This window comes from Giraffa tippelskirchi, chromosome 5 (assembly GCF_054371585.1).
Source record: "Giraffa tippelskirchi isolate mGirTip1 chromosome 5, T2T-mGirTip1v1.2.pri, whole genome shotgun sequence".
Taxonomy (NCBI): domain Eukaryota; kingdom Metazoa; phylum Chordata; class Mammalia; order Artiodactyla; family Giraffidae; genus Giraffa; species Giraffa tippelskirchi.
Genome location: NC_137279.1, coordinates 29,893,438 through 30,141,171, shown reverse-complemented (window position 1 = coordinate 30,141,171; position 247,734 = coordinate 29,893,438). Strand labels below are relative to the sequence as shown.

Sequence of the window (247,734 nt, the reverse complement as noted above, 5' to 3'; positions counted from 1 at the left end):
ATGGACTGTATAGTCCAGGGAGTCAGAACTAACTGAGAGTCTCCTAATCTTGATGAGTTCCTCTGGTCCCTTTTATCTTGCCTCAGGTGGTTTCCTAGCTGCTGCTCTTCCATTGATTAGCAACAGTTTGAATCTGCCTTTTGAAAGTCAGGGAAGGTCATGGAGGCTGGAGTCTTGCCTACAAGAAATGGGGGATGGAAAGGCCCAGGAGCTTCACAGGGCCCTGCTTGGCATCAGGGGTGGAAGCCACAGTGGATTATTCAAGTGCAGCAGAGGCCAGATCCTTGGGGCCTGTGCTCTTCGTGATGGGGAATGACCATTAGGACAGTGTCAGAGATCTGGGCTGGAGCTGTTGCAGGAAGGGGGACCCCTTCAAAGGACTGAGAGTGGGCTCTTGCCTAACACTTGGAAATGAATTGTCTAGGAGACACACAAGCTGACAAAGCAAGAGACTTTATTGGGAAGGGGCAGGTGGAGTTCAGTAGGATAAGGGAACCCAGGAGAACTGCTCTGCCACGGGGCTCACAGTCTCCAGGTTTATGATGATGGGATTAGTTTCCAGGTTGTCTTTCTTTAGCCAGTCATTCTGATTCAGAGTCCTTCCTGGTGACGCACACATTGCTCAGCCAAGATGGGTGCCAGTGAGGAGGATTCTGGGAGGTGGTCGGACACATGGTGTCTCCTTTTAAACTTTCCTGAACTCTTCCGGTTAGCGGTGGCCTGTTAGTTCTGTGTTCCTTACCAGGACCTCCTGTCATAACATAACTCATGTAGATGGTTACTACTACATGGTGCCTGGCCAGCGTGGCCGGTTCCAGTCAGTGTTTCCCCTAACAGAGCCAGAACCCCCAGTGAGAGCTACTACTGCCCTGGTCTCCCAGGCGCTGGGCTCACATAGCAGAGTCACTTCCACAGTTCTGGAGGCCAGGAGTCCAAGACCAAGATGTCAGTAGGGCTGGTTCCTTCTCAGGCTGTGGAGGAGGTGCCTCCAGACCTCTCCCTGAGCCTCCGGTCCCCTGGGGCTCCTTGGCTTTGTCAACTTATAAAAAATTGCACAGCGTGAGAGCTGTGAGTTAAGTTATATTTGGATGAGATGAGGACTGCAGCCTAGGAGATAGCACCTCAGAGAACGCTGAGAAACTGCTCCAAAGAAGTTAAGGGAGGGGAAGGTCCATATACATGTGATTTTGGTGAAGGGGGAGTTCATGTAATGAAGCACTTGTCTTTGCAAAAAAGTTTTCTGCGAGTCACAAGGAGCTGATGTCACCACAAAGGGATATAGTGTTTCGCTAGTTATTAGGATAGGGCTCACAAAATGCGTAACTATCCGAAGACCTGTTTTGCCAGTTTTTCCCAGAGCCCAGAGTGCCTCATTCCTGCTCTCCGTCCCTTCAGGACGTGTTGAAGGTCAGCAGCTGCAGCGGCACATTGCTCAATCCTTGCAGAGGTGGATGGCAAGTGCCAATGTGTAGTTGACAGCTTGTTAGAAGCGTCACCCTGTCTTCTGTATCATCTTCACATGACAGCTCCCCATGTGGTGTGCCTGTGTCCACATGTCCCCTGCTTATAAGGACACTAGTCCTATTGGACTAAGAGCCTGACTCCAGTGTGACTTTACTTTAACCCAACCATTTACCCTCTGCAACGACCCTGTTTCCTAACAAGGTCACATTCACGGATCCTGGGGGTTAGGACCTCAACACATGAATTTTTTAGGAGACAAGATTCAACCCATAACAACTACCCCCATCAGTAATATTAAGTGTAGAGTGCTCTCCAGTCCAGAATCCCCAGCCTCAGGCCACCGGAAACGTGCCTGGCATGTAGCAGTATTTGGTTGAATGCATGAATGATCATTTTTGTCTTATGAGAATTTCTGATGAAAAATGCAGTAAAAAGCTAATGACATTCCAGCTTGTTTTCAAGCTTTAAGTCCATAAATACTTAAGGCCAACCAGTAAAAAACAGCAGGCTTGTTCTGGTGCCAGGGACAGTGAGGTGAAAATGAGACATCTATTCCCTTGGAGATTAGCCCCTGGCCTGACATATTTTTTCTTCACCTTTATTTTACTCAGCTGTGACCCATGAATGTATCCTTCATTCAGAATCTAGAAATAGGAGCTGATCACCAATGGGGCAGCTGCTTATCCAATATTCCTTTCTTTCTATAACCAGATCCCTGGTTTTAGGTTTGGCAGGGATTAATCCTGCTAAGACATTTCCCAGCCATGCAAAAGTAGTCATTCGCTTTCCAGAGAGCTCTTTAAATAGAGAGGGTCTGCTAATGTTCAAGTTGTAATCAGACTTCCCTTCCTTTTTAGGGCTGGATAATATTCCATTGTATAAATAGACCACATTTTGTTTATCCCAGTGGTCATCCATAGATGGGCACTTGGGTTGCTTCCATATTTTGGTTCTTGTGAATAAATCTTCCATGAACCCAGGAACATGAGTTTTCAGCTGTTGACTAAAAAGATGCACAATGTGAGAGCTGAGAGATAGTTTTATTTGGGGCAAATGAGGACTGCAGCCCAGGAGACCACACCTCAGGTAGCCCTGAGAGGCTGCTCCAAAAAAGTAGTGGGGGAAGGTAAATAAATAAGATTTTGGTGAAGAGAGAGTTCAGTGCGATCAGTGCTTATTTTACAAAAGGTTTTCTTCTAATCGAGGGGTAGATGTCACCATGAAGGGGGTTAGTTCTTTTTTTAGATATGAAGAGATGCAAAGATCGATCATGAAATCAGTTCCTGAAAATATCTAACCATCTAAAGACCTTTCTACCAGATACCCTGGAGCATAGAGTGCCCCACTCTCCACCCTGAACTGACTTCAGGACATGTCGAAGGTCAGCAGCTACAGCAGCGCAGGGTTCAATGTCTGCAGAGGCAGATGGCAAGTACCAATTTGTAGCTGACACAAGCATCACTTCCAGGCTCCCAATCATTCTTGGTCTTTTTAAAAAGTATTTGCTTATTTATTTATTTGGCTCCTCAGTTAAAAGACATTCCTTGAAAGAAAAGCTATGACAAACCCAGACAGTGTGTTAAAAAGCAGAGACATTACTTTGCCGACAAAGGTTCATATGGTCAAATGGTTTTTCCAGTAGTCATGATGGATGTGAGAATTGGACCATAAGGAAAGCTGAGCGCTGAAGAACAGATGTTTTCAAACTGTGGTGTTGAAGAAGACTCTTGAGAGTCCCTTGGACTGCAAGGAAATCAAACCAGTCTATCCTAAAGGAAATCAACCCTGAATATTCATTGGGAGGACTGATGCTGGAGCTGAAGCTCCAATCCTTTGGCCGCCTGATGCGAAAAGCCAACTCATTAGAAAAGACCCTGATGCTGGGAAAGATTGAAGGCAGGAGGAGAAGGGGACGACAGAGGATGAGATGGTTGGATGGCATCACCAACTCAATGAATGTGAGTTTGAGCAAGCTCTGGGAGTTGGTGATGGACAGAGAAGCCTGGGGTGCTGCAGTCAATGGAGTTGCAAAGAGTCGGACACGACTGAATGACTGAACAACAATTTATTTGGCTGCACTGAGCTGCAGTTATCTGCACGCAGGATCTTCAGTTGTGGCATTCAGTCTGCAGTTGTTTGCATCTTTACTGCACATGGTGGGGACTTTGTGCTGTCCTGGGCCAGGCGGTCCCCTCCCCAGGGCAGGATGGTGACTCAGTCCTCATGCAGCACTGTCTGCACTGAGCCTGGGGTGGCCACACGTCTGTGCTTACAAGACACTTTTAGATTGACTGGTTCACCAGCCATAACTTCCCTTTTCTCTCAGTTTTCTGTTTGCTGTAAAGCTGTACCCTGTGTAGAAAACTTACTTGCCCTTTGGATATCAGAAGCTCTACACTTTGCCCAGATTAAGTTCTATAATATCTAAAATGTCCTTTTATCTATTAATAGATATGACCTCCTTAAAAGATGTAGATGGGTCTTCCCTGGTGGTTCAGTGGTTAAGAATCCACCTTGCAATGCAGAGGATGTAGGTTCAATCCTACCCCTAGTCGGGGAACTCAGATCCCACGTGTAACCGGTCAGCTAAGCCCAGGCACCACAACTACTGAGCCCACAGCCCACGACTAGAGAGTCTGTGTGCTGCAATGAAAGGTCCCACATGATGTCACGAAGATCCCATGTGCCACAACTGAGACCCATCACAGGCAAATAAACAAATAAAAATTATATAAAAAAAACAAAAACAGCGCAGACACTGTGGTGATCACCATGAAATTCCCTGGTGGGTCTCTGGTCAACTTGGACATCAGCCACCTCCACACAGGAATCTGTGACCGGAGACTGGAGGTGACCCCCTGTCTCCTCTCAACTCCCAGCCGGTTGTAGCTGTGAAACATAAAGTATTTCATTCTGACGGGCCGGAGGGAAGAGCTCTTCTGATCCAGCCATGCTCTGTTCAGAGTGCATGCAGGAGGGGCAGTACTAGGGCAGCACCTTGTATGCAGTAGGTGCTCAATAAATACTTTACTTTTTTTAAAAAAAAGCTTTTGTTTATTTATTTGGCTGCACCAGCTCTTAGCTGTGTGCAGCATGCCATATCTTAGTTCCCTGACAGGACTCGAACCCATGCCCTCTGCATTGGGAGCATGGAATATTAACCACTGAACCACTAGGGAAGTCCCTATTGTACTTTTTTTAAAAAAAGTACTTTTAAACTCTTCTGGTAAGAGCCAAGTTTCTCACGCTTTGGTGATTGAGATTCACTCTTTGGTCCTAATGATGTTTAAAAAAAATTGTCTTCCTAAAGATGCTTTTCCTTTATTTACTTGAGTTGTTATATCAAAGATCCCTGTGGTCTTTTGGTCATTACACACAGAGCTTAATCTGCATCATGGCACATCGTAGTATAGAGTGGGAACAGGCCTAGAAGGTCAGTGTCATATGTACCCCCTCCTGCGCCCTGCCCTGCCCTGTACAAGCTGTCACCACCTGGACAGTGCATCTCTAACCAGTTACCCTTTCAAGTCTCCCTTGACCACTTTCCAAATGCACAGCTAGGGTCACCTTTACAGGTGTATAATCAGGTCCCCCTCTGCATCTCCAGCTGGCCTCTCCCCCTCCCAGGTTGAGGGCTACCTGGAGGCGTGCCTAGAGCTCTACAGACACTTTCTCAGGAACCTTCAAGGTCAGTGACATTCTCAGGAGGAGCCTGGGATGTGCTGACTTTTTTTTAATGTTAAATATTTATTTATTTGGCAGCTCGGTGTCTTAGTTATGGCATGTGGCATCTTAGAGCTTTGTGTGACATTCAGGATCTTTAGTTGTGGCATGAGGACTCTTAGCTGCAGCATGTGGGATCTTAGTTCCCTGCCCAAGCCCCCTGCATCGGGAGCACGAAATCTTAGCCACTGGACCACCACGGAAGTCCTGGGGCTGTGCTGACTTTCAACAAGAATATTAAGTTCTGGGCGGTGCAGTGGGCGTGTCATTTTCAAAGTGGAACTCGCATTTCTGATGCCAGAATCAGATTCAAAGTTTTTTGTTTTGAATAATCATTAGCCTCGCATGTATTTTAGCTACCTTGCTGTAGGTGTCCCTTTAGGGTTATGTGAATATACCCCGTCGGAGAAGGAAATGGCAACCCACTCCAGTACTCTTGCCGGGAAACTCCCATGGACGGAGGAGCCTGGTAGGCTGCAGTCCATGGGGTCGCTAAGGGTCGGACATGACTGAGCGATACCCCATTGCCTGAAGTGCCATAAAGAGTGTTTTAGCTTTGAAGCATGTAACAGGACAGTTACTTCCAAGGTCCTGGAATTGAGCAAATTTCACATGTCCTTGAAGAAAACATGTGCTTAGTCCTTCAGTTGTGTCCCACTCTTTGAGATCCCATGGACATGTAGATCGCCAGGCTTCTCTGTCCATGGGCTTTTCCAGGCAAGAATACTGGAGTGGATTGTCATTCCCTTCTCCAGTGGATCTTCCCAACCCAGGGATCGAACCCAGGTCTCCTACATTGAAGATGGATTCTTTATCGCCTGAGTCAATAAAACATAGCAGTTGCTGACTGGAGCTGAGAGTCTAAATTCCTGGAGAACTCCTGCCTGGGGCTGTCCTGCGCTCAGGAGCTGTTTCTGGGGCTGGTTGGGCTTCCCTGGTGGCTCAGGAAAGCATCTCTTATGTCTCCCGCATTGGCAGGTAGGTTCTTTGCCACTAGCACTACCTGGGAAGCACACGTACCATTACTGATATTAATGAATCATTTTAAAATTTTTGCCTGAAGATAGCCTTTTTCTTTGGGTTTATGTGGGAAGAGGAGCTGATGCTGTTCCTCCCAAGGGGCCGTGGCCTCCTGCGCTCTCCTGCAGCTACTGGCTAGGGGGTGGAGTGGGGAGGTTGTCCCCAGAGCACAGTGCCTTGCAAAGAGGCAGATCTGCTCTGAGCCCAGGCTCTCTTTCTAAAATTACATGCCAGCCTATTGGAGATGTTTTTGTATATTTGCAAACAATCGGGTGTGATTCCTTGTGCTCCACTTGTGAAGAGTTTTTAAACTGTGATGCTAAAATCGCCTTGTGCTAAACATGTGAGCATTACCGTGTTCATCCTTCCAAGTGCGTGTTTCAAATCCCTGTAGCGACCTTGTCTGTGGCACCCTCTTTCTAATTAAGTCCTTGTTCCCATCCTGTCCTGAGGTGTTGGCATCTGTGAAGCGGACCTGTCCTGAGGTGTTGGCATCTGTGACGCGGATTCCTGTCACAGCGATGGGATGGGGCCACTTCGCTGTGACATGGAGGGTGACAGTTCTGGAGGAGTGGGGGATGCCAAAAGCCCCGCCCAGGAAGGCGGGACGAGGGCGGGGCCGGTGGTGGGTGGGGCTCCACCTCACCTTGTTCTGCTTGGTTTTAGCCACGCGTTTAGAAAGCCCCGAGCCTATCTCCAGGTTGAAGGGGTTTTGAGAGCTCTCCTTTTGCCGTGACAAGACCTTCATTATGGCACCCTCATTCACAGGTCTGACATCCAGGAACCTGGGACCTGAGGGACAGAATGAAGCCCCGTGTCCTAGAGACTGAGCCTAGCTGACTGGACGAGCACCTGAGTTTTGCAGAGAAACATGACCCTCAACTCGAGACAGCGGGAGGGCTGTCTACACTGACGCGGGGGAGACCTTCCTAAGAGGGACTCTGGACCCTGCTCCCAGGAAGCCTGAGGTGGCGGGGCCGCAGCCAGTCCTGTGAGCTGAGCCAGCAGCACTGGGACAGAACCTGGTGTTACCCCTCAGGTCATCCCTGGACTCAAGTCCCTGCATGTCCCCACGGAGCACTCGACTCTGAGGTGCAGGGGAGGAGGGCTCCTGGGTGTGTCACACACTGAGAACACCGGACAAACTCAGATGGGGTGCCCGCTGGGTGGTTTGTGTCACTTGTGCTCTTGTCTTTGAATCCAATTCAGTCATAAGCATCAATCATTGGAACCCGGGCTTTATTATGTAACAAAACCAAAAAATCCCACCAAAACACAGCTAAAAAAACACGTTTTCCCAAGATTACATTCTCAAGAGAGGGTAATAATACGGTCAGAATAGATCCATCAATACTGCTGGAAGAAGCATTGCCTTACATTACCGGCAGGAGTGGTGTGTTTTTTTTAAACCTTAAAGTGCTTTAGCCAATAAAACAGAAGCAAGTGTTTGTGTCTACAAGGCTGGCATGTCCTAAGCGACAGTGAGACCATGTCCCCAGTCCCTGCATGTTCCCGGACAAAAGCCACTGAAGGTGCCACCCAGACCTGGGCGGGTGACCACCCCCCAGCAGCCAGGAAGGGCCGGTGGAGACTGAGCAGTTGCGCTGGGCCTGGCCAGCATCCAAGGCTTCCTGCCCTCCTCTTCCCAGCTGGGAAACATCACAGCTCACAGGTTTGTCTTCTTTTGAATTTTAAGGGCCTGTAAGGGCCGTTGCTCCTGAACGTGTGCTGTGACCATGACGGAGTCCCCACCGAATCGGTTCCCAGGTTGCTCCTCCATCAGTGCCAGAAACAAAGGTCCAGGACCGCTGGAGCTCACCACTTGGGGTGTGGGAGCAGGGAGCCTGTGCTTGGCCCTCTTCAGGAATGTGCCTCCTCTGCCTCCGTATTGGGGGTCTGCCTGCCCTCTGCCTGCATGTTGGAGCCGCCCAGCTTCAGGAGCACCCAAGGGCCTCCACACCGGCCAATGGAATGAGACTGAGGGACAGCCACGGGAGCCCCAGGAGCTCAGCTACTTCTTAGCTGCATTCATGGACCCCCAGGAGCTGGGGGAAAGGCCTGTGGCTCCTGAGGGGCCACGACTGGGGGGCCCAGCGTGTGTGCTGGAGCACGTGCCCTACCCTACAGCAGCCGGCTGTGACCCTGGGCTCAGACCCAAGGTCTGTGGCTCAGTTTCTTCATCTGAACCGCGTGAACAGTGTACTCACCCAGGCCCTGTGAGGGTGAGACGGGAAACTAATGCCCACACCCGTCCCCCCGCCCCCACCAGCCCAGCAGCCCTGATCCTATGGCCGCTGTGATGATGCTGCCAGGGTGTGTGCTCCAGGGGGGCTGCAGGCCCCCAGGGGCCGAGCTGGCTTCTGTCCCCAGGCTCTCAGGCCTGGCTGTGAGCGGGGCCTCCAGGTGTTGATGATGCCCCCTCCCACCTCAAGGAGCTTCACAGGGAGCTTATGGTGTGGGGGGAGGGGGGTGTCACCCTAGACTCTGGCACCTGCATTCACACGATGTTTTTTAAATAAGTAGAATCAGGCAGTGTGCACACTCCATGTCCAGGATAAAGCCCTGGTTTGGAGGGCCACTGCTGGCTAGTCAGGGGTGGAGCTGGCTCTGGGGCTCCATTCCAGACTGGGCTTGGAGTCACTGAGTACAGCAGACACCCCACCCCCTGGCGCCCCCTACCCCCACCCAGTGCCCTCCTCTGAAGCACCTGGGAACTGAAAACAGGAACTGGCACTTGAACCCCCAGGACTGAGAGCCTGGCTTCAGAGTGGACCTGAGTGATCACAGTCTGCCGCTTCCTAACTTCTCAGGGCTGGGGGCGGGGTGGGGATTGTGGCAAGGGGAAGAACCCAAAGAGCAATTAGGGCTCTGTCCGCATCAACCCCTGGTCTGGGAGCCTTGCACTTCCCCATGACTTAGAGACAGGAGGGCTCAGGTGATGAAGGACTAACCACAGGGAACCATGCAGAGCGAGGGACAGACAGGTGTTAGGAAAGTACCAGGTGATGTCTCAGCTTACACAGGAGTCAGGCTTCCCTGCATCCCTCCTGCCTTATCCCCTCGCCCATGACCCCTGTGGTCCTGCTTCTGACTCAGAAGGCTCCCTGCAGACAGAACCGGCCAACCGGCCCCATTGCCCTGGGGGGTGCAGACGCTGTCTCTCCCAGCCCGCTGACTCCTCGAGCTGCCCATAGAGGCCAGGACCCCCTCCACCAGCCTCACCACTGTGAGGACAGGAGGGCCCCTCCCACACAGAACACAGCCTCCCAGGGAGCAGGGTGGGGCCACAGCTGCAGCCAGCTCTGTTCTCCCATCCCTGCATGCGGTATCAAGTGACCAACCCCTGCCTACTGTGGATCCCACCCTGCTGGCCTCTTTCTTTGCCCATCTTGTTTACACAGACGTTCAGAACAAAAGTTTAAAAAAAGAAAAGGCTCACCCACATGTAGAAAAAGGGCATCATTTTATCAAATATTGACAATTCCCAGTGGTCTGAGGAACCTGTGTCTGTGTCTATGCTCAGGGGGCCACTGGAGGAAGGGCACTGTGGCCAGAGGTGTTGGCATGGGGGCTGGCCGCAGGCCATCCACCCGAAGTTTCCTGGCCTCCTGGGAGGGACCAGTCTTCCCAATTCCAGTGAAACTCGGAATTTTGTTTGGGGCAGGAAATGGGAGGTGGCTGCAGTGGGCTTTACCACTGCAAGGGGCAGACCGACCTCAAGACCAGCAGAGGGACCAGCCTCGCGCAGAGATGTAGTCTGGAGACTGGACTGGAGAACAGACCTGTTAGGGACAAGCACCGAGCCCCTCATCCCTACCCAGAGCCAGAGACATCGAAATACACTTTTTGGCAGTTGTCAGCAGAGTCCCCCAGGAAGGAGAGGCAGGGAAGGTGAGCCCCCCAGAGGACGGACCCTGGATGCGCATCCTCAGCACAGCTCCGGAGGGCTCCCCACTTCACCGGCGCAGCCCAGGGGTCCTGCCTCCCAGGCCAGTTGGTGGCTGGGAGGAAGCAGCCGTCCAGCGAGGCTTCCCGGGCCGCCTGGCCGGAAACTCCGCCCTCTCCGCTCTCAGCGTCTGTAGCACCGGGGCAAGGGGTCCGGCCGTGTCCTTCCCACTCAGTTGGCCTCGCTCTCCGTGAACTCCTCTTTGATGGACTGTTTGCGGGACTTGCAGTCCGGGAGGTCGAAGCCGAAGTCGGCCCACTCGTCGGGCCCCGCGCCCCCGGCGGAGCCCCCGCGGTTGGGGATGGTGATGGTGTGGCGCACGCGGAAGTGCACGGCTTCCATGACCCGCTGGCGCTGCAGCTCCCCCGAGCCCCCGATGGCGATGGTGGCCGCGTTGCTGCTGGAGCGGATCAGCTGCTGGGCACCGTAGTCGTGGCTCTGTTTCAGGTCCTGGAGGCCCCTCCAGATGGTCATGCGGTACTGGTCGGGGATCTTCAGGGCCCCCAGGTCCTGCAGGAGCAACCGTCAGGCTCTGCCCTCCCCCCACCAGGGATACCACCTGCCCTGCACAGCCACTGGGGGACCAGGAGGGAGGAGAGGAGCCCTCACTGGGGGGGAAAGGGTAGGGGCACAGAAGTAGACAGTGCTGGATGCCCCTGTGCCTGGTGGTGGGGCACTGAGGTCATGCGGGCCCCTTAGGGCCTGGAGCCCGGGGCCCTGACCACAGTCAGAGTAACAGATGGAGCCCCCCCACACCAGGTGCTGGAGGACCCCTGCCTCCCAGCCTCAGGGCTGGTCCCCACCCCACCCCCACTTCAGGACAAAGCAGAGCCTCAGGTTCCTGTCACCCCACCCCCACCCCACCAAGCAAAGCATCAACTGGTAAGGCAGGGTTAACAGGCCCTGAGCTATTCTAGTGGGGCCACCAGGGACAGGTCAGAGAGGGTAGTGGACAGAGGACAAGGCTGCCCTCTGAGCTACTGGCCCCACTCCCTCTGGCAAACCCACATCCCTTGGCTGGGGAGGAGGCCTCTGTCCCAGGGTCGACTGTGGAACAGGTCCAACAGAGGCTCCAGGCCACTGAGGTGGAGCCTGGGATCCGGCCCACCGACAGCTGTGTCTCCCGGCCTCCAGCTAACAGTCATTACACTCAAGACAACTCCAGGCTGTACACTTTGCTAAGTCACTTCAGTCATGTCTGACTCTTTGCGACCCCATGGACCGTAGCCCTCCAGGCTCCTCTGTCCATGGGATTCTCCAGGCAAGAATACTGGAGTGGGTTGTCATTCCCTCCTCCAGGGGATCTTCCTGACCCGGGGACTGAACCCGTGTCTCTTACATCTCCTGCATTGGCAGATGGATTCTTTACCACTAGAGCCGCCTGGGAAGCCCTATGAGTGCTTGTTGCTGGGACTCTGGTTTAACCCAAAGACCAGCCCTGGCTGTGGGTCAGGGGTCAGGATGCCAAGGGTGGGGTGCTTTTAGCCCCGGACACCCTGGACCAGACGTTCAGTTGCTGTGGGTGAAAGGCAAGCAGTTTGGGCCTCAGTTCCCCACCGTGTAAACGGTGCTGAGCTAAACCAGCACCAGGTCCCTTCTGGACTTCCCCTTCTGGAATTTATCATGCCTTGGAGACAGCCCACTCCCAGATCAAAGGCCACAGGACAGAGACTCATGTCCAGGGATGAGGGACTTGGGGCAAGTCCTGTCTAGCCACGTGATGCTGGGTGTAAGCAAGTAGACTTGGCTACTTGCAGGAAGAAGGGTTTTCCAAACTCCCTAGCCCCCCTTACACGGGAAGACAGGAAATGGAAGGACTGCATCACAAGAGGAGAAAGTTCCCTGGCCTGCAGACAGGGCCCACGCTGGTCTGGGGGTGGGTTCTCCATGCCTGCCCCGCCTAGCAGTTACCTCTATCGTCAGGTTCTGCAGGTGGTAAATGTTCTGTAAGCCCTGGGAGGTGAAATACTCGATGCAGTTTGGACACCCCAATCCTGTTAGAAAACTGCAGAGAATTGGGGAAACAGAGCAGCATTAACTTGTAAAAACCTGGCTGTGTGGCCTATCTGGGTGGGAACCAGCCACCCCCAGGTCTCCCCACCCAGCCCATTGTGGCCACAGCTTCCGGCCCACGCTCACCTGGGTGCAGCCTCCAGGGAGCCCCTGGCTTTCTGTGCCCGCCTCCCGAGCACCTGCTGGAGGCTCACTACCCCCCTCCCTCTATCTGCTTTCCAGACAGCAGAGCAGGTACAGCACCAGCTGCAAGGGGCAGCAGACAGAGACCCCCACCTCGGGCTTGGGGCCAGGGGGGCAGGAGCCACCAGGGCTGAGGTTACTGGGTTAGTGGCAGCACGCAGCAGCGGCCCACGTACCTGACCAGGCTGGGGTCAGCATGGTAGGGAGGTGGCGGGGTACAGTGGGAACCCGAGACCATGGACTGGGAGCTGGGGCCACCATTCATCTCCCCGTTGGCCGGCAGGGTGTGGCTATGGTTGTTGAGTATCCCAGGGCCTGAGCAGAAAGCAGGTGAGAGAGTCAGAGGGGGGCGGGCCAGGCCAGGTGTCCCAGGCTGTGTGGGGGGGACTCGTAAGGCTCAGCCCTCCCCAAGACCTGGAGTAGACAGAGGGGACCGTGCCTCCTGCTCTCAGGCCAGAACTGCTGGAGGGCCCAGCCATCAAGAGCCCCGAGCTGTCCTGAGCTGGGCAGGAGGGTCTGGAGCCAGACTCCCCCACCCCCCACCCCAGCCACCCTGTCTGAGCCACTCACCCATGGGTCCCAGGTTGGGCCCGGCTGCTGAGCCGTGCGGGGGAGGCTGGCCCACCAGCTGGTTGACTGAGGGCAGCTTGTTGACGGCCCCATGGGCTTTGCTCATGGGCGAGAGGACAGGCCCGTAGGATGGAGGCTGAAGGTGGCTCCTGCTCAGAAGGGACAGCAAATCCGAGTGAAGCCCCCTGCCGCAGGGGCCTGGAGACCCCGCCTACACTGGGGTCAGAGCGCCTGCCTCCAGCCCAGCCTCCCTGCCTGACAGCGGACACACTCGCCACAGGCATGCTCAAAAGCAGGACCTGGGCAATGGGTAGGAGCTGGAGGGGGGCCGTTCTTGACCCTGGAACCAGACCTGTTCTTGGTGGGTCAGTGTCACCCCAACCACCCCTTCCTGGCCTCCACTCAGCAGACTTCTAGGCTGAGATGCTGCAGTTCAGGGAGGTTTCCTGGAGGAGGGGCACTGCCTGGTGCTGCTGTGTTTTCCCTGCTGGGTCATCCAGCCCCATCTTTCCGCACATCAGACAGGTGGGTGAGACCGGGAGGACTGGGGTTGAGGGTGGAGGTGGAGGGGCTGCACTCACGGCCTCTGCAGGAGCTGCTGCTGCTGCTGCCGGTAGGAGTCCACCAGCTGCTGGGGCACCAGCTCCATCAGCTCCAGGCTCTCCTTGACCTTCATCAGGATCTCAAAGTTCTCCCGGCCCCGCACCTGAGCACAGACAAGCGGACCCTCTGCTTGCCCGGGACATGTAGACACCGGCTGGCCCCAGACCCCCCCACCTCCTGGCGCAGGGGAGTGCCTCTCCTTTCTCAGGGCTCCCCAGCCCCTGCAGCCAGGGGGTCCCCTGGTCCTGCTCCCCTCTCCAGAAGTAGGTCTGAGCGAAGCTGGTGGGCTGGCCCCTTTCCATGCAAACCACACCCACCCCTTACTACCCCTGCATCTTTGCCACACTGTCCCCTCCCTCTTTTCAGAGCTCAGAAGATGTGGGGTACTGGGGCAGGGGGGCCCTGGACAAACATGGAGCTTCTAGGACAAGGAACTCATTCTTGCAGGACTCAAGGCAAGTCCTTGAAGGACAAACAAGCTCACGTCATGGAGACCAGTCCTAGCAAAGCAGGTGGAGGTTTATCTGTGCCGGGGTGGCCGCATCACACGGCAGCCTATACTCCCGGCTCGGTGATGTGCTGGGGCCACCAGGCCGTGGGATTCCTCCCACATGCTCCCTTGGGTGGGGGACTGCATTGGCCTGCACACTGTATCACTGTATCCATAATGAGCCCTCCTGCTCTGGGAGCTACATCAGTGGACCTGCTCCCTTTGTGGCTAGTCCAGCTCTCTGGGCCCTGGTTCTCCTTTCTGGGATCCACAGAGCTTGGGGTTTCAGCTGTCAGGGCATGCTGGATGGCACCTGCCACCCCCGGGGCCCTGGGTCTCCCCCTAGCACCGCCGTGCCCTGGCCTGGGCTCTGCAGCCGTGGGACTCACCTGAATGTAGTATATGTCATCGTCACCATGCCGCCTCTTCTTCACATTGGTGCCCAGGGCAGGAACGGTAGGGGAGCTCTGCTTGAAGGCTGGCAGGGGTCGGGGGCTTTGTGAGCAGGCAGGGAGGAGGTGGGGCACACGCAGGTGAGCCAAGCCAACCCCCTCACCCCACCCCGCCACCCGACCTGAGCCAACCTCCCTGAGGTGTCCCTAGTGTACAAGGCTGGAGACCAGTCACCCACTTGGATGAGCAAACTCTAGCGGCCACCCAGGCTGGACAGAGTGGACTAGGGGGGCGGGCAGCCACATGGGCGGGGCTCACTCTGTCCCCTGGACACAGGCTTGCATGTTTCCTGAAACTCTCCAGACCGGTCCAGCTTGTCCTGAGGGTAGCCTGGCTCTGACAGTCCGGAGCTTCCCTCCGCCCTTGCCCCTGCCCCAAGCCCCACTCACTGCGCTTGCTGGCGGTCCCGCTCTTGACAGCACTCTCGTTGAGGGCCTGCTGCTCACGGTAGTGGTCTTCATCTGCTTTGCGGTCTCGGCCAGGACAGGCACAGATGCGGCCCTCGAAGGACCGGCGGCCCAGCACCTCTCCACTGTCCAGGGCACAGCCAGAACCGTGAGTTCTAGGGGCCCACCCTCCCGGGGCCCACCCTCCCCACCCACCTCGAACCCCACGGGACTGGTCTTGATGGGCTCAGGGCTGAGAGAACAGCTGCTCCAGGACACCAGGTCTCCTGCCTCCCTCCCAGGGTGTTGCCTGCCCCAGAAGCCCCTGCAGCCCCTCCCAGCACATGGCCTGCAGGGCCCCTCCCCAAACTTGCCTCCAGGGCCAGTACCCCTCCTTGGTCATGGCTGTCTCCCCGGCAAGACCCCCAGCAGCACTGGCCCAAATCCCTGCCCTCCCACCCCCCCCACTCCCACCTCCAGCAGACTCACTCTCGCGCCTCCAGGGTGATGATGATGAGGATGGGCCGCCGGTTCATGCCCCCAACACAGCTGCTGTTGCACATGAAGTTGTACAGGATGGTGGTGAACTCTGTCCCCACCTGCACACAGGGAGGCAGGGAGGCTGTGGTGTCAGCAGGTGCCTCAACTTACAGGCGTGGGGGCTCCTGGGCTTCCAGGCACCCATCCCTCACATCTCCGGTGGACAAGAGGCTGCTGGGCGCTCTTGTCCTCTGCCATCTACCCACCCATTCACCATCCATCTACCTCCATCCACCCATCCTTCCACCATCCACCATCCATCTATCCATCTACTTCCATCCATCCATCCTCCCATCCATCATTCATCACCCATCCATTTATCTATTCACCATCTGTCTGTCATCCATGCATGTATCCATGCACACATCTATCTATCCATCCCTCAGCCCCCATCCATCCACCATCCACCCATCCATCTATCCATCTACCTTCATCCACCCATCCTTCCATCCATCCACCACCCATCCGTTAATCCACCCACCATCTGTCTCTCATTCATGCACCCAGGCGTATATCCATCCACACATCCATCCATCTCCCATGCCCCATCCATGCATGCATCCACTTGTCTGTCTACAACCTATCCAGTCACGCACTACACTGAGTGCCAAGTGCTGTGCTGGCTGTGGGAACCAAGAGAGCCAGGGTGGTTGACCCCACCACCTCCCCACCCCGACACAGGCTGGAGGTCACTCTGGCAGCTGGGTATGAGCACAGGCCCCTGTGGGCATAGGTGTGTGTTTTGCAGTGTGGGCTCTTCTGGGCACTGCTCTGGCAGAGGGAGAGACCAGAGCTGTATGAGTGGGCTCCATATACACTGGTTCCTGGGAGTTTGTGGACCCAGGACTCGTGACCCTGGGGCATCCTAGGACCACAAAACTAGGCAGTTGTCGCGGTCTCCCTGGGTCTGGAGGATGGCTTAGGAAACCTGGCTTTTCACAGAACTCCTAGCACGTGGCCGCCACCAGGCGGCAGGAGAGACCTGCTTTTCTGGCCAGTCCTAATGGTGACAGCGGGGCTGGAGGCTGAGGGCAGGGGAGGGAAGCCAGGGTGGAAACCCCTCCCAGGGCCCTGGTCCCACTGACATAAGGGCTGTTCCTTAGGGAAGCACGGGGGCTTCTGGGGAACCAGGTACAGGAATGAGGCCTGGAGTGGGAATGCCTAGAGGACTGGCTACAGCCCTGGGGGAGGGGTCTCAGATCCAGGGTCGGGGGGAAGTAGTGCTATGCCCCCGACTGCAGGTCTGTCCTCTTCTCCTGGGGGCCCCCTCACAACCCATTCCACCTGGCTGACTCCCCCTGACCTGAGTGCCTCCCTCCCCAGAACCCAGAACCAGGACAGGGAAATGGATGGCAGGAAGGGGGATGAAGGGCTGTGTTGAGGCTCAGGGGTCGCCAGGCCCACCCTGTGCTGTAGAGCTAGGGGTGCAGATGCCCAGAGAAGGCCGGAGGGGCTGCCCCCAAGCCGGGGTCAGGGCGGGAGGGACTGATGGACAATGAAGACGAGGGAGAAGCCCCACAGCTGGACACTGGGGAAGTGACTTGCGGGGCCTCTGCCCCACCCCCACCTGGCTCCCTACCTGCGGGGGCTCATAGGGCACCATGACGCTCTGCCGGCCAGTGGCCGGGTCATCCACGTACTGCGAGAGGTTGTTGCCCTCCACACGGATGAGGTGGCTGGCGGGAGCGGACTGTCCTGCCGAGAGGGAGGAGTCGCTTTAGAGAAGTGCCAGCCAGGGGCTGCACCCCTGTGCTGAGGTCATCACAGCTGACTTGAGGCCTCCCAGAGGGATGCAGGTGGCAGGCACCTCTCATGCCCGGGGCATCTGACCCAGCAGCCCTACCCTGCCCCCCCCCGCCCCCGCCCGACACCCAAGGCCCGGGGCAGAGCTGGAAGGACACAGGACTGGTGAGGTGGAGGCTGAGCCCACCTGTCAGCGCCCTCCCATTGGACCTGCTGGCTCCAAGTAGGAGGCCGGGCCAGCCCTCCCCTTCCCTCCAGGGTGCTGAGGGGCAGAGGAGGGGGCGGGGACACTCACCTTCATTGAAGTCCCGCCCGAGCTCATGGTTGGGGCAGCGCTTCACGACCTCGGTCACGTGCTCCGCCTTCTTATAGACGGGCATGGCACGGATGGCGGCGCCTGGGGGCGGCGGGGCGGACACCTTGATCTGGATGGGGCATGTCTTGGCAATTTGGCAGTAGAGCTTCTTCAGCAGTGGGGAGTACTGCAGGGGGTGGGGGTCGGGGTGAGGCTGGTCAGCCCAGCACCACACCCCCGCCCGCGGCACCCCGCCAGGAGTCCCTGCCCCAAGCCCTGGGATGACGGCCCTCGCTGGACACCTCTGGGCATCCTTCCCTCCCAGCTTCTCCCCAGGCCTACTCAGCAGGTGCCCTGAGTGCCCTGTGCGGCCGGGAGGAGGCGCTTTCTGTCTGGATCTCACTGGTTGGAGAAGGAGGTGCCATTAGGTCTGTTTTATGGATGAGAATTGGACCATAAAGAAGGCTGAGTGCTGATGAATTGATGCTTTCGAATTGTGGTGCTGGAGAAGACTCTTGAGAGTCCCTTGGATGCAGGATCAAACCAGTCAGTTCTAAAGGAAATCCATCCTGAATGTTCACTGCAAGGACTGATGCTGAAGCTGAAGCTCCAATACTTTGGCCACCTGATGTGAAGAACTGACTCATTGGGAAAGACCCTGATGCTGGGAAAGATTGAAGGCAGGAGAAGGGGATAACAGAGGATGAGATGGTTGGATGGCATCACTGACTCAATGGATGTGAGTTTGAGCAAACTCCGGGAGATAGTGAAGGACAGGAAAGGCTGGCATGCTGCAGTCCATGGGGTCTCAAAGAGTCGGACATGACTGAGCGACTAAACAACAACAGTAGCAATGGATAAGGACAGGAAAGTGAGAAGGAGCTGGTGGAGAGCAGGGCTGGGAGTCAGGTCCAGTGCCTCGAGCCCGTGGACCTTAAGCCTCCAGACCGTAGTGGTTTGAGGGGTGAGGTGCAGTGTCCCATGTCGAGTGTAAAAGCCTAGAGTCAGGTCTTCTGGCATTCGTGTAGAAGAGACAGGCACAGGGACTCCCCAGACCATCCTCAGAGGGGCCCCACTGCAGGTGTGGGCTTTGACCACAGAGCCTCAGGACCCCTAACAGAAGCCCCTGACCCAGGGAGGATGGGATGATGCCCACGCTACCTGCAGGGACTGCCAGGGCCAGTGCCCAGGGGTCCAGGTGGCCCACCTAAGGACACAGCCTGGCTCTCATGAGTCCAAAGTGACCTTGATAGAAGGGCCCCTTAGAAACAGGGGTGTCCACTCCTTTCTAAGCTGGCTGTCCTCCAGTGACTGGCTCCTGGGGGCCCAGCGGGGGTTCCTAATGGCCCCACCCATTCCCAGGGACAATGGGGAATATCAAGCTCTCAGAGCCACAGGATGCTTCCTGTCCCCATGCCATACCCATGGGTCCCCCCACAAGCCCAGGGGACTTGGAGTTACCCCAGCCACAAGGCCCTGGGACACCCCCAGCACAGCTCACCACGGTCATCAGGGAAAGAGGCTGGAGATGGGGCTGCTGCAGACCAGAGGATGAGAAGGTCTGAGCCACCTTTGCCAAGGAACCTGGCACCTGACACCCTGACCCATAGATGAAGGCCACCCTAGCCACTTGCACTGCCTCCCTGGCCACCAAGGGACACAATGGACCCTCAGGGCCTCCTAACCTCAGCCACTCCAAGTCCAGGAAGAGCAAGGGAGATGGAGCTCACCCTGAGCCCAGGGGCAAGGGGTCCCTGTGCTTCAGCACCCTCGACCCTGAGCAGTGCAGCTGTCATTCCTCTAGTGAGCTGAAACCCAGCCAGAAATGCTGCCCTGTCCCTGCAGGGGGTTGGGGGGCTCCGGGAACAAGTGGGAGGGTCTCCCTAGTGGCGTCCTGGGGGATGGGGACCCTGCCCAACTCCCTCGGTTCTGACTGCAGGACGAGCGCCCTTTTACCCGTCATGGAAGGGATCGGATGCGCAAAGGGGCTTGTCCCTTCCCAGGTGCCCTGTCCACTTGTGCCTGCAACCCTGCTGCTGCAGGTAGGCACACCCCCTATGGATGCAGGTGGGCCCTCAGCTGCCAGACAACGGGCTCAGAGGCCACACAGGGCAGGGGGCAGCTTGCATCCCAGGGAGGTGACCGCTGACCTCCTATGTCTCCATCAGGATAAATGCTGCCCCTTCACCGGTTTGGGAGATCAGCTGAGTGCCCATCTTGAGATCTGTGCCCAGGCAGTGGTAGCCCAGCCCAAAGCAAACCCCAGGTGCCAGCTGAGGGCCCAGCTCGCTTGTCCACCCACGTGTGAGGCTTCAGGGCCTGTCCCTGATGTGAGACAAGCGTGCACTTAGTCTTGGGATGAAACTGCCTGGTCATCATCATGGAGGAGCTCCAGGGGGGCTACCCGGGGGTATTCCTGGTGGAGGAGGGCCCCACAGGGAATGGCAGGCCTCAGCTGGACTGCAGGGACCTGAACAAAAGCAGTGATGGAGGAAGAAGCTAGGATGCTGGGAGCCATCCACTCAGCGAGCGTTTGTTGAATGCCTAGTGTTTTCTTAGCTCTTGGCTCACTAAGGAAATGAGCCGAGAGCCCCTCCACCCCCAGAAAAATCCAGACTTAGCCAAGGCTCACAGCTCACGCCCAAAGGCCATACAGCCTCATGGCCTCCTGCTGCAGCTGTTAGATCCCAGAGGGGGCTTCCTTCCCTGCAGGCATCCCACCTGCCTTCGGAGGGTCCAGGGAATGAGGTGACCCGGGACTGGGAGGGGCATGCGGAGGACTGCAGAGAGTTGGCCTGGACTACTGGGGGAGTGGTCAGCAAGGGGAGATGGCCTGAGGTCTGGCCGCTGTGTCCCAGTTTCAGCTCTGGGCTGGACAGCTGGGACGCCTTAACCACTGGACAGACTTCTCTGTGGCGTGACCGTGGGCTGTGTAGGTCCCCCTCTGGGTGTCCCGTTCGCCCTCTTCTGACCTGTGCTCCCACCCAAGCCCTGAAATAGATCTTCAGGTCCACCAAGACCAGGCATTCCTGGCAGCCCCACTGAGGAGGGAATGGAGCCAACAGGGTGGAGCCAGGCTCCAGGCGCAGCCTGGGGAGGCGCAAAGCTGCTGTCCCCCACCCCATCTCCCCAGGCTCCTTGATCACCCTCTGGCTTCAGAGCCCCCGCCCCACTCACGCAGCCTTTCCCCCTGGGCTGCCTACCCCAGCCCCACCGGCCACCTCTGCCGGAGATGCGGACGCCCCACCCCCGGGGAGGAGCTGCTGGGAGCTGTCCCTGGTACCGCCAGGTAGCAGCAGCCCGACCGCCCCAGTGAAAGCCAAAAGCCGGCTCGGCTGGGAGCACACCGCCACCTGGGGCGCCTCACCCCGCCAGCGGTGAGGGTGGAGAGGACACTCCTCCCTCTGTGGTCCTAGCAAGGCCAGTCACTGGCTCTCCACCACTCCCCATAGGGGTGCCCCCCACCCAGTGCTGCCTTCCCTACCGGCTGCTCTTGTGGCCTTCGGGCACACACACAGGTCAGGCCCCCACTCCAGCAGGGGGTGGATCCACAGATGCCCAGCCTGGCCGGAGTACAGTAGCGTCAGGGAGTGAGACTTGAGGTCTCCACGCCCTGGTAGCATCAGTGGTGACACCTGTGGTTGCTGGCCTGCAGGGCAGGAGGGAAGCCTGGGAGGGGAGGAGGCAGGCCAGAGGGGTGGGGGGCAAGCCAGCGGTTGGGTGCATAGTGGGACCTGGAGGGAATGAAGGAGCCCCCCACCCCTCCTTCAGCTCCTCCCTCTCCTCCCAGAGCTCCGGGCCTCAGGCCATCCTGGGCACAGGGCAGGGAGAAGGAGGGCTCCTGGGTCCTCCTCGGTTCTGTAGAAAAGATCACGTGGAGACAGTTCCTCTCACCCTCCCGCCTGCCTCTCCTTCCCTAGGACCGCTAGATGGATGTGTTTCAACAGATTCCGAGCTGATAAAATCTTATTTATCTTCGGCTGTTGACACGGAGCCGTCAGGACTTGCCTGTTCGGGGATGCGTGTGTTCCTTCGTGTTTGCAGGAAATGGTTCGCCCAAACGCTGGTGTGTGCCCATCCTGCCCCCACAAGCTCCTCTCCTCAGATCCACGCCTCCCCGTCCCCCGCTCAGCTCATGATGGGCCCAGCCTGGCTGGAAGCCGTGGGCCTGGCAGGGCTGGTGCGGGGGTGATGGGGGAGAGGGCAGCGGGTGGCGGGTGCGGCGTGGTGGCTGTTAATTTCCTCGCGCCCGCTCCCCAGAAGCTGGGTGCCCGGCATGGGCAGGTTTGGGCAGGAGCAGAGTGGAGAGGTGATAATAACTTGTCTGTCATTTTCCAGGGACGTGTAGCGTCTTGCAAACCGCAAATACCGTTAACCAGCTTGGGTGAATCTGTTACAACAGATTCTGGGAGATGGGGCCCGCAGTGGGGGCTTTATTTTTTTTAATGATTTTTTTATAGACCACTTTTATCTGCTTTCTGTGTGTGTGTGCATGCATGCGCTGGTGCTCACACCCACGTTTCTCCCTGCTCTTGGGTTATGGACCCTTTGAGGACCTCCTCAAGACCACAGACCCTCAGTCACCCTAGAAAAACTCCTGACTAGATCAGCAGAGCGCTTGGTAAGAAGCTTCGTGGGGTCCCAGGCAGCTCCCAAAGCTCATAGGAACCCCCGGTTCAGCCTCCTTTCTCCCCCCAGAGAAGGAGGCCTCGTGGGGTGACACAAAGCACAGGGACACTGCCCCCTACTCCTGGCCACCCCCCACCCTCACTGCCCCAGATCCACTCCCACACTCCTGTCTTCACTCAGCCGAGAGGGACTGAGGACATGGGGGGCTCTGACAGACGTCAGTGAGGTGACCAGCCTGTGGGGTACGGGGATACCTATGACCATCACCCCCGCCTGCTTCAGGGCACCTGCTCTCAGAAGGCAGCAAAGGTCCACGCACAAGGAAACCCATGGCCAACACCCCACCTTGGATGCCGGCCTGGTGGCTGGAGGATCCAGGGAAACTGGGACGCCCAGGGTGGCAGCCTGTGCCTGGCCGGCAGAGAAGGAAGGCTGCTGTGATACCTCAACAACTCCCAACTTGGGATGGAGTGGTGTGGGAGATGCTTCTGCTGACACCCCCATGAAGCTGAATGGCCCGGGTTCCCCTCGCCAGGAATCCAGCGGACCTGAAGGTGGAAACAGGCTGTGCTGGTGCTGAGAGACCCTGACTACAGCCTGGGGAAGGCCCTGGAGGCTGTGGTCTAAAAGCTGTCCCCTGGAGAGAGAAAGGGGCCTGGGGCCTGCAGGGACACCCTCAGTGAGTGCGCCCCCTTCCGCTGCACCCCCAGACCAGCCCATTCCTTGTCCCACTCAAGGCTGTGGGCTGGCAGGGGAAGTGGCTGCTGTCCTAGGCTAAGATCAGGGGCAAGGTGGACAGCAGGCATGCACTGAGCTGACCCAGGAGAGAGGCTCCAGCGGGCACTGGGCCTGCTGTGCAGGGCAGCCAGAGGGTCAGGAGCCAAGGACCCACCCAAAGCCTGGCCAGAGGGGAGGGGCAGACCAGGTGGGTCTGCGGAGGCCATGTCCACTGGTGTTGAGGCCAGGAGGCCCGTGAGTGGGCACAGTTGCCTTGCACTCTCAACAGGGCTCCTGGGACCACCTTCATGGCCACTGTTTACTGATACCTTCTCTGTGCTGGGTCCACTCGCACACAACCTCCCCCTCGAGGTCACCCTCTCACCCTGTTTTAGCGATGCAGAGCTCTGCTTCCAAAAGCTAGAGTGGCACAGCCCTGGGCCCCTGAGCTCCATCTCCAGATCCCTTGTCACCACTGGGTTTGACTTGGGGCTGTAAAGGCCACGTAGCTCAAAGAGGCAGGTGGACAAGGACACGGGGCCACTGTGACACTGTGGATGAACTGTGACACTGTTCATCCCAGCTGGGCTGAGCTCCAGCCTCTTGGGACAAGGGGACCAACAGGTGGGAGCCTGACCTGCCCTGTCCTGCTGAGGTGGGGGGGGATCCTCCCTCAACCGCAGAAGGAGCATAAGATAGGCTCCTGGTGCAGTGAGGGGTGCCCAGGTGGGGACTGTTGGGGGACAGCTAGCTGGGGGGGGGGAGGCAGCTGGCCTGGATGCTCCAGCCCCCACTTTTCTGTAGAGATGCTATGTGATGAGTCTCAGTTCCGACCCCGAAGGGCCTTGTCGAGTCACTGGCTCCCCCGTGAACAGTGCTGGCAGGGGATCTGGCACACCAGGGGTCCTGTTGTCACCTCTCTCACTCTGGTCCCTCCAGGAGGAGGGAGCTGCCCAGAGGCCGGCCCTGCCCTTGGCCCCAGTGACACTCTCAGGGGTGGGTAGGGACCCTGGGCTCCATCTGGTCCTTGTTTAGTGACCCAGACACAACATGTGGCCACTCCGGACCCCGAGGAAGGGGTGAGCAGGACGTGCCACCACCCCCTACTCCCAGGGCACAAACAGCGTCACCATCCAAAGCACCAAACTTCGGTTCCGCTGAGTCCAAACTCGGTTCCTCTGCCCACAAACTTGGCTTCTGACTTTGCCAGCCTGTCTGTGCCGGCCTCCTTTGAAGTCCGGTGTCCCTGCCTGCTGTGGGCATCCCCCAGATGGCCTCATGGAGACAGCGCTCTGGCCAGAACCCAGCTAGCAAGGCCATGGCCAGGCCTCGGAACTGCCCGACATGAGGCAGTGTGGGGAGGCTGCCTACCAGCCCAGCTCTGATCCAGTGCTGGGAGGGCCCCCGGGATGGCCAGGGGAGGAGGCCCCCACTATGCTCACCCTACCCTTCTTGTGCCTTTTTGAGTTGTCATAGACTTGTTGGCATGGTGAAGGCAAGAGTCAGCGGCCAGCTTCCACTTGCAGGACAATCCCAGAGCCTCTGCCTGTGGGCACACCATTCTGGACACTGGGCTGTTCAGTGTGGGCAGTCCTTCCCCCAGCTCCCTGCAGCTTCTGGATGGCCTGGGGGCATCAGGGCCAGAGCTGAACCAGCTGCAGGAGGCTGAGGGGATGCAGGGAGGGGAGACTGGGCAGTGGCAGATACTCAAAGTGGCCTCCTGGAGGGCTGTCACATCAGTCCCAGCGGGAGCCCTAAGGAAGCATCCTCCTGCCTCTGGCCTTCCTGCCATGTCTGCCACAGGTAAGCCCCTAGTTGGGGACCATAGTTAAAGCCACACCCTCTAGCCAGGAAGCAGTGAGAGACCTTCTTCACTAAATAAACCCCACTCCTGGCCAGTAGGAGAGGAGCCCTGGGACCTGCATGCCCTGGACACGGTGGGGGGTGGGGGGTGGCCATTTCTCAGCTTTTAGTACAGATGGCTGCAATCGAAGTTTTCTCTGGAACTTGTAACTACCCAGTGAAGGGTCCAAGGCAGGGAGTACTGACTTCTGAACGTCTGATCCCGTGCAGCGCAGCATGAGGCCTCTCCCGTTACATCAGCACCACCTGGGCTCATCCTCCCTGGATGAGCACTGGAGGCACTGGCTGCTCCCCTCCCCAACACCAGGACCCCACAGAGGAAGGGGGCCTCGCCCTGGTAGGTCTGCGATCCTGAGGACCCTGCCTCCAGGTCACTGACTGGTTTTCCCAACAGCCTCTGATCATCTACTTCACCCAACCCTGTGTACCTTTCACAGGGGCTTTCCTGCCCTAGAAATTCTGAGGGATCCATGAACTTGAGCTTGGCTTCCAAGTTCGGGATCTGAGAAAACCCCAAAGCAGATTTCCCTGACAACCAACCACAGGGACCCACTTGGCTTGGACGCAAAGCCCCCACTCACTGCTCAGCTGTGACCTTCATCCTGCGTTCCCCATGGCCAAGGTCCAGGGCACTCAGCCCCCTGCTGCTGCAGCAGTGGTTCTAGGAGAAACCAAGGTGGGGTCTCCCCTTCAGTCCTCACTTTCCCACCCAGAAGAGGGGCTAAGGGAACCGGAAGGTGAGCTGAGGATGGCGGGCCTGGCTGAGGTGTAGCAAGAGAGGAAGAGGGGCGGGTCCCATGCCCAGCTCCCCTGACCCCCAGGCTCTCCTGGCCTGTGGCTACTTTTACTTTTGAGCCTGGTCAGACCCAATAGTTCCAATTATAAAATGCTCTTGAATTTTCATTGGTCAATAAGAAGCAGACAGAGAAGGTGGCCAGGCAGACTCCACCCGCCCAGGGGCAGCTGTCACTCACTCGCTGACAAACAATGATCACAGGCTTGCTGGGGGCCTGGGTGCTTCCTGCCATAGCCATCAGCAGGCCCTGGACCTGGGGTCAGTTCCCCTTACCACTGGTCCCCTGAGTCCGGGGGCTGTCTGCAGTCCCAGCCCTCGGAGCTGGGAGAAGGCTGCTCCTTAGATGTGCCCCACAGAGGTGCACAGGCTGTTCCCACAAGCTGAGTAATGAAAGCCAGGGGTCAGGCTGCTGGGGTTCCAACCCCTCTCTCCCTTTGCTGACGGGTGACCTTGAGCAGGGACCTGGCCACCTGAGCCTTATCAGTAAAGTGGGGACACCCTGAGAGCCTACAGCATGTACCGGGGTGCTCCTGGTGGGGCCTGCTCACAGGGGGACCCTGAAGGAGCACTGTCTATCCACAACTAGTCACCCCAAAATCCACAGAGCTATTTCCACCTCAGAAAAAAGTCCCAGGAGGTGAGAAATGACATGGATCGCATTGTGCCCCGTCCACAGCCCCACACTTCTGGGATGGACCCCCAAACCCGACGGCTCCTCTACAAGAACCTTGGGGTGGGCGGTGGCAGCTGCCCTGGGAGCACCCCTCAGAACAGGGACTCAGAGCTCCTCTCAGGGCCCCCCAAGCTGAGCTCTGTGACCTCCAGGCACAGGGCTCCCTGGCTGCTTGAGGGGATGAAAAGAGAAGAGGTAACCCCCACCTTGGGCCGCGAGCCAGGCACTGATGCCCCAAGTCCAGCCACAGGAAGCCCTGCCCCCAAGCTTGACACAGGGTGAGGTTTGTTGCAGACCCTCCCTGAGTGTAATGCACCCGATTCCCCTAAATAACCCGCGTTTCATCTCCACAATGTACATTGTTAGGACTCTTCCTTCAGTTTCAAATATGTATAATTGCTCCTGGTGCCAGTAAAAGGTATTAATTCCACTTATGCATTCCATAAACTTTTAGGATAATGCAATTGATACCGCGATCGTGTTGGGACACCTCCACTATTATTTTTCTGCTTGCAAACCTCCGAGGGGCTGGAAAGTTTTCTCCCAAATCCATTCGTGTTGACTCAGCCCCGTTCTACCCAGGAATCCCATGAAGTGCCTTTGTGTTTCCTGGCCCCCCAACATGTGCTTCTAGCGGATGGGACAGGAGGGGCATCACTTGGCCTTCGTGGGCCAGCTAGCCCCCAAGACAGACAGATGGACACATTCCCCACTGAGTCTGAGGGCAGCTGGAGGTCATTGAGGGGCTTTGTCCAGACTGGCGGGCTGTCCATAGGTCCCCCAGGGGCCAGCTGTGCCCTCACATCCCCATGTACCCACACCATCTCACCTCATGGCAGCCTGCCCTGTGGGCCATCAGCAGTGCCACCCAGTCTGCCCAAGGTGACCACAGATGCCCAGCTGGGCCAGGGCTCTGACCACAGCAAGTCGCCCTTCTGCCCTCAGAACCCCTCCCCAAACCTCCAGAACACCAAGGACAGCCCTTTCCTGGCTCCCAGGCTCAGCCTGGGAGCAGAGGGAGGCCAGGCTGGGCTGGACAGCATCCAGGTGCCCTCACAGGGGCTGCTGCTACTCTCTGCTCCCTGGGACTCCTGTCACCAGTTGTCCCCACACTGACAATGCAGGGGGGTCCCCGGGGTGGGAGTGGCCATCCGGAGGTCAACAGAGTGCGACCCGCCATGTCCTGGGGAGGGTGTGGAACAGGGACCCGGGAACCTGGCACCTCCATCCCCAGCCTGGCTCCACCCACCCACCAGCCCAAAGAGCATCAGTGCCCAAGGGCACCAGTCTCACTCACACCCGTGAGCTCTAATGGTGCCTGTCTCTCTCCAAAGCTCAGAAGGGCCCCCAAATGGACGAGACACAGCCGGGATGCTCACAGGCAGCGAACACTGGCGGGGGGTTACAGAACCTCCTGTGATAGTGCCCTGATTGGCAACACGCCCACCTGGCCTTGGCCCTGCCCCTTGTTCACAATCTCAGGAATAGCCTAGGCCCCTCCCCTGGCTGCTCAGTTACCTGCCACCCACCTGCTCCCGGTTCCTGTAGTAGGGGAGGGGCTGTCAGAACCCTGGGCAGCAACCAGGAGGCGCCAGCACACACGTGTGTGTGTAAGAACATGGGTGCATGCCTGCACATGTGCTCCCATGTGCGGACAGTATCTGCATGTGTGCATGTGCACACGTGTGCTGTGGTGTGCATGTGTGTTATGTGTGCATGTTTTCATGTGTTCACATATCTGTGCATGTCTGCATGTGTTCACATGTCTGTGCAAGTCTGCATATGTGTGCTATGTGTGCGTGTCTGCACACGTGCTTGTGTTTGTGCATGCATATCTGAGTGTTGCATGCACACATATGTGCACACATCCTATGAGCTGAGGGCTCCAGGCCCCTCTGAGCCCTCAGTGTGGGCATGAGACCTGATGTCTTAGGGACACAGGTCAGAGCAGATGAAGCACCCAGGGCTGTGGAACTCACAGGGGGCATCGGCCAAGCAGAAGCCGAAGACCCCATTAACAGCTGCAGCTGCATGGGGGCTGGTGAGGGTGTGTTCCTGAGCAGGGAGAGGAGTGAAGGCAGCAGTCAATCTGGAATTGCACTTGAGAAAAATATGAATTATCTATCAGTTACCAGCGGGCTGGTGTAGGGGGCAGCGGGTGGCACGGCGGAGGCCAGGACGGCAAGCCCGAGTGACAAGTCTGGGCAGTGCCTGCACATCCAGGGCCCCGGAGCTGTGAACAGGCAGGATGCCCGGTGGTCTCCGTCCTCACCAGGAGCCGGCCGCCCACCTGCCCCCTCCCTGGGCAAGGAGGAGAGCCTGTGGGGATGGGGTCCGCTCCCAGAACCAAGGTGCCAAAAATCTCATTATCAATGTTTGTCCCGTCTCCACCCTGGCATGGAGAAGGGCCGGAGAGGGGGATTTGTGAGCACCGTCATCCTCCACTCAGCTCCATGAGCCATGGCGGAGGGTGTGGGGGTGCGGGGAGGAAGGGAGGGAGGGAGGTATCCACTGCTTGGGCACTGTGGGGTGAGAGGGGCTGGGAGGTGGGAGGTTGCGGGCAGAGCTGCTGGGACAAGCGAGGCTTCCTCTGCCCCCTGGACAGACCACCCCATGTGACCACTTAGGGCCAGCACAACTGTGACCAAGTCATGAGCCCCTCCAACCCTGAGGTCACACACCTGGCAGGGGATGGTAGAGGCAACCAGGCACCAAAGGGCAGCTCCCATCCCTCCCCAAGGACCAGCTCAGACCATTCCAGATGCTCCAAGCCCCCAAGATGCAACAGAGATCCCACCAGCATCCTCAAACAGTGGAAAGGAAGGGAGCCAGGACCTCCACAAGCTGCCCACCAGGACTCCTAAGAATCAGCAACTTGGGCCCTGATGACAGAATGTCAGTGAAGAAGGGACTGGGATCCTTCTGCTTAGGAGAGAGAGAAAGGGCTTAAGAAGCAAGTGGGAACTTGGAATAAGAGCGGTAGTGAGCCTCCTGTCACTTGAGGTGTGCAAGTGCAGTGATGTCTAGAGGGCCAGACCTCACAGCAGGGGTGTGGGGAGCAGGACCCCACAGGCAATAAAGAATGCCTGGCAGGTGCAGCTTTGGGTAAACAACTTTGTCCAGGAGGACCACGCTCTGTGGCACCCCCATCATCCAAGGAAATAATAAAGACATGCTGGCACTAAGCCCCATGCAGCACAAGCACCTAAGCCTTATCGCCTCCACCAATAGAGCAAAGGAATGAAAATTTGCAGATGAGGCCATCCAGGCACCAATGGGACCAGGTGCTCCCTTGGCCACTGCAAGCCCTGGAGTCAGTCTGAGCCTTGACTCAGCAATGGGTCAGCATCTGGGGGAGCCCACTGCTCAAGCAAGAACTCAGAAATAGTTGTAGGGAGCCGCCCGAGCTGCCTTTTGCTCCACCCCATCTCTGCTCTCCCAGAGTGTGGGAAAACCACAGTCTGGGTGGTGGGCACTGGGGACAGTGGGAACCAGTTCTTAAAGTGGCAGAACCTTGGTGTCACCTTCTCAGCACACTCCCATGGGGGCTGGAACCAGCCCCCCTGCACAACCCAGTCTCCTCTGCTCCAGAGTCCTTTGCCAGGGGCTATGAGTGAGCACGGAGCTGCTGTTCCCGGAGGAGGTGATATGGCCCCATGGTCAGGACCTGCCAGGGGTCCACAGGGCATGAATCAGAGCCAGGCTCATTCTCCCTTCCTGGGGGCAGGCAGGCGACCTGGCAGGTCCTTGGGGTGCCCTTTCCTGCCCCATGCCCTGTGTACCCAATGCTCGGAGGTGAGCTGCTAGGGTATCCAGGGGTCTCAGAGTCTCTACAGCCTTTACTCTGCCCCAGCGGGGACATCAGGCAGCCTGTTTCTCTCCCAGCCACTAGGGGGGACAGTGCAGTTCCCATGCCAGTACCCCACCCCCCGCATCTGCATAACTCTGAGAAGGTGGTCTAGACTATCCTGCGTGCGTGCTAAGTCGCTTCAGTCAAGTTTGACTCTTTGCCACCCTGTGTACTGTTGCCCACCAGGCTTCTCTGTCCATGGGATTCTCCAGGCAAGAATACTGGAGTCGGTCGCCATGCCCTCCTCCAGGGGATCTTCTCAACCCAGGGACCGAACTTACATCTCGGGTTTCCTGCACTGACAGGTGGGTGTTTTACCACTAGCGCCACCTGGGAAGCCCATTCCTGGACTATAAATGGATCAGTAACAGATTCTACCTTCTGGATTGTAGGCAGTTTCAAGGGTTAACATAAACTCAAAGAGCTTAGGGCAATAGCAATTCATAGCTCTGGGGAGCAGCAACCGTGGGTGTGTGGGATGTTCTCAAAGTTGGCAAAATCTTGATGGTGGCGGCTGGGAGCACACAGATGTTCCCAAGGGCACGGCGGCAGGGCCTGGGGTCTGCAGGCTTGGGGATCCATCTCGACCTCCTGTCTCACATCTACGCTTGGAATGACAACCCAGAGACAGAGTGGGCAACGCCTAAACACGCCTACGACAGAGGCTTCTCGCCAGCCCTGCACTGCCTGGAGGAGGTGGCCTCTGTGGACCCGGAGACCAAGCTTAGATAGCTTCAGGTGTCCGAGGTGGGAGCCTCCTGTCCACCCAGGACAGAATTCAAACCAGAGCCCCGATCCGAGCTCAGGGATGCTGGCCAGACAGTCTTGATGAGAATGGTCTGCCTCTGTCCTCACCAGGGATGAGGGACATGTCCATCCCCTCTGGGGCGCTGTGGGCGGCTCTGTGGGAGGCTGGCCCACTCTGGCCACGCGTCCAAGGGGTGGGCACGCCCAGACTGCCCAGCCCAGAGACCCGCCTCCTGCCCAATGCTCCTCCTGGCTGGGTGGGAACCCAGAGTGGACACTGGTGTGTGTGGTCACCCCTTCCCCGCCCTGGGCGCCACTCACCGTCCAGGTGGCTGACTTGGCCGTGCTTGACTGCTGGAAGGTCACCTCGAAGTGGTGGGGGCCAGGGTAGTCAGTGTTGGAGGGGATGGCGGGCGAGGGTGACATGGTGTCGAAGGTGGAGCTGGGCTGCGCGTAGGGCGAGTGGGTGGGCACGCTGGCGGCGTGCTCCGGGGTGTAGGGGCTGGCTGAGGCCGCGCGGCTGCTCATCTGGTCCATGGTGCTGCTCAGCAAATTGAACTGGGACTGGCGGGAAGGGGAGGAGGGAAAGGGAGACACACAGTCAGGCTGGAGAGTGGAAGCCATCCCGTCTGGGGAGGTGTCCTGTTACAGGAGCCTTAAAGGGCCAGCAGCTCAGTCATCCCAAATATTTCCTCGGTGCCCCCCCACCCCTGACAGGTCATTACTTGTGTTGGGATAAACTGACATATTCACCTCGCCCTCCTCTCTCCATCAGCCTCCCGGGTGCCAGGGCTCCTGGGGCTCTGCTAAGCGCACCTGGAGGGAGCTGCCTGTGGGGGCGGCTCCCAGGGCTGATGCCCTGGCTGCACTCTCCGGGGGCAGCACCTGGCTCAGCATCCTCATTTCTTGCCACCCGAATCCCCCTCCCCCTTCAGTTCAAAGCGGGGAGACCTTGCCCCAGGGAACCAGGCAGAAAGAGGGTGCCCCAGGGTGCAGGGGGCACACCTCAGGCTTCGTCCAATGCAGGGGCTGCCCAAGAGGCTCTGGGGGTCCAGCCCTGTAGGGTTGGGGGCTGGACGGTGGCTGAGCCAAGAGTCACTTTTGAAGGGCCCCTACAGGCTGCCTCCTTCCATCAGCATCTGAATGCCCCCCCGCAGTTCCCCCTGCTAGCATCTTCCACACCCTCCGCACACAGAAGGAACAGGAACTCAGCTTCACTGTGTGGGCGTCTCCCCTGGGTCACCCTCTGCGGGGTCCTGACCATCAGTCCACGCCAGGAGCTTAAGGGAGACCCCAGCAAAGGGAGGGGGTGCCTGCCCATGCTTCAGTGCCTTGAGGGCAAGGCAGGGCAGAGCCCCCCAGGAGGGCTGGCATGGAAGACCCCTCCTCCCGATCAGGAGGCTTCAAGCAGGAGGTGGTTCAGAGGGTGACACAGTAGCTGACAGGGATCAGCCCGGCTTTAACCGCAAACGCTAAACTGCTCCTTCTCTGTGCCAGCCGCGCTCCTCGGAGCTGTTCCTCCTCACCGCCTGGGGTGGGTACTGCCGCCCTCACTTGCGGATGAGGAGACTGAGAAGGGAGAGCGGGTGTTAACCTGGGGACTATGAACTGGGGGACTTGCGTCTGGTGGGTAGAGATCCGGGAGTCCCCTTAGCGGGGTGAGGGCTAGGGGTGTGGGGGAGGACCAGAGGCTGGGGGGGGGGAGGATGGGACAGTGGGATGAGGGGGCAGGACCAGATGGGAGGGGAGGAGAGAGGATCAGAAAGCGGGAGAGGGGCCCTCCTGCTCTGTCCTCTTCTCCATAGTGAAAAATACAAGAGCAAGTTCCTCCCATGGATGGTCAGGAGAAATTCCACCCTGGGGCAACCCATGCTCAGCACCCCTCTGCACATCAGGAGGCTGGGGCTCCATAACCCAAAGTCCCCTCCCGCTCAGTACCCCACCCAGGGCTCGCATTCCCCTGGGCCCCTCCCAGCCTGGGGAGGTGACTCCTCCCCTGAGGTCTGCCCAGCTCCACTCAGGTGATGATGGAGCAGGGAGGTGACGGTGACGGACAGCAGGTGGCTGGTTCTTAGCAAAGCCACTGCTCCCTGCTCCTCCCGCCCTCTGTGCCTCCCCGAGGTGGGTGCCCCAGCCCCAAGGGCTGACTGCCACCCAGCGCAGATTGTCTGGCAGGGGGGCAGAGCCCCCAGGCCCACCCATGCCCTCCCCATCAGGGACAGCCAGACTGGGTGAGGCCATCAGGGCACAGCAGGACGCCCTAGCCAAAACTGCCATTGGACAGATCCCTTGAGCAGATCCCTTTTCTATTTGAACCTCTAGGGTCATTCCCTGCCCCCTGTAAACCTGGGGCCCCACCACCAGTGGGACAGGGAGCCCTGTAGGGCAGACCCCACTTCACTGTTCCATTGAGCCTCCCTGGTCAGTGCCACACCCCCCACCCCCCGCCACAGCCTTCCTAACCTCTGTGCCTTCACCTGTAAAACGAAGGGGGCCCGGTGCCCACTGCCCACCTTGCAGGTGGGTAAACAAACCGCAGAGTCCATGTGATGGAATGTTATTCCTCCACCATCAGAAAGAAATAAGCTACTGATGCCACAACCCAGAGGAGAAACACATCATGCGAAGGCGCAGACACAAAAGCTCAGACGTCTTATGTCTCCATTGACATGACGGTCCAGGGGCGGCAGACTCGGGGGAGAGACACAGGCAGGGGGCGGCCCAGGCTGGGGTGGGGCTGCAGGGTGCCGGCTCAGCTGCAGGTTCCCTTCTGAGATTATGAAAATGTTCTAAAATGGGCTGTGGTGATGGGTCCACGTATCTGTGCATTTTAAACTGAAGTATAGTTGATATCTGATGTGTTCATTTCTGTTGTACAGTAAAGTGACTCAGTTACACACATCTATACATTCTTTTTTTGTATTTGTTTCCATTCTGGTTTATCACAGGGTGTTGAATATGGTTCCCTGTGCCATATAGTAGGGCCTTGTTGTTTATCCTTTCTATATATAATAGCTTGCTTCTGCTAACCCCCAAATCTCAATCCTTCCATCCTTTACCCCCCTCCCCCTCGGCAACTCTAAGTCTGTTCTGTATGTCTGTGAGTCTGTTTTGTGAATGTATTTTAAAAACACTGAACTGCATACTTCAAACTGCATACTGCAAACACTGAACTGCACACAGCTGAGCTGTGTGGTAGGTAAATTGTAATTCAGTAAAGCTACTGAAAACAAAGCAACAAGGGACCCTGTGGATCCTCACCTCTCCTGAGCCCAGGTTGTTCTGGGGATGGGGGGATTGACAGCCACCCACTCCTGAGGGCCTGCCCGGGGGTCCCAAGTGCTCTCACACCCTCTTGCTCCAGGAGAGCATTGCTCTGTGCCCCCCTGTTTTATGCCTCCCCACTGGACTTCAGACCCCACAAGGACAGACCTTGTCTCACAGGCATCAGTGTATCCCCTCATGGACACAGGAAATGTAGCCGGTGTGAACTGAGCTGTGCTGTGAGCATAGAGAACCGACTCCAAGGACTTAATGTCAATGAAAATAAAATAAAATATTTCATTCACAGTTTTATATCGATAGCATGCTGAAACGAGCATAATTTGGGATAAGTAAAATAAATTCTTGAATTATTTCCATTGTTTCTTTTCACCATTTTTAATGTGGTTACCAGAAAATGCAACATTATATATGTGGTTTGCATTCCATTTCTACTGGACATTGGGCACGGGACAGGATCCTCAATCAGTAGCCGATGAGGGACTCACAGCTGGAATTATTGTTATTACTATTATTACTATTAATTATCAGCATGCCCTTTAGGGATATAGTGCATTTCTCATTATGGTGTGGTTACTCAAGAGGGTTCCTCCCCTCAAAAAAAAGGGTTGCTGGACAAGAGAGTGAGCAGGTACAGGGATGAAGGGATAGATGGATGGATGGATGGAAGAATGGAGGGAGAAATGGTGAAGGGAGGGATGGGTGGGTGGGTGGGTGGATGGATGGAGGGAGGGATAGATGGATGGAGGGAGGGATGGATGTGTGGATGGATGAATAGAGGGAGGGAGGGAGGGAGGGAGGGAGGGATAGATGGATGGAGGGAGGGATGGATGTGTGGATGGATGAATAGAGGGAGGGAGGGATGGAGGGAGGGATGGATGTGTGGATGGATGGATAGAGGGAGGGATGGAGGGAGGGATAGATGGATTGAGGGAGGGATGGATGTGTAGATGGATGAATAGAGGGAGGGAGGGATGGAGGGAGGGATGGATGTGTGGATGGATGGATAGAGGGAGGGATGGAGGGAGGGATAGATGGATTGAGGGAGGGATGGATGTGTAGATGGATGAATAGAGGGAGGGAGGGATAGATAGATGGAGGGAGGGTTGGATGTGTGGATGGATGAATAGAGGGAGGGAAGGAGGGAGGGAGGGATAGATGGATGGAGGGAGGGATGGATGTGTGGATGGATGGATAGAGGGAAGGAGGGACGGAGGGAGGGGTAGAGGGATGAATGGATGGATAGTTGAAGGAATGGAGGGATGGAGGGATGGATGCAGGGGTGAGGGGGCAGCAGGATGCTCCTCCCACCATACGGATGCCCAGGAATGAGCACAGGATGTGAGCCTGCTCCTCCATCACAGGAGGCTGAGAGCTCTGTGGGTCCTGGGGGAGGGGTCCCAGCCTGCCCACCCCTCATTGTTTCTCTTTTCCAGGCGATAAGCATGGCCCCTCTGGAGGGTCTTCCCTGTCCCTCCACTGAAGGCTGCAGGGAGCGTTCCTCATCTTGGCCGCAGAAACGTCCTGTGTCCTGAGCAAGGATGGCCCAAGCCAGGGATCTCAGGTCTGTCCTCCCTGCTCCATCCCCAACAGGAAGATGGCCCAGGTAGCGGGGCAAACAGCCCTTGCCTCCCAGTTCAGGAGAGGCTGGAGGCTGCCCCACGACAACGTGTTCAGATTTTAACTTGTCCACATTCTTTTCAGATCTGAGGCGGGTGCCAGGGAATTAGTCATTGAACCAAAAGGAGCCGGGCCGATAGGATCTACACGCCCAGCAGCCACAAAGCGGGGAGGGAGGCAACTTCCAGCGGGCTGGAAGACCGCAGGAGACCTTAATGAGATGTGGGACCACCGAGTCCAGAAAGAGTCCTGCCCCCTCTGCAGGCCCTCCTCTGGTTCCAGCCCAGGTTCAGGGGCTTCCTGTGGTCTGGGGTCCCGGGAAGCTCCCCCCCACCCCGCCTGCCCAGGAGCCCGAGGACAGTGGCCCTGTGCTGGGTCCGGCTCACTGGGGCAGATGCTGTCCCTGGGGACGTAGGGGCTGCCCCTTCCTCCCTCGTGCTTCCCCAGGGACACCCTGCCCACACCCTGGAGCCGGCTGTCCCTGCGGCTTGTCCCTGCAGCTTTCAGCACGGCTGGGAACCTGCAGATTAGAAGTGAGCCACCTCCGCCCTGAAGGGCCCTTTCTTCCCTGCCCACAGGAAACTTCACATTTCCTTCCTGCTGCAGGAACCTTGCTAGGGACCCCCGCCCCCCAGACCCAGTTGCTAAACAGGAGCCTGGACCAGCGGGGAGGCCAGGATGGTGCCTGAGGTCCAAGGTGGTTCACCCACCGGAGCCTGTGGGGGAGGGGGGTTCTCCAGAACCAGAGCCCCACCCCCACCCCGCCCCGAAGCTGAGATGAGACCCACTTGGCAGCAGCAAGGAACCTGGGCAAAATCAGGACTTTTTTGGTTTGTTTTGCTTTCAATAAGAACTCCCAAGAGAGTGGGCTGATCGGGACAGGCCCGGCCCGCGGCGGCCCACAAGTGCCTACATGCGCGTGCAAGGCTCTGGGCCCGACCCAAAGAGGGCCAAGAGTGGGAGTTGGGAGCCAGCGGGTGGCCTCTACTCCTGCACCTGAGGAAGTGCCCGGCCTGCCTCTGAGGCCTCAATGCCCAATGGGCGGGTGGGCGGGGTGGGAGCACTGGGTGGGGGTCAGCCGAGCCAGCCCATTCCAACCCTCGATGCCTCTGGCTGAGCAGGAGATGCCCCAGGGCATCTCCCGCCAGGACCACACAGCCCCTCCCAGAAGGTCCTGTCCATCTGCTCCACAAACACGTGTCCGGAGGCTCTCTGCCAGGGGAGATGCGCCAGAGCTGCCCTCTGGGTGCCTTCCGTCTGCAAACCCACACGGGCAGGGCTTCTGGGTTTAGAGAGCCTAGGTTTATTTCTCCGGAAGGAATCTAGAGTGGGCCCATTTTTGCTCTGTGTGAGACAAGGGCACACCTCGGGGCCCTGGGCCGGGGAAGTGGCCGGGGAAGGTGTGTGCATGCACGTGCTCAGCACACTCGGGGTTGGGGCAAGGGTCCCACCTCAGGCGAGTCAGCAGAGGGAGGAGGTTAGATGGGGAGGGAGGGGAGGGACTGAGGCGGCCCCGCCCCCTGGATGGACACCCCGCTTGGCCTCGGGAGTCCCAGGGAAAGGAGGGGGCTCCCCAAAAAGCAGTGAGGAGAGGTCCAAAGGGGGCTGCCCCCGGGGTGGGATCCCATCCCAGTTCCTGCCCTACTCCCACCCCCACCCCCCTATACCCAGCCCCCAGCCTCAGGGGACTCCTATTCAGTCCCTGCTGATTGGCTTCGGGTTTTCCCCGGCACAGATTAGCCCCAGAATGGACGCTCAGAAGCTCTGGGTTGAACAAACCAGATCCTGGAACTCACAAGTAGACCCCTCAAATCACACATGTCTGTTGTACCTGGGTGCTAGGTGCACTTTGAAGCCAAAGGCAGCTTCAGCCCATGGCAGCCCTTCTGGGAGACCCTGGTGGGAGGGGCCCCATGTGCCAAAAGTGTCTCTGCCTGCCCTGGGGCTGGGCTGACTTGCAGGGAGGGCAGGGAGGCATCCCCCCTGCGTCCTCCTCTGTCCCCCACCAATCGCCATCCTAACCAGCCTTCTCCAGAACCTAGGCTCCACTGGGTCCATCCTGCCACTATGAGCTGTGTTCTGTAGGTTTATAAGGATCCCATTTCACGTGTTTATCTATTTAGAATTTGTAAACCATCTCAAATGATTTTGGGGGGCGTACCTGGAAAATAAACTGTCTTTTACAGCCTGTGTCCCCACCCCTCCTAATCTCGCACCTCCCTGTATCCATGACAATCTTCAGCATGGCTCCAGGACGCTAAGATCAGACACCGACAACACAGACCACGCGGTCAGGGATACAGCATAGATTTACAATCAGGGACGACAAGCACTGATCTCCAGAGTAAAACATTTTTTTAGTGAATGTGGCAACAGAAAAACTTGTCAGTAAAATTTAAAACAACTCTGGAGGCTGAGCAGAGGGAACTGGGAAACGCGGAGCTCAAATACTGATTCAGGGAGCATCTATCTCAGCTGCAAGGACACATCTGCACCTCTGGGCGGTGACAACAGCTCCCAGGGAGCCCGCTTCCAGCCTCCTCGTGACCCTACAGGTGGGACTCCGGGGCCTTTGCTTGTGCTGTCTCCCACTCCCACTCACCCCCAATGCCATCTGTCTCCTCTACCTGTACCACCTCTCAAGCCTCACCTCCTCCCTGAAGCCTCCCAGGCTCTCTCCCAGTGTTTCTGTTTTCCAGGGCTTCCTCTGCTGCTTCTCTGGGTAAAATAACTGACACAGTGACAAACACCTATGTGGGTCTGCATCCATGCCCACCTTTCACCAATGACTTCTGAGGGTCAAGCAGTTAATACACTAAAAAGCTGAGAAGGGTGCCCAGCACCCAGCGTGCACGGAAACATCTGCTGTTGTTCCTACCAGCTCCATCTCCCCCACCTGCCCCAGGTGGGCATGAAGGCCACAGTCCTGGGAGCTACCGTGTGGACAGCATCGTTTCCAGTTCCTCCTTTTACCAAGCCACAGGAAGACCAGCTCACCCATCCTGCATTCTCCCGCATTTCTGGCAGAAACGGAAGTTTCATGCTTTTAAGGTTTCTCCTATTCATTTAAGGTCTGGAAGGGTGCCCTCCCAAGGCCCTGAGAGTCTATCCCAGAAACAATCAGAAGGGACTCAGCAAGGGACAAAAAAGACAGGATAACTCTGAAAGTGCCAAGGAGCCTGTCTGGTGGGGACCAGCGTGAACAGGGACCCAGGATGAGACACATCATTGTAGGATCCCACTGTCCAGGGAGCAGGGTGGGGAGAGAGAAACTTCCCCGTGGCATGGGAGCCCTGACCTCAGACACAGGGCTCCTCTGCCACAGTGGGCCACCCATCAGACGCCACACTCCTGCTCTACTTCCTATTTCTACATTAACAGCCTGCGGAGTTTCCTGCACACCTGCACCCACAGAAGCAGCTGGCCAGCATATAGTCCATGGCCCCCGAAGTGTGTGCCGTGGCCCGAGTGCAGACCTTATCAGAGCCTTGAGGACGGGCAGTATGTGGGGTATCTGGGAAGGAGAAGTGTCAAGGAGCACTTGCTGACCTGGAGCTCTGGTCCCCACAGGAGCCAAGCCTGCTCAAGGAGGGGGTGGGGGAAGGGGAGGACCTGCCACACCTTTGGCTCTTTAAAATGGCCCCCCTTCTGGCAGAGGGCAGAACAGTTTGACAAAGAGCCGTTCCCTCCCCTACAGGCAGGGTTGAAGTTCCACCACTGGGGAAGCGCCCAGTCCTGCCTCCAGGGAGCGCAGGGGGCCCCGCCCATCCCAGGGCCTCCAGACCCCACTGGCCCATCCCAGCCCTGCCTCTTCCAGGTGGCCTGGCTGCACAGTTCGGCCACTGTGTTCTCAAGAGGCCAAGCAGCGGAACACCCACTGGCTATGTCCCAGGGCATCCGTGTGGGCGCAGGTTTGCCCCCTGGGGAGTGGGTTGGGGCAGAAATGCAGGATTCTAGAGAAGCTAGCAGCCTCCTGGGAAGACTGGGCTGCCCTTCATCCCTGCTCCTTCCGGGAGAGGCAGCGGCATTTAAGTTCCCAGCAGACTGAAAGGAACTAAAGGATCAGTTTGTCTTTTTTTAATTGGGAGGTGGGGGTGTCCCTTTTCCTCTGGCTGTAAGCCTCCTCACCTTTGTAGAACCCACTGCAAAGGTGTCACAATTGCCCTGGCTAAGTGCATGCAGCGTCTCACACCCTTGACCCTCAGTTCGTTCTAGAAGCTGAAAGTGGGTCTCCCTGGACTCACGTTGGGCCAGGCGTAGGACTGCTCTATGTGGAGAGAGCAAGCAGGTGACAGCTGGCCTGGGCACCTTCCCCAACCCAACCCTACCCACCCCCCCAAGCTCTTCTTGCTTTTTGACCTGGGCTAGGTTCACAGGGATCATATGGGGGACCCTCGAGAACCAGAAGGGAGGTCTGGCTGCTGAGTTGGCCCTATCCATGTCCCCTATCCTTTCTCTGAGACTCCTGACAACAGGCAGATAAGATGTTTCCCAAAAACCCAAGAAGCCCAAACGCAGGTCCCAGCACAATCCACCTGCGTCCTTCCCAGACGTGCAAGGTGGCGACCCACCAGCCCGAGGCTTCACAACTTCCTCCATCTTCCTTCCCTCGCTCCCTCCTGACTTCCATCCTTCCCTCTTTCTCTCCTTCCTCTTCACTTCCCTGCATCCCTTCCCGGTCTCCTTCCTCCCTCCCCTCCTTACTTCCCTCCCTCCCTCCCTCTCTCCTTTCTTCTTTCCCTCCCTCCCTCCCTCGAAACCTTGCTGGGTCCCAGCAGACACACCCATGCTGCCTCCACCTGCCTGTCTGCTGCACCCGACTGCCCAAAGCCTGCAGCTCCCACCCTGCATCTAGCACTGCACCCGGGTCTGCAGACGGTCCTCACAACCCCAAGGGAACAGGCTCTAGGCTGCCCTCAACTGCGCACTGGCATTCCAGCTGTGCAAGGCTTCCCCACTGGCTGGCTGTTCTCCCCCAGAGAACACTTCAACTTTTCACCCCATGGAAGCCCTGAGCCCTCCAGCTCACACGGAGGGTACTCTCTCTCCCCCTTGCTCCTTCCTTACTCCCTCCAGGCCCTGCTCCAGGCTCACCTCTCCAGAAAGCCTCCTCCAGCAGCCTGGCCTGGCCGGTCCCTCCAGGCCAAGGGCTGCAGATGAGTCCAAATGGCATGGCCCACAGACCCAGCCTTTCCTTTCCACGTGGGGCAACCTCCTGCCATAGGAGCCACACCATCCTACCGCACCTGTATGTGTGGTCCGGTGGGGGACTTCTCTTCAGAAATCAGGTAAATACAGTAAGTCCCCTACATATGAACAAGTTCTGTTCTGAGAGCTCATTCGTTAAGTTCAATTTGTTCATAAGCCAGAAAAGTTAACCTAAGTACCGAGCTAACACAATCAGCTATATACTACTGTACTGTAATAGGTTTATAACGCTTTTCACACAAATAATGAATAAAAAAACAAACACAAAAATTAAAGAAAACATTTTTAATCTCACAGTACCTTGGAAAGTACAGCTCAACAGCTGGCACACAGGGGCTGGCATCGAGTAAACAGGCAAGAGTCACTGACTGGAGGAGGGAGAGGAGATGGGAGATGGTAGAGCTGAAGGGTCGTCAGCAATACAAGACGGAGGGCAAGCTGCAATGTCACTTAGGCCTGACATGGACGGCACAGGTTCTGGTTCCTTGCTGGATTCAATTCTATCTACCCTCCTGAAAAACCAATCCAGGGATGACTGGAGAGCAGCTCTTTTTCTCTCAGATGACACGGCAGCACTGGATTGCACTCTGAACGGCTGCTGCAACCTTTGCACACCATTCTGCATTCCAGTCTTGTGCCTCAGAAAGGAACAATGTCTCCTCAAACAAAGAAAACCCCCGGGACTTCCCTGGTGGTCCAGCGGTTAAGAATCCCCCTGCCAGTGCAGATCCGCCTGCCTGCTGATACAGAGGACACAGGCTCGATCCCTGGTCTGGGAAAGTAGATCCCGTGTGTCCCAGGGCAACTAAGCCTAAGGGCCACCAGCTGCTGAGCTGGTGCTCTGGGGCCTGCGAGCCGCAGCAAGAGAAGCCACCACAAGAAACCCTCACACCACAATTGAGAGTGGCCTCCACTCGCCACAACCAGAGAAAACCCACACACAGCAACGAAGACCCATGGCAGCCAAAAATAAAATAATTTAAAAATGCATTGAAAAAGAAAATCTGCTTGCCATTTCTTGCGTTATGAGTCTTCTTAGCAGTACCAGCTATATCACCACTGCTTTTGCACTTGCTTCTGGACCTCCTGGACTTGAAATGAAGCCACCGCACCACCATACTTGATACAGTAAAGACACGAAAGCTCAATCACTTGGAGAGGATGCACACACGTGAGAGTGGACGCCAGACATATGAATAACTTACATGACTACATCTTCGAAAGTTCACAACTCAAAGGTTCGCGTGTAGGGGACTTACAGTAGCATTATCTGTGTCTTCCTCACGGGACCAGAGCGTGCACAGATCAGAGGGGGGCTGGGTGCAAGGTGCCCTGTGGCCCCTCCCTATTTCCCTTGGGCTCAGATGTCACCTCTTAGGTTCGAACCCCAGCCTATCATTCCCATCCCAGGTACAGCACCTCCTAACCCAGGCCTCCACCCTGGTGACCCCCGTCATCTTGCTCCCCGCACTGGGGGAGGGTTAGGGTCACCCCAGGTTTGAGGCCCTGGGGTCAGAGCTCAGAGGCTCTGCCTGGGGAGGGTCAGCCAGGTGCCCCATCCTCTGGCATGCTCCGTCTGCTCTGACCCCTGCCCTCTGCTCCCCGGAGAAGGATACCAAGACCAGACTTTCAAAATCTAGAGCACGAAACTTCCAACTCTGCGATCTTCCCTGGCAGGCATGTCTGGGCTTGGGCACAACCTCGCCCAGAGGAAAGTGACTGACGGCCGTCTGGGCTTCGCTTGGAGATAACCCGTCCCACTCAGAGCGGGACCTCCAGCCCGCTGCTATTTCCCACAGCGTCTCCCGGAGTATGTGATTAAACGGATGGAAATGCCAACAAGATTCGACTTGTGCTTGGGGGGAAAGTCTCCCGCTCCTCCAGAAAATATGCACACACACACTCTCCTCTCTCGGGGCCTTGCCCAATCCTCACCAGGGCCATGTGGAACTTTCCACACCTCGCACCAGGGGAACGTGCCCCCAGAAGCCCCGGCTGCGCTGCCGCTGAGGGAGACGTGTGTCTGCAGGACCCGAGGCTGGAGTCTCCGCCTGCAGACAGCGCTGCTGAGACAGTGAGGGCCCCGCCTGGACCCAAGTGCATCCGCAGGGTTCCGCGCGGGTCCAGGGTCTCCGGCTGCGCCCCTGCTGGGCTCTGCGGAGCTGCCCCGTGAACAGGCATGTGACCCACCGATGCAGAGTCTTTTTTTAACCACTGGAAAAGGGTCCCAGTCCACATCCCACACCTCCCAGGGTGCCTGGAGGAAAGAGATCCTGGAGGAAAGTGGGGAGCTTGGTGATCCCTCCTAGGCACAGCCAGCGGGGGTACAGTGGGGTGTTGGCTCTCCTTCCCCCCTAGCACCACTGGGGGGTGGTCAGCCCTCTCACCCCCTGCCTGCAGCCCCAGAGCCCGACCCATGTATCGTCCATTCATCCTTTTGTCTGTCTGTCCATCCTGAAGATGCTAAGCAGGAAGACACGGAGGGGACATCAACAGGGTGGCCGCACTCCTCAGTGGGGAGACTGTGACAAGTGCAGTGAAGGGGCAGGGAGGCGGTGATGGGAGAGGAGCCACCTGGGGTGCTGGGGAGGGACTGGCTGCACTTACCCAGGAAGTCCTGCAGGCCGACCCCAGCCCCACCCTCCAGCTCTGAGGCCTGGTCTGGTCGGCTTCTCAGGGTATGGGAGGCAGCTCAGCCCTTCATCCCTCATCTCCCAGGCACCCTCCCAGGCACTGGGAGACAGCAGTTGGCGGGCACCAAGACAGGGCTGGCCCATACCCTGCACCCCCCAGAGCTAGCTCGAAGAGTGGAGAATAGTAGAGGAATGAGAGAACCGGCAAGTGAGGCTTCACTACAGGTTGAAGACAAAGGGAGACAAAAAAAAAAGCCCAGTGGTGGCCCAGGATGTGGGGCTGGGGAGACCCGGGCCAGTGGGGTTCTGTAGGCAGGAGGTGGAAGATGCCACCGGCTACCCGGGTACTGGGTACCAGGACCTCTAGACTCAGACATTGGGGAGGGGAAGGGCCTTCAGGCCAGGGAGCCGCAGGGCCAAGGGCAGGACACTGGTTAGAGGAGCAGAGCTCTCCTTATGGGAGCATGTGGGGGACTGAGAGGGGGAGGGACGCTGCTCCATGATGTGCTGCGTGAAGCTGGCACAGCCAAGGTCAGGCTAACTGGCTCCTGATGAGAGCGGGTGCAGCAGAAAGGGGCCCAGGAAGAGCTCCTAGGTGTTGCCGAGCGAAGGGAGGAATGGTGGCTTTTCCACCAACTGAGATGGGATAGTCACTGTGGGGACGGTGGGGATGCCAAAAGCATGAGTGCTTTGGGGACAGACGTGGAACCTGGCAAAGGAGCAGGAGCCCAGGCTGGTGAGCCCGGCTGATGGGATGACCCCTCAGCCCCCCAAATCAGGCTCTGCCATCTCCTTCCAGAATGGTCAGTCCTCCCCCTAGCCCCAAGGCCTTGCAGCCTCATAGCATGAGCTAGGGAGCCTAGCCCAGGGCCCATGTCCCACCCCAGTTCAGCTCTGACTGCTCCCATCCTCGGGGAACGCCTCCTGCCGGGTCCCCTGAGGCCCCTCCCTCTTCTGTCCTGGCCACTCCGCCCTCACAGCAGCCTTCCCCCTCCCCCACCCCTGCTCTCCCTTCCCAGGCTGCCCCTCTTGTCTCGTGGCAGAGTCTCTCCCTCTGCTCAGCTCCAGTTTAGGGAGATTCAGGGAAGCAGCCGGCTTCTCTCCAGCGCTCAGCCCCGCCCACCCTGATGCCCCGGGCTCCCGAGGGGCATCTCTGCCCACACCCTCCAGCACTCGGGACATCTGCCCCAGGTGTCCAAGCAGCTCTTTCAGTCCGTGGCTCAGACTCTGCACTGTCCTCCCATCCGCAAGGTTCAAGAAGCCTGGACATTTTTCTCAGTGCCTCTCCTGCCCTTATTCCGAAGGTCATCTTCAAACCCTCCCTCATCTGACCGCCTCCCACCACCCTCCCCTCCCCTCCTTGCTCCGTGTCTCAGGTCCCAGGCACCGGGGTGGCACTTCTTGAGCTCAACTGCTCAGCCCTCAGCCCCACTGGACATCCCCTCCTGCTCGCTTCCTCCCGAGGCTTCAGGAGCTCTGCTCCTGTTTCTCCTCTTGTTCACCTGTGCAGTGGCCGAGAGGCGTCTCACACAACGCAGCCAAAGCAGAACGCTTACTTTCACCCCAAATCTAACTTCTTCAGTTTCCCAGCTGCATAAATGCTGACTCCCTTCACCCAGTCGCTTAGGTCCAAACCTCCAGCCCATCAGCAGATCCTGTCCAGAACCCCAGGGCTCTCAGCCCCTCCTCTGCTCCCTCCGGGTCCAAGGTGCCTTCATCGCTCTCCACCCCAGTCTCCAGAGGCTTGCAGCCTCGCCCTGCCCTCCTGTGGTCTGTTCTCAGCACTGCAGGTCGGGCGGCTTCTAGAACTCAGGAGGGATCCCATCCTCCTCTGATGTGCCTGGTGCGCCGGGGGAGGCAGTAGGTTCTCAGCAAATATTTCCTAACGCCCTGACTGGCCTTTCCCTCCTGGGCCCTCCTGTCCACGGCTGCCCTTCCTGTAGGAGCTATCCTGTCTGTGGCGGTGACGAGGGATGACCCTGCTCCCGGATACACGGGAAATCCAGGCACTGTGCCCTCCCGTGCTGCCCAACATATAGCACACACCTACAACGCCCATCCTGGGCCTGGGCCCCAGGACAATGGCCCAGTCACCCATGAGCCGGCCTTCCATAACCTTGCAGACCGGGTGGATCTGGGTCCATCAACAGGGGCAGGCACGGGGGAGCCGGTGGCGTCCACCATGCCCATCTCATCCCGTGAGGGTCTAAATTGATACACAGTGAAACGGGGGCCTGGGAGGCAGCTGGGTGGGGCCCCTGGACACCCACCTGAAGGACTATGCGACCATCCGGGTGGTAACGGAGCTCATCCCATCTGAGGCGGGCCCCACAGGCCCTCAGCTCCTTCCTGCTCTGTGAGCTACTGGTCCCTGCAGGAGGGAGAGGCTGCTCTGACCAGCACCAACCCCACCCCGGCACCAGGTGAAGGACCCCAGTAAATGGGCCATGGCAGGGGGCTGTCCAGCCCTGACCCATGGGTGGTGGGAGGGAGCAGGGAGTCAGATCTGTGCCCTCCTGGGTCACCCACTGGCACAGGGCTACAGGCAGCTGCATCAGAACAGGGGCTCAGAAAGGCAGGTCCCCCAGGAGACCAAGTGGGGGCCCGACAGCTCCATGCTTCCTTCCTGGCCCAGAGGGCTCCTGATAACCACAGGGGCGACCACATGACCTCCAGTTCAACCCTGAGTGTTCATACCACTTCCCCTCTGCATACAGTGGGCAGATCAGAGGTAACCTCCCCCGGGACGGAAGCGGAGGCACTTTTACAAATCAGAACCACCCAGCCCAGCCCCCTGGCCCCAGAAGGGGCTCCGGAGGACCCCACCTGCCACCAGAGCTGCTCTGGGCACCTGCTGACCTAATGAACAAACAGATGGGCCACAGCTACCCTCAGTCTGCAAGGAGGCCAGGTGATAACAGGGTTGGCGTTGCTGGTCTCCAGGGCAGGGCGGCAGCAGCAGGGAGAATGCCAGGGGGTCCCTCCCCGCCACCTACAGCTCCTACAGGGAGGTGATGCTCCATGGCCCAGAACTGGGGTCTGTGCCCCCCATAACCATGCCTCCACCTCCCCAAAAGGCAATAAACTGCAGCCTCAGCTGACTTACACGGAAACACCCACTTCATGCAAGAGGACAGGTTGTACCAGAGTCCTCTGTGTCCGAGGGGCTCCCCAGCTGGCCGGGTGGGGACACTGGCCTCCAGGACCCGGGCCTCCAGGCTCTGCCTTAAGTTCTGTGTGTGACAACAGACCCTGGGCAGCAGGAGACAGCCCCTTCTGGCTCACTCACCATCTGCATGGACAGTCTAGGGTATGGGGCTGCTCCCCAGGAACCCACTGTCTGAGCCCAGTGACAGGGGCTGGTGGGTGAAGTGAGCAGAGATGGGACTCTAGCTGTGGCCACATAGGGTTGTGCCCTTTCCCAGGGCCAGGTTTCAGATAAAAAGTTCCCACCAAAGGTGTGGAGACACCAGGGAGCTTCCAGATGTGGGAGCATGGTGTCAGTGACCGGTCAGGCTGTATAGAGAGGCCACACACCCTTCACCCCTCCTGGGCCACACCCACGACATCACTCTTGCCATGGTCTCCTGGGGACACCTACCTGCAAGCACAAACACATATACCTGTCCCAATACACAATGTGAACAACACTGTCACCCACACGCCCAGACACACACACACAAATACTTGCGCACACACACACAACTGAGAACCTGCAGGTCTTTGTGGCTCTCTGTGCACATGGCGCTTGTCCTCCACCCGCAGAGCTTGGGGACACCTGGACTCTGTCCAGCTGTTCACCCTACCCCTCTGCCCGCTGCTGGGTCTCCCACAGGGCACACAGTAACCACGGACCCCACTGCATCTGCCTCCCCAGCAGAAGAAAGGCCTGAGGGAGCCGCTGAGCCCCACCTCCACCTGCTCAATTAGCAGCCTGGTGCCTGCTGGCCCTGGGGACTCGACATGTCTGGAAATGAGCCCCGGTCCCCAGAGCTCAGGATACGGGGGCCAGGCACAAGCTGCAGACCCGTCCTTCCCTCTGCTGGCCAACTGCCCTCGTGAAGGGCAAAAGGTTGCCTCGAGGCCAGCTTGTGGCCAGCCCTTGACCTGCAAACTCAGCTGGCAGGAAAGACTCCTGTTGCCGAGGCCAATAGGCAGTATCTCAGGTGAGGATGCTCTTGACCTGGGAGCAGGTGGTGGCAGCCTAACAGCCCAAGTCCCAGGAGCAAAGACGACTTCCAGGGTAGGCTGAGCTCCTGTAGCTGGAGGCAGGGCTGGGCAGACGGGGTGGCTGATCCTGAGCTCGAACAGTCCAAAGCTGGGGAGCGTGGCAAACCCCACATCTCGAGGCTGGGCCACTAGCTGACCAGACACTCACCCACCCTCTTCTTCCTGGCTACTGGTTCTGCCCCACTAGCAGGCACTGGTCCCCAGGGCATCTCCAGGATGGGCCGGCACCTACCTCCAGCCCCTCGGCGCCTCCACCTTCCTCTGCTCCCCCTGGATGGTGGCCCCCCATCTGGCAGCAAGTGCCTGACCAAGGGAGCCAGGGGGACAGATAAGAGAATGCCCAATGAACCTTCCACCAGGCAAAAGCCCCACCAAGGCCCTCCCCCAAGAAGGACAGACACAGGCACCCCAGTCGACCCAAAGGACCCAGGAGGTACACATACCGAGGCAAAGTGCTGCATGGGGTCACTGACGAACAGCATGGTGGGCGCACGGGGCTCTGCACACGCCAGGGAGCTGGTGTGCCGCGTGACGAGGCATGGGTGTGGGTGGCCGGGGGGCTGGGGGCAGGGCTGCAGCCGCCCGGCAGGGTGGACCGGGCGGAGAAGCTCGGCAGCTAGGGGACCAGAAACGAGGGATGCTCTGGAGCATGTGGGCTGGCTGGGGGCACTTTGGCCCTCTCCATCTCCCCAGTGCTGTCAACTAGCTGCATCTAACAACAAAACGGGTGGCCCACCCCTTTATTCCTCATGACTATTCATCAAAGTCCAGGGCAGGCCTCAGCTTGCCCACTGCTGGGTCGGACCGCACCAAGGAGGCTGTGCGGGGAGGGGGCGGCACGTGGGGCCGCAGGCCGGCTCCACAACGAGGCTGCACTCAGCTCCTTCTGAGATGCTGCCCGCGGGAGGCTGTGGGGGCCACAGGCCTCCACCGCAGAGCAATGGGGGGCCAGTCCGGGCCCCTGAGACCTCGAAAGGCAAAGCCAGGCCACCCCGAAGGGAAGAGATGGTGCCTCGGCCCCAGCGCCCAGGGCGCAGTGAGTCTTACTCTTGCTCAGGGAATGTGGTCCTCTGGGGCCGCCCCAAAGGGCTGAGTGGAGATGAAGGGTACACGGGGCGACTGTGCTCCCCTGGGACCCCACAGGGAGCCTGGCAACAGAAAGAGCAGTGGGGTGTGGCCCAACGCAGCTCAGCCTGCACCACAGACCCTGCCCAGGCTGCCGCTGGCCATGCCCCTGCTGCTGCCGTGGCCATGGAATCAGAGGAACGTGGTCCAGAAGGAGGACCGCTGGAGCCCTGCCCACCACAGGGCTGGACGGCACTGCCCTCGGCACTGCCAGGGGCGCAGAGATGGGGACCCACCTACCCGAGGGTTCTGCAGTGGTCACCACCTCTCCCTTCTGGAGGAACTGTCCATTCTAATTTAATCATCTTTGGCACAAAGCTGCCCCTGACATAGGGGCCAGGATCCTCCCTGGAAGGTCAATTGAGCCCAAACCACGTGAAAGGAGATGTGAAGCTTCCAAGTCCCCCAAACCCAGCTGCTTCCACCAGCAAGGAGAGCTTAAAACCCCTCTCCTGGCCTGTTCTAGCTACATGCTGGGGAACTGGGAGTGGCAGGGGCTACACAGAGGGAGGCTTGGCCCAAGGAGCCCCTCAGCATGTCCAGCCCCCCAGGTCCTCTGCAGGAGGGAAAGGGGGAACCCAGGCAGAGAACGTGTAGCCAGTGCAGCCCCCAAGGGGCTGGGCTGGGAGCCCCTGGCTCAGGCTCTGTGGGCCTTGGTGGCTGCAGCCAGAGACACGACTCAGCATGCTTGGCCTGAACCCCAGGACTCTGGGTGGCCTCGGCTGTTACTCCCAACACACAGGCATCCATCACTCATAATGAGACAATCGAGGAAAATCAAGGTTTTGAGGTGTAGACTGGTGTTCAGGAAGTGGGGCTGCAGCAGGGCCCAGGCTGCAAGTTCCAGCCAGGATGCCTGCAGGCAGGAAGGCGGGGGACTGGAGGCATCTATCAGTCAGTGAGGTTCCTGTGGGTGCACTCGGGCTTGCCCCCAAGAGGATCAGGGGCTTGACAGGCAGCTGGATGGAGGGACACAGAGACAGGTAGCAGGGGGAGGGGGCTGGGGTTGAGCCCCTACCCCCACAGGGCATTGTGAGACACTGGGAAAAATTTGATCAAAAGTGATGCTCTTCAGGTGGGCCTGACCTAATCAGGGAGCGGTCGTCTTGATGGCCTCAGGAGCCAAGGCTGGGAGGGACCGCAGCGGGGGGTAGGGGGGCGGCAGGTGGTCTCTGGGAGCTGAGAACAGTGGCCCTGGGTCAACAGCCAACAAGAACTTAAACCTGAATTCTGCCAACAACCAGAGCCTAGAGGAGGTCCCAGCCCCAGACACGATGGTGGTCCTGGCTGATGTTTGGAGTGCAGCTGGTGGGGCCCTGAGCAGGTGGCCCAGTGGGGGGACATGCAGGACTCCCAACCCACAGAACATGTGGGACAATAGACGTGTATCGCTTTAAGCCCCTCTGTAGGTAGGTACTGGCTACACAGCACAGCTGACTAATACACCAGGGGAATGAGCAGGTGGCCAAAGACCTCGGGGAGAGGAAGGCCAGGGCCCCGAAGGACCTTGGGCCACTAGGAAGGCTGAAGGGCAGCCTCGGTCTCACTCAGGCCTCAGGATACAAGGCGGGCCCTAGGAGGAGCTGGCCACCATGTGCTCTGGACTGGAGGCTGCCCAGAGCAAGGCAGGGTCGTGTCTGAAGGTCTCCTCTCTTGAGCCCTGGTGGCAGCCCTGAAGGCAGAGGGGACATGCCCCACCCACATTGCGAGGGCACCTGGGGCCTGAGAACCAGCACTGTCCCTGTGGCCTGAGCCCGGGCAGGACTGGGAGTCCCAGGGTGAACGAGAGTGTTTTCAGCTCTCAAAGTGCCAGGCTCCTCACCTGCCCCAAAGCATCACCTACTTCCTGTGTGTGTATCCAAAGTCCTGGCCATCCGGGGATATGACCAGGGGGCTGGGGCCTCTGCCCCCAGGAACTCCTTCTAGTTCTGTCCTCAGCTGCCAGTCCTGGCCTCCCAGGTCACCCCCGGGGCCCTTGGCACCTGCTCTTTTTAATTTAACTCACTGGGGACTCCACCCCACCAACCACTTCCGCACACTTATAGCAGCAGGACGGGGGGTATTTTCTTGCTTGGCGCACCTGTGCAGGAAGGGGTGAGTCACCAGAAGGGCACAGACGATGTGCCAGCTTAGGGTCCCACTCCTCTCAGTCCCTCTGGACCACCCACAGGCAGATGGCTCTGTCCCCCACCCTCTCCCACCCCAGGAGGTAGTGACCTGGCGGCTGGCTGTGCACTCAGAGGGTCTTCCTACCGAAGTCTAAGGAGGGGCTGGTGGGAGCTCCTAGCCCTTCCTCAGGACATCAGGCCCTCCCTCCGCCCAGTCGATCCCCAACCCCTACTGGGGGCCGGCTCAGTTCCCGCTCCTGACAGTTCCTGCTCCAGGGACTGTACACACCGGCCTGTCCCCTCCTCCTCCTGGGCCCTCTCCCCAGGCCAGGAAGGCCTGTCCCAGGTGAGTGCTAGGATCTCAAGCTCCCAAGAGTCTGCAGGTTTTAACCCTGGCGTCTGTCCCCTACGTAGCTCACTGGGCACCTGAGGAGAAGCGACGGGGCTCCAGGGTGGATCAGCCCCCAAATGTCACCCCCTCCATGGTCCACAACAGCTGTCACCAGTGAAAGGCACCAGGAGAGGGGGAAGGGATGCAGGCAGGGGGCAGACATGGGCAGCTGGCCCAGGAGGCACCCAGATTCTGCTGGGGCAGGGGAGACGGGGGAGGGCTGGTCAGGGCCAGCCTCAGCATCAGCTGAGCTCCCCTTCTGTGCATCTTCACAGCTGGTCAGAGCCCTGCCCCTGTTTTGTCCTGAGGGACACCAAGAATCAGAAGGCCAGGACCACCCAAAGCCCAGGCCCACACCCAGCACAGGATGCACACGGCCGCTGCCTGCTCTGGGCCCTATGAGCATGCACCGTAGGGGGCTTCACCCTGTCCGTGTTCCTCACAGACTGAGGGGGAGTCTCCAGGGCCAGGGGAGACTCTACAAGCTTCCCCTCATCACAGCACCTGCCCAGGGCCCAGAGGTCACCTTGCTCCTCATATCCTCTGTGCCGCCCTCCTCTCAAGCCCACAGGAGGCCAGGTGCTCCCCTCCCTCCTCTTGCAGGAGGTGGGGCGCTATGTTATAGGTGCTTGTCATGGGTGAGTCACCCAGGTTTTGCAAGGACTAGAATTGGAGGCCACTGCCCAGGGCAAGAGCTCCATCAAAGGGCCCCCAAGGTGGGCCTGGGGCACTGGTCCTTCCTGGGCATCGCAGGCTCTGGGGCTGGGGGCAGCTGCTCCCGGGCCCTCCCTGGCTCCACTGTTCCAGGTTCCAGACAGAATGGCTTTCTCAAACTCAGGCTTCATCCCTGGTGTTGCCATCACATCTAACGTTTGTCATACCCTCTTATATGCTGGGCACAAGCAGTCATCCCTGAAACCCTGATGGTTTAGATCCTCATTGACCCATTTTTCAGACAAGTAAACTGAGACCCAAAGGGTCAAATAACTCCAAGCAAAGAAGACATGGGGGTGGGATGTGACCTCCAAGACCCCACACTATCTGCACATCTTGGCCCCATGGTGCCTGGACCATTCCTGCAGCAACCTCAGAGTCTCCACCAGGAATCTGTGCTCTGGGGCTCCTCCAAGGCTAGGGGCGCACTGCTCCCACTGGGGCCCTCCCCCTTCAACTGCCTGACTCAGCTTCCTCAGCTGCCCAGCGTGGCAGGAGGGTGGTCGCAGGCCCCACAGGGCTGAGGGAGCCTCTGCTGGGGCCCCAGGCAGCCTGTCACCCCAGCTCCACAAGTGAGGGCACCTAAGCTCAGAGACGTGGGGGAGTTGATCCCAGGACAGACTGGATCCTCAGGTGAGGCCCGGCCCACCCTGCCTCTCAACACCGGCCACTAACGCAGTGGGTGGGGCACCCATGGGTCCCCGTGGTCCGTCTCCTGATGGAGCCGGGGTGCTGCTCAGGAACCTCTAGTCCAGCAGGAAGGAGTCAGCCTGATCACCAGGACAGCCAAGGGGGAGTGGAAAGCCAGGGCCCCTGACCACAGTAGGTACCACCCTGGGGACCCAGGGCCCCCAGTGCCAGGACTGCCTAAGCCTCAGCCTTTTGATGGACGAACCCCACGACCCGGTGAAGGGGGTGGTCCCAGAGCCTGGGGATGGGGTACTGGTGCCCACTGTCACAGAGGCCAGAGGCCAGAGGGAGCGCATGGGGGCCTGTGTGTGTATGTGTGCATGTGTGCATGTGCTCAAGTTCACAAGCCTTTACATGGAGCCTGAGTCACAACTGCAGGGTGGGCGGAGATGAGAGCTTTTGACTGTGCAGCCGCTGCTCTCTTGTGACCTGAGGCCTGGCCCGGGGAGCACCTGACCTGTCACCAACCTGGAGTTGGGGGCTAACCTCAGTGACCCAGCCCCAGGCTTTCCCTGATGAGGGTGTGGACCTGCTGGCAGATGGGGATGGAGCCATGGGGGTGAGGGTAAGGCCCTCAGGACACCGCCCACCCCGGCATCAGCAGGTCCCCACCCTCAGCAGCACTCTGTCCTAGGGGCTGCATTCTGGCCAGAGGGATCGGTTTCCAAGTTGGACTTTAAAATAACAGCACCCAGTTCAGCTATGCAGGGCTCCCTGCCGGCACCCTGGGCTCCGTGGACCCCTCCAGGCCCCCAGAAAACTCGGGCATTGGCCCTTTCACAATGCAGCCAGGCAGTGGGCTCTGCAGTCAGCTGTCCAGCTATATCTCTGAGCCCCATCTTTGCCTCTGAGCGACTTCAGGCTGCATGAGGGTGAGGGCTGGGCTGCGCGCCCGCCCCTAGACCAGTCTCTGCTCTCAGGATGGCCGGCAGGGGTCAGGATGAGGCACTCAGAGGGGGCCTGGCTTCCCTCACCCACCCCTACCCCCAGCCAGGGCCAGCATGGTTCCGGGTATCCCCAGATGCCCTCTGGGAACCCGCAGGACTTTTACTAAGAAGCCTGTTACTACCTGCCAGACTCAGTCCTCTTGCTGGCAGAGATGGGGGGTCCCATCCTCGTTACCCCATAGCTCTGAGGGAAGTCCTCCCCAGCCAGCCCAGACCTGCCAGCATCAGACATCCTCTCTGGAGAGAGGTGTCCCACCCCACAGGACCCTAGAACTGGCCTCTCCTGATGCTGGGTCATCAGGGTCTCCCAGGCCCTCTGACCCTTAAGGGCATGAGCTGGGCAGCTGGGAGGAGGGGCACATGGAATCTGGAGATAGACCCCTTAGGAGACTGTGTTCAGGGGTCCTCCCACCCTGGAGCCCGGTGGCAGCTCCTGTTGCTCCACAAGGTGTGTATAGGGCGGGTGTCTGTTTGCTTTTTGATTGTGATGGAAGCCCTAACACGGCTTTGGGCGGCTGAGGCACCCACTTCAAAGACATGAATCTCTAACAACAAACACCTCGCCAGCTACACAACTGGGTCAAGAGCCTGGCCGCCCCACCCCTGACGGCCCGTTCTCAGAAAGCCCTGGGTGACCAGACAATGGACCTTGCAGTGACCCCACATCTCCCTGCCTGCTTTAATTCCACTGTTGGGTTTTAAATGCACCAGGAAAGGGACTTCCCCGGTGGTCCAGTGGTTAAGAATCTGGAGTGCAACACAGGGAACATAGTTTCAATTCCTTGTCAGGGAACTAGAATTCCACATGCCATGGGGCAGCTAAGCCTGCGCTACAACTACTGAACCCATGCACAGCAACTACTGAGCCCACGGGCCACAACTACTGAGCCTGCGTGCCACAGCTACTGAGCCTGCGTGCCACAGCTACTGAGCCTTCAGGCCACAATTACTGAGCCCATGGGCCACAACTACTGAGACTGCGTGCCACAGCTACTGAGCCTGCATGCCACAGCTACTGAGCCTGCATGCCACAGCTACTGAGCCCACGGGCCACAACTACTGAGCCCACGTGCCACAGCTACTGACCCCACATGCCACAGCTACTGAGCCCGCATGCCACAGCTACTGAGCCCACGGGCCACAACTACTGAGCCTGCGCACCATAGTTACTGAGCCCGCATGCCACAACTACTGAGCCCATGGGCCACAGCTACTGAGCCTGCGCACCACAGCTACTGAGCCTGCGCACCACACCTACTGAGCCCGTGTGCCACAGCTACTGAGCCCATGTGCCACAACTACTGAGCCTTCAGGCCACAACTACTGAGCCCGTGTGCCACAGCTACTGAGCCCACGTGCCACAGCTACTGAGCCTGCGCACCACAGCTACTGAGCCCATGTGCCACAGCTACTGAGCCCATTTGCCACAACTACTGAGCCTTCAGGCCACAACTACTGAGCCAGCGTGCCACAGCTACTGAGCCCACGTGCCACAACTACTGAGCCTTCAGGCCACAACTACTGAGCCAGCGTGCCACAGCTACTGGGCCCGCGCGCCACAGCTACTGAGCCTTCAGGCCACAACTACTGAGCCCGTGTGCCACAGCTACTGAGCCCACGTGCCACAACTACTGAGCCTTCAGGCCACAACTACTGAGCCAGCGTGCCACAGCTACTGAGCCTGTGTGCCACAGCTACTGAGCCCGTGTGCCACAACTACTGAGCCCTCGGGCCACAACTACTGAGCCCCTGGGCCACAACTACTGAGCCCCTGGGCCACAACTACTGAGCCCTCGGGCCACAACGACTGAGCCTCTGGGCCACAACCACTGAGCCCTCGGGCTACAACTACTGAGCCCTCGGGCCACAACCACTGAGCCCACATGCCACTTCTGGGGAGTCCATGCACCTTCACAGAGATCCCGTGTGCCACAAGTAAGACCCGATGCAGCCAAATAAAATAAAAGATCATTACAATAAAATAATAATAAATTCACCAGCAAAGAGTGGAGGCCCAATCCCTAGGCACCCTATCCTGGGTCCCAGTACAGGCAGAGCCACCAGTCTTCTCTTTTTCCGCTCCCCACAACCCCCTGCAGGGCAGGTGGTAGGGTTCAGGTGAGCACCCCAGGCATTGTAACCCAGAGCATCACTACTGACAGGCTGAGACCCACCCATTTGTGGAGGATGCAAACATCCAGGATGGGGGGACCTGGAAGTGAGAGGTCAGGACCCTTGGCCCCTGGGGAGGTGTTGGTCAACTGGGAAGGGTCTAAAGGGACAAGATGGCACTACCTGGCCCAGCACAAGCCTACACTTTCCCAGCATCTGCCTTGGTTTCCTCACTTGTAAAATGGGAATACAACAGCTGTGTCCACCCCGACAGTCTCCTAGGCAGAGACAGGAGACTGGGCTGGGCAGGCAGATTCCTCCAGTCCAGCCCGAGGGGTTCCTCAGAGGCAAGGATGTCACAGGGGTCTCGCTACCCCCAGAACCCCCAACCCATCCTAGCCACCACTGTCCAAGCAGGTACCTTCCTCTGTCCCACTCGGGCCAGCGGGCCCTGGGCCAGCTCAGCATCCAAAACAGACAACAACAAAGAACACAGGGACCCTTCCTCCTCCCCTACCCTTTCACCCTGGCTCATTCCCATGACTAGAGCCCCACCCCTCCACTATTCTCAGAGGGGTGTGTGCTGGGATAAGAGCTCCAACTCCTGGAGGGGTCTCTGGGGAGGGGGCAGGCTCTGAGTTCTTCCTGCCTCCAGAGTTCCTGGCTCCACCTCCCTCATGCGCCCTGGCCCTCAGCCCGCTTCTGGTGCCCCAAGGCCCTCATGCTGGTCTGTGTGAGGCCAGCGGCTGTGCATGGAGCCCCCAGCCAGCAGAGCTGAGGACAGAGGCTAAGCAGCTGGGCTTTGTCCCCTGTGGACAGATAGCAGGAGAGAGCAGAGCTGAACTCTGCCCAGATAAGACATAGAAGACAACATAGTCCTCTTTCTTGAGGTCAAGGAGATGTTCCCAACTACATACGCTCAGAAAGGCTCCCTGGAGATCAAAAAGGGAAGGGGTGTCACCCCACAGTGAGTGATGTCAAGCCCCCCAACAGGCCTCTTCGCTAGAATCCATCTTGGCTAAGAGATGTGTACATACACACACACACACACACACACACACACACACACACACAGGAGGACGTGAAAGTGAAAGTCTCTCAGTCCCGTCCGACTCTTTGCGACCCCATGGACTGTAACCCGCCAGGCTCCTCTGTCCATGGGATTCTCCAGGCAAGAATACTGGAGTGGGTTGCCATTCCCTCCTCCAGGGGATCTTCCTGACCCAGGGATCGAACCTGGGTCTCCCACATTGCGGGAAGATTCCTGACCTTCTAAGCCCCCAGACACGTGGGGGACCCTGAGATAAACCAATCAAGGACTCAGGACCAGGTAAAGGATGATGACTGGCCACAGGAAACCAGCAAGAAACGTCCCATAAAAGTGGTTCAAACCCCCATGAGGGTGCAACCCTCTCCTTTGGAGTCCACCCATGTGTGTATTCACATGTACCCTTTCCCTCCTAGTAAGCACTTTTCTGCTTCCACTACTTTCCATCTTCGTGGAAATTCATTTTCACACAGCTGACAGGCCAGGGCCTCATCACTGGCCCCTGGTCCCTGGTGGTCTAGTGGTTAGGATTCAGCACTCTCACTGCCGCAGCCCGACCTCAGTGTCTGGCCAGCAACCAAAACCCTGCTTTAATCCGCTGCAGTCTGAGGCCACCTGAGATCAGAGACAGGTGCTTCCCTCACGCTCTTAGCAAAGGTCCTGAGACAGGGGCCCACCTGAGGGAACCCTGGGCAGTGAGCTCACAGACAGAACTCAGCAGCCCCAGGCCATCAGAGACTGTGCCAGGGAGGTGACTGTGGGGGGTTCTGGGGCATTGCTGTGCTTCCCCAGGGCTGGGCGTCCTTACACACCCTTCTTGTGTCCTGCCTGCCCCCTACCTCCTGGCACCCCAATGCCTGGCAGGAGTATGGTCAGCTACCACAGCCCTGCCTCCTGCCAAGAGGACCACCCAGTGTGGCAGGGCCTGAGATGTAGCAAGACAGGCAGGTGTCAGGGCCTTGGGTGCTCCTGCAGCCCCCCTCCCATCTCCCTCCTCTGGAAACAGCAGCTCCATCCCCTTCAGGGACCTCTTCCTCATAAGTTAGGGCCTATGGTGGGGGAGCCCCCAATACTCCACTCCATCCTGACCCTGCTTCAGGGCACCCAGGTCATCAATGACACAGGGACAGCTCAGGAATAGACACATGACATATTCAGAGATGGGCGTGCTGGACTCTGGGCAAAGAGGGGTCCTTCCCCCCAGGGAGGGGGCTACTCTTGGAGCCTCTACCACAAGAAGAGACGCTGCCTAAGAACAAATCCACCATGGGGGAGGCAGAGCAAGAGAATTAGAGGCAGCTGTTTGAGCACCTGGATCCAGCCATGCTTGAATTCATTTGTACACCTAGATCCAGCCATACCTGAAGGTCTCACTACAGCTGGATCCAGCCAGGCCTGAAAAGCCTCTTACCCCTGGACTGACAGTTACATAAGCTGATACAGTTTCTATTTTGTGATCTGAAATGTGCTAACAAGCACACAGAGGAAACCGTGCACCTGCAAGCCTGCCTCCTGGTTCTGCAGGCTCCCGAGACAGGACAGTTCACATTCACTGCCCCCACCCTGAGTGCCCCGCAGAGGGAAGCCCCACTCACCATGACAGACGTGGTCATGCCCTGCAGGTGGAAGACATCCATGCCGGCCTCCACACCGCCTGCCACTTCCTCATTCCCCTGGCCCGACTGGGGAAGGTCGAAGTAGGTGCTGTCCGGCTCCCTAGACAGAGGGAGACAGAGCGGGCAGCAGAGCGGTGAGCCCAGACCGCCCAGGCCCAGAGAGTGAGGCCAGCCCGCATCTCCCCTTGTCCCTCTGCTCCTTCCCCCACCCTCAGCTCTCAGAACCCCCAGCTTCCTTGCCCCACCAGCCTCTCCAGGACTGGTGTGAGTGCCAGGGAGGTGGCCACCCACAGGCTCTGTCCCCTGGACCTCTCCCTGCACCGAGCCCTCTGGAGGGCTGGTCAGAGGAAGAAGCCCAGACTGTGGAGCCTGCGACTCCAGGAGGAAGCCCGGGGAGCAGCTCCCGCCCAGCCATCTCCCCCCCTGCCCAGGGCCTGACACTCACAGAGAACTCCACAGGTGCTGGAACGTGGCCCCCTCATCGGCGGCAGTGGGCTGGGTGGATTGGGACATCTTCCAGCAGGGGCAGAGGGCAGCTCACTCTGCACGAGGAAGGAACAAGAGGGCGGGTTGGGAGGGTGCCTCTGGGCCCTTTGGCCAGTGTCCTCAAGCCCAAGTGGCAGGAGGGGCCAATGATGACTACTCGGGGACACCCTTGGGTCCTGGAAGGGCGCAGGCCCCCCCCTTTCATCCCGCCCTTTCTGGGGGTGGGAAATGAGACCCAGAGATGGGGACAGCCTGGCCTCAGGCCTTCTCAGAGCCATCAACTGTGAAGCGGGAGTGACAACAGCACCCCCTCACGGGGCTGCTGCAGGGCCCCTTAGGAGCACTAATTTCAACTCTCTGCTAGATGATCATACTAAGTGAGTCAGAAAGAGAAAGACAAATATCATAGAGTAATCAGTTACGTGTATAAGTCACAAACTCATTTACAAAACAGACTCACGGGGGACTTCCTTGGTGGTTAAGACTCCGAACTCCCCACATAGAGAGCTGACATGTGATTACCAAGGTGGGGAAGGATGGGGAGTTTAGGGTTAGTAGATGTAAACCATTGTATATAGAATAGATGGATAACAAGATCCTACTGTACAGCACAGGGAATTATACTAATATTCTGTGATAAACTGTAGCAGAAAAGAATGTAAAAAAGAACGTATATATGTGTATAACTGAGTCACTATGCTGTACAGCAGAAATTAACTCAATATTGTACCAAATCTGCCTTATACTTAACATTGTTGTTTAAGTTGCTAAGTCATGTCCAACTCTTTGCGACCCCATGCACTGTAGCCCATCAGGCTTCTCTGTCCATGGGGATTCTCCAGGCAAGAAAACCAGAGTGGGTTGCCATGCCCTCCTCAAGGGGATCTTCCCAGCCCAGGGATCAAACCCAGGTCGCCAGTGTTGCAGTTGGATTCTTTACCCTCTGAGCTACCAGGGAAGTATAGATCAACTATATTTCAATAAAAACTAAATTAAAAAATAAAAACAAAAAGATAAAGTCTCTGCTGTGTCTGGGTCATAATTACACTGGAACACGAGTGGGCATTATTATTATGAACTGTGTCTCTAGGTTTAGCCTAGGGGGGTGACTCAACCCAGGTTTTAGGGCTCCTGATGCCCCAGCAGCCAGTGACAGCTCAGATCCTGTGTCCCCCCAGGAAGGGCAGGTGCAGGGCCCAACCGAGGCTGGAGCTGAGGCCTGGGTAGGAGCCTGGCTGTGCCCAACTGCTGCGGTGCGGGGCGGTCTTTCACCTCTGCAGTGGGACCCTTGCTGGCAGCCTGGATGCAACAGCAATGCCAACCCGGCGAGGCAGCCACCAAGGCCGAGGCAGAGAATCTGCTCTGTCACTGGGGGTGGGGGAGGTGTCACTGCACGAATGGCCTCCCTTCACAGGAGATGCCGAGGGCTTAGGGCCCCGGCCCTGTGTATGCTGGCCTTTGTCGCCACCGCCACCCCTCCTGAGAGTCTTCATGCCCTAGTCACCCGAAGCAGACCCGACATGATGGCAGTGGGCACGCCAGGCACATCTGGAATCCCTGTCCTTCAGGGAGGGAAGGGTGGGGAAACCAGAGCCCACTCTGCTCACTGCCCCCACCCAGGCCCAGGTGACGTCTCCCCTGGGCTGGCCTCCAGGTCCTTGGCAAGGGGCCACAGGAGTCAGCTCGGCCATCTCCTGGCAGTGCCCAATCGGGCAGGCCCAGACCTGCCCACAGCCGTCGGGGGAGGAAGGGTGTGGCCAGCAATCTGTTGCTTTGTCTGTCCCCAGGCAGTGGGCCCTGATTGAGGCCTGTGGCATGTTCCTGGGGCTGCCACGTGCCAGGCCACCATCCCTGGAGCAGTGGCACGAGCTGGGAGGGCCTGGGAGGGGGAGGTTAAGGTGGGGCCAAGTGAAGGTGGACGGGACAAATGGCTTGGAAAGTGCCAGCCACAAATCAACTCCCCAGCAGGCTCGGAGAGCAGGCTCGGTTCCACCCCCTCTCAGAAGATGGGGTTCAGAGAGGTTATATGACCTGCCAGGGTCACACAGCACAGCTCCAAGTATAGGGGTGACCAAGTGGTCTTCTCAGAGTTGGAAATTAACTTAGTCATGCCTCCTCCCCACTCCACCTCAAACCTTTAGCACACGATCCACAGAGTTTATACAAGGGGCTGGCCAGCACTCATTGGCATGCTTCCTGTGCTGGGGAGGTCACTCTCATCCTGGGCTAAGCTGTCCAAAACCCAGCGGAGCTGAGTAAGGCCTGGAGTTGGCCATGAGGTAACACAGAACAGGCTAGACTTGGTAGGAAGCAGAATGCGCTGGCTGGAGCAGGCGTGGAACAGGCCACCAAGCTGAAACTGGGTGGAAACCCACCCTCACCCACTCACCATGGGTGGTCCTTTCTGGGTGAGCAGAGATCAGTCAGGGTGGCCTCTTGGTGTGGGCAGGCTGTGCCAACTCGAGATTCAACTGGCCCAGGACATTTGATCCCACCCCCTCTATTTTGCCAATGGCCCATCTAAGCCCAGAGACAACAACGCCTTGACTAATGTCACACAGCAAGTGGACAGCAAGATCCCGTCTCTGGTCACAGCACCCACGACAGTGGAAATGTGGAAATAGCCCCCAGGAGCATCAGCAGATGAATGAATAAACAAATCCTGGTGGTCCACCTGTGTGTGCTAAGTCGCTTCTGTCATGTCCAACTCTTTGCAACCCCATGGACCACAGCCCGTCAGGCTCCTCTGTCCGTGGGATTCATCAGGCAAGAAAACTGGAGTGGTTGCCATTTCCTTCTCCAGGGATCTTCCTGATCCAGGGACTGAACCTGAGTCTCTTACGTCTCCTGCATTGGCAGGTGGGTTCTTTACCACTAGCACGACCTGGGAAGCCCCGGTAGGTCCACATGCTGCAGTATCACTTTATGAAAAGGGTGATCTCTTACACCAGCTACATCACTAAGCACCTCAGAACCTCACACTGAGTGAAAGAGGCTTTTCACTCAGTGAAAGAGGCCACGTGTCTTATGAAACATCCAGGAAGGCAAATCCCCAGGGCGGGGTTGGAGTGGGGTGGGGTGGGGGGATGGGGTGACTGCTGGAAATAGACGGTTGCTCAGCCCTGTGAATGAGCCAAACGCCACTGGATGGCTCGCTGCAAAGGGGTTAGTTTTATGTTGTGTGAGTTTCACCTCAATAAAGAAATGTTGAACTTCAGAGAAGGAGCCTGGGGTAGTATGCTGTGGGGAAATTGGCAACCCTGAGAACATGAGAACACTGCCAGTTACGTGGAAGTTAAGACAGTTTTTCTCCGGAAGCCTAGTCCCGGTTCTCAGCAACTCCTGCTGCCCAGCATCTGGGGCAGCGCATCAGCGCTGGGAATCTCCCCGAGACCCCCTCCCCCCACTTACACACCCCCTCCCCCCAAGAACAGCCAGAAGGTGGGACAGAGAGTCCCCACCCTGGGCGACACAACCAGCATCTTCCCTAACCACACCCCCTGCTTCATCCCAAGCTGCTGGGGTCAGAGGCACCCAGACCACCATGCAGGCCAGCTCTGGCTCAGGGTAGACCTGCAGGTGCCCAGCCCTCTGGGGAAGCAGGAGGCAGCAGGGGTCCCACCCCAGCGCCACCACCACCCCCACCCCAGCCCTCACCACCAGGACTGCAGATTAGACAGTTCAGGCTTACTGAAGGAAGAGGAGGTTCAGGCTCACCAAACTCCACTGTCTTCAGCAGATCCTGCTGCATCTGCCCCCCACACACCCCAAACCCAGGGCTCCATGTCCACTTTTAGCCAGCACCCCAGGACTCCCAGAGATTCTGGGATAGACCCCTCTGCCGAAAGGGAAAGCATCACACAGGCCCACCTGGCCCACTGGCGGAACCCCTTTGGCTGTCAACCCGAGGATGGCGCCAGTCTCTGACAGTGACTGCCACGTCGATTCTCCATCTGCAAAATGGGTCCAGAAACCTGCCCTGCCTGACTCAGAGGATCCGGGGGGACTCAACCCAAGAAGTCACGCAGCACCCAGATCTCCAACATCCCTGGAAAACTCGGAAGAGCTGGCCGCACTGGGCTACGTGTGACGAAACTGCCAACCTAGTGCCTATAGGTGTTGGGGACCACCCACCACCCAGCAGGACCTGGGGTGTGAGGAAGAGGCAACACTGATGCCTGGCCTCAGGCCATCTGCCCACCTTGCCAGAACCCCCTGGGCTCGGTGGGCACAGCACCCTCTCCCCTGGGCAGGGATGATCTCTTCCCTTTACCCACTAGCAGCATTTCGGCCAAGGTGGCCAAGGTTCGCAGGGGTGAGAGAAAGAAAGCAATTCTAAAACCACTTCCTGCAAATTAAATCCAATTTCGCCGACATACTCTGCAAATCTGGAAATGTGCTCACAATGGAAACTGCTTTTGCAAATGATGCAAATTATGTTAAAAATCGCACATAGAGGGGAGAGACCGACTTCCGATGGCATCCCCCAGGTGGTAGTAATGATGCCACAGGGCGCAACACATGGTGGGCAGCTCTGCTTTGCCATCAAGATGAAGTTGCTCCGGAAAGGAAGTGCATCCTGTCACAACAAGAGGAGTCCAGTCTTGCTCAAGGCTGGAGACGTAGGTGCAAGAAGGTGGGGAGCGGCGTGGGTGGGGGCTGGACTCGAGGAATCCCTGAGCACCCGGCCTGGGGAAGCTGTAGTCACTGCAGCCTGAGAAGGGTAGCGTGCAGCTCGTTCTCACGGCAGCTGGCCCGATGCTCAGACACCCCCGACTGTGGGCTGTGGCCCCCAAAACCACTTCACTTCAAGGAACTTCCAGTGAATATTTGTGATTCTGAGGGGCGGGGGCTGGTGGCCCAGATACCTCAACCCAGGCTTGAGTGGAGACAGAGCCCCATGCCCTACTAACTTCTCCGCTCAGGGACTCCCCGAGGTCTCTGAAAGCCACCTGGGGGAAGGGATGCGGCCCCACATCCTGCAGTGCCCCCCCCAGCAGAGAAGGTTCCAGCCCAGAGGCCTGGTGCCGCAGGGGATAAGCCGGCCAGCTGCTGCCAGGGTCACCAGGCTCCCACACCGCTCTGTCAGGCAGTGACCGCCACCCCCGGGCAGGTCTCAGAGGCCCAAGAAACGTGCCCCAAGCTACCAAGCGTCCCGGCTGCAACCCAGGTGGGAAAGACCCAAAGAACCCCATCCTGTTCCCCACCCGAAAACAGCTGAGGGCTTTGTCCCAGGTGCACAGCCCCTCTGCCCCAGGCTGGTGGGAGATGGAGGCCCTGTGGGGCTGACTCTTCCTTCAGGAGCTCTACTCAACCCTCTGACCTCATCCTCCAAGATCCCAGTGAGAGCCACAGCCTGCCCTGGGCTCCCAGCCCTGTCCCCACGCACCCCAGCCAGGGCTGCCTCCACGTTCAGCCCTGGTCCACTGTCCCCTCCCTACCCTACCCTGGTCCTGCCAGGCCAGGCCCTGCCTCCTCTGGGAAGCCACTGACCTCCCTGACTCCGGATCAGAATGCGCCTTATCCTGCCCCCACCACCCGGCTGGTGGCAGAGCACAGATAGCCCTGTGTGGCCCCGACAGCAGCCTCGCTGGCCGGGCAGGACTTCAAGGCCTTGGGCTTCTCCTCTCCTCTCCCTCCACCCGCCCCTACCAAGGGTTCCAGAACCAAGGCCCATAAACTTGGACCCCTGTGACCCTTCAGAAGGGACACCCCATCCATAGAGGGGGCCCCCGCCTGCCTGTGGCGGGTGTGGACACTTGGCCTGGGCACAGGGAGGGACAACTGGAGCACATGCCCTCCCCCACAGCATCCAGGGAAAGGGTGCGGCCCAGTCACCTTAGTGGGGAAAGACTCGAAGAATCCTACCCTGTCCCCTCCCCAAAACAATCCACCCCGGTTGTCCTCAGTCACACGCCAGTTATTCTTGTGGCTCCATCCCCGGTTATTTCTGTAAACGTAGACTGACTGAAATCTAAGGGGCAGATAAACCTACACCATCACAGGAGGGACCTCAGGGGCCTTCTCCAGCCCCTTCCAATACCCTGTGGCTTGTCTTCAGGGGACCCCAGAACGCCCCAGCGCCCAGAAGTCCCCCTACCCGGGCAGAGGGGTCAGGTGGCCATCACGCAGGAGGCCCTGCGGTGACATGGCACTGTCCCTGGGTGGCGGCCCAACAGAATTCCTGCAGGACACCCAGAGCCCAGGCTCTTGGGCCCTCGGAGCTGAGGGGCCAGCCTCTGTAGCCCCAGCCACCCACCCGGAACGGGCTGCCCTTGGCAAGTGGGGCCAGTGCAGGGGTCCCACCTGGAATGGTGGCCGGGAGCGTGTCGCCCTCAGGGAGCATGGGCAGCAGCCATCTTCGCCTGCCCCTCCCACCTGCGCCGGGCCACGTGGCCACAGGAGGCTGGGCGGCCTCTGCCCCCGCTGGCCCAGCAGGGGGTGGGGTGCGGTCAGGACAGGCCAGAACCCTTGGCCTGGGCCGGCCAGGGTGGCACCTGGGCCTCCTATGGAGAGAGATGGGGCCTGCAAGGCCAGGGAGGAGGGCATGGTCACGGCTCCATCACCCTAGGGTGGCTCCCTGCTCCCCCTCGGCCCGCTCGGGGGGAGCCCAGCGTTGCTGATGAGACAAATTTAGCCTCCCCACCCTGGGGCAGGGTGCGCTTGTGAAATATGAAAACAGCTGGAGGTGCCTGATTAAGCTGCCCTCTCTCCCTCCTGGGCTGGGGCCCCGGGCAGGCGGGGGAGGCCGAGCCAGGAGCTGCCCGGGAATCCCCCAGCCCCACCGCCTCTCATCTCGCAGGCCTCTTACCCGCCGCCAGCCTCCGTCCCTTGGCCGGTGCCGGGGGCAGGATGGCCTCCCTCCGCACCTGGGCCAGCCTGGAGCACCCTGAGGTTGCCCGGCAGTTTCTGTTTGAATCAAACGGTTGGCTTAGTACCCACGTGAGGCCAGGAGCTGGGCGGCAGCCCTCTGACCACGTGAGCTTCACGCACTTCTGGAAGGAAATGGCTGACCAGATCCTCCAGGGCTGCCCAGCTCTGGGGTCACCCAGACCTCTGCTGGGAGAGGTGCTCGGCCAAGCTGAGTGTCGGGGACCCAGGGGCACCTGCCCCCCACCCCAGCTCCACCGGAGAGGCTGCCATGACCAGCTTCTTGGTGGAAAAACTCTTGCAGCCAAACAAAGAAATGCCAGAGCATGGCTGAGCCCCGCCATGTCCCAGCAGGCCCGTGCACTGATGTGGAAAGGGGCACAGAGAGGTTAGGTCACTCACCCAAGGAAACACAGCTGGTCACAGCTCCAACCCAGCCAGCTGGCTGATGACCTTGCCCTCAGCCTGGCCTCTCTAGGAGGGGAGCAAAGGAGGCCCAACTCCCTCCTCAGCCTGCATTCCCACCCACACAGCCCCACCCACATGCTGCTGGGAAGTCCCTTGCCCACCCCTCTTTCTTTACCCTCATGCCGAAGCCCTACCCACATCCGGGCCTCCCCTCACCCCCCGCCCCCCACTGACCTGCCCATGGTTTTCCTCCCATCCCAGCATGTGCAGGTCAGACCAGAACACACGGTCCCTGTCCCCTGGCTTTCTGCTCTGTAGCTCGACACTGCCTACCACACTCCTGGCATCCGGCCCCCTCCATCCACTTAGCCCCGCTCTGCCGCTCTGCTCAGCAGCTGTGTGACCCTGGACAGGTGTCTTGCCCATTCCGAGCCTGTTTCCTGTGCTGCGTAGGAAGAGCCTGAGCGCTCAGCAAGGCTCTGATACAGGCACAGATGAGGAGCTCGAGTTGCAATGGACCAGCGGGTCCTGAGGGTCAGGGTAGCAGCAGAGGGGGAGAAACAAACCTGCCCTGATCCTGGGCAGAGGCCAGGTCTGGCCACTGCCCTGTCCCTGGTTCACTTGCAGGGCCCTCCCTTCCCTGGTCTCTCTAAAAACAAGGCACTTGCAGAGGAATGGGTGGGATCCAGCACCCCAGGGCAGCAGAAAGCTGATGTGCCATCCCAGGGTGCCACCCCACCTGCTGGAGGCAAGCAATGGATTCCTGCTTGGGCTTCAAAGGCTGGACCCCAGGGGCAGAAGAACAATGGAGGAGTCTCGGTTCCTGCCCAGCCTGGAGAAGGGGGGCAGGCAAGTTTGTAGGTAGGGAGGGGTGGGGGCTGTCAGAGGCACAGGCGCTGATGGGGAGAAGTTTTCTCTAAGAAGGCACAATGGAGGGGGCAGAGGGAATGACATCACACTGGTGGGGGGGTCCTAGGTCTAAGAAGGGGCAGGTCAAGGGCAGCTGGAATGGTGCCCCAAGCTCAGCTGCACCACTGTCAAGGGGGCTTCCATGGCAGCATCCAGCCACCTGTCAGGGGGCCTGGCGGGAAGAGTGGGAGCAGAACTGAGGGTGTCAGTAAGGAAGGTTCAGATAGCAGAGAGGACAGGGAGGGGATCCAGGAGGCGGGGTGGCTGCAGGGCTGGGAGCCTCACTAGGCTGGAGAGAACCGATGAGATGCTTTAAGCAGAGCAGGTGTCTGAGCTCTCAGTTGTGGCATGGCCCACATGAGAGCCAAGGTGGCTGGGAGTGGACGGCAGCTGGGCACATCCTGGGCCCTCCGTCTCACTGCCCACCTCCAACTGTGCCTTCACATGGATCTGGAATCCAGCGCTCCCCCAACAGGGCCACCCCAGCCCAGATCCCCTCACCACTGCCCCATAAGTGCAGTTGCCTTTTACCCAGGCTCCCTGCTCTTGCCTCATCTGATGGCCCCCCAGTGGCCGGATGTAGGCTCATGCACCCCACCCCTGTACCCCCACCAGGTGGAAGAAGTCAATGACAAAAGACCAATCTGTAGCCATGACATAAGCTGCCACTTTTCTGAGAACCGGCCTCAGGGAATTCCCCAGCGGTCCAGTGGTTAGGACTCTGCACTTTTATTGCAGGGGGCGCGGACTGGATCCCTAGGGGGAACTAAGATGTATGCTAAAACAAAAAAACAGAACTGGCCTCAAGAAATGGAAACAAACTGACCCTGGAACTGACGACTAACTGTACTTAAAACAATCAAAATGACACTGATGAGACCACCGTGTGATCAATTTCAAGATGACTGTTACAGCTGACTGTGCTGTTTCCGCATGTAGTCCCCTCCCTCCACCTTTAATAGCTCTTGCCCCGATACTCAGGGGGAGGGAGTCGGCCTTTGGATGGGAGTCTGCCCACCACCCCTCCACTCTGCTGCCAGCCTCTGAAAAAAAACCAAACTTCCCTGTGCACCAGGCTTGCCTCCTTTTGGCTTTTGAGCGACGAGCAGCCAGACTCCACTTTTGGCAACACTCTAACCTTCCAGTCTGCCAGGCACTCCTGCCATTTCTGTCTTTCTCCTCCAAGCCACCCCTGCCAGGGTCCCACCTCTACACGCCAGCGTGCCAGGTTCTGTCCTCCAGAATCTTTTCTTCCGCGGGCGAGTATTCGTGCTCTTCAATTCTGCCCCACATGGTCATTCCCAAACCACCTGACCACCCTCCTCTGGACACCTCCACACTCCTTGAAGAAAACCCACTCGACTGCATTCCCACCCTGCACAGACTCCTTGACTCTCACCCTGGGCTCCTCGCTATGGGCTCAGGATGTACTAAATTCTACCATCCCCACTAATTTCTACCTCTACCCATCCCCACTCAGCTCTCCAACCCCAGCCCCCAAACATCGAGGCCCTGATCTAGTTCAAGAGTTCCAATTGACTTACGAATTTTGCTCCTGTCTCTGAAGTTAGCTGACCTCTGATGTGACCTCATCCACTCATCCAAGGTGCCACGACACTGGTCCCTCCCTGACTCACTCACTCCAGGAACACCCATCATCAGCCCCCCTGTCCCACCTGCCTCCCTGTCCCCACATCTCCAAGGTGCCCCCACCCCTTCCCCTGTCCCTGGGATAATGATGCCTAGCATCTCTATCTGAGAACAGTGTGCCCTCACTCAGTGCCAATCCCAGCCTGGAAGCCTCTGCATTTCTTGATCTCAGTCTTCACGAGATCAAGGCACTGCTGCACCCCACTTTCCAAATGTTCCTACAGAAGCACAGAGAGCAGACCACTTGCCCAGGGCCACTCTGGGTTTGAGCTCTGGTTAGGACCCACCCAATCCCTTCCGGTCAGGCAGCCCCACCTCCCAGGGGACCTCCTCTCCTGAGGGGCAGACAAGAGAACCAGCCTTCCCCCCCACAGTGTGAAGGGCGCTCTGACGGGGCGTGGACAGGCCTGGGGTCAGCCCAAGGGGAGATGAAGGTCCATGTGAGTTGTCATTTTTGGTCTCACCAGCTGACTGAGGGTGGAGGAGGGGCAGCAGTCGGGTGGAGCTCGGCCAAGGACAGGCCCCGATGGCCCATCAGGTCAGGGGAAGCAGGAGTTGCCAGGCGGGCTGGAGAGGGGACAGGGGGCCCAGAGGCCTTGGTTACGGGAAGGGTCGTCGACCTACACCTGTGGGACTTGGGGAACAAGGAGGGGGTTTGGCTCTGAGGGATGGAGGGGGATTCTGGTGGGGAAGGTCACCCGGGGGCACATCATGGGTTTGGTGAACCTAGAGTCTGGTGGTCAGAGAGGCACTGATTGGCTGGGTCCAGCGAGGTGGGGACATGGACCACGGGAATGCAGGAGGGTGCAGAAGGGGTGAGGACACATATCCTGTCCTGGGACCCCCTTCCGCATTGATCCACATGGGGCTAATGCACTTCTGAGTTCAGCCCCTCAACCAGCTGCACTTGGGCACCTTCAACCACCTACCAGTTGTGTGTATGTTTGGGGCGTCTGTCTTTTCATCTGTAGAATGGGGATATCACACCCACCATGCAGGGCTGACCTACACAGGGGCGTCTAGTAGAATTCCTGGAGCATCTCGGGGTGCACACTCGGCTCCTGTCTGACCACTGAGCCATTTGTAAATCTGCTATTGGCCATCTTGCAGTTAAGCCCTCATTCCTCGTTCCACTCAGGCTTCAGAGACTGCTTCCTGATGGCAGCATGTGGGGTGGAGAGCCAGCCACTGGGGCCTACACACCCCACCAGGACCATCAACACACACATCTGTGTTTGGTGTATTTAGTTGCTCAGTTGTGTCCTCTTCGCGACCCCATGGACTGTAGCCTGCCAGGCTCCTCTGTTCATGGAATTGTCCAGGCAAGAATACCAGAGTGTGTTGCCATTTCCTCCTCCTAGGGATCTTTCCGACCCAGAGATTGAACCTGCGTTTCCTGCATTGCAGGCAGATTCTTTACCACTGAGCCACCGCCATCAATGCACATGCACACATGTATACACACTTGCACACACACACGCTCTGCTTTCATCGTGGTGAATCCCCCATCCGAGCCCCTCCACGCAAGAGTGCAACCTCAGAGGCACCCCTGGAGCGCAGGTGGGTCCACGGTGCCCGGCAGGCAGCACAGGGAGGGGAGCTGAGTCCTGCTGCCCGGGTCTCGGTGATGCCTGGGAGGCAGCCGGGGTGGGTGAGGGAGACCGGGGAAAGCCGGCTCTGGGCTGGTCCCATGGGGCTGAGGAATGGTGGCCCCCAGCGGGACAAGCCTGGCCATGAGGCTGGGGCCAGGACTGGGCAGCCACTCCAGGCCTCCTCGGCAGAACGTGGAGAGAGTTCCTGGTGGACCCAAGGGGTGGAGGCGGTGGCACTAGAGTGACTTCTGTCTCTCCCCCAACTGCCTGGGCCATGCAAATTACCCCGCCACCCCCCTGGGGGCAGATAGCCATGCCACACAACAGTGGCTGAGGCCCATCAGGGAAACCACAGGCATGGCTTCCTCGCACTGGCCCGTCTGCCACCCCCGCCCCTAGGGTACCCAGTCCCCAAGCACCAGGTGGGGAGCTAGTGAGGAGGGGCTTCTGCACCCTGGGGTGGCCCCAAAGAGCCCCAACCGGCACCTGAACAAGGAGGACCAGCCTGAGCCAAGCCTACCTTGGCGGAGCCTGGGCCCTGGAGGGTCCGTGCAGAGGGGAGGCAGCCGGGAGGCCAACGGCTCGGCTCGTGGCTGGGCAGGCCGGCGGTGGCGGCAGCGTCCCGGTCGCCTAGGCGATGACATTGGAGCCGAGGAAGCAGCGTGGCCGCCTGGAGCCTCGGGGCAGACGGGGCGGAGCGTGGCCTGGAGCCCTGGGGCCCGTGGTCAGCCCATGCCCCCTGCTCTGGTGGACGCATTGCCCTCTGCACGGGACCCAGCAACAGCCCTACCCAGCGGGAAGCTGAGCTAGGGGCGGGGGAGCAGGATTGGCCCCCTGACTCTGCTTGTGTTTGTGCTTGTGGGTTTTTCTTCTACTCCTCTTGGGCGAAACTTCCAAACACAATCAGAAGTAGACAGAACGGCACAGTGAACCCACCGATTTGTCCCCCGGTCTCAACATTGGTCTGCCCTCAGCCAAAGCCTATTCTACAAATTATATTGTTTCACCTGTCAGTCACTCAGTCGTGTCCTACTCTTTGCGACCCCATGGACTGCAGCCCACCAGGCTCCTCGTTCTATTATGGGAAGCACACTGACTGAAACCGCCCACCCTGGCCAGGCTCTCTAGTAACCACTCACATGAGTTGTTTTATGACAGGAGGTCCTGGTAAGGAACACGGAACTAATAAGCCACCACCAACGGGAAGAGTTCGGGAAAGGTCAAAAGGAGACACCACGTGTCTGTCCACTTCCCAGAATCCCTCTCGCTAGCATCCATCTTGGCTGAGCGATGCATGTGCCACCAGGAATGACTCTGAATTAGAAAAATTGGCCAAAGACACCCGGAAACTAATCCCATCACTATAAAACCCGAGACTGTGAGCCATGAGCTGTTCTCCTGGGTTCCCTTACCCTACCGCTCTCCACCTGGGTGCCCTTACCCTACTGCTCTCCACCTGGGTGCCCTTTCCCAATAAAATCTCTTGCTTTGTCAGCACGTGTCTCCTCGGACAATTCTTTTCCGAGTGTTAGACAAGAGCCCGCTCCTGGGGCCCTGAAGGGGGGCCTCCCCACTTCCTACAACACTTCCATGGTATTTTCCAGAATACTGGAATGGGTTGCCATTTCCTTCTCCAGGGGATCTTCCTGACCCAGGGATTGAACCTGGGTCTCCTGCATTGCAGGCAGACTCTTTATCATCTGAGCTACCAGGGAAGCCCTTAATACATCAGTAGGTGCTTCTAACAGATAAGGATCCACCTATTTCAACACCTATTTCAAAACTGCTGATATTCAGCTCTTTCTGTCCTACCAACACACATGTGCACATGCAGGCACACGCGCACACACACACACACACACACACAGAATAAATTCAGATAATTTAATGTAATACGTGGCCACAGTACCACATTCTGAATTTCCAGGTCCAATTTTTAACTGCTGGTCAGAAGGACTTTGAGGAGGACACAGAAGTACTTTGAGGGGGACACAGATTTGGGACATTAATCTGTGTCCACATACTGTCCCTTCCCTCCCCCACTGCAGGCAGCAGCACAGAAAGCCCAGCCCAGCTCCTGGTGGACATGGCCAGAGGGACATTGCAAGTGGGATTAAGGACCTGGAGGTGGCAACCCTAGGTTATCTGGGTGGACCCAGTGTAACAACAAGGGTCCTCACGGGGAGGTTGGAGGTAGGGGTGGACAGAAGGTGCTGGGATGTGGCTTTGCAGAGGGAGAACGGGCCATGCTCCAAGGAGCGTAGGCACCTCTAGAAGCCTGAAAAGGCAAGAAACAGGTTCTCCCCTGGAGCAGCCAGAAGAAATCAGCCCTGCCAGCGCCTGGACTTTAGGCCAGTAAGACTGACCTCAGCCATCTAGCCTACAGAACTTGTAGGAAAACAGATGCATGTTGTTTTAAGCAACTGAATTTGTAGCAATTTGTTACAGCAGCCTAGGAGACTGATACAGTTTCACACAACACAAGCTTGGGAAACCTCATTGCAGAGATCTCCCCATTTGCCAGGGCCCCAGGGACAGACATTAGCATGGCAGTAAGTCTGAGGAGGAATCCCTGGGGTGAGAGACACTTTACAGAATAGCAGCCCCTGGCTGGACAGAAAGGTGACTGAAGACAACACCGTCCTGGGAGCCAAAGTCCTCGCCCTTCGGGGACATCATACACAGACACATGCACACATAAAGATACACATGCACGCATGGACACACACACACGTGCACATGTGCACACAGGGACACATATGCACACATAGACACATGTGTACACGTGGACACACATGCATACATGCGCGCGCGCACACACACATGTGCACAGGCACATGCACAGAGACACATGCACACAAACACAGACACACATGTTCATACACAGACACATACACACATACCACAAAACAACAGTGAGTGGAGGTGGGAGGCAGGTGTTTCCTAGTCCTGGTAAAAGAGGCAGAGAAGCCAGAGGGATACTGAAGGCTCCCCCTGCCCTGATCCTGGGCTCTGCCAGGCCACCCTCAGCCAGCTGATGGCTGTACTGGGCATGTCCTCAGGGAAGCCATGCAATTCTGGGAAGGACCCCTGCTGCCCATTCTTAAGAGAGATGGATGATCTCACCACCCTGGGCTCCCGTGGGGTGACCTCCTGACCTCCTCCTCTCCTCCCCTATGGAGACAGGAGAGTCCTGAACTCCAGGAGGCTGAGGCCCCACCCTCAGGACTGGGACAGTGGATCCACAGCCCCAGGCTCTTGGGTGACAAACCCTGCTCTTCCTCAGCAGGAACAAGGAAGTCAGAGACAAAGGATGGGTGGCTGACTCTTGAGTGGTGGTCACAGCTGGACCTCTGGCTAAAGAGCAGTTGATACAAAGGGACAACAACCACCAGCTCTGGGTGGGGCACTCAACGAGCATTCTGGGCCCCTTCTCCCCTCAGGAGACACGATCAGAAAAGCCCTCCGTGCTGAGGCCGGAGCCCAGGTCAGCCTGGGAGGCCCAGGTGTGAAGTCGGGGCAAGGCCTCTGGTTATCTCCATGGAGAGGGGAGCAGAGGGTGGGGCCCTTGCAGCGTGAGCTTGCCTCACTTCCCTATTGCAGCCAGAACTGATACTCACAGGCCCTCTGTTATTCCCTCACAGTCCTGGGCATCAGGAAGAGTCTTGTGAGTCTGAAATCAAGGTGTTTCTTCTGGAGGCTCCAGGACAATGTCTGTTCCTTTCTTTTTTCAGCTTCTAGAAGCTGCCTACATCCCTTGGCTCCTGGCCCCTCCCCTCCTCCATCCTGAAATGCCTCCCTCCACCCTCTGCCTCCATCTTGCTTTGACCTGCCTGCCTCCCCCTTAGAGGGACCTTTGTGATGACACTGATACCCTAGGGGTAGATACTGCCCACCTCTAGTCTTTGATTTAATCATGTCCCTTTTCCTGTGAAATAAGTCACAGGTTCTAGGGACCAGGATGTGGATGCTTTTGGGGGACATTCTTCTGCCTTCTGTAAATGCCCTTTATTCCAAGACACATCTTGGGGGCCCTGTATGGGAGGTCAGCTAAAACAGCCCTGTGTTTTTAGACAGAAACCTCTGGACTTCCCTGGTGGTCCAGCGGCAAAGATTCTGAGCTCCCAGTACAGGGGTTGTTGCTGTTCAGTCGCTCAGTAGCCTGCAGCACACCAGGCTTCCCTGTCCTTCACCATCTCCCCTCACCTTCAGCAACTCCTATGAGTTTGCTCAAACTCATATCCGCTGAGTCAGTGATGCTGTCCAACTATCTCATCCTCTGTCATCCCCATCTCCTCCTGCCTTCAATCTTTCCCAGCATCAGACTCATTTCCAATGTAGGGGTCCTGGGTTCAACCCCTGGTCAGGGAACTAGATCCCACATGCTGAAACTACGACCTAGTGCAGAGAGAGAGAAAGAAATAGAGAAAGAAAGAAAGAAAGAAAGAGAAACCCCTGCTTCCTGCTAGGGCAGTGACTGTGGTTGGGAAGGGGGCAGCAGAGGCGTGTTCAAGGCTGCCCTCCACCATCCCACCTCCCACTGTTAGAGGATCCTTCCTCCAGTTCTCAGCGTTTCCCAGGAGCCCCTCCTCATCCATGGTGCATTCCCAAAAGTGTGACAGAAAGTCGACAGACAGTAGCCAGATCCCCGTGAACCCTCAGTGCGACACCCAACATGTGACTCCCTGGGCACCGGGCACCAGAAAAAGCACTTTACAAACAGGGATCATTTAGTCATCATGTCAGCCCTGGAGAACAACTACCATCTCCATTCTGCAGCTGAGGATACAGAGGCACAGCGAGACTAAGGAATGTCACACAGCAGAGCTGGGCCTAAAAACCAACAGGAGATGAACCTCTAACTAAACCACCCATTTCAGACGCGTCCCGGGCAAAGCATTTGCCATGTTTCCTGGGATGTGCTTGTTCTTCGGGACTGAACCACCACCATCAGATTCAGGAGACTCCAGGAGTTGAACCAAACTCCTGACCCACCTGCTGTGTGTCCTGAAACCTTCTCCCAACTCCTCCCCACCTCCACCCCAGCACTGTGTTAGTTTCCAAATGCCAGTGAAACAGCTTGGAGGAGCAGGTGCCCCAAAGCTGCCCAGAGGGTCTGCTGTCTCAGTTCTGGGCACAGCTCATCCTGCCCCTGGTGGTCAAGATCTCTCCCTACCCATGTCTTTAAACAAAGGAAGCTCTGGGTCACCGCTTGCGCCCAGGACCCTCAACAGGGGGATGCCTGGGCTCTGGCAAGCCCCTGCGTATTTGCACAGTCAGCACTCTGCTTCCCCTCCTGGTGCCTGGTCTCTGAGGAATGGTCATCTTGGTTTTAGGTTGATATCACTGGAAGGCAAGCCTGTGGGCTCTTAGCCGTCGGAACGGAGCCTGGTAAACTGTGGTTGCTCAGGAATGAATGACAAGTGATGGGTGGATGGATGGATAAAGAGTTAGACACCCTGTGGAATACTGATTTAAGCCACTCCACGTCCCTTTTCTGAACTTTGAGATCCAAAAACTCAGAAAACTGAAAGTCTTTCCTTACATCTGGAGCTGACACCGCTGGGCAGACAGACAGGAGACTCTCCATGGTCTTTGTTGATGTTTAGGGTAAACATCCATGTGTGTCATTGCAGAAACATGGGTGCTCCTATCAGACCTCTTGGTGGTGTCATAAAACAGACAATTCAGACACTATGCTACTTTTCTAAAATGAAAAAGTGAAAGTGAAAGTTGTTCAGTTGTGTCCAACTCTTTTCGTTCCTGTGGCTCGGCAGTCCATGAATTCTCCAGGCCAAAATACTGGAGTGGGTAGCCTTTCCCTTCTCCAGGGGATCTTCCCAACCAGGGATTGAACCCAGGTCTCCTGCATTGCTGGTGGATTCTTTACCAATTGAGTTATCAGGGAAGGCAAAATGAAAAAAGGTAATCTGAATTCTGAAATATCAGGGCTCAGGGTTAGTTTGGACCATAAAGTTAGGGCAGTCACAACAACTCTTGATTAGCCCCAAGGCCCAGCTATACCCAGAGGTGCCCAGATAAGGGGTCAGGAAAGGGTCCCTCCCTGGGACCACAAGGGCTGAACTGGCCACATCCTCACGTTCTCTCCTTGCGTTAGTCACTCAATCATATCTGACTCTTTGTGACCCTGTGGACTGTAGCCCGCCAAGCTCCTCTGACCATGGGATTCTCCAGGCAAGAATACTGGAGTGGGTTGCCATTTCCTCCTCCAGGGGATCTTCTTGACCCAGAGATTGAACCTGCGTCTGTTACGTCTAAGCTACACCGGCAGGCAGGTTCTTTAACACTTGCGCCACCTGGGAAGCCCCATTTTCTCTCCTTATGGGGAAGGTATTTTTCCACTCATCAACCAAAGCCAACCTTCACACAGTAGATCTAGGCTAGCTGATTCCAAGTTCGGCCACCCTCACCATGACTTTCGTCACTCTTTACCTCCGTGGATTTTTTTTTTTTTTTTTTGTCAATGAAACACTGCTGAGTAGCACAAATTTCAAAAGGTTCAAAAAGGTTCAGGCAGGGCCAAGCCAGTCTCTCCCAACCCCGTTCGTCCCAGACCCAGCTCCTGTCTGGGAGCACAGCAGCTGACACATCTAGTAGATTTATCAGGAGGAGAGAAACGAACGGACCAAGGCTTAGTGACAGCAGAGGAAAGAAAAGAGAAAGTCGGCGACTTGAGGTTCTGTTGGCCACTTTACATGACCCTGTTTGGCCAGAGACTCCCCAAACTCCGAAAAGACAGCCTGGGATGGCTCGCAGCTTCCCCACGCCCTGCTCACACGGGGCTCTTTCTTCTATTTTCCTTCACCTGCACGCTCCACTGCGAGAGCAGACGCTTCCTAGTACCCTAACTCCTTCAAGCATCACACGGACCAGATGACGACCAGGCGGTGTTCTTGGCATCACAGTGACCTCAATCTTCCAACTGTCTATTTGGACTACTTTTTATCAGAATTCATTATTTTCACATTAATCCAATTAGCATCCTGTTTACCAATACCTCATTTTTAATTTGCAGCTTCCTTCTAAAAGCTGGGGGGACTTTGACAACCTGCGTCCTCCTCGCTCATTACTGCCAAGTAATTAGGCAAGGAGCACCCCGATCAGAAGCTAAGAAGCCGGGAGCAAGTTGCAGCTTGTCTGGTTCCGAGAGAAAAAAAAAAAAGAGCGTCTCCTAATTACCGGGGTTTTGTTGGTTGAGTGAGGGGAGGGGACAGGGGTGGGGGAAACGGAGGTGAGAAAAGCAGAGGGGCCTCTAATCACTAGGTTTTGCAGATCACAGAAAACACCGAGGGGATCCCCTTTCGATCTGCATACTAATGACGAGCTGTCCTCCCACTGTCTTTTGGGGAATTGTGCTAAATTTGCATTGCACATAATGCAAATGATTGAGGACCCTAAATGCAGGACCGCCCAGTGTGGAGAGGGTGATTTGATCTGTTTATTTGTGTCCTGCCTGGCAGAGAGGAGGGTTTGATCCCTGGGTTAGGAAGATCCCCTGGAGACAGAAATAGCAACCCACTCCAGTATTCTTGCGTGGAGAATTCCCTGGACAGAGGAGCCTAGTGGGCTACAGTCCACGTGGTCAAAATTTGTGGAATACGACTGAGAAACTCAGCGCGTGCACGCGTGCGCGCACACACACACACACACACACACACACACACACAAACACAGGGAAGCATAGCCTCCCCTCCTGTAGCCCCAACAGCTCTGCAGAGTCTCCTCAAGCCGCTCCCCTCCCAACATCACTGTGCAGGACAGCAGGACCCACACTGGGCCCCGGGCTGCCCTCCTGGTCCCTACCCTGGCCCGTCCCCCAGAGCCCGGCATTTATGCTGGATAGACACAGAAGCAGCCTCTGTCTGTCAGGTGGGCACCACGCAAGCAAGCTCGGAGGCCCAAGGCTGCCAAGAGAGTCCCTTGGGTCTTTCTCACGTCTCAGCTCCGACGGAGAAAAGAGCCCAGGAAGTCAGGGAGGAGAGGGAGAGGCATCTTCGCTGCCTGCTCTGGAGGACCCAGTCCATCCCTGCCCCAGGAGAAGCCAGCTGCCCAATTAGCCAGAGGCTTCCCCAGATGCCTGCCTCCCGGGCCTGGCACCTTGGAGCGGCAGGTGAGCAATTAGAGCCCCCGCCCCTCCTCATAGGCACCCTGGGCCTCAGGGAATGCTTTGCCGGCTGGTACTGGGCGGGGACACACCAGGGACTGGTCCCTTCTACGTGCAGCCACCCTGAGCAGGACCACAAAGGAGGGACCCCTGGGCAGCCAGCCCAGCCCTGATGCCCAGGCCCCCGAACCCTGGCTGGTGGGAGGCAGACTTGTCTGGTGGGGCAGGGAGGGGGCTGGACCAGTCTTCCCTGGGCACCTTGAGTCTGCCCTCTGGGGCTCTCAGGTGCTCCCGTGGGCCACCCAGGGGAGCCCCAGCTCTGGCTCCAACAACGAGGAGGCAGGTGGGTGTTCCCCGCCCATGGATGAAGAGCCTGGGGTCTAGTCCAAGGTCATGGAGGAGCCAGGCCTGCTCTGGAATACTGTCTGGACTACCGTCTGGACTACCCACCCAGGGCCCTGCCCGTTGCACCCTCTGCCCGCAGTATGTCAGGCATGGGTGGTCAGACAACACCTGTATCTGATTTAATCACTTGGTCTGAGGTTTCTGGCTTCGGTGCCCACCTACAAGTGTGGTGAACGCCCAGAGGCACGTACATGGGGGGGGCACTATGAATGTCTACTGTCATGGTTATAACTCACCCTTGTCCCAAAACACAGATGGGAGAACAGACACGCCGGGCGGGGCCAGAGCGTGGTCCTCACTCCGGTGCCCCGGCCCCTCTGGCTCCCTGGTCCCTCTGGGGCTCACTCTTTGCTGGACCAGATTCTAAATTCAAGGTCCGGAGTGTTGCTGCCACTGACCCTCTAGAGCTGCCCGAAATGCCCACTCCATGGCCCTAGACCTGCCCTCGGGGAGGCCCCCATCTCCTCTCTCCAAGCCCCGCAGAGCCCTCCCTGCTGCCTGGCCTCTCTCCTGGTCCAGTTCCCTTGGAGGTGCCTCCCCTGACTCCCCCAGGTTGATGCCCGCCCGCCTCTAAGCACCTCTTTGGCACCGGTGGCCCAAAGCCACTCTGTGTGTCTGTTCTTTCTCCCACCTCTGGGAGCTGTGATGGCCCACGCAGTCTCGGGTGGGGTGGGCAGGATGGTGGTGGGAAGAACTCCCCACCATAGGCTGGAGGAGTGGCTCCCTGCACCTTTGGCTGCCCTGGAACAGACTGGGGGGAGGGGTGTCTTGTTCCTCTTTCAGCACCGAGGGGTGTGGGTTAGAAGTTTCTTCACCTTTTCTGTCCTGGCCCCTGGGGGGCCCAAAGGCTGAGGAACACTTCTTAGAAACATATTGCAGGGAGTTCGCTGGTGGCCCAGTGGTTAGAACCCAGTCCTTCCACTGCCGTGGCCCAGGTTGGACCCCTGGGCCCTGGGGGTTCCAGAGGTCACGCACGCAGTATGGGCAAACAAAACAATTACAAACGAAACTAGCTACACTGAATTACGATTATTCTAGTGGGTTGAATGGCACCTCCTCCCCTTTGTAGACATGTAAGATAAAGATCTCAGGATGGGATCTCCCGGATTGCTGTGGTTCTAAATTCAATGACAAGGGTCCTTATAAGAGACAGAAAAGGGGAGACACAGAGGAGGGGCCGTGTGAACCCGGAGGCAGGGATTGGGGTGATGCGTGTAGAAGTCCAGGAAGATTCAGGGCGAGGGGTAAGACACAGACGATTCTCCCTCAGAGCCTCCAGAGGAAACCAGCTCTGCCCACACCTGCATTTTGGACTTCTGAACTCCAGCCCATGAAAGAATAAGTCCTTTTTGTTTGTTTATTTTCAGCTCCCTCGTTCTTGGTCGTCTGCTAGTGCCCCAGGACACTAACACAGTTAGGATGATATTTAAAAGCAAAATTACGAGCATTCCCCAGCTGTCCAGTGGTTAAGAACCTGCACTTTCACTGACAAGGGCATGGGTTCAATCCCTGGTCGGGGAAATCAAGATTCCACAAGCTGCATGGCTTGGCCAAAGTAAGATAAAAGCCAGTTTGTGATATGGTGATTATAGGGCTTCAGGTAGCAGTTCTGACAACTATTTCAACTCAGTGACAAGAATAAATGAAATTTTGAGATTTCCACAGCAGCTGCCACACACAATGAAAATATCAGTGATTCCTTTAGGAATTTTTGCTCTCTTTGGGTCTCTGATTTGAGGGAGGATCTCTAGGAAAAGAAAATACTTTTGAGGAGCGAATGTCTGGTCTGCAAAGAAATACCAGCCTGAGAGCAGACACCGAAGCAGGGGACGCAGATGAAAAGTCAGTGCCCGCCCACTCGTGCAGACTCTCAGAGCCGACTGCAGTGAAAGCGTCTTTAACTCAAATCCCGATGAGTAGAGGGAGCTTTTCTTGTATAGAAAAAAATCAATTTTCCTCTGCATAACACACACAGAAAGGGTTTTCCAGGAGTCCTATGTAACCTACTTAAGAAAGTAAACTTAAAAAAAAAAAAAAAAGACATTGTATATTTTCAGTTCAGTTCAGTCGCTTAGTCGTGTCTGCCTCTTTGTGACCCCATGGACTGTAGAACGCCAGGCCTCCCTGTCCATCATCAACTCCAGGAGTTTACTCAAACTCATGTCCATTGAGTCAGTGATGCTATCCATCCATCTCATCCTCTGTCGTAACCTTCTCCTCCTGTCTTCAATCTTTCCCAGCATCAGGGTCTTTTAAAATGAGTCAGTTCTTTCCATCAGGTGGCTTGTGTATTTTGGCTACACGCAAATGGATGCTGCTAGTTCCAGACAACTGGGTAGGGCACAGAAACACTTTACAGCAACTTGCAGGGGTAAACTGTCACAGTGTTCTGGGGGTACAGTCCTCATAATAGTAAATCTTTCATCACCCAGACAGAAGCCTGGTCAGGGGCCAAGGGAACTAGGACTTGCTCAAACGCTCCTCTTAGTTTCTTTCTTCCTTTTTGCTGTATGAAAATGAGTAGTTTTAAAACATTGACTCAGCACTCTCATGGAAATGCCCAAATTGGAAAATAAAGGTGTGCCCTTCCCTTTTATGGGGGCTGGGTAGAAGAAACGCACAGTTAAAGAAAGTTTCTGGGTTTTGGGGTTTTTTTTTCCAGCAAACCTGAAGTTCATTGTGTGTATCCTCGATGTCTTTTATACAAGCCTCTAGAGGACAAACTCCCCTTGAATCTGTTGTCCAGAAGCAGGTCTTCCGGCTGGATGAACATGCAGCTTCCTTTTACCCACCGATGATTTCCCTTTAAGGTGTCAGAATCTCGGGGTGAATGCCATCCTTGGCCACAGGCAGGACCTCCCCCAGGCCCGATTCCCAAGTTCTCTACAAATAACTACTCAGGGAGGCATCCTTGCTCCAGTACCCCCGACAGAGACTGGCAGCCTCCATCCAAACCACAGGCAGATTCCTGCCCCACTGCCAGCCATTCCGTTCCCCACTCCCAAGGGGAGACCTGTTGGCTACCAAAGAACTGTGTCCCCTACCCTACCAAGGGCCTCTGGAGCGGCATCAACAGCCAGCACTTTGGGGCCCATTTGTGGGTAGCAGGCGTCATTCTAAGCACTTAGATATGGCATCTTGGTTACTGTTCCTCCAACCCTCTGGGGCAGAGGCCATTATTGCCTTTCTTTACAGATGGGTAAACTGAGGCTCCAAGTGGTTAGGTAACTCACTGGAGGTCCATGACAAGTAAGTGGCGGAGAGGAGATTTGAACCCTAACGTTATAACCTCCACACTTACACGATTAACCGTTGCACCAGGATGGCCTTTCCATGGGGCTGTCCTTGGAGGCTGAATTTGCAGACAGCTACCCTGTTCTCCTGTTTTCCCAGCAAACTCTGGCAGATAGTAAAAAGCAGGAAAACCTAGAGTGCTGCAGTGCGTGGGGTCACAAAGAGTTGGACAGAACTTAGAGACTAAACAACAACACCCTCTTCCTCAGAACCTCAGTAAGACTTTGAAATGGGGCTAAGGTTTCTGTGGCCAGTCTCCTGGTGGCACCCCACTGACACCCTGGCAGCTTCTGGTACCAGCCCAACTTTTTATCTTATTTTTAAAAATCACATGCATGATCCATACATTCATACGTTGCAAAATGTTAAATACTTTGACTTTTTGTTCTCGATACAATTCTTTTTTAATTTATTGAGTAAGTCAAAAGATGAGTGCTAGACTTCCGGTAAACAGTGCATTTTCTCCCAAAAGCTAATTATTAAGGTGAAACAAACAGTAACAATGACAGCAAACAAAACAAACAGAAGAAAACAATTGTGCTAAGGCTCCCAAATGTACAGCATTCCATAAACAGGCCACAGTATACTTGAACCAAACGACCTCTGGTCGGAAGTGAACAGTGTACTGTTTCCCCAGCCCCTTGTTGGTTGATAGCAGTCTACCCATCACCATTTATTTATGCAGACACGTGCATACTTTGTGCAAAGCCTCTTAGGGACCAAAGGAAAATACAAGCTGTAGCCATGGGGTCTCAGAGTCGAACAGGACTGAGTGACTGAACAACAAACAACAGGAAGGTGATAATAGCCACCCAGCCCTCCACCCCAGTCTAAGGCCTAAAATGACCGTGACTGCAAAGCAAGGAGGGAGGACTAGGAGAGAAGGGATCCTGGAAAGAGGTGTGATCTCTGGCCAGGCCGGCCCAGGGCTTAATTCTGACCCCTCTTTTCCCCATTTGGAACAGATTCGGAAGACAGGTGGGTACCCCAGCCAACTCAGGGCCACCCAGAGATGCCACTCTGGAACCTGGCCCCTTGGTAAACCACCCCTGGGACCAGCTTAGGGGCTATGCCCAGTTCCCCTGGTCCAGGGAAGACCTGGGTCTCACTCGGCCTTGGGGGGTAGGGTGGCTAATGCCTCCAAATTGCCAACAGCCCTCTAGAGTGCAGAGGGAGTGGGGCCCGGCGGTCAGGGGCTTGTCAGCTACCAGCACCTGCACCCCGCCCCGCCAGCCAGCCTCTTGGGGGGGGTCGCACTCCCCACCTCCCCTTGAAGCTGGGGTGGAGAGAGGTTAACCCGAGGCAGGCCCTCTGGGAATCCCAGCCAGGCTGATCCTGGCCCCAAAGGCCGCCACGCTGGGGGCAGGACCCCACATCTCCTCCAGAGCTGGACTCTGGCTCCCTGCCGCCCCACCGTGTCCCGTGTCCCGTGTCAGTAGCTGGTCGTACTCGAGGGAGACCCCAGGTCAGCCTCTTTCGAGTTCGTGCACAAGGTCTCTTCTCACCGATTCCCAGCTTCGGAGCCACGAGCCCACGCGCCCACCGCTATGGGCTCAGGCCCGGCGGGCGGAGTCCAAACACACCCAGGCCCCTTGCGCCAGGTCCCCGTGCTGCCTACCTGGTGCCGTCGGAGCCCCGGGAATCGATGCCCGAGCCGCCCGGCGCTGGCCTGGGCTTCGCCGCGTAACCCCTTCGTGGGCGCAGGGCGGGCGCGGGACGAGAGGCGGGTGCGGCCTGGCGGGCGCGGGCGCGGAGGCAGGGCGGGCTCCGGCCGCCGAGGCGGGTTATATGGGCGCGGGGAGGGGAGGCGCCGCGGGGAGGGGTGGCCGCCAGCGTTAGCGCCTTCCGCACCCGGCCGGCGGGAAGGCAGCGCGGGCCTCTCAGCCGTTGGCAGGAGGAGCGCGGGGCGACCGGGCCAGGCTGGGGCCAAGGTTGCCATCCGGCGCTCCGCCCCTCCAGCTGGCCGCGTCCGAGTGGGGGTCCCGAGGCGCGTTCCGCCCCACCTCCTTCCCGCCGCCTTTTGGCGCGCGTCGCCCCTCCCGGCTCCGGCGGGGCCGCCTACCTCCGGCTGGACACGAGCCGGGCGCCGGACCCCTGATGCTGCGGAAACGGGACAGTGGCTCACGGCCGGCTTAGAGGCGCGGGCGCGCGGGCGCGCGGGAGCCAGGGTTGGGGGCAGAGGTGCGGACCCCGTGGCCCGACGCCTTCCTGTCCCCGGGACGCCGCATCTTCCGGGTCTCCGTCCTCCGCCCCCACCGGCGCGGGACCCCTCCGTGCCGGGAGCAGAGGATCCACGGGGCAGGGGAAGGGCTGGGCATCGTAGGAGCGCGGCCACCCAGGTCTGCGGAGTGCGCGCGCTGGCTGTGGCCTACGGCGGGAGCGGGGGGTGGGGGAGATGAAAGTCGCAACCCCGGGACCCGGGATTAAGTGAAGCCGCTCGCTTCCGGGTGGTACTAGCCGGGCTCCTCCGCCCTGGCGGTCTCGCCACCTACATCGCTCACCCAGCCGAGGTCACAGCCCCGCTCCCGCCCCGGTCCGCGTTGTGGATCTGCGGGAATACCCTCTGGACGCTACTCTTTCGGCCCAGCGGAAGATGTGCCCACAGCCCTCGGGGAGTAATACCGAACACAAACATTCCAGGTTCGAAGCCGGCACCTTGCTCCCTCCCCCGGCCACGGCCTCGCGCGCCAGGGGCTGGGTTTCGTTCCGCGTTGCGCACGTACGCGCGGGTGTCCACGGCGACGCGTGGGTAGTGCACTGGGAATTGATTTCTACGCGCAGAGACCCGCTTCAGGCCAAGACTTTCCTAGGGCGCCCACACCTGTGGCTCCATAGACCTGTCGCCCCCGCAGGACAGACGGGGTCTTCAGGGCTCCCACCTAGTCCTAGGGCCTTGGCCGAAGAAACCGACAGGCCGGCGAGTTTTGAACTACTCAAGGCAGCGGGTACCTGCTGTGTGCTGCCTTCTGGTGGTCAACGTTACCTGCCTCAAGGCCACAGGAACCCGCGCGGCAGAGTTGCCCTGTAACTGCTAGCCCCCAGGGCTGGTGCACGGGTCCGCACCTCACCTGGCCCGTCTGGCTGACTGCCACTCACCTTTACTGATCACCTACTGCTTGCCAGTGCGGGGTATGGGGGTTGGGGTACCCAAAGACACACACAGGGTTTGATCTGGCCGGAACAAAAACGGCTGGCACCGCCGAGTAGGACGCCTGCACGCATCCCCTACCCGTTTGTTCTGGGAAGCTGGAGGGGGCTTCCCCAGGGCACAGGCCCGGGCCAGATTCGCGCGAATTAGAGTAGGACCCGGGCCGGGTCTCGGTTCTCAGGACGTAAGAGCTGGGGCGGGTGTCCCGGTCTGCGTGATCTAGAGGCGCCGGCAGGGCCTGGCGGGATCGCGAGGGCGAAGAGAACCAGGAGCCCCTAGTGGGCAAGAGGACAGGCGCGCCCGGGGCGGCAAGCGAGGCCAGCAGAGCCAGCGCCAACGCAGGAGCTCGCTCCAGTCCGTGCCGTGCGGGCTGCGGCGGGCTCTGGTCCCGGCCGTGTTGTTTTCCTCCTCGCCGGTCCGAGCGCAGGTGCGCTAGTGTGATGGGCAAACGGGCGCGCAAGATCCAGGAGCTCTCCGCGCGGTGCAAGCGCCAAATTCGTTCTCTCTTGGATCAGAGAAGCTCCTAATCGCGAAGTAAGGGCCTCGCTGGAAGCATGTTGCCGGACTTAGCCACAAGACAAACGAAGGAAAACGAATATTTATTCATACTCTATGTATAGAATATAATATACGTACTATGCACCATAGTTCATATTTGTGTGTGTGTGTATACGCACACAAGGGCATGTTTGTGTTTGAATTTAACTACATGTAAATAAGCGTTTACAGTAGATATAAATACATGAATATAAATATACAGATACATAGGACGACACATTTTAACTTCAGAAAAGGGGATAGTTTTTAAGCATAGGTGCCATGTAGTATTGGGGAACATATTTATCCTTGAAAATGATTCGTTGTTTATCTAAATTCAGCTGTAGTGCACTTTCTGCATTTTATGTGGCAACCCTAGTTGGAGGGGACTTCCCACAAGCGAGCACAGGCGGAAATCCCGGGTGGGACGAAACACCTTGTCTCCTTTAAAGCGCGGCTGCGCGCGTTGGGCGGGGTAGCGAACTACAAGCCCCACAATGCCGCGCGTCACCCCGGGTTCTGATTGGCTGCGGCCCGCTTCCCGCCCTTCCGTCACTTCCGGTCTCAGAGGGGCGGTTGCGGCTGGGCGGGCCGGCGGGGCTTGGCGGGCCCCCGGGTGTAGCGGCCGCCATGAATTTCTCCGAGGTGTTCAAGCTCTCTAGCCTACTCTGCAAGTTCTCCCCGGACGGCAAGTACCTGGTGAGCGGCCGCCGGGCCTGGGCAGAGGGCGCGCCTTCCGCGAGGAGGCGCGTGTCCGCGAGGGGCGGCGAGGAACCAGGAGGGTGGGGGCGTTCCTGGGGCCCGGATGGAGGTAGCAGGTGTGGGCCCCGGGCAGGTGACCTGGGCAGTGGTTCCGAGCAGGGTACCTGGACACGTGCTGCGTTCTGGGAACCCGGGAAGCTGCCTGCACCTCGGTTTCCATCTGTTAAAAGCAGGTAAAAGCAACACTGTCTTCACAGACTTGAGGACACAAGTGAACGTGGACTCGTTATTGTTGTTCAGTCTCTCAGTCGTGTCCGACTCTTTGTGACCCCCTGGGCTGCAGCCCGCCAGGCTTCCCTATTCTTCAGTATATCAGGAGTTTGCTCAAACTCATGTCCCTCGAGTCAGTGATGCCATGGAACCATCTCATCCTCTGTCATCCGCTTCTCCTGCTCTCAGCTTCAGAATCTTTTCTAATGAGTGGGCTTTTCAAAGCAGGTGGCCAAAGTATTGGAGCTTCAGCTTCAACATCTGTCTTTCCAATGAGTTTTTAAGGTTGATTTCCTTTAGGATTGACTGCCCTCATTTCCTTGTAGTCCAAGGAACTCTAAATCAAGAGTCTTTTCCAACAACACAGCTCAAAAGCATCAATTCTTTGGTGCTCAGCCTTCTTTATGGTCCAGCTCACATCCATACACGACTACTGGAAAAACCATAGCTTTGACTATAAATTGTTGTTTGTAACAAAAGGCAGGTATATAGTCTTGTTGGCTGTAAAACGGTGCAGTGCTGCAGCTAGCTGTTGTCACCTTTTCCAGCCCCCTTCAAGGGTCTCTACCACAGGCCAGATGAATAACTTAGGTAACTAGCATTCTGTGCTCAGATAAAGAGAGTGGTCCACACTCCTGGAATCTGAGTTGCTCATTCTGTGGGTGGCAGAATGGTTCTCACATCACTGAGCTCTCATACATGAAATGTAAGCTTTGTAATATACCAGTATGATCAGTGTGCATTCTCAGAATCTTGGGGGGAAATATGGTGGGTGAGTGATAATTGGCACTGGAAAGACATTAAGGAAAAAAAATGCTTTTTAGAAACTACTTAGTTTCATTAACTGATGCGTCCTGTTTTGTCTTCAGTTTGAGCTTTGTTAACATTCCGTTTATCCTTGAGGATGGATGTGTTAATATCTCAAATTACATGTTTACCTTCTTTATGGAGGTTTTATTCTAAATCACATAGTATGGTATTCAGCTACAAAATGCAAATTTTCTTTAGCTTAAATGGCACCTCAAAAACCTTGGTATACTTTTCAGAATACTCCCCCATAAATTTATGTTTTGGTCATTTTTGAAACTTCCCTGGTGGCTCAGCTGGTAAGGAATCCACCTGCAATGCGGGAGACCTGGGTTCCATCCCTGGGTTGGGAAGATGCCCTGGATAAGGGAAAGGCTACTCACTCCAGTATTCTGGCCTGGAGAATTCCATGGACTATATAGTCCGTGGGATTGTGAAGAGTCTGTGCACAACTGAGTGACTTTCACTCACTGACATGAAACTTCCAGGGAATTATGGAGACAAAGTTTACATTTCCTCATTTAGTTTTGGTACATTTTAGTTTTTACATTCTGATTAAAATTGTGAGCCTAGGTAGTAATGTTACTGGAGCCATGTTCTTCAGAGCTCTATCCTAAATGCTGAGAAAAGTAGGGCCATGTTGCCATTTTTAATATCTTGCGACAGATTTGATAACAGTTTTTCCAAATGTTGCTACAGACATTTCATTTCACCAGCAATTTGTGGTAACTGATAACAGCTTTCAAAGCTACAAAGTGAAAAAATAAGCAGGGACACATATTTGTTCTAATCAGCAGTCCATCTCCCACTCTTCTTTTTCCAGGTGGAACTCATTGGCTTTTTAAAAATGAAGTTCATAAAACAAAAACCCAACAATCCAGTTTGACCTTGATAAGTACCAACATGAGGCAATTAACATTCAGAAGTCAGTTCTTGATTTTTGAATGGTGGTGCACTCTCTGGTTAATAGATAAGTATGATCAGTCATAGAAATCATTTGCTTGGATTTGGATATTATTAACAAATATGGATATAAAGTAACTGTATCTTTAAGAACACTGTATTAAGAGTTAGATGTTTCCAAACTCAGGGTTAGGAATAAGTTAATGGGTGTGTAAGAAACCTCTCAGCCCTCCCTCTATCAGTCCTTTTTCCTCTCACACGACTGCCATACTCAACACTTCTGAAACGTCTGGTCACCTACTCTGTGGGTTTTTCCCCACATCAAGCAGTTCTCCCCAACACCAGCTGGGTGTCCTACAGTTTGACTCAGTTTTGACACTGTCCACCTGGAGAGAGCACAGAGCTCACAGGTGAAGGGTTCAGCCCCACAAGACTGCCCCCCACCTTTCAGACTGCAGTTGAAAGTCCAGGCTGGCTGTAGGCTCCATGACCTCCTCTTTGGGTTCCATTAATTTGCTGGAGTGACTCATAGCGCTCAGAAAAACAGATTTACCATATTATTAAGGTGTGTAATAAAGGAATAGGTGAGCAGGCACATGAAGAGATAAAGAGGGTGAGGTCAGGGGGTCTCAAGTGCAGGAGTTCTGTTCCCGTGGAGCTGGTAAAGAATCCGCCTGCAATGTGGGAGACCTGAGTTCGATCCCTGGGTTGGAAAGATCCCCTGGATAAGGGAAAGGCTACCCACTCCAGTATTCTGGCCTGGAAAATTCCATGGGCTGTATAGTCCATGGGGTCGCAAAGAGTCATACACAACTGAGTGACTTTCACTTACTCACCCTCCCAGGATGTGAGTGTGTTTGCCCACCTGGAAGCTCTGGACCCTGCATCTTTGGGACTTTTTGGAGGCTTCACCACATAGACCTGGGTGATCATTCACTCCATTTTGAGCCGTTTTTGCTAAAGAGAAGAGGAGAGCGGGGCTGAGAATCCAAGCCTCTAATCTTGGCTTGGTCTCTCCCGTGACAGTCCCCCCACCAGGAGCCCACCCAGAGTTGCCTCAGTAGAATAAGAGATGCTCCCGCCCCCCAGGACTTTCCGAGGGTTTCATCAGGAGCCTGTGGCAGGACCTGTGGGCAGACACCAGTGTGTATTATCTGTTCTCTCATCACAGGTAGATGGACATTTATGATGTGTCCTTACACTTGCAGAATTTCAGACCTGTATATTGACTTTCTGTTGGTTTGGGTCCAGGTTAGACACTGAACCAAAGGGAACTGTGTTCCTGGGTCGTTCTCACCGGCAGCCTGGAGCCCCCTCCTCGCGCCTCACACACAGCTTGTTTGCAGGTGGTAGAACCAGAGGGGAGCTAGTTGTTCTCAGAGGGCCTTTTCCCAGTGCCATGTCCTGCTTTAGCATTTGTCACGCAGTGAAGAGAGGAGCAGAAATGACGCCGGTAGAGTTCTGCAGCAATACTTCCTCCTGGGGCTTAACAGCTGGGCACCTGCTTTTACGTTTCCGCTTCATTTTTCTGCTAACTCACCTTTGTTCAGAATAGGCCGTCCACATGGTAAACACAAGACCATCTAGATGGAAAGTGTGTGTGCAGGGAGAGGAGGCAACCATCCTGACTGGAGCGCACGCTGCCGTCCCAAGAGCGCCCTCCTCCAGAGCCCACCCTGCCATGACCTCTCCTCCCCCCCTCCAGGCTTCCTGTGTCCAGTACCGGTTGGTGGTCAGGGATGCGAACACCCTGCAGATCCTCCAGCTATACACGTGCTTGGACCAGATCCAGCACCTCGAGTGGTCGGCTGACTCGCTGTTCATCCTGTGTGCCCTGTACAAGCGGGGGCTCGTGCAGGTACCTCCGGATGGATTGCCCGCCCCCCACCCCCAAGCACAGCCCCCACCCAGGGCCTTGTTCTGTGCCCTTCTGGTATGGAGGAAGGGGCTGCACAGGTCAAAGCCCATTTTCTTTTAACATTATAATAGTGCTCTAATAGTTTAAGTACTTTTAAAAACAAAGAAAGCATGTAAATGTCCTTGATCTGTAACCTAGTTCATTGTGTAACAGAAAGTGTTCAGGAGGCAGCCCAGCTGGTTCCTGTGTTTAGGGAGTGCTGAGATGCGTCTTGTTATAGACCCCACACTTAACTAAGTGAGGTCTCAGACAGCAAAGGGAATAAACCCTTCAAACTACAACAGAGTGACATCACTGAGAAGTGTGATGCAACCCAGGACCCGTCCTTCATCCAGAAGGATTCTGAGAGTTTGCCCATCTTTGCCTCCATGCAGCTCATGGCCAGTTGTTCTTAAGCCTGCGTAGCAAACGGATTCATCTCTTTTGTGAGTCCAGGTGTGGTCCTTGGAGCAGCCAGAGTGGCACTGCAAGATAGACGAGGGGTCGGCGGGGCTGGTGGCCTCCTGCTGGAGCCCTGACGGGCGCCACATCCTCAACACGACAGAATTCCATGTGAGTGGGTGCCCCAAATACCTGCCTCAGCCACAGGACGGTCACCCCTCACCCCTTGTCCTCATCACTTGGGAGCATTGGAGTGAGTGGTCTAGCGGGGAGGATGTATGTCAGAAGTGGTTAGAGGATTATAAGCCCATGAGTGTTGTTATATAATCTTTTTGCCCAGTTTTAATGAAAAAGAGGTTTTTAAAAAGAACATCTCAAATTATATCTTTAAGGATTTAGACAGGTCCTTTAATTCAACGATAGAAAAGAACTTATGTGATGCAAAGAGCCAACTTGTTGGAAAAGACCCTGATGCTGGGAAAGATTGAGGGCAAGAGGAGAAGGGGGTGACAGAGGATGAGATGATTGAATGGCATCACTGAGTCAATGGACATGAGTTTGAGCGAACTCAGGGAGATAGTGAAGGACAGGGAAGTCTGGTGTGCTACAGACTGTGGTGTCTGCAGAGTTGGACACGACTTAGCAGCTGAGCAACAACAATGCACGAATTTACAACTGAACAACAACAATGCATGAATTTACATGTTTCCCTGGAGACATCTGATCTGTGTGTCTCTAACCTCCTCATTCGTTTGCTCTTCAAGCCTTGGGCTCCCTCGGGATGCAGGACCCTGGGCAGGAGCTCTGAGTGGGAAGAAGAACCTTTGAAATCCAACCGCAGATCAGAGACAGCTTGGGTGGTGTGCCTGTGCCTCCCAAACACATCGCATCAGGGGACTGTGGGGTGTTCAGGTGCACTGGTCCTTCATTGGCACAGCTTCTTCCAGCCCCTGCGTGTGACGTGCCTGCAGTGGGTCCCCCAAAAATCCTCTGCAGAGCCTCCACTTGGACAGTCGAGCCACTTCCTGTCCCTGCCGGCCCCAGGCCCAGCCACCTGGCGAGGCAGAGCCACTCACCCCCTTCACTGCTTCAGGAGACTGGCGGGCATCTTGTGTGGCTTTCTCTCCTAGATGTGTTTCTCTGAGAAACATTTTTAGGTTCGCTACTATATGAAAACTTTGACTGTAGCACCCCTGGCTCGTTATCCCAGGGCATGCCTTCCTGGTCCCCTGGATGCTGTAGCCTCCAGCAATACTGGACCCTCCATGGGCTGCTGTGCCTGCAATAAAGCTTAATGTATCAGGCAGAAAGGGGTGCTGATTGTACTTTGAACTAAAGTGCACTTATATTTAACTTTGTGTCACTCAGATAATATTGTCACAAAATGAAAATCAAACACCAAGCGCATTAAATTTAACAACTGTGGGAGTTCTCTGGTAGTCCAGTGGTGAGGACTCAGCACTTTGACCTCCGTGTCCTGGGTTTGATCCCTGGTTGGGGAGCAAAGATCCTGCAAGCCACGTAGCACCGCCAAAACAAAAAACTTAGCAATCGTAGATGTGAGTTTGACACACTTCTTCAGACAGAAAACACCCCGGGACTCCTGATACTTTTACTTCAGTAAATCTCTTGTTTGGGTGCAGGCAATCTGGCTTATGACTCGCAACAGTCTTTCTGAGAATGCTAAGTTATGCTGTTTCCTTTCTCTTCCTCCACCTTCCTCGGCAGCTGCGGATAACTGTCTGGTCCTTGTGCACAAAGTCCGTGTCCTACATCAAATACCCTAAAGCTTGTCAGCAGGGTGAGTTGTCAGAGCTACTCAGAGGCCATTTCTCTGTAGCTGTTTGGGGGTTTTGAGACCTTTTTATCCTGGAAAATTTCAAACACAGACAAAAGTAGCCTCAACTGTATTTCAGTTCATAGCCAATCTTTTTTCTCCGTACCCACCCCTCCCCCTGACCATTTTAAAGTACATCCCAGATCTCCTAGTACTTCTCTGTAAACCTTCCCCTACCTGTGTCTCCAGAAGACCAGGGCTTCCCTGTTCTGTGATCACAACGACTAGAGAGAATGTTGTTTAACAGATCTCAAAGAAGGGTTTACATGCAAATCCTGTACGTCTGTCACAGAGCTGGGTGTCAGATCTTTCTTGTTCACATCAGTCCCGGGACCCCACCCCACACAGCAGATTTTGAACTGAATCCTCCGTTGACTTAACTCTGAGCTCTGTAGAGGGGAACAGTGACCTATCCCATCCAGACATCTCAGAGGAGGGACGAAGGGCGTGTGTCCACTGTGCCCTCAGGGAACCCCCCACACACGTTTAACTGAACCCAAGAGCTCGTTGACGCCCCCCTCCCGAATCATGAAATTACGTGATTGTCTTCTAGTTAATAAACAGAAGGAAGCGTCACACGATTTGAGAGGTTTTTTGGTTCTTTCTCTTGCCATCAGTGGCTTGAAGCTCACATGTGATTGAAATGCAATTGTTCATTTATTTTTTGTTTTCATAGTTTGCATGTTAGTGTCTCTCCAGACGACACACATGCTTCGCGGTGAAACAGCAGCTCTGTCACTTAGGTGCTCTCTTGAGGTGTGAAGTGTGGCTGAGGACTCAGTTCACCGATGTGGACCTGGAAGGGACAGTCTGACATTTCAGCCAGATTCTCACCTTAAATTGACTCCTTCCAAATTTAAATTCAAAAGTAAAAATAGGCACTGTGGTGACGAGCCTGCGTTGACCCAGTTGAGCTTCTTGCAGTTGATTTCCTAATAATACAGCATCCCGTAGGGCTCCACACTTCCCAGTAACATTCAGGGGCTCATCGGGGCTCAGGGCGCCCTGTGTGTCTCACAGGTTCTCTGTACATCAGAAGCCTGATCGAGGGTGTGGGGACTCTTCTTCGTGTGCCCATACTCTGCCGCAGACTCGGGGTCTGTGTGCTGCATCCCCTCTTCAGACCTCTGCCTTCTCTCTCTCCTAATGTGAAAACCACTGCTTCTTGATCCCAGGACCTTTCCCTCTTCTCAGCAGGAATAACCTTCACCAGGGACGGCCGCTACCTGGCGCTGGCAGAGAGGCGGGACTGCAGGGACTACGTGAGCATCTTTGTCTGCAGTGACTGGCAGCTGCTACGGGTGAGGCGCACACCCAGGAGCACCGTGACCCTGGGGCGGGGGTGGGGGCAGAGGTACGTTCTCGAAGATCCCAGGGGCTCTTCCGGATGGTGTGAGAAAGACAACTCCATGTTTTCAAAGGTGGGTGCTGCCTCTTACCCCGTGGCACACACACAGGCAGGTGTTCACAGGATCCGGTGAGACTATGTGGGCTCACAGGGTGTTAGCAGTTAACAGTCCCCCAGATGGGAGCCGCCAGGCTTCTTCTTGGCTCAGTGGTATTAACATCTGTGTGCCCACATCAGGAGGAGGAATGAGGTGCAGGTTAATACTGACCACATGCCTGGACAGGCAGGAGGCTGCCAGGCACAGACACCCAGGGCTGGGCTGGATCCCGGATGCTGTCGGATGGCGGCCTCCTTGACCAGGGCAGCGATGTCCTGGGACAGTCTCCCCTGAGCTGATTTTAAAGGTGTGAGACTCAGCCGCACAGAGGCGTGAGCCACATCGCGGCTGCATGTTGCTCGGCCTGTCATGGCAGGAGGACACAGTTGTAGGTGTTTCTGCCCATGGCTAGATGAGGAGATTAAATACTGACTGTGTTAACGCATCAGGTGTGATAGACGTTCGTGTATTTGTTGAAGAAAATGTTCTCAATGTCGTCTGTTCCCCTCCGTCCACCTGGGAAGCACTTTGACACGGACACTCAGGACCTGGCAGGGATCGAGTGGGCCCCCAACGGCTGCGTGCTGGCCGTCTGGGACTCCTGCCTGGAGGTAGGGAACCCGCTCGGGACCCTCTTTCTTCTTGTAGCACTGTTGTCTGTGTTTCTCACGCTCTCCAAATGCCTCAAGCTTGAACTCTGCGTTTTTCAGAATTGGAGCTGAGGAGCTTTTATTACAAGTCTTTAGGTTTAAGACCCAGCTTCCCCTTTTCCACAACGTTCTCTCTGCTTCTCCGGTACCGTCCCCATCTCCACTTCCCACCACTGTGGAGGAGGGCAGGGTACCTGCCCAAGTCTCATTCCCCTGGGGTGGCTGCCTCGCATGCCACAGGTTCAGTAATGCCTTCACTGTCTCTGCAGTACAAGGTCCTGCTCTACTCTCTGGATGGCCGGCTGCTGTCCGCCTTCTGTGCTTACGAGTGGTCCCTGGGCATCAAGTCCGTGGCCTGGAGCCCCAGCAGTCAGTTCCTGGCGATCGGGAGCTACGATGGAAAGGTGGGAGGGGGCCTGTGGGGCAAAGCCCACACACAGCCACCGCCCCGGAGGCTCTGACCATGTGGTTCCCCCCAGGTGCGGATTCTTAACCACGTGACTTGGAAAATGATCACGGAGTTTGGGCATCCTGCAACTGTTAGTAAACCCAAAATAGTAAGTCTGGAAGTGTGTTTGAGGAAGGGATAGAAAGCTGCTCTTTCACTTTACACTATCAGTGTAAGTGATACAGGGGCTCACGTCCCCACGACCTTCTGATGCTGAAACGTTCCAAATGCAGACGTTCCCTTGGCCCTTGTTTCTCCTGCCATGTGTCCAAAGGGTCCCAAGTGGTGTCCTTCCCAGCCTCCTCCACCCCCAGCCCCACGACTCTGGGACCATCTCCTGCTCTAGGCCAGGCAGAGATGAGCAGGCGACTTCTTCCCTATGGAGCCTTCCCCGGGAGGATAGGAAGGCTGCCTGCCAAGGGGCCCCGGGGTGGACCTTGGGAGGAAGTAGTGCAGGGTCTGGGGAAGAGCGATTCAGGCATTGTGAACAGAACAGCAGTGCAGAGGCCCTGAGGAGGGCACAAGCTCTGTTTATTCAGCAGGTGCCTGACAGGGTGCAGGAGACCGTAGGGACCCAGACAGACAGCCTTTCTCGGGGTGGGAACAGTGGGAATGAGGGCAGACACCCCAGCTTTGGGGCAGGGATGGCAGGGACGGTGGCAGACACCCTGGTGAGTTGCCCACAGGTGAGGGACCCAAGTAAGATGTGGGGTGAGGAGGAAGCAGTGGATGGGCCGCTATACAGCCCTGGGGTCTGGGTGGGTTTCTGGGGAGCCTGTGAGTGGGCGGATGTCCCGACAAGGGCAGTGACTGGAGGACCCACTGGAGGTGCAGGAGTGGGACTGACCTGAGGCCTTGCAGGGTTCGCTTCAGGTCCTTCACCCCACGCCGTTCGCCCTTCCCATCTGGCCTCTGCTGACACGTGCCCCCACCCTGTCCCATCTGTCACCTGTCTCTACTGAAATGCTGGCTGCAGGCGGGACCTCGTGGAGAAGGTCCAGGAGGGCACAGTGAGGGACCACGGCCACACGTGCTTACCATCACACGTCTCTCTTCCAGGTGGTGTACAAGGAGGCCGAGAAGAGCCCGCCCCTGGGCCGCCTGGCCTTCCCTCCGCCCCGAGCAGCAGCTGGGCCCCTGACATCCTCAGAAAGCAAATGTGAGCGGCTCGGCCAGTGGTGCCGCCCTTGTCTTCCTCCCTTTCGTTTCTTTTCATTATGAGAAAAAGCCCTCTCAGTCCAGGGAGACTCCAGATACTCCCTTTTTTTCTTTCAATCCTTTTCCTCTCCGGCGATACCTGGTGGACAACGTCCTCAACCGAGAGCCAGGAGGCTGCCTGGGCTCTGGCTCCGTGGATTGAATACATGCCCTGGGACTCCTGATTGTCGGCTGGTCCTGAGAGCAACTTTTTTTTAATGAACGCTGACCTTTCCTTGGGTGAACGGGAGGCCATCAGAGGACTCAGGGAGGAGCTGCAGCTGCATCTGGGGCACAGAGGTCACTCGTGGTTCAGTTTTATCATCCATAAAATGGGAGTAATTGGCTGGCCACCAGGCCCTGCAGTGTCGCCTGGCCTGTCACAGCTCTGGAACCACAGTCTCGCAGGGGAGGGCAGGCCAGGTTCCCGCACAGCCCTGCCTTCTGTCAGATCCCGCCTGCCCCTGCTGTCACGTGTCCTCTTCGCCCCGCGGGTAGTTATGGTCAGCTCCTCTCCCGTTGCGGGCAGCACTGCAGACCCTGGCCGCTCACCCACGGGGAGACTCAGGGCACTCTCTTTTCCCGCCCAGACGAGATTGCCTCGATGCCGGTCTCCTTACAGACCCTAAAGCCAGCCGCTGACAGAGCCAACCCCAGGATCGGCGTCGGGGCACTGGCCTTCAGTCCTGACAACTACTTCCTGGCCACGAGGAACGGTCAGTGGCCCGTCCCGTGTGTTTGCTGTCCCCCCATCAGCCTCCTCTGGGGCTCGGGCCTCCTGCTCTCGCTTCTGCCTCTGCTGGCAGGGTGGACGTCCTGCAGCGGTAGTGCCTGGGGCCCATCGCTCCATCAGAGCAGCAGATGCTCAAGCCCAAGCCTCCACGCCCTCTGCTCCATGTTGGGGAAAGAGCAGGGCTCCAGGCCTACAGGATATGCCCCCCTCCCCCTCCCCCACCCCGCCCTGCGACCCTGGGGAAGGTGGGCATCCTCACTGGTGAAGGGTTGGGGGCTGGAGCAGAGCAGCAAGGGGTGAACGTGAGCCTGGGTGCCCCTTTCTCCTCAGACAGCGTCCCCAACGCCGTGTGGATCTGGGACATCCGGAAGCTGAGACCGCTGGCGGTGCTGGAGCAGCTGTGCCCCGTGCGCACCTTCCAGTGGGGCCCACAGCAGCCCCGGCTGGCCATCTGCACAGGGGGCAGCAAGGTGTACCTGTGGTCGCCGGCGGGCTGCGTGTCGGTGCAGGTACCCGGGGAAGGTGAGCGTGGGCAGGGACATAGGCAGATTCTCTGGGGAGGTACCTGCCTGTGAACCTCGGGGCCCGCTTGCTGAACTTTGGGACTCCAGCTGGGTCACCCTGGGACTCGGGTCTCCCCTAACCTCTGGCCACCTGTCTTCTCCAGGTGACTTTCAGGTGCTCTCCCTGTGCTGGCATCCAAGCGGGGACTCTCTGGCCCTTCTCAGCAAAGACCACTTCTGCCTCTGCTTCCTGGAGATGGAGGAAGGGGTGCATACGGCCTTTGGGCAGCGGGGTGACTGCACATAGGACCCAGGCATGGTCAGGCCCAGGTGGCACGCATTGGCCATGAGACAGGAGCAGAGCGTCTTGGGCGAGTTTTCCTTCCAGGGCTCAGAGGAAAGGTTTTGCTTTCATTTTGCTATAGCAACGTGTTTTTGTAAATATGTATGGAATAAACTGTAAACTTTTGTTATTTAAAATAAATATTTGTTCATTTATAAGATGGCTAATGCTTACTTTCTTAAAAGGTTTAAGTCACAGGAAAGTCTTCCAGGTCAGTTTTAAGTTTGGGGTTCACTTGTCTTAGGGGAAGTAACTAGCCCAAGTGGCCAGTCCCCCACCCCACCCTCGACACAGGACCGTTTCTGCATGGAACCTCTGTTCCATCCCTGAACACTCTGAAGCAGGGCCTGTGTGTCACGTGGGCCTGTGCTGGAGCAGAATTGGAGGCCGGGGCTGTGGGTCCCAGGGTAGCTCAGTTAAGGTCAGGTCTCTGCAGGGAGTGTCCACCTGGAATGATCCAGGTGCTTCAGGCAGTCGGCCAGGGCTGAGAAGGACACTGGAGGAATAAAGGTTCTTCACCCTGGGCAGAGGCTGGACGGTGGGCATCACCCCTGTGGCTGTGAAGGAAGTGGGCTGTGCAAATCCCCGCAGTGCACATGGCTGGGGTCAAATCCAGTGCGGAGAACACCTCGGCTCTAAGATGTGCTCACCAAACAAGACTGTTTCTTGGTTGTTGAGCCTATTCTAAAAAAGGAATGACACTCACTGGATTCTAAATGTCTTTACTAGAAGACCAAAAGCAAAAGCTCAAGACCCAGGCAGAGTTGTAAGGCAGCCTTTCAACGTGGACAGGCCTCTGCATTAGGATCGTCACATCCATGCCGACTAGAGCTCTGCCAGCCTGGGCAGTGAGAAGGAAGGAACGTGGGGGCAGCAGTCAGACCGCTGTGGATGGGCAGGGGCAGTGAGCAATGACTGCCCATGGGCTGGGGTCTGCATGGAGCAGAAGGAACTGAGGTGGGGCGGGCTGCTTCAGGAGACTCTAATATGGTTCCTTTCTGAAAGCGCTTCCTTAAAGGCAAATTAAGCAATTCCTTTTTAAAACATGACAGGACAAACCTAACAGAGATGTCAACATTGTGTGCAATGAACTTACCAATGTGACTTTCTCAAACAAATGACTTGTCTTAAAATGATTTTCTGGGAAGCTTTTTGGGTGGGCCTGAGAAAGACACCCATCAGTATTATTCACACAATATAGATAAATTTTAGAAGTGTGACTTTAGGTCAAGCACACGTTTCCACAAAAGCAACAGTCCATTCAGGAGCTTGTAAGGCAGGCCAACTTTCGCTGAGCTGGTGGTCTGCTGGCTTCTTCCATATTAGCTTTAAGAAGATGGATTAAATATCAAAATGCAAAATTGGACACCAACTGTACACATACTTGCAACCACAGGCACTGGGTCCCAGGCACGTCCCTGGATGGAGTGAACTACGCAGCTAATCACGCGACGTTTATTGTTAACATGCTCCAGGGCTTGGGGGGAGGGACCGTGGGGAGCCGAATGGAGACACTGGGGACTCAGAGATTGAGATCCTGGCCAGGATGCTGACAGGTTCCCTCTGCTGTGTCTGGAGCTCGCGTGACCATCTGTCCAGTATCCAGCTACAGTATTCGGTCCACCTGACTGCACTCGTGGTGCCCAGGTCCCTGAAAGTAGGGGGCCTGGACCCTGCCAGCAGAAGTGGAGCTGGGCCAAGGTCTGTAACTCCCAGAGTCCTGCTGGCTGCCTCTCCTGGCAAGAGCCCCATGTGCAGCATCTAGAAGCCGATCTTGCCTCTGGTCATGGAGTAGCCCAGCTTGGCCTCGTTGTTGATGAAGGACATGAGCCCCACATAGGTCTCAATGAGGAGTGGACACTCTAGGACCAGCACGCCGCCCTCCTGGCCTGGCAAAGGACTCTCCTTCTGGGCTTTCTTGACAGCTTGGATTAACAGAGCCTTGAAACCATCCAACTGCAAAGAGAGAAAACATGGAGTCTGAGCAGACAATCTGCACGAGGTCCCCCACCCCTGGACGAGAGGCCTTCCCAGCCACACCTAGCGGCCCATGGGCTCACCTCCTGCGTGTGGCTCTCACCTCTGCGCTCACCCATGATGGACAACAGCTAGTCCTCACAGACCTCCCTCTTCCACTTGAAGTTTTGCCATGGTGACCTACCTTGTCCTCCCCACCACCCACCAGGCAGGCAGCAAGCCAAGGTACGTGGCTGGAAGGGGGGGGCCTGTCCCCAGTCCCGGACCCCATGCTCATCACTCCCAGGCCTCCACTCCTGCTGAGTGCACAGCCTGCCCAGCTCTAGCAGGGGTGGGGGTCGGCTGCTACACCCTGAAGCTCTTCTGGGCCCTTCTCCAAAATGACCACAGCCACCAGGGCCACATCACACCACACTGACCAGTACCCACTTACCACACAGGGCTATCTAAACGTAAGTTAACTAAAGTTTTTAAAAATTTAAAAGTTTACTTTCTCAGTTTAGCTGCCGTTCAAGTGCTCAGCAGCCCCATGTGGCCACTGTACTGAGCAGTGTAGGCCTGGAAGATGACTGTCCTCACTGGGCAGCGCTGCCGCCGCCATCCGTGTCCTTACTTGGCACAGAGAGGCTGTCTTCTCGTCCACACCAGCCATCGGGTGTTCTATGAACGTGGTATATGGCACACTGGTGGACCACGGGTTCCATCTGCTGATGAAGGACGGGCGGCTCTGCTTGTCCCACTGGATGCGAATCCCAAAGCCTTCTCGCCTGCAGGGTCAGAAGACAGGGACCAGACTTCACAGGCAGGGCCGCGCCCCAGAGCACCTGTTTGGTGCTGGGTGTGGGAACAAAAAGCGGTCCCACCGGTGAAGACGAGACTGATGATGGCCGTTTCACAACAGCCAAGGACCTGCAGGTCTGGACAGAAATGGCACGTCTAATAACAACAGCTTTCAGCACTTTAAGACAGGATAAACTGAGTACACTTAGTTAAGCTCATCTTTACACTAATAAAGTTTAACATGTAGTGCTCTAACTAACCAAATAATGCTCTTCCAACTTCAAATCCTTTTTTCCAGAATATTTTATTGTTGTTTAGAATTCTGAACTTATCTTCCTGAATCTCCTACCCAAATCTCTACATCAAAACCCTAAAATTTACCATTTAATTCAACTGAGTATATTCATGTCTAGGTTTCCCATATTTCAGAAAGTTCCCTAACAGATGAAGATCAGCTCTTGAAAGTTGGCCATTAAACATTTCCAAATTTAATCTTTAATAATATCTGTAAATCAAAGTGATGTGCTACCTTTTTCTTTTAAAAATTAACCACAACAGGGCTCGACATGACAGCTGCCCTGAGTTCACTCTTATCTGAAGAATACCTGTGTCAGGCCTATGTTAATGTACCCTGAATTCATTTACTACAAGCCTAATAGCTGTCTCTTGTGCCAGAATCCCTTTTAATGCATCCTGCTGGGCACAAGTCACCCGTGTCTATTCTAAACTCTACTGATATTAAAGCAAGACGTCCACTGGGGCCTGGTTTTGGAAGGGCCGTTGAGGAGGCCCTGGAGAGGGGCTCTCTGCTGAACAGACTTACTTGTTGAGCGATTTCGGGGGAAACTGGAATTCTCCGTAGGAGATGGTGTCCACCGCGTTTAAGGCCACCCTGACCACCTGCTGGCACTGCAGGCTGATGAAGTCGTATTTGCAGATGAGGAGCGCCTGGTCGGTGACGAGCACCAGCCGCTCCTTTTCGTTGTTCCAGTGATCAACCCTAGGGGCGGCAGCGGTCACCTCGGCGCTGCGGAGCGCACAGGTGCCCGGGCCCCTCCCCATGGCGCGCCCCCTTACTCGGTCAGCAGCCACACCCCCTGGATGTCTCCGTCCTCCACGGGCCGGACCACTACGCGGATCTCCTCCACCGCCTGCTCGATGGTGCCGGGCTGCGCAGAGCGGGCGGAGCGGAGACGGAGGTCGTCAGACGTTCCTTCCACTCGCCCGCCCCGCCCCCACAGGCCCACGCCTTCTCCCGCCCCCGCCCCCACCCCCAGCCTCACCCGGAACACGAAATACTCCTTGACGCGGGCGCGGCGCGTGGGGTCGTGGACGCTGAGCGGCCACAGCGTCTGCCGCAGCGGCGTGCCCGCCCCCGGACGCCCCCCACCGCCGCCGCCGCCGCCGCCGCCACTGCCACTGCCCGGCCCGACCTCCTCGCCGGCCGCCAGCAGCGCCGTGGGGCTCGTGCCAGCCGAGTCCACCGAGTCCCGCAGCTGCAGCATCACGCCGCCAGTAGCCGAGCGACACCGGACCGTACCCGAGGCGGCCGCCGCCGCACCCTCCACCTCCGCTGGACCCTCAGCCCCGCGCCGGGGCCCGCCGCGATTGGCTCCGCCTCGCCAGTCCCGCCTCAGTCTCTGCCCCTCCCGTCCCCCCTCCGGTCCTGACGATTGGCTCTTCCCCCAGATGTCTTTCACGATTGGTCCTGCCCGCCGCCGTTCACAATCGCTCCCGCCCCTCACTGGGCCGGAAGCGCAGGCCGCGCGCACGCCCACTTCCTGTTTACGCGACCGAGGAGGGGTAGGGCCTAGGCCGGTTGCCAAGGCGACACGGAGGGCCGGCTGGAGAGGGTTCCTACCGCACATCGTTCACGCTTCTCTATTCATGTTCGGCTGAAGTGCAGCGGCCCTCCGGGGAGGGACTCCGGCCCTTGCCCAGCGTGACCGCCCCCTGGACGGTCACCCAGAGCTGACAACTTCTCTGGACGCGCCTCACGCCCTAGACGACCGCTCCCTGGATGCGGACCCCTGATGTGGGAGACCACTTCCCTGGTCACACCTCCTGCCCGGGGTGACTGCCGCCTGGACGCGCCCCCACTCGGGGTGACTATCCCCTGGATTAGCTCTGCCCCACCCAAGGGTCTGCATTGCACAGCAGGGGGAGCACGGGCTTCGGGGACAGGAGGAGAGGAGGCCGGCTGAGCAGAGCCCCTTCCGGAGCGCCTCCGCCTTTCTGACCGCGGGTTCAGGGATAGAGCAGCGCGGACATGGCCCCCAGCGCTGTGTTAAATGCAGACGTGCTCCCCGCGGCCTGGGAAGCAGAGCTCCGACCCTGCACCACTGAAGGGAACACGGTGGAGGCACCGGGCGTCGTTACTCCATTGAGGGCCGAACCAGTGTTCATTGCTGCCGCTCTGGCTTGTCCTCCGGAGAGTTAGATGTGTTCTTGCCCTGAGTGATCTTGCCTGCGGCTAGCGACACCCTGGGCATCTGCAGTCCCTGCCGGGGACCTCAGCTCCCTGGTCTTGGCGCCCACAGGCCCCAGGGCAACCTCATCTCCGTCCACCTTGCCCCATTGTCTTGGAAACCCAAGGGCTGCAGCCACGACAGTTTACTGCTGCTCCCAAATGTCAGCACCTGTGATCCTGACCTGGTTGGTCACTTTGTCCTTCCACTGCCTGTAGTCACGCCTCCAACTGCTCCCCTCACCCCCAAAGGCTTCTTGCCTCAATCCTGCTGTGTCCATCCTCTGATATTGAGGTTTAGCGCCCCCTCCCCAGGAGACACTGCCATTAACGATACTCACTGCTAGTTCTTTGCTGTGTCATACAGTCACCTACTGTGTGTGTGTCCTGTGTATAATTCACTTGTGTTTGTTAGGTCATCCTGTGTGTGTGTGTATATGTGTGTGTGTGTGCACCCATGCACACGCTCATATCCTATTAGGAAATTTCAAGAAACCAGCCCTTGGCATATGACCGCACTTTGGGGTTTATAACCCCCAAATTCACAATCCTTTGAATTTCACAAGAGCCCAGGGAGGTAACCCCTCTTTTGTACACGTGCTGCAGTTGGAGAAGCAAGTCTGGAGAATGCCGCTCAGGTGCCTGGGGCCGCATAGCTGGCATAGCCTGGCTGGTCAGCCATGGCCCTCTGGCTCTGCAGACTCAGATGAGCTCCTGGGCTGTGAAGGATTCCAGGGTGGCTGGCCTTCCTTCCCAGGACATCTCTCGAGGTTAAGGGGGGGTCACCAAGCTGTCCACACGGCAGGTTCTCGGCAGCCCCTCACCACTCCACCTGAACATTATCATCCACAGAAGCAGGAGGGATGAAAATACCACAGATGCTGAAATACTAACAGCTTTGGTCTTCACTTCCTGGGAAGACCGAGGGCTCAGAGAGGGCTGAGTGTACAGAGATAGAAAGGGCTTCTAGCCCCGCCAGCCTGCTGAGATGGTGTAGGGACAGCCACTGCTGCCCCTGGGGGACCAGGGGCCATGTCACACCCAGTGGGAGGTAGCTGCTTTCTCTAGCAGCCAGAGCCTCCAGCTGAGTCGGCTCTGCTGGTCCCTGCAGGGTGGGCCAGAATCCGGCCCCAGAGGGTCAGCCTGAGCGGTTGGACTTAGGAGACCTGCTGGCCCCTCTCCTGAGTCCCCTCAGTACAGGGGCTCAGCAATGGCAGCTGGGCAAGTGGCCTCATAGGGGCTTGAATCCCGGCTCCCCTGCTTCTGTAGGGGACTGAACTGGGACCCTCAAGCCCCATCTGCCTCAGTCTCCTTTTTTCACTGAGCGGAGATGATGACAGTTCCTGCTTCCTATGGCTGTTGGGAGAAGTCTGTGAGTGAGGACCTGGGACTCAACAGCGCCCCCCCAGACCCAAAGCCAGCTCAGTGTTAAGCATGTTCATGCTGTTCGCTGAGCCTCTGCTCAGGGCCTCGTGTGCTGCAGATATCGTCTTTGCTTCGCCCACACGTGCACGTCCCATTCAACCGAGGAGAAAATAGTCCCAAAGAGGCTGTCACTTTGCAAAGGTCACACAGAGCCCTGGAGTGCAGGGAGGGCCTGTGTCCCCGCCCCCACCCCTGCCCCTCGCTGGTCGCCCATGAGAACAGGCAGAGAAGACCCGTCCTCCACTGGATTCACCAGGAGTCCATGTGGTCACGCACTCTCAGACATGATGACCAGGGAGACACGATCGAGCGCTGATGGCATAACTTCACAACGACCTTGGTCAGGGTCGACTCAACCGAAGAAGCAGGGATGAGAAGGGGCCACGGTTTAAGGGATGAGGCTGAAGGTGGGGAGGAGGGAGGTAAAAGGGGACAGCAGTGATGCTGGCAGGCAGCAGCAGCATGGGGATGGAAGAAGCCTGGTCATTTTTGTGGGACAGCCAGCCCCGCAGGGCCCAGCCCACTCATCCACACATAGCTGTGCTGACCTTGAACTCGGTATTTAACCTTTCTGCCTCCCTTTCCTTGTCTGGAGAGCAGGAATGATGAAACCTGTCTCCCAGGTTGTCATGAGGCTCAAACAAGCTCACAGGTGCTGAGAAAGACACTTGAACATCCCTGACTCAGGTGCTTCATGGGCGTTGGTGGAGTCAAGGACAGGAGAGGGGCTAAAGAAACGGGACAAAGGCCGGTGAATGCACCCAGCTCTCGAGGAGGCTGATGGGTGGAACCTAGAGCCCAGGGGTTTGGGTCCACCTAGAGTAGAAGGGCTCCACCTGCTCAGGGATAGATGGAGAGAGCTGAGTGTGGACAGGTGGTGGGGTGCGGATGCAGTGGGGGAGGGACATGGAGCGGTTCTGGGACATCTACTTTCTTCAGTGGCGAGCAAGGAGCTGCTTTGGGTGGGCGTGGGGACCACCAGGCTGCCTGCCGGGAGTCCTCAGGCAGGTTCTCAGTGGAGCCTTCCACACGGCACCTGGCGGGAGTGGGAGAAGCCAGTAGCTGGACTGGAGTTTGCTGGGCAGCTGTGGCCGAAGACGAGGGGAAAAGGGAGGATGAGCTCCTATGAATGAGTATTCGCCAAGGCCCTTGAGGGGTCAGGGATGGCACCCCACTTGGGAGCTGACAGGCTAAGCCTCCAAGATTTCAGGGATGCTGTGGAAGACAGGTGACCCCTGGGTCAGAGACAACGGACTGTTATCCACAGGGAAGCCATGTCCGGAGCGTCAGCATGGTGCATGCGCCCCGAGTCCCAGCTCCCACAGGATGCTGCCGTGGGGCTGCATCACAGCAGAGAAACTGGGGCCTGTGAGCGAGCCTGGTCCTGCCCCTCAGGGCTGCTCTGTGACCTGCGGAACCAGGCAGGGCGGTCAGGGCCTGGCGCTTGCTCCTGGCGCCCCCTGCAGGATGTGTAGGAGAGTTTCCCAGAGAGGTCAATGGAGGGGACCTTGAGTCTAGGTTCTGGTCTGACGGAGGCATCAGCAGATCTAACAGGGACTGGTGACCGGGAGGAGGTCATTGAGAGAACTGGACCACTGTCGACCCTCAAGTTGGACCCAGGCAATCGGAGTATTGAAAAAAATAATCATTGAGCTATCTAATATAGGAACAGAAAAGAGCCAAACTGTAGACTGGAAGACTGCCTGTCAGATCACTCAGAGAAACTGCTCCGGAGAAGCAGGGTTTTCGGCACAGTTTTCTGTCTTGTCAGAACAGAGAACATCAAATGAGTCAGGGAGACATTCCTTCAAGGTTTCAAAAAACAGACCGGCATGTACACGGGGCTTCAATGTGGCCTTGGCACCTGGGAAGGGAGTCTTATTGTGGAGGGAGTAACCAGCATTGGTGTCCCACGAGGGGAGGTGTTTAATCTTCATTTTTAACATGGGTTGTCTTTACTTCTGGTCAACGTTCCCTTTAATAATTAAAGCAGACAGGAATTCCCTGGTGGCTCAGTGGTAAAGAACCCGCCTGCCGATGCAGGGGACTCAGGTTTGACCCCTGGTCCAGGAAGATCCCACGTGCCGCGGAGCAACTAAGCCCGTGCACCATGACTATTGAGCCTGTGCTCTGGAGCCCGGGAACCGCAACTACTGAAGTCCGCACTCTTTAGAGCCTGTGCTCTGCAACAGGAGAAGCCACTGCAATGAGAAGCCTGCGCACCGCAACTAGAGAGTAGCCCCCACTCACCGCAACTGGAGAAAAGCTGAGGTAGCAGTGAAGACCCAGCACAGTCAAAAATAAATAAAATTATAAAAAAATAATTAAAGCAGACATATGACCTGCCACAAAACAGGCTGTTCTTTAGTTGGCATCAGATTCAAGCTAGCTCCTGTATGAGCCAGAATGACTTCCCCAGACCTTGGCATGTGAGCATTTCCTTCATCAGGAAGCTCCTTGAACATCTGTCCTTAAGATATTCAGAAGCAGCCTTAAGAGAGCAAGCAGCTGGTGAGACCACAATCATGTGACTGAGCCCCGTGAAGGCCTCTGAGCGAACTTTTACAATCTAGCAGGTGGGTGTGGAGACCCACTGGACCTGCAGTGCCCAAGAGAAGCCTCAGGAGCAAGTTCCCTGTTTGTCAACCTGCCCCCGGCCCATCTGGAGTGTCTGCCTCTTCCTTTGGTCTCTCGCTGCCCTGGCGTGTGGCTGGTTTTGAAACCAGCAGTGTGGAGGGATGGAGAACAGGGCCTGACATCTGGACACCAGAGGCTGCAGTGGGTGCTAGAGTCGGAGGTATCACAGAGATAGCGCTCTGCAGGGGAACAAGGACTGAGTCTTGGTCTTGGGACTGGGTGCCCAGTGATGGGTGAGCAGGGGCTAGGACCAGACAGAGAGTGGGCCCTGAGGTCCCAGGATGCTGGCAGTAGTGGGCATGACAGTGAGGATGCTGACCAGGTGTCTGAGCCTTTAGTGGATGTGAAGTGGGTAGGGCAGGTAACGTGAACATCCACAAACTCGAGAGATGGCTGGGTTGGTCACTGAGCATCTGTCGGACGCCCGGCACCAGTTGTTGTGCTGGCCTCCTGGGGCCGCCATCCCAAACTACTTGCAGACTGGGAGGTTTCAACAACAGTCTAGTCTGAGGCCAGAAGTCCAAGGTCAGGTGTCTGCAGGGCCACACTCCCCACTGAAACCCATAGGGGAAACTCTCCGCTGCCCTTTCCAGCCCCTGACAGCTGCCAGAGGTCCTAAGCAGGTGGCCAGGTCATCCCGATGTCCCCTCCTTCTTCTCCTTGTAACTCTCTCCCCTCTTCCATGTTGGACTCAGGCCTGCCCAAGTGACTTCATCTTAACCTGATGACACCTGCAAAGACCCCCAAACACAGCCACGGATACCAAATGGCAGTGGTTAGGACTTAAGTGTGACTGGAGAGGGGACGCAATTCTCCCCGTGAGAGGGGTGGACGCGTGCAAACAGCGAGGAGGCTCAGATGGTGCTCAGCGCTGTCCACACGTGCACAGTGGTCATGGGTCGGGGGAGGGGACTCCTGCTGGGTCTGGCTGTGGCTGCTCCTCCAGAGCTGCATCCCCCTGGGTTTGCACTGTCTCTCTTGGGACCTTTGAAAGGCTGTTCCCACTCCCACCAGCAGGTGGCAGAATCGCCCACACGGGGCCTTCAGAGCAGCGTCCTGTGCCGGGGTGGCATTAGCAAATAGATGACGGTCATCTTCTCTTCCCCAGGCGAGCGGAAGGCCGCGAAGTCTCAGCTGAAAGTGTGGATTCTTATCTTAACTCCAGATGTTATGGCTTAGTGTTTGTTTTGTTTTGTTTTACCAAATTCAAGGATCTCATCTTTGAACTCTGCCTCTGATGGAAAGGGAGGTCAGGCACATGCCTGTGGGAACTGCAGGGGTGGGACCTCAGAGCTGCCAGGGTTCCAGGAGTTCTGGGGGCTCCAGGGGTTCTGGGGGCTCTGAGTCAGAGGTTAAGGCAGAGCCCAGGGACTCCTCTCTGGGCCACACTCACCTTCCAGAGACAGCTGTTTTCTGGGCAAGGCCTCTCCCTCCTGGGGAACCAGACTGTGGACTCAGGGCCGGGCAGAGGCCGGACAGTGCCTGCTGACTGCCCTGACCCTGGAGACCCACCTGAGAGCTGCCGTGTGGTTCCCTGGAGAGACTGCTCTTGATCTTCAGTAGATTTCTTTCAACAAAGAAACACCCCTCCCAGCAGACAGGGTTGGTGGAAACCCTGGCCTTGGGCAAGGAGGGGGCAGGCCAACCTCCTGACTTTAAGGCATATGAACAGGACGTGGGGTGACAGGAAGGACATGGACATGGTACTCCTGCAGTGTCTAAAGGCTGAGTCGTCTTCATGGTATCTTTCATCACATCCTGCACTCTGACGGGGAGAACGGGCTTCCTCTGCCCCCACCCTGCTGCCCACCTCACCACGCCCAGGAGCCCCCAGTGCCCTGTGCCCATCTGGCAGGAACTGAGATGTGAAGATGGAACCTGGGGAAGTTCTGGCCACATGGATGTGCTGCCCTTGGGCCAGTGGGTCCAGGAGGGTCACTGGGTGACACGAGGATAGGGTTGGGGGCCAGGAGGTCTTTCCTGGAAAGGTCATCGCCTGGGACTGAGGCATCTGCCCTGGTTCTGGTCAGCATGGCAGTCGAGGGGTGACAGGAAGAGAGGCACGTATTGACTGTTCCCAAGAAATGCAAGGGCTGCACCGTGGGGAGTGTGTCCAGCAACAGCAAATTCCCGCGTCTCCCAGACTCTGTGTCAGGAGGAGCCTCTGTCCGCCCCGAGGACAGGTGCTTCTGAGACGGCGGGCGGGAGGGGCCCCCGGCATGCCCCGTGTTCTGCCACCTCCTCTGTGGGCCCCCAGGGCAGGCGCTGGGCCGCCTCATCATGGCTGTACATGTGTCCTATAGCTGCTGTGAGAAACGACCACAGTCTGGATGTCAAAATGAGAGACAGCTGCTCTCTCACAGTCTGGAGGCTGGAGCCTGAGAAGGATGAGAGGCCAGGCTGGTTCCTCTGGAGGCTGCAGGGAGCGTCTTCTCTGTGCTTCTCTCCCAGCTTCTGGTGGTGGCCGCAGTCTCCTGTGTCCCTGGGCTTGTGGGTGCACCCCTCCCACCCTGCCTGCCTGTGGCCGTGTGGCCTCCCCTGTGTCTCCCTGTGTCTCAGATCTCCTCCTTCTCTCTCTAAGTATGTTCTTTCTGGAAGCTTCCTCAAGGAACCTCAGATTGGACTTTTACTTATTTGTTATTTATTTTTGGCTGTGCAGTGTGTGGAATCTTGGTTCCTCGACCCGGGGTCGAGCCTGTGCCCCCTGCCTTGGAAGTGCAGAGTCTTCCACTGGACCACCAGGGAATTTCCCTTTTTCTCTTACAAGGACACCTGTCGTTGGGCTGAGGGTAAGTCCAGGGCAATTTCTTTCTGACATCCTTAACTTACTTACATCTACAGAGACCCTTTTCCCGTATCTGGTCACATTTGCAGGTCCTGGGGGCCAGGGCTTAGGAAGATGACTTTTCAGGGGATACAGTTCAACCTGGCACTGGTGCATGAGTGGGTGGTTTTCTGCTCTTAAGGTTGGCAAGGGTCTGTAACCCCCTTCTTGATGCCCCTTCCCTCACCCCAGGTAAAGGGAGGGAAGGGTATAGGCAGCGGGCCAAGCCTGTCTGTCCACTGAGCAGCAGTAGACTTGCTGGCCATCAGATCAGCAACCAAGCAGAAACCAGATTGCGGGCCAGTACTCTGCTATTCCTGGCCCACCATGTGGATGGAGGCACAGAGAGGCACTGGGCCCACCCAGGGCTATGCAGTAGAGGGGCCCTGACCCTGGCATCTGCTCCAGAATCCTGATCCACCCACCCCTCTCCGGCCCCATTGCACAGCCTGACTGTGTTTGCGTGGGTGGCCTCTTTGGTGTCAGTCTCCCTTTGGGGTGAAAGAGGAGGTTTAGATCTGGACTGTGGAAGCAGAGCCTGAGAGCGTCGATCTGGCTGGAGAGGTGTTTGGTGTAGGGTTTTGGATGCCCTGCTTAGCTCATCATCCGGTCCAGCAAGGGGTGATGCTGGATTTGAGGTCCCCTCCCAGTGGGAAATGGTGGGCTTCCCCCTACACATACACATACACTATCACGGGCGCCCAACCCCCTGTGGACACTGCCTATACCAGGCTCTCTCTTCTGGAACCTGAAAACGCCTTTGTCACTAAGTAATTTGCTTGCTCTCTTGTCAAGGAGAGGCATCTGTAAAAATTCACACAGAACACTGGATTCTTCTCTTGGGTTGCAAACAAGCCCAGCTCAGGGAGGGGCAGAGGCTGTGCTAGGCCATCTCTGCAGGACCCTGTCTGCCAGTTCCCTGGGACTGGGCACAACCAAGGAGGGGAGGGGCTGCAGCTCTGGGTCTGGGGGAGGGGGCAGGTCACTGTGTGAGGGCCCAGCCAGGCTGGAAGCATGCCTCTTCCTCCTCCCCACCTTATTTTCCTTCAGCCAGTGGCAATTTTTATCGTTTCCAGCAGAGAATGAGACAAAAGCATCAACAAGCAGTGTCTTTTAAAAGTGCTCTTCATAAAAGGCTCACGTTCGGGGCCTTCTTCTGGGCCTGTGTCCCCACAAACACTCAGGATCCTGACTACCATCTTCCCGTCTGCACCTTGTGAACTGAGCCAGCGATCTCAGGCTGGAGTTGGGAGGTTTGGCTATAGTTGGTCTAATGGCCTCAGGGATGGGAAACTGGACTGAGCAAAATTCTATCTCCCCCACCCCAGCTCCAGCTCAAAGAGAGTATAAAGCCTTAGCCTATGGAGGCCATGTGCGTGAGGCCATGTGGGTGAGGCATGGGGACCGGAGGGCTTCAGTGGACTGGTGGGCCATGCATGTCGCCTCCATCATCAGAGTAAATCTCCCCCCACACTGCTTGACTTTCTTGGAGTTGGATCACTATGAAGATGCCAGATCTTCTGGAATTAATGAGTATGTTTAACAAAATTCTAATGAAAAGTCCAAAGCAACTTTGAAGGTGCTGGATAAGGGACTCCAAAGTTTATTTTGAAGAAAGATGGGTGAAAATTTCCAGCATAATTTGCAGTTAAATAAAGGTGAAGCAGGTCCCTTCATGGATTACACCCTTGTCATGGTGAAGCAGCTTGTGTACCTCAGTGAGTCTCTGAGCCATGCTGGCCGTGTTCACCGCAGGAGGATATGGCAAACCACTCCAGTATTCTTCCTGTGAGAACCCTATGGACAGGATGAAAAGGCAAAAAGATATGACACTGGAAGATGAACTTCCCACAGTGGAAGGTGTCCAGTATGCTGCTGGGGAAGATTGGAGGACAATTACTAATAGCTCCAGAAAGAATGAAGCACCTGGGCCAAAGCAGAAATGACGCTTAATTGTGGATATGTCTTGTGGTGAAAGTAAAGTCTGATGCTGTAAAGAACAATATTGCATAGGAACTTGGAACGTTAGGTCCATGAATCAAAGTAAATTAGAGCAGTCCAGCAGGAGATGGCAAGAGTGAACATCGACATCTTAGGAACCAGTGAACCAAAATGGATGGGAAGGAGTGAATTTAATTCAGTTCGGTTCAGTCGCTCAGTCATGTCCGACTCTCTGCGACCCCATGAACTGCAGCACACCAGGCCTCCCTGTCCATCACCAACTCCTGGAGTCTACCCAAACCCATGTCCATCGAGTCAGTGATGCCATCCAACCATCTCATCCTCTGTCGTCCCCTTCTCCTCCTGCCCCCAATCCTACCCAGTATCAGGGTCTTTTCCAATGAGTCAACTCTTCACATGAGGTGGCCAAAGTATTGGAGTCTCAGCCTCAACATCAGTCCTTCCAATGAACACCCAGGACTGATCTCCTTTAGGATGGACTGGGTGGATCTCCTTGCAGTCCAAGGGACTCTCAAGAGTCTTCTCCAACACCACAGTTCAAAAGCATCAATTCTTTGGTGCTCAGCTTTCTTCACCGTCCAACTCTCACATCCATACATGACCACTGGAAAAACCATAGCCTTGACTAGACGGACTTTTGTTGGCAAAGTAATGTCTCTGCTTTTAAATATGCTATCTAGGTTGGCCACAACCTTCCTTCCAAAGAGCAAGCGTCTTTTAACTTCATGGCTGCAATCACCATCTGCAGTGATTTTGGAGCCCAGAAAAATAAAGTCAGCCACTGTTTCCACTGTTTCCCCATCTATTTGCCATGAAGTGATGGGACCAGATGCCATGATCTTAGTTTTCTGAACGTTGAGCTTTAAGCCAACTTTTTCACTCTTCTCTTTCACTTTCATCAAGAGGCTCTTTAGTTCTTCTTCACTCTCTGCCATAAGGGTGGTGTCATCTGCATATCTGAGGTTATTGATATTTCTCCCGGCAATCTTGATTCCAGCTTGTGCTTCTTCCAGCCCAGCATTTCTCATGATGTACTCTGCATATAAGTTAAATAAGCAGGGTGACAATATACAGCCTTGACGTACTCCTTTTCCTATTTCAGATGACCATTATATCTACTACTGTGGGCAAGAATCCTTTAGAAGAAATGGAGTAGCCCTCATAATCAACAAGAGAGTCTGAAATGCAGTACTTGGGTGCAATCTCAAAAATGACAGAATGATCTTGGTTTGTTTTCAAGGCAAACCAAGATCGCCCCCAAGTCTATGCCCCAACCACTAATGCCAAAGAAGTTGATTGGTCCTATGAAGATCTACATGACCTTCTAGAACTAACACCAAAAAAAGATGTCCTTTTCATCATAGGGGACGGGAATGCAGAAGTAGGAAGTCAAGAGATACATGGAATAACAGACAAATTTGGGCTTGCAGTACAAAATGAAGCAGGGCAAAGGCTAACAGAGTTTTGTCAAGAGAACAGGCTGGTCAACAGAGGGTCAGCAACACCTTCTTTGGACAACACAAGAGACCACTCTACAGATGGTCATCACCAACTGACCACTAACAAAATCAAACTGATTATATTCCTTGTAGCTGAAGATGGAGAAGCTCTATACAGTCAGCAAAAACAAGACCAGGAGCTGATTGTGACTCAGATCATGAGCTCCTTATTGCAAAATTCAGGCTTAAATTGAAGAAAGTAGGGAAAACCACTAGACCATTCTGTTCAGTTCAGTTTAGTCGCTCAGTCGTGTCTGACTCTTTGTGACCCCATGAACCGCAGCATGCCAGGCCTCTCTGTCCATCACCAACTCCCAGAGTCCACCCAAACCCATGTCCAACGAGTCGATGATGCCATCCAACCATTTCATCCTCTGTCGTCCCCTTCTCCTCCTGCCCTCAATCTTTCCCAGCATCAGGGTCTTTTCAAATGAGTCAGCTCTTCGCATCAGGTGGCCAAAGTATCGGAGTTTCAGCTTCAACATCAGTCCTTCCAATGAACAACCAGGATTGATCTCCTTTAGGATGGACTGGTTGGATCTCCTTGCAGTCCAAGGGACTCTCAAGAGTCTTCTCCAACACCACAGTTCAAAAGCATCAATTCTTTGGTGCTCAGCTTTCTTTATAGTCCAAACCTAACATCCATACATGACCACTGGAAAAACCATAGCCTTGACCAGACAGACCTTTGTTGGCAAAGTAATGTCTCTGCTTTTTAATATGCTGTCTAGGTTGGTCATAACTTTCCTTCCAAGGAATAAGCGTCTTTTAATTTCATGGCTGCAATCACCATCTGCAGTGATTTTGGAGCCCAGAAAAATAAAGTCAGCCACTGTTTCCACTGTTTACCCATCTATTTGCCATGAAGTGATGGGACCGGATGCCATGATCTTAGTCTTCTGAATGTTGAGCTTTAAGCCAACTTTTCACTCTCTTTCACCTTCATCAAGAGGCTCTTTAGTTCTTCTTCACTTTCTGCCATAAGGGTGGTTTCATCTGCATATCTGAGGTTATTGATATTTCTACTGGCAATCTTGATTCCACCTTTGTTTCTTCCAGCCCAGCGTTTCTCATGATGTACTCTGCATGTAAGTTAAATAAGCAGGGTGACAGTATACAGCCTTGGCCTACTCCTTTTCCTATTTGGAATCAGTCTGTTGTTCCATGTCCAGTTCTAACTGTTGCTTCCTTACCTGCATACAGGTTTCTCAAGAGGCAGGTCAGGTGGTCTGATATGCCCATCTCTTTCAGAATTTTCCACAGTTTATTGTGATCCACACAGTCAAAGGCTTTGGCATAGTCAATCAAGCAGAGGTAGATGTTTTTCTGGAACTCTCTTGCTTTTTCGATGATCCAGCGGATATTGGCAATTTGATCTCTGGTTCCTCTGCCTTTTCTAAAACCAGCTTGAACATCTGAAGTTCACAGTTCACGTATTGCTGAAGCCTGGCTTGGAGAATCTTAAGCATTACTTTACTAGCATGTGAGATGAGTGCAATTGTGCGGTAGTCTGAGCATTCTTTGGCATTGCCTTTCTTTGGGATTGGAAAGAAAACTGACTTTTTCCAGTGCTGTGGCCACTGCTGAGTTTTCCATATTTTCTGGCATATTGAGTGCAGCACTTTCACAGTGTCATCTTTCAGGATTTGAAATAGCTCAAGTGGAATTCCATCACCTCCACTAGCTTTGTTCGTAGTGATGCTTCCTAAGGCCCACTTGACTTCACATTCCAGGATATCTGGCTCTAGGTGAGTGATCACACCATCGTGATTATCTGGGTTGCAAAGATCTTTTCTGTACAGTTCTGTATATTCTTGCCACCTCTTCTTAATATCTTCTGCTTCTGTTAGGTCCATACAATTTCTGTCCTTTATTGAGGACAGACCAATTCAGGTATGACCTAAATCAAATCCCTTATGCTTATACAGTGGAGGTGATAAATAGATTCAAGGGATTAGATCTGGTAGGCTGAGTGCCTGAAGAACTATGGTCGGAGGTTCATACCATTGTACAGGAGGTAGTGACTAAAACCATCCCTAAGAAAAAGAAATGCAAGAAGGCAACGTGGTTGTCTGAGGAGGCCTTACAAATAGCTGAGAAAATAAGGGATGTGAAAGACAAAGGAGAAAGGGAGATGTACTCAACTGAATGCAGAATTCCAGAGAATAGCAAGGAGAGATAAGAAATCCTTCTTGCATGCTAAGGTGACATAAAGAAAGAAAACTGTATTCCTGATCTTCCCCAACTCAGCGCCTATTTCTAGGCACCGGGGAAATAGCAGGGCAGGCTGTAGGCTTGAGGACACACATTCAGAAACTTACATTGTCTGGAGGCATCACAACCACTGCAATACTGAAACTACAGACGAGGAAAATGTTTGCAATGTCCCATAAACTGTCACTTTATCATGAAAATGGACAAAGATGGAAAATTCTTAGGGAATATGTATTGCATTCTGTTTAGATGGATTACTAAAAAAGTTGTTTGAGTTAAGTCCATTTATAAAAGTGTACTGAACACATATGTGGACTTCAGTGGTAAAGAATCTGCCTACCAATGCAGGAGACACAAGTTTGATCCTTGGGTCAGGAAGATTCCCCTGGAGAAGGAAATGGCACCCACTCCAGTATTCTTGCCTCGGGAATCCCATGGACAGTGGAGCCTGGCGGGCTGTAGTCCATGAGACACAAGAATCGAACATGACGTAGCAACTAAACAAGAACAACGAACACATACGTACTATTTGATTCAGTTCAGTTCTGTTGCTCAGTCATGTCCGACTCTTTGTGACCCCATGAACTGCAGCACGCCAGGCTTTCCTGTCCATCACCAACTCCCAGAGCTTGCTCAAACTCTTGTCCATCGAGTCGGTGATGCCATCCAACCATCTCATCCTCTGTTGTCCCCTTCCCCTCCTGCCTGGCAACTGAACTTGGTGCCAGGGACAGTGGGGTGAGTAGGTGTGAATTACAGTGATCCCCAAACATTTATGCTTCAGGGGCCCTTCCAAGTTAGGAGCAGGAAGGGGGCTGGGATGTAAACATAGGTCATGTATTTTCACCAAATTAGCAAAACAATTTATTTTCACATAACTTTTCTTCTTTTATCATTACTTTTTATTTTATTCATTTTACTCTTGGGCTGCACTGGGTCTTTGTTGCTGCGTGGACCTTTTTCTCTAGTTGCAGCAAGTGGAGTCTACTCTCTAGTTGCGGCGCGTGGGCTTCTTATTGCAGTGGCTTCTCTTGTTGCAGAGCTTGGGCTCTGGGCACACAGGCTTTAGTAGTTGCAATGCGTGGGCTCAAGAGCATAGGCTCAAAAGTTGTGGCACATGGGCTTAGTTGCTCCATGGTATGTGAGATCTTCTCAGACCAGGGATCGAACCTGTGTCCCCTGCATTGACAGGTGGATTCTTTACGACTGAGCCTCCAGGGAAGTCCCATAACTTTTTTTTTTCCTTCCCATAACTTTTCTTAAAGAAGGACCCATCTTATTTGTTTTAGGGCCCATCACACTTGGGGACCCCCCCCATCAGCAGCCTCCATTTTCACAGATTAACCCACCTAGATTCTTTCCTCCCTCCTCTGAGGAGCCGGAGAATGTTCTGAAAGGATGCAGCCCCCTCAGCCCGTGTTGAGGGGGCTGGGATGGGGTCCCTGGAGGAGCTGGTGAACATCTGAAGCTGCTCACTCACTCATTCAGTGCACACTTATCCAGCTGTCTCGTGTCAAGTGCAGCTCTGGAGGGGAGAGGGGTCAGGTCTTTGAAGGTAGATAGCAGGTGGGCCACCAGGAAACTCTCTGGTGGGGAGGGACTCACACCCCAAGCAGGGCCTCACATTTACTGGGGAACTTGAGGGCTATCTTAGGGCAGGCTCTCAAGATACCAGGTGTCAGGGAGCCCAGAAGGAGCATGGGCCCTAGGGTGGACCAGTCCTGTCACTGGGATGTCAGTGGGGGGCGAGGGGTGAGGTTGAACAGAGGGCACACAGGACCATGTCTGGGGTATCACTGAGTAGGGGCGCTAATCTGTGTTTGGGGTTTCAGAAGATGGTGAAATCACCCTGCTGTGGACTGAACTGTTTTTTTGTTCAGTCGCTCAGTTGTGTCCGACTCTTTCTGACCCCATGGACTGCAGCACACCAGGCTTCCCTGTCCTTCACCATCTCCTGGAGCTTGCTCAAACTAATGTCCATCGAGTCAGTGATGCCATCCAACCATCTCATCCTTTGTCATCCCCTGCTTCTCCTGTCTTCAATCTTTCCCTACATCAAGGTCTTTTCCAATGAGTCACTCTTCCCATCAGGTGGTCAAAGTATTGGAGCTTCAGCCTTAGCATCAGTCCTTCCAATGAATATTCAGGGTTGATTTCCTTTATAAGTGATTGGTTTGATATCCTTGCAGTCCAAGGGACTCTCAAGAGTCTTCTCCAACATCACAGTTCAGAAGCATCAGTTCTTCGGCGCTCATCCTTCCTTATGGTCCAGCCCTCACATCCATACATAACTACTGGAAAAACCATAACTTTGACTACATGGACCTCTTTAGGCAAAGCAATGTCTCTGCTTATCCATAGGTTGAAGCCCTACTCCTCAATGTGACTGTATATGGAGACAGGCCTTTAAGGAGGTGAAAGTGAAAGTGAAAGTCCCTCAGTCGTGTTGGACTCTTTGAGACCTCATTGATTATACAGTCCATGGAACTCTCCAGGCCAGAATACTAGAGTGGGTAGCTTTTCCCTTCTCCAGGGGATCTTCCCAACCCAGGGATGGAACACAGGTCTCCCGCGTTGCAGGAGGATTCTTGATCAGCTGAGCCACCATGGAAGCCCAAGGAGGGTGATTAAAGTTAAATGAGGTTATAGGGTGGGGCCCTGGTCCCAAGTGTCTGGCTTCTTCTAAGAAGCAGACACCAGAGCTGCTATCTCTCTCACTCCTTTGTCCCCCAGGTGAGCTCACACCAGGAGGCAGTCTCTGCAGGCCAGGAAGATGGCCTCCCCAGGAACCGAGAGAGTCAGCATCTTGACCTTGGGCATCCAGTGTCCAGAAAGAGATAAACCACCGTCTGGACGTGTTGACCCAGACACCCTGAGGGGCCACTGGACTGGCCGGACTTCTCTCTACTCTCCATCATCCGGTGGTTTTCTTAGATGCACAGGTTTAGTGAAGGTCCCAGGGACAGCTCGCCCTGTCCAGTTCCAGGATCTGCAGTTTATTAGGGGCGACTTGGGGGTGCTGCTTCCGCTCTGACCTTAGTTTCCCCATTTGTGAATCAGGGTGGCAGCGGGACTGGCCCGACAGAGACTCACCTCCCCCAGGATAACGGGAGGGGGGGGCGGGGCTGGGGTCCGGCGTCTTGGAGGACTGCCTTTCCAGGGGGTGAGGGGCGAGATCTCTGGTGCTCCGCCCCTTGGTCTCCCGAGTCGCACGGAACCTGGGACTTTCAGCCGGAGAGGAGTGGGAAGCGCGAGTGGGCAGCGGGGGCTGGGGGAGAGGATCTAGGCGGGTTGTGGGCGGGGCTGTGGGCCGAGGAGGGCGGGGATGGGGCGGAGCGTCTGGGCGGGGACGGGCTGTGGGCCGGGGTCCGGGCCCGGGGGTGAGCCGGGGGCGGGACGAGGCCACGGTAGGAGGGATCGGGTCTGTCCGGGCGGTGGGCGGAGTCGGGGCTGGGGTCGGAGCAGGGGGCGTGGCGGAGGTGGGCCGCCTCTCCCTCGCCGGGCTCGGCGTGCACTGGGCTCCCCGCGCCGGGGCGGGTGTCTGGCTGGACGCATTCAGGCGCACAGGACTCTGCGTTGCCCTCCAGCGCGGGCTCGAAAGTGGGGCCCTGCCCACCTGCGGCGACCTCGCTCTCTGCGAGACCGGGCGCGGCACCTGTGGCTGCGCCCGCCGCGTCCCCCGGGCCATGGCGCACGTGGAGGAGACGGCTCCGAGCTCCCGCCTGGGCCGCCTGTGAGCGCGGGACCGTAGGAGGGACCCGGCGCGGCGCCGCGGGCACTATGCCTTTCCTTCCGGAGGCGGGGGCGGCCGGGCGCGCGGTGGCCCTCGCCCTGGTGCTGCTGCTCCCCGCAGTGCCCACGGGCGCCGGCGCCCTGCTCCGCCTGCAGCCGGGGATGTGAGTAGCCGGAGCGGGCGCGGGAGGCTGGAGGGACGTTCGGAGACCCCGAGTCTTGGGCGGCTTTCCCCCCGGCCCCCTAAGAACCATAGGCTCTTTGCCTTAACTAGGCAAGGGGAGGTTAAGAGACAAGGGTCGGGGGTTGGGTCTGGGGGAGCCTCCGTGGTAGGGCCACCCGGCCTCTCCCCTTCCCCTTCCCCTTCCTCTCTGCCTGAACTCTGACCGCGGGTTTGCACGTTGGGAGGAATCGGCGCCCCGCGAGGTGAGGGAGTCTGGGCAGGTCTGGCCGAGCAGCTTGGAGAAGGCTTCCTGCAGCCTGTGCCCACTTCCTTCCAGAACCTGTCTCCTGGGGCCGGGATCCTGTGCCCAGGCAGGGAGCCACTTGGGCTTGGTTTCTGTATTAAATACGCGGGCTTTGGGGCTGGGAGACAGGAGAAGGAATTCAGTTACAGAATGGGCAGGAAGGAGGGTCAGGGAGCCAGCCTAGATGAATTTAATTTTGAAAGATGATTCTCCAGCGGGCCGTTTAGCGGTCTCTTTTAAACAGCAAATTGATCCTTGTGTTGGCCTCAGAGGAAAACTGGTGCGAAGTGAGCCGGTCTGGAGGAGGAGGGTGGGGGGAGGGCCTGATGGCGCCCCCGTGCTCTCCGCAGGGTATTGTGCCTGGGGCCCTCGGAGCTTGGAAAGGCTGCTGAGGGTCTGCAGGGGGACTGCCAGGGGCCTAGGCGGGGCCTTCCTGTGCGGGGCTCCGCCCGCCCTGAGGGCTGGGTGCACCTGGCTGTACTGACGGAAAGGACAGGCTTCCAGGCAGAGCTGGGGAGGGGGCAAATCCATGACCCCAGGACCCCGGGGTCTTGCTTTACTCCAAGAAAGGAGATTTCTCAGTGGCCTTTTAAAGGAGCATGGTCTGGGGTCTGAGCCTCGACTCGCCACATGACTTCTACCCTGACGTCGCTCTTTGCTGTGACCCCAGGGAGTTTAGTTTGTCCAGGGGAAGGGGTGGCCTCAGAAGGGATTAACACAGGGCCATTCGGCCGCTCAGCCTGCCTGCTCTTCACGTGGTCAGCCCAGGCTCCCCAGAATCCCAGGGTGGTGGTCAGGGTGGATGCTGAACATGGAGGACTCCGCTCTTAAGAGGGGCTTAGGCCCCAGTGGGCTGGTGGGGACCGCTGGTCACCCTTCCCCGGCCCCGGGGAGTGAGCCTGTCCTGTGAGGTGTGCCCATTCAGCCAGGGCTCACCCAGGCCTGGGAGGGCTCCCAGCGGGCGGAGGACTGCAGGAGAGTTCAGACTTCCTCCCCGCCCACTTTTCCCAAAGCCTCTTCCTGGCCCCTCACCTCTGCTCTTCAGACCCTTCAAGGCCCCGCCCACCATTCCTCCTCCTGGGGAGCCTCTCACTTGTGTGTGTGAGGGGTGGCTGCCCTCTGGGGCCTGTGCCCATGTTTCTTGTCCTGGCGCGCAGTCACTTCATTCTCAGATGCCCCCTGTCATGTTGAGTTCCTTGCTGCCTGGGAGCAGACCTTCCCAGTCGTGTCTGTAAGCACCTGCCACCTTCCCAGACCCTCGGTGGGGCCATGGTGGGCGTGCTGGCTGGCTGAATGATTGTAGGTGCTCTTTTGCTAGACTTCTGAGAAACCTTGTGAATGGGCCCATCCTGCAGCTCATTCTGCCCAGAAGGGAGGCAGGAGCCAGTGGGCTCTTGGAGGACCCAGAATTGACTCCTTGCTGCCTGCACCCTAAAAGGGGGGCCTGGAGAGCAGTGAGGGCCCCAGAAGGTCCTGACTCCTGTGTCACTTCCCTTCACTGGCAGCTCCATCCTCCCTGGCTGGCTCAACAGCCCCGTGGTGGGTCTGTGGGAAGGTGAGGCGGGAGGATGCTCTAAGTGGGGTTCCCACTGACTGGTGGCTCCAAGACTCTGGGGACCTGCAGGGGTGATGTGGCTGGTCCTTTGGTCCTTGCTGGCCGACGGGTCCAGATTCCAAACCAGCCAATGCTTATTTATTTTCTCACTTACATCTCTGAAGTGAACCTCTTCTGCTGCGGAAAGATGCTAGCCTTTCTCCCCAGGGCCTGGGCTGACTGCCAACAGTGTGCAGGGCTGGTCAAGACAGGGCTGTGGGAGCAGTGTCTGGGCACAGGGAGCTCCGACCTACCTCAGCCCGAGGCTGCAAAGCTCGGAGGAGGCATCTTCTCACAGCCTTGCTTCCCCAGGGCTGGAGTTCTCCGGGCAGCTGTGCTAGGAAAATGTCCAGTACTCCAGAATCAGCTCATTAGACTGACCCCTCCCACCTGGAGAGGGACAGGCCCTCTAAGCTCAAGTTCCCGCTTACAAGCGACTCCTGAACCCACTGGCCCTGAGCACTGCAACGGCCCCCATTCACTGAGGCTTCCTCCAGCCATTTGAAGGCCCCTGCTCACCAGCCAGGGAGCTTGAAAGCTGAACTGTATTTTCAGTGGCCTGTGAGCAACTCCCAGTCACTGGGCCCTGCCTCCCTGCCTCTCCTGGGGGCAGAGGCCGTGCTGGGTGGAGGGAAAGGGCAGGGAAGGGGCACACCCCTCACCAGCTGCCCCATGCGAGGCCAGGCTGTGTGTTTGGTGCTGGGCGTGAGCTTGACGTTGCAATCATTTGTCCATTTGTCTGGTGGGAGGACCTGGGTCTCTGAGGGTGGTCTGCCCGGGTCACAGCATCCTTGGGACCTCAAGGCTAGACCTGGGCTCGTCCAACCTCAGAGCCCCGAGAGTCCCCTCGTGCATACTGCACCCAAGCCAGGAGGCCACTAAAAAATGGAGCCTGTAAAAACAGACAGGACAGAGACACTTCTCAGCAACCCAGCCCCCTCCTAGACCCGAGGATGTGTGCAGTCAGGCTTCCCCAGTGGCGTGTGCATGGTTGGCTCCCTTGCCCCGTGTCCCGGTTTCGTCCTCACTTCTTCACCCTGGCGCCTTGTTCTTGGGGCCAGGAACTGCCCACCCCGGAGGGATGTATCTCACGCCTACCCTCATCTGCAGCTCCAGGAGCCCTGCTCTGCCCTGGGGAGCAGATGGCCCAAGCTGGGATGAGCACCGCCCCCTACAAAGCTCTGCTCACTTTGCAGTTGAGGAAGCACCTCCCTTCCCCGAGATGGGCAGTGGGTTCCTTTCAGGAGCAGAGGGGCCTGAGCGTGGACTCCTGCTCGCCCTGCTCCTCAACATCAGTCTTTTCTGTGCCTCCTCCCACCTGCCTCTTTGTTTCCCGCTCTTCCTTTCCTCCCCCACCCCACTTCCTCCCTCTTTCCAAATGGAAAAGCCAGCTCCGCTTGTGTTTCTGAGGTGCCGGAAACTTCCCGGAGGAGAAAGTCGTTCCAGGCTCACCCCTCCCTTGAACAGTTTTCAGTGAGCAGTAGCCAGGCGGCCTGCCTGCTGGCCTCGGGGACCAGAGTCACGCAGGGGCCTCGGGGGGCAGGGCAGGGGGCAGCGGACGGGAGAATGACCAGAGCAGATGTGCCTGAAGGGCTGCCGTGCCGCCTCGTTGTGGTCATCCTGCTGGTCAGCAGCAGCCTACGTGGCTGAGGTTTGAGGGGGAGGCTTAGAGGCGGCCCTGTGCATCCTTTTTCTCCTGAATATCCATGCCCTCGAGGCTGGGCCTGTGCAGGCCTGGGGTGGGCACCGGGCTGGGTGCCCTCATCTGGGGCCTGGCCTCAGGTCTGGACAGCTGGACCCCCGAGAATGAGTGTGCAGGGGGTTGGAGTTGGTGACACGGTTGCTGACCGTCTGTCTCTGTCCCAGGCCCCACGTGTGTGCGGAGCAGGAGCTGACCCTGGTGGGCCGCCGCCAGCCCTGTGTGCGGGCCTTCAGCCGCACAGTGCCCGTGTGGAGGCCAGGTTGCGGGCGGCAGGCCTGGTGTGTCAGCCATGAGCGCAGGTACGTACAGGGGTCCCGAGGCCCCATGTGGGGGTGGAGGCTCGGCTCACTCCCGCAGCAGCATGGAGTGCAGGGAGGGGGTGGTGTTGCCAGGGCGGGGTTGTCCTGGTCCCAGGACACAGCCCCCCCCCCCGCCAGTGTCCCACATCTGAGGTCAAGACCCCTGACGCTGCCCTTGGGGTGTGACCACCACAGAGGCTATTCCCAGACTGTACACCCCTGCTCAGTGGCCACCTGGGGCCTGGTGGGTGGGGGCAGACCCCGTGGTGAGGGGGCCTGTAAGGAGGAGGAGGGGACCCTGCAGGGAGAGGTGCTGGCCATCCATGCAGGAATGTGAAAGCGGGGCGCCCAGCCTGCCAAGGTCCCACCTGCAGGCGGCTGTTGCCTGCCCCCAAGCCCATGTGAAACCTCTATTGCTCAAGATTTTATTTCAAAATCAAGCACAGGGAGTGTCTTTGCCTACCTCTCCTCTTCTGGCAGGTTCTGGAATCTGCCTGATTGCAGAGCTGGGTGGGGCAGGGTGAGAAAGGCCTTCCGTCCCTCCTCTCCTCCGAGGGGGTGTGCGGTCCAGCCTCTTGGCCAGGTCTTCAGGACATGAACCTGCTGGGTCTGCCCAGGGGAGCAGGGGGCGCGACCTTTGTTGTAAATGTTTGCTGTCCCATCACACATGTGCAGTTCTCACTGTGGTTCTCAGCTGGGGGCGGTTCGTCTCCCTCCCAGGGCCCTCGCGGCGTCTGGAGAGTGTGAGTTGTGGAATCTGAGCTGGGAGGACGGGGCAGGTGGAGGCAAGGACAGACCCTCTACCACGGCGGTCCCGCCTTGGGCTCAGGAGGGCCAAGGCTGGACCCTGCCAGCCAAGGGGAAGTCAGCCTGTCATTTCCCCAGAGACGTGCATCTTGTAGTCTGTCCTGGCCCCATGTGTGTGTGGGTGCAGGTGTGTTTGTAAAACAGGAATGAGGTCACATCAGCTGCATCCCCACCCCCCACAGCTTTCCGGGAAAGGGCACTATTTTGGAAGCAGCCAGAAGCGCTCTGGTCCCTGGGCTGGAGGGTGGGTGGGTGGCCGTGCTGGGGAGGCTCCTGTGACTGGCCATTTCTCCGGGTTGTCCTGGGAAGGGTGGGTGCAGCGTTTTCAAGGTGACTGGTGCCTCAGCTTCCTGGCGGGGCACCTGGGCACTGCTGGGGAACATCCATCTGCTGGGGGGCCGTGCTTCCTGGTTCTGGGTCCCGGTTTCCTGGGAAGGCTCAGGAGGGGCTCTGGATCCTTTCCTTGCACTGCCCAGCCTGGTGTCTGGGACCCCACCCCCTGAAGCCCAGCAGGGCCACCCCCAGGTCCCGAGGGAGCAGTGTGGGCCCCTGGCTCTGGGCTGGAGCCGGGGCGCAGCTTCCTCTGTTGGGCTGTCTCACTCCAGGTTAGCACGGGCCCCTCCCTACCTCAGTGCCCATGGCGGTCAGTGTCCTGCAGGGTTTCCTGGGGTTATTGCTGAGGGTATGTGGGGGTCCCAGCCTCATTTCGACTCTGGAGGGCTCCCTGCCTTGTTAATGTGTCCTGTCCCCTCCCACGATGCCTGCGGCAGAGGCCTCCAGGTCAGCTGTGGAAGGTTTCCCAAATGCATCGTCCGGCTGGCCCTCCCATGGCTGTGGAGACAGTGGCCAGTCTTGAGGAGGCTTCCGCGGCTGGCCCCACTCCTGTAAGACCCCACAGAGGCTCTGGCTTTACTGTGTTGAGCTCCCAGCCCTCCCTCTCCCTCTACCAGACCAGCGTCCAGCCCTCCTTGGTCCACTGTTATGTGACCAGCCATGGGCCAGGCCACACATGTGACAGCTCCGTGGTGGCTGCCATTTCTCCTGCAGCCACAGTGATGGCTGTGTCTGATTCCTGGGCTGGTGGGCCTGCTGTGTGGCCCTGGCGGGACTGGGTGGCGTGGCATGGGTCTGCGTTCTGGCCCAGAGCAGGCGAGGCTGTGACGACACCTGAGGGGCTGGACGAGGGATCTTTGCCTGTGTCCCCTCAGTGAGCATTTCCCCAACAAACCCAACACAGGCTGCCCCAGGGTGGGGAAGCTTGTGCTGTGTGCTCCCCAGGGGCACGAAGGAACAGGTGGGGAGGGAGAGGATGCTCAAGCATGAAGCTTACACGTGGGCCCCCACCAGACCCCTCCCCCACCATGCTGCACTGGGGCCTGGGCTTCTTGGGGACCACACAAGGTGAGGAGTGGATATCAGCCTGGTAGCCATGTCCCCCGTCCACCCTGGTCTTGCGAAAACTGGCTCCTGGCCGTGGCTGGGGCCCATGTGACTGTCCCATGCGAGTGTCCCATGTGAGCTGCAGCAGGGGCTGCAGTCTGACCCGCTGTCTCCAAGGGTCACTAGCTTTAGGGGCCATTGGGGAGGGTGGCCGACCAGCCCGGTCACTGGGAGGAGCAGCACATAGCCCAGGGAGCGGGTAAATATTTACGGCAGAAGGGTCAGTCTGCTTTGCCAGACATTGTCCGTGCCGTGGTAGGCCTCTCTCCAGGCAAGTGGTTTCATGTCCTGCCAAAGTGGCGTTTTGCAGACTCCCCTGAGATGCGTGTACACAGTCATGTGCACGTGCTCACACTTCCGGGAAGCAGCCCTAATTGGTTTGAGGGTCCAGGTCCCCTTGGCGACCAGGGGCTTCCTGCTGCTCCCAAGGGCCGGAAAGAGCAAGCTGGGTGGGGCGGGGGGGTGTTGTTTCCTTGACCTGGAGCTGGCAGCCCAGGCCCCCACGCCTGATGCCCCAAGGGCCCTGGAACCAACTAGGCCAGGCCCCAGGCAGCAGTCCTGCAGATGGCAGCGGGTTGGGGTGCTGTGCCTGGAGGTCGCTCATGCAGGGTGGGCTTGGAGGCTGAAGGGGGGAGTTGGGGTGGCTCCCCCAGAAGGTGGGTGGGGTGCAGCAGATCCTTGGGTTGTTGGTCTCCAGACGGGACGCAGGAGTTGGGGTGTGGCTTGAAGGAGGAGCGCTGCAGGTGGGGGACAGTCTGATGGACTGAGTAGGGCCAGGGCACCCCCAACCCTGCCCTCCAGCTTCTACTCCAGGTTCATGGTTGCAGGGGAGTCCCAACATGGGGGAGGCGGGCCCTCTTGGGCTACTCCCCCCAAGCCTGCCTGCCGTGGGGGCTGACAATACAGAGCAGAGGTTGGGCTGGACTGGCAGAGGGTGGCCCTGAGTGGCTGGGCTTCCAGGGACCTGGAGGCGCAGGTGGCCGGGGGCAGCCTGTGGACTTGGGATAGGGACAGATGGGAGGCCCTTACGCCTTGGGTGAGGCTGGTCCCTCTCTGACTTGGGCACCACCTTCCTTTGGCCACTCCCTGTGCCAGGCCCCAGGCTGGCTGGATCGGCTGCCTGCTTCCAACTCCTGGAAGGACTCTGCCCCTCTCTGCTCAGCTTTTGTGAGGCCATAGTGGTCCCACTGGAGCAGGAACCAGCCTTGGACCCAGGGAACCCTGGTCTCTAGAGCACCCTCCTCCAGGAAGCCCTCCCACCTGTCCCTTCTGACCTCAGTGCCATGTGCTGAGCACACTTGGGTCCTGCTGCTGCCCACAGATGCTTGACCCTCATTGGCCTGTCTCCCCGGCTTAGCCCTTGGGCCCGTCCCCAGGGACATCCCAGGACCAGCCCGCCGCCTGGCTCCTTGGTACACCGGGGGGCTGGGAGCCTGGGGCATGGCTTGGCAGCACTGGGCACCTCAGCCCATTTGGTCATCCCAGGGGCACTCTTACTCCCAGGCTGGGCACTGAGTCTGACCCTCAGACCCTCGCAGACTGGCCTGGTGATGAGAGCTGCATGCGAGGCATGATGCCCGTCCCAAGGTCGCTCAGAGCCGGGACCACCATGGGGGTGAGAGGGAAGGGGTGACGTGTCGCCCTGCTGCTGGTTCCAGGATGGCTGTGCCCCCCCAGTGCCCCTCATTTATGTGGCATGGCCTCGGGAATACAGACTTTCCACTCACCTCCGTGCCCTGACCTGCTTGGCTGTGAACTGGAGACAGTGGGGGAGTCGGTCTGGGAGATGAGGTGTTGCGGGAGCCAGAAGCACTGGGTAGAAATGCCTGCAGCCTGGTCCCTCAGTGGTAAAGCTCCCCTCTCCCTTCTCTTCTAGAACTGTCTACTACATGGGCTACAGGCAGGTTTATTCCACGGAGGCCCAGACGGTGTTCCGGTGCTGCCCGGGGTGGAGCCAGCAGCCAGGGAGCCAGGGCTGCCTCTCCCGTGAGTGTCCCCCACCCCCGCTTCCCCCCTGGAGGCTACCTCCTCAGTCAGTCTCCCAGGGGTTGGTCCCGCTGCCACACGCAATGGAGCATCTCACGGTTGCAGGGGAGACTTCAGAGCCACTGGCTCAGCCACTCTGCTCCCCAGAGGCTGCTCACATGAACGAATGGAAGGGCAGGACCAGCGATGCTTGTCTGGCCTGATGCTGCAGGAGCTGTAGAGAGAGTTGGGGCTTGTGGAGGTGCAGAGCTGGAGGGCAGGGGGCCGTCTGCGCGGCACCAGGGAGGGGCCAAGGGTGGCTCCAGGGCCATGTCTGGGTGTCAGTGGGCTCAGATGCCCCTGAGCTTGGTTTGGGGTTGGTGTTATAGAGCGTGAACCCCTTGCCCACCTGCCCCGGGTGCCCACACCCATGCCCTGCTCTCTGGGTCCTTCTGCTGCTCTGCCCGGGGCCTGGGCAGTGGGCAAGGAGCTCCGTCCTGTCCCTCCATCCCCTCGTGGGCGCCCTGGGCCTCAGTCTCCTCTCTGCTGGATAGAATGTCAATCCTGCCTTCCTCAGAGAGAAGGGTCCTGATGGACACGGAGGGAGAGGTAGCCCCCAGGTGTCTGCACAGGACCACAGGCAGCCTGCATTGCAGACACGGGGACTGGGGGTCCCAGAGGTGGGGCGGGAATTGAGTTCTGATCCTTGCGGGTGGCTGTGAACCTCTGCTTTGTAAATGGGACGGGCGGGGCTGGAGTCCAGCTGCCGGGGGTGTTGGGGGAGGGTTCCTGGTCTGCAGGTGTGGGCACAGGCGGCCGGCCGGTGAAGCTGCCAGGGTGGGAGGAGGCAGCCGTCCTCCTGAGAGGTTGGCCCACAGATCGGGCAGCCCCTGAAACAGTGCTGGGGTGTCCAGACAGGGTGAGATCGGGCTGCACCGTGGAGGGTGGCAGGTTCGTGGCTCCTCACGGCACGGGGGTTAACGTCGGGTGGGCCGCCCTGTGACTGGGGTGGAAACCAGACTTCCGGGGTCGTGTCCCCGCCTGTCCTCCGGCCCCTGGGGGTCCATAAACAGGAGCCACAGATGTGCTCTGTCGACTCCAGCAGGAAAGGGGGAAAGTAGAGGATGTGGTGATGTTTGTCCAGGAGAGGAAATAAGTAATTCTCTCCAGGAAGGGACGGGGGGAGAGGACCAGACGCGCCTTGAGGGGATGGCGTGGGGGCAGGTGGTGCCGGCCAGCGGCCCTTGGAGTGTGGGGAGCTTCCAGCTCTGATGGCTCTCCTCTCTGTGGCTGTCTGATCACAACGGTGACCTGTGCGGAAGAGGAAGTGGGGTCTAGGTCTGCGTCCCCTGGGTTTAATGGAAGGGACTTGGGTGTACCAGTCGTGGCCAGCCTGGGGTGAAGACTTCTGGCCTTGGCTTCCTGGGTAGGGGCAGGGGAAGGGGCAGGTGAAGGTTTGCACAGCAGTGTCCCACAGTTGTCATCCATTGCACCCCTGATCTGGAGCCCAGTGACCCTTGGTGTTACCTATGTCTTGGAGTGACCATCCCAGAGTTGGGTGGAGGGAGTGGGAGGCCCCAAGGGCCGTCCAGACCCCTGGAGTCCCGCTGCAGAGACGGTCCAGTGCTGACCATTCAGAAATGGGGGGCCAGCATTGGGTTGGGTCCACAGCACCAGGAGCTGCTAGTCTCAGCTCCAGCCTGGCGGGCCCGGCCTGTGGTTCTGCCTGTGCCCGCGGCCAGGATACTCAAGGTGGCCCTACCCTGGCTGGCTGGCAAGAGGAGGATGCAGCTACACCACTTGGGGATCAAGGGTTGCTGAACCAGCCCAGGACTAAGGGGCCCCCTTTGTGGCTTCTCAGTGCGGGGAGGGGTCTCAGCGGGGATCCTCCCAAGGCAGGCTGGGCCGTGCCTCTGGCTAGGGGCAGGGCTGGGGTGGTGGAGAGGTGGGACGCATCTCGCTGGCTGGGTCAGGCCCTGAAGGTCCAGGTTGTCACGTCAGCCAGCAGACACAGGACAGGGTCCCCACGTGTACCTTGAACTTGAGGCTTTTGCTTTCTTGGTTAGTTTTTAAATATTCATTTTTAGGGCGGGGTTTATTTATTTATGTACCTGGCTTGTATCTGTTTGCTTTAATGATCCAGGAAGAGACCTGTAATCTGGCCTCTTGGGACACTCACTTGTCGCCCTGGCGTCTGGGTGGCCGGCGTGTGAAGGGGCAGGGAGAGAGCTGGGATCCTGCCCCTAGCACCAGCTCATTGGTACACTTATTCATTTTTTTCATCCATTCATTAATTCAATTTATGCTCAGCTGATCTGGAGCACTGAAAGTTCAGGGGGACTGGGTTAGGGTTACAGACAATACATGCCCATGGGGGTCTCAGGCCTGTAGGCGACTCAGGTCTGTGGTGAGGCCGGCTGCTGCTGGCAGATGCTGAAATGACCCTGATGTGTGAGGATGGGCAGACCAGGCCAGCCAGATGGGCACTGGTGTTGTGTGGAGTGACTGGAGCCAGAACAGGAGGAAGTTGGGGCAGGGAGGAGGAGGAAGGAGGAGAGGTGGGTGGCCAGGGCCTTTCTCAGTTGCCCCATGCTGTGGCTGAGCCCCTGGGGTCCCTCTTCCTGTAGTTGCTCAGGCCTGGTTTCCCAGCTTCATAGGGCCAGAGCCTTCCCCATGTCCTTTGTGCATTTCACACCCGGGGCTCTCATGGGGGGACCTGGGGCAGGTGCAGAATCGAATCAGGCACCCATCTTGGAGTGGCGGGACCCAGGGTCCCTACAGGTGCCGGAGCCCCCAGCCCCAGGGAAGCCCTGCCTTGGGGGTCAGGTGAGAGTGGGTGGCTGCCTTCGTTCCCCTCTTGGCCACACGTCAGCAGGCATCAGGCCAGCAGATGGGGTCAGGGTCGCCTCCGAGATCCTGCGAGTGGAGGGGCCGGTGATGAGGGGCCCCTGGGGTCCACTCCTCTGGCTTTGCCCCCACCCTCCCCCTTTCTCCTGTCTATCTGCCTCATTCTTTCTCGACCGTCTCCCCAGTCTAGCCTCCTCAGCACCTTCCCTCGTATCCAGTCCAGGCTCTATGCAGTTAGGGGACCCTGAGGAGTGGGCAGGTTGGGGCAAGGCCCTGTGACGCTGACCCCCATTGGTCCTGCCCCCTCCATCGGCCATGGATATGACCTGGAAACTTGGCTTGTGTGACAAGCTCAGGTCCTCATGGTGTTCATGCCGGAGGACAACAGGAAGCTTCTAATGTTCGGTAGAATTTCTCCAAGATCCACGTGGCAGCAGGTGTGACCTGGAGGTGACTGAAAAGGAAAAGTGCCAGCTGCGGGGTGCCTGATGGCCAGGGCCTTCCCCAGGATCTGTGGGCCCCAAGCATGTGTGCCCTGGGGGGCAGCTGGGCTCTGCTCTTGGGGTGCCTGTCCTCTTGTTCGATGGCCTCTGAACTGCACCTCCATCCCAATCAGATGACAGATTTTGCTGGACCCTCCCCATGTTTCTGCCATGGTCACCCTGGGTCCTGGCCATCCTTATTGAGTGCTCAGAGGAGGTGCCTGGCCTGGAGCAGCTCAACCTCTCAGACCCCTGAGTGCGGACCTTGAGATGGAATGGGTGCCGAGAAGACCATGCTAGGAAGACCACCTGTGGCTCCATCTCGAGCTCTGTCTGTGTGGGCTGGGCTCAGTTCATCAGAGGCTGCAGGACGGAGAAGCAGGGCCCGAGGAGGGGCTGGGGACCGCACCAGCTCTGTGGATGCCAGGAGCTCTGGGAAAGGGATGCTGTGGTCCAGGAAGCTCTGTGTCAAGTACACTTAAGTAGGTTCTGTTTTTGCAGGACTTGTCAGAGCCTTTAATACAGTAGTGTACACTGCAGTTTGCTGACACATGCTGTGTAGTGTTTTCCTAATGAATTCTTTCTTTAAAAAGGAAGAAAAAAAAAAGCCGAAAGTCAAAGTAATACAACAGTGTCCCTAAAGCACGTACTGGGAAGTATGCTGGTGATCCATTCCCAACAAGCATCTGTAGAGGCTGACAGAGTGCCTGGCGCTGCTCTCGGGTGTGGGAGGGGCTGCGAGCAGAGGTGGCTTCTGGCCCTCTTTTCCTGGAACTCGCATCCTGTGCAGAGGGAGAGGAAGGAAGAAAGGAACAGTTTCCATGCCAGCAAGTGGGGATGCTCCAGAGAAAAATGAAGTGGGAAAGGGCCCACGGATGGGAGGTGCTAACTTAGTGGGTGTCCAGGAGGCCTCTGTGTCCAGGGTGGGGGTGGCCTGTGTGATGTGAGTGCTGGGCCTTACTGGTGCCCAGGGAAGAGCCCCACCGCAGAGGGAAGGGCAAGTTCGAGGCCGTGGGAACTGGGCAGGGCTGAGCCGTTGTCCCCACCCCAGGAGCCCAGCCCTGGGTCTGGATCTGTGCCTGCGGCCTCAGCCCCTACAGCCAGGGCCACAGGGCAAGCCCTGGCTTGGCACCCCTGTGTCCAGCTCTCGAACTGCCAGGCAGGCCTCTCTTCCCTCCCGCCTCCTCTGTGGTCCGCGGCTGGTCGGGGCTGTAGGGAAGGAGCTGCAGGGAGGCGGCCCTGAGTGCCCCCCGACCCCTGAGGCGGGGGCTTCCTCAGCTTCCGGTCTCTGGCCTTTGCTTGTCCTTTCCCGCTCTGGCTGCAGCATGGCAGCCCTGTGCCCACCCCACGCCCAGTGGGGGAACTTACAGAGCTGGTGCCCTGGGTCTCCTGTCCCTGGTGTGGACCGAGGTACTGGGGGCGGGGCGTGTTGTCCTGCTGTGTCCCTGGCACCCCAGGTCTCTCCACACCATGCATCACACCTGGACTGGCCCGGCCCTGTGCCCAGCATACGTTTACACACACACTCACATTTGGGCCTGCAGCCCACCCAGAGGAGCTCACCACACAGCCTCACATACACACATGTGTACACACGTTGTGCCTGGGTTTATTCACACGCGTGCGACCTACTCACATGGGCAATTACATCTGTTGACTCAGGTGTGCACCCATGCTCATGATCACACATGTGTATGCACACTTGTGTGCATGAACTCACACTCCCATGAGTGCCCAGACACCCACACACGTGCTCTCACGGGGGCATGATGTGGTGGGAAGCACAGGCGATGAGACACGGAGGTGCCCCCATCACCAAGGGCCCAGAGCGCTCCGTGCGCCCAGGGGAGCTGGGACCAAGTTCAGCTTCTGGAAGGTTCTGGGTGCACAGCCCCTCCCCGCCGACTGCCTTCGGGAACGTGGGCGTGGTGGGGGCAAGGAAGGAGGCTGCCCTGCCCAGGTGTGCTCTCAGGGCTCCTGCAGCCCAGGATGGGCCTGGAGGGGGCAATGGGCTTCTGCTGTCATCAGGGCACCTCAGCTTCTCACTTCTGTTGACCACACACTAGGTCCCAAAGTCTGTGGCTAGCTTGTGCCAGGCCTGCTGTCATGTGGGGGCCCTGGGAGTGGGGCCTGACCTTGGTTAGAGGGAGTCTGCCCACCTGTCTTCTGGGATTCCCCTCTCCCCCATGTGGTGGGCGCTGGTCTAGGCACAGGGCACTGGGGAGCTGGCCTGGAGGGCGTGCCGCTTCCTTGGGCACTTGGAGCCTGAGTGCCCAGCACCGAGCTGAGGTGACTCCCTCTCTGCAGCAAGGGTCCTGGCGGGAGAGGTCGGGCGGGGCATGTGATCTGGGCCCCGAGCCCTTGCCAGCATCGGGTGGAAGGCTGGCAGGAGCAGGGTCAGAGGGACAAGGCAGGAGGGCTCAGGCCAGCTCTGTCCCCTGGACTCCCAGGGAAGTGACCTCCCTTCCCGAACCACTGCCAACTTGAGGTGGGCGCTGGTTCCCATGCCTGCCCGCCTGCGCATGGGCAGCTCTTAATCAGCAGCTGGGATGAAGCTGAGGAAACGCTGCCCTACAGCCTGGGCGATAAGATGGGAGCCACCCTGCCTGCCCGTGACCTTGAGCTGAGCCAGCCTTCCCTGCGGGGTCTCTGGGATGCAGGCGAGTGCTAGCTTGCAGGGCTGGCTTCCAGAACCGCCTTCAGTGACCTCGGCATGTGGGCGGGTGGCGTGGCAGGCCGGACAAAGGTGTCAGTCTGGGTCACCCTGTCCTGCCTCTGGTCACTCAGGTTTCCACTAGCCCCTCTGGGGGCAGAGGGAAGGAGGCTCAGGCTCAGCCAAGCCGAGGTCCAGAGTGGTGGTCCGGGGGCTGAACTTGCAGAAATCAAGCCCTCAGAGAACAGCCAAGTCCCATTTCCAGGGTCAGCCCGTCCCGGGACAGCAAGGCTGGGGCCGCCACAGCCAGTGGAGTTGAAGTCTGGCCGGGCCCGGTGTCCCCACCTGTCCCAACGAGAGGAAGGGGCTGGCGTCAGGATGCCACGGACGATGCCTGGACGTGGTGCCCTTCCCTGGGGACTGTGCTCCCCAAATCTGTCCTCCCATTCCCGGGCCTGGCCAGGATCCCCCTCAGAACTGGACACCCTAAGGATCCTCCCAGCCTTTGGTGTTAGGAATGCGGGCAGATCCACCCAGCTTCACCCCAAGGCAAAGGCCTGGTCAACGTCTCTGAGCCTCGGCTCCCTGTCTGTAACCTGGTGGGATGGTTCCCCCTCCCTGTTCAGATGGTGGCCCTGGACCTGAGCTGCTGCGGGGCCGTGTGCATCTTCAGCTCCAGGTGATTGTGTGGGGGCAGCACTCTGACAGTGTGAAGGGTCCGTGAAGATATTGCATTTGACACATGGCAGGGAGCTTAGCCCACATTTCCAACCGACAGATGAGTATCAGGGCTGAGACTTAAATGTAGGTCTTCAGAACCCGAGCTGCCTTGCCCTGCAAAGGCATCCGGGTGGGGTGTGGGGAGGCAGCGGGGGTCCCAGCAGGGAGGATAGCGTCCTCCAGCCTTGGAAGACGCTGCCGCCTGGCAGCAGCAGACCCTGTGGGCACAGTGCTCCCCCACCCACAGCTCACATCCACCTGCTCTTGAGTTTCTCACGCTTGTGGGTTCTGACAGTTCCTCCCAGGGTCCCTGAGGGTCCTGTGGGTTCAGCCATGCCGACAGTGGTGAGGGTGGTCCCCAAGCTGACCCCCTGCTGTCACCCTGGCACTCAGTAGGTGCTGCTAAAATTCATTAAAAAGTATGGGCTTTCCAGGTGGCAGGCGAATCCACCTGCCAAGCAGGGGATGTGGATTTGATCCCTGGGTTGGGAAGATCCCCTGGAGGAGGAAATGGCAACCCACTCCAGTATTCTTGCCTGGAGAATTCCATAGACAGAGGAGTCTGGCGGGCTACAGTCCATGGGGTCGCAAAGAGTTGAACACAACTTAGCAACTTAAACAACAATGTTAAGTATAAGGCAGATTTGGTACTTAGCAATCTGTAAACCATTTCCAAAGCATCCATCCTGCGTTTGTTTAACACCATGCATGGCTTCCCTGGTGGCTCAGCAGTAGAGAATCTGCTTGCAATACAGGAGACGTGGGTTCGATCCCTGGGTTGGGAGGATCCCCTGGAGGAGGGCATGGCAACCCACTCCAGTATTCTTGCCTGGAGAATCCCATGGACAGGGGAGCCCAATGGGCTATAGTCACAAAGAGTTGGACACAACTGAAGTGATTTAACACACACACACACACACCCTGCCTGCTAGCGTTTGAGCTCTGTGAGAGCAAGGGTCATCAAATTGTTCATTCATGTATCCCGTGTGTCTGTAATATTAATAGTTTCCTTTGTGTAGTAGGTACTCAGCAAACACTAGTCAAATAGATGAATCTATCCGAGCCACTGATGGGCTTCCCAGGTGGCTCAGTGGTAATGAATCTGTCTGCCGATGCAGGAGACCTGGGTTTGATCCTGGAGTTGGGAAGATCACCTGGAGAAGGAAGTGGCAACCCACTCCAGTATTCTTGCCTGGAGAATCCCCTGAACAGAGTAGCCTGGTGGGCTACAGTCCATGGGGTCACAAGGAGTCGGACACGACTGAGCACTTACAAGCCACCGCATGGAGCTTTTACGTTTTTCTTTTCCACGTGTCCCATGGGTCTGTTTTCCTACCTACCTGCTCTTCCTACACATGGCTCCTCTCTCTTGTAGAGGAAAGCAAATATCCTGATACGAAGCCATGGTCTATGGCACCTGAGCTCCATTTCCACAGCTGTGCTGTGAGTGTCGCCTGTGGTCTTCCTCACCTTTGGGGAGTTTTCTTGAGGGGGGGTTGAGTGACAGCAGGAGGAGTGGGGGGTGCTCCTGGGGGTATCCCTGACCATCACCCACCCAGGGGAGGGATAGGGACCCACGGGTGCTCCACCATGCTGCCCCGTCCCTTTGCTCTGGGTGCCCATCCTGCCATGAGGGGGATGTGCCCAATGCCACCCCATGCCACCCAGAACCCCCGGTCCCAGGCTTCTCTCTGTGGTAACCCTGTCTTTCCAGCATCCTATGAGCCTGAGGGCCACTAGGAGCACCCTTCTCAGTTTGGGTGCTTTGAGCACCTTTGTTTTTAGCTTTGAGCACCTTTGTTATGAAGCCTTTTCTTTTTCCTGTCTGAGGATGCACTGCCCTAGACATCCCTTGTGGATCCTGAGCACCTGCCTTCCCCTGAGGGCCTCCCTGCAAATGACTCTCACGTCTCACTTGGCCTGCCATTTGTCTCTTTCCTCTTCATTCAACAAAGTTTATGGAGCACCTTAAAAGTGTTGGCGTGTTGGTGGCACCAAGGGAGGTGATGGTGCTGGAGATAGGCTTGTGCCCTGCTCCCAGGGAGCCCAGGACTGGGTGGGAGCTCAGCTGTTGCCCCTCTTAAGGGCTGGTACACACAGAGGTACAGTGGCAGAAACCGCAGGGCGCTGTGGGCGCTGATTTGCCTGGCAGCTTGGGAAGAAGGCTTGGGGCTTCCCTGGTGGCTCAGACAGTAAAGCATCTGCCTGCAATGCAGGACGCCCGGGTTCGATCCCTGGGTCGGGAAGATCCCCTGGAGAAGGAAATGGCAACCCACTCCAGTATTCTTGCCTGGAAAATAACAGGGACAGAGCAGCCTGGCAGGTTACAGTCCATGGGGTTGCAAAGAGTTGGACACGACTGAGCGACTTCACTTTCTTTTCTTTCTTTCTTTGGGAAGGCTCCCTGCGGAAGGGACCTATTGTCCAGGCACACAGCTCTCAGGGTCTGACAGGTGTCTGTGGGGCTCTGTGCCAGGTCGATGGGAAAGCCACAGAAGGGTTTTCAGCCAGGGGCCCGTGATCTGATTCTTGCCATGAAGGAACACCATGGCTGCACCGTTGAGAAAGGACAGGGGTGAGTGGGACCGGCTGAGAGGACTCCAAGGGTATACTAGAGGCGGCTTTGTCCAGCCTGATGATGGAGAGAAGTGTGGACTCCAGGTGCATGGGAGGTGGAGCCGATGGGCTGTCTTTGGATTGGACCTGGGGCGAGAGTGAGGCTAGCTCCCCGTTTCTGGCCTGAGCCCTTGGTGGCTGTGATGCTGTGTCCAGGTCAGGGGAGGGGGCGTGGGAGCAGGGAGTGGGGTGAGCAGGGAGTGGGGTGCTGCCTCCCTCTGACCTCCGGAACTGACCATGGAGGTGGGCACAGGCAGGCAGGGTGCTGTCTGCGGGGGCCCCCAGGCTGGGCATGGACCTGGCAGAAACTGTAGCGGCTCCTGCAAGTGGGCAGAGCCCTGGGGTGAGCTCCAGCCTGGACACTTGGTTCTCCCACGACTGGAGGGGTGGCGCATCGTGGTGGTTTGAGGCTGAAGGTCTTCAGGACGGTGAAAACTTCTTTAAGATGTGAAAAGTAAACACAGCTGGCTTCCTTTCCTCCACAAAATCGCCCAGGTCCACAGGTTTGGGGCCCTCAGCAGTGGGAACTCTGGTGCCGCACGGCCCGAGTTGGCCCCGTGCCTGGACTTACCTGTGTGGGTTCCAGGGTCACCATATGCTTCCTCCTGCTCCCCCACAGCACTGCCTTGTCCCCCAGCCCCTACTCCCACTGCCTTTCAGAAATCTCGGAGTTTACCAGGTGTGAGGAGAGCCAGCTGGGACCCCGGCAGGGTGGCCCAAGAGGAAGGATCCCTCCAGGGCTGGGACAGCGGCCCGGTTATGGGACAGAGGAGGAAGAAGACGCTCCCTGAAAAAGACCTGTGTCTCCCTTGGCCAGTCCTCCTGACTCTAAGCCAGAAAGCCCTGGGCTCATCTGTCCTGGGCTGGTCTCTCGTGGACTGGTCCCTCGTGGACTGGTCCCTCCTCAGCGGCTGTGTGACATGGGGCCATGTGCTGCATGTCTCTGAGCCCCGGTTTCCTCATCAAGGGCAGCGCCTGGTCCAGGGGGATGCTCAGACCTGTGTGCCCGGCCGGCGTCCCTCCCCTCAGGGTCTCCTGCCCCCCAGCTTCTCTCCCTGGTGGACCTGTGGGTCACGCCGGGCTCTGGGGTGCCTGGGGAGTGTCCAGGCCACTGTTCAGAGTGTCCAGTCAGCCAGCAAGCACCCTGACATCTTTGGACTCAGGGCCTGGCTGTTGGGGTTATAGGGATGCGGGCAGAGCCCACCTGCCCTGGCCTTGCCCTCCCCTGTGTGGATGTGGGCGGGGGGTGGCTGTAGAGCCAAGAAAACTCATGCTGAAGCCCCTGGAGGCACACGGTCCAAACTGCGGTAGGGTCCTTTCTGTGACGGGGCTGGGACTGGACCTGCCCTTCTGTCCAGGGCCCCTGCCTCTTGAGCCGGCTGCTGCCTCCTCCATGCAGTGGCCTGGCGCTGGAGGGGGTGGCTCAGTAACCCCAGGCTACCCCCAGGCAGTGGGTTTAGGTGGAAACACAGCTGCCCCCAGGGTGACTGGTTGGGTCCAGCTGGGGGTGGGGTGTTGGGAGAGGGTCTGGGAGCAGGGAGTCTCCTCTAAAGAAGGCAGGGGAGGCTGGCTGCTCGCAGCCCTGAACTTCTGCCTGGACCCTCTGTTCTTGCTCTCTCAGGGCCTGGGCCAACATCGCCCCTCCTCGGGGGTGGGACCAGTCTGGGCATTTCCACCGATGGGATCTTGCAGGGAGGGGGCCTCAGCCAAGCTCTCAGCCTCTTTCATCTGTGGGCTGCACCCCTCACTACCCACCCTCCTTCCACAGCAGAGTGGGGCCAGTGAACCATCTGGCTGTGGGACCCTTCCCCAGAGCCCCCACGTGGTTCCAGGGCTGCAGTGGGGGTGTGGGGAGCTGTCCTGTCTGTCCAGAGTCTGGGTCCTGTCCAGGCCTGAGGCCTTACCTTGTGGGGAGACTTAGGGACCTTGTGTCCTGGCAGTGGACCGGGGATGCCCCCAGGCCCCTGCCCCCCTCACATGCCTTCTCCCTCCCTCCACAGCCGTGTGCAGCTCCGGCCTCTGCTTTAACGGCGGCCATTGCGTGTCCGGCTCAGCCCAGCCGTGCCGCTGTCCCCCTGGATTCCAGGGTCCTCGCTGTCAGCATGGTGAGTGGCGCCGCCTGCAGGTACTCCATGCTGGGGAGTCTCTGATGGTTGGGGGTGGGGGGGTCTCCGGTACCCTGACCCTGCTCCCTCAGCCCCCCTAAAGGTGTTGAAAGGAGGGGCGACCCTGCGACCCCCTTTCTCATGGATGCCTCTGCACCATCATCATAGTCTTCCCCGTCCAGTAGCGCCCTCTGTGGGTGGGGGACAGTGGGCATGGAGACAAACAGGCATGAACCAGGGTCCCTGGGTCAGCTGGGAAGTGGCTTGTCTCAGGGGTCCCCGAGTTGTACCCCCACCTGCCAGGGGCTCTCGTGTCCTTCGTGTCGGAAGTTGGGGGACATAGAATCCTACCCTCACGCCTGCAGACTGGAGCCTGACCCACTGACGATCCAGCCCCCGGAAATGTCCTGTGGGGACGCTGTGAGTGTGGATGAGCTTAAAGCAGGTGCTGGGAATGGGGGCAAGGGCGACAGAAATTTTATAAAGAAATACAGATGAGTACATGAAAAGTCGTCCAAAGAACCTACAGACATCCCCCTAATTTCCTGGCGTGAGTCTCCCTGGTGGTCTTCTGCTTTGTTTGAGTTACTTACCTGACTGTGTAGCTCGCAAGTACTGCTGGAACAGGGCATGGAGCTGTGGCCGCCGTCGAAATGAAACACTCAAGATGATTTCCACTGCTTTGAACTTGCTTCTGCTGAGCAGCTGGGGGCCTCTTCCCCATAGATGCTGGGGCGTACATCCTGTGATGCGCTTTAAAGCTCTGGATGCCAGCAGGCAACCGGAGGGAAACCAGGAAATCGTGGGGGATCGGGGCCCCCATTTGTAGGGGAGACCCCCGTGCTCTTGCTGTTCCCTGTGATTCACGTGTGTGCCCCCAAAGCAGGGCTGAAAGCGGGGGTCCTGGGGAGGTGCTGGGTCTGAGTTCTGAGCCGGGCACTGGTGCCCGGGGTGCTGGCATCGTTGGAAAGAGTCGGGAGGCTCTGACTGCTCGTTGAATGCCCTCTGTGAGGTGGAAGGTCCTGCTTCCTGGCCTCTGGGTGCTGGAGGGCTGCTGTCCAGCCACGGCGTGAGGACCAGTGACTCCCCTCCAAGCGCTGGGGTCCTGCCGCGTACCCTGGACCATCAGGGCTCCAAGCCTCAGTCAGGCCTCCACGTAGATTTAGAGCCTGAGCACCTCTGTGGGCTGGACAGAGGTGACTCCACCCCACGCCAGTGCAGGCTGGGGTCCAGGCTGGGGTGCAGGGGTCCAGCTGCCATGCATCACCTCTTCTCAGGGTCTTTCTGATAGCCGCGGGTGGTTGGGCTTTCTGATAGCTGGGCTGTGTGGTCAGGGCGAGAGGGACATCTGGCCTCTAGCTGCTGTGAGGTGGTCCCTGGGACTGGGCTGTGCCTTGACAGTCAGCAGCCCCGGGATCCCTACTGCCTAGGGAGGGCGGTGAGGAGGTGACTCTGCAGTGTGGCCTGTCCTTGGCCTCATCCTCAGGAAGCAGCCAGGACACCTGTGCCCCTGCCTCCGGACCAGGCTTTCTCTAGCCCCCTCCCCTTCCGGCATGCTTTCTGGGGCCAGCAGTCCTCCCACCACTCCTGCCCTGACACTCTTTCCGATGCCCAGCCCTAAACATCACTGATGGGTGCTCCCTTTGTCCTGAGCAGCACCCCCCTTTCTGTGAGACCTGACACTTGGCCTCCTGGGTACCAGAGTGTACATGGCTTGCAGGAGTGAGGTGGGTGGGGGGCTCGTCATCCAGCAGGTGCTCTGCAGCCAGCCGGGGGCCCCCTAGGGCAGTACCAGCCTCTGGGCTGGGAGACCCACACTCGGTGCTCCTGGTGGGGAGGGGCCCGTGATCACAGGCTCACACACTCGCTGGTCTCTTGGAGTCTGGGCTCCAGGCTTGGCTTTGCCTCCAGAGCATCCCTGCTCCTGTGGTTACTTGGGGATGGCCTCTCCGGGTGGGGGCACCTTCCCATCCCTTCCCACAGTCTGCCTGCGTCACTCCCTTGAGCTCTAGCCTCGGCTGCTTCGTGGAAGAGGAATCTAATGTCAGGGAGGTCTGGCTGCTGCTGGAGCCCGGTCCAGCCCAGTGATCACCTTGAACCTTCTGGCCACGCCGTCTCTGGACACGGTGCTGGCCCTTGTTGGGGGCGGAGCCTTGTTGAGATCTGGTTGGGAGGAGAGGGCCAGATCCCCAGGACCCCTCCCTGCCCACCTCCCAGGCCGGAGCATCTGCATGGGGCAGGGTGAGGGGGCTGGCCTGTGACAGCCCGTGGCCCTCCAGGGTTGGGGGCCTTCCTGGGAGAATGGCCAGTTGTAGTAGACAAAGCTGGAGGGTGGCTCCTGGGCCTCCTCTTAGGATACTATCTCCTGGAAGAAATATCTGGTGTGCAGAGCAGGTGTGAGGTCTGGTGTGCAGACTTGGTGTTCAAGGTTTGGTGTGCAGGGCTGAGTGTGCAGGGCTGGGTGGGCAGAGCTGGTGTGTAGGACTGGGTGTGCAGAGCTGGTGTGCAGGGTGGGTGTGCAGAGCTGGTGTGCAGGGTGGGTGTGCAGAGCTGGTGTGCAGGACTGGGTGTACAGAGCTGGTGTGCAGGGTGGGTGTGCAGAGCTGGTGTGCAGGACTGGGTGTACAGAGCTGGTGTGCAGGGTGGGTGTGCAGAGCTGGTGTGTAGGACTGGGTGTACAGAGTTGATGTGCAGGGTGGGTGTGCAGGACTGGGCTGGGTGTACAGGGCTGGTGTGCAGGGCCTTTGAGCAGGGTTGGTGTGCAGGGCTGGGTGTGTGCAGACCTGGTGTGAGGCCTGCACCCCCTGCAGGGCCACCCCGTCCCCTTCTGGTCCCTCCACGCTGGGTTTGGAGCCGGCAGACCTGAGACCTGGCACTGTTGGGCATGTTACTCACCCCCCCAAATATAATTGATTCCAGTTTCAAAAATAAAAGCCATATTTTTTTCTGGTTTCCCAAATACTCTCATTTGAACAAAAGAGTAGGGGAGGAAGAAAGGAACTCTGCTGATGGTGGGGAGCAGGGCGGGAGGAAGAGCCCTTCCCCTGCCTGGTACCCCTCCCCTCACCTTGGGCCTGCCTGCCCACCTCTGCCCGCCGCCCCCTCCCCTCCCTGGAAAGCTTCCTGCAGGAGCCTCAGGAGCACAAAGGGAGCCTGTGCTGGCGGGGCCTGGAGCTGGGGGTGGAGGCCGGGGCAGCACAGGCCCTTGGTGCAGTCCGGCCCAGGGCGGCTGTCTGTCCAGGGCGACTGTCTGTCCAGGCTGGGCATTTCATCATCCTGATGTGCCTGTGGGCCTCAGGGTAACGTGCCAGACTCCAGCTCCCCTCTCTGTTTAGTGGGGATGGAATGAGGGGATATCTGTGCAGGTCCCAGGCATCAGTGCAGGGGAGGGGCAGACTGCCCTGGCAGGGTGGTGGTGACCTTTTCTCCCCAGAGGTCTGGCCACGAAGGGACCTAAGGGATGATGGGGGTGTGGGGAGGGTGGTGATGGTCCCTTGTCCTGGGGTCCCTGCACACAGGATGCCTGAGCTTCTGTGGGCGATTGGTGCCCATGTGGCCTCTCCTTTGGGGTAGCCGGAGGTCAGGACGTCCCCCAGGACCACAGGCCTCCTTGCCCTGAGAACCAGCACCTTCGGGTACCCCGACCCTAAGTGGGCTCCAAGGATCCTATCATAGCATCTGTTCCATCAGCCCAACTAGGAACGGTTTCCACCCTCTGAAAATACAGCTTTGTCCTCCCTCTGCACCCAGAGTACAGCTGGGTGCGGCTTGGAGTGAGTGATGGCAGAGGCCCCTCCCCCCCATCCCCCAGATCTGCTGTGGACAATCTTGTCATAGCCAACTGGCCTTGAATCTTTCAGGAAAAACAGGCAAAAAGAGTATGCTTTGGAACACTGTTGTTCAGTCACTAAGTTGTGTCTGACTCTTTGTGACCCCCATGCACTGCAGCACACCAGGTTCCTCTGTCCTTCACTATCTCCCAGAGTTTGCTCAAACTCATATCCATTGAGTCAGCAATGGCATCCAACCATCTCGTCCTCTTTTGTCCCTTTATGCTCCTGCCGTCAATGTTTCCCAGCATCACAGTCTTTTCCAATAAGCTGGCTCTTCGAATCAGGTGGGTAAAATATTGAAGTTTCAGCTTTAGCATCAGTCCTTCCAATGAATATTCAGGGTTTATTTCCTTTAGGATCGACTGGCTTCATCTCCTTGTCCAAGGGACTCTCAAGAGTCTTCTTCAGATTTGGAAGCATCAATTCTTCTGCTCTCGACCTTCTTTATGGTCCAGCTCTCACATTCGTACATGACTACAGGAGAAACCATAGCTTTGACTAGACAGACCTTTGTCTGCAAAGTGATGTCTCTGCTTTTTAATACACTGTCTAGGTTTGTCTTAATTTATCTTTCTCTAGTATCATAAATAGCTGCTGGTCATTTCTTATGACCTGGTCTCTGCTGACCTCAGAGAAGGAAAGCGGACTCCGGGGTCCAAGACCCGGGTAACTTCTAGGTACTTCTTGGTTCAAGAAGCTTAGGTCCTGGTTCTCTCTGGGCCTCCATTTCCTCACCTGTAAAGTGGTCAGATTGGGTCCGTCTCTCAGGCAGTTCTAGGACTTGGTCCTGGGTCCACGGAGCTCTCAGGGCGCCATTGCTGACGTGCTACAGGATAAGTGGTCTGGAGGGCTTCCTTGAGAAGGTGGGCCTGTGGGCTAAGGAAGGCTTGGAGGTGCAGTTGGGGCCAGATGGCCTTTCCAGGTAGGAGCAAGGCAGGGGCAGAGGAGCAGAGTGGAGGGAAGGAGTCGATTTGGCCCAAAACTGGTGGGGACAGATGGCAGAGAAGGTTCAGCCTGGAATCAGAGACTTAGGGTTCCCCTCTGAGCTGGCTGGAATGACCTGGAACCCGGGGAGGGGCAGCCCTGGGGACCCAGGCTGGCCTGTCCCTCCCCCGGTCCCCTCTCTGCAGGGGGAGGCATCCGTGGTCCTGCCTGGAGCCTCAGGCCCAGGCCTCCCCCTTTGAAGGAAGGAGCCTGATCCCCACAGGAGCAGGGAGTGGGCGGGCGGGGTCCTGGGAGTGGCCCTGAGTGGCTTTGGGTTCTTGAGGGGGAGGCCCTGGTCTCTGCCAGGAGGCTGCGGGAGCAGGCGGCTCCCCCCAAGGGTGGTGGGGTGAGAGGCAGGCCCACGAGTCCTGAGCTCCTGGCCTTGGCTCAAGAATGACTTTGTTTCTAAACTGGGATCATTGATGAATGGAGAGGAAGCCGCCCCCGGGGCTGCCCTTCAGTGGTGCCCACTGTATCTGAGGGTGGGAGCCTGACCCCTGGCCCGAGGTCCAGACACCGCCGAGGGCTGCTCTTGGCCACCGGCCGGGACCAGGCCTGGGACCTGGCTTTCCTCTGCCTGACGGGTGTATAGAGCTGCCAGCTCCCCCAGGCCCCTTGCCCTGCTCTGCCCTCCCCTTGCCCCCACTCTGGTGGGCACTGTGGCCTTTGGCTCTCACACACGCCCGATTTAGCTACACTGAACCCTTCCTTTGAGGACAGTTCCTGAAATCTCCAGGGAGATTTGCCCACTCCCTGCAGGAGCTGGCGCTGGGTGTCTGCTGGTGGCTACGCTGCTTGGGGTGGGGCTTGTTGGGATGAATGGAGGGGGTGGGTGGCTGTGGCCATGCCCTCTGGCCCTGCTGGCCTGACCGTTGGCTGGGACAGGTGTGGCTGCTGCCCTGTACTCGGGCGTCCGTGTCCCTGCAGGGCAGCGGATCTATAGACCGCCTGCTCCAGGACAGCCTGGGGACCCCCGCAGGCAGACTCCCAACTCTTTTCAAAGCATCTGACTCTGGGAAGGGCCTTCATGTTCGCTCTGCGAATCCTTTAATTACCAGGTTCGTGCCCTGCCCCCCCCCCCAACCACCCACAAAGGCGCTTCTGTCTTTCCGATAACTGTTCTCTAGGCCTGCTCTGCACACAGTGGGGCTGTGGGCCTCTCCCAGGGCTGGCCTCTGAGACGGGGTGGTCTTCTAATGACATAATTACAGCAGGATCCACCAAGAGGCAGGCCTTCTGGGGCCCCAGGGGCCTGTGAGCTCGCCACCCCCACCCCGTCCCCATGCCTTCCCCCTGGGTGTTTGGTAAGTGGATGGCACAAGTGCCCCTGCCCACGCGGGACCTACTGTCTGGGCAGGATAGAGGCTGGGTCTGCAGAGAAGGACAAAGCCTCCCAGCCTCGCTTGCCCAGGGCTGCCCCAGGCTGGAGCCCCGCCCATCCTTCTGGGTGGGCTCCTGAAAGGACCGTGGGAACCTGCCCTCTGCCTTTCCCTGGCCTCTGCCACAGAGCCTGTCCGCGCCCCTGGGAACTGTCCCGGACCCTCTCAGTGAAATTCCTTCTGGGCTAAAAGGGCCTTCCTGGCCGTGCCCTGGGGTGGGCTGGGGGCTTGTCCCATTTCTCAGCAGATGAGACTGCTGAGCCTTGGCAGTTCCTGAGTTGCCAGGGTCAGTGATGTGCTCAGGGTGGGCAGACGGCTTCTCGGTCCCAGCAGGGCAGGGCAGGTTGCATGTGGAGGTCCCGCTGGGGTGGGGGAACCTGGGGGTTTGTGGGGCATCTGTGCGGCCTGCATGCCCACTGTGGGTCCCTTTACCGTTGCTGCCTTGGGACTGCCAAGAATCAGGGTGCGGGAGCCCTGGGTGTGTTTGGGGCTGAGGGGCCATGCCTGGGCTTCTGGCTGACCTTTTCTGGTAGTCTGCTGGGCTGGTAAAGCCAGGCAGCTGCCCACTTTCCAAGGGGCTGCAGTGCCCAATTTTCCAGCCACTGGCTGGCTGCGGTGCGTGGCTTGGCACTTTCTTTTCTGGATGAAGGAATGGATGGGCCATGCCGGGTGGGGCAGGGGTGGGCACCCAGAGACCCCTCTCTGCTCAGACACCTCTTGCCAGCCCTCCTGCCCCCTCACTGGCTCAGGCTTTCTCTGCAAGGGAGGGGAGCAGAGGAACCCAGCTGAGGGGCGGGGGCTCAATAAGACCAGGACCTGCCCCCACCTCCCCCGCCGAGTCCTCATGGCCCTGTGTGCTGGGCTGACCCGGAACACCCACGCCAGGCGGGGCTGAAGGCTGAGCATCAGGAGCAGCATGCATCAGGTGTGGGGCATGGGAGCAGTGGAGGGGATTGGAGGGGCCCCAAGAGGGGAGTGTGGTGTATGGGGGTCCGTCCACTTGAGGCTCTTGGCCTGGCCACTAAGGAGAAGCTCTCACAGGCAGGCCATGGGTCCCTGCCCCCCGAGAATCGTGTGTGGAAGGGAACTCACGCATGAAGCCTGAGCCCCGCTTCCAGCCCCATGTGGATACACCGCCCTGCTCTGGCTGAAGGGGCTGCCTTCCGAGGACCCCCTGGGGTATCCAGGACCACGGTCCATGCTCCCTACTGTGTTGGGCCCCCCTCTCATTACCCCAGAAGCCTGCCCCTTCCCCCACAGTGGGAGCTTCTGTGGTCGGCACTCACTGCTCACCCCGGGGCCCTGGCACCTTAAATGAGTCAATAAAACCTAACAGCTGCAGAGCAGAGCTGAGTCTCAATTCCTGGAGAATTCCTGCCTGGGGCCATCTGGTGCTCAGGAGCCCGTTTGGGGGCTGGTGCTGCCTCCCCCAGCAGTTGGGCCCCTCGGCTCGGGTGACCACGCCCCTGTCCCCCAGTCCAACGGTGGCCTGAGACTTCGTGCAGGGGGCTCTGAGGCAGCGGGCCCTGGTGAGCCGAGAGCCCCCAGTGCTTGCGGGGCTCTTGGATGGGCGTCTCATCCCCGTGTCCACTCTACCTGTGATGCCCGCCTGCCGAGCGCTGGCCGCCAGGATTGTAGCTGTTGTTGTTCAGTTGCTAATTCATGTCTGACTCTTTGAGACCCCATGGACTGCAGCACACCAGGCTCCCCTGTCCTTCACTGTCTCCCTGAGTTTGCTCAAATTCATGTCCATTGAGTCGTGTGGTGCAAAGTTCAAGAAAGACCCCGACTGCCCACTTCCAGGATTCCTGGGGCCGTGCCTGTCTCCGTGTCCTGGCAGGATAATTAATGAGGGGTCTGCGAGCGCAGGAGCTGGCATCCTGGAATCTGGCTTCGGTCCTGGCAGCCCCCCCGCATTCCAGAGCAGGGCCTGGCCTCTGCGCCCCGGTCGGACCGAGGCCTGGGCAGCATCGCACGGAGCCCGGCCAGCTGATTACGGGCAGTAACCGCGGGAGGAGGAGGTGGCGGCCGAGGGCGCTGACAGCCTGCTGGACTGGTCTCCAGCCGCGGCTGGTGTGGGGGAGCCGCTGTCCAGGTCGATCTCCCAGCCAACGTCTGCTGTGGGGAACCAGGAGCGGTGGAGGGAGGCGTCACCCACCATTCAGGGTCAGGGTGAGGTTAGCCATCTGTGGATGCTAGCCCGCCCTGGAATCAGGGGTCTCAGCATGGAGGGGGTTGCACCCCTGCCGAGCCCCAGGCTGCTGCCGGTCCTGCTGCTGTTGAGGTCCCGCAGGACCACAAGGCCAGAAGGGGCGCTGGCCGTTCCCGGAGCAGGATGTGGGGCAGGTGGCCCACACGCCCATGCACAGCTGTGATCTCCCCAATCCTGACTGGGGACCCTCCACCCTCCCCAGGAAACCACAGTGCGTGTTGACGTGCGCAGACCACAGTATGTGAACCTGGAGGTGAGGAGACCTGGACAGTTGAGTTCCGCAGGTCATTTCGGAATGCTCTCGGACAGCATGAACTGGGCTCGCCGTGGGCTCCCATCCAAAGGGCTGGCAGTGCCCTTTCTGCTTAGGGAAAGGGAGGGCGTGTTGGCAAGCACACTCGGCCAGGACGATGGGACCGTTCACCAGGAAAGGCTGAGCTCCTCTCCCGCCAGCGCGTCCACGCCGCATCCCCGACAGTGGCCATCCCACACAAAGGGTGCGGCCACACGGCCCCTAGACGTTTGTGCTCCAGCTGTGTCCGGGGAGGAGTGTGGGACAGATGGTATTGCTGGTGCTGGCTGGGCCTCAGGGGCCCGCCTGTGTCCCATGGGACCCTCGAATCCACTGGGCCTTTCTGCCATTCCTGAGGACACTGGCTCCGGTGCCTGGACCTTGGGTCTGCCCGCGTGGAGGTCAGGGCAGCAGGTCTGCAAGCTCAGGCCTCCCTCAAGGCTCCCTCCGGGTGTCATTGGTTACTGTGTTTCTTAAGGGGCGTAGGGGAGGTTCAGCATCGGAACTCCGGCTCTCAGTCCCAGCTGGCTGCTCCCCCAGCATCTCCGCATGGCCCCTTTTTCCTGCTTCCTCCCATGGGGCATGTTCACCCCCAAGAACCACCTCACGTTATAGCCTTGGCGCTTGCTTCCACACCTCTGGATCAGTCCCTCCCATGGGCCGTCCTCCAGGCCGAGGGCAGGCAGGCTGGACACAGGAGCCAGCCAGCTCTGGGCTGGATCCAGGACAGACCTCCACCTCCCAGGGTGATTGAGCTGCTCTCCCCATGGCTGGGCCTCTCTGGCTGCCCCCCAGAGGCTGAGGGACCACTGGCAGGGTGGAGGTGCCTGTGGAAGAGGTGGCACTGATGAGGCAACCAGTGCCCAGTGCAGGCCTCCAGCCCGTACCAGGGCCTTCCTCTCGTGCCCCAGCTGGGAGGGTGGGTGGGCATCCAGGGCTCACACTGCCTGACCCCAGGGTGGGAGAACTGCATGCATGGTCATCACCCTCTAGACGCCATGAGAGCTCCAGGACTGGGTGCCCAGGTGCACGTAGCTCTGTGGGCACTCACACTTTCTTGGCTAAACTCCAACTCAACCAGATCCCCACCCCACTCTGCCAGTAGGGTTTCCAAGGGGCCGCCCTCCTGCCTCGTCCTGCCTCTGAGGAACTTGGCTCAGGCTGAGCCGGACGGCCTGCTTGTTGCCTGGCTGAGCTGCAGAGGGGGCAGGTGTGGACGCAGCAGGGCTGCAGACTGTGCTGGCCACTCTGCTCACAGCCCCCCGGCCCTCCTGCCTCCAGGAGCGCATACCATGTTGACTGAGTGTCTGGATTCCCAGGGGAGAGGGAAGCTGTCGGGGCTTCTGGCTCTTTCTGTGGCTCATGGTGGGGATGCCTCACCCCAACTCACCAGCCCCAGGATGTACCTGTTGGGTTCACAGACACAGAGCCGTCAGGAAGAGCCCCGAGCGCCTGGGCCTTCGGGTTGGAGGACCTGAACTCGGGCCTCAGCCCATCACATGCCAGCCTTCCTGGTGGGCTGTGGGACGGTGTGTCTGGCTCAGGTGGCCAGCAGGGTGCAGAGCCTGAGCGGTGGGGTGAGTGGTTTTCACTGTGTGTCTCTGTTCCTGTGGGTACGATGACATCCCTAGGGACTAGGAGGGCCATCCTGGGAGGCCTGGGAAATGCTGGCCATCATGTGGCCAAGCACCAGCTGTGACACCTGGAAAGCAGGAGGACTCGTTCCTACACACTGTGGCCAGATGGGGAGCCTCTGGGTTCTGGCCTGGAGGGTGTTGGGTGGTGTGTCCTGTGCCCTGGGAGCCTGGGACTGCTGGAGTGCCTGGGGGCTGGCCCTCCCCTTGTCCTAGAGGTCACAGGCATGCCTGCTCCCCTGGCCCCAGAGGTCACAGACACGCCTGCTCCCCGATCCTAGAGGTTACAGACTTGCCTGCTCCCCTGTTGCCCGGGCCTTGGAGATCACAGACACATGTGCTCCTGGTGGGGGTGGACAAAGAGCAGGCGGATGGCATTGGGGTGGGGGCTGAGTGTCCTCAGGAGCGGCATGGGTGCCCACTGCTCCTCATCTCAGACCCTCAGTCAGGTAGGGATGTGAGAGGTGTTGGAAGGGCTGCACCTCACTGACAAAGTCATCCCACCTGGCTCCCAGCAGCAGGTGTGGAGGGGCCTGACTTGTGCCATTTCCAAGGCCAGGGCTCCGGGAATGGGACAGAGAGCTGGGCCCCATGCCTTAGACAGCTGCCTTGCATGACTCCCGAGCAGGGCATTTCCCCTGGGGGTGGGGACTTGGTTTCCCCTAATGCTGTGGGGTGCTGCTTCTGCCAGGTGGCTGCTCCAGCCTGAGAACCTAGGCCCCAGGTCAGAAGTGGCCAATGGATTCTGCCCAGTCCAAGCCCCTCCTTTTACAGACTGAAGTGTGGCACAGAGAGGGGGTGCCTCTGCCCAGGGGCCCTCTGTGTGTGCTCAGTGAGGGCAGGTGGTCTCTTCTGGGCCCTCTGCACTGTTTGGATGGATGGATGGATGGATGGATGGGTGGGTGGGTGGATGAATGGATGAATGGGTGGATGTGTGGATGGATGGATAAATAACACAGGGATCCGTGGCTAGGCCCACTGCATGCCTGCTGACACCTTGTTCTCCTCCTTCTGGACTCACTGGGGTGGGCAACTGGAAGGTGGTGGAGGACCTGAGGTGGGTGGGTGGGTGGGTGAGAACATGCTCTGGCCAGGAAGATGCCACCTGTGTGCCAAGGGGCACATGCCCAGTGGGACGAGAGGGTGGGCAGCTGGCCCTGTGCACTGAGTGGTGTCCACCTGGGCTTTACCCCATGCGAGGCAGGTGTCGTGCACAGGTGCCAGGCCTTGTGTCCCTGCCTTTTCTCTGTGCTGGGCACCGGCATTGGCTCCCAACTGACACTGGCTTCTGAGGGTGGTCCCCGCTCTTGGAGCCCCTAGAGGAGTTGGGGGGAATCCCAGGGACTGGCTGGAAATGTGGGCACCCAAGCACACAAGGCCTCTTCTCCCCCAACTGTGGGCCCCCAGACTCTCAACCCAGGGCTGCCAGCTGCCCCCAGGGACTCCCAGCCCTGCCTGCCCTCCCAAGGCCTCCGCAGTTGCAGGTAGGCACAGAAAGAATAGCCCAGGTGTGAGGGACCCCAGAGCTTCCTGGAAGGGCTCCTGCCCCAGCTTGGGGGCTGTGCAGGGAGGAGGGGCCCACCTGCTCTCCCCTCGGGGTGGTGCACCGGCGCCGCCTGGTGGCAGTGACATGCCAGCACAGGCGCAGGGGGCTGCCTGGAATTTGCGGTCAACGATGGGCGCCAGCTCCTCCTCCACTCCCTTTGCCATCCCCGCGGGGGATGCTGGTGTCACCTGTGACGGCTGCCGAGGGACACAAGTGGGAGAGAGAGGCTGAGACCTTGGCGAGGAGTCCAGGGGCACGAGTGCGGAGGAGACGACCTGGGTGCACGGCCTCCATTCAGTCATGCACTCATTGGTTCATTCATTCATCCATCCGCCTCAGCAGTCATTGAACCCGCTGTGTCCAGGCCCCATGCTGGGGACTCAGCTGTGCATGGGGGCCAGTGCAACACTGGCGGCTGGGTCACCGAGGGCCTGCTGGGGCATGACCGGGGTTCCTCAGCTACCTTGCTTTCTGCACATTTGTGGTGTGTGCACTTCGGTCAGGATACTGAGAGCTTTGCATCGGGCCGGGGGAGCAGGCTCCTGTGTGCTGAGGCTGGAAGTCAGGCAGTCATGGTGGCTCATGCTGGGGCCAGGCTGGTGGCCAGGGTAACCCCAGGCCAGGGCGACTCCAGGCCAGGGCAAAGAGACTGAGGAGGAGCCAGTGTGGAGGGAGAGGAGGTCCCTGTGAGTCCAGGCGAGGGGAGGCTCCATGTGAGGGAAAGAGGGGGCTCCTGGGGTCTGGTCCAGGAGATGAGGTGGAGAGCAGTGATTTCTGAACTCGGGGAGACCAGAGTGGGAGCAGTTGGTCGGAACGTGGGGCTTCTACTTAGGCCTCTGTGCCAGGAGGGGCCCTCCGGCCGAGGGGTTTTGCCCTGGGCCCTGGGGAGGAGCGAGCATCTGGATGTGTGCCTGGGAGAGGCCACAGCCTTCCCTTCTCAGACGTGGAGGGCACCACAGGCCCCGGGCTGCCGGATGCACCAGGCGCTCTCCGGTCTGTGTGCCCATCTGCAGGGTGGAGGCTGGACTCGCTGGCCAGCTTGGGCCCCGTGGATTCTAACACTCGGAGCATTGGCTCATTTCTCCTCCTTGGGGCTGTCTGGGAGCTGCAGGAGGGCTCTTTGCAGAAAACAGAACTTCCGCTCAAATCCAGATCTCAGACGAAGTAATCATCACTGTTGAATGTTCCTTCACTCAGCAAGCATTCTTCCAAATTTATTTGTTGACTTTTATCATGTGCCAGGCACAGCTGGGGGTTGGCCATGCCATGGCTGCTGAGCCGACATGGCCTGATCTCAGGGACCTTCAATTCACAGGGGTCAGAAGTCCCACTTCCAGAGGTGTGATAGGGGCTGTGAAGGGGACTTGCAAGCTGGACCTGGCCTGGGGTAGGGGCGGGGCAGCCACCCTGCAGGAAATCCCCAACTCCATGTGTCCATCTGTCTGAGACCATAGCTCTGGGATCTGTTGGCACCAAGTGTGGGGCTTAACACCAGGTCCTGCAGGGGGCCCCTCTGGGGAGCCTTCCCGGCCAGGACCCCGGACCTCTTGGGGAGAATGAGTGGCCAGCCCGAGAGTGAGGCCCAGGAAGGGCCAGCTTCCTCCTCAGGAGCCAGCCTCCTGTCTGGACAGGGGCAGGTCTGGTGGAGGGGCTCCCAGCAGGGCAGGGGCTTGGCTGGCCAGAGGCTTAAGAGTGTCCAGGCCCTGGATTTCACACCAGGGTTTGGAGCCCGGCCGAGCACTCTGACCCTAGGGTGACTGGGTTTCCGCTGGGGCCCTAGCCCGGTCCCCGGCAGGGTTCTGAGCTCTGTTTCAGAGAATGATAGAGAAATGCCAGTCCCCCCTCACCACCTGCCCCCCCAGTTCTTCCTGATCTTGACTTAGAAGCAGAAGGAGGCAAAGAAAGGGCACTACACTCTGTTGTCCAGAGCAGAGGGTGTTGTCCAGTGTTGGGGTCCTCCCTCCATGGTCAGGACCGTGCTGTGCAGGCCACTGGGCTCGGGACTAGAGGGTCTCTGGGGAACCTCACACGAGCTCAGGAATCAGAGTTCTTGGTACAGAGAGAGAGAGACGCAGACGCACCCAACGCGTGAACACAGGCACACACCCACATGTGCACACGCACACACCCACTCCTGCACGCACACATGCGGAGGGCATGTGCTGCGAGTGTTCCTGGCTTGGCGCACACCACCCTCCCCAGCCTCGCCCCCTGCCATGGGGCAGCTCAGAAGCAGAGGCAGAGGCCGGCCTCCGGCTGCAGCCCCATCCCTTCCACCAGAGCGTGAAACAGCCCAGGAACTCGGCCGTGGAGGGGGAGTGGAGACCTGGACATTGGGGAACCAAGGAATGTTCTTGGCTCCCTTCTGGGCCTTTTACATTTTGTCTTGTTTTCTGGGAAACAAATGGAAAAAATATCCCCGTTCCCACATTTTTGGAGGCTGATTTGTATAAACAGACCAGACCCGATAACTTTCAAAGTAAACAGAGAAACTGTCCGAAGTCAGGCCCTGGGTCCTGGGCCGAGGGCAGGAGGTGATGGAGCCCTTCTGGTCCTGCCGGGGCTGCTCCACATCCTTAAGGGCCTGAATGATAACTTCGTGCCGACTGCCTGTGGGGGTCCTGCTCCGTCACCTTCTGCCTGATTTCCCATGATACCTGTCCCCCACCCCATCTTGGGCCTGGGGGGCTGGCTGGACTGGTGGTGGGAGTTCCCCCTTAGCCCTTGTGCCCTCCTCCCTTCACTGGGTTCCCCAAAGCTCCCCAAAGCCTGAGGCCCCTTCATCCTCCACAGAGCAAGTGGCAGGGCAAGCAAGCGGTCTCCCATTCTGAAGGCCATCTCTCCTGCCGGGTGGGGTCTGCTCCGCACCCCCTGCCCACTCGAGGCAAGCACTTTGTGAGAACTGGCAGCCTCACCTGACCCTGGGCCACCTCTGCACCTGGGGGGCACTGACTGAGCAGCCAAGAGCTGAGCCTGCCTCACAGAGCCTCTGGATTCCTAGAACATGTGAGCCTGAGAACAGGAGAGGCCTGGGGGTGAGGAGCCCAGTGGCGGGCAACTTGAACCAACCACCCCACTCTCTACCTGCCCCTGTGACCTTCTCCCAGAGGGGAGCACCTGATGACCCTGGAAATCCAGAATGGGTGAGGCCTGTCTGACTGTTTCTGGGTGACCCACTCTTGGTTTCCATGGTTGCCCTGGAAACCATAGATGGGGAGGGGGTTGACTGGCCCTGGGAAGGAATCCTTGACCCTCAGGGAGCTTTCCCCTGGGAAAAACTTGTGAGCAGCTCAACGCCCTCAAACGCAGGCTCCGAAGCGAAGGAAGTGCGTCCGAGGAGGATACGTGCTGTGTGCTTCCAGCCAGCGACATTCTGGAAAAGGCAAAACCGTGGAGTCAGCATGAAGATGGATGGTTGCCGGGACCTGGGGGAGGGGAAGACCAGTTGAAGCACAGAGGGCATTCAGGACAGTAAAGCTCCTCCATACTTTGCTGTCATAGTGGATACACGACCCCATGCATTTGTCAAGCCCACAGAACGTCCAGCAGCAAGAGTGCTGCTAGTGCAAACTGCCAGCATCAGTTAATAATGACATCTCAGTACGGGTCCATGTACCGCAATAAATGTAGACATGAACGTGGGATGTTAGTAATAGAGACAGTCGTGTGTACTGGGGAGACGAGATTACAGAGAACTCTCTGTGCTTTCTGCTCAGTTTTTCCAAAAACATGAAACTGTTCTAAGAAATAAAATCTATTAATTCCAAACAAAAGATGAAGAAAAAGCCCAGCCTTCTGGGCCTTGGGGACTGGCCTTGCCTGACCCCGTCCTGAGAATGCCCCCCTCTCTCCTGGGTTGGGCTGGTGCCTCAATTTCTTTCTGTGCTTTATTTGGGTTTTCTTGGCATATTGCTTAGTGCACCTTCAGAAACCTCACTCACTTCGTCCCCTGAGGATGGACTCCATCGTTTCTGTTTCCCTGTCTGGTCCCCCTCTTTCCTCGGGAGCTGCTTGGTTTCTAATTGTCGTTGTTACAGACATCTGGAAGTTGAACTGAAGGATCAAGCATCCAGGGTCCCAGTGCTGTCTATCTAAAGCCTCTGAGCAAGAGGGACCCTTTCTGTCGCAAGGCCAGTTTCTTCATCAAACTAGAAGAAACCACCCACTGGAATGCAGTGGCTGTACAGTGATGGTCAAGACCAAGGTTCCTTTTAGGGGGCAAGTAGCTGGGTCCGCTGACCGTTCCCATCACAGTCATGTTTGAAGCCCGCAGAGTTCCTTCTTCACCTGCTGGCTCCCAGGCACTGGGTTTGGATGGAGTTGGTTTCATTTCAGCCCTTCCAGGTGCAGCAGTGATGGGGTGAGAGGCAGAGAGGGGTTTTCTAAGGTGTTCAGCTTTAGAAGGAAGTGAGAAAGGAGACTGAGGAGTCGTGTGTGTTTATTACCAATTTTTGCTCAGTTGCTAAGTCGTGTCTGACTCTTTGCAACCTCATGGACTGCAGCACGCCAGGCTCCTCTGTCCTTCACTATCTCCCAGAGTTTGCTCAAACTCATGTCCATCGAGTCAGTGATGCCATCTAGTAATTTCATCCTCTGTTGCCCCCTTCTCCTCTTGTCCTCAATCTTTTCCAGCATCAGGGTCTTTTCCAGTGAGTCATGCCACGGTGGCAATTTCTGTTACTGAGTCCAAGCTCACCCTGCTTGCTGAATGATAGGCCAGTGAATCTGAGAGATGAGGTGTTGAGGCAAGGAAGAGACTTTAATTGGGGAGAGATGGCAGGCTAGCACCTCAAAATAACCATCTTATTGCAGTCTGAATGCCAGGTTCTTTTATAGATCAGAGAGAAAGAAGCAATGAGGAACTAAAGTCAAAAGGCAGAATAGAGAGAGAGATGCAGTGGGGAAGTAAAGTGAAAGGGACTTCAATCTTAGAAAACATCTCCAAGGGAATGGCCAGCCTTCCGAAGGGGTGTGTTAATCTCTTCTATTCACAGGTGGGCAGGGACAAACTATCTCTCCATGAGCTGAACAAAGGCACTTTAATTTACAGTCAAGCAAGCTTCCTCCCTGCAACATGTCCAGGGAGACAGAGAAAGAGGAGAGGGGGTTGCAGGGGCACTGCTTCCTGCCCCAAGGCTGAGCCACCATCAGGGAGGGGCCCTGGACCAGCTTGGTTGCTGTCCAGGTGAGGGTGGGCAGGAACTGTGTGTCCTTCAGACAGTGCACAGGGTCCAGATGAGAAAGCCTTGCTTTAGCCAAGCCAGACAATAAATCCTGAACCTCCAGAGGTAGCAGAGCAGCGTGGTGGTGGTAGTGGTGGGGATGGTCACCTCGCAGAGTGTCCGTCCTCTGCAGGTTAGGACCCATGGGATTCCTTAGATGGCAAACTCTCCACGAGCCGGCAGACAAACCTTGGTGCTCAGGGATTATTCTTGGAGCAGGGGGTACATGGCCTCTGTGTCTCCTGCATCTGCCCCAGCAGTGCCCCTTGGGGAGACCCAGGGGTTCCTCGGAGCCTGAGTAGCATTGGCCCTGGAGACACTGCTTCCAGGAGGCCTCCCAGGCTTTCCTGTCTGTGCTGCCTTCTGCTTGCTTGCTTGCTTGGGTTCCATCTCCTTGAGTCGTGGAAGCCTTTCCGCCTGGCTGGCGGGGCCCTGCGAGCAGAGATGGTGTGTCCTCCTGTAGGGTTGGCCATTGGCAGATGCTTGTGGGAGTGGGGTGAGTGATGAGGGGACCCGTCAACCCTCTGGCAAGTGCTGAGCTGGGGTGGGGGCCGATAGGAGTTGCATTGGAATGTTCTGGCTGCCCCAGCTGGCGGACTTCCGAGCTACAGGAGAGAGATAACCACCCAACCAGGTGGGCCCTGGCCTGATGGTGGATTTGCTTACAGAGTGGCTTCTCTCAGTTTGGGGGCGCCTCCTGGGATGGCCCAACTGGGCGAGATGCCCCCCTGGCCAAGGGCAAGCTGCAGCCCGGAGCAGCATGAAGCACTTCCACTAACAAAATGGTTTTCATTTTTTTCCAATTTAAAGGTGATGTGTGCCCGATGACTATTAGTTTTCATCTGCTGCAGTGACTGACTGCCCAGACTTAGGGGAGTAAGACACACATGTATCATCTCACCCTTCTGAGCTCACAAGTCCGACATGCGTCTCACTAAAGTCCAGTGCTAGGCAGGGCTGGTTCGTCCTGGAGGCTCTGAGGGCACCCGAGTTTCTTGGCTCGTGGCCCCTTCCTTCATGTTCAAATCCAGCAACGAGGCACCCGCCTGCCCCTGCTTCCCACGGCCTCACCTCTCTCTCCCAGACTCTCGCTCCGGCCTTGCTTATCCACTCATGCTGACCCTGTGAGGCCACTGGACCCACCCATGTCCTGTAGACACTCCCCCACTGTAAGATAGGCTGATTGGCACCCGTCATTCCACTTTGCCCTGTGGGGATCTGGAGATGGGGCTTGGACACCTTGGGGGCCCTGATTTTATTGGCCAGAGTAACTAAAGATTGGTAAACAGGAAAGAACGATGGCAGCCTTGCCAGCCACCCGCAGCTGGCCGGGGGTCCTTCCATAATGTTCTCGCACCTGCGAGCATCTGCATGGTTTATGTGACTTTCTTCGGGTCGTTGTTACTGGGGCCTCCCCTGCTCTCACGGGCCGCCGCTCTGGACTGTCTGGGTCTGGGAAGTTCCCTGTGCAGTAGGTGGTCCTCTCGAGCGTCCTCTGTGGGGCTGCAGGCTAATCCGTGGTGGGATGACGTGCTGCCTTCCTGACGGGCCCTGAGCTGCGGAGAGGGCAGGGCCAGGGAGCCTGGTGTGTGTGTCAGAGGGACGCTGCAGGCATCTTGTCTTTGCGGGAATTTCTCCCACCCCGCTGACTCTTGCTCCGAGAGGATATAACTGTGAGAGTTTAATTCCATCAGACAGCTTTGGATCTCCCAGTTACCGTGGCAACCTTGTAAAGCATGTGTGACATTTTCTGCCCCAGGTTGCTCCTGGTGGGGAAGGGAGTCCTCTTTGGACCAGGGTCGTGGGCCACTTGGCCTTGCTGCCCATACTGGGAACTACTGGTAGGGTGGCGGACTGAACTCATGGGGTGGTCTGTTGGCGCAGCCAAAATTGGTGTCCAGACCAGGGAGGCTGCTCCCTCTGTGACAGGCTGAGGCGACCTGGCTCCGCTGGCCACAGACCACCTCCGGCTCGTTGCCTGGACTGCTGGGGTTCTGTCATCCTGAGTGGGAGGCACAGGGCAGTGGTGGGACAGCTTTTTGAGGTGGGGTCTTGTTTCAGGCAATTTTCACATTAACAGTGTTAGAAGGGTGTCAAGCAGGTCCTCTGTGGTAACTGTTTCCTCTGCCAGGGGCAGGGGTGGGTCTGGCTTTGGCAGTGGGCTGAGATCCCCACCCCATGTCGCAGTCTCTCACCCAGGAGCCAGGAGCCCAGGAGGGAATGTGGTTAGGGAGCTTCTGGGACAAGCCGAGGCGGGTGCCTGACCCAGCTGTGCTGAGCTGGGGGAGGTGGGAGGAAGTGGAGGGTATTCTGTGCAGCCCTCTGAGGCCTCTGCATTTTTGTAAAGGGCCTAGGGACTACGAGAATGAGCAGGCGTCCAGCCTCGGTTGTCACCGGTCTCAGAGCCGGGCCAGGGGCTATGGAACTTCAAGCTTTCATTTCTGACCCAAATGGAATTAAAAATGCTGATGAGGCTCAGTCCTCTCAGAGGGGTCCCCTGGATCCCCTGGCCTTGCGTCTTTCTCCTGTTTTAGGAATGAGGACTCCGAGGCCCAGAGGGGTTTTGCAGTGGATCGTGTTCACCCAGCAGCTGAGAGGCCGAGCCAGCCCAGTCCCCCACTGTGTCCTGGGGACCCCTGGCCTGTTCTGGGTGCCGCCCACCCAGCTTCTGACTGAGAGGGTCAGAAGGCAGAGGGAGGCCCCCTTCCTGCACTGCTGTCCAGGCCTGGGTGTGGGAGTGGGAGCGATGTGGCTCTGACCCGCAGAACCCTGTCTGGTGGAAGCGGCAAGGGGACACCCACCCCTCAGGCCTCACGAGGCAGGGTGGGCCCAGTGACACCTGTTTTAGCTCCAGTGACACTGATATCAGACTTGTGGCCCCAGAGCCAAGCGAGGACACATGTCTGTTGTTTAAGCCACCAGCTCTGTGGTCCTTTGTCACAGCAGCCAAGACACTCTGCCAGCACCTCTGACGGTGGCGACACCCTGGGGCTCTGGCCTGGCTCCTGGTGAATTTCCCCTTCCCCTGGGTCAGAGCTAAGGCCTGGCCTGCAGCACTGCCCCCAACCCACTGTGGATGCCTCCTGGCCTTCCCAGCCTGGCACTGCTGGGAGCCACCTTCTCCCTCACTGGCTGGTGGCGAGGGCTGAACCCAGTCCTGTGTTCATCACTGCTCCGTGTATTCCCCATGGCATCTGCCCCCCAAGGCTGGCTCAGAATCCCTCAGGGGTCTTCCCTTACCAATCTCAGGTGCCGGAACCCCCACCCACAACACACAGTAGGTGCCTGGGAAGGGGGTCTCTGGGGTGGGGTGGGGTGCACATGCTCCAAGGCAGGCCCAGACCTGTGCAGAACAGGGCGCCAAGCAGACATGTTGGCCTCAGAGCAAGTTCGCTCAGGGATCCCCACTCATCCCCTGCCCCCCGAGGGGAGGGGCCGGGTGGGACACGGGGGTGGGGGGTAACATTCCTGGGGAGAGAGACTTGGTCGGTCCTGGCTGTGTGTCCTGCCCTAGGAGGGGGCTCCCCGTGCTGGTCCATCTGTGCTGGTCATGGGGATGCCTTGGACACTCCTCTCCCTTCAGGGGGGCTGGGAAGGTAAGGAGCCGCTTACCCCTGCCTGGGGAGTTGCCTTTCCAGGCCCCTTGGAGCTCAGGGTTGCCCCCCACTCCCACCTCCAGCCCCTCTGTCTCTGTTCCTGGAGCCCCACATTGCTGACTCCCGCCCAGCTGGTTCTCGTCACTCCTCCCAACTGAGATTTTGGGAGCAGCCCTGGCCTGTCGGGTGACACCTGGCTGTAGGCAGGGAGGATTCTTGGCCTCCTCAGCAGGCAGGGCCTTGTAAATCCTGGCTCCGACAGGTAGCCTGCGGCCTGGGTGGGCGGTGGGGGTGAGGGCCGACTGTCACACAGGGCCAGCGAGCCAAGGCCTGGCCAGGTCCCTGCCTGGTGGGCTGGGCGGCCTCCCCTTGTGTGGTCTTGGCCTCTGTTCTCAGCATGAAACTTCCTTATCCTCACAGGTTGGGTGGGGGTTCCTTGGCTGGGCCCTGCCCTGGAACCACATGCCTTGTCTGACCTGCTTCACACCTGAGGGGCTCCCAGGCCCACCATCAGCCCCAGGCCAGGCCAGGTTTGTCCCAGAAGGGACCACATTCCCTCCTGGGTTCCTGGTTCCTGGGAAAGAGACTGCCAGGTGGCTGTTTGAGTTCACTTCATCTTTACTTCACCCTACCCCGAGAGCCCCAGCCCTGCACCCAGGCTGCTGGTGGGTGGGCGGGGGGTGTGGAGGCCACCTCTCTCAGAGGGGGCCCCTCTTATTCTCCCTGAAGGTTGAGGCATGTGCTCCTCAATCTGCATCCCTCGGTCACCAGATCTGCTGGAAGGTCAAGGGCTTCCGAGCCCTAGTCCAGGCTGGGTGGCTGCTGTGACTTAGGGCCTTTGTAGAGTTGCTGCCACTGGAGGGAGGACCCTGTGCTGGGGCCAGCACTGTCCAGGGGCCAGGGCCCAGGCCCCTCTTCCTGCCGTAGCAAATCCCTGGAGATGTGTGTGCAGCGTGGGGGTTGGTTCAAGGAGCATTTTTTGAGGTGAAATCCATGTAACACAAGATTGACCCCTTTGCAGAACACAGGTCAGCGGCATCAAGCACACTCACAGTGCTGTGTTGCCACCTCCTGCATTGCCCTGTGGATGGGGGGTGAGAAGAATCGAGAGCCAGCTTTGGGGATCATCATCCATACCCCACGCTCACCAGAGGCCTGGCTTGGGGGCCAGAGGCCTCTCCGAGCTGCCACCTTGCTCCAGAAACAGGCAGAAGCTCAGTCTCCCCGGAGGCACCTCGGACCCCCTCCCTCGGGTTGGGGGTGCTCCTGGGCTGGTCATCTAAGAAGCCAGGGTTTTGGGGCGCCTGCCTCCTGAGCACTTGCTGACACTTCCTGGAGCAGAACGCCCTCCTCCAGCTACCAGCTGGGCCCTGGCTGCAGCTCCAGGCCAGGGCTTGACCTTCGGCCTCCTGACCTTGCCTGGGCTCAGGCCACCCCTTCGACAAGCTGGAGCATCGGCCTATCAGGTGACCAGGCCACTGGGCTTTCAGGGCACACCCCGCCCGCAGACTGGCTTTGTGAGCAAGAAGGGTGGTTGGTCCCCGGGTGGTTTTCTGGGCTGGGTCATCACCCCTGTATAATTCCAGTCTGTGTTTGACAGCCGGGAGCTCGGATGGGGTCCTTGAGGGCTGGCCAGCTGAGTCACTTTCAGGGAGGGTGAGGGCTGCAGGGAGTAGCTGTTGGAATCTGGCTCACAACTGTGGCATTGGAGAAGACTCTTGAGAGTCCCTTGGACAGCAAAGAGGTCAAGCCAGTTCAATCCTAAGGGAAATCAGTCTTGAATATTCATTGGAAGGACTGATATTGAAGCTGAAGCTCCAGTCCTTTGGCCACCTGATGCGAAGAACTAACTCACTGAAAAAGACCCTGATGCTGGGAGAGATTGAAGGCAGGAAGAGAAGGGGGCGACAGAGGATGAGATGGTTGGATGGCATCACTGACTCAATGGACATGAGTTTGAGCACACTCTGGGAGATAGTGAAGGACAGGGAACCGTGGCGTGCTGCAGTCCATGTGGTCATAAAGAGTCGGACACAAGTTAGCAACTGAACAAAAACAATGACAACAATGCCCTGCAAGCTGACAGATCATTCTGGAAGCAGGAGGATTGTGGGGCAGCCAACCTGGGCCAGGACTTCCCAGGATCAGCTCCCAGAAATCCCAGGCAGCCCCAGTCTCCACACCGAGGCCTGGAGCCCAATGCACCCCAGTCTTGGGTCAGGAAGGAAAGGTGGGGTGGGGTGCCTCTCTGTCTCTCCTTCCCAGCCCCTCTGCTGCTCGCCTCCCCGGGATTTTGGCTGAGGCCCAGCTGCTGGGCTGCTGCAGTTCCCTACCCTAACCTGGAGGCTGGCTGGTGGGGGGGTGGTCATTGCTAGCCCTCCCTTGGCAGGGCAGCAGGCTGTCCTAGAGTACCCACAAGACCCACAGCTACCCCCATAACCCTGGACTGCCCCCAGCCTGAATGATCTGCTATTTATTTTGGTTTCTGAATCAGCCATACTGATTCATACAGGATTTAGGGAGTCTCACTCAAAGAATATTCAAAGTATGAATGTGTTAGTCATGTCCGACTCTTTTCGGCCCCATGGACTGCAGCCCATCAGGCTCCTTTGTCCACAGGGATTCTCCAGGCAAGAATACTGGAGTGGGTTGCCATGCCCTCCTTCAGGGGATCTTCCCAACCCAGGGATCAAACCCAGGTCTCCTGCACTGCAGGCAGATTCGTTACCATCTGAGCCACCAGGGAAGCCCCAAAGAGTGTTCAGACTACCGTACAATTGTGCTCATTTCACATGCTAGCAAAGTAATACTCAAAATCCTTCAAGCTAGGCTTCAGCAGTACATGAATCAAGAAATTCCAGATGTACAAGCTGGATTTCGAAAAGGCAGAGGAACCAGAGATCAAATTGCCAACATCTCTTGGATCATAGAAAAAGCAAGGGAATTCCAGGAAAAAAATCTACTTCTGCTTCATTGACTACGCTAAAGCCTTTGACTGTACAGATCACAACAAACTATGGAAAATTCTTAAAGAGATGGGAATACTTGACTACCTTATCTGTCTCCTGAGAAACCTGTATGCGGGTCAAGAAGCGATAGAACTGGACATAGAACAATGGACTGGTTCAAAATTGAGAAAGGAGTACATCAAGACTATATATTGTTACTCTACTTATTTAACTTATATGCAGAGTACCTCATGTGAAATGCCAGGCTGGATGACTCAGAAGCTGGAATCAAGATTGCCAGGAGAAATATCAACCTCAGATATGCAGATGATACCAGTCTAATGGCAGAAAGTGAAGAGGAACTAAAGAGCCTCTTGAGAGTGAAAGAGGAGAGTGAAAAAGCTGGCTTAAAACTCAACATCCTTCAATTAAAAATAAATTAATTTTAAAAAGTGAAAAAAAACCCTCAGCATCAAAAAAACTAAGATCATGACATCAGTCTCATCATTGCATGGGAAATAGATGGGGGAAAAGTAGAAACAGTGACAGATTTTGTTTTCTTGGGCTCCAAAATCACTGTGGACAGTGACTGCATCCATGAAATTAAAAGATGCTTGCTCCTTGAAGAAAAGCTATGACAAACCTAAACAGCGTATTAAAAAGCAGAGACATTACTTTGCTGACAATGGTTCATCTAGTCAAAGCTACGGTTTTTCCAGTAGCCATGTATGAATGTGAAAGTCGAACAATAAAGAAGGCGGCTGCTGCTGCTAAGTCACTTCAGTCGTGTCCGACTCTGTGCGATCCCATAGATGGCAGCCCACCAGGCTCCCCCGTCCCTGGGATTCTCCAGGCAAGAACACTGGAGTGGGTTGCCATTTCCTTCTCCAATGCTTGAAAGTGAAAAGTGAAAGTGAAGTCGCTCAGTCATGTCCGACTCTTAGCGACCCCATGGACTGCAGCCTATCAGGCTCCTCCGTCCATGGGATTTTCCAGGCAAGAGTACTGGAATGGGTTGCCATTGCCTTCTCCAAAGAAGGCTGAGCACCGAAGAATTGAGGCTTTCAAACTGTGGTGCTGGAGAAGACTCTTGAGAGTCCCTTGGACAGCACGGAGTTCAAACTAGTCAGTCAATCCTAAAGGAAATCAACCATGAATATTCATTGGAAGGACTGATGCTGAAGCTGAAGCTCCAATACTTTGGCCACCTGAAGCAAGGAGCCAACTCATTGGAAAAGACCCTGATGCTGGAAAAGATTGAGGACAGGAGGAGAAGAGAGTGACAGAAGGTGAGATGGTTGGATGGCATCACTGATTCAATGGACATGAGTTTCAGCAAACTCCGGGAGATAGTGAAGGACAGGGAAGCCCAGCATGCTGCAGTCCATGGGATAGCAGAGTTGGACATGACTTAGTGGCTGAACAACAACAGCAACCCCTTCCCCACAGGTACCCAGGAGGCACAGGAGGTGGGGGGCACCTATTCTTACGAGTTCATTCCACTGCTATGTGGGCTAGATGCTGGAGTTATAGCAAGGAGCCAACAAGGTCAAGGCACCATGTCCTTAAGGCATGGGTCCTGAGGGGCTGAGGGTACAGCGGTGCTGGTCCATGGATGCTGTGAACTAAAAGCATGGCCTGTAGCTGCTGGGGGAGTCAAGCAGGTGCCCGTTTCCCTCCCCCACCCCCACCACCCCAGCAGGGACTTGAACCTGATGTGCAGAGTCTGGGCGGTTCCCCAAGCTCTCCCCTGCCCTGACTGGTGTGTCCCTTACCTCTGTATCTCCCCTTCTCCCCAGCTCCAGCCGTGTACACGGCAGGTGCTCAGCAGAGGGGAGCCTGCTGAACCTGCCCAGCCCATCCCTGGCCCTGGGCAGGGTCACCTCCTTCTCAGTCTGCATTGCCATTGCCTGGGGACAGGGCACGGGAGGGCCAGGCCCCTGCCTGCTCTGCTTCTCTCCAGGAGGCCCTGGGGGTGATGCCTGTGCAGTAGTCACAAGGCATCCTGTGGCCCCCTTCCTGCCAGCCTTAGATGGACCCCGGGAACCGACTCTAGGGGCGCCCAGCCCCCACACTGAGGCTGGCATTGTCTAGCTGCGAGCAGATTCAGGGGCTGAGCAGCCTCCTCAATGCAGAGATACAAGGGGCTCGGCTCAGTGAAGCGGTGGAGGTGGATGCCCAGCTGAGCTGAGGTGCTTGGCAAGGAGATGCCGGGGGCAGAGGGCAGTAAGGGCCATGCAGATGTGGTTGGGCACTCGCAGGATGGCATCTAGATGTGGGTGGAGGGACGCAGCAGGTGCCATTGTGAATTCCAGACCCTGAGCATCAGCACACAGCGCCTTTCTGTGGGCTGAGAGTCCTGGAGCCTTCAGGTCACGTTAGCCCCGTCACTAGCATCCACAGGGTCAGGGCAGGGTGCCGGAAGGCAGCTATGAGGCTGACCCCACCCTGGCGGCGGTGCCCAGGCCCTGGGGACCCTGCTGTGTCAGCAGCTGCCAGAGGGCGCCTGGCTGGCCTCCTGCCCTGCTAGCTGCCCAGCCACACAGCCCGAGTATCAGAATGGGCCCTAGGGCCTGGGAGTGGGGTGCCTGGGGGGGGGTAGGGCCCTCGTACCTGGTTGCTGCCCGCTGGAGGGCCTGGCCCCTGTGCCATCTCCCCAGGCTAGGCTGGTGGGGAGACCCTGGGCACCCAAGTTGTGACCCCCGGGCTGGGCTGAGTGCTGACTGGCCCTGCGTAACTCTCTAGGAATTCCCAGAAAATTCCCAGTGTTAACCCCACAGGCTGGAGCTCAGGGTGACATTCCAATGCTGCCTTTCCCGTGGGACCTGGCTGCCCCTGCAGCCTGAGCCCGGCTCGGGGTCTCCCAGGGACCCTTCCAAGGATGTGCCGGCAGAGAGGGGAGCTGAAGACATTGGGGGCTTGGGCTCGGGGACTGCAGCCCAGGCTGGTCTGGGCCTTGAGCCTCCAGGCGGGGGGTGGCATTTCCAGCAACTGCATCCGGTGGGGCTGTCCTGGCACCTGACCGTCCATGGCCTGTGGCTCCTGGGGGTCTCTGCTTGCCTCTGGGTCACATTCCTCATGAGACTGGGGGACCCCTCGCCTTTGATGTTGGGGTGCTGGGAGGACAGAGCTGAGCCTCCTCAGACCTCGGGCTTGCCACACAGCGTGGGGCTAGGGCTGGGCAGAAGGGCCTGGGCCCCTTGTCACCCCACACCCGAGAGGTGTTCCAGAAAACGAGGCACCCAAGTTCCCCAGGACCTGGCTGAGTGTGTGGGGCCATGGTGCTACCAGCCCCTCGTGGGCGTCCTGGGCACCCCCGGCCACATGCCCTGTGGCAGGGGAAGTGCTACTGTCCTGCACCCACAAAGGCTGAGCAGAGGACAGGGGAGCTGTGGGCAGTGTGGCCTCGTGGATGGGGTCTCCTGCCTGCTCTGCCCTCCACCCCAGAGCCCAGTGGCATCCCCCCACCCCAGGCCTGACTCACGTGCCACAGGGTCCCAGCAGACCAGAGTGGGGGAGACCTGGGCCGGGCTGGGGGCACATGGAGCCTTCTGCCAGATCTCAATCAGCTGTGGGGTGACAGTGGGAGCCTCCTCTTGGCTTCAGTGCTGGGGGAGGCCTGGTTTCCCTGGCAAACCCACAGCTGGACGGAATATACACAGGAGCCATTCTTGGGGGGATGCAGGCAAGTGAGGATGGCTCCTTGGGGAGCAGGGCCCACTCCTGTGCTGAGCTGTACCCAAGTGACGTTCCTGCCAGGTCACACCAGGACACCACAGGACCACGGGTGCTGGGCACAAGAGGGACCTGGTTGGCGGGGCGGCCCCCCAGCTGCTGGATGACTCGGCGGGTCCCCCTCTCATGAGGCCTGTCTGGAGGGGTGAGGTTTGCCCGTTTCTGCTGGGCCTCGTGTGTCGTGGGGTCCTGAGCTTCTTCCTGTCCCTGTGCTGGGCTCACCCGTGTCTCCCCCTCGCAGATGTGAATGAGTGTGCCACCGGCAACGCAGGCTGTGAGGGCGAGTGTCACAACACCGTGGGGGGCTTCTACTGCCGCTGCCCGCCTGGGCGCCAGCTGCAGGGAGATGGCAAGACCTGCCAAGGTAGGTCCCTGGCCCAGCCCCCCGCCCCCGCCCGGCTGTGGCCCCAGCGTCCCTGCCCTGGCTGCTCCCTGGGGCTGCCTCCTCCCCACCCCTGGGCTGCTCCGAGGAAGGTCCTGGGGTGGCACCCAGATCCCTGGGGTCCTCCCTGCCTGACTGTTCCCCGCACCTTTGGGAATCCACGTTTCCCCTGAAATGAGCCTCAGTGGGTCAGAGAGCCTGATGTGAGTGGAAGGCACCCTGGGTGCTGTGCTGGGGGCTGGAGATTGCTCTGCTGGTGGGTGGGGAGAGGCAGGTGGTGGGCCAGAGATGCAGCTGGGGAGGGTGGGTGGGCGGCTGGCAAGCCCGAGTACAGCTGCATGGCCCCCGCGAGGGTCACAGGGCAGGCTGTGTGCCTGGGTGGCACGGGGACGCTGGGGGGGCACCCTACCCCTGCAAGGGCTTGCTGAGGCCAGTCTGGAAGTGGTCATCAGCTCTGGGCCTGTCACAGCTCTCTGCCATGGCTGGCAGGCTGGCAGCAAAACCAAGAGCAGACAGAAGGAAATTTCCTGGATTTGGGGGGAGAGAGAAGAACAGATTAGCTTAGCATTGAGGCTGGGAGAAAGCAAAGGATGGGGTGGATGACATGCTGTCCCTCCTTGTCCCCCACACTCCCGCACCTGCACTCCCCAACCAGGCCCCCAGCCCCAGGACCTGGTTGGCAGCTTGGCCCCCGAGAGCACACAGGGTTGGGGCTGGCGGGCATCTGCGTTCCCTCCCCTGAATCGTGTCAGACAGCCACTGTCATCTCCCATCTCTCCAAACTTCCTTTCCTGAACAGAATTCTGTCTTTGGTTCTGCCAGAGACCAGCTGTGAGCCATCCCTCAGGGTGGGGGTGATGGCAGGATCACAGCCCACTGGGCTAGGGGTCTGGGAGCGGGGGGCAGTCTGCCCTGGCTGGGGTGTTCTGCAAACCATTCTCGTTTCCAGCATGTCTTCATTGGAGGGGAAACTGGGGGTGGGGGCAAGTGCAGCAGAGAGGTGGCTGTGACCTATTGTTCACAGCCCAGGACCCGGGGACCTTGTGCACGTTGGGTGACAGGAGCACAGACCAGTCACAGACAGAACCAGAACCAGACAGAACCAGACCACGTCACCCACCTGCGTCCCGGTTTCCCCTTCTATGAACTGAGCCCCGCTGGGCTGGCAGGACCCACCACAGCCCGTGGCCCCATCCCAGGGCACAATGAGTGCAGGTGGAGTTGGGGGTGGGAAGGAGTGCCCCTTCCTAGACCCATGTCCGCTCTCCTGCCAGTGCCCCCTAAGTGGGGGTGGCTGCCCTGGTGTTGAGAAGGAATCGGGCCTAAAACCTGCCAGGCCCGGGGCCATCTCTCCAGGAGCCTCAGCCCCCTTCACCCACTCCCAGCCTCTCGGCCTCTTCCTTCACCCACTTGGCCTCCATGAGCCCCAGGGATGCCTGCACACAAGACAGAGCAGCCCCCCAACCACAAGAGACAGAGCAGCCCCCCAGTGTGTGCTCCCGCACGGAGGTCTCCTGGCCTTCCACCCACTACAGATGCCCCTGGGTGAGGGCCCTGCTCCTGCCCACCACTGTCATTGGTGCACCACCAACCTCGCAGCCTCTCTGAACCTTTTCTTCTATACTTGGGGTCCCTGCCGTGAGGCATCCCTAGCTCAGTGGCCTACATATAGGGCTGGACTGGCCCACGGGTTTCCCGTCCCTGACCCTTCTGGTCCTCAGAACCCAGAGTCTGCAGGTGTACAACCCAGCCCCTTGTCAGTGCCCAGGAAGCTCCGGGCCAGGGCCTCAGGGGCGTGTTGGGGCTGCCCGAGGGCTGGGCGTCTTCTGACCTGTGCTCTGGGCCGCCCAGTGCTGACCCGGGGCTCAGTGGCCAGAAGCGGTCCTGGAACGCAAGTGCACAGCTTGGCCACTGGCTGGAGCCCAGCGCAGGGTCAGCAGGCCCGGCCACGATGCCTTCCCTGGAATTCCTTGATTTAGAAGGTCTCAAGGACAGGTGGGTGAGGTGGTCACCACCTGGCAGCTGGCTGAAGGTGGGGGTACTGAGAGGAGCAGGAGGGGGCCAGTCAGGGGGCTGCCCTCACCCTGGCGCGCCCACCCTGTCCTCCCTTCTGGCCCCTTCCCGGCCCCCCGGGAGCTCACTGACCGGCTCCGCGTGTTTGGGATGGCTGAGGCTCCGAGTCACCGCGTGGCTGAGAGCGCTCTGCCGAGAGCCAAGCGCCTGCTGCTTTCTCTGTCCCTCAGCCAGCCCCCGCCACCCCTGAAATCGCAACTCCGGCCAGTGAACGGGGCTCTGGGGGCGGCCGGCTGGCCGAATGTGAGCAGAGTGGACAGGAAATCAAGATGTTACCGCGGAGGACAGGCCAGCCCTGCGCGCTCACACACAGGGCCGCGTGCCGAGTTGCTGGTGGGGTGAGCCCAGAAACCGCCCCAGTGATTAATCGATGCTGTAAAACACCGAGCACTGGCAGAGGCACCTGGCCGGAGAGGGCCTTGGCCCCTGCCCGGGGAGCAGCGCCAGGCCAGTGTGTCTGTCATGTTCTTAGGGGGGGCATCTATGGCAGGAGCCCTGCTCCCTTCTCCTGGGAGGCACAGGTGCTGGGGAAGGGCGCATTGCCAGGTGAGGCTGTAGCCCACTGCTGCTCCCGCAGCGTCCTCGTAGGGTGCGGCCTCTGACTGGTGCCAGCCCTCCCCCTAGACCCACGGGCAGGTGTGCTCAGACCTGTGCTTTATGGAAAAGGTGGGTCCTGGGGAGAAACGTGGACTCCACCGTCCAGCTCCCATCCCAGATGCCGGGGCCCTGAGCTCCTGTCCAGCACCACCTGGCTTTCCATGTCGGCCCCTCTGGGAAGGCCCCCCCAGGGCCAGACTCCAGTGTCAGCCTCAGCTCAGCGCTTTGGGGAGCTCTCAACCTCAGCCTCTTCCTCTGGAAAGTGGTGCTAATGACACCCTTGGCTCTTAGGACCCCTGAGAGGACTCAGTGCCTGCAGCAGGCTCCCTACGCCTCAGGGGCTGCAAGGGGGCACGAGGGATGGAGATAAGAGGAGCCCCAACCTAAGCTGAACTCCCCCACCCTGGCCTGAGGCCCTGAGCCCTTCACCCCAGCCTCACTGCCTCCTCTTGACCAAGGTCTGCAGGGACTAGCCTGAAGATCTGGAGGGGGGGACCAGGACCCCACATCCAGGGCCATGATGGGGATCAGGACCCCCAGGGGACCCTGGCAGGTCCTTGCCCTCCCCAAGGCACGTTCCCCCTCCTCACTCCCTCCCGCCGTGCTGGCTGGGTCGATGCTGAGTCTCAGTGAGGTGGGTCCAGTCCTTCCATCAGGCTGGGTGGTGTGGCCTGAAGGTCTTGGTGACCTTGCTGTGGGGAGGGCTTTTTGGTCCCATTGTGAGGGGGAAATCAATCCTGTCGGTTGGAGAAAATCAGGGTGTCTCCCTGGGATAGACTCCAGGGGTGGGGGGCCACCTCCCAGGTCCAAGCCTGAAGGGCCAGCCTTCCCTCGGTGCTGGAGATGGAATTCTTCCTGAGCCAGTTCCATGATTCCCACCCCACTGCTGCTCCCACCTTCCAGGAGATCAGGAAGGGCTGGGAAACAGGGCAGCAAGTGACTCTCCGGGTAGGGTGGGGGTAGGGGTGGGGGGATGAGCAGGGAGCAGCCAGTCCGGCGGGAGTCCTCAGTCCAACATGAAAACGGCTGGGTCTTGCCTGGGGGCTCAGCGTGTTCCCAACCCCCACTACTCCTTGGCTATGGGGGTGTCCAGTGCAGAGCTAGGGTCTTTAACGGGGTGTCTGTGAGAAGCCCATGAAGGGGTCAAGGCTTTGAGAAAGTAGAGGTGTCCTGTACTCCAGCCCCCTGGCCCTGGCTTTGGTGTCTGCGTGGCCCCCACAGTGGGACCGACCCTTCTCAAGAGGGAGAGGGGCTGCTCCAAGGCGTCGCACCCAGGACATTGCAGGCCGTGCTCCTCACCCCGTCTGACTTGGCTGTTGCCGCAGGCTCATCCCGCTTGGGTCCGGGTGGGAACTCAGTCCAGCCTCATCCGACCCGACAGGGATCCTCTCTCACACTCGCTTGGGCCGACCACTGCCAGGTCCTGTCTGTCCCCAGGGAGAGTCAGGAACGTGGGAAGTGACGTGTCCTGATTAGGAAGCCCCTGGGGCTCCGGCCTGGGCTGGGAGGGCTGTGGGCTGACCTGAGCCAGCTGTGCTGTCCTGTGGCTGTGAGGGTGGGGGCAAGGGGAGCCGCTATGGACTCTCATCCTGGTGCCCTGGGCGGGGTCCATCTGCACTTCCCTTGGCCCTTTGTGGGGGCTTTCTCTGAATCTCCTGCTGTGGCAACCCTAGGTGGCAATGCCTCCTCAGAGGGAGTTTCAGAGCCTTTAGTCCTAGGAGGACTTTCCACTTCCTGGGGACCCAGCTGCCTGAGTCAGGAGAGTGGGGAGGGTGGCAGGACTCTTGTGGGGATGTGAAGAGGCGCCTGGCCTGCCCAGCCCGCACTCCACGCCAGGGCCTGGCTGCAGCCCCACTCGCCAGTCTGCTCAGTGCTCACAGCACCCCGTGGTCCCCATCTTATGCAGAGGAGCAAGAGGCCCAGAGTGGGCAGGAGTGCATTCAGGTCACACAGCCAGGTGCAGCGGCCCTAGGTCCCACTGAAGCCAGCGCTCAGGCCCCATCTAGGGGTGACCTACCGGCCTCTCGGGAGCTGGAGAAACTGGAGGGGCTGCCTGCTCATTCCACACGGCTTGCACTAGCAGTGTCCGGTGCAGCGTGGGCATCTGCAAATACCTACTGAGTGACCTGCCCCTTCCAGATGAGACCGAGGGGGGATGCCGGCTGGGGGGCTCATTGCACTCCTGTGGGCCGAGCAGCCCAGCGTGAGTGAACTTGGGCCTTCAGCATGCAAAGCCCTGGCCTCATTCCTGCGAGGCCCAGGATCTGGGCCTTCCCAGGCCAGGTCCTCTGGCTGGCTGTGCTCTGGACACGAGCAAGGAGCCTGGCCCTGGCCGCGGTCCCTCCAGGCAGGATGGCAGCATTTCCGAAGAGGCAGCTGTCCCAGGGCCTCTGCTGTCAGAGGTGCTGAGAGGTTGAGAGCTCTTGTTTCCCAACTCTGGCTCGCTCATCCCTCTCATGAGCAGATTCTGGCAGGTATGTTTCTGGTTAAGGCCAAGGCAGGAGACAACAGCCCTCGACATCAGCCGTCAGAGCCAGCCGGTGACAGGAGAGAGGCCTGCCCCCCTCGGGCCTGCCTGGATCCCCGAAGCCCAGGCAGAGGCCCCGGGATGGGCAGTGTGCAGGTCTTTGCGTGGTCACCATCTGGGTGCCCACGGCTGCCTGCAGGACTGGACGCCGGAGCAGAAAGGCCGATTCTCTCCCTGGGCTGTGACCTAGAACAGGTGTGACCCTCGGAGGCCACAGTCCTCAGACTTGGCGCTCAGTGGGAGGAGGCAGACGCATCCTAACAGTGAACCCCAAAGTGCCCAGGACCCTGTGGCCAGGGCAGCTGCCGTGAGGAGAACTAGCAGAGAAGAAGGGCTGGAGGGGCCCCAGCAGAAGAGTTAGCTGGACTGGGGGGCCCCTGGGCCAGGGAAACGGAGGCTCCAGCAGCCCCTGTCTTCCTGTATCCCAGGGGTCCCAGCTCTGCTCCCAGTGGTCCGGGGGCTGCAGCTGAGGGATGGGGGCAATTCGGGGGACTTGGAGCTAGCAGGGGCCCGCAGCCTCAGGAAGGCAGGTACTTCCCCATCTCTGTGACTCCTGAGAGTGGAAGCAGCCCCTTCTGGCTGGGCTGGAGGGAGGCGGGCAGGCTGAACGGGGAGGGGTGGTTCAGGTCCTCATTGCCTGGCTCCGGGGAAGGGTGGGTCCCTGCCCTGCCTCTGTCTGGAGGGTGGGAAAATTCTTGTCCATCACCCCTGGTCCCAATAGGCCCTCTTCCCCCGGCGTCTGGCCTCCTAATTGGATTCTCCTGCTGTCTGTGTCTCTTGGCTGTCTCTTGTCTCTGTCTCTCCCAGCGGTAATGAGGCTGGACCTTCCTGGCCACACCCTTTATGTTCCCCAGCTCCCTCACCCCTCATCCCGCGAGGTCGACCTGGGTTGGGCCTCACCCCCATCTTATCCCCTCTCTGCTCCAGACCCCGCTGGGCAGCTGGGCTGATCCCACAGAGCCCTCAGCCAACCCCCCAAATCCCACGGTCAAGTCCCATCGCTCCCCAGGGTCTGGCCAGAGCAGCTCTGGGTGGGGCCAGGCGGGGAACCTGCCCCAGAATGCAGAGGGGAGGGTGTTGCTTCTGTCTGGCGAGGAAACAGTAAAAAAGATAAGGCAGGATGCCTGTAACATTGAGACCTGAGGGGCTGATGCACCCCCGGTGTAAAGGACTTGTAGGGGGTGGGCGTGGGTGCCCAGAGTGAGGATGGGAGGTCCAGTCCTGTGGGTTAGAAAGTGCGCTCTCCACTTGACGTGGACAGCGGCCGGCTTGGTCCTCTGTCTGTGCAGCAGTGGCCCCGAGGACTCAGGGGGCGCCATTGGGGCCTCAGAGGCAGGGGCAGCCATGGCGGCTGTGGCGGCTGCAGCCTGGGCACCTTGGGAGGTGGCGAGTGCTGGCTGATCTGGGTACCTGACCAAACCTGGCTGCTGCCTCCACGACCCTGGTGTTCTGTGAACAGGTTTGGCCTTTGGATGGGACAGGGTCAGCGGGGGAGTGACCGTGGGGGCCGGAAGTGGGCTGTCCATTTGCTGGTGTGTTTAGACCTCCTGGGTGCCCGCTGTAGGCCAGGCCCAGGACCACAGATTTGGCCAGACCCCTTGTCTGGCACTCACCCTCTTGGGCCTTTCCTGCCTCTGCACCAGCAGCCCTGCATCCGCCCCCAAAGCCCTCCAACAAGCCATCTTTACGTCCCTCCCTGCACGTGTCCGAAGGCCACCTCCTCCAGGAAGCCTCCCCGTCACTGCTTTCACCGACTCTCCTCCGCTGAGTACAATTTGAACCCTGGAGCTGTCCCCTTCTGTAGTCACTGTTCCTGGGCAGCTCGATGTCCCACATGAGAGTCAGGCCTCGGCGGCTGTGCCCCATGGTGGGGCTGTCAGTGTTGAAGGGCTCAGGTGCCCCCAGGGTCAGACCTGGCCTTACCCTGAACTTCACATGGCTCAGGCCACTAAGTGGAGGCAGCAGAGAGGGCCTCATCATGTGTGCACACACATGTACACGTATGTGGGGGCCTCCAGCGAGGCTCGTGTCTGGCCCGCTGCGGGTGCCTCGGTGGGGTAGCCAGGCCTTGGTTCCTGGCGCAGGGCAGGATCTGTCCTCCCTCTCAGCCGTCTTGTCTCTGGAGGAGGGTACGTGTGGCAGTGACTGCTCTGTCCTGGGCTCTCCTGGGGCGTGCATGTGTGTGTGTGTGTGTGTGTGTGTGTGTGTGTGTGTGTGTAGAGGGGGCCTGGCCCCAGCCCAGGGCAGATGCAGCCAGGAGCGGCAGCTGGGCTCTCGGAAACATCCGTGGTTTCCATTTTCCTTCCTTTGGCTCAGTGAGGGCCCAGGGTGGGTAATGAGTTTACCATGAGGCTGACGCCCGGATGACTCTTGGAGGCCAGGCCCGGCCTCCACTCCCAAAATAACACTGCAGTGGTGGCCCTGGGACAGGAGGTGGGAGGGACATTCTGGAGGCGGTTCTCCTGGGCCTGTGTGGGGCCACAATGGACCCCAGCTGAAAACTGACCTCCTGGGCTGGGCTGGGCTCTGGCCATCTAGGTTGGAAGCAACCAGGCAGGACATTTGTCCCCTGGGGGGACTGGGAGGTGGGGAGGGGACTTTTGGGCTGAGAGGCCTTGAGCCCCCAAAGGCAGATTGCAGAGAAACCTGAAAGGGAGGCCTCCTTCCAGCACCTTCCTGGCCCACTCCCCTGCAGCTGGGGGCCTCCCAGGGGCCATCTGTTTGCTGGCCAGTCCCTCATGTGGCCCCAGTGCCCCTCGCAGCCCCCTGATGGCTCCCACACTGCTTTCTCAGCCATCAGGGTCCTCCAACCCAGCCTCTGCCCAGCACCGCCAGCCTTGCAGCCAGTCACGTGAGACTTGACTTCAGCAGGAGGTGCTGGTGGAGACAGGGCCCTGGCCTGCAGTTCCTCTATGCCCCACCAGCTTGTGTGGCTTCATTCTGGGTCTGCCTGTCCACCTGTGAGTGGGCATGGTCCAGCGCCAAGCCTGTGAAATGCCCGGCACAGAGGGCAATGTAGGTGGTCAGTGGGTGGCCAGTGACAGCTACCCCATCCAGCATCCACCGTGCCCATGGACTGTCACCCTCGAAAGAAGGGCACCTTGGGGTCAGGGCGGTGACCTCTGGGGCCTCTGAGAGTCTCTCCTCTCTGTCACACACACAACCTCACCTGCCTCCAGAGGATTTAGCTCCTCCTGAGAAGTTTAGTTTCTCCCCGTCCCCCAGCCAGACAGGAAGGGTCAGGGATTCCCCCCGGCCCGGGATGGGGCTTGGTCTCCTCGTGTCCCACTGGAGGGCCTCCTCGTCCCATGTCTTGACCCCTAGGAACTTGGGTGGGAGACGCAAGGCCACCCCCCAACCCCTGTAGGCATCGAGTGCTCTGAGGCCCAGCCAGGCTCCCCCAGCACCTGCTCTACAGCCAGAGGCCAAGATGACCTCCCCCTCGGCAGGTTGGCAACAGGCCGCAGGGCAACTGGGGCCTCGAGAGGCCTCCTGGAGGGCTTCCTGGAGGAAGTGTCCATAGCATCAAGGGACAGATACCACAAGTGTGGGGAGGAATTGCACCTTGTTCTGCTTCCTGCTGACCCCAGGGACATGGCGGTCCTGGCCCTGAAGCCCCAGTTCAGGAGTCTAGGGTGAGACGGGCCCAGCACTAAGGGGGAGCTGTAGCTTTGCGGGGGCAGCATGGGGCCCTCTCCCCAGCCTGGGTCCTGGCAGAGGAGCTCGATGGCTGCCTAGCTTGGAGAGGAAAGCTGGAGCCGGCCTGGCGGGTTGGGGTGGGGGGGTCCGCTCCTTCTGCTGACACACAGACATTCCACTGGGCAGAGACACCAGCCCAGTCTCCACATCGGGAAAGCATTTCCCAAACAGCTTCCAGACCACAGCCGCGCGCCTGGGTGTGCTTGGTGGCATCAGGGAGGCCAGTGGGCCCTGCCTGGGCTGTGGTGGTTGTCCACCATCGTGCTGTGCCCAGCCTAGTGGGGATGGAGGCCCAGAGCCATCGAACCCCCATCCCAGGTCCTTTAGGGAAGTGCCGCCTGAGCTCATCAAGTCATGAGTTGTCTGGGGCTCAGCTGGGCTGAGGGGAGGGGAGGCATCTCTGCCTCCTAGAACTGGGTTCTGCCCAGAGTGGACACTCGGGTCCTCGCTGAGGGAAAGGAGCGAGGGAGTGAGGGCTGAGGCGGGGAGGAGGGACGGGCCAGCTGCAGGAGAAGCAGAGTTGGCAGTGGCGGCTCTGGGGGAAGCAGGCCGGGGAACTTTGCAGAGAAGGCCCCTTGGGATTGGCACTCAACGGACGCGTAGGAGCTTGCTGTTTGTAAGTTGGAGGAAGAGTGGGCATCTTGGCTGCTGTGGAAGCTAGGGTGCCGGGAGGGCCAGGCCACCCATGAGGGATGGAAGAGCCAGGGTCTGGAGCCAGCGCCTCCTGGAAGTGCTGTGCCCAGGGTCCACGTGGAGAGCCCTTTGGTGGCCTGGGCCAAGGGAGCCCAGCACTGAGTTCTGGCCGACAGTCCGGGGCCCTGTGGTGGGGGGCAGTGAGAGAGCAGGAGGAGCACCACAGGTGCACTGCCTCCTGCCGGGTCTCTGCCCCCCCCACCACTCAGAACCCATTGGGCACCCCCCGACAGGGAGCCACTGGGTACCTGCAGAGGCCATGTCTCCAGGAGCCTGGAGGAGGGTGCCCAATGAAGGCAGGATTTAGGTCAGACCTGATACCCATTGGCAGCCCCCTTTGTTCTGTGTGACCCTGGGCAGGTCATTTATCCCCTGGATAAACACTGTATGAGGATGTCCGGGACCCCGTGTGCAAAGGACAGGGCCTAGGTGGGCACCTGGCTAGAGGATTCCCTTCTGGGCAGAATGAGGGTTTAATTATAGGTGCGTCTGGGAGGCACAGACCTACTTCATATGGGGACCATGAGACAGTGAGGAAAGAGCTCCGCTGGAAGTCATGAGTCGGTGGCATGCTGTAGAGCCACTAAGCCTGAATGCTGCAGCTACTGAAGCCTAGAGCCTGTGCTCTGCAACAAGAGAAGACACTGCAGGGAGAAGCCCTTGCACCGCAATGAAGACCCAGCCCAACCATAAATGTTTTAAAATTAAAAAAGGAGTTATGTGACCAGGTCTGCATGCCGGACCCCCTGCCAGGCTGAGCAGCGGGATGCTTGGCAGTGTCTGAAGGAGTGTCTGAGGCCCTGCACCTGTGTCCTGACTGGTGGCTGCACAGGGACCCTCAAGTTTTTGTTAGTGTGGTTGGGAGCAAATGAAATACACGTTGCAATGATAAACAGAGCTGGCGCATTGTGGAAGGCACTGTTCAAACGGCCACGGGGCAGTGTGTCCACCTGGGAGATTTGTGGGGACTCCCTAGATTGACAGGCTGGGATCCACAGGCTGCGCTGCTGCCCCGGGGGAAGTGGGGAGAGAGGCTTACCCCCAATGCTGGGGCAGACAGACGGGCAGGCCTGTTTCTGCACTGCCTGGCTCCTGGCGGCTGGTTGGTGGGGCGGGCAGACAGTGGGATGAGTTGGCTTCTGGGCTGCAGACAGGACTGGACAAGGCGAGACAGTGCCTCTCTCCACAAGCTTGAGGTTGCCCCTTTGAACCCTGCCCACAGGTGGGCTGTTAAGAATGACAGCCAGCAGTTTCTGGATAGGGCTGGGTTAGGCAGGGTGCCATGGGTGAGCCATTGGGGATCAGCACAAGCCTACACGAGATGGGGGGCTGGGGGCCCAGCCTTCATCAGGCCTGAATGCACAGGTCTCTCAAGTGCACAGCCAGTGTGACCCCACCACCCCTGAGGAGGGCTGACTGACACATCTGGGACCACCAGCTGTGCCCAGTGGTCTGGGGTTGGAGGAGTGTCCATGACTTGACAGCCTCACCCCTGGGGCTCACTGTCCCTGCAGGCTTAGGCCCTCCCCCATCTGCTGTAGGGGTGCAGTAATGCCTTACCAGGTTCCCGCAGGTACTGGCCCTGGACCAGTGGAAAGATAAGGGACAACGGGCTGGGGGCCTGGGGAGTCTTCACCCCCAGGACATCCACTACGGTGATGTGGCCTCGAAGTGCACCAGTTCCCCACTGTCTGCAGCCTCCCTGGAGCTGCCTCTGCGGAGCCCGGGGGCCTTGCCAGGGTGGCCTCCATCCACCTCTGTATTGCGTGTTTTCTTTAACTTGTTGGCTCAGGGATCCAGCCTGTGCGAGCGCCCGTGTGTATCGATGTGCCCGTGCAGGTCCGTGCAGGGCTCTGGGTGTCTTGTGCGAGTCTTTCACATGTGGGTCTGCTTGTGCACGTGTCTGCGTGGGGGTGCTTTCTCTTGTGGATGGGTCTGGGTGTGCGCCGGCTGCACGAGCGCGCTCATAGGAATGTGCGGAGCGGGTGGGCGGGCGGCGCGCAGGGGGGCCCGTGCTCTTTCTGAGAGTCGAGGGCGGGGCCGGGCCGGGCGAGGCGGGGCGGGGCGGGGCGGGGCCTGGCTGCGGCGAGGATTTGGCCCTTACCTGCCGGGGGCGGAGGGAAAGCGGAGAACAGAAAGGCGAGGGGCGGGGCGCGCCCCACCAGAGCCGCTCCAGCGGCGCCGAGCGGAGCGGAGCGGGGAGACCCGAGTGCTCGCTGCCCGGAGCCGGGAGAGAGCGGATGGGCCATGGAGGCGCCGCGGAGGCGCGGCGGGCTGGCGGCTCTTTGGTACCTCGGGCTGCTGGGGAGCCTGGCGCGCGTCGCGGGCACGCACTACCGCTACCTGTGGAGGGGCTGCTACCCGTGCCACCTGGGCCAGGCCGGCTACCCCGTGAGCGCCGGCGACCCGAGGCCAGGTGGGAGCTGCGGGCTCTGCGTGGGGCGGGCGGGATGCGCTCTGTCCCGCGTGCGCTGCCTTTGTTTCCTCCTTCACGGTTTGCACCCCTGGAAGCTGATGGCGTGGTTGGAGAGAGCGGGGTTGGGGCAGACGGGGAGGCAGCCGCTGCCTCTGGGACGGGCCCCGTGTGCCCTGAGTCGTCGGACATTCCTGACCAGTCTCTGGCCTGGCTGCGTGGGCTGCTGACAGCATTTCAGCCCCTCGACCAGAGGGAGGAGAAACGTACAGCAGCTGTGTTTGCCGATGGGCACCAGGGCTGCACTTCCCGGGCACCAGCAGCTCTGGGGGTTTAGGCAGGAGGGGTAGGGCAGGCCCAAGAGAGAAGCCCTTGGGGTCTTGGAGTGGAGTTTCACTTTCCAGGGTCCCCAGAGCCTCGGCCCCTTGGGGGCTGTGTGTGGATGTGGCAGGTGCTGGCCTGTCACCCCCCTACCCCCGCCCCCCAAGGCTGGGGAGTGTGGTCAGCCCAGTGGGTGGCAGGGTCAGCTGGGAGGACCCCAGCAGCCCTTGGGAAGCAGCTGCACCCCTGTCCCGAGATGGTCCTGCCTCTCCCACGCTGGTACCCACGCTGGGCCAGCCTCCTGCAGGAAGCTCCTGAGCGTCTGTGGGTTCCATGGAGTTTGGAGTCTGGCAACCTCAGGAATGTGACGAGGGGTGTGGTGTGCAGTGAGTCATCGCCTGCGATGCTTGGACACCCGGCGTGGGGCAAGGCTTCATCTCCCTGCACCAAGGGCCCTGAAGCCCCTGGTGCAATTGCTGCCCCCAGTACTGCCCCTGGGCTGCAGCCGTCTGTCCAGCAGGAGCAGGCAGGTCCAGAGCAGGGCTATTAAAGCAGGGCCAGGATTGGGGTCCCCTCCACGGCCTTCCAGGCCCCTGAGTGTGGCTCTGTGCAGGGCATCTGGTCTCTGTGGAGACACGGACCCTGCTCAGCTGTCCTCTGGGCCAGTCTGTGCTGCTCTCCACCAGAGGACACACCGGACTCTGAACAGCAGGGCTGGACTGTGACAAAGTCCACTGCCTCCCCTGGCTTTGTCACTCACCCTCTGGGGCCAGACCCCATCCCCACAGGGTAAGCAGCCCTCCCCCTGGGTGACTCAGTCTAGGCTGGCACTGTCACTCCACCACTGGTGGCACTAAATGCTGAGGGCCTGTAGCATGCAAGGGCCTGGGGCTGAGCAGGGGCGGGCAGGGCTGGGCTTAGGGAGTCAGGTGCTCCTGCTCTGTTCTGAGAACTGACGGGCATGTGAAGGGGCCAAGAGAGGGCCTCTGGGTGATGTGATGGGCTATCTGGGGGGAGGACCCTGCGTCATGTTTGGGGGAAGCAGGACAACAAAGTTGGTATGTGCTGAGCAGACCTTTCTGGCGGGATCCTGGGGGCTCAGGTGTTCCTGTAAGTGTGGCTGAGGTTTCAGAACTGGCTCATCTGAGGTGATTTCTGCAGGGGCTGAATGCTCCTGGGTTCCCATCAGTGCGGCGATGGGCCCTCAGAGGCACCATCGCCCAGCAAGTCCCATAGGCTCCCAGGGGAACAGCCCCGTTTCTGTACAGGGAAGTTTCCCCAAGTGCTAGCCTGTGACCCATCCCCAGGCTGCCGCTCCCCTACTCACACATCTCAGCTGAGGGGAGCAGTGAGACCCCAGGGACTGTCCTGCTGAACCCCAAACTGCCTGCTCCCAGCGACCAGATGGCTGCAGCCCGGGGCTGTCCTGAGGCTTTGGAGCCCTTGGTGTGGGTGGGAGTGGTTCTGCCTGTTTGTCTGGAAGGAGCAGGCTTCATCCCCTGATGCTCCGAGGGGAGGATGGCAGAGGAGGAATCCTCCAAGCTCCCTTTCAGCTGGGGGTGCTACAATGCCATGGGGACCGGGCCCCCTCCCATCTGTCTGGGTGGGCTGTCCGTGTGCCCTCTGGCATGGAGAGCAGCACAGACTGGCCTGGAGGACGACTGAGCAAGGCCCATGTCTCTGAGGAGAACAGATGACTTGTGGTAGTTTCAGGGTCAGCCGGGGTCTCAGGGTGCCAGTCCCACTGCCAGGGTCACTGGGTAGAGGCAGTGTGGTGTGGAGGTGAGGGCAGCCTGTAGCTCGGGACCCAGGGGAGTGCCCCCAGCCCCCTTCCCTCCCCCCACCCCCGCCGAGACCACAGTGGCCCTCTCCTCCGGTGTCAGGAGGCCGGGTTGTCTGAGCCTCCATGACACTGGAGAGGCTGCTAGATGATTATTCGCTCTGTGTTCAGTTATTGTGGCTTCTGGGACATGTTATCCCAACCTGATGGCTGAAACCACCCAGGTCTCTGGTACCTTACTGTTCTGAGGTTGGAAATTCGAGAAGGGCTAACTAACATGAAGGTGCTGGCAGGGGTGGTCCCTCCTGGAGGCTCTGGGGGAGCATTTGCTTTCCCACACGTCCAGCTTCTAGAGGAACCTGGACTCCTTGGCTGTGACCCCTCCTCCACCTTCAAAGCCAGCAGCACAGCATCTTTTTTTTTCAGTTTTAGATGTCTATTTTTTTATGGAAGTATGGTTGATTTACAGTGTTCAGGTGTACAGCAAACTAATTTGGTTATGTGTGTGCTCAGTCAGTCAGTCATGTCTGACTCTTTGCGACCTCCTGGACTATAGCCTGCCCGGCTCCTCTGTCCATGGGATTTCCCAGGCTAGAAACTGGAGGGGATTGCCATTCCTTTCACCAGGGGTTTGGTTACCCCCCCACACACGGAGCTTCCCAGGTGGCTCAGTGGTAAAGAACCTGACTGCCAATGCAGTAGACACAGGAGACGTGGGTTCAGTCCCTGGGTAGAGAAGATCCCCTGGAGTAGGACATGGCATCCCACTCCAGTATTTGCCTGAAAAATCCCATGGACAGAGGAGCCTGACGGGCTGCAGTCCACGGTCATGAAGAGTTGGACACGATTTAGCTGCTGAACACATACACACATTTATATTCTTTTTAAGATTCTTTTCTACTAGAGGTTATTACAAGATACTGACTATAGTTCCCCGTGATACACAGTGGGTCCCTGTTTATCTGTTTTCTATATGGGAGTGTGTATCTGTTAATCCCAAACTCCTAATTTATCTCTCCCACCCTTTCCTAATTGGTCACTGTAAGTTTGTTTTTGTGTCTCTGAGTCTATTTCTGTTTTCTAAATAAGTTCAGATGTTTTTTTTTTTCAGATTCCAAGTATAAGTGATATCAGATGGTATTTGTCTTTCTCTATCTGACTTACTTCACTTACTGTGATCACTTCTAGGTCCATCCACGTTGCTGCAAATGGCATTGTTGTCTTTTATTTAATTTTTTTATGGCTGAGTAGGATTCCACTGTATGGAGCCCTCCTCCCTCTCTTACTTGTAAGGCCCGTGTGATTACCTTGGACTCACCTGGAAGCTCCAGGATAATCTCTCATCTAACCTGCAAAGCCCCTTTCGTTGTGTAAGGCTCCAGGATTACGATGATCTCGTCCTCTTTGCGGGGGTGGGGTCCCATTATTCAGCTGACCACACCCTTCTTAAGAACTGAACCTGGGCTCCTTGGGTCACTGTCACAAGGTCGTCACAGGGTCGGCGGCTGCAGGTCGTGGGTGGTGGCTGAGAGCAACTCTGACCTCTCACCAAGTGGCCTGCCTGGGAGTGGGGCCGGCACGGCAAGGTCACTCAGTCCTTCCTTGCTTTCTGTGTAAGTTGTTTCAGTAAAGGGGCCTCGATCTCAGAGCTGGAGGGACCCCAGCAGGAGGTCATCTGCCTACCTGCCCATAAGCCGGGAGGTGAAGGGGGAGGCCTTGAGCTGTGCTGCTGGGCCCAGGTAATCTGGACAGGCTGACAGCAAACCGTGGGCACTGGGAAGCCTGGCTGGGCCTCATGGCTCCCTGCCTGTGCCACTGGTCACAATCACCGTCCCAGGCAGGGCAGCTTTGGGGGCAGGAAGGGCTCCTGGGTGCCAAGGGGCTGGCCTGGCAGACGAGGCCTGTGTGATTTAGGCAGGAGCCTGGGGACCCCTCTTGGGTCTAAATGTCCCATCCTTGCCACAGGAGGGCGTTGAGAGTGTGGTCACGTGGGTGGGGGTGAGGGGGGCCTGGCCATCAGGGCTGCCCCTGAAGGAGCCCTGCTGATGACGGCTTACCGGCCCCACCCCCCACCTGCTGTCCCAGACTGCCCGTCAGTTTGATGTCTTTGTGGCCCCCAGGCTGCTGGCTCCCTGCACGTCCGCTCAAGGACAGGGCCCCTTGTGTGGGCTCTCCCCCCCAGCCAGGTGGCTGACGGCTTGAGGGTGCAGTGCTGCTGTGGTCAGCCACTCCCCAAGACCAGCGTCTGGGGTGACCAGCTGAGAGGTGGTTTGGGAAACCAGTGTCCCCGTTGGTCTGTCTGCTGTGCACCTGCTGCTGGGGCCATGTCTGGAAATGACAGCCCCTCTGTCTTTCTGTCCTGCCCGGCGAGGCCACTTGAGACACACTGAGGCCCAGTCAGTCCACCCACCCTCTCGGACAGCGCACGTGGGGTGCCTCTTCCCCCAAGCTTTGCTAAGCCCATAATGTATGCGCAGTGCTATTCTCCATGCAGTCGCTTTATTTTTCAGGGACCTTGAAGGGGTCGCAGAGAGAGGAATCTGAGCTCAGAGGGGACGAGGCCTCCTTTCTGAGCCCCTTGGGTGGCAGCTGCCCACCCTGCCCTGCCCAGCGGGTGTTGGTCAGCCCACAGTCCCCCCCCACCACTCAGCTGACTCCCACACTGGAGGGCCCTGGGTCCTGAGACCTCCCACCATGCCCTGGGTCCTCTGGCCCCTGAGACTCCTTGGGGCTCCGCTGGGGGCTGTTAACACTTTACCTTCAACCTTCCACCTGCTAATCATCCTGGTGTCATTCCAAGGAAGACCCCTGGGTCACCATGTTTCCAAGGAGGAGTTCTCTTGGTCTCATCTTCTCTCTGAAAAGTCTTGGGGCTTGAGGGGCACCCTGGGGTTCTCCCCGGCATGGTTGTGGCTTGTGCATGGAGCAGAGGCCAGGCCTCCTAGGGACACGTTGTCTTGGGTCATTCCTGGAGGGACAGGTGCGTGGATGGAGTCAGGGTTTCTGTCCATGGGAGGCATGACCTGGTGGGCAGGCTCTGGGGACCCCCTAGGAGGAGCCCCATCCCTGTGCCTTTGACACCCTGCAGAGGTGTGCTTGGGTGGCTGGGGCTTTAAGAGGGGTGTTTAGGTGGGTGTTTTCACATGGACGATGGGTGAGAGCTGGAGGGTGCCGTCACAGCATGTAGTGTGGACCCGGGGGATTATTAAGCAGAATTAGAGGTGGCTCTCGCTTCCCTGGTGGCTTAGAGGTTAAAGCGTCTGCATCCAATGTGGGAGACCCAGGTTCGATCCCTGGGTCCGATCCCTGGGTCAGGAAGATCCCCTGGAGAAGGAAATGGTAACCCACTCCAGTATTCTTGCCTGGAGAATTCCATGGACGGAGGAGTCTGGTAGACTACGGTCTGCGGGGTCACAAAGAGTCGGACACGACTGAGCGACTTCACTTTCACTTTCTTTCACTTCCTCCCAGGTGGGCCCCAGGTGTTGGAGACGGGCCTTCCTTCTCTCCACTCTGCTCCAGCAAGCGTGGGTGAGGGACTCAGGACTGTGGCGGACAGCGTGGCCTGAGAAGGAGGGGTCCCGACACCCGGGCAGGGGCAGTGTCCTGAGAGAAGCGGGGCGGACCGTGCTCCTTAGGGCCAGTGCAGAGTGAGGCCGCCGTGTGAGTTCTGACTGTTAACCCCAGCCCCGTGTACCCTCCTCCCCTAGATGTGGACGAGTGCCAGGTGCACAACGGCGGCTGCCAGCACCGGTGTGTGAACACCCCAGGCTCCTACTTCTGCGAGTGCAAGCCTGGCTTCCGGCTCCACACAGATGGCAGGACCTGCCTGGGTAAGCGGTCTCTTGGGCCCAGCGCTCCTAACCTCAGCCATCGCCCTGCCCTTCTGGGTGTGCCCGGGTTTAGGGGGTCCCTGCACTCCTGGACTGATGAGCCCCATGGGGCCTGTCTGCTTAGCACAGTTGCCGTTACAGTGGCTCTGTCCTGCCAAGAGTGGCATGCCAAGAGGCCCTTGCCACCCATCGTGGGCCCTTGCCAGCACCACTCGTGTGAGGTCACCAGTGCTCAGGTGGTGAAAGAACGTGTCCTGAGCCCAGGGCTCTACACTGAGGCTGGCCTCTGGGCCCCTGGGTGCTGTGACCCGGGCTGAGCACCCTCAGCGATCACAGTTGAGTCCAGCTGGGATGCCAAGGCCACATCCCAGGGGACTCCCACAGTGGGGAGGAGCCCTGGGCTGCCGTCCCCTCCAGGGCTCTCTGTGGCAAAGGCTGTGGACATCCGTCTGCAGGGATGCAGGTCCGGCTGTGCTGCCCCAAATGGGGAGACTTGGTGCCTGCCTGGTGGTGGTGAGGGTGCCCTGCCTGGCACGGGGGCAGTGCAGGGTTGCTCTTGGTCTGCAGAGCTGGGTTGCCCGGGCTCAGGTCCCCCATCCCAGTCTTGGAGAGCTTGGGGGTGGGGCTACGGCAGGCGGGGAAGGGGTAACCAAGAGGTAGGGTATTAACCCTCACTTCCTCTGTGGGGTCTTTTTGCTGTGGGGGATGGGCTCAATGGGGGCGCCTGGGGCCACTGACAGCCGCCCCTGCCAGCATGGTTGGCTCCAAGGAGAGAAGGGGAGCGTAGGTACCCACTGGGCAGAGGGTAGAGTGTAGAGTCCAGAAGTCTGGGTGTGAGCGGTGGGCATCCACTGCCCTTGCCCCGCCCCCCCCGCCCGGCTGCTTTGGACACAGTTGTCCTGGACACAGACTGCCCCTCCCTGCTGACCACTCTGTCTGGCAGGCTGCGTGGGGGTTGTTCTCTGGGGGCTGGGCCGATGGTCACCCTCCCTGGCCAGGGCTCTCTCACTGGCTGTGGCAGGGAGCCCCTTCTTTCCACCCTGGAGACCTGGAGCGGGCCCGGGCGGGCTCTGAGCAGCCTCCCTCCTGCACGCCTCACTGCTATGTGGCAGGGCGGCCCGCCAGCCCTGGGGGGCCCTCCCCGGCAGACATGCTCACATGTCCGGGCCGCCACTCAGGGAGCGAGGCCGCTGCCCTGTAAAGTTTCAGAGTTGGAAAGTGGAAACAGATGCAGGAATGTTGTGATGTACTTCAGGACAAATGCAACAGGGTGCAGCCCCGGCTGCTGGTCCCCGGGTCCCCTGTATTCTTCCTTCCTCTGGAGCAGGTTCTCCTCGGAGAAGGGCATCCCTGAGGGCTGGTCCAGGGTGGGCTGGGCTGGGACACCCTCCTGTCTCCCTGGATCCCTCCAGTCCACCCGATGGTGGTCTTCACTGAGCTGCCAGAATGGGTAAACAGCACGCTAAGGGGAGGGTGCCTATCAGGGCTTTGGGAGGATTGTGGCGATCTCTAACAGTGGCCTTGAGGTGCTGGCTCTGGGTGGGCAGCCCAGGAGGAAAGCCTTGCTCCTGGTCCCCTAGCCCAGCCCAGCCCTTCACCATGCTGGAGCCCCTCCCTAGGAGACGCCTGGGCTCGGGGCTCCCGAAGTCTCCTTCTGTGGCATTTGCTTACATCATCGACTCAAAGGACATGAGTTTGAACAAACTCCGGGAGATGATGAAGGACGGGGAATCCTGGTGTGCTGCAGTCCCTGGGGTCACGAAAAGTTGGACACGATTGAGCGACTGAAAAACAGTAACAACACAGGGTCTTCTAAAGATCTGATGCCAGGGCCCCCAGTGTGGTCTGCACAGCCTGGTATGAGGCTGCTGGGACCTTACCAACCCTTCTGCCTACCACTCTCAACTCTGTACCCCCAGACTGTATGGTCCCCAGGACCTCAGAAGGTCTGCAGCTCTCTTGGGTGCTGCTGCCCACCTCCTGGCCACCCACCATGTGACTGCTCCCGCCAAAGGGTTCAGGTCAAACACCCACATTCTGTGACTTCCAATCGCAGTGGGAAATACACACCACATACCCTGCACACACTCACTCACTCACACTCACACACACCTGTGGGCAGATTCCGAGTATCTGGAATTCCTGGGAGCTGACACCTGCAGGCCGACCCCCAGGTCTCCTGGGAGTGATGTGGGTTTGTCAGCCCGGGTCTGTTGGGGGCTGCCTTCCCTGTGGGGGGCCTGGGCTTTGCTGAAAAGTTTCTAGAGCAGATAGGGGTCTCCTGGGGACTTTCTCCCAGGCAGAGCAGAAAGCAGTTGCTCTAGGGGCACCGTGCCCTTCTCCCTGAAGGGCCCCTTTGGGTTGCGGAGGGACCCTCCCCGGCAGCAGAGCACCTGACCTACAGCCCTGGGGTGGGTAGGGCAGCCGAGCACCAGATGAGGGGCTCCAGGTGGGGCCCGGTGAAGGGCATTGCTTGGCCCCTGCCAGGCTGCTGGAACTCCCTGCTGCTTTGCTGAGAGGTGTGGGCCCTCGCCGCTTCTCCTCCAGGACTCCCAGAGCGCAGGGTGTGGGGAGGAGCTGGTGGCCTTGTCTGAGATTCACAGTGGGGACACCCTCTGGGCCCAGCCCACCCTAGGGTCTCAGCAGACGTTGATGGGAAGATCACTGTAGGACTGGGCCCCTCCCCTGTTGTCCCCGCCCCCACGCAGGCCAGCTGCAGGCAGGCTGCACAGCTGGAGCACAGCTGCTCTGGACCCCCTCCCTGGGGCCTGCTGGGATCCTCTGGGCAAGGGAGGGGTGCTCTGAGCTTTCCTGGGACTGGCGGGGCAGGCAGGAGACAGGTCCGGGCACCCTCCCTTCAGCAGCTTGGAATGAGGGTTATGGAAGTGCTAGAGGGTAAGAGTAAAGAAGGTGCCTACAGGGATGTGACAACTCTTCCTCCATACAGGGTGGGAAGGCCCTATGTGCTGGGAGCTCTCAGGTTGGTGCTGCATCATGGCACCCAGGGATCTGGGAAGTCTTCAAAGGTGTTTATGCTTAAGGGGGTGGGGGGCCTTGAAACAGACAAGGGGAGACTTGAAACACTCTTTCGAGTTGCTTTAGAGGCGGGGAGAAGACAGAAAGCACACAGTCTTCCTGTGCCCCTCCCTTGTAAAAGGCCGCTTGCAAATGACACGCAAAAAGTTTCCATTTTTCAAGTGAAGATTTGCAGGAAGGCTCTTACCGTCAGCCTCAAAGCCCCTGAGTGCCTCACGTCTGACCTTGGCTGCTCTTGTCCAGCCTGGCCCCAAGAGAAAGAGGCAGAAGCATCCTGGTGTCCTGGGTGCTCCACCTTCAGGGAGCCCCCTGGGTTTGTCCCCACCCCTGCCCTACCAGGCTCTGGGGTGGGAAGAGGTGGGCAGAGAGAGGCCTAGGGCTGGTTCAGCCTGCTTCTTACCTTCAGGGATGAGGGGCTGGCTCCTGTCCTTCCCCAAACTGTGGGAAACGGAGCTGCAGAGAGCTGTGCTGGGCGGTGAGCCTGGGGGTGCCTGTTCTTTTCTGTGCCATGTTGCAGTGTGCCCAGGGCAGACCCATGGAGACCCACTCCCGGTCTTTGGGAAACCCTCCTCCTCTGGGCTAGGGTGACTCCTGCCCAGAGGTCCCTCCTGGACCCTGGCCTTGAATGTCCCACATGGTGAGCTGCACGCCCAGTCTGAGGGGCCATGATGTCACTGGTTCAATGAGCAAAGGGGTCCCTGTGACACTCTGGGGCCAGCCCCTGGGGAGAGGCAGGTCCCCTCCTCCTTCTCCCCTCGGCCTCAGGCCTATTGAGTCTTTTGGATGGACACTTGGGGAGGATTCTGCTGTCAGCCTGCACCCCTAGTGGTCTGGAGTCAGATGGGCCCCACTGCAAGAGCCCCTGGAGGAGGAAATGGCAACCCACTTCAGCATTCTTGTTTGAAGAGTCCCGTGGACCGAGGACCTGGAGAGCTACAGTCCATGGAACTGCAAAGAGTCGGACTGAACAACTGAGTGCACACACAGTGCCCACAGTATGGGGAGGGTCTTCCTGCACCCCACCTGCCTTTGGGGTTCTCCCTCAGGTGTGCCACGTGGCCTTGGGGCAGACACTTCCCCAGGCCTGGGTCTCCCCGGTGAGGGGACAGCAAGGGTCTGCACAGGGCCCCACAGCCTGCTGTCCCTTGGCAGGGAGGCCGTCAGGGCCCCTGGAGGTTTTGTTGGCAAAGCCACAGGCAGCAGAGGGGTGGAGACTGCTAGGCTCTTCAGCAGAGCTCATCGCTGTAAACCACAGACGCAATTCTGGGCATGTTTTCAAGTCACTTCCAGGCCCGAAACAGGCTGCAGTTTCTGAAAGGGAGCATGCCTTCCCAGCCCCAAGGGGCCGCTGAGTCTGAACAGGGAGCAGGAAGGGCCACCCTGCCCAAGGCCACCCTGGAGGCCTTGCTGTGCCCGAGGAGGTCACTGCTGTGCCCGAGACCAGGCCCTGTATCTGCAGGCTGCCAGTGCTCAGGGGAGACGGGAGGGTCACACCCCGACCTGGGGAAACCAGGGCAGCGGCCACAGACTCTGGGCTGGATGCAGAGGTGCTGTGGGGAAGCAGGGGCAGACTGGGGCCTCAGGAGGTGGGTTAGAGTCAGAGTTTATAAGGGCAGAACCTAGCGGCGAGCACAGCGTGGGAGTGGGGAGAGGTGTGAGAGTGTGGATGACCTTGGAATGTGCACCAGGGGCTGCAGAGCCCGGGTCCTCACCTGCAAATGCATGTCCTGAGGTGGGCGGGGCAGCTGTAGCCCCTGGGTCCAAGCTTTACTGCTTTCTCTGGCCGGGCCTGGAGAGTGTGGGTGCTGGGCGGTGCACAGTCTATGATGTGGGTGCCAGTGGGTGGGAGGGAGGGTGGCCTGTGGGTGGGAATGGCTGAATCCGTGCTGCAGCGCGGAGGCCCCAGCAGAGGGTCGAGGATGGGGCAGGATGCACAAGACCAGGCTGTAGGCAAACCGTGAGCTGCCAAGGGGGACAGGTCAGGCCAAGCCCACATGAGTCTCCCCCACTGGCTAAGCCGGTGGGCCACCCCTTTCCAGTCCTGCCGTCCCGGCCCTGCGGCCATCAGAGAGATTCCTAGAAGGATGGGCTGTATGTGGCTGCTGACCACATGTTGTGGTGTGAGGCTCTTGGGACCTGGAAGCCAAGGCAGTCTGAGGGCAATCATTATGAACCCATGAAGCCGCCATCCAGCCTGCTCCGATCCACCGGCTGGGGTTGGAGGCCAGAGCAGAGTGGGCTGGTGGGCTCGGCACGCTGCCAACAGGCCTGTTCTAATACCACCAGCCTGCCAGGCACAGCCCCTTGAATGACCAGCTTGGGCGGGCCAGCGTGCTGATGTCCCAGGCCAGGGCCTTGCCAGCGGAGGTGCCTTGCAGGTCAGCTGTGCAGAGCCCCACCTGCACCTCCACGGTGCTCACACACATCTAATGCTGGGCTCCAGGTGGTACCACCTGTACCTCTAGCAGTGGCGAGCCAACCAGCATGGATGGAGCAGACTCTCCTCCCCATAGGACATCTAGAAGGTACAGTTTCCTCATACCTGGCTCTGGGCTGGAGCGACCCCTGCTGGCGAAAGGTGGAGTTTTAGCCTGTGCTATTAGAACCCGAGGCTTCCCTGGTAGCTCAGATGGTAAAGAATCAGCTTGCCATGTGGGAGACATGGGTTTGATCCCTTGGTCTCGAAAATCCCTTGGAGGAGGAAATGGCAACCCACTCCGGCATTCTTGCCTGGAGAATCCCATGGATGGAGGAGCCTGGCAGGCTACAGTCCATGAGGTCGCAAAGAGTCAGATGCGACTGAATGACTAATGCTTTCGCTTTCAGTTTCTGTTAGATCCCACGAGTCCTCGGGTTCTGGTGCTTGCAAACTGGGAAGTGAAGGTGCAGTAGTCGGCTCAGGTTGCCCTAACAAATGCACCAACTGGGCAGCTTAGACACAGAAGTTTATCTTCTCACTGTTCTGGAGGCTGACAGTTCTCGCTCATGGTCCCAGCCAATCCAGTGCCTGATGAGAACATTATTCCTGCTGTCTCCTTGTGTGGCCATGGGGACAGAGACAGAGAGAGGCTTTGTCTTTTTCTTTTTTTTTAAAACTCCTTCTCATATTAGGGAAAGGGAGGTCTTTATTGTTAACAAATATTTTTAATTTTTTTTTTTGGCTGCAACAATACTGGGGTGGGTTGCCATTTCCTACTCCGGGGGATTTTCCCAACCTTGGGATCAAACTCAGGTCTCCTGCATTGCAGGGAGATTCTTTACCGTATGAGCCACCAGGGAAGCCAAAAAATATTTTTAGTTTAATTTAATTTTTCTGGCTGTAAGGCATGTGGAATCTTAGTTTCCTGATCAGGGATCAAACCCATGTCCCCTGAATTGGACGCCTGGAGTCTTAATCACTTGACCACCAGGGAAGTCCTTATGTCTTTTCTTTAAAGACACACATTCTGTTGGATCAGGGCCCCACCCTTATGACCTCATTTAACCTGAATTGCTGTTGTCCAGTCACCAAATCATGTCCAACCAATGGACTACAGCACGCCACGGTTCCCTGTCCTTCACTGTCTCTCTGAGTTCGCTCAAATTTGTGTCCGTTGAGTCGGTGATGCTATACAACCATCTCATCCTCTGCCACCCCCTTCTCCTGCCCTCAATCTTTCCCAGCATCAGGGTCTTTTCCAATGAGTTGGCTCTTCGCATCAAGTGACCAAAGTATTGGAGCTTTAGCTTCAGCATTAGTCCTTCCAATGAATATTCAGAGTTGATTTCCTTTAGGATTGACTGGTTTGATCTCTTTGCAGTCCAAGACTTTCAAGAGTCTTCTCCAGCACCACAATTCATTACTTCACTTCCAAATACAGTCACACTGATGGTTGAATTTTAGAAGTGCACATATGAATTGCAGGGATACACAAACATTGATCCCCTTAGGGGCTGTGAAACCCCCTTGCTTCTGTGTTCTGACAAGCTTGCAGCTTCAGCTCTGAGCCTGGTCCATTCAGGCATGGGGCAGTGGTATGTGGACTCGGTGGCTATGACTCACAGCGACCTGAGGGCCTGGAAGCTTTACCCCTAGCTCTAGGCGCTGGGCATGCAGAGGCTGGCCCTCCCCTGAGCTACACAGCCCAGCGCCTGAGAAAAACTACCTTGTTCAGCTTTCCGGGAATCCTGGGCACAGGATGTGTGATGATGACATGGGACTTGGCTCCCTCTTGTGCAGCTTGGGCATCTGGAACGTTAGGATGCAGCACAGCGAGAGACATGGGCTGGTGTCAGGGAGGCTCGAGGCTGCATGGGGAGCTGGACACTTCCGTGGCCCCCACCTGCCTGGAATTTCTCCCCCGGTGGGCTCCTGTGGGCCCAGTGCCAGGTCGCCCCTGGGCCTGTCTCGGGGGTCCTGCCATAGCTCTGTGGGATGTCCTTGCAGCCACGGTGTCTGCCCAGCCGTTCCCCTGGCCCTCTCTCTGTGTGCCTGCCTAGCGCTGCCAGGAGGGGCTTCTGGTTCTTATTATGAGCTCTGAGCAGGGATACAGTTGGTGCTGTGAACACAGACAGGGCCCCAGGAATGGGCCGGCTCAGGCCACACTTGGAAGCCTTTGGAGTTGATGGTGGTGGGTTAAGCAGAGCTGTCTCTGGGGAGGCAGGCGGGGCCTTGGGGGTCAGCGCAGAGTCGGGGGTGGGTGGCTGGAGGGGGGACTAGAGGCTTTCTGGGGCCGGAGACGTGGCCATCCTGCTTGCCTCCATCCGACCTGGGTCTCAGGTCTCTGCTGCTCCCCCTCAACACGTGGCAGAGGCAAGTGTGGCCAGGAGACAGCCTGCACAGCCACCCCGGGTGTTCCCCCCCACCCCACAAGCAGGGCTGGCTTGACCCCGACGGGGGGACCCTCAGCTCCAGTTCCTCCCCCACACGCTCCTCGTGGGGCACCAGCAGGATGGCGAGTGCTGTGTTTTGGCTTTTGGGGAGCATACTTGCTTTGAAAGAAGCCTTGCTCTTGGCAGACAGTGTGGGCCTGGCCACTCTGAGCCCTGAGACTGTTCGCTTGCTCTGTGTGTGGACGCGGCTGCTCCTGGCTCCGCGGGCCTCAGTGGTGGGGTGGGCTGCTCCTGGCCCCCAGACCCACTGACAGTCAATGGCCTCTCCAAACTCGGGCCCTGAGGCCCCCCTGAAGTCTGTGATAACAGCACAGGTGGCATCTGGGGGTGAATCCCTGCCCCCCAGCGGTCTCAGTGTTTAGTACCAGCACTCCGGCTTGCTCTGGTCCAGCCCCGCTGGGCAGTAATCTGTGCCTTCCTGCGGTGCATTCTTGAAGCTTCACTGCAGAGCTGGGGACCTGTCCCTCCCTAACCACAAGGCCACTACCAGTGACTTGGTGGAGCTACCAGAGGCTAGGTGTCCTCCCTGGGTGCCCAGCCTCACCCAGTGCCCCCTTCCTGGGCACAGCCTCAGCCCATCCACCCAGGACATAGGCACCCACTTGGCTAGCCTGACCCGCAAGAGCCTTGCTCTATGTGGGAACACCTGGACCCTTGGCATTCTAGGACTGGGATGGGGGTCCCAGGCTCTGGCCTCATCAAGTGCTGTCCCCACAGCTGCTGAGAGGAGTGGGGACTGGGTGAGGTCAGGTGTGTGTGGGGCCCCACCTGGGGTGTGCAGGTGCTGTAGTGGTCCGACAGGAGCTGGTGGCTAGGCCAGCAGGTCATGGTGGCTGTCCATGGAGGCCCACACCTGCCCCTCTGCCCTGGCCTGATGACCAACAGTGGAGTGTCTTGGTCTTCCCCAGCCCCTGCTGGCCTCCTTTCTGCTCCTCTAGGGAGCCTCCCAGCCTGCTGGACTCTGAGTCCCAGATGCCCTGACCCTCAGCAGGGCCTGGTGTTTTGTGTTCTGTGCCCGGGGTAGGGGGGGCCTGGGCTTCCATTGGGGTGCTCTGCAGTGCCTCCCTACACCCAGTCCTGGGGCAGGCTGGGCCAGAGGATGCGGATTTGGACCATGGCCTTGTGTGTCCCGTGTGTGGACCGAGAAGCAAAGTCAGGCCTGCGACCTGGACAGGAGCTGTGTTGCCCTCTCAAAGCCCCTGCTTCTGGGACGCAGACAGGAAGGAGGGAGGGGCTTGGAGGTGCCAGAAGCTTCCTACAGGAGGTGCTCCAAGCCTGCCTGGGGTGGGGCCTTTCAGCCGGGCTGTCCTCCTGGGATGACCTGACTCCTCTCGGGTCCCCAGCCATCAACTCCTGCACTGTGGGCAATGGTGGCTGCCAGCACAACTGCGTCCAGCTCACAGTGACCCAGCACCACTGTCAATGCCGGCCCGAGTTCCAGCTCCAGGAGGATGGCAGGCGCTGTGTCCGTGAGTGTCCCGGGGGTGGAGGCAGGGGACCGGAGCTGGGCCTTCCACTGGGACCCCCTGCCTGTTCTCCACGCTCCCTCAGACCTGCCTGGGAATCCCGCAGCCCAGGTCCCTCTCTGCTTGGCCACTGGTGCTGCAGGAGGGTCTGAGGGATCTGGTCCATGTCATCGCCCTTGGCTGACCTGTAATCACACAGGGGGCTCCTTGGCTGCGGAGAGTGATGGGGAATCATACAGCCCGCCTGGGCCCTGGGGAGGAAGCCCGTCAGGCTGTGCTCTGGGATCTCACATCTTTAGGGACAGGAAGCTCAGGATGGGGGTACTGGGATGAAGAGGAAGGGCATCCTGTGTTGTCTCAGTTCTGAGGCCTTCCCTGGGCTTGGCATGGGCATGCAGGCCCCAGCCCTGGCCCTTGGGCAGAGGAGACTGGCCAGGCTCTGTCTGGCTCCTTGCCCTGGAGTCCCAGGGCTGTGGTCATGGAAGGAGGGCTCTGCTGATGGAGAAGGTGGAGCAGGCCCAGGAGACCCCTGAGAAGTGGGAATGGGTGGGCGCAGGGCTGGTGCTGAGGGAGTCCCTCCCACCCTGCCTGGCCTTCCAGGTCCCGGGGGGTCAGGAGTGAGTGTGGGCTAGCAGTGGGGCAGGGTGGCACGAGTTCATGAGGCTGGGGCTCTGACAAGAAGAGGGGTGGGAGAGCTGGCCATGCACCCGCTGCCTGACCAGGGCAGGCTTGGCCGGTGCCCTCTGTCTTCTCTAGAGTCGTCTAGGAGTGCCTGGGGCTCCCCTGACCCCTAGTCTGTCAGGACAGAGCAGGAGGGGTGAGAGCTCCAGGTGGGGGCTCACCAGAGGCCTTGGTGTGGGGACCCGAAACCTGCCGGGCCCTCCACCTCTGCCCTTTGCCCCCATTCCTCTTGGCCATGACTGCAGGGAGAAACCCGTGCATGGACAGGAATGGCGGCTGCATGCACAGGTGCCGGGTGCTCCGGGGCCTTGCCCACTGCGAGTGCCATGCGGGCTACCAGCTGGCAGCAGACCGCAAGGCCTGCGAAGGTAAGACACCCTCCCTGTGCTAGGGCCAGTCCAGGTCAGCCGTGCCGGGGTCACCTCTCCACATCCCCCTTCAGGCGCCTGTGTGTGGGGGGCCAGTTCCCATGTCATCACCCTCAGCTGACCTGGGATGATGCAGGGTCATCTCTAGGGCTGGGACTGGGGATGGGGGGCAGGGTGGAGGATGGGAGATGGAAAGGAGGGGCGGGAGCTCAAGGAACTGCTCCCAAAGAGAGTCTCATGTCCAGGAAGACAGTTCTCAGGGTGCCTTGTTAGTTTTAAATATCTCTCTTAGGTGTTAGCTAAGTGGTACCTGCTTGTTAGGGCTTCCCTGGTGGCTCAGTGGTAAAGAACCCACCTGCCAAGCAGGAGATGCAGGTTTGATCTCTGGGTTGGGATGGAGAAGGAAATTACAATCCACTCCGGTATTCTTGCCTGGAGAATCCCATGGACAGAGGAGCCTGGAAGGCTACAGTCCATGGGGTTGCAAGAGTCAGACATAACTTAGTGACTAAACAACAACCTGCTTGTTAGAGAAAGGGTCATCACTATGACCCGAGTGACATCCCCGAACCAGTTTCCAGGTTGTCTCTAGGCTTGTTGGTTAATGGGTGCATATAACATCACCCCAGAACGTGGGCACAGCTTTCCAGAATGTGCTCTGATCTATGGCTGCATGGGCATCCGCTATGCAGTGTTAGTTACCCCATCTCAGGACTCGGGTGTCCCTGCTCCTCCCTGTTACATGTGGTTCTGGATGAGCAGCCTAGGGGAGGGGTCTGTGCCTGTCCCCCTGACTCTCAGGGTGAGTCTCTAAAGTGATGCGGTGGCTCCAGGGCACGCAATGGTCATTTTCCGAGGCGTCCTGCCTGATGGCCATCAGAGAGACAGATCTGTGGATGTAGAAGCTTGTTGTTTCACGTCACTATCGGGAAAGTGTTCTAGGTATCACTGCCAATGTGATGGGCATGTCCTGGCGTTCTGGATGCAGTGGCTTCAGAGAACCCAGTGGGAAATGAGGCTGAGGGTCAGCTTCATTCCAGGGACTCTCAGGCAGTGGGACTGAGGCAGTCGTCGGGGACACTAGGGTTCAGATCCCCAGGCCAGTGCCACACAGCCACAGGGAGGAAGCTGCAGCTTGACCCTGGATGACAGAGTGCACTTTCTCCTGCTGGACCCCGGAGGCCGATGGCGAAAGGCCACTTCTGTGCCCCGCCTGGATGGGGGGAGGCTTAGCAAGAGCGGACGTACACAGCTGCTCAGGGACCATGGGCTCAGAGAGGCGGAGCAGCACCCACTGCTGCTGGTGGGGCCTGAACCCAGACTTCCAGCCGTGCCCTCCTTGCCCTGGGATGGAGCACAGCTCTGTACCTGGAGTGTGTTGGTGAAAGCAAAGATGCTCAGAGGGAAGCAGGAGAGGGCACTGGGGCCCTCTCCTGGCACAGAGTGCCTGGGCCCTGACCCCTTGGTGGAGACCACCCCTGGGGGCTGAGCCTCCCAGGCCAATGGCCCAGAACGCCCCTCACCCCCAATCTCTCCCATCAGATGTGGATGAGTGTGCCACGGGCCTGGCCCAGTGTGCCCACGGCTGCCTCAACACACACGGCTCCTTCAAGTGTGTGTGCAATGCGGGCTACGAGCTGGGCGCTGATGGCCGGCAGTGCTACCGTGAGTGGACAGTGGGCAACAGCACCACCGGGCGTGGAGATGCCACATGGCTCCCCAACCCCCCACAACTGTCGGCTTGCTTTGGCTGAGGGGCAGAACTTCCTTGTCAGTCAAAGGCAGCATTGGGCCTGGGGGCTGACTGTGGGTCCTGGGAGGTTGGGGGAGGACAGAGGGACCCCAGGAGGACAGGGTTCCAGGGTCCACCAGGCCCAGGAGCTCCGTGCAGCCTGTTTCCCAGCAGACTGGCAGCAGCTAGGGCGGGAGGACCACGCCGGCTCGGGGTGTCACCCCAGCCCTGGTCCCACGTCCCTGACGGGTCTGGCCGCAGGGATCGAGATGGAGATCGTGAACAGCTGTGAGGTGGACAACGGCGGCTGCTCCCACGGCTGCAGCCACAGCAGTGCGGGCCCTGTCTGCACCTGCCCCCCTGGCTACGAGCTGGATGAGGACCAGAGGACGTGTATTGGTGCGAGCCGCCTCCTTCCCGACTGCCATCCCCCAAGCCAGAGGCTCGCTGTTGCCCTGGGGCAGTGGCCGTGTTTGATGCCGTGAATGGGAACCTCCCTCCTGTTGCCCCCAGTCCTGTTCCCTCGGCCCTGGGCAGGGGTGGGGGTGATACGAGGGGGCCTGGCGAGAGTCAGCTTCACGACCCCGCCAAGCGCGCACCACCCCATGTCCACCTGCAGCTCTGCTCAGCTGCTGGGTCAGCACCCACGTACTGTAGCACGTGAGCATCCCGTGTGCATCAGTGGGGACTCCCTGGCACCCGCCAGTCCCCACCCTCCTCCCACAGCAGGCGGGGTGGCCCTGGGCCGTGACCTGGGTCCTGGTGTGTCTGTGTGTGCAGGGCCAGGGAGGCACCTGGGTGCCTGCGTGATTGTGGGCGAGTAGTTGTGCACAGGTGTGCATGTGGGTGTGTGCAGGTAGTTGTGCGCAGGTGTGCATATGGTTGTGTGCAAGTAGTTGTGTGCACATGTGCATGTGGTTGTGTGCAGGTGTGCACATGGCTGTATGCAGGTAGTTGTGCACAGGTGTGCGTGTGGTTGTGTGCAAGTAGTTGTGCATAGGTGTGCATGTGGTTGTGTGCAGGTGTGCATGTGGCTGTATGCAGGTAGTTGTGCATAGGTGTGCATGTGGTTGTGTGCAGGTGTGCATGTGGCTGTATGCAGGTAGTTGTGCACAGGTGTGCATGTGGTTGTGTGCAGGTAGTTGTGCGTGGGTGTGCATATGGTTGTGTGCAAGTATGCACATGGTGTGTAGGTGTGTTTGTGAGGTGTTCATGTGGCTGTGTGCAGGTGTGTGCACACTACCGTGCTGTGGAAAACGTGCACGTGGGTGGCACTGGTGCCAGCTGGGTTGTGGTGTGTGCCCTGCAGATGTCGACGACTGTGCCGCCTCCCCCTGCTGCCAGCAGGTTTGCACCAACAGCCCTGGCGGCTACGAGTGCAGCTGCTATGCCGGCTACCGGCTCAGTGCGGATGGCTGTGGGTGTGAGGGTGAGTGGGTGGGCGGCTGGGGTGGCTGGGGAGAGACTGTCCTAAGGATGACACAGGGTGGGCTTTGGCCCCCACCCGGCACTCTGTCTCTGGGTGTTGGTTTAGGTCCTGCCGTCTGCAGGCCTATGGAGGCCTGCCTGTTCCCTCCCCTGTGTGGTCACTGTCTTTCTCTCTCGGCACCCCCAACTGCCCCCAGCCTGGCCTTTCTCGAGCAGGAGGCCAGGAAAATGGCTGTGGTGTGGATGTCACCCAGCAGGCCCTCATCCCATGGGCAGGGGTGGGGCGGAAGGACTGCCCCGAGGCCTCGACCCCTGGAGGACGGGCACCAGTGGCCCTGGGTTTGCCCGCAGACGTGGACGAGTGCGCCTCCGGCCGCGGCGGCTGCGAGCATCGCTGTGCCAACCTGGCCGGCTCCTTCCAGTGCTCCTGCGAGGCCGGCTACCAGCTGGATGAGGACCGTAGGGGTTGCTCCTGTGAGTCTCCGCCTGGCCCCATGGGACCCCGTGTTCCTGCAGCACCGGGGCCCCACTCCCTGCTTCCCAGCTGGATGGACCTCACCTCAGCCCAGCCTCCCACTGTGGGATGGGCTGGGGGGTGGTGGGTGGGATGGGCTGGACAGACAGGGGCCCCCGGGCAAGGTTACTCAGGAGTCCCATGGGTCCAGCTTCAGCCCTTCCCAGACGAGAGGAGGGACATCATTCAGGGACTGAGGACCGCATCCAGAGCAGAGGGCTCTCCTCTCCTCATGCCCTCTCTATGCTCAGGGTCCCTCGGGCTAGTGTGGGAGCTGGGACAGCTGGGGTGGACGTGGCAAGAGTCAGGTCCTCAGGGCCTGGAGCCTCCTCTGTCCTGAAAAATAGGCTCACTGCTGGTGACCAGGGTGAGGAGGGGCACAGTGAGGTCTGTAGGTAGGGGTCCTGGGGTGGCACCGAGGGGCAGGGGAGTCAATCCTGAGGAGGACAGGTGGGTGGCAGGTGCTCAGGGGCCTTCGTGCTCCGCCCAGCCCTGGAGCTGCCCGAGCTGGTCCTGGACGGCCACCTGTCTCTCGGGCGGCCCCCCCTGCACGTCGCAGTGCTCCAGGATGAGCTGCCCCACCTCTTCCAAGACGACTACGTTGGGGCTGAGGAGGAAGAGGCCGAGGCACGGGGTGAACACACGCTGCAGGAAAAGTTTGGTGAGAGGTGGGCCCGTCCCTGGGCTTCTGTGCCAGCACCCCCTGGGCCCAGCTGCTGCCCAGCCTATAGTCTTGGGCATGAAGAAGTCTCCTTGTGAGTGCCTTATTTGACCAAGGCTCAGAGAGGCCAAGAGACTTGCTCAGTCTGCCCATTGTGTCTGGGGCTGAGCCTGCCTGCCCACTTAGGGCCCTTTCTGGCCCCTGTGTGGCTCCCTAGTCTCTGTTCACCCACGTGAGGCCTGCATGGCCCGAGGATGCCCTTTGTCCCCTTCTCGGGGGGGGGTCCAGGGCCGGGGGCCAGGCTTTGAGGCCCCTCTCTTGATCCGTCTCCCAGTCTGCCTGGATGACACCTTTGGCCCAGACTGCAGCTTGACCTGCGACGACTGCAGGAATGGGGGAACCTGCCTCCCCAGCCTGGATGGCTGTGACTGCCCCGACGGCTGGACCGGGGTCGTCTGCAACGAGAGTGAGGCTGCTGTGGGGGCAGGGCCGGGTAGGGGACGGGGCCCAGGAGCCCCAAGTCCTGCACGGCACGGACAGTCCACTCCTCCTACCGTCCTGGGCAGGGGCTTCCGGGTCCTTCCATTCACTCATTCCATCAGGGTCTCCCGGCTGCCTGCTCCACTCCAGGTTCTCTTCTAGGTGCTGTGAGATCCTGGGGGGGTCACAGAGCCTGGTGTCTGCCCCTCACAGATGTCACGGTCGACGAGGGTCCAGCCATAAGCAAGCCAACAGCTAACTGAGACATAAAGGGGTCTGATGAAGAGCAGTGGGTGGGCGGGCCAGTCATGCTAGAGTCTCCGGGGGGACAGGTGACTTCCCCAGGCCACCCAGCAAGTGAACAGCTGAAGCATATTTGAACACTGCTCTCTCCCACCCTTTGTCCAGGGCGTGTCCACTCCCTGCCCAGCAACCCCCTAAGCTCAGAGGCCATAGTGACTGAAAGTGCTGGTTGAGAAGGTGGACCTGTTGGAGTTCAGAGGGAGAGGATGCAGGATTGATGAGTGATGTCTGCCGTGCGTGTAGGCGGGGTCCCAGGGCACAAGTGCCGTCGGGTGCTGCTCTGGGAAGTCACTTCTGAACTGGAAGCTTGACCCCCAGGAGGGTGTCTGTGTCTCTGGAGGGGCTTCTGGGCGCAGAGTCCTTCTGCAGGCCAATGACCCTGAGCTCCTCTGTCCCCGCTGCAGCTTGTCCTCTGGACACCTTCGGGAAGAACTGCAGCTTCTCCTGCAGCTGTCAGAATGGCGGGACCTGTGACCCTGTGACGGGGGCCTGCCGCTGCCCCCCGGGGGTCAGCGGAGCCCACTGTGAGGACGGTGGGTACAGCCCCTCCTGGCCTCTGAGCTCATCCTTGGGGTGGAGGTGAGGGGCAAGCACCACCTCTTGGCTCCTAGTCCCCTTTCTTCTGCAGGAGTGGGGAAAGTGACGATATGGCACAGAGGAAGCCCCTGAGTGCAAGAAGCACTGAGTTGTTATCTTTGGCTATTCTCACAGGGCCTGGCTGTCGCAGGTGGTGAGGACTTGTGGGAAGAATAGCACTTTTGTAACTGGTTCCCCTGAGAAGTAGTGAGCTCCCTGTTCCTGGAAGCATTCAAGGAGAGCTACATGATGACTGGGTGGGATTTGCAGAAGGGAGCACGCCTGGGCTGTGGTTTCATGGCATGACGCTAACATCCTTTCTAACTCTGAAGTTGCAACATTTTTGGAGGAACTGGAGTCCACAGAAGTTTCCCAGGTGCCTGATGCTTCATTTTAAAGTCTTCAGACCTTTACATTTCTGCTTCTTTTGCTGGCAAGTATAGCTAGTGTATCAAGGATGTCCTGTCTTAGCAGCGATGGCAACAATTGGTGGACTGTTCCCAGTGCCTAGGTGGCCTGTGTGGGCTGGCAGGGCAGGTCTTTCTGCTTCCTCCCTCTGGTCACCTTCTCAGCTCAGTCAGCATCCCTGTGTTTCTCTTCCTGCTATCTGTCATCCCTACTCTGAACGAGAGCTGAAAGCACGCTGCCTGTTGGAAGCTGTATGTATGTTGTTGTTGTTCAATTGCTAAGTTGTGTCCGACTTGTGACCCTGTGGACTGCAGCACACTAGGCTCCTCTGTCCTTCACTATCTCCCAGAGTCTGCTCATACTCATGTCCATTGAGTCGGTGATGCCATCCAACCATCTCATCCTCTGCACCCCCTTCTCCTCCTGCCCTCAATCTTGCTGATCATCAGAGTCTTTTCCAGTGAGTTGGCTCTTTGCATCAGGTGACCAAAGTATTGGAGCTTCAGCTTCAGCATCAGTCCTTCCAATGAATATTCAGGGTTGATTTCCTTTAGGATTGACTAGTTTGATCTCCTTGCTGTCCAAGGGACTCTCAAGAGTCTTCTCCAACTCCACAGTTTGAAAGCATCAATTCTTTAGTGTTCAACCTTCTTTATGGTCCAAATCTCACATCCATACATGACTACTGGAAAAACCATAGCTTTGACTATACAGACCTTTGTCAGCAAAGTGATGTCTCTGCTTTTTAATATGCGCATCTAGGTTGGTCATACCTTTCCTTCCAAGGAGCAAGCATCTTTTAAATTCATGTGTATGTGATGGGTCCTAAACGGACCCATGGGACTCCTGGCAGATAAAGGGCCTGCATCTCAGTGCTTCCCCTGGTGACGTGGTGTGGCTTCCCAGAGACTAGGTCTCGTTCGGGGTCCTGTGGGTAAAGTGCACCTGTGCAGGTGAGCTGGAGAAGGTTCGTCCCAGCTCTCAGGGGCCCCTCTACGAGTTTCCTAGATTCCAGGTGCCCTGAGCTCATGACTGTCCCTCTAGCCTCGGCCTCCGTCTCCCTGTGGCCTCCTCTTTTTGTGTCCAGCCTCCCTCTCCTTTCCCTTCTAAGGACACTTGTTGGGTTAGGCTTGCGGGGACAGTTCAGGATGGTCCCGCCTGGAGGTCCTGATGGTCAGGATGTGGACATTCCTTGGGGTTACCATGCAGCTCCCTGAAGCCCTTCAGTAGGCGGGTCAGGGGCAGAGCTGAGTCAGAGCGAAGCATTCGGGTAGGAGGGCCACAACCTGCCCTGGCCCTGGGCCTGTGAACTTGGGCCGGTGTCCTTCCCTCTGTGAGGTCCAGAGGTCAGGCTCGATGGCCACTGAGGGACAGGCATCAGGATGCTGTTGGTGCTGGTCAGATGGAGAGAGTGCACTCTCGGTGTCACTCTTGCGTGTGGTGAAGATGAGATGGCCTCCAGTCTGGCCACCGTCCAGGACCACAGACCCTGGGGGCACAGGCCTGCAGGGGCAGATGGCCACATTCAAGGGGCTCACCTCATCCTGCCCTGCCCCCGGATGCGCTCGCCAGCCCCCGGGGACCCTCTCTGTCTGGGGTACAGGGTCCTTAGGCTGCTGGTGGCCCTGAAGCCCTATGGCTGTACCCTGGTGGCCCAGGCCTCTCCAGGCTCCTGTATTGGGTGCTAATGCCTCCCCGCCAAAGCATCTCCTTGGATGGGAGGCCATGTCTGGGTGGGCAGTCAAGAGACCTCCCTTTCCCCAGGCTGCCCCAAAGGCTTCTATGGCAAGCACTGCCGTAAGAAGTGCCACTGTGCCAACCGGGGCCGCTGCCACCGCCTCTATGGGGCCTGCCTCTGCGACCCGGGGCTCTATGGCCGCTTCTGCCACCTGGGTGAGTCCCACTGACCGCTGGGTCTGGGGGGGGCCACAGAGTGGGCTGAGTTCTTCCTGCCTAGGTCCAGCTTGTGTTCAACCATCAGTCTTCACAGATGAGGACACGGGGCCTCAGCGAGGTCCCCAGCTGGGATGAGGGGCCTGTGGACTCAAAGTCCTTTGGACTGTGCTGGCTGCCAGGGGATCCGGGTGGGCGGCCCCCGCCCCCATCAGGCTGGTGGGTGGCCTGCAGGCCTGGGCAGGGGCAGGCCCCCACCCTCGGAAGCTCCGGGGCACAGAGCTTGTCTTAGCTTTTGGAGTTTCCTGGGAGCAAGTCCTGAGCCCCCAATGGGGTCGCCCCCCTTCCCTGGGTCCGCACACGCCCAGGACGATGGAGGGAGAGGTGGTGGGCTGCTGGAGAAAAGCTACCAGGTCTCACCCCAGCAGCTCTTGTAAGAGGATTATTCAGAGGGAGGCAATGAGGGTCCCAGGCATTCCCTGTCTGGGAAGTGCCTCTCTGAAAGCCTGCTTCTCGTCTACAAAGTGGGCGCAGTGTGCCTGGTGCTCTGGGCACCAGCAACTCTGTGTGGGGTCCCAGATATGACTCAGTGGACAGGGCTGGAGATCTGGGCTAGGGTGGGCGCTGGCAGTGGGCAGGCCCCCCTCACAGTGAGTTCTGGGGTGTAGCCTGCCCGCCGTGGGCCTTTGGGCCAGGCTGCTCGGAGGAGTGCAAGTGTGAGCAGCAGAACACGCGCACGTGCGATAAGAGGGATGGCAGCTGTGCCTGCAAGGCGGGCTTCGGGGGCGAGCGGTGCCAGGACAGTGAGTACAGGGCCGGGGGGAGGAGGAGGGCCCCAGGGGAGGGGGACAGGCCTCAGGGGAGTCGGGCAGGCCCCAGGGGAGAGAGCACAGGCCCCAGGGGAGGGGTAACAGGCCTCAGGGCCCATGGAACCTTGCAGACACCTCTCCCTTCTCCCCCCGCAGAGTGCCAGCCAGGCTTCTTCGGGCCAGGGTGCCGGCAGGCGTGCACCTGCCCCCCGGGCGTGGCCTGCGACCCTGTCAGCGGCGAGTGTGGGAAGCAGTGTCCCGCTGGCTACCACGGGGAGGACTGCGGCCAAGGTGAGTGGCCCCAGTGCCCAGGTAGGGTGCAGGCCATCTGGCCGTGCAGGGCGCCAGAAGTGCTGGAGCTGGGTACCCGGTCAGCCCTGAAGCGTGGCTCTGGCAGCACCTTGACTGCCATGTCCCCACCCTGGTCATGCAGTGGTGACTCACCCACAGGTCTGCCTGTCCCTGTGCACCCAAGAGGGCGGGAGCGCGTGTGTGTGTGCACACGCGTGTGCACTTTGTGTATGTGTGTGCGTGCACGTGTGCAGGGTGGCCTGGAAGGGTTGGTACCGCTCCCAGGTCATCCCCTCCCTTCCTTGCTTGTTCACTCCTTCCATCATGGGACAGACTGGGCGCACTTTGTGTTGGAAGCCGGCTGGGGGCTCCTCCCTGGTGGATCTGAGCAGGCAGGACAGAGGCAGTTGCTCCCAGGGGTGGTGTCTCGAGAGGCCTGGGCTGGAGGTGCCAGCGTGGGTTGTGGGTGATGACTGTAGGCCCTCTGCATGGATGCTAAGGCTGGGACAGTGTGAATGGGTGCCAAGCAGGGAGAGGCTGGAGGCGGGGGGTCCTCATTTATATGGGGGAGCCCTTGCTGTGAGCATCAGCACTGCCGTGGCTGCCAATGGAGTGTGGGCAGGTCAGGACCTCGCTTGGCGCAGGGCACACTGTCCTCACCCGTCATCCAGGGCAGGTGGGGGTGGAGAGGGGGCCTGCAGTGGGACTGGTGTGACTCCCACCAGGGGCAGCAGTCCGAGTCCCCCTCAGGGACAAGGAGGGCCTGGGGGCCACTGCCCACCCCGAGCCGAGGGGTCAGTCTCCCCCTACACCCAGGCCCGGACCCTCCCTCTCAGTGGTGGTCCTGGAGACCCCCGGGATGATCTGGGCTCTTAGATTCCCTTGGTGCAGGAGGGGTGCATGTAGGGCTCAGAACCCAGCTTGGAAACCAAGTATCCCCCCTGCCTGCAACCTACACTCTGGGGGGCTCTGTAGTCTCGAGGGCATTCAACAGACAGGCATGTCATCCCATCCGTGAACCAGCGTGGGAGCTGGTGGACCTCGCCTACTTGGTGTGGGCTCAGGCTCCGTGACTCCCCTTACTTCTTTCTGCGTCCTCCCCTTCCTCCACTCCTGCCCACAGCTGCTGTCCAGCACTGCCCTCCCAGGCGGCCTGAGTGCTGAGACTTGAGCGGCCTTCCCCCTCACCCTTCCCTGCTGGTCTTTTTTGTCTTCCTTTCCCTTTTTTCTTCAAAAGTATCCAAGGCCCCAGGGATGGGCAGCGGGACATGACACACATATCTTTACAGCAGTGATGAGCTCCCCGCTGTTGTCAGGTCTGGAAAGCATCAGTGCCCCAAACATGTGTCTGCCCGTGGCGGGACAGCTCCATGTGCCCTGCTGGGCCTCCCTGCCCCGGTCCACGCTGCCTGGGTGCCTGCATGTGCACCCAGCATGTGTGCCGCCGGCGGTCCTGTGGGCGAGCAGGTGCCCGTAGGTGTGGGCCCTCAGGGCAAGGGTTCAAGGGGCGTATCCTTTGTCCAGAGCCCATCCCGGGGCCGGGGAGATCCCAAGCCTGGGATCCCACGCCATTCCTCCTGACATCTCCCCCTACCTAGTCAGGGCACGTCGTTAATTCTCAGTCCCGCTGAGTGTTGTGGTGGGAGAGGGAGGTTGTCTGATTCTTTGGTGTGGAACGTGGCCCCCAGCCTGCCCACTCCAGGTGCCCGGCTGGCCTTCCAGGGCCCGGAACTTTCCTTACAGCAGCATCACAGTGGCCACATGGTGCTGGAGCCAGCAGGGCCTTCTCACTATCCAGGTTACCACCCTAGTCAAGCAGGTGTAGTGGGGACAGGGGACCCTGCCAGGCCACTGGAGCCGCCACTGCAGCCCACATGGGTAGGGTGAGGCTCTGTGATCACTGTGTTCTTTTCTGAAGCCCTGCTTTGGGCCCAGAGCCACTGGCCCCTCCTTCCCAGGCTTCTCTCACTCCTGAACACACGGTGACCACGTGGGGTCCCCAGGGTGGACCACAGTGGAAGGAAGGGAGGCAGAGCGGGCCTGCCACTGCTCTCCAGGGTCCTGGCTCACCCCCCGTAGGCCCTGCCGTCTGCGGCCTCCAGGCTGCCCCTCACTACCACTCCCCTACGTGGGCCTTTCCCTGCCCCATGTCCCCATCTCCTGTCCACTCCTGTGACTGTCCTCATCACCCTGGGGACCCAGGCTGTGTCCAGCAACCCTGCGAGGCAGGTGAGGGGGGCAGGTGCTGGGGACAGGTGGGGGTGCAAGTGAGGGGACAGGTGGGGGTGCAGGTGAGGGGGCATGTGCAGGGGGCAGGTGTCATTGGCAGGTGCCAGGAGGGAAGGTGGGGAGGGCAGGTGAGGGGGCAGGTGCAGGGGGGAGGTGTGGGGGGCAGGTGTGGGGGACAGGTGCCAGGGGGGAAGGTGGGGAGGGCAGGTGCAGGGGGTGGTAGGTGGGGGCCAGATGAAGGGGCAGCAGGTGAGTGGGGCAGGTGGAGGGGCAGGTGAGGAGGGAAGATGTGGGGGGCAGATGAGGGGGGACAGGTTTCAGGGAGGCAGGTGGGGGGGCAGGTGAGGGTGTGGCAGGTGCCAAGGGTGGCAGGTGGGGGAGAGGTGAAGGGGGACAGGTGCAGGGGGCAGGTGCTGGGGGAACGGGTGGGGGTGATAGGTGCCAGAGGGGCAGGTGAGTGGGGACAGGTTCCGAGGAGGCAGGTTGGGGGGCAGGTGCAGGGTGGGGTGGAGGTCAGAGGAGGAGGGCCACTCTGCGTGGGGGCCCTGAGGCTCTCCATTCCCCGCCCCTAGAGTGCCCAGCGGGGACGTTCGGCCAGAACTGCTCAGACTCCTGCTCCTGTAGGGGCGCCCCCTGCGACCGGGTCACAGGGCAGTGTCTGTGCCCACCAGGGAGGACCGGGGACGACTGTGGGGCAGGTGAGTGGCAGCAGTGGCCCAGGGTCCCCTCAGCTCCCTGTGCTGCACAATGCCTGGCCACGTTTGCAGACCCCAGGCCCATCCACAGCAGCTATGAGAGCTCATACCACCAGCCTTGGGTCTGGACGTGGGCATTTGTGGCTGCCCCGTGGCTGAGCCTGCAGAGGGGACACTGGGAACTGTCAGACACGGAGACAGTTTGGCCAGCGGCCCCCCGCCCTCCCCAGCCTGTGGTGGGTCCTCTAAGCTCCTGTTCACTGCATGTGGGTCTCCCAGTTCTTCTGGGGGCCCCCCTTTTGCTTGTTGAGTGTCCTGGGGCAGGGGGTCTCCCCCTGGGGTGAGTGCCCTGAAGTCTACAGCCTGTGAGTGGACTGGGGGTTCCCGTGACCTGCCCCCCTCCCTCCTCTGGGATAGCTCAGTTGGGAAGAGAAATCCCTGCTCCCCAACAGGCCCAGCAAGGCCTGGGGAGACTGACTACCTCTGTGTGTGTGTGTGGGGGCGGATGCTAGATTGTCCTGAAGGCCGCTGGGGACTTGGCTGCCAGGAGATCTGCCCGCCGTGTGAGCACGCTGCCACCTGTGTGCCGGAGACTGGAGCCTGCCTGTGCCGCCCCGGCTTCACAGGCAGCCGCTGCCAGGACTGTGAGTGCCCGCTGCCCCCACCTCAGCCCTGCCTGCAATCCTAGCCAGCCCCATTTCTGGCCCCAGCTATGCTCAGCCTGTCTCCTCCCGCAGCCTGCCCCGCCGGCTGGTTTGGGCCTGGCTGCCAAACACGGTGCTCCTGTGCCAACGATGGCATCTGCCACCCGGTGACCGGCCGGTGCAGCTGCGCCCCTGGGTGGACCGGCCTCAGCTGCCAGAGAGGTAGGCGGCCTCGTGTCCAGGTATCCCTCCTTGCCCCGATCCGGCCATGGTCACCTGTGCAGGGTGACCAGCCTCTGTTGCTCTGTTGCAGCCTGTGACAGCGGCCACTGGGGACCCGACTGCAGCTATGCCTGCAACTGCAGCACAGGCCACGGGGGCTGTGACGCCGTCAGCGGCCTATGTGTGTGTGAAGCAGGCTATGTGGGCGCGCGTTGCGAGCAGCGTGAGTCCTGGCCTGGCCTGCACACGCATGTGCACGTGCATGTTCATGTGCACACACACGTACACACACGCTCACACGCACACATACATACACACACGTACGTGTGTCAGGGTTGCCCAGCCCTGCCCCCTGTCCCCAGACAAGCAGGGAGTCTCCTCGTCTAAGCCTACCCCCAACCTCCCCCATATGCTCCTTCAACCCGCCACCCTCCTGCCTGCCTGGGCTCAAGAGAAGGCCCACGTGGAGCAAAGGCAGTGAGAGATGGGGTCAGTTGCACACCAGGGGGCACCTGCCACCTGTGGGAGGGGAGGAAAGTATCTGCTTAGGACCGAGGGCAAGTGTTGACCCCCACCCTGGCCGGGCTGGTGGGTCTGGGTGAGCTGGGGGCTTGGTTCCTAGCTGGGAGGTATGCAGAGCCTTGGGTAAGGGAGGGGCTTCTCCTGCCCCACGGCCCAGGCCCTGGACAGGACTGGGGCAGGCTCACTGTACCCCCAGCTGAGAGTCCGGTGTCTCAGGGTGTCCCCAGGGCTACTTCGGGCCGGGCTGTGGGCGGCGGTGCCAGTGTGAGCACGGGGCCACCTGTGACCATGTCAGCGGGGCCTGCACCTGCCCTGCCGGCTGGAGGGGCACCTTCTGTGAGCGAGGTGAGCCAGAGTGTGGGCTGGAGGGGTGTGGGAGGGTTGGCCGGCATGTGGGCGGGTCTCATGACCCTGGCGGTCTCCCGTCACCGCCCCGCCCGCAGCCTGCCCGGCCGGCTTCTTTGGAGTGGACTGCGGCCGCGCCTGTGACTGCAGTGCTGGAGTCCCGTGTGACCCCGTGAGCGGCTTCTGCCTCTGTCCTGCTGGCCGCCAGGGCCCCCGCTGTGCCCAGAGTGCGTGAGGCCCCCATCCGCCCTGGGCGCTGCCCATTAGGGTTAGGGTCCGTCCTTGTGTGTGGCCACCCAGGTCAGAAGGAGGGGCGCTAGACCTCAGCAGTCTGGGACCATCCACTGCAGCCCTTCCTAGGGTCCGTCCCCCTCCGGCCCCTGACCCCTCTCTCTCCTGCAGCCTGCCCAGCCCACACATTCGGCCACAACTGCAGCCAGGCCTGCTCCTGCTTTAACGGGGCCTCCTGTGACCCTGTCCACGGGCAGTGCCGCTGTGGCCCTGGCTGGACGGGGCCCACCTGCCTGCAGGGTAAGCCCTGATCAAGAGTCTGGGGCCAGCTGTCGTGCTTGTCCCTCCCTGAGCCGTGCAGGGTGACATGGGTGGGACTTGAGGGGGATCTAAACCTCTCTGGGCAGGGAGGGTTGGAGTCCATCTCCCCTCTATGGGGCACCTGAGGAGGGAGGAAGACCTTAGGACTCCTAAGGGACCACACCCTTCAGCCCTGAGCCCTTAGAGACTGGGCCGGTGGGCCCGGGTAGCCCTGGGGCAGCTTGTGTTAGAGGCATCCTCAGTTCCTGCCCCTAAAGTTCGGTGCTGGGCTTTGGGATGGGCCTGCAGGTCCAGTGGGCTGGCCCTCTGGGGGTTCAGGCCTCTGGCCTGGCTGGCAGGAAAACCACAAGTTGCTTCTCTCTCTGGCCTCAGCCTGCCCGGAGGGCCTCTATGGTGAGGACTGTCAGCACTCCTGCCTGTGCCGGAATGGGGGCACCTGTGACCCGGTCTCAGGTCACTGCACCTGCCCAGAGGGCTGGGCCGGCCTGGCCTGTGAGAAGGGTGAGTGTCGGGCCAGTGGAGGAGGGACCCTGGGGGTCTGGGGGGACCCAAGGCCACTGCCCTAGTCCCCTCCCTCTGTGGTCCAAGAAGGCTGCCTGGTGTTGAGGGGCAGGGCCCTGGGTGTGGCCTGTGGTGTCACCACCCCCGGGTGCCTATCCGTCCTAAGGACCCGGGATCCGAGGCTCTGGGTGCAGGAAGCATGGGCAGGGCAGGTGTCCTGGGACCCCAGGCATCACCCACTCTGTCTCTGCAGAGTGCCTCCCGGGGGTCTTTGAAGCTGGCTGCCCGCACAGCTGTGGGTGCCTCAACGGCGGCCTCTGTGACCCGCACACTGGCCACTGCCTCTGCCCAGCCGGCTGGACTGGGGACAAGTGCCAGAGCCGTGAGTGGGCGGCTCGGGGACCCATGGGGGAGGCTAGGAGGCCCCTCAGGAGGGTGGCCTCCATCATGCCAGAGTGTAGGGCCTCAGCAGGGTGGGCAGTGGGTAGAAGGGGGCAGGGCTGCGGTCTGAGCTCCCCGGGCCTCTGTCCAGGCAGCCATCCCGAGCCGGACTCAGCCTGCCCGCCCCTTTCCCCACAGCCTGTCCTGAGGGCGCCTTTGGGATCCACTGTGAGGAGCGCTGTGCCTGCCGGTGGGGGGCTGCCTGCCACCCCGTCACTGGGGCCTGCCTCTGCCCCCCGGGGTGGAGGGGCTTGCGGTGTGAGAACGGTGAGCCCCCAGCTCTGCTGGCGCCCAGGGTGGGGGCGGGGCCTTCACACGGTGACCCCTCGGGCTCCCGCCCGCCACCCCAGGGCTCCCCACCACCTCTGCCCATGCCTCCCCACAGCCTGCCCACCTGGCTGGTTTGGAGAGGCCTGTGCCCAGCGCTGCCAGTGCCCCCCGGGCGCCGCCTGCCACCACGTCACCGGGGAGTGTCACTGTCCCCCAGGCTTCACGGGTCCCAGCTGTGAGCAAGGTGGGTGCCTGACATGGGTAGGCCTGGGGACAGTTCAGGTCACATGCACTCCTATGCTGGGCCCCAGAGCTCTGCCCCGGAGAGGGGGCCTGGGATGAGGGAGGGTGCCTTCTCCAGGACTGACCCCTGCCGCCTCCCCCAGCCTGCCCACCTGGCACCTTTGGGGAGCGCTGTGGGCAGCAGTGCCACTGCCCTGGAGAGAACCAGGCCTGCCACCCCGCCTCGGGGGCCTGCGTGTGTGCCCCCGGCTACCACGGCGCTGGCTGCCAGCAACGTGAGTGCTGCCCCAGCTGCCCGATGGGCCCGCAGGAGTGATGGTGGGGAAGGGGAAGGGGCTTTGGGAGGCCCCCCGCCCCTGGCAGCTGGCCCCTTCCCCTGCAGGGTGCCCACCCGGGCGGTTCGGGCCAGGCTGTGAGCTGCTGTGTGGGTGTCTCAACGGGGGCTCCTGTAATGCGGCCACCGGGGCCTGCCACTGCCCAGCCGGGTTCCTTGGGACTGACTGTGGCCTTGGTGAGTGGCTGGGGTGTCTTCTCCCTGCCCCTCAACGGGCAGGGCCCCACCAGCCGGCTTGCAGGGCAGACAGCCACTAGCTGTGCCACTCCTTGGGTCCCTCGCTTGGAGGCCTCAGACCAGGCTAAACTGGGGGTATCGGTATGGCCAAACCGTCTCCTCGGCCTGCTCCGCCTGGCCATGTGCTGTGCCCCTGACCCAGGCTGTGTCCACCAGGAGCCTTGTAGAGGCTAGCCGGCATCCTGCCGAGAGAAGGGCCTCTCCCTGAGTCACGTGGGGACTTTCCGACCGTCTGGGGCTGGGGCACCGTGAGTCACTCACTGTAGCGTGGGCCCGGCTCCCGGCAGAGCCGGCGGCCAAGGGAGACACCAGGGCAGGCGGTGGGGCTCAGCGGCAGGCGTCCCCGCCCTGTCTGGGTAGACGCCGGAGTCTCCCCACCCAGCCTGCCCTGGCCCGGTCCCGTCCCATCTGGGTTGACATGGCAGAGGCAGGGGGATCCAGCCAGGAGTGGCCACCCTCCCCTTTCCTCCTGGCAGCCTGTCCACACGGCCACTTTGGCCCCGGCTGTGCCCACGTGTGTGGGTGTGGGCCCGGGGCGGCCTGTGACCCCGTGACCGGCAGCTGCTCCTGCCCGCCTGGGAGGACCGGCGTCCACTGCGAGCATGGTGAGAGCCCACTTGCCCACTGCCTCGGGCACTTCGCACACGACACTACGTCAGCCACGGGGGGCGTTGGTGATAGAGTGAAACCGTGGGATCACGGGAGAGCTGGGTCCCTTCTGTTAATCCCTGAGGTGCCCTGAGGAAATAAGTGAGGGCTTGCTCATGTTGACCACAGTGCCCACTCAGGGTCATCTGACAGCACCCCATAGCTTGCCTTGACCCGTGACCCCAGGACTCAGGCCATCAGTCGACCTCTCCAGTTCCCTGGGGCCAGTGGGGGATGAACAACTTTTGTCCCAGAGCCAGCCCCCACCCCCCCAGCAGGAGGGGTCAGGCAGCTGCTCCGTCTTGAGGATGGAGCCAGCCTCTTGGCTAATGTCCTCCTGGAACAGAGTCCTGCTGGCCCTTCCTCCTGGGCCCAGCAGCTGGGAGCCCACAGAGTGGGAGGCCCAGAGCACAGGTGATGGTGGGGCACTGGAGTGGCCCCTGGGACCATCGTGGGGTTTGTGCTCACGATGGTAAGCAGGTCCTCAGGCCGTGCCCACACTGCTTGGTCTGACCCCACACCCTGGTATGTCTGAGCCCTCTGCCCCCTCTGGTCCTCTTCAAGGGGCCGGCCACACTCCCCCAAGTCCTGAGTCCTGACTCCAGCCAGGCCACTCCTCACCTCCAGGGGAGAATGGCAGCTAGGGGTCAGAGTCTGAAACCACCACCTGGAGTGTGGGGTTGCCCAGCCTCCTCCAAACCTGGAGGGTACCTCTTCCTCTAGGAAGACTTCCCTGACTCCCTCCCACCTGCTGGGCAGGCACTCCCATCCCCTGGAGGGCCCTGGTCCCTTTCCTCCTGTGTTACTCTCAGCACCGGCTCAGTTCTGGCCTCTGAGGAGGATGGATGAACTGGCAGGATGTAATTGGTGCTGCTTCCTGGCACGTGTGTGCCTGGAATAGGGGGGGGCGGGCAGGAAGTGTTTGTTGAATGACTGTCAGACCATGTAGGAGTGTCCTGGAGCGTGTCTGGCTCTGGACCAGAGCTCTGAGCAGGCCTGCTTTGACCCTAGGCTGCCCACAGAATCGATTTGGTGTGAACTGCGAACATGCGTGCTCCTGCAGGAACGGGGGCCTGTGTGATGCCACCAACGGCAGCTGCTCCTGTGGCCTGGGCTGGACGGGGCTACACTGCGAGCTGGGTGAGTCTGAGCCAGCCTGGGGGCTGCGTCGTGTGTGAGCTGGAGGGTTGCCGCCCATAGTGGGTGAGGCCATGCCCGGTGTGGCAGAGGGGTGGATGGGGGAGGAGGGCCATAGCTTAGGGGCAATCGTAAGGAGGCACCAAGCTGCCAGAGGGCCGGGCGAGGCTCCCAGGGTCACCTGGATGAGGCTAGTGCCCCTACTGTCCTGCGGCAGGAGGCTGACCCCCCGGCCCCTCCCCAGCCTGCCCCGCTGGGCGCTACGGTGCCACCTGCAGCCTTGAGTGCTCCTGCCGCAACCACGGCGCCTGTGAGCCCACGTCGGGGGCCTGCCGCTGCGGCCCCGGCTTCTACGGCCAGGCCTGCGAGCACTGTGAGTCGTGGGGTTGGGCCACCGCCCCCCAGGTGCACACCCCTCCATTTTCCACGCCACTCCTTGTGGCGGCCCAATGCGATGAAGCCTGACCCAGCTTCGAGGCAGAGGGCCACAAGAGGCAGGCGCTGGGCCTGGGCGGGAGGAAGGGGGTGCCAGCCCCGACCCCGTCCTTTGCTCTCTCTGGGCAAACTGAGTCAGGGGCTCCGACCCGGGTCTCCCTCAGCCTGTCCCCCCGGCTTCCATGGGGCTGGCTGCCAGCAGACGTGCCAGTGTCAGCACGGCGCCCCCTGCGACCCCATCAGCGGCCAGTGCCTCTGCCCTGCCGGCCTCCACGGCCAGTTCTGTGAGAGAGGTGAGTGTCCGTGCCCCCAGCTGCTCCCACCCGGCCCCCTAGCCCTGGGCTTGGGACAGAGGATGCTGAGCCCAGTGCCCCCTCCAGGGTGTGAGCCAGGCTCGTTCGGAGAGGGCTGCGGCCAGCAGTGTGACTGCAAGCTTGGGGTGCCCTGTGACCCTGTCACCGGCCAATGCCTTTGTCCCCCGGGGCGCACGGGGGCCTCCTGTGACCTGGGTGAGTCAGGGGTACCGCTCGGTGGGGGCAGGGTGTGGGTCTCTGTTGGTGGAATCGACTGTGTTTCTGGAGCCCACCTGTGTCAATTCCTGGCCTGGGCACTGCGTCCTCCTACCTGGTCCCTCTGCTGGTGCAGCAGCTCTCAGGGGGCCCAGCACCAGGGTTCCTGCTTGGAGTTGTCGAGGCCCGTCCTGCCTTACTAAGGCTTCCACTCGAATCCCCGGGGGGCCTCTCCCTGGGGTTGGGGGGCCTTGGTCCTGGGGAGGGGCCCCTGGTGGGGTGGGAAGGAAACCTCCCAGATGGGCCAGCCAGCCTGTGCGGGTTCCGTGTCTCCTCCTCATGGCTCTTGGCCGTCTTGCCCCTAGGGAGCCACCCTGACCACCAGCTCCCCTTCACTGGCCTGGGGGCTGGTGGGAACATGGGGAAGAGATCCTGGGCCAGTGCCCGGCGCCCAGCACTTTCCCGTGTGAGAGCTCACACAGGACAAAACTAAGGCTCGAGGTCTTTGCTCCTGCATGCCCCCTGGAGGTGTCCTGAGGCCTGTGGTCCCAGCCCCGGGTGGACCGGAGTGGCACTCAGGCCTGTCCCTCCCACCACCCCCACTCCACCCACAGGCTGCAGGAGGGGCTTCTTCGGGCCAGGCTGTGTCCTGCGCTGCTCCTGCGGGGGCGGGGCCGACTGCGACCCTGTCAGTGGGCAGTGCTTCTGCGCGGATGGCTACACAGGGCCCACGTGCCGGCAGGGTGAGTCGGGCTCCCGGGGGCTAGGGCTAGCGGGGGACAGGGTGCTGGTGGGGTTGGGCGAGCGGCATGAATGTCACCATCTGAGCGCGATGCCCATGGTATCTGCCTGGCCTCTGCTGGACAAAGTGTGGACCTTCCAGCCCCTGGACCGTGGGTGGGACTCAGCGTACAGCCAACCCGAGAGTGGCAGGCGTGGGCTCAAACTGCAGAGGGTGGAGACCCCGTGGGCAGGGCTGGGTGATCCAGTGTGTGTGGGCACTGACACAGCCCACCACCCCTTCCTCACCCTGCGTGTGTGAACCAGGGCATGACGGTGTACCTACCCAAGGGTGCTTGTGTGCAGTTAGCACAGGTGTGTGCTCCAGTCTTCCCCGCTGGCGTTAGTGGTAAAGAACCCATCTGCCAACGCAGGAGACGTAAAAGAAGAGGGTTCAGTCCCTGGATTGGGAAGATCCCCTGGAGGAGGGCCTGGCAACACACTCTAGTATTCTTGCCTGGAGAATCCCATGGACAGAGGAGCCTGGCGAGCTGAAGTCTGTGGGGTCGCAAAGAGTCAGACACGATTTAGTGATTGAGCACACAGCACGTGCTCCTGTCTGCACGCTAGCACCTGTGTCTCCCAGCATGTGTTTGTGTGTGTGTGTGCGCTTCTGTGCACAAGGGCACTTCACTGCTTGCCCGTGCTCAAGTGTATACGTGTGCCTGTGCACACCCATGGGCAGGCTCGGGGGTGGTGATGGCACTGTGGCCCCTCAGCCCCCCGAAGCACTGGGGGAGCCTGCTTTCTGCAGGCAGAGCTTGGGGTGCCCCTGCCCCTCTGGCCATCTGTGTCCCTCTGGTGTGCCCTGGTCACCTCGCCCAGGCCCAGCCTGTTCCTGGGAAGCATTGTGTCTGCCAGGGGAGACCAGAGTCCAGCTTGGGGCCTATGCCCGGCAGGCCTTGAGATGGGGTGATGGGGGGAGCCAGGGTGAAAGTAGATTCCAGACTGGGATCCTTGACCTGAGGACCCCAGACATGGTCTTGATATTGTGATTGCATCTTGTTGAGCCTCTCCAAGGCAGCCCTGGACCCTAAGCGCCTTTAGGGGAGGGTTCCCACCTCCGGAAGAGGAGGGAATTAAGCAGGTGAAGGCAGAAACTGGGGGGCTGGTGCTGGGACGAACGATGCCCACAGCAGCACCTGGTGGTCAGGTTTGGTACTACACCAGAGGTGTTCTAGGTGGCCTTGACAGTTACCCTGGGGTGGGCATAGGGGGGTCGTCAGGAACTGGGGGTACCCCTGCCTGAGCCCTGCTGGGAAGGAAGACAGGCAGAGCCTCACTGCTTCTGCCCTGGAGTGGACCCCACAGGGCCTGTAGTGAAGCCCCTCTTCATCCAGTCCGAAGTCCTGGCTCCCCACCCTGTGCATTGGCAGGGAGACGCTGTGCAGGGAGGCAGTGACGCTGTGCAGGGAGGGAGTGGGGGTCCCTGCAGCCTTGCTGCCCCGTGACTGCTGCCCACCCAAGGGAGGGGCACCAGCGTGTCTGTCTGCCTGCAGGTGGACCCTCCCAGCTCCCCAAGAGCCTGTCTCCAGCCCTGGGCCCAGGTAGGTGGGTCGGGGGTATCCCCATGTTGCCAGGAGGGTGGCACTTGGTGGCGTCACAGCCCCTTACCTGCAGACTAAGGCCAGAGGAGGGAGGGGGATCCAGCTCTTGCATGTAATCCGGGCCCCCAGGGTGGCGGGCATTCTAAAACCTGGACCTCAGAGATGAGTCAAGGCTGGAGCTAGGACAGGAGGGGCGGCAGGAAGCCTGAGCCCAGGACTCAAAAGCCTTGGAGAGTTTTTGCCCATCCTAGGGCTGACCTGCTTCTTTCCTGCCCCTGCAGCGGCCCTACAACCAGCCTCCCACAGACCCGGGCTCAGCAGCAGCGTAGAGAAGCACTAGCTCAGGGGCAGCCCCTGCCGAGGCCTGGCTCCCAGGGGCCACTGAGGGGACCTGGGGGCTTTGGTGACCACTGAGGAGGGACGTACGGAGGCCAGGACTCCAGCCCCACCCTGGTCTCCGAGGCCTGTGGACAGTGGTGTGGCCTTCCGCTCTGCAAGGATCTTCTTTCTGAACACAAGGAAGGAGGCCCTGCCTGGCCCGCCCCGAGGATCATAGCATGGAGGAAGCCCCACCCACCGTGTCCCCGGGCGAGACACAGGGACAAGTGCGGGCAAGTGCGGGGACAGGTGCGGGCTCCTTCCTGGAGCAAGTTCTTCTGGTGCTAGGCCTGGGACTGCTGCAGTTCAGTCTGTTTACCTGGAAACAGCCGGGCCATATTTATGGAAAGTATTTATGGGCAGCCAGACTCTGGGAACTGGAGGGCTGCTCGCCTTCTGCCCTTCCCGGGAGGCCCTGACTTGGGCCTCTGGGTGGGGCTTTGGTACCATGCAAAACCCAGTAAGTTAAGAAAGGAGCAGCTACTTCTTCGAGGCCTGTGTGCTTGCTGCTTTGTACAGGCTCCGCGTGGTGGCCTCCTGGGACTGCTAGCATGAGTGATCTGACCAGAGAGGCCCGTGAGGCCCCTGGGCCTCCCTGGGTGCCACACAAGCAAAGTCGGGGTTTATCCCGGTTCCCAGTGCTCTTGGGGGCATTGGGCCAAGAGACTCTCCAAGTGCTGGCAACAGCCTGTATGGGACACGTGGTCCCCAGGGGAGGAGGGCAGGGTGCTGCTAAGAGCAGCTTGGGTGTCCCCCACTCCTCCCCCTGCCCTGTCTTCAGGGTAGGACCAGGGGAGATGGTTGGACCCAGATTGTCACACCACTTATGTCTGGGCTGGAGCCCCCTCTCCCCTCCAGCATGAGCCCAGGTAGCTGATAGCTCCAGGGGCAAAGAATCTCATGGGGCAAAGCAGGGTGGGTTCTCGTAAACCCTGTCCCCGTAGATGGACAGCAAGTGGACAAGCAGTAGCAGATGAAACTGAGTTAACAGGCCACTGTTTTAAGACTTTGAGGTACACAAATAGAATCCATATCCCAGAAAGCGTCAGGGACAGTGCAGGGATAATGGGATGCAGGTCAAGAGGGACCATCATCAGGACTGGGCGTGGAGCGTGTGGAGGCTGGAGTTGCCAGGGGGGTGGGGGATGGGGGGTGGTGGCAGGAATCTAGCCAAATACCAGGTTTTCCAGCTCAGGACCCTTCCAGGAGGCATCAGGGAGGCAGAGAGAGAGAAGATACAAAGGAAAGGTTAGTAGAAAAGGATGAGGGAAGTGTTAACTCTTCTGAAGCCCTAGAAAAAGAAGGGAAAAACCATCGACACAAAGCACCAAGCTCTCAGGTCCAAGTTGGATGATCTCAGATTGAAAGTGCTCATATTGGAAATAAAATTTAAAACATTTTAAAGCCATTGTCTAAGGAATTTAAAGAGTACTAGTAACAAAGAGACATTCTAAAATGGCCAGAAAAAGCAAACAGGAGTCAGAGTGACAGCAGATGCTCCAGCAGAAACGCTGAAGCGAGAAGTCGGTGATGTCAGTTTCAGAGTGTCGAAGAAAAGATGTTGAAACTTGAATTTCATGGCCTTGAATCATGTGTCCTGCTAAACTGTCCTTGAGAAGAAAAGTGGACATTATTCCTGGGTGTCCACAGCTGCAGTGGGCACACTTGAAATTACATTCAGAGGAAGTTTTCCAGTAAGAATGGCAAGCATGAGATAGTCATTATGTTTCTCATATGACCTAGTGATTTGTTGTTTAGTTGCTAAATTGTGTCCTACTCTTTTTGCAACTGACCCTCGACCTAGAGATTAAGAGAATGAAAACAGGCACCAGGAAGCCAGGCGAGGTGGAGCAGAGGAAGGGAAAGACACTGGTCTTGTTGTTGTTCACTCGCTAAGTTGCACCTGATTCTCTGCGACCCCGTGGACTGCAGCATGCCAGGCTTCCTTCCCTGTCCTTCACTATCTCCAGGAGTTTGCTCAAATTCATGTCCATTGAGTTGGTGATGCTATCCAACCGTCTCATCCTTTGCTACCCTCTTCTCCTTTTGCCTTCAGTCTTTCCCAGGATCAGGATCTTTTCCAACGAGTTGTCTCTTCGCATCAGGTGGCCAAAGTATTGGTGCTTCAGCTTCAGCATCAGTCCTTCCAATGAATATTTGGGGTTGATTTCCTTTAGGATTGACTAGTTTATCTTGCTGTCCAAGGGACTCTTAAGAGTCTTCTCCAGCATTACAGCTTGAAAGCATCAATTCTTTGGTGCTCAGCCTTCTTATGGTCCAATTCTCACATCCATACATGACTACTGGAAAAACCATAGCTTTAACTAAATGGACCTTTGTCAGGAAAGTGATGCCTTTGCTTTTTAATATACTCTCTAGGTTTGTCATAGCTTTTCTTCCAAGGAACAAGTGTCTTTTTAATTTTGTGGCTGCAGTCACCATCCACAGTGATTTTGGAACCCAAGAAAATAAAATCTTCCACTGTTTTCATTTTTTTCCCAATCTATTTGTCATGAAGTGATGGGACCAGATGCCATGATCTTAGTTTTCTGAATGTTGAGTTTTAAACCAGCTTTTTCTCTGGTCAGAGGCAGCCAAACCCTCATGTAGATTGGACTTGAAAAGGTACTGTGACCTCCACAGAAGTACTAATAGAAGGTTTAACTTTTAAACTGGAGGAAATATAATCTCTTTAATGGAAGGCAGGGAAGGAGGAAGAGTCAAGCAGAATAAGAAAGTAGGTGAAAGCCTAATTGAAATGGTTACAGATGATCGAAATCAGGCCCCTAGACTGTATTAAACATTCTTCAACATTTTATTGATAAAACATGTACCTGGAAGGACAGAAATATAAACATCCAAAGTAAACCAAAAGCCAGACGATGAGTTCTGATATTTTAAAACGGTGTGTGCAAAGCATAGTACGTGACTGTATGTAAACATCTTCACATGCATGCATGAAACAGAGGCTCAGAGACTTGTAAAGCAGCGGTGGGTTTAACAGATGGAAATAATTAAACTGATTTTCACTATGCTGTTTATTAATACAAAATCCACTACAAAAGCAAGACAGCAGTGATAACATTTTAATCATCTTTATACACATGCTATATATATTTATATCCCTATATTCATTTATTTATATTCATACATGTACACATCTACATTTAGGTCTATAAACTTCATACTCAACCAACAGAAAATAATGGAACATTTAACAAAAATTTCTTCTTTGAACAGTAATAAAGAAGAAAATTTAACAAGGTTTATGATTTTTTTTAAACATTAAGCAAGAGAAAAATACAGAGGGTGGGAAAGTTAACTACAGACACAGAGAGTAAGATATAAAAGGGAATATTATGAACAACTAGGTACCAATAACTTTGAAAACTTAAAAAAAAATGGATACATTTCAGGAAAATATTAACTACCAGAAGCAGTGTAAGTGGCAATGAAAAACCTGAATAAACCAATAGTTTAAGTAAACGCAAATAGTTGTCACAGCCCCTCTCCCCCTCTGTCACCACCCCAGGAGGGCTGGATCATATGTTGGTGGAGGGGCTGGGCCAGACCCCTGAGACAGGAACTTGTCTGATGTGAGTTGTTCTAGAAATACTAAGTAGAGGAAACTCGACTCAGCTCATTTCAGGAGGCCAGTACCAACCGGCTTCTCCAACAGGTGAGGGCAGTACGAGAGAAGAAATTTACAGACGTGTATGCAGAAAGGCTAAGTAAAATACCAGCTCCTCAAAAATATTAAAAAAATAACATCCACTTAATCCAAAGGGACTTGGACTTGATGAGAACACAAGGCGGGGCCTTCCCTGGCGGCCCGGTGGTTAGGACTCCGTGCTCGCACGGCAGGGGACCCCGGTCGGGGAAGTGACACCCCACATGCCGCAGAGCACGGCCAAAATAAATAAATGAATGTTATCTAGAACAAATAGAAAAAAGCCACACAAGGACTTTAGCATCAGAAAATGTGCCCAGGTGTTTGGGTGAGATGAGTCATACCATGGTCTAGATAGAAGCAGAGCATTTGATAGAGCTCGGCACCTCTTTTTTTTTTTTTGGAGGATTTTTTTTTGTAATTAGTTTAATTGAAGGCTTATTACTTTACAATGTTATAGGGTTTTTTGCCATACATTGACATGAATCAGCCATGGGTGTACATGTGTCCCCCATCCTGAACCCCCCTCCCACCTTCCTCCCCATCCCATCCCTCGGCACCTCTTTCTGATGAAAGTTCCTGGAAAACAGATACAGAGAGGCGCTTTCTCGATGATGGCTACGTGCCAAGAATCTTCTGCGAGTCGAGCTGGGCAGGCAATAGATTCCGGGTCTCCGTCCCAGGAGGCCGCCCGGGGCTCCTTGTCCCCTCCCTGGGCTCCTGCCTCCCCTCCCCCATTGCTGGTCTCCACAGCCCTGAAGTGACAGCCTGTTTCCTTCCTAGGACAGGGGGCGGAGGCTTAGCTTGAGTCAGACAGGGCCACTCAGACAGGGCTTGGGTCAGGCCCAATAACCCTTGTGGGAAGAATGAACATATTCCCTCAAAGTGGAGAATCAGATCATCACTCGCTCCTCCTGACCCCAGCAGAGCCTGGGAGACCCCAGGCCACAGCCCTGCCTTAGACAAAGAAGAGGTGTCGGGCCTGCGGGGAAAGGGAGAGGGCAAGAGACAGATGAGCAGGATTTAAGACTGGCAAAGTGGGCCGTGAAATCATATAGATGATAGGAAATGCATAAAAGCCATAAAAATATATAGTTCTTCAATGCCACGAGTAAACAGAATACAACATAAGATCCCACTTGACTTGGCAACAGGCCCCAGAAATACCAGAATTTATCTGGTGAAAAGATGTGAAGCCCTTAACAGTTTCAGAAGATCTCGGAGTCAGCCTTCAAGTCCACTGTGTTCCAGCGACTGGGAGGATGGGTGGCAACTGGGGGAATGGGTGGGGGTGTGTGGTACAGACAGGGGTCCCATGTCAGACCTGCATCCACTTTGCAGAAGGAAACCAGCTGAGGTTGCAGACCCCAGGTCAGTAACTGAGGACGTGTCTCAGAGCTTTTCCATCGTACCAGAAACGTGCCTGGAAAAGGATGGGCGGGGGCTGGACTGCCCACCTGAGTCAGGGGAAGAGAAGGGGCAGGGTACTGCAGGGCTTACACAGCGACACTGTCCACCCACTTCTGCCAAGGGTGCATACACGTGTGTGTGCACACACACACACACCCTTGCTTTTCACCCTGGTCAGCCGATTGCCCTCCAGCAGCTCCAAGAAAACAGTAGGGAGTTAGCTTACAGGTGGAAAAATGGAGCCCCTAGATTCCCACTTGTCCAGGGGGGAGGAGCTGGGCCTGGTCTCTGGTGACCCCTCCCCTCAAGATCATGCCTCTCACACTGAGCCTGGCCCCTCAGTATCCTGCACACCCTCTGCTCAGGACGGCCCTTCCAGCTGCCAGAGGCCGTGGAGGTCACCTTGGAGGTTAAAGGAAGGAGCTGCCCCTCCCTCCTGGTGTGGAACACTCCCACCGAGGTTCAGTAGGCGGGGCCTGGATCAGCTCCACCCCGCTTAAGCCCCTGCCTGCCTTCCTCCTGCAGCCAGCCCCAGGAATGAATGGAAGGGACAGAGGGCTGGCCTCCCCTAGTCACCCTCTTCTGGTCAGTGGCAGGGATCCACACCCCAGCTGTCATAAGGACGACATGGCCCCAGCAGGGCTCTGGTGGATCGTCAGAACACTGGGAGACCCCGCCCCAAGGACAGCACTGCCAGGGCCGAGAGAGGCATTGGGCATGGACTGTGAATTGGCAGGGCTGGCAGGGGGCTTCCCGGGAGACTGGCCCTGTCCTTCTCGCACCTGGCCCAGCAGCACCCTGCCACCAGCTGGCCATCACCCTCTCCTAGGGAGCAGGACACTTCTCCCCCTGCCTTGAGGCCAGGCCAGCACAACTCTACCCACCTGCAAGTACCAGGGGGTCCTCGGTGAGCAGACTGGCTGGGAAGTGGGGCCATTAAGGGAGGTGAGGGATGGGGGGACACCCTAGTGGGGCTCTACCACAGGTTCTGCCATGTCCCTGAGTCCCCAGACCCACTGACCAGGCTCAGCTTCAAGGGGCTTCATGGGAATGGCCCTGCCTATGATGTTTCAGGTGGACAGATGGGCAGGGCCAAGGACTGGCACAGGGTGACCATGAATGTGGGCCCAGACAAGCTCCCGGGGCCCAGCACAGGTGACCACACACAGGGGGCCCAGTTCTAGCCCATGGCACCTTGGGAATTTCGCAGGGACTGCTGTAGGCTTTGGGGCTCACAAATGTGCAAATCCAGGTGTTAGAGAAATACTTTAATGTCTCAAAGTCACAACTTCAGTGCTGGCACCACAGGGTCACCTCCTCCAGGTGGCCCTCCTCTGGGAACATGGGGCAGCCCTGGCCACTAAGGCTGGGGCAGGAGAGGCGTGGGAGGGAGACCCCTCCAGGTGATTCCCTCTCTTCCCAGGGCCATCTGCCTCGATCACATGCCCACCACCTAACTGCCCCCTGGGGGCACAGGGCACAGGATGGGGCAGCCAGGAGCTGGGGGAGGGCAAGGCCAGTGAGCAGGCCAGGCTGGGCTCCTCCTGGGTACACAGCCTGGGGCCAGGGCTGGTATGGCTCCCAAGCTCGCCTGGAGGATGCTCCCCCGAGGGCATGTGACCTTCCTCCTTGGAAGTGTTCAGAGCCCATGCTGCAGCCCACAGGGCCTTGGGGAGGCCAAGGACCTTTCAGGCCCCAGGGGCCAGCCCACCGCATTCCCCAGGATCAGGCAAGGCCACTTGCTGGAGCGTGGACTGACACCGCACAGCCGCGGCCCAGCCTGGTGAGGTGTTGGCAGACCTGGCTACACGTCCGTCTCCACACGCAGCCGCTCCATCCTGCGCACATTGCCCTCTACGGCCATGCGGCTGGTGATGCTCCGGGCGAAGTCCTCGGGGAACCAGCCCGTCTCTCCATCCCGTAGCCTCTCGCCGTAGAGCCACCCTGGATCCAGACACCAGGCAGGTGAGGGCAGGGCCCCTGAGATGGGTCCTCAGCCCTCAGAGCTACCGTCCCAGAAGATGCCAGGGTCAGGCATCCCTTGGAGCTGACCCTGCCCCAAATCCGTAGCCTTGCTCAAGGTCACACGGACAGCTGGTCTTCCAGGAGGTGCTCGCCCCGACACTGGCCTCAGGGGCTGAGCTCACTCCAACCAGCCTGGCCTGTCCTGAGCAGCTGCTTGCAGGGGCTAATCTCCTGCTTAGGACACGCAGTGACCAGGAACCCACTTTCGAGCCCGAGACTCCGGTTCATGTGAAGACATCCTTGAGGGAGGCTGTTGAAGTGGGTCCTGGGCCCACTGTGAGCCCATGCAGTGCTTGCTTCTCTAAGGGGCTTGGGGCAGCTGCCCACACCACTGTGCTCTGGACTGTGGGCAGGGTCCTCAGACTCTCACTCAGCACCAGCCTGCTGGCCCCTCCCTCCTGCCTACCCTATGCACCCCCCAGGCCCATCGCCCTCCCACTCCGTGCACAACTCCAGGCCCATAGCCCCCCCATGCACATCCCCCAGGCCCATTGCTCCCCATACACACCCCAGGCCCATAGCCCCGCACCCTGTGCAACCCCCCAGGCCCATCACCCTGCGCTCACCATCTTCCTGCTCCAGGACCAAGACCACATCCGCCTGCTGCAGTGTGATCTCGTCCACCTGCTTGGCCAGGTAGGCCTTAGTGATCTCCACCTGGAGTAGGTCTGGGGAGGGCAGGCATCAGCGGGACTGTTCCAGGGAGGGGGTGGGCAGGGCTCCAGTCCCAACGCACCCCCTGTGGCCTGGTCTCGGTGGAGTCCGGGGGCCCCCAGGTGTCCCAGCACATGGTCACCAGGCAGCTTTCCTCCACTAAAGCCGGGACCCCTCCTGAGGCTGCGGGACCTGCTGCTCCCGCTTTCTGCACCAGCAGAGGGCGCTCCAGGCTCCTCAGGGGCCAGGCAGGGCAGGGGCTGGGTGACAGCTTTACAGGCCAGTCCATTCCAGCTCCTTGGCCTGTTTCCCCAGTCACTTGGTAGCCAGGAGGATGAGGTCCTGAGTCAGTGCTGGGTCTGTGTGCCCAGAAGGACACACACGGACCGGGGGTAGGGCCCCTACCTGGCAGGTCACCCTGGGGCAGGCTGCCGGGTGGACTGAGGGCTGGACAGCACCTCTTCGTTCCAGGCTGACCCCCGCCCCCGTGCAGGGAAGGGGCTGCGAGCCCTGCTGGATGCAGGGGCAGGCTCTCACCTCCTTTGTTCGGGGGGCCCTGCGCCTGCCTCTCCCGTTGTGTGAGCGCCGTGATCCACCGCGCGCGGTCACTCCTGGGGGCAGGGCGCGTGTGAGTGAGGCCCGAGGCCGATCCCACCAGCTGATGACCTCTGCTTCATGCCCCCCAGCCAGTGTGACATGGTGGGAATATGCGGGTCTCTGAGCCCCCACAGCCTTTGAGGTGTGAAGGCAGTGGGATGAAGGTTTACGCTGCCCGGGCGCCCTTTGGTGAGCTGACCGAGTGGGAGGTGTTAAGTGGGTGGCCCCCCTGGTTGGCCTGACCCACTGCACTGGGGTGGGGCCAAGGTGCAGGAAGTCAGACTCAGGAAGGAGTGGCAGGCAGGCCTCCGCCAGGCAGGCTGACCTGGGGTCACAGTTGCCTGTGGCCACAGACTCGGACAGCAGCTGCACCCCTACAACCCCGGCTGCCCTGTTTCCTGTGCTGGTCCGGGACGCCCTGCCCCCTGTCAGTCTGCTGTTGGAAATAGGGCCTCTGCTTCTCTCCTGGGAAGGGGGCCCTGCTGGTGGAGGTGTGGAGATCTGGCCAGTACCTCTCGGTGCACTGGTCCCCCAACTGTTCTGACCTCATTGCCCCCCACAGCCCCCACCCTGTGCACCAGCCCAGCTGTCCTCCTGGGTCTGCTGGAGCTCCCTCCCCAGGCCCCCCACTGGGTACCCCCACTTCCCTGCCTGTTTCCCCTTAGTCCTCACCCCCTTGGACACAAAGGACAGTTCAGTCGCACATTTTGCACCTGGGATGTCCCCCCCACCCCAGGAGTGTGAACTGCATGAGAACTGGGCTGGCCCTGGCACAGTGCAGCATCCAAAAGCCCTGGATCAGGCATTCCGTCCCCACGGAGCTCTCAGGGCCGCCCCCGCCTCCAGGAAGCCCCTTGTCTTACGCGGAGTCGGAGGACAGCAGGATCTTCTCCCGGCGGCCCTCGCTGTTGTGAAGGAGGGTCAGCTGGAAGGGGTGCGGAACAGAGGAGCTGCGGTTGCCGCCCCCCGGCAGAGAGGTCTCTGAGGGCTCCATCTTCTGGACCTGGATGTGGTCCACCTGGGCATAGTCCTGGACCATGAAGCTGTCCTCGCTGTAGGGAGACAGGTGGCTGGCCAGATGATGCAGGGGTCTGTGGGCAGCCTGAGGGCCAGGCAGCCGGAAGGATGCTCCCAAGGGCCGGCCCCAGTCCACCTCCCTGGCTCCAAGGCCACAGCTGCTGCCCGCTCCCCATTGCAGGGCTGTGCAGCCTGGCACCCAGGGGTGGGGCCCACCTCTTCTTCTTGGTGACCACCAGGACGTCATTGAACAGGAACAGGTAGCAAGTGGGCCGGCTGGCAAGTTTCCGGAACAGCCCGGTTTCCTCCACCACGAAGAGCTCCCCGCGCTTCAGCAGCCATCGGGAGGCAGAGATCAGCGGGAGGGACTAGGGGGCAGAGTGGAGATGGAATGAGTCCTGAGGCAGGGTGAGAAGGGGCTAAGGGGCAGGGTAGAGATGGGGTGAGTCCTGGGGGGGGCCGGAAGGGACTAGGGAGCAATGCAGAGTTGGGGTGAGTCTCGCACGGGCTCCTGGGATGAGTCCTGGGGGGCAGGGATATGCAGCCGAGGGGACAAAGCCCTGCCTCTCAGAACAGGGTGACCAGGCCTCCATGGGGCTGGATCAAGGAAGGGAGAGTGAATATCCAGGCCTCAAACAAAGGGCCATTCAGTCTGCGGACAGGAGCCCCATGGGGCAGCAGCTCTGTGCCAGGCCAGGATCCAGATCCTGCTCAGCAACTCAGGACAGGCCTGCCCTGCCTCCAGCCAGGCCTAGGGGCCCACTGGGCACCTGCTGAAGGCCCTCCTGAACGAGGAGGATTGGCCGCACCTGTGCAGACCACAAGGAACCCCCTGATGTGCAGGGCCACATCTGGTGTCCAAGGGCCTTTCCTGTAAATGAAGTTCCTCCCCCTCCGTGGCCTAGAGAACAGGCCGGGCTAAAGGGGACAAGTGAGAGGCACAGGTGGGCAGGATACCTTGCCCCTGCCCACGTGGGTCTCACATCACCATGGCCAGCACCGACACTCTGGCCTGCTAAGCTAGCGAGAGATAGGGAGAGGCAGACAGAGAAGACTTTGCAGGGGGGTGGTTGAGGGGAGTTGGGAGGGCCTGCCCACAAGCCTCTGCTCCCCAGACATAACTCACCCCACACCCCATCCCTCCGGGGGCTCTGAGCCCCCTCACCCCCACCTGGGCTCGCTGCTCCCCTGCCCCCAAGCCGTCCAGTTTTGAGAGATGGGGGTAGGGGGTAAGAGATCCGCTCAGGGGTCAGCCTGGCCTGAATCTGGGTCTTTGCTCTGGTTGGGCACATATTTCACTCCAAATGTGATCTCTGCTGCCCAGCCAGGGAGAGGATCAGGACCTCGGCCAAGGGTTCAAATGCCTCCTCTGTGAAGCCCTCCCTGACCCACCCTCAAGGAGCCTGCTGCCCTTTGTCTGAGCCTCTGTGTCCCCCTTCCATGGCTCCACAGTCCTCCCACCTGCTCATGGGGGGTTCCCATCCAGCTCTGGCCTGCCCAGCTGCCTCTGCAGACTGGATGACAACAGCTCAGTCTGCTTGATGATAAGCTGAGGCCCCACCCACAGAGCTTCCCCAGGCTCCCTCTGAGTCTCCTGCCCACCCCCCCTTGCCCACAGGGCTCTGCTGCATATAGGCTGGGGTGGAGTAGCAAGGTTAGTATGGAGGGAAGAGGCTGCCTTCAGACCCTGATTCCAGCCAGCAGTTCCCACTGCCATGGGTAGCGGTTAGGGCAGCGCCAGGATCACACAAGGACGGGCTAGTCTGTGGGCTGGTGGGGGAGCTGTGGGGGCAGAGATCTGAGCTCTGCCTGCTTGGGAGGTGCTGTAGGCTGTCGAGACCTCCACCACCAGACCTCCAGACCCACCAGGGATAGGGAAGCCTGAGCGGTTCTGAGGTCATCCAGCCCTGGCTCCCAGCGCAGCTGACAAGGAGCCCTGGCCCAGGATAAGCCCTGAGACTGACTGGGCCTGCCAGCTCCCCCGACTCAGCTGCCGGGTCTGCCCTCTGCCCCTGCAGCCCTCGGGGTGGGGCACAGGCTGGAGAGAGACCCACCTGCCCAGCCAGCCTCAGGCAGGAGAGCTGGAGCTGAGCCCTGTGGCCAAGGGGGCCGCTCTCACGTGGGGAAGGGGCTGGAGACGCAGAGGCAGAGCTCAGTCCCAGGCCTCATGGTGGGGGTGGGGGTCACCCCTGGAAGCCTGTCTCTAGCCTGCAGCCTGGGGGCGGTGACCCCTAACCTCAGAGCAGGGCCTGGGCCGGGGCAGGGCTGGGGGAGCACTGACCTTGACCTTGCTGAAGTCCAGCTGTGTGTGCAGCGTGTACATCTGCTCCGTGCGCTCCATCTTGTGGGCGCCCTCGTTGCACTGCTTCACCAGCTGCAAGGCGTGCACAGGAGAGTGGCTGCCACGGGCCGGGCCATGGCCTGGCACCCCACTCCCACGCCCCATCCAGCCTGGCCTGGCTGCCCGTGGCGCTGGCCCTCATGGCTGCCCTAGTCCCCGTCCTGCCCAGGCTCACTGACTGTGTGAGCTCCACTCTCTCTGGGCCTCAGTTTCCCCACCAGCAAGCAAGGAGCTTGGGAGGGACCACCTGGAAACCCTCCCTGCCCTGCCCTCAGGGTCTCTGCCGTCAGGCTGGGCTGGGTCCCCACCTCATATACCCCCTCTCTCCTACCCTGGGCCCTCCTCACCTTGCTAATGGCCTTGAGCGCACGACTGGCTGCCTTGTACCTCTCAGGGTGGCCCTGGGTCTTGAGGCAGAGTGTCTGCAGGAAGACACCGTATATGAGAAGCCACGAGCAGCCTCCTGTACCTTGGCTCACTGGCCTCCCTGGGGCAGGGGCTCCCAAACCAGTGCCAGACCTTGGGGACACTCAGAGGGCTCCTGCCAGGCCCCACCCCTTCAGTCCTTGGCTGTCATCATCCAGCAGGGAGGGCCCGAAGCCTCTATTTCTCCATGTCCCAGAGGGCCCCGGAGGGTCTGATATCTTGTCTGCCTGGGACACTGACCCACGGAGCATGGGCCACAGGCTGCCTCTCAGAGCTCAGATGGGCCCTTGTGTGCATGTGTGTACACGTACTGTGCCTGCCGTGTGTACACCTGTGTACCTGTGTGTGCCTGTGTAGTTTTCACCCCTACAAACCCCTCTGTCCTATGAGCTGGCATCTCAGAGCACGAGCCACTTCAAGGAGCCCCTGGGGATGGTGACGGTGTCTGGGTCACCCCAGGTCCACACAGGACAATTGACCAAGGGGCTCTGGGTTGGAGGCAGCCACAATCCTGGACTGACGCTCGGCAGGGGTCTGGGCGACACCAAATCAGACTCAGGATGTGAATGCACCCCGTGACCCACCAAGGAAGTGAACAAAACCTGCCAAGTGCTGGAGCAGCTCCCAGCAGAGAGAGCTCTGTGGGCAGCCATGGTCACCTTCTTATAATTGTCTTCATAATTGTATGTAATACAGACACTTGGGGAGGTCAGGAGGAGTGATGCCAGGTCGGGGCCAGGGCCATGCACTCACGTCAGTCAGGAGGGGCAGCCGGGTGACCCTCTGCATGGGTAGGATCAGGAAGGAAATCATGGGCAGACCTCCGCACGCTGGCCGCTGCTCGATTGCCCGCAGGGCCTCCCGGAAGGGGGCGTTGCTGCTTCTGCAACAGAGAACGGGGTCTCAGCTGCAGCGAGAGGCGTGGCTGGTCCAGAAAGAAGCCGCAGAAGCTGGGCTGCGAGCAGCGAGGCAAGGGGCCTGCTCCTCCCGAGGCCCCTCCCACCCTGCGGGCCCAGGGCCGGCTCACGTCAGCCGCTGCAGGGCACGCTGCTGGTAGACCTCGTTGGAGCAGTAGGAGATGTAGGGGTGGAAGTGATGCTCCGCGTGCTCCTCCAGGATGTCGCTGATGTCCTCCACGCACACCTGTGCCTTGTGCCGCCGCTCCAGGTCCTCGAAGAACCTGTGGGGGTGGGGGTGGGGGGCCAGGAGCTGCTGGTCTGTCCATGGCCGCACGCGCGCACACACACACACACACACACACACAGGCACCACAGTGCACACCGGGTGGGTTGGCTGCCCAAGGCGCTCCTGGGAAAACCCAGATCAGCTCCTGAAACCTGAAATAACTGGCCATATACCCATGGCCAAATCCAAGGCCACTCCCTGTGAGATTCTGGCAGAGATTCTAATTGGCATCATGGGATGCAGACAGGTAGGACCAAGAACTTGTTGCTTTGACTTGATTCCCTGGGACTTGGGTCAAAACTGCCTGGATCTGCCTGGAGGCCTGGCCCCCTCTGCCCAGCTCATGGCCAGGGCAGGGGTTCTGCTCCTTACAGGTGATTGCAAACCCCCAATTCCTGCTGGGGTCCCTGCTGAGGCTCATCCGTAACCCAGGACTTGGGGAGGGAGGTGAAGATAAGTGAGCTTGGCCAGTGCTGACCCAGGGCTACCTAGGGTTCCGCTCCCAGAGGCAGCCATTGCCTCACAGCTGGGCCTGGTCGGACCCACATCGGGTCACTGGGGGTGTCAGCTGCTGGCTGGAGCCTCAGGTGCACCCTGCACAGCCAGAAGGTGCTGGACCCCGAGGCCTCATCACATGACCAGGCCCTGGGCAAGGCAGCTAGGGGCCTCCCACCCCAAGAGCTCTGTCCCTATGCAAAGCCCTTTGTCTCAAGTCCCCTCCCAGTGCCAGCTGCTTGGACCAACCCCAGGCTCCAAGCTATGACCGAGTGTCTCTGCCCACATCTGACTCTTAGAACCTGCTGAGCGGGGCTGCTGGACCAGCCGGGGCGGCGTCTGGGAGATAAGACAGCCGGCTGACCTTTGAGGGCAGAGAGCAGAGTCCCGAGCAAGACCTTCCCCACAAGGGGAAGCTGGCTGGCCCACACCCCTGTGGGGAGCCACCAGGCTCAGGCAGTCAGTCCAGCACGGTCCTTACCATCCTGCCGGGGTGAGTGGGGGGAGCAGGGAGAAGGTAGGGAGGAGGGCCCAGGCTCTAATTCTGAGGACACCAAGGAGCCCCCAGCATCCCTACCCAGGACCTGTGTCAGGTCCCCCCACCCTGGAGGAGGATAGGAAACCTCACCAATCTGTGGCCCCCTGCCCTGGGGCCCTTGACTCTTATTATCCTTGGTAAAACTGGTGAGGGTCTCAGTGAGGAGGAATGAGGCCTGGCTTGGAGGTGGGCAGGGGTCCTCAGGCCCCCATTCACTGGGGCCCAGCCTGACCCTCCATTCATGGTGGGGCTGCCCTTCCTGTAAGTGGGAGCATTCTGAGAACCCCCACTTGGGGCAGATGGGGACCCCCCCCAGATCCTGCCCCGAGAGGGAGGCCTGGCTGCCTGGATGCAGAACCACAAACACACGTGTGTGCATGGGCAACCCACACTGGTCAGCGCCTCTCACAGGGGACTCCAAGAAAGGTCTGGGAGAGCTGGCCCTCAGCAGCCGACTGCAAATAACCAGTTCCTGGGGAGGCCGCTGGGAGTGGCTAAGAGCTACCAGGGCCAGCTCAGGGGGTCGGGGAGGCCAGAACACCCCACTAGGGGGCAGGGATGGAGCCTGGGGTCTGTGGAGGCCAGAGAGAGTAGGGTGCATGTGTTCAGCCTCTCCACGCTTAGGGACACAGGACAAAGGTCAGAACTGCAGAAGGGGGCGGCCCACCCCAGGCCCCCACCGAGTCAGGGGCTTCAGACTTCCCATGGCTGGTCATTGGAGTCCTGCGGGAAGTGCCATCCCAGGGACGAGATGGCCCTGGATTCCATGGGGGCCTGGGGCAGCAGACTGGGGGGTGCTCAGTGAGAGGGGTCCAACAGCTGATCATTTCCCACATTTCACCCCTGTCTGCAAGGGGGTGGGCATGTGACCCACCCCTTAGGTTAGGGAGAGGACGTTGAGCTCAAGGAGACCGCAGAGGGTGTGATGGGATTGCCTAGGATGCAGAGCAGTGCAGGGCTGGATCACATGGATGCTGACCGGACCTGGCCCTCCATGGAAGTAAACACACACAGACACACAGACTTGCTGCCACACACATGCATAAACACACACACGCCCAGGCAGGCCTGTAGCTGCACACCCAGCCCCTCCTCCACCTCCTGGCCCTGCAACCAGAGCCCTGGGCCGGGCCCCAGACGCCTCCTTATGGAATATGACCTGGGGCTACAACTCAAGGCTGCCCCCGCCCACTCCACTCTGCAGGCACCTCATTCCTCGGTCATTGGCCCTCTGCGTCCGTGTGCCCTGGGGCCAGCTCCTGGTGGCCTCAGGGCCCTTAAGGTTCTTGTGCTTCCTGTCCCCGCAAGGTAGTTCCAGACCGTCCATCCACACCGCAGACCAGGGTCACTCGGAGCCGTGGTCTTCCCACCCTCCTGAGAGCCTGGGCTGCAGTTGGGGTGCCGGGCTGGGCCTCACCTCCGGCTGGCGCTCAGGACGTCTGTGATGTTGGAGAAAAGGTGGTGGTGCTCCATCTGTGTCATGGTTGACCGCAGCTCCCGGGACTGCAGGAACTCGGCCACCAGGATGCCGAGGCTGTGCTGGTACGAGAACTCGGACGTGAGGATCTCGAAGATGGCCTGGGGTGAGAGCAGAGCGGACGTGGGGCAGCCGTGTCCCCCCAGCCCTGCCCAGAGCCACCCCGCCACACAAGGAGCCTGGCCCAGGGTGTGTTGGTGACAAGCGCTCAGGCCGTGGGGATATGATGGGGGCGCAGGACTCGGGCGCCCTGGACAGGACCTGGCTGGGGCTGTCAGCACAGCTGTGGTGGGGGGGGGGGATGAGCCGCTCTCCTGGTTTGCACTCTGGCAAGGACTCCCACCCTCGAGTGGAAAGGGGGTAATGGTAGCCACTCCCAGCCCCCACCCTACCCAGGGCATCAGCCATCATTGGTACCAGGAGGCAGGCAATGAGTAAGCGGGTGACATCACCATGGCTGCTGTCCCTGCCTCTGCCTGGGCTGTCAGAAGCAGGTGTCCCTGCCCACCCTGTACCTCCTGCCTCTTGCGCTCCTCGGCTGGAAGCTGGTCCAGGATGCCCGACTCCACTACCTGCAGACAGCAAGGCTTGAATCACAGGATGTACCTCTCAGATGCTCATCCTCTCGTTGGACCAGAGCCAGCGTGGAGCAGAGCAGCCCCTCATGGCTCAGCATAGTGGGACCGCTGAGCTGGCCTGTCTCTGCTCAGTCCCGTCACCCACATCTCTCCTCTCCGTGGAAAGTTCCCATGGGAAGTGCCCAGGGGCAGCCAAGAGAGAGCATGGGTGTCCAGAGGGAAAGGCCAGCAGGCACCCAAGGCAGGGAGGGGGCTCTGTCCTACAGAGCTACCTGGGCTGGCAGGTGGGAGGTGGTGGTGGTGGAGAGGCAAAGAGCCCTAGGAAAGCTGAGGGGTGTGCTGGGCGCAGGGCTGCGACTCAGACACACCTGGGCCAGGTGAGTTAGCATCCTGCCCGGGAGGTAGAGGTAACAGTATTCCAGCAAGGTGCACTGCCCCGCTCTCCATCTGTCAGGCCCCCTGGCCCCCAGCTGCCCCGGTTGGGGCATGGCCCACTTGATCACAGCATGCCCACTGTGTCCCTGCAGAGCCCGTTGGGAGAGCCCACTACAGGACCAGGGCCACCTGATCCTTCTCCCCTCCCCACCAGTCTGGGTAGAGGCTGCCACCAGCGCTTGGGCTGGGAAGGTAAGTCCCAAGCTCCCTCCTCGGCCCAGAGGCTGGGCTGAGATGCCCCGAGCTCAGGTGACCGAGAGCAGAACCTTGGGTGGCATTCTAGGGTGCAGCATCCTGACCTACCCCTGACCTTAGAGGTCACGTCCATGTAGGCAGCTGGACCCAGCAGGTGGGAACACACGTGCACTTCCAGCCCTTTCAGCTGTCTGCCCTCACCCCACCCCGCCCCGGGCCCTCTCTGGCCGGTGACCCCACGGCAGGCAGTGTCGTGGAGCTCAGTAGGCGGTCAGGGTGCCTTAGCCCCCCTCGTGCCCTGTGGGATCTGGATGAGGAGCCCTGTCGTACCACAGACAGAAGGGACAGCCAAGGGCCCTCACCCCACTGCCCACCGTGCCCACAGCCCGCCCTGCAACTCCATCCCTTGGCTCCCAGGGGATGGGGCAGGAGCCTGTGTGCCCCAGGCCAGCTGTACCTTCCTGGGGAGCGAGAGTTTCCTCCCCGCTTAGAGCTCGGGGGCCTCTGTCTCAGCTACACTCTCCACTGAGACCCCACCACCCTGCTTGGAGGGGACCAACCCTGTTTTCAGGTGTGGAAGGTGGTGGGGGGCCTGGTAGTGGCACACGGCTTCAGCCTGGCCTCTCCCTTCCCTTCTTGCCTCCTCACTCGGACCCTCCAGGCACATTTCAAGGTCAGAGCCCTGGGAGGGGGTGCCCTGTGCCCACAGCTCCCTAAAGGTCAGCCTGAGCAGGGAGCAGAGGGCATGAAGCTCACCTGTGGGATGCCTGTCACACATACACAGATGACAACTGCCCCTAACCTCTCCCCCAGTAACTCCCCGAAGGTGCCCCATGGGGCAGACCAGCTCTGAGGCACCAGCAAGATGCCCCTGAAAAGTGAGCACAGATGGGGTGCTTCTAGGCGGCTCCCCCCTCACTGGGAGGACCACCCATGGCCTCTCCTGGCCACTGCAGTCCCTACCTCTGGGAGCTGGCTCCAGGTGATCTGGGGGGGCCGGTAGCTCTTGACCACGATGGGGGTGTCCACTTTTCGGGTTCCCTCGGGGCTGAGGGGCTCATCAAGCAAGTCATCGTCGGATTCATGGCTGGTGTTCAGGCCTCGCTCCCGGATTTCCTGGTACAACCGGGGGTCTGGGGACAGGGGGCACGTCACCTGCAGGCCTGGGGGCTCTGAGCAGTCTGACCCCCCAGGGACCTGCAGGTCGAGTCCCCCCGAGGAGGCCCTGAGAGCGTCAGGTGGTGCAAGGCCCCCCAGAGCGGGTTCCCCTTGGGCTGGCTGGCTCCCATGGTGGTGCTGGGAGCCCAAGGTGTCCCCGTGCCAACACCTTTGGACCAGGGCTGAGCGGACAAATCAAAGTACATCAGGGGCCAAACTGCATGGCCTCGGGGGGGCAGGGGACTGGATGGGGGCCGAGGGTGCTCCGCAGTGGCTGGACAGGGCAGCCCCAACGGGTGGGCGCCCGGCTCGTGGTGGCTGAAACAAGCTTCTCCCTCCCACATGGCTCCGAGACCTGGGGCATTGCTGCTGCTCTCCTGGGGTCTGATCCTGATGTCTCCCCATGCCTGGGCCTGTGCTGTCCACAGAGGCTGGGGCTCGAGAGGGGGCCTGTCCAGCTGGAGCCCCTCACATCCACCAGTGGCTCCATCCTAGTTGGGAGGGCATCTACCCCTCAAACTTCCAGGGGGTCCTGGAGGCAGCCCACCCAGGGTGAATGCACTGCTCTGGGCCCTGCCACGCCCAGCTGTCACCCATGGCCCCGAGCCTCCAACACCAGGGTCCTATGGACGGTGTGACTGCTGCCCAGGCCTTGGTCTCACTGGCAGGGCCTGGTGCACACAGTGTGCTTGACAGACAGCTCCTGCGAGTGAGCGTGGGGGCTCTGTCTGCCCTTGTCCCACCCCTGGTACGGCAGAGTCCAAGGGAACTTTCTAGGCCCATCAGAGCTGCAGGGCCAGATGGACCACCAGGCCCTGAAGGGATCCCACCCAGCAGGTTCACCACCTCCCCTGGATGCCCTAGTGAGACCAGCCCCACTGCCCCCGGCCCAGTCCGGCTGCAGTGCTGTCCGAGGGGGCCTCCTGGCCGCACTCACCGTCTTTGAAGGAGCCCTTGTGTGCACGTTTCCGCCCCAGTGTCTTCTGTGCAGAGAGACACACAGGTGGTCAGTGATGGGGGTGGGGCCGGGAGTCTACAGTTTTCCCTCCCCCCAGCCCAGAGACCACTGCAAGCTCCAAGCATGACACCATGCCCAATGGGAGGTGTTCCGCTGGGTATGCAGAAGGTGCACAAAAGATGTCGGCTCCACAAGGGATGAAGGGCCACCAAGTGGAGGCCAGGGCAGGTAGGACAGTATGGGATGGGGGCTCAGAGTGGGCAGGGCAGGTTACCGAGGGCTGGGCAGGTCCAGGAGGGCTGCCTGGAGGTGGAGGTGTATAGACACGAGGGATACCCAGGAAAGTAGGGCATCACGACCAGGCCTGGAGGGAGGCTGGGCAGTACAACTGTGGCTGGGAGATGGCCATGAGGGGCTCTGGGTGGGGGGCTGGGGCTGCATGTGTGCCCCATGGGTCTGGGTCCTCGGGCAGCAGGAGGAGCAGGGCTGGCAGGTGAGGATCCAGTCTCAGCACAGGCTGGGGTCCCTGCAGCTGATAGGGGATAGGTCTGCAAGGATGATTGGGGGTGGGCAGGGCTCTTGGGGCCCCCATATCCTGGACCCTCCAGCTGTTGCTCTGAGCCCGCCTCCTTGTCCAGGATCCTTTTCCCCTGACCTTGCAGGTCCATGGGTTCCAGGAAAGAAGAAGCTGGTTTCTCGAAACAAGTTGGGGCCTGAAACTCTCCATGCTGGTCAGGGCTGTGGTGCTTCCAGCCACACTTGGCTGCTGTCCCTGCTACCCTGCACCCCACCCCCGCCCAGCACCCCCATCCCTTCCGCCTCCAGGTCTGGGTGCCTGCTGTTGCCTTGACCCCTCCTCTACCTGACCCCAGTGTCCATGGTTCTGCTTTAATCCTTTTTCTCCTGGGGCCCCTCCCCCCCGGGGCCCTGAGCTCCTGGGGACCCCCTCCTCTGTGCTCTCTCAGCACCCTGAGCACCCCCAGCCCAGCGCATGGTGCCCCCAAAACACCCTGTGCCCCACCATCCCGGGAGCTCTCCCAGGGCCTGTTGACCCGGTGGCTGAGGGCTCAGGAAATGTTGGCAGAGGCACGAAGCCAGCGTGAATGATGAAGGCCCTGCAGGCCTGGCCCTGGGTGGGTGTGGAGAGTCGTGGTCCAGGCTCTCAGGCAGGCACGGCAGGGGTGCCTCTCCCACCAGGGGTGTCTCTAGCCTGAGGACAATGGCTCAGGTCCTCCCCTCCCCTCTGCCTGCAGCATCGTCAGGAAGTGGTCTCCCAGATCAGGGCCAGCGCTCATGGTCTGGGTAGGAGCCCGTGGTGGAGGAGGTGGCCAGGATGGCACCCTGGGCACAGAGAGCCCTGAGTCAGCTGTCAGGCAGGGCAGCAAGGGACAGCGTGCCGGGGGGCGTCCAACTTCGGACCTGTCATCAGCCCCCTTGAGTCCCTGACGGGAAGCCCTGGGCAGACAGATCCCAGGCCAGTTGATGCAGCAAAGCCACCACTGAAACCCATCCTCCAGACAGGCTGGCTCCCTCCTGGGGCTCAGAGGGCCCTCCCCACGCACTGCTCCCCGCTGTGGCTGAGAGCCGGGATGCCTTCAACTTCCTGACCTAAGCCTCTGCTGCGTCATCTATAAAATGGGGACATTCACGCTCTGTTCACAGAGCAGCTATTGGTCTAACAGGAATGAACGGCCCTAGGAGCCTGTGCAAGTGGGCACCTGCATGATGATGTGAAGGTGTGGTCAGACCCACTCCCACATCCTCCCAACCACCACTGACCAGAGACAGGCCTCCTACCTTATTTTTGGCTGCAGGCCGAGCAGGAGGCTGGCTAGGCTCCTCAGCCAGAGCCTGGAGCTTGGGGGTGAGCTGGACGGGACTCCCTTCCCCGCCCGGAGTTCCCAGGCCCTTCATGGCTGCCCGGTAGGACTGGTTCCTCAAGTTTCGTCTCAGCAACCCCCCGGGACCCGTGTCCAAGTCCATGTCATCCAGGGAGAAGCTGGGGGCCGAGAGGAGCTGGGGGTTCCGCCGGGCAGCCTCCTTGCTGAGCATGGCTGCTCCAAAGCTCTGGTGGCGTGCCGGGGTCTTAGCCTTGCTGGACACGGCCAGGCTCCGAGGGATCAGCTGCTGTGTGCCCATCTTCAGGGCTGCTGGGCTCTGCGTGCTCAGGATGACAGTCCTGGGCTCCTGGGACTCAGGGACCGGTTCTGGGGGCGCCGGGGTGTCAGGCTGGAAGGCAGCATTGCTCCTGCTGTGCAGGGAGCTGCGGACCACTGGGAGCCCGGATGCTGGGTTCCCCTTGGCATCTAGCCGCAGCTCCGAGTGGAAGCGGTATTCCAGGAGCTTCTCCTCCACAGAGCTGTCCGAGTACCGCTGGGACATGCTGAGTGGCCGCAGGACCCTGGGGGAAAGGATGGAGGTGAGGGCAGCCCCAATCCAGCCGGAGCCTGGGGTACAGTCAACCAGGATCCATTGCTCAAAGGCTGATCTTGCCACCTGAAGCCGAGCTGGCTGTCACATTGCCCACAGTCTCTGGGAGTCCCCAGGGAAGTCAGCACACAGCTGGCCAGAGGCACTTGGGGAAGCTCGGGACAGCATAGACCTGCAGGGACCCGGGTAGATCACAGCTCTCTGAACTCTGGGGACCAGGTAGACGCAGACTACAGAGGCTGGCCTGGCGAGGCCTCTGTGCTCCCTCTGCTGGGAGGTAAGCTCGCGGCAGTGCAGGTGTGTGGCCTGGGACCCCAAAGAAGAGCCACTTGGCCTCCTGGCACCATTTCCCACGGTCAACAAGAGAACGATGAACAGTGCTGCCCGCTGGGCTTTTCCGAGGCCCGCAGCAGACAGCGTAGCCACATCCCCTGTGGTACTTGAGGCTGGGCTCTGAGGGGCCAGTGTAGGTGTGATGTCTCATCCAGCCCAAGGGGCACCACGTCTCCATTCTCACTGGGCAGAGAGGCTGGGGCCAGTCCCACCTGGGACACAGGGCAGGAAGCGACGGATCCAGGATCTGAACTCAGGCCTGTCTGACTGCCCTGACTCTCCGTCCCACACACAGCGAAGCCACCGTGGCTGTCATCTACATGGCGTTTCCTCAACTCTCAGCCCCACACACAGTGAAGCCACTGTGGCCGTCGTCTACCCAGCATTTCCCCGACTCTTAGCCCCATGCACAGCGAAGCCACTGTGGCCATCGTCTACACGGCATTTCCCCGACTCTTAGCCCCACGCACAGTGAAGCCACTGTGGCCGTCGTCTACACGGCATTTCCCTGACTCTTAGCCCCATGCACAGTGAAGCCACTGTGTCCGCCATCTACACGGCCTTTCCCCATCTCTCAGCCCCCCACACAGCAATGCCACCATGGCTGTCATCTACACGGCCTTTCCCTGACTCTCAGCCCTACACACAGCGAAGCCACTGTGGCCGTCGTCTACACAGCGTTTCCCTGAGCCCCAAGACACACTCGCCCTTTCCCAGGCTTCTGAACTTAGAACAGGGCCGACAATCCATCTCCAGAGTCTTGCCAGGTACGGTCACCGTGTATACGGGAACCCAGAAGGGAGGGGACATTTGCAGAGCTCTGACCCTGAGCCCGCAGTCCCAGCACAAGCTGCTGCTCCCTGGGCATCGCTGTGGCCCATGATGGGTGCCTCCGAGAAGAGCTGGCTCTGCCCACATCCCCTTGGATGGTCCAGCCCGTCCCTCCCAGCAGCCTGCCCAACCTCGGCCCCTTCATCTTCTCCATCCTCACCCACTCCCATCCCCCAGCCCTCAGCTGGCCTGGCAGGCCCCCCCCTCCCCCTACCAAACAGGCAGCCCTCTATCCTGTCCGTCCACCAGTATACCCGCTTCCCTCCTCCCAGCACGGCCAGGCCTGAGCAGAAGGATGTATGTCCCTCCTGGCAGAAGCTTCAGAAACCGCCACACAATTCCCGCCATGCCTTCCCCTGCAGCGAGGACGGTGGGCCTGTGTGTGGGGATGGAGCCCCAAGGGCCTGGGGTGAGCAGGGCCCCACAGACCCCGTGTTTCTAAGCACTTGATGGAGCTACTTGTTGCTGCAGCAGACTGGCTCACCCTGGCTGGGAGTACATCATTTAGCCAGTATGGATGGGTCCACACCATCTGCCACACCCTGGGCCTCTTGGGCACCAGCCTCGAACCACTGACCAATCCATCCTGAGGATCTGCTCTCCCACTGCCACTGTCACTTCCTTCTACTGCTCCCTGTGCCTCGGTTTCAAAATCTGTAAAGTGGGCCCAATAGTAATCACCCCATCCCTGCTTCCTGAGGTTGCTGGGAGGGGCGGGGAGCTTGTACATGTAGAGCTTGAACGGGGGCCTGGCCACTGAGCAGCTGGTGGGGGGTCACTAGTGCTGGAGAGAAAGTCATCTATGAGCCTCAAGACGATCAGCTGGTGGTTTAGAACCTCACAGGATCAGAACGTAACACGGAGGGAACGTGCTCCTTTCATTCTTCCCTGTTTACTTTTAAGGGAAACAAAGATAGCCACCATTCATCCACTTCTCATATGAGTGTATGTAGAACTTCGAAAGTTGAAGTTACAAAGGCCAGTCAAGGGTGGGAGCCTGTGTTTCAGATGCAGAACTAAGGCTCCAGGTCACCGGCCCAGGTGGCCCTGCTGGCGGGGAGCCTCGGCTCAGAGCTTCGCCATGGTGTCCCTTGACACTTTCCCTGCGGGTCTGGGGAGGACACTGACCCTGGTGTTCATCCAGCAGCTCTGTGGGAGAGAGGGACGGAGGGAGTGTCCTGCCCTCTCCCACCTACAGGGGCAGCTGGAACAACTGGACCCCCTCCCTCGGAGGCCTGGCTCTCCGCCCCGCTCTCTGCCCCAGCTCACAGGTTCTCCACTAAAACCATCCCAGGACGGCTTGTGCAGCTTCCGGGCCTGCAGGGAGGGGCTGGCCCTGGAGCCCTGGCCACCCCCACGGCAGGGCGACGGCCCACGCATTCCTGGGGACATTCTGAGTCACCAGGCTGAGGAGGGCAGCCACCCTAGGCCTCCCTGGGCGCTGGCAGCCGTGGGCAGGTCCATACCTCCCCCGGTCAGCCTCCTCTGTTAACTTGGCTGCACAGTAACCAGGACTGGTTGAGAAATGGGTTTCCTGCGGGTTTCCATCTATGCACATGAAGCAGATTAGATTAGGAAACGGCAACACACGCCAGTATTCTTGCCTAGAAAATTCCATGGACAGAGGAGCCAGGCAGGCTACAGTCCGTGGGGTCGCAAAGAGTCGGACACGACTGAGCACACACGCGTGCAAGCACAGGAACACACACACACAAAGCAGATGCACCCGAGTGGGTGTCCAGGAGACGCCCTGAGTCCTTTTTTCTAGCCATGGTGTATTTACCGCAGGGCAGCTACACTGTTATAAAAACTCGCAGTGGGCACTGAAAGGCCTGCACCAACACTGTGGTGCCCATGGATCCCTCGCCCTGCCCCTCATTCTTCCCCCACTCCTCCCCATCTCAGGCTCCAACCCTGACCCCTCCTTGGAGCCCCGGGCCAGACCCAGCCAGTGGCACGGCCTCTCCCAGGAGAGGCCAAAGTCTCCTCTGGAGCTGGAAGGTACCAGATGGAGCCGGTCAGGCCAGCCCCTGCTGGGCGGGACCTGGGTTCCAATCACGGTGGTTGCACCCACAGGCCTGGGGTGCCACCGGCCCGGAACCCAGGCCTGAAGGAGGGGGGCACTGTGCCAGGCGTGTGGGCTGCTATCCCTCTTCTGCACGAGCCCCAGAGCCTGGGCCCAGCTGGAGCTGGCTCCTGGGGCTGCAGCCGTCGCAGGGCCTATCTTCTTCCTCCCCGGGTTTAGCTGATCAGAGGTACCTGGGCGTAGGTTCAAAAGTCCAACAGCAAGGAGAGGCTGATCATCCTAGACAGGCGTCCTCTCATGCCCCACCCCCACCCTGCCTGCCACAAAGCACCATTCCCGGCTTCTCAGCTTCCTCCCAATTTCAAACGAGGCTCAGTTGCTGTTTCTCCATCCCCTACCTGTGGGCATCACCCACTGTCTGCAGCCCAGTGGACGAGGCTCCAGCCCCAGCTCGGCCATAACCCTGTGGGTGTTTGTGTTAGCCCGGCCCGCCCAGCCTCCCTCCCATTAATAATTCCCTCTTGTTTACTGGCTGGTTTTCCTCCTGTTAATTTTCCCCATGCATTCCAGTGCCCCTGCCCCGGGCATCTGGATGGTGTGCTCATGGGCTCCGGGCATCAGTCCTTCCTTGCTAGGCCGTCCCTTGCCTGCTTTCAGGGCAGGAGCTCGGCACCCTGGCCCCCACCCTGCAGCCTGGTCCTCCCCTTTCCTCCCTCCCTCCCCACTGAGCTATGGCCCACCCCCTGGCACCTTCCCAAGGGCAGGGTCATGGGAGGAGACCTTTGAAAATGTCGTCTTTGTGCCTGGAGAGTCCCACTGGAGATGATTTTATTCAGGAATGGAGAAGCCTTCTCCCCTTGGCTTCCAGCTTCCACTGCCAATGAGACACTGACGCTGGTCTGACTTCATCTCCTCATCATGACCGGAGGCTCCCCAGCCCTGGTCACTGATGGTGTGAGGCCCTTGCTTTACTGCTCACAGGACAGACGCAGCAATGGATACGCATTCACTCCCTGAGCCACAGGCTCACGCGTCCTTTTAGGTCTGCACGTTTTCTGGTGCTGTTTTTTTGATCATTTCTCCCACCTCCGATGCTTTGGTCTCTTTCTGGAATAGCTGTTGCTGAGACCTCCTCATTTCAGACCTCTTCTCTCCTTTGCCTTTCGTCCTCCTTTGTGGGAGATTCTTGCCTTCCACCAAACATTTGTTTTCATGGTCCCACTGAGAGTTCTCTCCTGCTCTTGATGCAGAGAAGCCTATTCTTGTTTCAAGGATTCCACATCCTGTTTCAATATCCCTGTTGGCTTCAATTTAGGAGACAGGCATGTGCTGGTGGGAGACCTGTGTGCCCTGTGGGCACACACACACGAGCACATATACACAAGAACACACTTCTGCCTGGCAGGCTCTTTGGGATTCCCTACTGTGTCTGGGGACTTTTCCTCCAACCAGCTGGCTCTAAGAGCCTCTCTTTCATCATCCTCACTGGATATTGGCCTTTGCCTGGTGTCCTGCAGCCAGCACAGGGGACGGCCCAGAGCACAGACTCAATGCCAGCCATGTTCTCTGGGCAATGATGTCTCTGAGAGAGGCCAGACACCCTGCAGCGACCACTCGAGCCACAGAAGCAAGTCTGCTTCCCAGCAAAGACAGCCCTGGAAAGCTCCCCAACCAGTGCCCATGGCGGCAAGGGCAGTGTGTGGCCCATCTGTCCCTCTGTCCCCCTGAGGAGCCTGTGCATCCTTCGGGAGCAGGGATGTTCTTGTCCACGTCCCCACAAATAGCTGGGCTCAGTTCCCAAGTTGACACATGAATGTTGGTATTGTGGGCACCTGTCCTGTTCCTCTCCTGAGACCCCATCTCCCTGAAGAGGCCCTGGTGAGCTGGGCGGAGAATGAGCCCGCTTGGTACTTTGCTTCAAGCAAGCAGAATCCACCAGGGCAGCACCATCAGAGGCTCCAGGCCCACCTGTGCCCCCTCTCAGGTGACGTTCTGCTGGCTTCAACTCAGACGGGGGTTGGGGAGGCCCCCACAGCTGGGTCCTGGGAACCACAGCAGTAGCTTCCCCCTGTGCCACTAAGCAGCCTCTGAGTGTCCCTGGCGCACGTGCAGGGGTAGGTGGGTAAGGGCCTTCCCTAGTGGCTCAGACCGTAAAGAATCTGCCTGCAATGCAGGAGACCTGGGTTCAAAACCTGGGTTGTGAAGATCCCCTGGAGAAGGAAATGGCAACCCATTCCAGTATTCTTGCTTGGAGAATCCCATGAACAGAGGAGCCTGGCAGGCTACAATCCTTGGGATTGCAAAGAGTCAGACACTACTGAGCAACTAATTCTTTTACTTCACAGCCTCCCTGTGTCCCCAGCATACATGCAGAGCTGGGTAAGGGGCACATGGGGCTCAGTCAGGACGAGGGGACTGGGGTGCTGCAGGTGGAGGTGGCCGGCAGCCTCAGGTGACCTGACTCAGCCTGTCCAGTCCTAAGCTGCACTTGGCCCTGACTTGACTCTGCCTTTCAGGCTGGCCTGGCCCAGAGGTCCTTGCAGCCCAGCACCCCAGGAGCCCCCGTTCTTCCTGAAAGACGGGCTTCCTGGGCCCCAAGAGGCTCAGTGCCGTCCCATGGGGTGCCCTGGAGAAGCACAGCCCTGCTGCTTGGCCTGGGGCTCTGATCACCAAGCTTTCACAGTCACCAGGACCCACATGGCACAGACTATGGGACCTGCCACCCCTCGGGTGAGGTCACCACAGAACCTCCCTCCATGGGGCATCTTTTCCTCTAGTTCGGCTGATGCGACCCTGCCTGGGGCAGCTCGGCCTCCCTGGCACCGTTCACATGACTCTGTCTTTGCTCAGGCAAACTTGACCCACCATGATGGCCTTGTGCTCAGGTAATTCTGCCTGGCCAGGCTGAAGACTGGGAGTCACACGGAATCTGGGGCAGGACTGGGCTTCATAAACCACACAGCACACATGTCTGTCTGCAAGGCGGCTGGGGCAGCTGGGGGCTCTTGCACGTAGAGCTCCAGGGACACTGCTCAGTACCCTACAGGGCACGGGACCACCCACAACAAGGAATCATCTGGAAAATCTCTCTGCAGTGCTGAGGTGGAGAAACCTTGCCTCAGCTAACAAGAGATTCACCTGCCTCCATGGGGGTTGGGAGACCCTCCTGGCCGCCCTTGGCCTGGCAGCAGGAGGGGGATCGTGGGCCTCGTTCACCTATGACACCTCTGGGCACCACAGGCATCATGGAAACCACCCTCCTGGCTCAGCTGGCCAATAGCTCCCATCCTGTCTCTCAATATAGCCACCCCGAAAACCCGGTCCCTGTGCCAGGCTTGGCTGGCACAGATGCTATTTCCCCTGAGGAGCCCTGGATAAGAAATCAGAGCCCTGACTTGGACAGACAGCCTGGACAGGTGACCTCGGGCATCCTCTAAACACCTTCGCATCCCCTGTGTCTCGCCCCTCACTGATCTTCTGGAAGGCGGATATTTCCCTGCTCTGCCAGGCAAGGAAACCAGGTGCAGAGGGAATGTGACCTGCTGGGGTCAGGCTGCCAGTCAGCGGAGAGCTGGGTGAGGGGCCAGGCCCTGTCCTGACCTAGATCCTCGCTGCCGCAATGGGACACCTGGGTGAGCAGTGACTCTCCCTGGAAATAAAGACGCTCATACAGGTGGTCAGTGGCTTTGGGCAAGGCAACTGCCACAGGCAAAGGAGACAAGCAGCTGAGATCCATTCAGAAACTGAAACTAAAACTCTGGGACCCAGATGTGGGGAGTGCCGTGCCCAATGGGTCACGCACAGACAGGCGTCTCAGGGGCAAGCCACATCATGCCACCTCACCTCTGCACCTGGTTTCCTTGCGTGTAGGTGAAAAGCATCTCCATGTAGGGTCAGAGACAATCCCCCTCCCGAGCCCCCGGGGAATCAGAGCCCTTGGGGAACTGGCATGCTCCCGTCCCCTACACGTTCCTCCCTCCTAGGTGCCCAGGTAAGAGGGGGTGGGGGGAGGGGCCTCTGCCAGCTTGCCACTCCCCCCTGCAAGTGTCAGGGAGGACCTGGGGAAGCCCTGGGTATTGCTCAAGATGTGATGCCGGCTTCTACAGCCCGTGGGCATCGTCAGGGCAGTGACCGAAAGAGGAGCCAGCTTCGGCTGAGTCAGCACCTAACTGCTCCCCTTTCACAGACAGGAAACTGAGGCCAGAGGGCTTAAGTAACTTAGGTCACACAGAGCCAGGATTTGGACCTGGGGCCCTCACGTCAAGCACTAGTCAATGGGGGTGCAGGGTAGACAGGTTGGCCTGACAAGCACCCCCTGAGCCCCCACACCAGGAGGTGCAGACTGTTCACCCCCAGGTCGGATGTGGAGTTACCCCCACCACCAACAGGGCCCCTGCTGAGCTGAAGTTCAGCTGAATCTCAAAATAGATCCTTAAAAAAAAACAAAAACAAAACAGATCCTTGTTTCCAGGATGCAGAAACAGAGGATGGGCAGCTAGGACAGGGGTCTTGGGATCAGTGGGACCCATAGCTTCCTCCTTAGCCAAGGCTGAGCAGGTCCCCTCAGTCTGCCCGCCAGGGTGGGGAGGAGTCTGTTCTCAGTTTGTTGTGGGGAGGGGTCCTCATTCTTGGGGCTGCTACACTTGGTACCGAAGTGGGTCTGGGCAACAGATTCTCCAGTTATTGGGAGGGTCGTTTGCTCCCTCCCTCCACCTCCTTTCAAAGGTCCCAGGGGCTTCCTACGGATCTCTCAGCCCTGATGCCCCAGTGGGCTGCAGAGTTCCCCTCCAGGGAGAGGAGTGTCCCCTAGGGCTCAGAGGAGAAAAGGGAGCGGGCAGCTGGGACGCTTGAAGCCCGGGAGTGGGGTCAGGGGCTCTAGGTCCAGCCAGGCTTTGTCCCCTCCCGCTGCCTTCGCTGGGCAGCCACTGCGGAGGGAGGGAGCCGCAAAGTGTCGCGGCCCCCGGGGCGGGGCTTTCTGGAAAAGCGAAAGAGAGGAAGCGAAGGAGAGCCCCCTCCTCAAGGCTCACCCCCCGCCTCCACCTCGCTCACCCGTCTCTTCTCCGGCTCACCTGTCTCCCAGGCTCATTTGTTTCCCTCTCTCACCTGTCCCCCAGGCTTACCTGCGCTGCGGGGCGGAGGACGGAGTTACGAGAGCGTCAGCCGACGTGGGGCTGGTCAAGCCTCCAGGCTCCGCGCCCCAGCGGGCGGCAGTCCTCGGCCCCGCGCTCTGTCCTGCCGCCCGGTCCCTCCCCGTCCCCGCCCCCACACTTCCTGTGCGGCCCAGCGGGAGGCGGCGGTGCTCCGGCCCCGCCAGGTGGGTGGCCAGGTGGGGCAGGGCGCGCGCCCGGCGGCTCTGGCTCCGAGTGCCGGCGGTGGGAGGGGCCGGCGGGGTGCGCCCCAGGTACCTGGCCGCGCTGCCTGCGTCACTGTCCCCACCTGGCCGGCGGGAGCCCACGTGACTCGCAGCCGAGCGGGCTCGCGCCTCTGAGTCCAGTCTGAAGTCTCCTGCCGGAGGCCAGCGCCGCTCCGGGACCGCCCCCAACGCCGCGCCTCCACGCCCTCTCCCTCGGGCTGGGCTTCGCCTGCCTGGGTGCGACCAGGGCTACGCAGCTTCCCCCGGTGCGACCCTGAATCTCTTCTTACTGGCCCGGCTGGGCTGCCCACTCCTCCAGGAAGCCCTCCTGGAAGCCGACCAGCTCTGTGGGGAATCGAAGGTTTGCAAGGCCTCCCCTGCTGCAGAAATGACCCCACCTTCTGGATTCTTTGCAGAATGGCGGTCAGAGGGCGGCCCCTGGAGCGTTCAGAGCACTCAGTTGGCCTTCACGGCATTCATTTGCATCATCCCCACCTGACAGATCAGGTCGCC

The 247,734-nt window shown here is 58.8% G+C and overlaps 5 protein-coding genes across 37 annotated transcripts; 2 read left to right on the top strand and 3 right to left on the bottom strand.

Annotated features, from left to right (window-relative positions):
- Positions 1-9,653: 9,653 nt before the first annotated feature.
- TP73 (tumor protein p73) lies at positions 9,654-84,841 on the bottom strand. Of its 9 annotated transcripts, none has more exons than XM_081493111.1 (14): positions 84,230-84,510; positions 58,874-58,970; positions 58,408-58,528; positions 31,026-31,268; positions 17,430-17,616; positions 16,971-17,086; positions 15,341-15,450; positions 14,855-14,997; positions 14,402-14,490; positions 13,501-13,625; positions 12,920-13,068; positions 12,526-12,664; positions 12,065-12,158; positions 9,654-10,663 (listed from the first exon to the last, which is right to left on the bottom strand). In XM_081493111.1, the coding sequence occupies exons 2-14, from the start codon at positions 58,939-58,941 to the stop codon at positions 10,325-10,327; spliced, it is 1,923 nt and encodes a 640-aa protein (XP_081349237.1). In that variant the 5' UTR covers positions 58,942-58,970; positions 84,230-84,510; the 3' UTR covers positions 9,654-10,324. The 9 variants fall into 9 exon arrangements, 6 of the variants coding, with proteins under 6 accessions (XP_081349237.1, XP_081349236.1, XP_081349241.1 ...); XM_081493110.1 differs by having other exon boundaries at positions 83,786-84,405; XM_081493115.1 differs by lacking the exon at positions 84,230-84,510 and adding an exon at positions 66,427-66,513.
- A 1,577-nt stretch (positions 84,842-86,418) lies between these two features.
- WRAP73 (WD repeat containing, antisense to TP73) lies at positions 86,419-98,147 on the top strand. 16 transcript variants are annotated; one of them, XM_081493120.1, is made up of 12 exons: positions 86,419-86,551; positions 90,240-90,392; positions 90,888-91,004; positions 92,562-92,634; positions 93,868-93,971; positions 94,640-94,726; positions 95,035-95,169; positions 95,245-95,304; positions 96,273-96,372; positions 97,001-97,126; positions 97,474-97,652; positions 97,811-98,147. In XM_081493120.1, the coding sequence occupies exons 1-12, from the start codon at positions 86,483-86,485 to the stop codon at positions 97,994-97,996; spliced, it is 1,389 nt and encodes a 462-aa protein (XP_081349246.1). In that variant the 5' UTR covers positions 86,419-86,482; the 3' UTR covers positions 97,997-98,147. The 16 variants fall into 16 exon arrangements, with proteins under 16 accessions (XP_081349246.1, XP_081349250.1, XP_081349244.1 ...); XM_081493124.1 differs by having other exon boundaries at positions 97,474-97,665; XM_081493118.1 differs by having other exon boundaries at positions 95,245-95,322.
- A 1,283-nt stretch (positions 98,148-99,430) lies between these two features.
- TPRG1L (tumor protein p63 regulated 1 like) lies at positions 99,431-102,340 on the bottom strand. Of its 2 annotated transcripts, none has more exons than XM_081493133.1 (5): positions 102,030-102,340; positions 101,824-101,915; positions 101,570-101,746; positions 100,580-100,733; positions 99,431-99,945 (listed from the first exon to the last, which is right to left on the bottom strand). In XM_081493133.1, exons 1-5 carry the CDS (start codon positions 102,249-102,251, stop codon positions 99,751-99,753), a joined length of 840 nt encoding a protein of 279 aa, XP_081349259.1. In that variant the 5' UTR covers positions 102,252-102,340; the 3' UTR covers positions 99,431-99,750. The 2 variants fall into 2 exon arrangements, with proteins under 2 accessions (XP_081349259.1, XP_081349260.1); XM_081493134.1 differs by having other exon boundaries at positions 102,180-102,340.
- Positions 102,341-119,244: 16,904 nt separating this feature from the next.
- On the top strand, positions 119,245-220,157 carry MEGF6 (multiple EGF like domains 6). 6 transcript variants are annotated; one of them, XM_081493099.1, is made up of 39 exons: positions 119,245-119,670; positions 123,434-123,568; positions 127,692-127,801; positions 139,099-139,203; positions 166,826-166,948; positions 184,780-184,902; positions 194,154-194,279; positions 195,203-195,325; positions 196,868-196,990; positions 197,319-197,456; positions 198,367-198,486; positions 198,837-198,959; positions 199,490-199,660; positions 199,995-200,126; positions 200,848-200,976; positions 203,192-203,320; positions 203,989-204,123; positions 204,286-204,420; positions 207,222-207,347; positions 207,857-207,988; positions 208,082-208,210; positions 208,302-208,433; positions 208,949-209,077; positions 209,176-209,304; positions 209,480-209,608; positions 210,002-210,130; positions 210,384-210,512; positions 210,710-210,838; positions 210,957-211,085; positions 211,228-211,359; positions 211,467-211,595; positions 212,132-212,260; positions 213,315-213,443; positions 213,685-213,813; positions 214,040-214,168; positions 214,256-214,384; positions 214,999-215,127; positions 216,664-216,711; positions 216,993-220,157. In XM_081493099.1, exons 1-39 carry the CDS (start codon positions 119,555-119,557, stop codon positions 217,049-217,051), a joined length of 4,860 nt encoding a protein of 1,619 aa, XP_081349225.1. In that variant the 5' UTR covers positions 119,245-119,554; the 3' UTR covers positions 217,052-220,157. The 6 variants fall into 6 exon arrangements, with proteins under 6 accessions (XP_081349225.1, XP_081349226.1, XP_081349227.1 ...); XM_081493100.1 differs by lacking the exon at positions 211,228-211,359; XM_081493101.1 differs by lacking the exons at positions 166,826-166,948; positions 210,710-210,838.
- ARHGEF16 (Rho guanine nucleotide exchange factor 16) lies at positions 220,113-247,396 on the bottom strand. 4 transcript variants are annotated; one of them, XM_081493109.1, is made up of 16 exons: positions 246,989-247,369; positions 238,046-238,649; positions 236,228-236,273; positions 235,096-235,265; positions 233,440-233,496; positions 232,865-233,025; positions 230,257-230,409; positions 229,983-230,112; positions 229,151-229,225; positions 228,744-228,836; positions 226,679-226,830; positions 226,309-226,497; positions 225,386-225,459; positions 224,761-224,862; positions 223,970-224,113; positions 220,113-222,216 (listed from the first exon to the last, which is right to left on the bottom strand). In XM_081493109.1, the coding sequence occupies exons 2-15, from the start codon at positions 238,628-238,630 to the stop codon at positions 223,974-223,976; spliced, it is 2,127 nt and encodes a 708-aa protein (XP_081349235.1). In that variant the 5' UTR covers positions 238,631-238,649; positions 246,989-247,369; the 3' UTR covers positions 220,113-222,216; positions 223,970-223,973. The 4 variants fall into 4 exon arrangements, with proteins under 4 accessions (XP_081349235.1, XP_081349233.1, XP_081349234.1 ...); XM_081493107.1 differs by lacking the exon at positions 220,113-222,216 and having other exon boundaries at positions 223,423-224,113; positions 246,989-247,396; XM_081493108.1 differs by lacking the exon at positions 220,113-222,216 and having other exon boundaries at positions 223,423-224,113; positions 247,274-247,390.
- Positions 247,397-247,734: the final 338 nt, after the last annotated feature.

Bases quoted from the DNA above. Each gene is read 5' to 3' on its own strand.
- TP73 (XM_081493111.1), bottom strand. From the start codon at position 58,941: ATGTCCCAATCCACCCAGCCCACTGCCGCCGATGAGGGGGCCACGTTC. The intron at 14,998-15,340 runs GTGAGTCTGCTG...TGCCCTGGACAG, and splicing joins ATCACCCTGGAGGCGCGAGA to TGGAGAGGTGCTGGGCCGCC. The intron at 12,159-12,525 runs GTACGTGGGCCG...AATTCTCTGCAG, and splicing joins GCTGACCCCAGCCTGGTCAG to TTTTCTAACAGGATTGGGGT.
- WRAP73 (XM_081493117.1), top strand. From the start codon at position 86,483: ATGAATTTCTCCGAGGTGTTCAAGCTCTCTAGCCTACTCTGCAAGTTC. The intron at 91,005-92,561 runs GTGAGTGGGTGC...CTTCCTCGGCAG, and splicing joins TCAACACGACAGAATTCCAT to CTGCGGATAACTGTCTGGTC. The intron at 95,170-95,244 runs GTGGGAGGGGGC...GGTTCCCCCCAG, and splicing joins TCGGGAGCTACGATGGAAAG to GTGCGGATTCTTAACCACGT.
- TPRG1L (XM_081493133.1), bottom strand. From the start codon at position 102,251: ATGCTGCAGCTGCGGGACTCGGTGGACTCGGCTGGCACGAGCCCCACG. The intron at 101,916-102,029 runs GTGAGGCTGGGG...CGCTCTGCGCAG, and splicing joins AGGAGTATTTCGTGTTCCGG to CCCGGCACCATCGAGCAGGC. The intron at 101,747-101,823 runs GTAAGGGGGCGC...TGCCGCCCCTAG, and splicing joins GGGGTGTGGCTGCTGACCGA to GGTTGATCACTGGAACAACG.
- MEGF6 (XM_081493099.1), top strand. From the start codon at position 119,555: ATGCCTTTCCTTCCGGAGGCGGGGGCGGCCGGGCGCGCGGTGGCCCTC. The intron at 196,991-197,318 runs GTGAGTGGACAG...GTCTGGCCGCAG, and splicing joins TGATGGCCGGCAGTGCTACC to GGATCGAGATGGAGATCGTG. The intron at 213,444-213,684 runs GTGAGTCTGAGC...GCCCCTCCCCAG, and splicing joins GGGGCTACACTGCGAGCTGG to CCTGCCCCGCTGGGCGCTAC.
- ARHGEF16 (XM_081493106.1), bottom strand. The intron at 230,113-230,256 runs GTGAGCCGGCCC...TCTCTGTTGCAG, and splicing joins CGTGCCCTGCAGCGGCTGAC to AAGCAGCAACGCCCCCTTCC. The intron at 224,114-224,760 runs GTGAGCGCAGGG...GTCTGGATCCAG, and splicing joins GGTCCTGGAGCAGGAAGATG to GGTGGCTCTACGGCGAGAGG.